At 45.4% G+C, this 288,358-nt stretch overlaps 2 protein-coding genes across 3 annotated transcripts; one reads left to right on the top strand and one right to left on the bottom strand.

Annotated features, from left to right (window-relative positions):
- Positions 1-257: 257 nt before the first annotated feature.
- CCN4 (cellular communication network factor 4) lies at positions 258-71,830 on the top strand. Of its 2 annotated transcripts, XM_077271262.1 has the most exons (5): positions 258-480; positions 60,361-60,637; positions 67,565-67,822; positions 69,052-69,245; positions 70,428-71,830. In XM_077271262.1, exons 1-5 carry the CDS (start codon positions 433-435, stop codon positions 70,725-70,727), a joined length of 1,077 nt encoding a protein of 358 aa, XP_077127377.1. In that variant the 5' UTR covers positions 258-432; the 3' UTR covers positions 70,728-71,830. The 2 variants fall into 2 exon arrangements, with proteins under 2 accessions (XP_077127377.1, XP_077127378.1); XM_077271263.1 differs by lacking the exon at positions 258-480 and having other exon boundaries at positions 60,367-60,614.
- Positions 71,831-87,760: 15,930 nt separating this feature from the next.
- NDRG1 (N-myc downstream regulated 1) lies at positions 87,761-157,967 on the bottom strand. The gene is made up of 16 exons (XM_077271264.1): positions 157,844-157,967; positions 131,687-131,761; positions 129,424-129,459; positions 112,278-112,383; positions 110,899-111,019; positions 110,069-110,131; positions 109,494-109,554; positions 108,634-108,720; positions 107,806-107,862; positions 106,499-106,602; positions 104,116-104,172; positions 97,848-97,899; positions 93,386-93,433; positions 93,025-93,060; positions 92,842-92,893; positions 87,761-89,121 (listed from the first exon to the last, which is right to left on the bottom strand). The coding sequence occupies exons 2-16, from the start codon at positions 131,750-131,752 to the stop codon at positions 88,862-88,864; spliced, it is 1,206 nt and encodes a 401-aa protein (XP_077127379.1). The 5' UTR covers positions 131,753-131,761; positions 157,844-157,967; the 3' UTR covers positions 87,761-88,861.
- Positions 157,968-288,358: the final 130,391 nt, after the last annotated feature.

Below are 288,358 nucleotides of genomic sequence, written 5' to 3' on the forward strand. Positions count from 1 at the left end.
TCAGGTCTGAGCAGTGGCTCTGGTTCTGCAGTTTGTGAATATTTTCAGCAGTAGGTCAGGAGACGTGGTATTGTCTCCGCTTTAATTACTAGCAGACACATGGGGCATCTTGCCTTTCTTAAAGTATCTCTGGTTTGAAGCCATGACTTTCCTACTCCTTTAAGAGAACACAGTGCAGTGATTTCAGGAGGTGGGGAGGAGAGAATGGGAGGTTGGAGAACTGTCTCAAAAGGGGATCTGCAGGGCTTGTCTTAATTCCTGACGTCAGTCCTGTCTCTTTAAAAATAAGAGTGAGACAAAAGGACATAACTGGCTCTATGTGTGTGTGACCTGGTGCTGCCCGCCACTCAACGTCTCGTCTCCACCAGTCATTCTGTATCCCAGAGAATTCCTGCTGCCTTCAATCAATGTATTTAACACTGGTTCCTAGTGATGAGGTGGCTCTTATATTGGATTTTAGCAGCACGCAGCATTGGTCAGGTGAGTGCCAGGGATGACGGCTTCATTGATTGACAGGTACTGAATGCGTTCGACTAACTTCGGACGGAGCAGAATTTGTCATTTAACTTTTCGAGATCTGCATCACTTTAATGTCCAAAACTGCAGTCCCATGCAAATTTATATTTCACCTTGATGTGTCAAGTGACTTACTCAGCTCTGCTGCATCAAAATAAATTGCAACATTGTATCAGCGCCATCGAATCTGTCGCTCTGGTTTCTTTTATTGTGATACGGTTCACTTAATTGCAATTTTGTATTGTTTTTCGCCAAGTTTCTGTGGGATCATCCAGTTCAGGGGTCAGCAACTTGCTACAATTTTCAGCATTCCCTGAGAGCGCCCTGAGAGTTGTAGTTCCACAAGAATTGGAATGATACTCACCCCATGACCAATAGGTGCAGTTCCAGAAGTTGCGGACAGAGTTGAGTTTGTCATTCATGGTCATCACCATCTTCATATGATTCTTTACCTATGAAACCGCAGGTAAAATTACTGCATGTGAACAATAACAAACTCAGCTCTGCTGCATCCTCTCCACCTAAAGGGAAACTCTATATTGGTCCTTTTTCTCATGTAAAGCGCTATAGTTGTGCAAGGTTCTCTTTAATTCGGGGATTTTGGGTCAGGCTCAACACACGTGGCAGAAACTTCAAGCTGGAGGAGAAAGGAGGGGGAGAGAACACAAAATTTAGGAAACAAGTTCTGTGTCTGGAAGGAGAACACTCGTGTATTGTAGAATAACAGAACGCCGGGAGATTCGCTTTCTCTTATCAGAGATGAATTCATTCTCCTCATTGCTCTGGATCTCTGGCTGAGCCGTTTTCTGGGGCAATGTGTCCTTGGCTGCGGTTTTCACTTGGCCGTAGATCACCCTCCTCCCAGATCTTTTTCAAGGGGCAGGTAAATTCTTGGAGATGCACATACTTCAGTGACAGTTAGGGATGACACCGCCTGAGGCGCTGCCTGTCAACTTTATACTGTACACCTGAGCCTAATCCCATGGAAGGCGTGGATCCCAGCAGGCGGCGTTTTCCTAGGAGCACGGACGATAACTTGTGAGAAAATGTGAACTTGCATTGACCGTATTGAGCATCAGTGTCCAATGTTAAAATTATAGTTTGATGTTGGCAAAAAATGTATCTTAATTTTTCACCGTACCAGGGGTGTATATAGAAATTATGGCGCATGTAGAAAAAGTGCTAATTGGTGGAGTCGTTAAGGTTACGGCATATAGGTTTAGTCACAGAAGGGATTACTTCCCAACCATTAATTACAAGGAGATATCAATGACACCACAGTGCCCACAGCAATGTATGATGTCCCCACAGTGCCCCCAACACATTATGCTGTCTCAAGAGTGCCCCAACACAGTATGATGTCTCCATAGTGTGTTCAACACAGTATGATGTCTCCACAGTGCCCCAACACAATATGATGTCTTCATAGTACCCTGCTCACAGTATAATGTCTCCATAGTGCCCCCAACACAGTACGATGTCTCCATAGTACCCCGCTCACAGTATATCTCCACAGTGCCCCAACACAGTATGTCTCCATAGTGCCCCCAGCACAGTATGATGTCTCCATAGTGCCCCCTACACAGTATGATGTCTCCATAGTGCCCCCAGCACAGTATGATGTCTCCATAGTGCCCCAACACAGTATGATGTCTCCACAGTGCCCCCAACACAGTATGATGTCTCCATAGTACCCTGCTCACAGTAAAATGTCTCCATAGTGCCCCCAACACAGTACGATGTCTCCAAAGTACCCCGCTCACAGTATATCTCCACAATGCCCCAACACAGTATGTCTCCATAGTGCCCCCAACACAGTATGATGTCTCCATAGTGCCCCAACACAGTATGATGTCTCCACAGTGCCCCCAACACAGTATGATGTCTCCATAGTACCCTGCTCACAGTATATCTCCACAGTGCCCCCAACACAGTATGTCTCCATAGTGCCCCCAACACAGTATGATGTCTCCATAGTGCCCCCAACACAGTATGATGTCTCCATAGTGTCCCCAACACAGTATGATGTCTCCATAGTGCCCCCAACACAGTATGATGTCTCCATAGTGCCCCCAACACAGTATGATGTCTCCATAGTGCCCCCAACACAGTATGATGTCTCCATAGTGCCCCCAACACAGTATGATGTCTCCATAGTGCCCCCAACACAGTATGATGTCTCCATAGTACCCCGCTCACAGTATCATGTCTCCATAGTACCCCGCTCACAGTATGATGTCTCCCCAGTGTGTCCAACACCGTATGATGTCTCCATAGTGCCCCCAACACAGTATGATGTCTCCATAGTGCCCCCAACACAGTATGATGTCTCCATAGTACCCCGCTCACAGTATCAGGTCTCCATAGTACCCCGCTCACAGTATGATGTCTCCACAGTGCCCTCAACGCAGTATGATGTCTTCATAGTACCCCACTCACAGTATGATGTCTCCCCAGTGTGTCCAACACCGTATGATGTCTCCATAGTACCCCGCTCACAGTATAATGTCTTCACAGTGCCCCAACACAGTATGATGTCTTCATAGTACCGCGCTCACAGTATAATCTCTCCATGGTGCGCCAACACATTATGCTGTCTCAACAGTACCTCAACACAGTATGATGTCTTCACACTGCCCCCACACAGTTTTATGTCTCCACAGTGCCTCAACCCAGTATGCTGTCTCCACACTGCCCCCAACACAGTATGATGTCTCCACACTGCCCCCAACACAGTATGATGTCTCCACACTGCCCCCAACACAGTATGATGTCTCCACACTGACCCTAACACAGTATGATGTCTTCACGGTGACCGCAACACAGTAAAGGTACCTTCACACGAAACGACTTTGTAACGATATCGCTAGCGATCCGTGACGTTGCAGCGTCCTCGCTAGCGATATCGTTTCGTTTGACACGCAGCAGCGATCAGAATCCTGCTGTGATGTCGCTGGTCGCTGAATAAAGTCCAGAACTTTATTTGGTCGTCCGATCGCCGTGTATCGTTGTGTTTGAAAGCAAAAGCAACGATACCAGCGATGTTTTACACTGGTAACCAGGGTAAACATCGGGTTACTAAGCGCAGGGCCGCACTTAGTAACCCGATGTTTACCCTGGTTACCAGCGTAAAAGTAAAAAAAACAAACAGTACATACTCACCTGCGCGTCCCCCAGCGTCTGCTTCCTGACACTGACTGAGCTCCGGCCCTAAAGTGAAAGTGAAAGCACAGCGGTGACGTCACCGCTGTGCTGTTAGGGCCGGAGCTCAGTCAGTGTCAGGAAGCAGACGCTGGGGACGCGCAGGTGAGTATGTACTGTTTGTTTTTTTTACTTTTACGCTGGTAACCAGGGTAAACATCGGGTTACTAAGCGCGGCCCTGCGCTTAGCAACCCGATGTTTACCCTGGTTACCCGGGGACCTCGGCATCGTTGGTCGCTGGAGAGCGGTCTGTGTGACAGCTCCCCAGCGATCAAACAGCGACGCTGCAGCGATCGGCATCGTTGTCGCTATCGCTGCAGCGTCGCTTCGTGTGAAGGTACCTTTAGATGTCTCCACACTGCCCCAACATGGTATGATGTCTCCACAGTGTCCCCAACACAGTATGATGTCTTCACGGTGACCGCAACACAGTAAGATGTCTCCACACTGCCCCAACATGGTATGATGTCTCCACACTGCCCCAACACAGTATGATGTCTCCACAGTGTCCACAACACAGTATGATGTCTCCACACTGCCCCAACATGGTATGATGTCTCCACACTGCCCCAACATGGTATGATGTCTCCACACTGCCCCAACATGGTATGATGTCTCCACACTGCCCCAACACACTATGATGTCTCCACAGTGTCCACAACACAGTATGATGTCTCCACACTGCCCCAACATGGTATGATGTCTCCACACTGCCCCAACATGGTATGATGTCTCCACAGTGTCCCCAACACAGTAAGATGTCTCCACAGTGTCCCCAACACAGTATGATGTCTCCACAGTGTCCCCAACACAGTATGATGTCTCCACAGTGCTGCCAACACTATATGAAATCTTCACGATGTCCCTAGCACATTATGATGTCCCCACAGTGCCCCCAACAGAGTATGACTCCACAGCAACCCCGAAAACAGTATGATGACTCCAAAATACCCCCAACACAGCATTATGTCTCCACAGTCCTCCCCCACACAGTATAATATCCTTACTGTTTCTCAACACACTATGAAGCAGTGACTTCCCACATAGTATGATGATTCCACAGTGCTACAACACAGTATGATGTCTTCACAGTATCCCATGCAAAATATGATGTTTAAACAGTACTCTGCTCACAGTATGATGTGCCAACAGTTCTACCATATACAGCATCATGTCCCCACATTCCCCACACACATTATAAGCCCCCCTAAGACCAGCCATACAGTATGATGACTTCACAGTCTCACCAACACAGTATGGTCTCCCAATAGTGCCTCCAACATAGTATGATGACTCTACAGTACCCTGCACATGCTATGATTCCCCACACACACTATGAGGCCCCCCAAGAGCACCCACACAGTATGATGTCTTCGCAATGCTCCCCAACACTATATGATGACTCCACAGTACTCTGCGCACAGTATGATGTCCCCACAGTATGTTGCCTCCCTGGGACTTCCCCCACAGTGTAATGACTTCACAGTGCCCACCAACATAGAATGAGGTTCCCATAGTGCCCCCAACCCAACATAATGACTCTACATTGATCCCAACACAGTATGATGTCTCCATTGTCCCTGCTCTCCCCCACACACCCTATGAGGCCCCAGCTACCCCCTCCCCGCATAGTATTATTGTTCTACAGTGCCCACCATCCCCATTCCACCATTGTATTCAACTAGATCTGCATACTGAGAGTCCAGATGCTGTTAATATTGTGCCTTATGAGTGCCATAGCGACCACGTAGTCCACTACTATTATCAGTATGCCACTACCCCAGATTTTTCATATAAGCTGGGTCCTTAAAGGGAATCAATCTGTCAGTAGGATCAACCCCCGTAAGCTGTCTATATGGGCATGGAAATCATAGGAAGTTGAATAAAATGATACCTTGATATCTGCTATCTGATATCTTACTGCAGAGAAATCTATGCTTTTCTTAATATGTAAATGTGCTGTTAAGAGCTATGGGCCGGACATAGGTCTCCCCAAGACTCCACCTCCAGAGGTTATTATAAATAAAAAGGAAGTAACCAGTTACTACTGCAATACACCAACAAACGGGGCAGACAATACGAACGCACATATATATATATATATATATATATATATATATATATATATATATATATATATATATATATATACCGTATATATATATAATATACAAATCCAAAAAAAAAGCAACTAGGCCCAAGAGCCATATAGATAGAATGTAAATTTTATTAAACACAAATTTAAAGCCCAGCATAAAAATGAGATAGTATGACGACACAATTTAGAAAAGATACAGACAACAAACCAGTACCGCAAACTAGAGGCAGGATATTGCACTAAAATAATGACCACTGGAAGAATATACAATGAATGTTACCAGAAATACAATACATATAAAACTTAATAAAGGTATGTGACAAATACAAGGAAATACAATATATAATACTACCCAGCTGGTCAAGACTCTGAATATCATGTAAAAATATCAAAAGTGCATTGTGCCAAAGTGCAATCAATCAGAAATGGTATGACCCAACAGACATGTATATACTGTATATAATAATGCACACTAATTAATCCAAATGGAAACAAGATTAAGTAAGGTTATCTAGCATAATGGCCACTGTGATCAAATAATAATGCAGAGGAGATATAGAGAGTCATCCTGTACCTGAGTGCAGGAAGAGAAACCAAATATGGTGCAATATTTGTGGTATGTCCTGATGAAGGGGTCACCTGAACCCTGAAACGTGGAGAATAAACCACGTTGAAACCTCTACAATTTTTGGAATTCTTCTTGCGGCAGCGCGGGGATGATCCTTTTTTTCCTACCTAAGTGTATACTTAAAAAGATGAGAGAGGCCTGTAATTTGCATCATAGGTAGACCACAACTATGAGAGTCACAATGAGAAAACAAATCCAGAAAATCACCTTGTCTGATTTGGCAAGATTTATTTTGCAAATTGTGGTGGAACATAAGTATTTGGTCACCTAATAACATGCAAGATTTCTGGCTCTCAAAGACCTGTAACTTCTTCTTTAAGAGGCTCCTCTGTCCTCCACTCATTACCTGTAGTAATGGCTCCTGTTTGAACTTGTTATCAGTATAAAAGACACCTGTCCACAACCTCAAACAGTCACACTCCAAACTCCACTATGGTGAAGACCAAAGACCTGTCGGACACCAGAAACAAAATTGTAGCCCTGCACCAGGCTGGGAAGACTGAATCGGCAATAGGCAAGCAGCTTGGTGTGATGAAATCAACTGTGGGAGCAGTAATAAGAAAATGGAAGACATACAAGACCACTGATTATCTCCCTCGATCTGGGGTTCCATGCAAGATCTCACCCTGTGGGGTCAAAAAGATCGCAAGAACGGTGAGCAAAAATCCCAGAACCACACGGGGGGACCTAGTGAATGACCTGCATAGAGCTGGGACTGGAGCGCCCCCAAACGCAGGGCTGAGGGGTACTCGGTACCGGGCCTCTCAGTCTCGGTCCTGGGGTTGTCACAGTGGCTAGACCCGTTCCGTGACCCTGCTAAGGGGCGTCCAATGAAAGGTGTAGGTGGTAGGTGCGTGGTGCAGGTCGCGATGAATAACGAGGACACAGGGTTGCAGTCTCTTTACCTCTTTACTGAAGGCTTCAGGATCCTCAATCCAGAGCACTGCTAACAGGGCTGTCTGAGACCGGCCGGTCCGATGGCACATCCAGAGTTCCCTTTGCAGGTGGAAATCAGTGCCTACCTTCTAGCGCCTGTGTTGTAGTACCTCCCTGCTGAGCACCACGGGATAGTCCTCACAACTGTTGTGTCTGTTTCTGATGTTCTTTCTCACAACTTGTATCTGTTCTGATGTTCTTTCTCCATCCCCCAGATGATATGGCTAGGATGCACCCGTATGACGGGTAGGCCTGGAGTTCTTCCGGGACCCTAGCGTCGCCCCTCTCCCACAATTGCCCCCTATGTCTGCTTAGGTGATTTAGGTGAGACAGCCAACCTATAATCAACTGTCCTGCCGCTGTCTGAAGTAATGCTTGGAGCCCAATACTTCCTCGGCGTTCCGGCCACCGGCTATGCGTCTCAGTAGGATGTTGCCACGATCTTAAGGCACGACTCCTACTGGCTTTATCTCCTTTTTGCTGCGATCTCGTTTCTCACTTCTCCACAATAAACCTCGCTTCGTTTCCTTCTTAGGATGCCACCGCAACGGGTGCAGGCGCGGCTCCGTAACGTTCTGTTCTTTTCGCTAGGCCACTGTCAGGATCCCACCCCTGACAGAGACCCCCCTGAATCTTCCCCTGCAACACCCTCTGCCACAGGATGTTGCCTGGATCCAACCCAGTCAGCTTCTCCCTAACTTCCTATCCAGCCCCCAGTTTTACCAGATTGTGACGAGTGGCCTAATACATAGCGCCCTTAGCTCCCCCTGGTGGCCAGAGTGTGAAGTGTAATGTGTGACTGTGATACCTGGTCAGGTGAACTCCTTTAGTGCCATCAGACGTACCATCACTCCCCTTAGTGGCGGAGCGTCAGTACTGCAACAACCAGGTCTCTGGGGCGCTGCAGGACCGCCGTAACAAAGGCTACCATCAGTAACACACTACGCTGCCAGGGACTCAGATCCTGCAGTGCCAGATGTGTCCCCCTGCCAGTACATGTCTGGGCATGTCGAAATTTGCTAGAGAGCATTTGGATTATCCAAAGAGTATTGGGAGAATGTCATATGGTCTGATGGAACAAAAGTAGAACTGTTTGGTAGAAACAAAACTCATCGTGTTTGGAGGAGACAGAGTGCTGAGTTGCATCCAAAGAACACCATACCTACTGTGAAGCATGGGGGTGGCAACAACATGCTTTGGGGCTGTTTCTCTGCAAAGGGACCAGGACGACTGGTCCGTGTACATGAGAGAATGAATGGGGCCTTGTATAGTGAGATTTTGAGTGCAAACCTCCTTCCATCAGCAAGGGCACTGAAGATGAAATGTGGATGGGTCTTTTAGCTTGATAACACTGGTCAACAGCATTTTTGGTGCCAAAGATATTTCATCGAATTTAGGGTATTTTTGGGGTGCTGATTCTGAATATGTCATCAGTTTTGCCAGATTGGCTCAAGTTTTTGAGATTTTTGGTATCTTATTTATAGCACTTGTTGGTAAATGCGACGCATTATCTCATTAATTTCTTTGGATTAGTACTTGAACTGAGCAGTTCTCAATATAGTTTTGTGTTAATTAGTGTTCTAAAAGTTTGTTCATAGCTTGATTTTTGCACTAACTTTATGTTGTTGTCTGTTTTCCAGTGAAAAGCATGAACTCATCAAGAAGAAGTTGTCTTAACGATCCAGACTCATTCTGTTACATTTGTGGTGAATACACACTGCCAAAACATAGAAGAAACATAACAGACTTCGTAAAAAAAGTGTATTTTGCCTATTTTGGGGTTATGCTTGGGGACCAAGACAAGTTTTGGGCACCACACATAGTGTGCAAAGCATGTATCGAATTATTACGAAAATGGAGCAAAGGACAAAGAAAAAGCTTCAAATTTGGTGTTCCAATGGTGTGGAGAGAGCCAAAAAATCATCATGATGACTGTTATTTATGGTAAACACAGGTACAGGCACATCTTCACAGTGAGGGACAGGCTTTCTTGCAGATTCCATGTTACTCCCATTTTCGTTTCTTATGCTTACTGAATCCTTGCACTTGCACTGCACAGAAATAACAGTCATCATGATGATTTTTTGGCTCTCTCCACACCATTGGAACACCAAATTTGAAGCTTTTTCTTTGTCCTTTGCTCCATTTTTGTAATAATTCGATACATGCTTTGCACACTATGTGTGGTGCCCAAAACTTGTCTTGGTCCCCAAGCATAACCCCAAAATAGGCAAAATACACTTTTTTTACGAAGTCTGTTATGTTTCTTCTATGTTTTGGCAGTGTGTATTCACCACAAATGTAACAGAATGAGTCTGGATCGTTAAGACAACTTCTTCTTGATGAGTTCATGCTTTTCACTGGAAAACAGACAACAACATAAAGTTAGTGCAAAAATCAAGCTATGAACAAACTTTTAGAACACTAATTAACACAAAACTATATTGAGAACTGCTCAGTTCAAGTACTAATCCAAAGAAATTAATGAGATGATGCGTCGCATTTACCAACAAGTGCTATAAATAAGATACCAAAAATCTCAAAAACTTGAGCCAATCTGGCAAAACTGATAGCATATTCAGAATCAGCACCCCAAAAATACCCCAAATTCATTAAAATATTTTGGACACCAGAAAATTTTTTTTTTTTTGTTGACCTGTGTAATGATCCCATGCACACCACCAGGGCAACAAAGGAGTGGCTTTGTAAGAAGCATATGAAGGTCCTGGAGTGGCCTAGCCAGTCTCCAGTTCTCAACCCCATAGAAAACCTTTAGAGGGAGTTGAAAGTCTGTGTTGCCAAGCGACAGGCCCAAAACATCACTGCTCTAGAGGAGATCTGCATGGAGGAATGGGCCAACATACCACCAACAGTGTGTGGCAACATTGTGAAGACTTACAGAAACCGTATGACCTCTGTCATTGCCAACAAAGGATACAGAACAATATATTGAGATTAACTTTTTTTAATGACCAAATACTTATTTTCCACCTTAATTTCCAAAATAAATCTTGCCAAATCAGACAAGGTGATTTTCTGGATTTGCTACCAACAACCATATGCTGTCTATACAGGTCAGAATAGGGTTATATAATAATTCACAGATTGCCAAATGCAAATAAATCCCTAACTAAGTATAACTTAGACGGGTTATACCCTGAATACTGACAGTGGACATGATTAGGGAGGACTATGAGCAAATTTAGGAGACATGAGTTCTGTTACTAGTACGCTCTTGGCCCAGCATAAGCACACTGATAAAATTCACACTAAGTCTCATTTCCATTTTAAATTGATTAATAAAAGTTAATTTTTAGGGTCCTTAGTTAGGGATTTATTTGCCTTTGGCAATCTGAATTATTTCTGGATTTGATTTCTCATTTTGACTCTCATAGTTGTGGGCTACCTATGATGTCAATTACCGGCCGCTCTCATCTTTCTAAGTGGGAGAACTTGCACAATTGGTGGCTGACTAAATTCTTTTTTTCCACACTGTATGTGTCTGTATATAGTCTATATTGGGATTCGCTCTCAGGCTCAATGTTTCGGGTGCAGTATTGGCCAGCGGAGTACAAAACTCTGAGAACTTCTTCCATTTTGGCTCAGTCGCCTCGGAGTATATTAGGGACTTGGAGCTCTACATAGTCTATTTTAGTTGGCTGCTTTTGCAAATGTAACAGGATTGAGTTTGTCAGATGTAGCAGGGGTGAAAGTAGCTGAGTTTAACAGAACCTTAAAGGCATATTCTCAAGTTTGGAAGCTCCTCTATTTCTTATCCCAACTGCTGAGATTTCCACCAATGTCATAAACCAAGGCTCCAAAGAGCAGCAGTTCAATGGAGCTGTGGTTGATGCACACTGCCGCTCTATTCATTCTTAATGGGATACCTAACACCTGGTTCTTGGGATCAGCGGGGGTTCCAAAGATCAGATCCCCAGTGATCCTATCCCATGGATAGGGAATAACTTCCATACTTAAAAATACGCCTTTAAAAGTGAATTTTCTGAATCCCCTGAAATAATTTTCAAGCATTAAAAAAGTTGCATAAATTAATGCATTCAAAATGGAATTTGCAATGAATTTCATAAAATATCAGATTTGTCAGAAAGTTTTCAGCCTCAAAAATGGAAGTAAAAGTGTTCCACTCAATGAGAGAAGCAAAGCTTTTCAAAGAATTGGTGAAAAATTGTAAAAAAAACTTATAGCACAGGAATGTATGGGTGGAGCAGAGGTTCAGCCAAGGTGGTGGAGCAGAGGTCAGCCAAGGGGGTGGAGCAGAGGTCAGAGGGGAGACACATTGGCAAGGACTGGCTCTATTGTGGGGATGGCACAGGGTGCAGGAGCCGCAGCCAAAAATGTTAAGTTGAGGCTTGTGGACCCAATATAAAATGTTCAAAAAGGCCCCCAACTATCATGGGTCATTAATAGTATTGTTCGTCTCATAGGGGTCAAAATGACCTTTTGGACTTCGCTTAGCTCCAGTGACAGTAGGAGGCAGGACGAGACTTTAGGTGGTAAACCTTTATGGAGAAGAAGGGAGCAAAGGGGAAGGGAAGGTGGAAGAGGCAAGGAAGGGACACAACCTGGTAGGGGCAAAGAGAAGACACAGCCTGGTAGAGGCAAGTAAAAACACAACCTGATAGGGGCAAGGAGGAGACACAACCTGATAGGGGCAAGTTGAAGACACAACCTGATAGGGGAAAGGAGAAGACATAACCTGGTAGGGGCAAGGAGGAGACACAGCCAGGTAGAAGCGAGGAGAGGACACAACCTGGTAGGGGCAAGGAGAAGACACAACCTGGTAGGGGCAAGGAGGAGACACAACCTGGAAGGGGCAAGGAGGAGACACAACCTGGTAGGGGCAAGGAGGAGACACAACCTGGTAGGGGCAAGGAGGAGACACAACCTGGTAGGGGCAAGGAGGAGACACAACCTGGAAGGGGCAAGGAGGAGACACAACCTGGAAGGGGCAAGGAGGAGACACAACCTGGTAGGGGCAAGGAGGAGACACAATCTGGTAGGGGCAAGGAGGAGACACAACCTGGTAGGGGCAAGGAGGAGACACAACCTGGTAGGGGCAAGGAGGAGACACAATCTGGTAGGGGCAAGGAGGAGACACAACCTGGTAGGGGCAAGGAGGAGACACAACCTGGTAGGGGCAAGGAGAGACACAACCTGGTAATGCCAAGGAGAAGACACAACCTGGTAGGGGCAAGGAGAAGACGCAACCTGGTAGGTACTAGGAGGAGACACAATCTGGTATGGGCAAGGAGGAGATACAACCTGGTAGGGACTAGGAGGAGACACAACCTGGTAGGGACTAGGAGGAGACACAACCTGGTATGGGCAAGGAGGAGACACAACCTGGTAGCTGCAAGGAGAAGACACAACCTGGTATGGGCAAGGAGGAGACACAACCTGGTATGGGCAAGGAGGAGACACAACCTGGTAGCGGCAAGGAGAAGACACAACCTGATAGGGGCAAGGAGGAGACACAACCAGGTAGGAGCAAGGAGAAGACACAACCTGGTAGGGACTAGGAGGAGACACAACCATGTAGGAGCAAGGAGGAGACACAACCTGGTAGGGACTAGGAGGAGACACAACCTGGTAGGGACTAGGAGGAGACACAACCAGGTAGGAGCAAGGAGGAGACACAACCTGGTAGGGGCAAGGAGAAGACACAACCTGGAAGGGGCAAGGAGAAGACACAACCTGGTAGAGGCAAAGAGAAGACAGCAAGTAGACAGAGAGAGACAGTAGGTGGGCACAGGCACTGTGGTTGGTAAGAAAAAGGGCAGTGGGAACATAAAATAAATACATTTCCACTGAAGCCTCTAGAGCAGTGATGGGCAACCTTTTGAGCTCGGTGTGTCAAAATTCGCCAAAAAACCGAGCATAACTTGGGTGGTGTGTCACCTTGATAAAAAAACATAATTTTGCGACATGTATAGTTTAAATAACAAATATGTATAATTAGAATTAACTTACCTGCTTAGTGACTTCTTTGTTCATCTGTCAGTTGGTTTCTTTTGTTGGTCTTGCTATTATTTAACTTGTGTGGGGTGCCGTGAACTAAGATAAGTGAGGGGGAGGGGGAATTCTTCCAGTGATGGCGAACCTGTGGCACTCCAGCTGTTGCAAAACTACAATTCCCATCATGTCTTCACAGCCAAAGCCTTTGCTTTGAATGGCCAGCCATGATGGGAATTGTAGTTTTGCAACAGCTGGACTGCCACAGGTTCGCCATCACTGATGCCTCCCTCTCACTTATCTCAGTAATGGCCAATGACACCCCACAGTTCACTGGATGATGGTTGCTGTAGTAGTCACAGGGCCTCCAGACAGCTATCACAGGGCCTCCAGACAGCTATCACAGGGCCTCCAGACAGCTATCACAGGGCCTCCAGACAGCTATCACAGGGCCTCCAGACAGCTATCTCCTCAGGCCTCAGAAGTGCAGCCTGGGACTTCTGGTCGGCGCAGCAGGGAGCAGCGCAATGTCGCCCAAACAACACAGATCCGACGCAGAGGCCTGGGACTTCCGGGAGCTGCGCCTGGCCTACCGGAAGTCCCAGGCCTAGACGCTCTGCACCGGAGCTCTGTTGTTTGGACCCACAGACCTCCTGCATGGCATCCGATCCGATAAAAAATCGGATCGGATGCCATTGTTTAGCATTTCGATACCGCAAGTATCGGGTATCGGCCGATATTTGCTGTATCAGAATTCCGATACCGAGATCCGATACTTTTGTGGTATCGGGCATCGGTATCGAAACAACATTAATGTGTAAAATAAAGAATTAAAATAAAAAATATTGCTATACTCACCTCTCCGACGCAGCCTGGACCTCACCGAGGGAACCGGCAGCGTTGTTGGCTTAAAAATCGCGCTTGTCCTGCCTCCCGTGACGTCCCGGCTTGTGATTGGTCGCGTCGCCCATGTGACCGCGACGCGACCAATCACAAGCCAGAACGTGATTTTAAAATCCTGAAGGACCTAAAATTACGTCACGGCTTGCTGTGATTGGTCGCGTCGCGGCCACATGGGCGGCAAGCGACCAATCACAAGCCGGGACTTCACGTAAGGAAGGAAAAGCGCGATTTTTAAGCAAACAACGCTGCCGGTTCCCTCGGAGAGGTCCAGGCTGCGTCGGAGAGGTGAGTATAGCTATATTTTTTATTTTAATTCTTTATTTTACACATTAATATGGTTCCCAGGGCCTGAAGGAGAGTTTCCTCTCCTTCAGACCCTGGGAAAGAAGCAATTTCTATGGGGCCGCGGCCGGCGGCCGGCGTGTCACTGAAAATGACTACGCGTGTCAGCACTGACACGCGTGTCATAGGTTCGCCATCACTGCTCTAGAGGCCCCTGAAGGCCATCTCATAATGCCTCAGTGCTGCCAGGGCTTGTGACCTTACAGTTTACATCTGGTCACTGGATGCAGACGGGGCCCAATATGTGTCACCTGCTCCAGATGGCAGACAATCTCAGGAACAAATTGCTCTGGATACCGTGCCTCATAGGATTGGCCAACCACAGGTGCCCATTAATTTCCTGCTGGATTTACAGCATCGAAGTGTGCCAGATGTGGAGAGGATGGAGTGGCCATATGTGTTTTTGAAAGGTAAACAAGACAGAGCAGTGGACGTGCCAGTTTACCATCTGCAGGTCTGGCCCGCATCTCCAAACTCAGCTGAATAATAACCAGGACATAGAAAGAAATAGCAGAAACTAGAGCAAAAGTGAGCAGGTGGTAAAAACTGCCCGGCAGAGGTACAGAGTGCAGGAATATTCATGCTAATTTATTTTTATATCCAAAGTTTTATACGAACTCATTTTATAATCTATTGTTTAGTGAGGGAAGCTACATTTTTATATATATATATATATATATATATATATATATATATATATATATATATATATACAGAACTTTAAAAATGACATGATAGTTCTGTCTTCCTGAAGTTACCACTAGAGGGAGCTTACTGCATACTGTTTATGCATTGAATTCTATAGTAACACTGTATGCAGTAAGCTCCTGGGCTCCCTCTAGTGGTGGCTGAAAGTAGCCAGAGTTTGATTATTCACGTCGCTGTGCAGGGGATTTGGATCTTTCATCAGAAAAACTGAAATAGAAATCTTGTAATGCACCCACAGTGCCCAATTATAGAGCTTCTGTAGATGTGGACCTCTCTCTCTCTACTGAAGTCTACTAGAGTCATAAAAAGAGTTGGCGCACAATTTTACACAAACAGGAATATTTTCTAATCCTCCATCGCGTGTTTATAAATAGATCTTACGTTATTATTTCACATGCTCTTTGTGAATAGAGGGTTGTGTTACATAAGCAGGCACCAGTCAGCGAGTCTACCCCAACCACACCTAGAAATGGACAAGCAAACAAGTGGCCTCCAAGTAAAGTCTCTTGTCCAGTGTCAGTATTTACAACCATCATGGTTGCTTAACTTTAGTGACCAATGCCAGGCAGCTGCTGCCAAGGCAAGTAAAATAATAGGATGCATTAAAAAAAAAGACCTAAAAGCTGATGTCAAGAACATAGTTTTATTATGTCGTTAAACAAGTTCTGGAAGGGTCCGAATGCCTTTCTAGAAAAATGTAATCAACAGAATTTATAAATACTAAATTTATTTATGCCAAGAATTTTTTTTTCCCCCTAATTTGGGGCAATTAGCCTCTGACTCAGGATTTTTTCATACTCTGCATCCACATTTGGGATAATAGAATGGACCTGATGGACCTTTGTGTTTATTGAACCTTATCAACTATGAAGCCATCATTATATTGTACTACTCATTGAATACAACCCTCAAAGGCTAGTTCTCTTTCAATCAAGTGTCTATCCAGGCTGCAGCCTGTTATAAAACACTAAATTAAACTCTTCTCGCCTTCCCCAGGTCCACTGGTGAGTTTCCGCCGCTTCTTCCAGTGTCTGACATTGACCTCACTGACTCCCTTCTGGGCTGTCAAGGTGACATCAGAGCCACAGTCAATGTTAGAGCCCGAGAGCAGCAGCGGAGACTTGCCGCTGGACCTGGGGAGTGTGAGTACAGCATGGTTTCTGTTCTAGAAAAAGCTATAGCTGAGATAGAAACTTAATTGAAAGGGAACAACCCCTTTAAGTGTAAAGTTAAGCAAATTAAATTATGCCTGCTGTTAGTCAGTACTAGGGGAGAGCTTAGGGGGTTTATAGTGTACTGTACTGTACTGTACCACTATAACAGTGGTGTAAAGAGAGTGAAGAAGCCCCTGTGTAAGAACAGTATGTGGGCCATTAGCAGTCCAATACTTCATCATAATGAGCATTACGTGCTGCTTTGGGGGTAAAAATAGGCCCCTTTACCCTCGGGCCCCTTCCTATGCTATATCTGCCTCTGATTTATACATTGAGTTCTATACTCAATGCTCCTAATTTCCCTATTTTGCTGATTTTTTTTTCATGTGACTATATTAAGAGATGCAGTCCAATTTAAAGAGGACCTGTCACCAAATCATTCCTGTAAAACTGGACACAGGATGAAATTTCACCACTCAGTTGCAGACATATTAGCAATGAAAATATTAGCTTTAAAGCCCAAGTAGGTGTTATCAGATAGTTTTCACTGGGGGCGTGTACTTCTTCTCCCTGTATGAAACTGACCAATCATAAGCAGGCAGCAACAATCAGGGGGGAAAAGAACACCCCCCCACCACAGCTTAGAATAGGATTCTTCATGTGATAGATGTATAATGTCAGACAGTCCTAAGAAGTAGACATCTTGGGGGTATCCTGTATGCTTAGAAAGCATTTTTGGATTGTCCCAGGGAGTGTGGGATGTGGTTTTGCACCAGGTCTAAGTTAAAGCTATCACTCGTCAGAACTGGAGGGATAACTGCAGCCCTGTTTAACTCAAAGATAATCTCCTACACTGATGCACTGTAACAGACTTCAGCTGTGTGGGCAGGACAAGGTCAAGAAGAATTTCAGAACTGTCACTGGTCGTACTTGATAAAAGTCCTGATTTTTCCTAGACAATTCTGGAAGCCTGACAACAAAAGGGACAGGGTTTAGCAAAGCCGTACCCAAAAGTGGCCATTTGTGGTGTCCCTAAAATGTCCTCAGTGTAAATGTTGGTAATTCCAAAATAACTAGTACCGAGAATCTTTGTGGAAATCACCTTAGTACTCTAGTCATGAAGTGACGGTGCCCACGGCCGCAGACCTCACCGGGGTCAGAGAATTTACGATACCTTCACCTCCAGACACAATAAAAAAAACAAAAAGTGTATTTGTCGCACTTCATGCTGGTAACAACTTCCTAAGGTTATCGCCAAGGGAAAAGAGCTAGTTAGTGAGGTGTGCATAAAAAACGGAGAACTGGAGGAATGTGCTGCCTAAGGCGCCACAAGTAACGCAAGAATTCAGCCTCTGAGCATTTTGAGGATTTGTCCAACATTATATAAACATAAAGACGAAATAATATTAATATTGTCAAGATCTCTGCTTGCTGGAAGTATTCTTATTTAGAGACTGAAAACCAATCCAGCCATTTTTTTTTTTACTTAAGCCAAAAAAATAAAACATTTTGTGTATACAGCTCCTATGCAGACTTATGTGTTTCCTTAGTTACAGACATATGGTTTTATGCCACTAGGGGGAGCGCAAGAGCTTACTGCATAGGGACCTACTATTGAGTGGAATGTATAAGCAGTCTGCAGTTAGCTCACAGGCTCCCTCTAGTGGAGACTGCAGAAAGCCAGAATTTTATCATTTATCTCACTATCTACAGAGGTGATTTCGAGCTCTGTATCAGAAAATAAAAATGTTTTTTTTTTTAAAAAAAAGTTAGAGTTCACTTTATAGTCATTTAAAAAAATATATACACAATTTCCTCCCAAGTTACCTGGAAGAACTTACATTATTATGACACCACAAAACACATTATTATCACATATCTGATGCCTGCAGGACACGGTATAATTATAAAGCTATTTGAACATCTCCATCTCTCTGTAGATTTCCACATTCTTGAATTTAATAATAGAGGGGGATGGACATCAGCGTAATAATAAAAGATATACGTGCCGTGTATACAAAGGGGAGTTTTGTACTGAGATCATTGAATTTGAAGAAACGGGAGATTTTTATTATTGTTATATGCGATATACCCCAGGGTGAGAACGTGACACTAGATATATTTCTACACTACTGGGAGCAAAAGTGTTGATCAGAGGGACTAGTCTGGACTGTCTCAATGATGATGTCTTAATTAGATGATTGCTAGGATCAATGATAGACTATTCATGGGGTGTCATTCCACCATCACATATCACGTCCACTGTATGGATTATTCATAATTAATAGTTGCAATTGACATGGGCAAAAAAATTTCCTGGAAAGAATTATGGCGTTGTTTTTGCACATAATATGGCGCCACCTAGTGTCCACAGTGTATAACAGTGTGCACGTCCATCTAATAAGCAAAGTCTTTCACTAGAAATTAAAGAGGTTGTCTACTACTTTTACATTGATGGCCCATCCTTAGAATAGGTCATCAATGTCTGATCGGCCGGGGTACGACACCAGTCACCCCCGCCAATCAGCTGTGATTGGTGTCGGCGGCAGCTATAAGTAGTACTCACTTGCAGAGCTGGCTGTCTACTTGTAGTGGCCGGGGCTTGGTACTGCACATCTGCATCCTATTCAAATCAATAGGAAGTTATATGTAGTACCCTGCGGTGGCCACTACAAGTAGACTGCTAGCTCTGCAAGTGAGTACTTACGGCCGCCGCCGATACTGATGACCGCCAGCTCTGCAAGTGAGTACTTACAGCCACCGCCAATACCGATGACCGCTATGCATGTGAGTACTTACAGCCGCCGACAACACCGATGACGGCTAGCTCTGCAAGTGAGCACTTACGGCCGCCGCCGATACTGATGACCGCCAGCTCCGCAAGTGAGTACTTACGGCCGCCGCCGATGCTGATGACCGCCAGCTCTGCAAGTGAGTACTTACAGCCGCCGCCAATACCGATGATCACCAGCTCTGCAAGTGAGTATTTACGGCCGCCGCCGTCACCGATCACAGGTGATTGGCGGGGGTGCCGCTGAATGTTGGCGCTTCCAAGAGGAACTTAGTGAGGAAGGTCTGATGGTGATAGTAGTAGTGAAATGATAGGAGCTTAGTGCCTGCAAAGGAATGAAGAATTTCTGCTACTCTTCTCAATGTGGACAGACCATGGTTGTCCATGGGTTTAGTTGAATGGCGATGGTAAAGGATGGGATTAGGAGCGCACTGTCTTCCAAACGTGAAATGAAAGTCCCCAGGGTCCATTTTTTTCTTCTCTTTTTATTTTTAAGAGGTGTAATCTAAGAATATTACATTTTTCAAGAAGAAAAAGAAGAAAAAAAAAAGTATCTCAGAGACTTTGATTTCACACTTGGAAGACAGTGCGCTCCTAATCCCATCCTTCACCATCGCCAGTAAATGGTGACTCAGTAACTGCGTGTCAGAAAAAAATGATCCTCTGACTATTGGATTTCTGCTTCTATCACATGAAACCGCATGTCTTCAATTATCACTGATAGACATGGTATCATGATGTCACTGCCATGCTGTTAGCTCTCAGGCTGCTCTCCTCGGTGTTTGCCAAGACCAAGACCCTGTAGACGCATTGTGTTGTTAAACAAAAGAATTTTAAGTGCAGCTCTAGGTGTGACTGTTGTAAGTGTGGCTTTGAGACAACTAACTGCAGCAGGAGCCTCTCCCCTCTGCCCTGTCTGCAGTAGGACATAAAATAGTAATAACAATCCTAGAGCTAATTGAATAAGCTTGGAGAATAATCATTGAATAATCAGACAAGTACTATTCATTTATGGCTTACTGTATGCTTGCAACGTCAGTGTGATAAGACCTGACCTTGGAGCCAGTAGACATGCGCTGCAGTCCCAATAACAAAAAGCTGCTCAAATTCCGTTATACAAAATGTATATGCTTCCTCTGTGTATGGAATATGCTTTTCTGTATTCTGCTCGGAACTGAAGCCAATAGAATCATCCTGTTAGAGTTGGAAGGGACCTCCAGGGTCATCGTGTCCAACCCCTGCTCAATGCAGGATTCACTAAACCATCTCAGACAGATGTCTGTCCAGCCTCTGTGTGAAGACTTCCATTGAAGGAGAACTCACCACCTCTCGTGGCCGCCTGTTCCACTTATTGATCACCCTAACTGTCCAAATGTTTTTTCAAATATCTAATCTGTATCTTCTCCCGAGCATTGCCGAATGATTGGAACCACGTCAGATTACGGTGTATTGCAGTCTCAACAGAACAATAAAAGTTTAAATAGTAACTAAACTTTTTAAAAAAAAATTAATGTAAGCATTGATCAGACTTTGGAAAGTTATGAATATTTAGAATGTACTCCGCTACCTTATCTTGCTTCCTTTTCTCTCAAACTCCATGCTGAACGTGCTGTTTTAACTGCCTTGTTCATGCACTTAGTGCAGCTGTTTTGAACTCCAGGTCTAGCAGATCTCTGTACCCCAGTGTGAGCATCTCTGTGCCCAGACGCTGCCTACAAACCCTTTCCCTGTCTGAGGCTCACACAGGAGTATGGATGGTTCCTAAACCTGCAGTTCAAGACAGCTACACTAAGTGCCTGACCCAGGCAGTTAAAACAGCACTTTCAGCATGGAGCTTGAGAGAAAAGGAAGCAAAATAAGGTAACGGGGTACATTACAAAAAGTCATAACTTTGCGAAGACTGGTCAGTAAACTGGTGAAAAAAAAGGTTTAGTTCTTCTAGGTGTAGTGTTCCTTTAAAGTGTCCATGTCTATGGTAGAATAGTCCCCTTTACTACAACGCCGGTACGGTATTTCATGGTAACAGCTGTAATAGGCTCGCTTCGGCTTTACACAGATACGTTAATCCGCGGTTTGGCCTCTGTCACTGGTAAAGCTGTAGAAATACTTTGCGATGAAGTGAGATTTGTGCTCCTCTATGAAGGTATCGAATCTAGGAAACTAATAATGCAATTCACGCACAGGATGGTCAGCCAAGGAAGGACGGAAGGACGCCAAGGAGGGCGATAGGAGGATTAGGAAACAATCACAGAAGGGGCTGCGCTTACTACAGAGGAGCCATCTATTTCTGGGATATGAGTCAAGCGTAAAGTGACCTGCAATGCCTCTTTGTCACCAGCAGGAGTCTCTGTTGTTCACCCCGAAATCTGACTGACCCCTAGGAAAAGTTAAAGGGGTTGTCCATTAATTATATATTGATTACCTTAGGATAAGTCATCAATATCAGATAGGCGGGGGTCCACCCACTGGCACCATTAATGATTAGCTGTTCTAGATGTACAAAGTGTACAGTGCAGCTCCCTGCATGGCATAGTGGCCGATCTCAGGTACTGCAGCTAAAGTACACTACACAGTCCTGATACCTGATTGATATAGATGCAAGTAAATAGGCAAGCACTGACATTTTATAATAAATTGCATGATTTATTTTTATGATCCACATGATGGTAATTTACACCGTGTTCCAAATTATTATGCAAATTATATTTTTCTCGGATTTTCCTAAATGGTCGGTGCAAATGACAGTCAGTCTAATAAAAGTCATCACCCGTTAGATTATACATTGAATTTTACTGAAGAAACCTCCCAATGATAACAGTATAATCTCCAAAATTAATAAAACCTCACAATGCACTGTTCCAAATTATTAGGCCCAGTAGAATTTCTAAACATTTGATATGTTTTAACCCCTTTCTGACATCTGACGTACTATCCCGTCGAGGTGGGGTGGGCCCGTATGACCACCGACGGGATAGTACGTCATACGCGATCGGCCGCGCTCACGGGGGGAGCGCGGCCGATCGCGGCCGGGTGTCAGCTGCATATCGCAGCTGACATCCGGCACTATGTGCCAGGAGCGGTCACGGACCGCCCCCGGCACATTAACCCCCGGCACACCGCGATCAAACATGATCGCGGTGTGCCGGCGGTACAGGGAAGCATCGCGCAGGGAGGGGGCTCCCTGCGGGCTTCCCTGAGACCCCCACAGCAACGCGATGTGATCGCGTTGCTCCGAGGTTCTCCTTCCTCCCTCCTCGCCGCAGGTCCCGGATCCAAGATGGCCACGGCATCCGGGTCCTGCAGGGAGGGAGGTGGCTTACCGAGTGTCTCCTCAGAGCAGGCGCTGGTAAGCCTGCTGCACTCTAAGTGAGATCGGTGATCTGACAGAGTGCTGTGCACACTGTCAGATCACCGATCTGTAATGTCCCCCCCTGGGACAAAGTAAAAAAGTTAAAAAAAAAATTTTCCACATGTGTAAAAAAATAAATAAAAAATAAATTCCTAAAGAAAGAAAAAAATATGTATATTATTCCCATAAATACATTTCTTTATCTAAATAAAAAAAAAACAATAAAAGTATACATATTTAGTATTGCCGCGTCTGTAACGACCCAACCTATAAAACTGCCCCACTAGTTAACCCCTTCAGTAAACACCGTAAGGAAAAAAAAAAAAAAAGAGGCAAAAAACAACGCTTTATTATCATACCACCGAACAAAAAGTAGAATAACACGTGATCAAAAAGACAGATATAAATAACCATGGTACCGCTGAAAACGTCATCTTGTCCCGCAAAAAACGAGCTGCCATACAGCATCATCCGCAAAAAAATAAAAAAGTTATAGTCCTGAGAATAAAGCGATACCAAAATAATTATTTTTTCTATAAAATAGCTTTTATCGTATAAAAGCGCCAAAACATAAAAAAATGATATAAATGAGATATCGCTGTAATCGTACTGACCCGAAGAATAAAACTGCTTTATCAATTTTACCAAACGCGGAACGGTATAAACGCCTCCCCCAAAAGAAATTCATGAATAGCTGGTTGTTGATCATTCTGCCTCACAAAAATCGGAATAAAAAGCGATCAAAAAATGTCATGTGCCCGAAAATGTTACCAATAAAAACGTCAACTCGTCCCGCAAAAAACAAGACCTCACATGACTCTCTGGACTCAAATATGGAAAAATTATAGCTCTCAAAATGTGGTAATGCAAAAAATATTTTTTGCAATAAAAAGCGTCTTTCGTTGTGTGACGGCTGCCAATCATAAAAATCCGCTAAAAAACTCGCTATAAAAGTAAATCAAACCCCCCTTCATCACCACCTTAGTTAGGGAAAAATAAAAAAAATGTATTTATTTCCATTTTCCCATTAGGGTTAGGGTTAGGGCTAGGGTTAGGGCTAGGGCTAGGGTTATTGCTAGGGTTAGGGTTAGGGTTAGGGCTAGGGTTAGGGCTAGGGTTATTGCTAGGGTTAGGGCTAGGGTTATTGCTAGGGTTAGGGTTAGGGCTAGGGTTAGAGTTAGGGATAGGGTTAGGGATAGGGTTAGGGCTAGGGTTGGGGCTAGGGTTAAGGCTACAGTTAGGGTTGGGGCTAAAGTTAGGGTTAGGGTTTGGATTACATTTACGGTTGGGAATAGGGTTGGGATTAGGGTTAGGGGTGTGTCAGGGTTAGGGGTGTGGTTAGGGTTACCATTGGGATTAGGGTAAGGGGTGTGTTTGGATTAGGGTTTCAGTTATAATTGGGGGGTTTTCACTGTTTAGGCACATGAGGGGCTCTCCAAACGGGACATGGCATCCGATCTCAATTCCAGACAATTCTGCGTTGAAAAAGTAAAACAGTGCTCCTTCCCTTCAGAGCTCTCCCGTGTGCCCAAACAGGGGCTTACCCCAACATATTGGGTATCGGCATACTCAGGACAAATTGGACAACATCTTTTGTGGTCCAATTTCTCCTGTTACCCTTGGAAAAATACAAAACTGGGGGCTAAAAAATAAGTTTTGTGGGAAAAAAAGAGGATTTTTTATTTTCACGGCTCTGCGTTGTAAACTGTAGTGAAACACTTGGGGGTTCAATGTTTTCACAACACATCTAGATAAGTTCCTTGGGGGGTCTAGTTTCCAATTTGGGGTCACTTGTGGGGGGTTTCTACTGTTTGGGTACATCAGGGGCTCTGCAAATGCAACGTGACGCCTGCAGACCAATCCATCTAAGTCTGCATTCCAAACGGCGCTCCTTCCCTTCCGAGCTCTGTCATGCGCCCAAACAGTGGTTCCCCCCACATATGGGGTATCAGCGTACTCAGGACAAACTGCACAACAACTTTTGTGGTCCAATTTATCCTGTTACCCTTGTGAAAATACAAAACTGGGGGCTAAAAAATCATTTTTGTGAAAAAAATAATAATTTTTATTTTCACGGCTCTGCGTTATAAACTGTAGTGAAACACTTGGGGGTTCAAAGCTCTCAAAACACATCTAGATAAGTTCCTTAGGGGGTCTACTTTCCAAAATGGTGTCACTTGTGGGGGGTTTCAATGTTTAGCCACATCAGGGGCTCTCCAAATGCAACATGGCGTCCCATGTCAATTCCAGTCAATTTTGCATTGAAAAGTCAAATGGCGCTCCTTTCCTTCTGAGCTCTGCCCTGCGCCCAAACAGTGGTTTACCCCCACATATGGGGTATCAGCGTACTCAGGACAAATTGTACAACAACTTTTTGGGTCCATTTTCTCCTGTTATTGGAGCTGAAATAAATTTTGTGTGAAAAAAAGTTAAATGTTCATTTTTATTTAAACATTCCAAAAATTCCTGTGAAACACCTGAAGGGTTAATAAATTTCTTGAATGTGGTTTTGAGCGCCTTGAGGGGTGCAGTTTTTAGAATGGTGTCACACTTGGGTATTTTCTGTCATATAGACCCCTCAAAATGACTTCAAATGAGATGTGGTCCCTAAAAAAAAAATGGTGTTGTAAAAATGAGAAATTTCTGGTCAAATTTTAACCCTTATAACTCCCTAACAAAAAAAAATGTGGTTCCAAAATTGTGCTGATGTAAAGTAGACATGTGGGAAATGTTACTTATTAAGTATTTTGTGTGACATATGTCTGTGATTTAAGGGCATAAAAATTCAAAGTTGGAAAATTGCGAAATTTTCAAAATTTTCGCCAAATATCCGTTTTTTTCACAAATAAACGCAAGTTATATCGAAGAAATTTTACCACTATCATGAAGTACAATATGTCACGAGAAAACAGTGTCAGAATCGCCAAGATCCGTTGAAGCGTTCCAGAGTTATAACCTCATAAAGGGACAGTGGTCAGAATTGTAAAAATTGGCCTGGTCATTAACGTGCACACCACCCTTGGGGGTAAAGGGGTTAAAGAACTGAAAATGTTCATTTGTGGAATTTGCAGCATTAGGAGGTCACATTCACTGAACAAAAAAGCTATTTAACGCCAAAACATCCCAACAGGCCAAGTTACATGTTAACATAGGACCCTTCTTTGATGTCACCTTCACAATTCTTGCATCCATTGAACTTGTGAGTTTTTGGAGAGTTTCTGCTTGTATTTCTTTGCATGAAGTTGGAATAGCCTCCCAGAGCTGCTGTTTTGATGTGAACTGCCTCCCACCCTCATAGGTCTTTTGTTTGATGATACTCCAAAGGTTCTCTGTAGGGTTGAGGTCAGGGGAAGATGGTGGCCACACCATGAGTTTATCTCCTTTTATGCCCATAGCAGCCAATGACTCAGAGGTATTCTTTGCAGCATGAGATGGTGCATTGTCAGCATGAAGATGATTTTGCTCCTGAAGGCACGTTTCTGCTTTTTAGACCATGGAAGAAAGTTGTCAGTCAGAAACTCTATACGTTGCAGAGGTCATTTTCACACCTTCAGGAACCTTTAGGGTATGTGCACACGTCAGGATTTCTTCTGGATTTTTTGCGTTTTGTTTTGCGTTTTTTCGCTATAAAAATGCTTAAAATCCGCATACTTATGCATCCTATCATTTAGAATGCATTCTGCAACTTTTGTGCATATCGTGGAAAAAAAAGCAGCATGTTCATTATTTTGCGGATTTTTTGCGGATTTCCCACTATATTATTGCATCCCAGAACCTCCGGAAAAATCTGCAAAAAATCCGCCAAAAAATCGCGCAAAAAACGCCAAGAATGCCAAGAGTGTGCAAAGCAGTCATCAAAGCAAAATGTGGCTACTTTGAAGAACCTAGAATATAAGACATAATTTCAGTTGTTTCACACTTTTTTGTTAAGTATATAATTCCACATGTGTTAATTCATAGTTTTGATGCCTTCAGTGTGAATGTACAATTTTTATGAAAATACAGAAAAATCTTTAAATGAGAAGGCGTGTCCAAACTTTTGGTCTGTACTGTGTATGTATGTATGTATATATATATGTATGTATGTATATATATATATATATATATATATATATATATATATATATATATATATATATATATTCATATTTCATACAGTGCTAGATAGCATAAAAGCCGGTAATTCAATTGCCGGCTTTTGCTAAATCATTGCAGAACCGGACAGGATATGAGACATGGTTACATATAGTAAACCATTTCATATCCCTTCTATTTTTACATATTACTCACTAATAATATTAGTGCAAAATTTCAGAGCTCTAGGTGTTAAATTAAAGAATTCATGGAAAAAATTGACGTGGGCTCCCGCGCAATTTTCTCCGCCAGAGTGGTAAAGCCAGTGACTGAGGGCAGATATTAATAGCCTAGAGAGGGTCCATGGCTGTTGCCCCCCCCCCTGGCTACAAACATCTGCCCCCAGCCACCCCAGAAAAGGCACATCTGGAAGATGCGCCTATTCTGGCACTTGGCCACTCTCTTCCCACTCCCGTGTAGTGGTGGGATATGGGGTAATGAGGGGTTAATGTCACCTTGCTAATGTAAGGTGACATTAAGCCTGGTTAACAATGGAGAGGCGTCAATAAGACACCCATCCATTATTAATCCAATATTAGTAAAGGGTTAAAAATACACACACATTAGGAATAAAGTATTTTAATTAAATAATTAAACACACAGGTTTAACATCTTTATTGCATTCCCAATGCAAGCAAAGACCCTCGTTCTCCTGTAAAACAAAATTAAAAAATAAAAAAGTAACAATATCCCATACCTGTCCGCCTTACAGTCAATTCCCATGCTGCAATCCATCTCAAGGGGTTAAATAGTTTACAACCGGGAGCTGTGCTAATGCTACCTGCCGGGCTGTAAACCACAGAGGAATGAATGAAAAGCTGCCTGCGCAGCCTCCCCGTCTGATCGGACATAAACTGATTAGCGTGGGAAAGTTTCTGAACATTTTCCCACACTGTCAGTTCACCGTTGGTCAGGCAGGGAGTCAGCGCACGCTCAGTGACATCAGCGGTAGCCCATGCAGCCCATTAAAGAGCTTCTGAGGCAGCTACATATTAAAGAGCTGTAATTCCTAAACCCTTACTCCAAATTGGATGCGAATACCCTCAAATTAATTCTGAGAGTCTGCACTTTATGCCCAGATTGATTATAGAACTGGATCTGGCAAACAGATAAAATAACAAAACTTGCATCACTGTCCAAATATTTCTGGATCTCACTGTATTGCCCGGCGTTCCCTGCAGACATTCTAATGCTACGACTAAACTGCGACAATATTCTTCAAACCATCGGAAAGGAAAATGAAATAAACAAACAAAATACAAACAGTAAAAATAAATAAATAATACAAGCAGACTAACATGTGGTTTCATTTATTAGGGAAAATATTAAGGAAGTGGGAAATCATTATAACCAGTGTAGAAGAGTAATAAAACTCTTTATCCAGGGAGTAAGCCAAAAATACTAAAAAGGGATTGGATGTGAGGGGGGATAGGAGCAAATGTCAGAAAGTGGAGGATGGTAAAGGAGCCGTGCTACATTGGTAGTCGAGCAATGGATCCCCAACAGTTACATTTAGGACATAGCAGAGCATACTTGTATCACAACTGGATATTAAAGGAGTCTCCCCCGAAAAAAGGGATATTTCCAGGATTCTCTACTGAGCTTTGTTGACAGTCATCACTAGGGGGAGCTAGCGAGCTGCATTTTTTCTTTTTTAGGCTAAGTTCTCCCTAGACATTGTTGCTGCGTTTTTTTAATGCTTTTTATGCAAATTTTCAGCTGCGTTTCACAGTACCAGCTATGTCTATGAGATTTCAGAAATGTCCTGCACACACATTGTTTTTTTTTTTTTTATCATCAGTATTTTGTGCTTTGCATGGTTTTTTGGACGTACAGCATGTCACTTCTTTCAACGTTTTTCACCCATTGGCTTGAATGGGTGGTGAAAAAACGCTGAAAAATTTCACCACAAACGCAGGTATTGCTGCTTTTTTTTTTTATGCCAAAGCCTGATTCTATGCAATAGGATTTTTTTTTCAACACTAAACTTTATCAGTATGCAGAAGAAACAAATCTAGCATGCCAAAACCGTCATAAAAAGTCACAAAAAAAAAATCAAAAACACAGCAAAATAAATAGAAAAAAAATGCTTTTTTTCTGCAGCATCTTTTAGGTGTTTCTATAGAGAAAAATGCCTAGTGTGAACCTTATACTCCAATTTTACAGAACTTTTGGGGTATGTGTGCAGTGACGCCCCCTGGTGGTAGCTGCGTGCAAACATCAACTTATCACTAACTTTGGCTGATTTAAAGGGAACCTGTCACCACGTTTTTGGAAGATGGGATAAAAATAGCGTTAAATAGGGGCAGAGGTGGGCGTTACATTAGTGTGTGTGTTATGCGTTTATTACCCACCTAAGTTGCCGAAATAACTTTGCAAAGTCTCCGTTTTCGCCTGTCAATCAGGCTGGTCAGGTCGCATGGGCGTTGTCTTCCCCCAGATTTGGCGTAGTTTTCCGTTGGTGGCGTAGTGGTGTGCGCATGCCCAAAGTCCGGAATCCTCTTCCAGGGGATTTAAAATAGCGCGGTGTTCGTTATTGCATTGGTGATCGGTGGGCGCGGCCATCTTCCTTTGGCCGCGCGTGCGCAGAAGCGGCGCTCTGCTGGCCGCGGCTTCAGGAAAATGGCCGCCGCGATATCCATCTGCGCACGCGCGGCATCCCGCGGCCATTTTCCTGAAGCCGCGGCCAGCAGAGCGCCGCTTCTGCGCACGCGCGGCCAAAGGAAGATGGCCGCGCCCACCGATCACCAATGCAATAACGAACACCGCGCTATTTTAAATCCCCTGGAAGAGGATTCCGGACTTTGGGCATGCGCACACCACTACGCCACCAACGGAAAACTACGCCAAATCTGGGTGAAGACACCACGCCCATGTGACCTGACCAGCCTGATTGACAGGCGAAAACGGAGACTTTGCAAAGTTATTTCGGCAACTTAGGTGGGTAATAAACGCATAACACACACACTAATGTAACGCCCACCTCTGCCCCTATTTAACGCTATTTTTATCCCATCTTCCAAAAACGTGGTGACAGGTTCCCTTTAAGGGAAGCACTAGTCTTGGTTTATGGAGGAAACTATGCGATATGTTTGGAAGCTTCTGCAGCCGTAATCTCCAGTAATACCTGCCCCTATTACTATAAAGAGTAGGATATCCTCTTTCATCCCCCTGCGTTTTGCGTTGCAGGATTAATATTCACTACGGTTCAATAAGTGACATTTCTGCTTCCTATAGGGAGAGGTCTGACTGGGATAAATGATTTCACAGAGAGAACAGTAGGATTTGGCAGGAAACTCAACACCACGTCCATAGGCTTCTGCTATAGAATCTCCGCTCGGGGCAGTTTTCTTTTTTTTCCTGCCATGCTTGAGTCTGTCATATATTTACATAATTACCAGCTCTCTCCTGGCCTGAAACATTCACAGCACAAATACTGAGCTCACAAGAACATTCCAGCTCCTGCTCCAGGCCGTGCCTCTGAAATTATACACCAAGCCATAAAAATGTCTATCTACCAGAGCTAGTACATCTGACAGCTCTCTAACCTATAAAGAGTCATTTTTTCAGTATAGGGGCAGTATTATAGTAGATATATTATTGTACATAAGAGCAGTATTATAGTAGTTATATTCCTGTACATAGGGGCAGTATTATAGTAGTTATATTCTTGTACATAGGGGCAGTATTATAGTAGTTATATTCTTGTACATAGGGGCAGTATTATAGTAGTTATATTCTTGTACATAGAAGCAGTATTATAGTAGTTATATTCTTGTACATAGGGGCAGTATTATAGTAGTTATATTCTTGTACATAGGAGCAGTATTATAGTAGTTATATTCTTGTACATAGGGGCAGTATTATAGTAGTTATATTCCTGTACATAGGAGCAGTATTATAGTAGTTATATTCTTGTACATAGGAGCAGTATTATAGTAGTTATATTCTTGTACATAGGGGCAGTATTATAGTAGTTATATTCTTGTACATAGGGGCAGTATTATAGTAGTTATATTCTTGTACATAGGAGCAGTATTATAGTAGTTATATTCTTGTACATAGGGGCAGTATTATAGTAGTTATGTTCTTGTTCATGGGGCAGTATTATAGTAGTTATATTGTACATAGGAGCAGTATTATAGTAGTTATATTCCTGTACATAGGGAGCAGTATTATAGTAGTTATATTCTTGTGCATAGGAGCAGTATTATAGTAGTTATATTGTTGTACATAGGGGCAGTATTATAGTAGCTATATTCTTGTACATAGGGACAGTATTATAGTAGTTATATTCCTGTACATAGGAGCAGTATTATAGTAGTTATATTCTTGTACATAGGAGCAGTATTATAGTAGTTATATTCTTGTACATAGGAGCAGTATTATAGTAGTTATATTCTTGTACATGGGGCAGTATTATAGTAGTTATATTCTTGTGCATAGGAGCAGTATTATAGTAGTTATATTGTTGTACATAGGGGCAGTATTATAGTAGCTATATTCTTGTACATAGGGACAGTATTATAGTAGTTATATTCCTGTACATAGGAGCAGTATTATAGTAGTTATAGTCTTGTACATAGGAGCAGTATTATAGTAGTTATATTCTTGTACATAGGAGCAGTATTATAGTAGTTATATTCTTGTACATGGGGCAGTATTATAGTAGTTATATTCTTGTGCATAGGAGCAGTATTATAGTAGTTATATTGTTGTACATAGGGGCAGTATTATAGTAGCTATATTCTTGTACATAGGGACAGTATTATAGTAGTTATATTCCTGTACATAGGAGCAGTATTATAGTAGTTATATTCTTGTACATAGGAGCAGTATTATAGTAGTTATATTCTTGTACATAGGAGCAGTATTATAGTAGTTATATTCTTGTACATGGGGCAGTATTATAGTAGTTATATTCTTGTGCATAGGAGCAGTATTATAGTAGTTATATTGTTGTACATAGGGGCAGTATTATAGTAGCTATATTCTTGTACATAGGGACAGTATTATAGTAGTTATATTCCTGTACATAGGAGCAGTATTATAGTAGTTATAGTCTTGTACATAGGAGCAGTATTATAGTAGTTATATTCTTGTACATAGGAGCAGTATTATAGTAGTTATATTCTTGTACATGGGGCAGTATTATAGTAGTTATATTCTTGTGCATAGGAGCAGTATTATAGTAGTTATATTGTTGTACATAGGGGCAGTATTATAGTAGCTATATTCTTGTACATAGGGACAGTATTATAGTAGTTATATTCCTGTACATAGGAGCAGTATTATAGTAGTTATAGTCTTGTACATAGGAGCAGTATTATAGTAGTTATAGTCTTGTACATAGGAGCAGTATTATAGTAGTTATATTCTTGTACATAGGGGCAGTATTATAGTAGTTATATTCTTGTACATAGGGGCAGTATTATAGTAGTTATATTTTTGTACATAGGAGCAGTATTATAGTAGTTATATTCTTGTACATAGGAGCAGTATTATAGTAGTTATATTCTTGTACATAGGGGCAGTATTATAGTAGTTATATTTTTGTACATAGGAGCAGTATTATAGTAGTTATATTTTTGTACATAGGGGCAGTATTATAGTAGTTATATTCTTGTACATAGGGGCAGTGTTATAGTAGTTATATTCTTGTACATAGGGAGCAGTATTATAGTAGTTATATTCTTGTACATAGGAGCAGTATTATAGTAGTTATATTCTTGTACATAGGAGCAGTATTATAGTAGTTATATTCTTGTACATAGGGGCAGTATTATAGTAGTTATATTTTTGTACATAGGAGCAGTATTATAGTAGTTATATTCTTGTACATAGGGGCAGTGTTATAGTAGTTATATTCTTGTACATAGGGAGCAGTATTATAGTAGTTATATTCTTATACATAGGAGCAGTAATACAGTAGTTATATTCTTGTGCATTAGAACAGTGTTACCAACATCGTATTTTTATATAGAGATGATTGGGTTAAAAAACAATATTCTACTTTATACGATGTATTGTTCCTCATGGAAACCCAATTTTCTTTTTCAGCCTAATTTTCTTTTAATGATGCAGTTCTCACAGCAGGAGACGTTCCACGTTGCATACACATAGATTATGTATGTGGTGGAATAATGTAACAGAAATTTACATAAACAAATGTAATTGCCTTTGATGAACTGGAAATACATTAGGTTACATCTGTCACAATACATTTCCCTTTATTGCTCTGCTTCGGGATTCAGACAGGGGAATTAGAACATTCTTTACAAGCTTTCTTAATTACGCCTACTCCCTGAGGAGACAGTTCGAAGTCGAGAAGATGTCCTTGTTTTGCTTCATATTTTTTATTTGGTAATTTCTGCTTTCCGTTCTTTATGAGGATCCCAATTTCTCTGATAAAATATATTGTCCATCTCCAATATCCATACCTAGGGATCCGTCAGTAAATACCATTGTGGCCAGATACTTGGTGATCCATTGGGTTAGATAGAACCTAATCAATTACGAATATATCTACTGCTTATAGAAATAATGCACCTAATATATTTTACCCTTTCTTTTCTCACGTCAGTCATCAATCAGTGAATTTAAGCATTTTATTGGAGCGGGATCCAAGTGTCAGTGTGAATCCATTTTCTTTTTCTATTATCAACCCTGTTAGGCATTGGGATCTTCCCGCTGCATGGGATAGATCCCAAGTCTGCCTCTGCGGTCTCCTATCCGGACTCGGCTGCTGCGGGTGCTGCTCAGTACAGACGTCGGTCCCAGCATCTTGCTCAGGCTCAGTGTTCGTCTGGTTACTGCTGGGTCTCCAGCCAAGTCTATAGCAACCAGCGATAGGTAGATGAAGCCTGAAGCTCTGCTCTGGAATCTAAGTCTAGAAATCACCTTACTGAGCATGTCCGTGAGGTGGCGTCTTCTCATTTGTGGACGATGTCCGCTGCTCTGGTGATGTGGCAGCACTGGATTGGTCCACGGGCAAGGTCCTGTCCGTCTGGACATGAGTCTAGTGTATAAAAGGCTCTCAGAGGTGCATGCCGGTGCGCTAGTGTCATGTATGTGTGGCTGTTGCCACTGGATACTCTACCACTGTGTCTACATGTGTTGTATGTCTGTCTAGCCTTGGGACTGTACACATAGGCAGGCAGCTAGCGTCAGTGGGGGCAATTAGCTGCTTGACTTAGCATCTGGTTCCTACATGTGCACAGTAGAGTTCCAGAGCAAGCTCAACCCTAGTCAGGGTATTATACTCAGTATCTGTTCCGTTTCTGTGTGCAAGTGACAGCTCAGTTGCAGAGCATCTCTTTCCTTTCTGTGAGTGAGTGACACAGCTCAGTTGCAGAGCATCTTTCGCTTGTGTGTGAGTGACACAGCTCAGTTGCAGAGCATCTCTTTCGTTTCTGTGTGCGAGTGACACAGCTCAGTTGCAGAGCATCTTTCGCTTGTGTGTGAGTGACACAGGTCAGTTGCAGAGCATCTCTTTCGTTTCTGTGTGCAAGTGACACAGCTCAGTGGCAGAACATCTCTTTCCTTTCTGTGAGTGAGTGACACAGCTCAGTTGCAGAGCATCTTTCGTTTGTGTGTGTGACACAGCTCAGTTGCAGAGCATCGCTTTCGTTTCTGCGTGCAAGTGACACAGCTCAGTTGCAGAGCATCTTTCGCTTGTGTGTGAGTGACACCGCTCAGTTGCAGAGCATCTCTTTCGTTTCTGTGTGCAAGTGACACAGCTCAGTTGCAGAACATCTCTTTCCTTTCTGTGTGCGAGTGACACAGCTCAGTTGCAGAGCATCTTTTGCTTGTGTGTGAGTGACACAGCTCAGTTGCAGAGCATCTCTTTCGTTTCTGTGTGCGAGTGACACAGCTCAGTTGCAGAGCATCTCTTTCCTTTCTGTTTGCAAGTGACACAGCTCAGTTGCAGATCATCTTTCGCTTGTGTGTGAGTGGCACAGCTCAGTTGCAGAGCATCTCTTTCGTTTCTGTGTGAGAGTGACACAGCTCAGTTGCAGATCATCTCTTTCCTTTCTGTTTGCAAGTGACACAGCTCAGTTGCAGAGCATCTTTCGCTTGTGTGTGTGACACAGCTCAGTTACAGAGCATCTCTTTCGTTTCTGTGTGCGAGTGACACAGCTCAGTTGCAGAGCATCTCTTTCCTTTCTGTTTGCAAGTGACACAGCTCAGTTGCAGATCACCTTTCGCTTGTGTGTGAGTGACACAGCTCAGTTGCAGAGCATCTCTTTAGTTTCTGTGTGCGAGTGACACAGCTCAGTTGCAGAGCATCGCTTTCATTCTTGTGTATGAGTGACACAGCTCAGTTGCGGAGCATCCCTTTAGTTTCTGTGTGCGAGTGACACAGCTCAGTTGCAGAGCATCTCTTTCGTTCTTGTGTGAGTGACACAGCCCAGTTGCAGAGCATCTCTTTTATTTCTGTGTGAGAGTGACATAGCTCAGTTGCAGAGCATCTCTTTCAATGTAAAACGTGGCATAATGTGCTTCTAATTTTTCAGTCTCAGAAATGAAGTTACCAATAAGAAGAACTAAAGGGAAATATTTCATAACCCTGAAGAACATTATGAAGAATTAAAATTTCCCTTTGTTCTTTAAAAAAAAAAAATCTTTCTGTGAACAATTATCAGTCACAGCTTGTAAATAGGAAATTAATGTAATTGTGTGGGAATCCGAAATACTGTACAAGAGGAGAAAAATCTGTAACTTGGGATTTGACAGTGGTGGAGAACCAGATATGTGCTATCCATTTATCTATCTATCTATCTATCTATCTATCTATCTATCATCTATTATCTATCTATTTATTTATCTATCTATTATCTAATTATAATTATAAGCAAAAATTCTGCCGGGGTATGTAAACTTTTGAGCACAACTGTATATTATCTATCTATTATCTATCTATCTATCCTGTAGAACCTTCTATAGCAGTGAGTGACTTTGATGCACTTTGATCCTGGTCTACCACACACAGATGCCGTTGTTGCACGCTCACCAGTGGATTATACCAGGAAGCTATGTGGCAAAAATGTCATTTTTCTGCAAATATTTTTAGATGTGAGATTGAGAGTGTCTGCCAACCTCATGTAGACCAACAGAAAGCGGCTGCACCCAATAATACCGCTACTTCCATGATTACATCTGCAATGAAAACACTGCACGGGACCAGAGTAAATACTTCTTTATTCCCAATGTGGCTCCTTCGCCACATGTGAGCTATGAGATCAGGGCAAAGAAATGCACCTTACATCTGAAGAATTACTGCGGGTCCTATAGACGCTGTCATCAGAGAGCACAGACCATAAGTCTGCCTGGGGAGGAGGATATCTGCCCTTTTGGGTGTTATCCGAGCGTCTGGGCGTGCTCGTATATTATGTTCCAGTCCCTGCGGCTGTTAGACAGACACAACACATGCAGAGATTACCTGTTTATTAGGGAATCCCCACGTGTTTTCTCTGTCTAACAGCCGCAAATCATGCAGCCGCAGGGACTGGAACATAATATATGAGCACGCCCAAGATACTCGGAGAACACCCGAGCATGCTCAGATAAGTTGTTGTCCGAGCACATTCACTTATCACTAATAACGAACCTTTGATTGTTTCACACTCACACTCTTAGAAGGTGTTCATACTGTTTCTTGTATTTCTCAAAATTTGGTTCCTAAGGATAGAAGGACATAAGATGCTGATTTTGACCCAGGGAATTACTTATCTGGTCCACACGTTATCTGGTGTGATGCAGACCTCCCAGCTAGGAAAGACAGGAAAAAGATATATATTTTTGCAGCTAAGCCACATCCCAAACCTCACCCAGTCTGTTCTTGTGTGCTTTAGTCCCCCTAATGAAGCCCCATAATGTTCCCATACAGTATGATGGCCCCACAGTGCCTGTACACATTACATTATGATACACACAGTATGATGCCCCTACAGTGCCACATACAAGAACATCACCCACACAGCATAATGCCTCCACAGAATACACAGTATGATGCCCTCCAACAATGCACTTACACATTATGAAGCATACACACAGTATGGTGCCCCTGCAGGACCCCATACACAATACGACGGCTCAAAATGCCGCCATGCACAATATGATTCCTGCAGTGCCCCCCACACATATTAAGATGCCACGGTGCCCTCAACACAAGACGGCTTCTCCACATAATGCCCACAACTCCTCCAAACACAGTATGTTTGCCCTCACCACTCCAAACACAGTATTATGCCCCCACAGACCATTCCAGAGAGTATGATGCCCCCACAGACCCACACAAACTATGATTCCCCCATAGACCCTTACACACAGTATTATGCCCCCATAGATCCATCCATACAATGTAATGTCCCCACACACATATCAGGGCAGAGGGCGCGATGACATCACTACAGCACTCCCTCTGCTAAGCAGTGCAGATAATCAGAAGATGCTGAAGAGACTGGAACAGCAGAGACCGGAGCAACAGGGAGAGGTATTTGTTTATTTGTTTTTTTATGAATGCAGCATAATGTGGGGCTATTGGATCGCCCCGTCAGGGCAGCGGGGTACTCGGAACCGGGTCCTTCGGTTCTCAGTGGGGATGTCATGGTGGCTGACCCGGTCCGTGGCCCTGGGACGTCCGTGTAAAAGGGAAAGGTCTTTAAAGGGATAGAGTTTGTGTTCGTGACGCCACCTGTGGTATTCGGTCAGGGTGACCGACGCTGCTTTAAAGTGTCCGCTGGGGTGATGTTATGGCAGCTAGATGGTATACCTTCCCACAGGTGAAGGGTATCCCCAGGGCTTCCCAGTATGTAGATGGTGGATGGTGAATGGTGTAAGGCGCGGTGAAGAACGAGGACACAAGGTTGCAGTCTCTTTACCTTTACTGAAGGCTTCAGCATCCACAGTTCAGAGCACAGACCACAGGGTAGGCAGAGTCCGGCCGGTCTGAAGGCAAATCCCGAGTCCCCTTATCCAGGTGGAAATCAGTAGCCTTCCTCTAGCGCCTGTGTGTTGTAGTACCTTACTGCTAAGCTTCTCATAAGGTCCTCACAACTGTTGAAGATGTTACAGATGTTATGTCTCGCTCTCTGTCCCCTGGATGGATAGGACAAACCCGTATGACTGGTGGCTTGAGGCTTTTTATAGGGACTCTATCATGCCCCGGCCTCTCGTGGGTGCCACCTTGCCTCCTGGGTGTAGGGCGGGCAGGTAACGTGGAATTAGCTGTCCTGCTGGTCTCTGGAGCAAGGCATAAAGGACTGTTGCTCCCTTGGTGTTCCGGCTACCGGGATCCTGCGCCTCAGAAGGAGGCAGCCTGTGCAGGGCAGAACTCCTCTGATATCCACTCCTTTGCTATGACTTCTTCTCACTCTCTACAATACAGTTCTCTGTTCGTGTCCTTTCTTAGGAACTGCCACACTCAGGGCAGGCACAGCTCCGTGTCCTTCTGTCTCGACCTCTGACAGGCTCCCACCCCTGTCAGGGACCAACTACCTGAGCGAAGCTCAGCCAGCAACTGTCTAACTTCCTATCCAGGCAACCAGTTTTACCTAAGTGTGAAGAGTGCCCTAATAAATAGGAGCAGAGCTCCCCCTGGTGGCCTGGAGTGCGAAATGTGTTGTATGTTTGTGATACCTGGATTCAGTTGTCTTTCATTGCCTCCAAAAGTAACATCACTCCCCCCTAGAGGAGAACGATATTACTGCAACGACCAGGACCCTGGGGTGCTGCACTATTATACTGTATGGACCAGTGTATGGGGCTCATTATACTGTATGGAGCATTATATGGTGTCCATTATACCGGATGGAAAACTATGTGGTGCCCATAATACTGTATGGAGCAATATAGGGGGCTCATAATACTATATGGAGTACTATGTTGTGCCCATAATACTGTATGTAGGACTATACTGTCCAGTCTAAAATGATAGGTCTACAATTACACTGTGTGCTGTGAGGATTCACCGGTTTCTGAGCTATTGTAGAATCTACAATAGATATCTCATGTAATGTAAGAAGTGAAATCTTTGGCATTGTACTGTACTTCAATTTCTCTCCCGTATCTGTGCATCATGGAATCATGGTATGTGTTAAAGGGGCCTACTGAGACTCTTCTGCCCAGGGGCCCACTAAAACCTGGAGCCAGCCCTGTCCCCACAGACCCCCATACACACTATGATGCCCCCAGACCCTTCTACACAGTATGATGCCCCCAGATACCCCTTTCATCCCTCTCACCTACTCCTATGATAAGAGCTCTGCGCTCTGTGCCGTGTGTGGCCCGGTAGAAGTGTGATGTAGTGATGTCCTCATGTTTCCTGTGCTGGGCCTCAGACGGCAGAGGTGAATGGTGGAGCAGGAAACTGAGAACTCCCTGCTTCACCGTTACACTCACTTGTTTCTACATCTTAAGGATGCAGAAAAAGTTGAAGGCAGAACATGCTGCTGACCTCCCGGGACACCGCACAAAGTCCGGGATGGGATGAGTGGGAGGCATGATAATGAATGAATATTATAGACATTTCTGATGTCAGGTTTCATTGAAGATCCAGCAGGAACGTCCAAAACCGATCTTCTCCAGAAACGTATTAGATGTCCTGTTCCCTCCTGTTAAGGCTTCTCACTCTGTGTGTACAATATCTTATCTGACCACTTCAATCACTTGTGACTCTGCCAACATCTGACATGATCACGCAGGTTCTGGCTTCGATATGTGGGGGGAACTTTGGAATGAAGAAGTAAGAATCGGACAAGGCTTATGTCTGACCTCATCGCCTTACCGAAACCTGTAGGAGGTACTCAATATCACTCATCTGAGTGGGAACACATCTCAAGATTTATGTCCAAAACCAAAATAAACTTCATGGATTCATCAAATACCGACTGTCCCACACACCCCATGGACAGGACATGTAACGTCTTACCTCCATACACCACCGCCTCTGGTTATATTCATGTATAAGTTCAGAAGATTATTGTTTCAATTAGTAATTTTTTTTTTGTAGCACAAAATACATTTTATCTACAAAATCACTTTCATTGGAGGGGGGAAAAATTATTGTCATCCTCCCCCAAAAATGTTTTGCCGGTGGTGATCAGCGTTTTTCAGCCTTCGTGTTGGTCTAAATGAAGAGATCTAACTCGTTTTGGCCAATTTTCATGTTTCCCGACGACAGTAGATACGATTCAGGGATTTTTATACGTTTAGGTTTATGCTATTATATAATTGAAGGCAGAATTTGATAACTACATTTTTTCTTGTAAAAAGTGGTGGAACAGTAGTCCGATAGGCTCAGGTGCAAAATTTGGACCTGCATGTTGGTTAAATGTATGAGACCTTATAGCATTCCAGATCCTATAAAGACCTATGTGTTCGCACCCCATATAATGAAGTCTTCCATCCTGGGCTCCTACCTGGTATAATGCCCCCTCCTGGATTGTGTTATAATAATGTCCACCATCCTAGCCTCTTCCTCTTATAATGACCCTCATCATGGACCCCTTCCTGGTATAATGTCCCCAATCCTGGGCCTCTTCCTGGTATAAAGTCCCCCCTCCTGGATCCTTGCTATAATAAAGTCCCCCATCCTAACCTCTTTATATAATGACCCCCCATCCTGGACCCTTAACTGGTAAAATGTCTCCCATTCTGGGCCACCTTTTTGATATAATGTTTTCCATCCTGAGCCCCTTACTAGTATTATGTTCCCAAACCTGGGCTCTTTCCCGGTATAATATCCCCATTCTGGGACCCTCCAGTAATAGTGTTCCCTATCCTGGTCTCCTTCCTGGTATAATGTCTCCCATCCTGGGCCCCTTTTTGGTATAATGTTCCCCATCCTGAGCACCTTTCCTGGTATAATGTTCCATATTCTGGGTCCCTTCCTGGTATAATGTCTCCCATGCTTGGCCCCTTTTTGGTATAATGTTTCCCATCCTGAGCCCCTTACTGCCTTACTGGTAAAATGTTCTACATCCTGGATCCCTTCCTGGTATAATGTCTCCCACCCTTGGCCCCTTTTTGGTATTTTTTTTTTTTTATTCAACACATTAGCCGGATGATGGGACTACTACTGTCATCATTGGCTAATGTGTCAGTCACTGTCAGTGTAGCAGGCATCGTCTGATGGGACTTGTAGTCCCATCAGACAATGCCGGCACGCCGCACAGAGACCCGGCACGCCGCACAGAGACCCAGCACGCCGCACAGAGACCCGGCACGCCGCACAGAGACCCCCCACGCCGCACAGAGACCCCCCACGCCGCACAGAGACCCCCCACGCCGCACAGAGACCCCCCACGCCGCACAGAGACCCCCCACGCCGCATAGAGCACCGGTAGGCACGTACAGATCCCTGGCAGGCCCGCACAGACCCCGCCCGCACACACAGACACTTAGTGTTGGCCCACGCACCGCCCACACTCTTCCCCCTCCGGAACAGCATATAGAAGGACAGAAAGGGCTTATTTACGTTCCGATATTTGTGTCCCATTGACTTGCATCGGTATCGGGTATCGGCGATATCCGATATTTTTTGGATATCGGCCGATCCAATCCGATACTGATACTTCTGGATATCGGAAGGTATCGCTCAACACTAGTCGGGACAAAAACCCCAAAGAATCTTCCTCTTGGAAAACTCTGTGGGTTTGCTTGAGTTTAAAAGATATCCTTAGGCTATGTGCACACGTTAAGGATTTTCGCTTTTTTTTTTTGCGGTTTTCCGCTGCAAAAACGCTTACATTAAGCATCACATCATTTTTAATGCATGCGTAATTTTTGTGTACATGCTGCATTGTTTTCCGTGATAAAAACGCATTGCGGAAAAAAAACCGCAGCATGTTCATTAATTTTGCGGATTTTTCGTGGTTTTTGCCGCTATATTATTGTATTGGTAAGCTCCGGGAAAAAAAAACAGCGAAAAATCCACAAAAAAAGAGCAAAAAACCAGACCTGTCTCCAACTTTTTCCGCCGACTTTCGGTCCAACGAAAAAAATGGACATGTGCCCAGCCCCACAGAATATCATAGGTGCTAGTGGAGAAAATCGTTTGTGCCCACGACCTCGAAGAGGCGCTCTTGTCCTGGAGCCGACCTCTTTAGCTTATGATTTGCAGTAAAAGTTGGTATTCGAATTATCTGTCCCATAACTTTCAGGGTTTTGCTACTTGGCGGCCAGAAGTCACACAATGGAATGTCATTAAGATGAGGATTTCCAGGAACGCTCCAAAAACGGTAACACGAGCGATGGATGTAAATAGTGAGGCCCCTTCCTTCTGCTTCTTCCATAAGATTTCCCTAGTAAGGCTGCAAGGAAAAATTATTTCTGTAAAATCTATAGACAAACTTGTACTTAAAGGGGTTGTTGGATAAAACTAAATGTCACCGGTCCATAGAATGATTGGTGGAGGTGTCAATCTCTGGGACCCCCCAACTGGCAGAATGACAAAGCTTTATCCATGATGTTGGAGACCCCCCCACTGATCAACAAGTTGTCACCTATACATTGGACATGAGATAACTTGTTTTCACTGGAGAATTCCTTTAATTCCTGCTAAGAAAGCCATGGACAGCAGAGGGCGCCAGTGCAGGACTGGTATATTGCCTCTCACCAGGACCTGTGAAGGGGCGGCGTAACTACCGCGGTCGCAGCGGTCGCCATTGCGACCGGGCCCCGCAGGTCAGGGGCCCCGGGTTGGCAGGTCAGTCACAGGGCCGGACTGGCCATCGGGCACTTCTGGCAAATGCCAGAAGAGCCGGTGCCAGTAGTGGGCCGCTGCACTGTTCCCCCCCGCCCGTGCCGCCGCCGCATTTAACTATACCGGCGTCTATGACACCGGTATAGTTCAATGCAATGATGGAGGAGAGCGTCACCTGACGCTTCCTCTCCCATCATTCCCCGCTCTGCCTCTGACAGTACACTGCGGGTGCGCGATGACGTCATATCATCGCGCACCTGCAGTGTCCTGGGCAGACTGCAGCCGCCGGGAGCAGCGCGGGCAAAAGGAAAGGTGAGGAGAGTTTTTTTTTTTTTTTTTCTTTTTAACTGGACTGTGGGGCCATTATCGGGGGGGGGGGGGGAGATGAGATGTGCGGGCTCTGCTGTATATACCCCTGTGCGGGCTGTGCTGTATATACCCCTGTGCGGGCTGTGCTGTATATATCCCTGTGCGGGCTGTGCTGTATATACCCCTGTGCGGGCTGTGCTGTATATATCCCTGTGCGGGCTGTGCTGTATATACCCCTGTGCGGGCTGTGCTGTATATATCCCTGTGCGGGCTCTGCTGTATATATCCCTGTGCGGGCTGTGCTCTATATACCCCTGTGCGGGCTGTGCTGTATATATCCCTGTGCGGGCTGTGCTCTATATACCCCTGTGCGGGCTGTGCTGTATATATCCCTGTGCGGGCTGTGCTGTATATATCCCTGTGCGGGCTCTGCTGTATATATCCCTGTGCGGGCTGTGCTGTATATATCCCTGTGCGGGCTGTGCTGTATATACCCCTGTGCGGGCTCTGCTGTATATATCCCTGTGCGGGCTGTGCTCTATATACCCCTGTGCGGGCTGTGCTGTATATATCCCTGTGCGGGCTGTGCTCTATATACCCCTGTGCGGGCTGTGCTGTATATATCCCTGTGCGGGCTGTGCTGTATATATCCCTGTGCGGGCTCTGCTGTATATATCCCTGTGCGGGCTGTGCTGTATATATCCCTGTGCGGGCTGTGCTGTATATATCCCTGTGCGGGCTGTGCTGTATATATCCCTGTGCGGGCTCTGCTGTATATATCCCTGTGCGGGCTCTGCTGTATATACCCCTGTGCGGGCTGTGCTGTATATACCCCTGTGTGGGCTGTGCTGTATATACCCCTGTGCGGGCTCTGCTGTATATATCCCTGTGCGGGCTGTGCTCTATATACCCCTGTGCGGGCTGTGCTGTATATATCCCTGTGCGGGCTGTGCTCTATATACCCCTGTGCGGGCTGTGCTGTATATACCCCTGTGCGGGCTGTGCTGTATATACCCCTGTGCGGGCTGTGCTGTATATATCCCTGTGCGGGCTGTGCTGTATATATCCCTGTGCGGGCTCTGCTGTATATATCCCTGTGCGGGCTGTGCTGTATATATCCCTGTGCGGGCTCTGCTGTATATATCCCTGTGCGGGCTGTGCTGTATATATCCCTGTGCGGGCTGTGCTGTATATATCCCTGTGCGGGCTGTGCTGTATATACCCCTGTGCGGGCTGTGCTGTATATATCCCTGTGCGGGCTGTGCTGTATATATCCCTGTGCGGGCTCTGCTGTATATATCCCTGTGCGGGCTCTGCTGTATATTTCCCTGTGCGGGCTGTGCTCTATATACCCCTGTGCGGGCTCTGCTGTATATATCCCTGTGCGGGCTCTGCTGTATATATCCCTGTGCGGGCTCTGCTGTATATTTCCCTGTGCGGGCTGTGCTGTATATATCCCTGTGCGGGCTGTGCTCTATATACCCCTGTGCGGGCTGTGCTCTATATACCCCTGTGCGGGCTGTGCTGTATATATCCCTGTGCGGGCTGTGCTGTATATATCCCTGTGCGGGCTGTGCTCTATATACCCCTGTGCGGGCTGTGCTCTATATATCCCTGTGCGGGCTGTGCTGTATATATCCCTGTGCGGGCTGTGCTCTATATATCCCTGTGCGGGCTGTGCTGTATATATCCCTGTGCGGGCTGTGCTGTATATATCCCTGTGCGGGCTCTGCTGTATACAGTGCCTACAAGTAGTATTCAACCCCCTGCCGATTTAGCAGGTTTACACATTTGGAATTAACTTGGCATTGTGACATTTGGACTGTAGATCAGCCTGGAAGTGTGAAATGCACTGCAGCAAAAAAGAATGTTATTTCTTTGTTTATTTTTTTTTTAAATTGGGAAAAGTATTTTCAGAGGGTCATTTATTATTCAACCCCTCAACCCACCAGAATTCTGTTTGGTTCCCCTAAAGTATTAAGAAGTAGTTCAGGCACAAAGAACAATGAGCTTCACATGTTTGGATTAATTATCTCTTTTTCCAGCCTTTTCTGACTATTTAAGACCCTCCCCAAACTTGTGAACAGCACTCATACATGGTCAACATGGGAAAGACAAAGGAGCATTCCAAGGCCAACAGAGACAAGATCGTGGAGGGTCACAAGGCTGGCAAGGGGTACAAAACCCTTTCCAAGGAGTTGGGCCTACCTGTCTCCACTGTTGGGAGCATCATCCGGAAGTGGAAGGCTTATGGAACTACTGTTAGCCTTCCACGGCCTGGACAGCCTTTGAAAGTTTCCTCCCGTGCCGAGGCCGGGCTTGTCCGAAGAGTCAAGGCTAACCCAAGGACAACAAGGAAGGAGCTCCGGGAAGATCTCATGGCAGTGGGGACATTGGTTTCAGTCAATACCATAAGTAACGTACTCCACCGCAATGGTCTCCGTTCCAGACGAGCCCGTAAGGTACCTTTACTTTCAAAGCGTCATGTCAAGGCTCATCTACAGTTTGCTCATGATCACTTGGAGGACTCTGAGACTGACTGGTTCAAGGTTCTCTGGTCTGATGAGACCAAGATCGAGATCTTTGGTGCCAACCACACACATGACGTTTGGAGACTGGATGGCACTACATACGACCCCAAGAATACCATCCCTACAGTCAAGCATGGTGGTGGCAGCATCATGCTGTGGGGCTGTTTCTCAGCCAAGGGGCCTGGCCATCTGTCCGCATCCATGGGAAGATGGATAGCACGGCCTACCTGGAGATTTTGGCCAAGAACCTCCGCTCCTCCATCAAGGATCTTAAGATGGGTCGTCATTTCATCTTCCAACAAGACAACGACCCAAAGCACACAGCCAAGAAAACCAAGGCCTGGTTCAAGAGGCAAAAAATCAAGGTGTTGCAGTGGCCTAGTCAGTCTCCTGACCTTAACCCAATTGAAAACTTGTGGAAGGAGCTCAAGATTAAAGTCCACATGAGACACCCAAAGAACCTAGATAACTTGGAGAAGATCTGCATGGAGGAGTGGGCCAAGATAACTCCAGAGACCTGTGCCGGCCTGATCAGGTCTTATAAAAGACGATTATTAGCTGTAATTGCAAACAAAGGTTATTCCACAAAATATTAAACCTAGGGGTTGAATAATAATTGACCCACACTTATGTTTAAAATTTATAAAAATTTAACTGAGCAACAAAACTTTTTGGTTTGTAAGATTTATGCATCTGTTAATAAATCCTGCTCTTGTTTGAAGTTTGAAGGCTCCAACTTATTTGCATCTTATTAAACCTGCAAAATCTGCAGGGGGTTGAATACTACTTGTAGGCACTGTATATCCCTGTGTGGGCTGTGCTCTATATACCCCTGTGCGGGCTCTGCTGTATATATCCCTGTGCGGGCTCTGCTGTATATATCCCTGTGCGGGCTGTGCTGTATATATCCCTGTGCGGGCTGTGCTGTATATACCCCTGTGCGGGCTGTGCTGTATATACCCCTGTGCGGGCTGTGCTGTATATACCCCTGTGCGGGCTGTGCTGTATATATCCCTGTGCGGGCTGTGCTGTATATATCTCTGTGCGGGCTGTGCTCTATATACCCCTGTGCGGGCTCTGCTGTATATATCCCTGTGCGGGCTGTGCTCTATATACCCCTGTGCGGGCTGTGCTCTATATACCCCTGTGCGGGCTGTGCTCTATATACCCCTGTGCGGGCTGTGCTGTATATATCCCTGTGCGGGCTGTGCTGTATATATCCCTGTGCGGGCTGTGCTGTATATATCCCTGTGCGGGCTGTGCTGTATATACCCCTGTGCGGGCTGTGCTGTATATATCCCTGTGCGGGCTGTGCTGTATATACCCCTGTGCGGGCTGTGCTGTATATACCCCTGTGCGGGCTCTGCTGTATATATCCCTGTGCGGGCTGTGCTCTATATACCCCTGTGCGGGCTCTGCTGTATATATCCCTGTGCGGGCTGTGCTGTATATACCCCTGTGCGGGCTGTGCTGTATATACCCCTGTGCGGGCTCTGCTGTATATATCCCTGTGCGGGCTGTGCTCTATATACCCCTGTGCGGGCTCTGCTGTATATATCCCTGTGCGGGCTGTGCTGTATATATCCCTGTGCGGGCTCTGCTGTATATACCCCTGTGCGGGCTGTGCTGTATATACCCCTGTGCGGGCTGTGCTGTATATACCCCTGTGCGGGCTGTGCTGTATATATCCCTGTGCGGGCTGTGCTGTATATATCCCTGTGCGGTCTGTGCTGTATATACCCCTGTGCGGGCTGTGCTGTATATACCCCTGTGCGGTCTGTGCTGTATATACCCCTGTGCGGGCTGTGCTGTATATATCCCTGTGCGGGCTCTGCTGTATATATCCCTGTGCGGGCTGTGCTGTATATATCCCTGTGCGGGCTGTGCTGTATATACCCCTGTGCGGGCTCTGCTGTATATATCCCTGTGCGGGCTGTGCTGTATATATCCCTGTGCGGGCTGTGCTGTATATACCCCTGTGCGGGCTGTGCTGTATATATCCCTGTGCGGGCTGTGCTGTATATACCCCTGTGCGGGCTCTGCTGTATATATCCCTGTGCGGGCTGTGCTGTATATATCCCTGTGCGGGCTGTGCTGTATATATCCCTGTGCGGGCTGTGCTGTATATATCCCTGTGCGGGCTGTGCTGTATATACCCCTGTGCGGGCTGTGCTGTATATATCCCTGTGCGGGCTGTGCTGTATATACCCCTGTGCGGGCTCTGCTGTATATACCCCTGTGCGGGCTGTGCTGTATATATCCCTGTGCGGGCTGTGCTGTATATACCCCTGTGCGGGCTCTGCTGTATATATCCCTGTGCGGGCTGTGCTGTATATACCCCTGTGCGGGCTGTGCTCTATATACCCCTGTGCAGGCTGTGCTCTATATACCCCTGTGCGGGCTGTGCTGTATATATCCCTGTGCGGGCTCTGCTGTATATATCCCTGTGCGGGCTGTGCTGTATATATCCCTGTGCGGGCTGTGCTGTATATACCCCTGTGCGGGCTGTGCTGTATATATCCCTGTGCGGGCTGTGCTGTATATACCCCTGTGCGGGCTGTGCTGTATATACCCCTGTGCGGGCTGTGCTGTATATATCCCTGTGCGGGCTGTGCTCTATATACCCCTGTGCGGGCTCTGCTGTATATATCCCTGTGCGGGCTGTGCTCTATATACCCCTGTGCGGGCTGTGCTGTATATATCCCTGTGCGGGCTGTGCTGTATATACCACTGTGCGGGCTCTGCTGTATATACCCCTGTGCGGGCTCTGCTGTATATACCCCTGTGCGGGCTGTGCTGTATATACCCCTGTGCGGGCTGTGCTGTATATATCCCTGTGCGGGCTGTGCTGTATATATCCCTGTGCGGGCTGTGCTGTATATACCCCTGTGCGGGCTCTGCTGTATATACCCCTGTGCGGGCTCTGCTGTATATATCCCTGTGCGGGCTGTGCTGTATATATCTCTGTGCGGGCTGTGCTCTATATACCCCTGTGCGGGCTGTGCTCTATATACCCCTGTGCGGGCTCTGCTGTATATATCCCTGTGCTGGATATATCCCTGTGCGGGCTGTGCTGGATATATCCCTGTGCGGGCTGTGCTGGATATACCACTGTGCGGGCTCTGCTGGATATATCACTGTGCGGGCTGTGCTGGATATACCACTGTACTGGCTGTGCTGTATATACCCCTGTGCGGGCTGTGCTGTATATATCCCTGTGCGGGCTGTGCTGGATATATCCCTGTGCGGGCTCTGCTGGATATATCACTGTGCAGGCTGTGCTGGATATACCCCTGTGCGGGCTCTGCTGGATATATCCCTGTGCGGGCTGTGCTGGATATATCCCTGTGCGGGCTCTGCTGGATATATCACTGTGCAGGCTGTGCTGGATATACCCCTGTGCGGGCTCTGCTGGATATATCCCTGTGCGGGCTCTGCTGGATATATCCCTGTGCGGGCTCTGCTGGATATATCACTGTGCAGGCTGTGCTGGATATACCCCTGTGCGGGCTCTGCTGGATATATCCCTGTGCGGGCTCTGCTGGATATATCACTGTGCAGGCTGTGCTGGATATACCACTGTGCGGGCTCTGCTGGATATATCACTGTGCGGGCTGTGCTGGATATATCACTGTGTGGGCTCTGCTGGATATATCCCTGTGCTGGATATACCACTGTGCGGGCTGTCCTGGATATACCACTGTGCGGGCTGTGCTCTATATACCACTGTGCGGGCTGTGCTCTATATACCACTGTGCGGGCTGTGCTGTATATACCACTGTGCGGGCTGTGCTGGATATACCACTGTGCGGGCTGTGCTCTATATACCACTGTGCGGGCTGTGCTGTATATACCACTGTGCGGGCTGTGCTGTATATACCACTGTACTGGCTGTGCTGGATATATCACTGTGCGGGCTGTGCTGGATATACCACTGTGCGGGCTGTGCTGGATATACCACTGTACTGGCTGTGCTGGATATACCACTGTACTGGCTGTGCTGGATGTACCACTGTGCGGGCTGTGCTGGATATATCACTGTGCGGGCTGTGCTGGATATACCACTGTGCGGGCTCTGCTGTATATATCCCTGTGCTGGATATACCACTGTGCGGGCTGTGCTGGATATATCACTGTGCGGGCTGTGCTGGATATATCACTGTGCGGGCTGTGCTGGATATACCACTGTGCGGGCTCTGCTGTATATATCCCTGTGCTGGATATACCACTGTGCGGGCTGTGCTGGATATACCACTGTGCGGGCTGTGCTGGATATACCACTGTGCTGGATATACCACTGTGCGGTCTGTGCTGGATGTACCACTGTGCGGTCTGTGCTGGATGTACCACTGTGCGGGCTGTGCTGGATATACCACTGTGCGGGCTGTCCTGGATATACCACTGTGCGGTCTGTGCTGGATGTACCACTGTGCGGGCTGTGCTGGATATATCACTGTGCGGGCTGTGCTGGATATACCACTGTGCGGGCTGTGCTGGATATACCACTGTGCGGGCTGTGCTGGATATACCACTGTGCGGGCTGTGCTGGATATACCACTGTGCGGGCTGTGCTGGATATATCACTGTGCGGGCTGTGCTGGATATACCACTGTGCGGGCTGTGCTGGATATACCACTGTGCGGGCTGTGCTGGATATACCACTGTGCGGGCTGTGCTGGATATACCACTGTGCGGGCTGTGCTGGATATACCACTGTGCTGGATATACCACTGTGCGGGCTGTGCTGGCACCCAACACCATGTTGCAGTGCAGGAGATTCCTGCGACAGTCCAAGGCGTATCTAGGGGAAGGTGGGGGGCGGGGGGGGGGGGGGGGTGAGGCGGGGGGACCCGGGGTGGGGGGGGGCCCATTTGGAAGTTCGCACCGCGGCCCATAACTTTGTAGTTACGCCACTGGAAGGGGGCCTTAGTGCAGACCACTTGACCCCCATTTCATATCGCGACTTCAACTTGAAAGCGAGATCTGCTGCCAATGATCCAATAGAAAACCTCTTCTTGTTTCTCGTAGCATCCGATTAATTCCGCTTTTTCCATGTTTCATGCATTTATCACAAAGTTTCTCATTATTTTCTAGACTTCTGCTTTCTGTCAGTGAATGAGAACACTAGATAATTAGGTAATCACATCCTTAGCACAAACTCACCCCCCACTGCTGATAATATGTTACAATGTATCAGTGCAGGAACTGAGCTGCAGCAGGAGATACTATGAGGAGAGTCTGGGCGCCACCCGCTGGACATAAAGAGTATTGCAGCCACTACTCAAAATGTCATTGGCGTTTGATGGGTGGCATTCAGAGACATATAAAGGGCATTTCTACCCTAAAAAAAAAAAAAAAAAACGATGAAATATCAGGCAATCAAGAGTTAGAATAGATACTGAAGTTTTTTATTTACTTAAAAGGGATATTTTGGCATATTTCAACAACGTTTTCTTAAAATAAAATTTGTACATAAACCACAGGAATAAAAAAGAAATCTGAATGAAATGGAATATTGCCAAGATAATATTTAGCCTCCGTGGTAACAGAAGAGAAGCTTCTGAGAGAAAGTCTGAAGAAATCTGGAGTTTCACACAGGGACATGTGGAGAAGAGATCAGGGACGTGGGATGAGGCGGATTATTTAATTCATGAAGCCGAAGTCACAGCAATGAGGAGGTTACAGAAAATAAAGCTACAACCAGAGTATGGAATTATCCAGCCCTCCTTAGCACGTAGTCCAGCCCATGTCCTTCTTAGTTCTTAGTCCAGCACTTGTCCTTAGTATATAGTCCAGAGCTTCTTTTTTCTTAGTCTTTAGTCCAGCACTTGTCCTTCTTAGGGTACCGTCACACATTGAAATTTTCATCGCTACGACGGTACGATTCGTGACGTTCTAGCGATATCGTTACGATATCGCTGTGTCTGACACGCAGCAGCGATCAGGGATCCTGCTGAGAATCGTACGTCGTAGCAGATCGTTTGGAACTTTCTTTCGTCGCTTGATCACCCGCTGACATCGCTGGATCGTTGTGTGTGACAGCGATCCAGCGATGTGTTCGCTTGTAACCAGGGTAAACATCGGGTAACTAAGCGCAGGGCCGCACTTAGTAACCCGATGTTTACCCTGGTTACCAGCGTTAACGTAAAAAAACAAACAGTACATACTCACATTCCGGTGTCTGTCCTCCGGCGTCTCAGCTTCTCTGCACTGTGAGCGCCGGCCAGCCGGAAAGCGAGCACAGCGGTGACGTCTGACGTCACCGCTGTGCTTTCCGGCTCTGCTGCTTACACAGTGGAGAGAAGCAGAACGCCGGGGGACAGACACCGGAATGTGAGTATGTACTGTTTGTTTTTTTACGTTTACGCTGGTAACCAGGGTAAACATCGGGTTACTAAGCGCGGCCCTGCGCTTAGTTACCCGATGTTTACCCTGGTTACCCGGGGACTTCGGCATCGCTCCAGCGCCGTGATTGCAACGTGTGACCGCAGTCTACGACGCTGGAGCGATAATCATACGACGCTGCGACGTCACAGATCGTGCCGTCGCAGCGATGGAAATTTCACTGTGTGACGGTACCCTTAGTCTTTAGAACATGTTTACCTCATTACTTATCTCATAGATTGTTCTACTTAAGGTACCTTCACACGAAACGACATTATAACGATATCGCTAGCGTCCTCGCTAGCGATATCGTTTCGTTTGACACGCAGCAGCGATCAGGATCCTGCTGTGATGTCGCTGGTCGCTGAATAAAGTCCAGAACTTTATTTGGTCGTCCGATCGCTGTGTATCGTTGTGTTTGAAAGCAAAAGCAACGATACCAGCGATATTTTACACTGGTAACCAGGGTAAACATCGGGTTACTAAGCGCAGGGCCGCGCTTAGTTACCCGATGTTTACCCTGGTTACTAGCGTAAAATGTAAAAAAAACAAACAGCACATACTCACATTGCGTCCCCTGCAGTCTGCTTCCTCCTCTGACTCAGCGCCGCAAAGTGAAAGTGAAAGCAGCACAGCGGTGACGTCACCGCTCTGCTCTCACTGTACAGCGCTCAGTCAGTCAGGAAGTGGACGCAGGGGGACGTGAATGTAAGTATGTGCTGTTTGTTTTTTTTAGATTTTACGCTGGTAACCAGGGTAAACATCGGGTTACTAAGCGCGGCCCTGCGCTTAGTTACCCGATGTTTACCCTGGTTACCAGGGGACCTCGGCATCGTTGATCGCTGGAGAGCGGTCTGTGTGACAGCTCTCCAGCGACCAAACAGCGACGCTGCAGCGATCGACATCGTTGTCGCTATCGCTGCAGCGTCGCTTCGTGTGAAGGTACCTTTAGTCTTTAGGCTTAATTTGTTTTTCTTTGTACTCAGTCCAGAGACTATCCTTTTTTAGTATTTAGTTTAGCACCTGACCTCTGTCATTCTTAGTCCAGCACTTGTTCTTGTTAGTGCTTAGTCTAAATCTTATCGTCCTTAGAACTTAATCCAAAGCTTCTTACTCCTTAGTCTAGCCCCTGTCCTCCTTAGTACATAGTCCAGAGCTTGTCCTCCTTAGTCTTTAGAACACGTCTTCCTTAGTACTTAACCCAGAGCTTTTCCCTCCTTAGTCTTTAGACTAAATTTGCTTTTGTTAGTACTTAGTCCAGAACTTATCCTTCTTACTATTTAGTTTAGCACTTGTCCTACTAACTCTTTAATCCGACACCTGTCCTCAGGTACGGACTGGGGCTGAAATTCAGCCCTGGCATTTGAAAACACACAGGCCCGTGCCATCCCCGTCCCTAAGCACCACATGGGGATATATTACTAATATTACCCTGGATGGAGGAGAGGAAGATTTACTACATGACCAATGTTTCTAATGATACCCGTGGCCTACTGGGGTAAGTGACGGAGTCAGCAACTTTGTGCTCCATCACAACTCAGTATGGGAACACTGATTCTTTTAACATCATAGCAGACAAGGCAGCCCACAACCAGACAGGCCCTTCTGGCATTTGCCAGAATTGCCAAATGGCCAGTCCGGCCCTGCCTGTCCTCCTGAGGTCTTGGTCAAGATTTTATCTTCCTTAGGATTCAGCCTAGAGCTTGTCCTCTTGAGCACGTCGTCCACTTTCCCTCACATAACATATTATATTTTGCCTTGTCGATGCTGCTCCATGGACAGCACACAGGTCATCATAAATGGCGGCTGTGAGATACTCAAATGTTTGGTTAGGATTTGACATGAAGACAAATGATGTCTGGAGAGCTGATGGCTCTGAGGGTGGTCAATGAGTGGAACAGGCGGCCACGAGAGGTGGTGAGTTCTCCTTCAATGGAAGTCTTCAAACAGAGGCTGGACAGACATCTGTCTGAGATGGTTTAGTGAATCCTGCATTGAGCAGGGGGTTGGACACGATGGCCCAGGAGGTCCCTTCCAACTCTAACATTCTATGATTCTAGGATTCTGTATAATCCTGTGTTTCCGCTATCTGAACTCCTTCCATCACAGCTGCTCAGTTATCAGTATAGGGTGAATATCCTCATACAATATGGCTGCCAAACACCTGCCTGTCCACAAATGTCCAGATGTTCCTCCAATCTGTCCTGCCACATCACATGGGAACATCGGGGCGTGCACTTCATCACACAAAGAAAGCAATCGTCCATTTTCAGGAATCACCATTAGTGCAAAAATGTATCCTACGAGAACTGCATTTTTAAGGGTGGATATTGGATAAAACTGCAGAACAAAAAAACCCAAATTATTGGTGGGTGTTGAGATTTATCCAAACTCCTTCTATAGTCTTATATTCTGGATTTAGTGGCATAGCAAGAGAGGTGCTGAGGCAGCAGTTCTGGGCCCGGAGGGAGGGGAAAGGTCTCACTGCCACTAATGACGCTGGGGTATTATAAAAAGCACCTGGTTTGGGGGCTTGTAACAGATTTTGCATTAAGACCCAGGAGCTTTGATAGATTTATCGGCCCATAGGCAAGACGTCAATGCCACCTGAGCAGTGCAGACACTGAACCAGCAGGGGGCAGCACTGAGTTTTGAGTTCATTCCTGTGGCATAGCATGGGCTGCAAGGTAAATATTAGGGGCCCCCTAATTGGTGAACTTCCATCCAAAGTCCAATATCGAACTCCGTACCCCCAAAAGACGTGTATTTTAACACTGATGTAATTATAATTTGCCTTTTGACTTTCTATTTTTTCTGCTTTTTGCTGACATAAAGTTTGAAAAATAAAATGTTACATATTGTTACAATGTATTTTTTTATTGTTTATTTTTATTGAAAAAAAATCTATTTTATTACCTTAACCCTAACCCTAATCATAGGTCTAATCCTAACACTAGCTTTAGTTATGGATATATATATTTTATTGATTTTTCTTTTATTACATTTTTTCTATTTCATTGCCCTAGCCCTAACGATAGGCATAGCCATAATCTAACCCTAATACTAGCTCTAGTTATGGATAGAAAAAGTATGTAAAAACATAATATGGTATTTGTTTTGCTTTTTATTTGTCTTTGTCTCTCTTCTTGCAAAATTGCAAGCGCAAGAGAACGCAATGATGCGCGTGATTCAGCGCTGTTGCTGCCTATGCAGAGTGCAGCAGCTGAGATGAGTTTGCCGTCGATGGCTGCGCTCTGCATAGGCAGTGATCAAGATGACAACGCTCACTTCGTTGTACTGATAACTTTGTCACATACTCACTCACTGTGCTCCAAAATGAAGCTGCTCAGTGCAGGGACTTCTTGGATCATTTGACAGTGAGGGGTAAACCGGAAACTGGCAGAATGTAGAATGCAGCTCTGGATGTAACTAGAGCAGAGCACAGATCATCAACATCACTTAGTGTCAGTAATTCACTAGACATATGACTTGTTTCATTTTTACATAGGACTGCACGTGAGTACAACTCTTCACCAATGATAAACGATGCAGGTACTGGATGTAGCAGAGCTGAGAGTGCGTGCGCTATCTGCTGCTTTCCTACTGTATCCCATTACATTATGACAAACCCAGCTCTGCTACATCTGCACAGCGCACAGTCGTCACAGTATTGAGCCTATATGACTGCCATGCATTTATGGTATCGGCCCTCTGACGTATCTTCGCACTATTGGCAGCGCTGCGAGATGTGGCAGCTGTGCGGAGGAGATGGGGCGGAGGGGACGGTCTGCCTGGACTGCACTGCACCCCTGGATGGCCCCCGCTCCATTGTTTGGGGTTGTCAGGAACGTATCATGGTGTCAGTAATTCCTGATGATATCATGTGTGAGGAATGTACAGGAGGAGGAACATGTCACTGACTGTACAATGTGTACTGATTGTACCTAGGACGGGGTTACAGCCCCCAGCTGTGCCGGACCACCGAGGACATCGTGGGGCGGAAATGTAAACTTCAGGTAGATGACTGACATACACACGGCTGCAATCCCATAGACATGGCCGCAGGGCCATATACACAGATGTGATCCCATACTAACCCACAATAAGAGTAATTTTGACCAGGGGTGCCCAAACTTTTACATGCCACTGTATATGATGACCAATGTATGGGTTTTACATTTGTTCACTGTTATGGTGCCACTAACAGCACACTTTGTGTCAGTATGAATTAACCAGCATGCTTTTCTATTATTTGTGTAATATATGGCGGTATTATACACTGCTCAAAAAAATAAAGGGAACACTAAAATACCACATCCTAGATATCTCTGAATGAAATATTCCAGTTGCAAATCTTTATTCATTACATAGTGGAATGTGATGAGAACAATAAAGCCTAAAATTGATCAACGTAAATCACAACTAATATCCCATGGAGGTCTAGATTTGGAATGATACTCAAAATCATAGTGGAAAATCAAATTACAGGCTGATCCAACTTCAGTGGAAATGCCTCAAGACAAGGAAATGATGCTCAGTAGTGTGTGTGGCCTCCACGTGCCTGTATGATATCCCTACTGTACAACGCCTGGGCATGCTCCTGATGAGGGGAAGATGGTCTCCTGAGGGATCTCCTCCCAGACCTGGACTAAAGCATCCGCCAACTCCTGGACAGTCTGTGGTGCAATGTGACGTTGGTGGATGGTGCGAGACATGATGTCCCAGATGTGTTCAATCGGATTCAGGTCTGGGGAACGGGCGGGCCAGTCCATAGCTTCCATGCCTTCATCTTGCAGGAACTGCTGACACTCTCCAGCCACATGAGGTCTGGCATTGTCCTGCATTAGGGGGAACCCAGGGCCAACCGCACCAGCACATGGTCTCACAAGGCGTCTGAGGATCTCATCTCGGTACCTAACGGCAGTCAGGCTACCTCTGCTGAGCACATGGAGGGCTGTGCGGCCCTCCAGAGAAATGCCACCCCACCCCATTACTGACCCACTGCCAAACCGGTCATGCTGAAGGATGTTGCAGGCAGCAGATTGCTCTCCATGGCGTCTCCAGGCTCTGTCACGTTTGTCGCATGTGCTCAGTGTGAACCTGCTTTCATCTGTGAAGAGCACAGGGAGCCAGTGGTGAATTTGCCAATCCTGGTGTTCTGTGGCAAATGCCAAGCGTCCTACACGGTGTTGGGCTGTGAGCACAACCCCCATCTGTGGACGTCGGGCACTCAGACCATCCTCATGGTGTCGGTTTCTAACCGTTTGTGCAGACTCATGCACATTTGTGGCCTGCTGGAGGTCATTTTGCAGGGCTCTGGCAGTGCTCCTCCTGTTCCTCCTTGCATAAAGGCTGAGGTAGCGGTCCTGCTGCTGGGTTGTTGCCCTCCTATGGCCTCCTCCACATCTCCTGGTGAACTGACCTGTCTCCTGATAGCACCTCCAGCCTCTGGACACTATGCTGACAGACACAGCAAACCTTCTTGCCACAGCTCGCATTGATGTGCCATCCTGGATGAGCTGCACTACCTGAACCACTTGTGTGGGTTGTAGAGTCCGTCTCCTCATGCTACCACGAGTGTGAAAGCAAAACTAACATTCAAAAGTGACCAAAACATCACCCAGAAAGCATATGGTCTGTGATCCCCACCTGCAGAACCGCTCCTTTATTGAGGGTGTCTTGATTATTGCCAATAATTTCCATCTGTTGTCTATCCCATTTGCACAACAGCATGTGAAATTGATTGTCAATCAGTGTTGCTTCCTAAGTGGACAGTTTGATTTCACAGAAGTTTGATTTACTTAGAGTTATATTCTGTTGTATAAGTGTTCCCTTTATTTTTTGAGCGGTGTATATGACGCCCAATCAGCTCTGGCATCACTGCCTCCACCTACGTACAGATTGAATATGAAGAGCAAGTCCCGGCTGCAGCTGACCCCTGGCTTCCTCTTCTTGTACAATCCGTAGCTTGGGCACCGGGGTCATGAACCACAGCACCGCACAAGAGCCCAGGAAAGAGCAAGTTTCGACACCGCAGGAATGGTGCCGGCATGGGAGGTGAGTATAGGGTTTTTTATTTTATCGGGGCCAAACATTGAGTTCAAGAAGGGGTTGTTCTAGTAGTGGACAACCCCTTTGATATATTTAGTACAGAAACCTTTGTTGGCAATTACAGAGGTCAGACATTTCCTGTAGTTCTTGATCAAGTTTGCACACACTGCAGCAGGGATTTTGGCCCCCTCCTCCATACAGGTCTCCTCCAGATCTTTCAAGTTTCAGGGCTGTCCCTGGGCAACATTGAGTTTCATCTCCCTCCAAAGATTTTCTATTGGGTTCAGGTCTGGTAACTGGCTAGGCCACTCTAGGACCTTGAAATGCTTCTTACGGAGCCACTGCTTAGTTGCCCTGGCTGTGTGTTTCGGGTCATTGTCATGATGGAAGACCCGGCCATGACCCATCTTCAATGCTCTTACTGAGGGAAGGGGCTTTTTGCCAAAATCTCACAATACATGACCTCATCCATTCTCCCTTCAATACGGTGCAGTCATCCTGTCCCCTTTGCAGAAAAGCACCCCCAATGCATAATATTTCCCCCACCATACTTTATGGTTGGGATGGTTTTCTTGGGGTTGTACTCATCCTTCTTCGTCCTCCAATCACAACCAGTGGAGTTGATACCAAAAAGTTCTATTTTTGTTTCATCTGACCACATGACCTTCTCCCATACCTCCTCTGGATCATCCAGATGGTCATTGGTGAACTTTAAATTGGCCTGGACATGTGCTGGTGTGAGCAGGGGGACCTTGTGTGCCCTGTTAATCCATGACGGTGTAGTGTGTTACTGTCACTATGGGATTTGTGGCAGTTCTGGTTCTGTTGACATTTAAATGTTTTTTTCTTTTGTTCCAGCAAGACTTATTGTCTGTCTCTTGTTGGCAGTTATTTTAGGGTCCTAAGCTGATGATGGTTGGTAACCAATCCCACCTTCCTTTCAATAGTCACATGACCCATCAGCTGATGGTCAGTAATAGAGTTCTTCTATGCAGTCCATCGAGTGGAGAGGAGCTCTTCTGTGCCGGTGGTGTTGCTGCTGTGGGAGTTCAGATTCCTGGTGCCGTTTTCTAGGCTGCTGTAGAGCTTAAATGGCCTCTGTCATTTCAACAAACTTTCTACGAATCAATAATAGCAGCGAACATAAGAAACTTTGTCATATAACTTTTTTTCTCCACTTATGATTCAATTCTTCTCATCCTCCTGCCTCTTGAACTCACAAATCAATCTGAAATACTGGCAAAATTTGTGTTTGTAAAAACAAGATGGAGTGTCAGTACAGCGAGAGATCAGATCACTCGCTGTCCATTGAAGTCTGTGAAAAGGAAAGGAGAAGGGAGGAGTAGAGTGAAAGAGAGAGAGGCAAGAATACACACAGAGGGTGTTGCTTTCTTGTAACTGTTTTATGTCACTCATGAGCTGGATTCACAGCCACACTGCTAAGCGCTGCTGAATAATGTCCTCCATGCTGCTGCAGCTTCTGAACATTTACTACATATAGAAGGGAGAGCAGGAATACCCTAAGAGGCTGTTGCTTTCTTGTAAGTGATTTATGTAATTCCGGAGCTGGATTCACAGCCACACTGCTAAGTGCTGCTGAATAATGTCATCCATGCAGCTGCAGCTTCTGAACATTTACTACATAGAGACGGGAGAGCAGGAATACGCTAAGAGGGTGTTGCTTTCTTGTTAGTGTTTTATGTCACCCATGAGCTGGAATCACAGCCACACTGCTAAGTGCTGCTAAATAATGTCCTCCATGCTGCTGTTTTATGTCATCCCTGAGCTGGATTCACAGCCACACTGCTAAGTGCAGCTGAATAATGTTCTCCATGCTGCTGCAGCTTCTGAACATTTACTACATAGAGACAGGAGACCAGGAATACACTAAGAGGGCGTTGCTTTCTTGTAAGTGTTTTATGTCACCCATGAGCTGGAATCACAGCCACACTGCTAAGTTCTGCTGAATAATGTCCTCCATGCTGCTGTTTTATGTCATCCCTGAGCTGAATTCACAGCCACACTGCTAAGTGCTATTGAATAATGTCCTCCATGCTGCTGCAGCTTCAGCACATTTACTGCATAGAGAAAGGAGAGCAGGAATACACTGAGAGGGTATGCTTTCTTGTAAGTAAGTGTTTTATGTCACCCATGAGCTGGAATCACAGCCACACTGCTAAGTGCTGCTGAATAATGTCCTCCATGCTGCTGCAGTTTCTGAACATTTACTACATAGATGTAGGAAAGCAGGAATCACTCATGCTGTGTGTGTGCTGTGTATTGGACACATTATAGCAGGGTGTCTCTACCCATCAGCTCAGATAGAGCCTGAACAGGGGGGGAAACTGGTGAAAATGCAGTATACAGGTCCTATAATTGCCAGAAGTTGTGTTACCCCTCATGTACACACACAAGACAGCATATTCTGAAATGACAGGTAGACGTTAAACAGTTTTGACTCCAGACTGATACATTTCACTTGCTCTGATACCAGAGATTGAGTGTAGTGGATACAATTGTAACAAACCTGTAGCCAATCTGTTCTGGTTTTTAGCTTGACGCCATGTTCTTTACGCTACATTTTATACGCTACATTTTATTTGCCTTGTTTCTTTATTACATCTTTTATATGTCTTTAATTCCAGGTCCTGTTACAAAACACCACCACAATGCCACCTGTCCTTGCTGTCTCAGAAGAGTACACTAGGACCCAGTACTGCAAATGGCCGTGCGAGTGCCCTCCAGACAAACCTGCGTGCAGACCCGGTGTCAGCCTGGTCACTGATGGCTGCGACTGCTGCAAAACATGCGCAAAACAATTGTGGGAAAACTGTACGGAGGCAGATACATGCGACACACACAAGGGGCTGTACTGTGACTACAGCCGGGACGCGCCTAGGTACGAAGTAGGTGTCTGTGGACGTAAGTATCTTATACACTTCTTAAGATTTATTTCCTAGGTGGCGCTACTGCTCCACCACTCTGTGGCAGTTCTTTACTCCTTAGCATGATGTCTGGGCCTATTTGCCCCTTAAAGTGCGAATTCCTGCTTCTAAAATTATTACCTGCACTCAATGTCTGCACCTGTCAATCAAATGACATCACTTCTTGTCTTGGTGACCTCAGCTTGTAGCCTTCCAAATACTGTGGTGGCCGATAATAATTCACTAAAGAATCCGTCAAAGAGCAGGATAGAGATGCAGTGTCCATCAGGTGAGAAGTTGGGGAATATGGTGCCCAGTCCTCCAAAAAGAGACTAATTTCTGCAATCGAAGATCATCTGTCATTGATTGGGATATCCGATCTTAGAGCTACATTTTGTAGAGCAGGAGGAGCTGTGTAGATTGATATATGGGTTGTTGGGAAAACATTCAGTGTAGCCAATCTTACTGATTAGAAATTCCTGCTTGCTCTGGGCTTAGGAGTCGGAAAGGCGGAGCTATACACGCCCCCTGGACTTAGAATCCCAGAGCAAGCAGGAATTCAAAACCGTTAATTACTGAAAGTTATACTGAATCTATTCCTATAAATTTATATATCATTCTACTCAGCTCTTCCTGCTCACAAGGTGACGTATTGGCATCTTTATACAGTAACTGTAAGAATATGTAATTTATGGAATATGTTTATTAATACATTTGTTCCTTAATTCACAGAAATGTATCACTAATGTGTACATAAAAAGAAGCCCTAAAAAAATGAATGATAATATTCTAGCACCCTGCAACCACCAGTTGGAGGCGCTTACTACATACTGATCATACATCTGGCCTAAAAGAGTTGTCCTATCATAGGCAACCACTCTTAAAAAGGCCACAGTCAGAGTGATCAACTGATTACACTGGGTTCCGCTCATGGAATCTCCAACAATCAGCTGCTTTCTCTTGCAAAACCATGGCCAGCATGTCATATACAGATAAATGGCTGCCTGTGTAATCAGGCCACCAGAAAGGGAGCTATTCCTACAAAGTATTCTGGCTCATAGAGATGGTCCTGGGGAGTGGGAATCTCCCTTTAAGATCTTCATTTGCCATTATAGCATACAGTGGGTACAGAAAGTATTCAGACCCCTTTAAATGTTTCACTCTTTGTTTCATTGCAGCCATTTGGTAAATTCAAAAAAGTTCATTTTTTCCTCATTAATGTACACTCTGCACCCCATCTTGACTAAAAAAACGGAAATTTAGAAATTTTTTCAAATTTATTAACATGAAACACTGAATTATCACATGGTCAGAAGTCTTCAGCCCCTGTGCTCAGTATTGAGTAGAAGCCCCTTCTGAGCTAGTACAGCCATGAGTCTTCTTGGGAATGATGCAACAAGTTTTTCACCCCTGGATTTGGGGATCCTCGGCCATTCTTCCTAGCAGATCCTCTCCTGTTCCGTCAGGTTGGATGGTGAACGTTGGTGGACGCCATTTTCAGGTCTCTCCAGAGATGCTCAGTTGGGTTTAGGTCAGGGCTCTGGCTGGGCCGGTCAAGAATGGTCACAGAGTTGTTCTGAAGCCACTCCTTTGTTATTTTAGCTGTGTGCTTAGGGTCATTGTCTTGTTCGAAGGTGAACCTTCGCCAAAGTCTGAGGTCCAGAGCACTCTGGAAGAGGTTTTCATCCAGGATATCTCTGTACTTGGCCGCAGTCATGTTTCCTTCAATGACAACCAGTCGTCCTGTCCCTGCAGCTGAAAAACACCCCCGTAGCATGATGCTGCCTCCACCATGTTTCACTGTTGGGATTGTATTGGGCAGGTGATGAGCAGTGCCTGGTTTTCTCCACACATACCGCTTAGAATTATCACCAAAAAGGTCTATCTTCATCTCATCAGACCAGAGAATCTTATTTCTCATAGTCTGCGAGTCTTTCATGTGTTTTTTAGCAAACTCTATGCGGCTTTCATATGTCTTGCACTGAGGAGGGGCTTCCGTCGGGCCACTCTGCCATAAAGGCCTGACTGGTGGAGGGCTGCAGTGATAGTTGACTTTGTGGAACTTTCTCCCATCTCCCTACTGCATCTCTGGAGCTCAGCCACAGTGATTATTATTATTATTATTATTATTTATTTATATAACACCATTGATTCCATGGTGCTGTACATGAGAAGGGGTTACATACAAGTTACAGATATCACTTACAGTAAACAAACTTACAATGACAGACTGATACAGATGGGCGAGGACCCTGCCCTTGGGTGCTTACACTCTACAGGATTATGGGGAAGGAGACAATAGGTTGAGGGTTGTAGGAGCTCCAGTGTTGGTGAGGCGGTAGCTTCAGTAGTGATGAGGAGGCAACAAGGTCAGTGCAGGCTGTAGGCTTTCCTGAAGAGATGGGTTTTCAGGTTCCGTCTGAAGGATCCAAATGTGGTTGATAATTGGACATGTTGGGGCAAAGAATTACACAGGATTGGAGATATTCTGGAGAAGTCTTGGAGGCGGTTGGGTGAGGAGCGAATAAGTGAGGAGGAGAGAAGGAGGTCTTGGGAGGACCGGAGATTAGGTGAGGGAAGATATATGGAGATTAGTTCAGAGATATATGGAGGAGACAGGTTGTGGATGGCTTTGTAGGTCAGTATTAGTAATTTGAACTGGATACGCTGAGGGAATGGGAGCCAGTGAAGAGATTTTCAGAGGGGGGAAGCAGAGGAGTAGCGAGGAGAGAGAAGAATTGGTCAGGCAGCAAAGTTAAGGATGGACTGGAGAGGTGCAAGGGTGTTAGCAGGGAGGCCGCAGAAAAAGATGTTGCAGTAGTCAAGGTGGGAGATAATGAGGGCATGCTCAAGCATTTTAGTAGATAGAAGGTTGAGGAAAGGATGGATTCTGGGGATGTTTTTGAGCTGGAGGTGACAGTAGGTGGAAAGAGCTTGGATGTGCGGTTTGAAGCACAGGGCAGAGTCGAAGGTTACTCCGATGCAGCGGACTTCCGGTAGGGGGGAAAGCATGATGTCATTGATTGTGATACATAGGTCAGGTAAGGAAGATCTATGGGATGGAGGAAAGATGATGAGTTCAGATTTGTCCACATCGAGTTTGAGGAAGCGAGAGTAGAAGAAGGAGGATATGGCTGATAGGCACTCCGGGATTCGGGACAGCAGAGAGGTGACGTCTGGGCCAGAGAGGTAGATCTGAGTGTCATCAGCATAGAGGTGGTACCGGAATCCATGGGACTTTATGAGTTGTCCCAAGCCAAGTGTATAGATTAAGAAGAGTAGGGGTCCTAGAACAGAGCCTTGGGGGACTCCAACAGAGATAGGGTGGGATGAGGAGGTAGTGTGGGAGTGGGAGACACTGAATGTGCGGTTGGAAAGGTATGAGGAGATCCAGGATAGGGCGAGGTCTTTGATGCCAAAGGAGGAGAGGATCTGTAGTAGGAGGAGGCAGTGGTCAACTGTGTCGAAAGCAGAGGACAGGTCTAGAAGGAGGAGTACAGAGTATTGTCTATTAGCTTTGGTGGTAAGTAGGTAGTTAGTGATTTTGGTCAGGGTAGTCTCAGTTGAGTGATGGAGGCGGAAACCAGATTGTAGATTGTCAAAGAACAAGTTAGATGAGAGGTGGGAGGAAAGTTCAGCGTGGACGTGCTGCTCCAGGAGTTTGGAAGCGAATGGGAGCAGCGATTTTGGGCGATAGCTGGACATAGCAGTTGGATCGAGGGTTGGCTTTTTAAGGATAGGCGTGATTGTGGCATGTTTGAAAGCAGAAGGGAAGATGCCAGAAGTTAGTGATAGGTTGAAGAGGTGGGTTAGGGATGGGATCAGTGTGGTGGTGAGGTTGCGGAGGAGGTGGGATGGGGTCGAGCGCACAGGTGGTGAGGTGCGATTTGGAGAGGAGACAATTAAGCCCCCCTTCGGTGATGTTGGATAGGGAGGTTATGGGGTTTGAGTATTGGTCTGGTATACAAAGGGGTTGTGGTGGTTGAACAATGAAGACTTGCCTTGTCTGGTCGATCTTATTTTTAAAGTGTGTGGCAAAGTCCTCAGCAGAGATGAGGGAGGTTGGAGGGGGCAGTGGGGGGCGGAGGAGGGAGTTAAAGGTTTTGAATAACTGTTTGGGGTTGTAGGATAGGGACGATATGAGGGTTGTGAAGTAGGCCTGTTTAGCAGAGGTGAAAGCAGATTTAAAAGCGAGTGTTGCCTGTTTGAATGCAGTGAAGTCGTCTTGCAGGTGTGTTTTTTTTTCCAACGCCGCTCCGCAACCCTGGACACTGGCTGGAGCTTTTTAGTGGTGTTATTGTGCCAAGGTTGTCTATTGATACGTCGCACTCTGCCATGGAGGAGAGGGGCAACCATGTCAATAGCTGATGCGAGAGTGGCATTGTAGAAAGCAGTGGCAGTGTCTGTGTCGTGGAGTGAGGATATGGATGCCAGTGGTAGGATAGAGTCAGAGAGTGTGTGGGCATCTAGGTGTGCAAGGTTTCTGCGGGGGTGCGCATTTTGCTGGACATGGATGACCGGTGAGGAGGTCAAGGATGAGAAGGTGAGCAGGTGGTGGTCGGATAGAGGGAGAGGGGAGGTGGTGAAGTTAGATAGAGAGCAGAGACGGGTGAATACCAGGTCTAGTGTATGCCCGTCCGTGTGGGTGGCTGCGGAAGACCACTGAGTAAGTCCAAAGGATGAGGTAAGGGACAGAAGTTTGGAGGCTGTGACTGAAGAGTATCAATGAGGATGTTGAAGTCACCCATGATGATGGTGGGAATGTCAGCAGAGAGAAAGTGAAGAAGCCAGGTGGAGAATTGGTCAATAAAGGCAGTGGCTGGGCCTGGAGGTTGGTATATGACGGCCACTTGGAGGTTGGAAGGAGAGTAGATGCGGACAGAGTGGACTTCAAAAGAGGGGAGGATAAGGGAGGGTAGAGGTGGGATTGGGTTAAAGGTGCAGTTAGAAGAAAAGAGAAGACCCACACTTCCACCATGTTTGTTGCCGGGGCGAGGGGTGTGGGTGAAGTGGAGGCCTCCGTAACGCAGCTCAGCAGAGGAGGCAGTGTCAGAGGGTGTTAGCCATGTTTCTGTGAGGCCGCGGAAGGCAAGATTGCAGGAGAGAAAAAGGTTGTGAATAACATGAAGCTTATTGCAGATTGAGCGGGAATTCCAGAGTGCTCCAGAGAGGGTGAGCATGGGGGTGGGCGTCAGGGGCACGGGTTTTATGTTGGAAAGATTGCGTTAGTTCATATTAGATAGGGAGCGATAGGAGGGGGTAGTAATGGGAGGTATGAGCTGTGGGGGTCCAGGGATGGGAGATATGTCGCCAGCAGTGAGGAAAAGCAGAGAAAGGGAGAGCAGGTGAGAGAAAGAGTGGCCGACTTGTTTTATGTTTTCTTAGGACAGATTTGAGGTTGAGGAGCAGGCCAGCAGAGGAGGACAGGTGGGGAGGTAAGAGAGAAGGGGAGATGATTGTTAGGTTAGAGGGTGCTGGGGTTTGTGATAGGGAAGGAAAGAGAGGATTAGTGGAGCAAACACTGTAAGGGCATAGCTAAACATGGTGAAGGAGTAAGATGGGTCAATAGAAAAGCTAGATCCAAGTAATAAGAAGTGCTTAAACAGCAGACATACCCAAAAGAGACAGCGACATAGAGTGGGGTCCTGACTCCTGCCGTGACTAACTGCCGTTGAAATAACTGCGGCGTATTTATGCTAAGCTGCAGAAATGGGCGTGCCTGACCCCACACGCGTGCACCCCTTAAGATGCTACTAAATTTATAGGACTGAGTAAAGGATCAGGTGAGAGGGATTGTGGGTCCTTATTTGGGGTAAATTAGCAATTGGCCACCCCAGGGGAGGTTACATGATCAAAGGCACTGAGCCTGGCTGCAACCATATGCTCTAACACCTTGACCACGATAATATCTCCTGTGACCCCAGCATGGATGGACAGCAGTAAGTAATACAATGCAACAAATGAATTTAACAAACATTCAGCAGGTGCATTAAAGGGAAGGTTGCAGGATGGGAGACAGCAGATAACAGCGACAGTGATCTTAGGGTTCTTCTTTACCTCTCTCACCAAGGCTCTTCTCCCATGATTGCTCAGTTTGGCTGGACGGCCAGGTCTAGGAAGACTTCTGGTGCTCCCAAACTTCATCCATTTAAGGATTATGGAGGCCACTGTGCTCTTAGGAACCTTGAGTACTGCAGAAATTCTTTTATCACCTTGGCCAGATCTGTGCCTTGCCACAATTCTGTCTCTGAGCTCCTTGGCCAGTTCCTTTGGCCTCATGATTCTCCTTTGGTCTGACATGCGCTGTGAGGTCTTATATAGACAGGTGTGCGCCTTTCCAAATCAAGTCCTATCAGTTTAATTAAACACAGCTGGACTCCAATGAAGGAGTAGAACCATCTCAAGGAGGATCAGAAGGAAATGGACAGCATGTGACTGAAATATGAGTGTCTGAGCAAAGGGTCTGAATACTTATTACCATCTGATAGTTCAGTTTTCCTTTTTTAATAAATTTGCAAAAATGTCTACATTTCTGTTTTTTTTTAGTCAAGATGGGGTGCAGAGTGTACATTAATGAGAAAAAAAAATGAACTATTTTGAATTTACCAAATGGCTTCAATGAAACAAAGAGTGAAAAATGTAAAGGGGTCTGAATACTTTCCGCACCCACTGTATATGAGCTTAGGGTTCTATGTGTAAACCCTTTTTATACAGCACAGTATGCAGTAAGCTCACGAGCTCCATCTAGTGGTGACAGCATGAGGCCAGAAAGGTTTTATTTTACTGTATGTCTATACAGGTTATCTGTGGCCCCTTTTTAACCCCTTATTCATTGTATATGGGCGCAGTAGTGGTGCTGAGAATACAGATGGGTGACAATAATTGTTTACCATGTTCTTTTTTGCTTTCTGTTGTGTATTTGCAGAGATGACTGGAGTCGGTTGTCTGCTCAATGGTGTGCGGTACGTCAATGGCCAGAGTTTTCAGCCAAATTGCAAATTCAACTGCACTTGCCTGGATGGGGATATAGGTTGCGTCCCCCTCTGCATGAACTCCCGTCCCCCTCTGGTGTGGTGTCAGAACCCTAAACGTGTAAAAATGGCAGGAAAATGTTGTGAGCAATGGATATGTGATGATTCAAAGAGGTTTAGGAAAGCATCTCCACGGCACATTGCTTCCCCAGGTTTGTTTGAGAATTATGTGGGTTTTAAGTTTATTATTTCATTTTCAGGCTATAACATAATTGTGTTTCCGATACAAACTAATATGCAATACCATATGTGACCACATGGAGTGCTGTCCTGCAGATCTGTGTCCATGAGCAGCACTTTCATCCCAGCACATGCTTAGCAAAGTCTACATCTCCACCTAGTGGTAAGAATATTTAGTGCAGCTTTCAAAAACCATAGAGGTGATTCTTCAAATTCAAATGTTTATGATTTTTTTTTTTCGACAATTTTACATGATGCAAGATGAGCATAATGAGGAACCCAGATTTTCCATCATCTACCCAAATGAAAAACTTAGTGTTGTACATAATGTTATTATTAGTAGTAGCTGTTGTGTTATGAATATTGTTATTAGTAATAGATTTATATGCATTAGTAAACGCTGTTATTATTAATAAAATTGGTAGCAGTAGATAAATGGATATTGTTATTATCATACGTTGTGAGCAGTGTTATACACATGGTTGGTTGTTGTATATATTATTCTTAATAGTATTATACAAATGCTTTAAAATTGTATTAGAAATAGAAAATTAGACATACAGTATTATTATTATTATTATTATTATTATCACTTCTGGTAGTAGAATTATAAATATTACATAGTTGGAATTGTTTATATTATTTTTAGTTGTAAAAATGCAGGAGGCGGGCTCATATTTCTGTCCAGCTGCTACACCGACATCTCCATTCTGTGCCAGAAGTTGCATCGGTTGCCCTTCGAATACAAAATAAACGTTTCACTGTCAACCAAAAGGTCCATCATAGCACTGCACCCTCTTATATCCTCTGCCACCCCACATCTCCTTATCATCTCTGTCTACCAACCTACCTGTCCTTTCCACACCTTTGATTTGGTGGTGAAACCAGCAGTTTGGCCATTCCTAATTAGTGTCCCAGGAGCCATATTTCTACCTAACAACCCTAAACCGCTAGTGCTAGTGTCTGCCGCCATCTTGAGCTAAACGTGCTCCCATGGCTGACTTGTCTTCCATCGAGCACATCTGGGACCTCATTGGTCGGTGATTACACAGGAGCTGCCAGCAGAGGATCTTGATGATTTCCATCACTTTTATTTCTTGGTGCTGCAGTGGGGAGTGTATATATTTATATAGACATAGATTTTCATAGTACTATTAATATTGACACCAGTATTCATATGTTTTTTCTTCCCGTGTTTCAGTTTACGGAGAGGAAAGTGAATCCTGGCAGAATAACTGCGTTATCCAGACCACTCCATGGAGCCCGTGCACCAAGACGTGCGGTATGGGAATATCTACACGGATATCCAACGATAACGACAAGTGTAAACTGCTCAAGGAAAGTCGTCTCTGTAACATGAGGCCCTGCGACGTGGACATAACGCAGCATTTCAGGGTATGGTATAATTATACGCAATACCGTACTTGGGGAAGGTGGGAGAGGGGCAGATACTAACTAAGAATCCTTACATTTTGGTAGGACATGGTTGTCCTGAAGAAGCCTGTCCATGGGCTATAGCAACTTAATTGGTTTCATGGCAAGGGGACAGAATGTAGTACCAGACACAGCCATAGACAAGAGTGGCGCTATTTCTGTAAAAAAATAAATAAACAACAGATCCTTCTTTTTTATGTCATAAATACCCCCCCAAAATAGAGCATTTAGTTTAGCTTTTCCCATTGGATCTGCATTTACGTCACTTGCGTGTGCTCAACGAAGATCCACATCTCCAACTTAAAGGGTTAGAAAAACATGGCTTCTTCTGTCTGCAGTGAATGAAGATGTGCTGCAGTACCACACACAACCTGTGGACAGGAGTGGCGCTGTTTTGTTAGAGAAAGCTATTTTTTTAATCTTCTTTAAAGGGAACCTGTCACTTTGGAAATTCTGCATCTCTTGTAGTCACAAACTTAAAGAGGAGCTGTCACTTGCTATAAATGCTATATGTATTACCTGGTGTAAATGCCGCCGTTCTCCTGAATCCGGCGATGTTTTTCTTTTTTTCCTACTCCTCTCCAATCCCGAGATATGGTCCCCTGGTTTTTTTGTATATAAACCTATGCTTTTTATCCAAGTGGGTGTGACCTTCAACTGTCTTCTGTGGGCGTTTCCTCGTGGACCACGCCCAGAGGGCTTAAAAAAACTAAAATTATATAAAGGAAAGAGGTGGCCATAACTCAGAAATGGAGAGGCTCAGGAAGAAAAGGAAAACATCGCCGGATTCAGGAGAACAACGAGATTTACATCAAGCCAAAAAAATACATATTTATGGCGAGCGGCAGGTCCTCCTTAAAGGGATTGCCCAACTTAAAAAAAAAAATCAAAGAGCAGGGATAATTATTAATTAAAGAAGCTCTGCTCATTCTACTCATCATTGGTCACCGGTGTTGGACGGGAGGCATGGGATGTACATGGGACGATGTCACGTTCTGCTGCAGCCAATCACTGCAGTTAGGAATTGAAAGAATTAACCCCTTCCTGTCCCGGTGGAGAGCACTAGATTGGTCAATGCTTAAGTTAGAGATCTCCTTTAAATAAAAATTCACGTTAATATATATATTTTTTTTCTCCTCCCAGCCTGGTAAAAAATGTCTGGCAGTTTACCGGGAAACGGAAGCTAAAAATTTGACTATTTCTGGCTGCGTGAGTAAGAAAGCGTACAGACCCAAATACTGCGGCGTGTGCTCGGACGACAGATGCTGCACCCCGTACAAGTCCAAGACTATCCATGTCCAGTTTGATTGCCCCGATGGGTCGGGGGTCTCCTGGAACGTCATGTGGATCAACGCTTGTTTTTGTAACCTGAACTGTCGGCGACCGAATGACATTTTTGCGGACCTGGAAAGCTACCACGATTATACGGAAATTATAAACTGAGGAACAAATATGGAACACTCGGATGTCCTGCCCCCGAGGATCCGTAGATGTCAATGTTAATATTGGTGCTATACCTGTAAAGTGCATTATTGAGTCTCAGGGTGAGATGTGACTTGTAATCCGCTGCTTAACTTATTATTATTTCCTTTAAAGACGCCTCGCGCTTCTATATGAAGATGCTAAGATAAGAGAAGAAACGTTCCCTCCTTCCAGCCTTCTCTATAACATAAGTCCAGTGTTTCACTCTTTACCAACATCATGATTACCAACTCAGACTTTCCAGTGTGACATTAAACAGAGCACCCCATACCCCCCCAAATTATGTATTTATGGCGCTATATAAGCAAGTAAAATAAATAAAGGGGTACCCCCATCTCCAAAATCGTATCCCAATATGTAGTAGGTGTAAAAATAATAATATCAGTAAATACGTACAATTAAAAATGTTGCATAGTTTTTCTGATTAGCGGTGTTGCTTTCCCCATCTGTAGGGCATTAGAGTAGCTTAGGTGTCCATGGTTACGATCACTCATAGTATCAGTTATTTAGCGGTCAGTGGTCGTTATCATGCCCTGCACATGGGGTAAGCAACATGGCTAATCAGAAGAACTATACTACATTTCTAACTGGAGGTATTTGCTAATATTATTATTACTACACCTACTACTTATTGGGATATGAAGAATATGTAATCTCCCCTGCTACTATGAGCCCTAATATAATAACATCATTTATTAAAGTGTTTAAAATGAAGGTTCATACAATTTGGGGGTAAAAAAAAGCCTCATAAATTAGCAAGAAAAATTTTGTTCAAACACAGGATAATTCCACCCAAGTACCCTAAGAGCAAAGGCTGTGTCTAGATAATAATTCGACTAAGTACCCTAATAATCCTGACATACAGAACACTGCCTAAATAATGGCTGCGGGAGGTCCTGATGGGGTTGTTGACCATTTGCCCCTTGTTACCCTCCAGAAAATACAGTCCTTAGATATTCCTACTTTGTTATGAAATTATTTTCAGAAGTTGGCAACTAAGAACTAAATATGTGTCCAGAGCTTTATGTTAATTAATTTAAATAAAAAATATCTATTTTGTTTGACTCCTTGCGTTGATGCAATTGGGGTTTCAGAAATGCATGGTCGGGTGGACTCACGGTCGCTGTAGTGAGAGAACCCCTCTAAATGAGGTCATTTTGATCTAACTGGGGCAGATTTTACTTTCCGGAGTAAATATTAATATACAGGGAATATTTTTAGTGCATCAAGTGAGAAGCTTGTGACTCTTATTAAAAAGATTTTGACCAATTTTTCTAGTCTGTAGTTAGGCCATGAATGCTGAAGATTTTAAGGGGAACTTTATAAATATGTATGCATTGAGCGCCACCTACTGGTTCTTCATGTAGTTGCTACGAAAGGCAAGCAGGGCAGTCCAGGCACTCTCCCGTCACAGTCCAGAAAGTCACATATCTTAGAATCCAGGATCCCGTAAATGGCATGAATTCTGGTTTATAGAATTACTCACTTACTTTTTCCTTTTTTATAACATATTTGTTGCTTTGAGGTCTTTTGTTAGATATTAAACACACACATCTGTTCTCTTAAAGAGTTTTTTTCCCGCGAACAAAGTTAATTTTAATCAATAGATATTTGAATAATAATAATTTCCACAATTGGATGTGTTTTTAAAATAATGTTCCTGTGCTGAGATAATCTTATAAATGTGCCCCCGCTGTGTACTGTGTAATGTCTGTGTCTGACCGTGCAGGAACAGGGTATGATCATACCACAACTCCTGGACGGGGGGGAAGCAAAAAGAGTATACAGACAGGACAGCATGGGATAGTAAATGAATCTTTCTTTCAGGTAAAATATTACTTAAAAACAGGCAAAGAAATGTTTGCCTCACAAAAGGAATCAGCTGTGATCCCATGCTGTAATGTGTGTATCCTCTCTTTCCCTTTCCCCCCTGTCCAGGACCTGTGGTATAATCAGAGCATGTTCCTGCATGGTCAGCCACAGCCATTACACAGATTATCTCAGCACAGGAACATTTTTTTTAAACACATCCAATTGTGGAAGTTACTATTATTCCAAGATCTATTGATTAAAGTGTACTTTATTTAATGGGGAAAAAACCTTTTAAGAATCATTTCCCAGGGGATTTCATAAAACCTGAATTTTTTTTGTGATCCTGCAGGAAGGTTCAAAACGACTGTTCTCCTAGCCATCTTACAAGCCTGACGGGTCCTTTATTTTGTGAGAGTCCTGCCACCCCATCTGCACTTATGCACCTGCACCCCAAGACTAGAGTAATAGAGATTATTCCCTTCACTCTGGGGCAGTTACAGGGGACATGTGGAAGAGGTAAATGGAAAGCGGGTGCAAAAGAAGTAGTGGTGTGTTGCCCTAGCATACGGAAGGGAGATTGTCTTTGTCGGGGTACGTTCACATTTTAGCAGGGATGTTTAGACTTTTTATATCCACTGCACATAGAAATGGTTCATAAGAGGATATGAAAAATTGTTCAGAGTTTTCATCCAGAAAATTGGGGAGAACTTTTTCACTTGTCATCCGCGTACAATCCATTTTCTTTGCGGCATTAATCTTTTACAGGACCACTTACAGCTTCTTATGTGAACAATTAGGCGTCATTCGGATGTACGATTTTCGGGTATGAGGGCTATCAGTGTTTTTTACGGATAGCACTTGTACCTGTGATAGTCTATGGGACCATTCACATGCCTGATTTTTGTCATCAGAGTTTGGTCAGAGGCTTCCAAGTTTGGTCAGAGCTTCATCAGTCTTTTTCCATTGGAAAACAAATAAATGAAGGAGCTGTCAGTGAAAAACTGACAATACATTGATGTCATCTTCACAGACCCATAAACTTACATTGGCAAGTTTCATCCAAGACTCAGATCCAAATCAGGCATGTCTCCATGATTTTGTGTGGACTATGGACCATGGGAAATACCCAGATGTGTTAACAGCTCCATAGACTTTAATAGGCACGAGTCGCAGTATATGATGTCTGAACGAGTGCGGTGACTTTTATCTGAAGTCCCCAACCTGCTTAAAGAGACTTACAGCAAGTAATAGGAGCTATATCAAGCGTTAATTACTGAGCTCCCCCTAGTACCGTGCATGACAATGCTGTAATAATCATTTAGGCAATTAAAGGGTTATTCCTAAATTATCAGTCATAGCCTGGTGGCAAAATAAAGTTGTCAAATGCAATTTCCAAAAGTGCTCTCTGATTCAGGTATATCACCCCTTGAAAACCCGCATGTCAAAGGCTGTTGTCAATTTGGTTGCCATTGGCTATGTCCTGTTGTTCTTTGATGACAAGTCGCACATGTTCAGTAGATACAGGCTATTCTTCTGCAGCGGATATCCTCAGGTCACACATGCTCAGTAGATACCGGCTATTCTTCTGCAGCGGACATCCTCAGGTCACACATGCTCAGTAGATACCGGCTATTCTTCTGCAGCAGATATCCTCAGGTCACACATGCTCAGTAGATACAGGCTATTCTTCTGCAGCAGATATCCTCAGGTCTCACATACTCAGTAGATACGGCTATTCTTCTGCAGCGGATATCCTCAGATCGTACATGTTCAGTAGATACAGGCTATTCTGCTGCAGCGGATTTCCTCAGATCACACATGCTCAGTAGATACCGGCTATTCTTCTGCAGCGGATATCCTCAGGTGACACATATTCAGTAGATACAGGCTATTCTTCTGCAGCGGATATCCTCAGGTCTCACATGCTCAGTAGATACTGGCTATTCTTCTGCAGCGAATATCCTCAGGTCACACATACTCAGTAGATACAGGCTATTCTTCTGCAGCGGATAACCTCAGGTCTCACATGCTCAGTTGATACAAGCTATTCTTCTGCAGCGGGAATCCTCAGGTCACACATGCTCAGTAGATACAGGCTATTCTTCTGCAGCGGATATCCTCAGGTCACACATATTCAGTAGATACGGCTATTCGTCTGCAGTGGATATCCTCAGGTCTCACATATTCAGTAGATACAGGCTATTCTGCTGCAGCGGATATCCTCAGGTCTCACACGCTCAGCAGATACCGGCTATTCTTCTGCAGCGGATATCCTCATGTCACACATATTCAGTAGATACAGGCTATTCTTCTGCAGCGGATATCCTCAGGTCACACATGCTCAGTAGATACCGGCTATTCTTCTGCAGCAGATATCCTCAGGTCTCACATACTCAGTAGATACAGGCTATTCTTCTGCAGCAGATATCCTCAGGTCTCACATACTCAGTAGATACGGCTATTCTTCTGCAGCGGATATCCTCAGATCGCACATGTTCAGTAGATACAGGTAGGGTTGAGCGACCTTTAGTTTTTTAGGGTCGAGTCGGGTTTTGTGAAACCCGACTGTCTTAAAAGTCGAGTCGAGTGTAATCGGCCGACCACCGTGAAAATTCGGGTTTCGGCCGAAACACGAAACCCAATGAAGAAAATGAAGAAATTTTTTAATTATTATTTTTAAAAATTCTCTCTCTCTCTCCCCTAAACGCTGATTTTCCACATCGCTCCCAGAACGCTTATTTTACACTTTGCACATCGCTGTAATGCACGCGAAAAAAATGCCTGTTGTTGTGTACACCCCCTAACACCTACGCCATTACTCTACCGCTCCTTCATTGGCTGCCAAAATGGCGCTAAACGCGTCATACGAAACGCGACTTTCGCGCCTAGATCGCGTACCGCATGGCCGACCCCACACAGGGATCGGGTCGGGTTTCATGAGACGCCGACTTTGCCAAAAGTCGGCGACTTATGAAAATGAACGACCCGTTTCGCTCAACCCTAGATACAGGCTATTCTTCTGCAGCGCATATCCTCAGGTCACACATATTCAGTAGATACGGCTATTCTTCTGCAGCGGATATCCTCAGATCGCACATGTTCAGTAGATACAGGCTATTCTTCTGCAGCGGATATCCTCAGGTCACACATGCTCAGTAGATACCGGCTATTCTTCTGCAGTGGATATCCTCAGGTCACACATGCTCAGTAGATACCGGCTATTCTTCTGCAGCAGATATCCTCAGGTCTCACATACTCAGTAGATATCCTCAGGTCTCACATACTCAGTAGATACGGCTATTCTTCTGCAGCGGATATCCTCAGATCGCACATGTTCAGTAGATACAGGCTATTCTGCTGCAGCGGATATCCTCAGGTCACACATGCTCAGTAGATACCGGCTATTCTTCTGCAGCGCATATCCTCAGGTCACATATATTCAGTAGATACGGCTATTCGTCTGCAGTGGATATCCTCAGGTCTCACATATTCAGTAGATACGGCTATTCTTCTGCAGAGGATATCCTCAGGTCACACATGCTCAGTAGATACCGGCTATTCTTCGGCAGCAGATATCCTCAGGTCTCACATACTCAGTAGATATCCTCAGGTCTCACATACTCAGTAGATACGGCTATTCTTCTGCAGCTGATATCCTCAGATCGCACATGTTCAGTAGATACAGGCTATTCTGCTGTAGCGGATATCCTCAGGTCACACATGCTCAGTAGATACCGGCTATTCTTCTGCAGCGCATATCCTCAGGTCACACATATTCAGTAGATACGGCTATTCGTCTGCAGTGGATATCCTCAGGTCTCACATATTCAGTAGATACAGGCTATTCTTCTGCAGCGGATATCCTCAGGTCGCACATATTCAGTAGATACCGGCTATCCTTCTGCAGCAGATATCCTCAGGTCACACATGCTCAGTAGATACAGGCTATTCTTCTGCAGCGGATATCCTCAGGTCACACATGCTCAGTAGATACAGGCTATTCTTCTGCAGCGGATATTCTCAGGTCTCACATATTCAGTAGATACAGGCTATTCTTCTGCAGCGGATATCCTCAGGTCACACATATTCAGTAGATACGGCTATTCGTCTGCAGCGGAAATCCTCAGGTCTCATATATTCAGTAGATACATGCTATTCTTCTGCAGCGGATGTCCTCAGGTCACACATATTCAGTAGATACCGGCTATTCTTCTGCAGCGGATATCCTCAGGTCTCACATACTCAGTAGATACAGGCTATTCTTCTGCAGCGGATATCCTCAGGTCACACATGCTCAGTAGATACCGGCTATTCTTCTGCAGCGGATATCCTCAGGTCACACATACTCAGTAGATACAGGCTATTCTTCTGCATCGGATATCCTCAGGTCACACATATTCAGTAGATACAGGCTATTCTTCTGCAGTGGATATCCTCAGGTCTCACATATTCAGTAGATACAGGCTATTCTTCTGCAGCGGATATCCTCAGGTCTCATATATTCAGTAGATACAAGCTATTCTGCAGCGGATATCCTCAGGTCACACATATTCAGTAGATACGGCCATTCTTCTGCAGCGGATATCCTCAGGTCACACATATTCAGTAGATACCGGCTATTCTTCTGCAGCGGGTATCCTCAGGTCACACATGCTCAGCATATACCGGCTATACTTCTGCAGCGGATATCCTCAGGTCACACATGCTCAGCATATACCGGCTATTCTTCTACAGCGAATATCATCAGGTCGCAAATGCTCAGTAGATACAGGTTATTCTTCTGCAGCGGATATCCTCAGGTTGCACATGCTCAGTAGATATCGGCTATTCTTCTGCAACGGGTATTCTCAAGTCAGACATACTCAGTTGATACCAACTATTCTTCTACAGCGAATATCATCAGGTCACAAATGCTCAGTAGATACAGGTTATTCTTCTGCAGCGGATATCCTCAGGTCACACATGCTCAGCATATACCGGCTATTCTTCTGCAGCAGATATCCTCAGGTCACACATGCTCAGCATATACCGGCTATTCTTCTGCAGCGGATATCCTCAGGTCACACATGCTCAGCATATACCGGCTATTCTTCTACAGCGAATATCATCAGGTCGCAAATGTTCAGTGGATACAGCTTATTCTTCTGCAGCGGATATCCTCAGGTCTCACATATTCAGTAGATACAGGCTATTCTTCTGCAGCGGATATCCTCAGGTCTCACATACTCAGTAGATACAGGCTATTCTTCTGCAGCGGATATCCTCAGGTCACACATGCTCAGTAGATACCGGCTATTCTTCTGCAGCGGATATCCTCAGGTCACACATACTCAGTAGATACAGGCTATTCTTCTGCAGCGGATATCCTCAGGTCACACATATTCAGTAGATACAGGCTATTCTTCTGCAGTGGATATCCTCAGGTCTCACATATTCAGTAGATACAGGCTATTCTTCTGCAGCGGATATCCTCAGGTCTCACATATTCAGTAGATACAAGCTATTCTGCAGCGGATATCCTCAGGTCACACATATTCAGTAGATACGGCTATTCGTCTGCAGTGGATATCCTCAGGTCTCACATATTCAGTAGATACAGGCTATTCTGCTGCAGCGGATATCCTCAGGTCTCACACGCTCAGCAGATACCGGCTATTCTTCTGCAGCGGATATCCTCATGTCACACATATTCAGTAGATACAGGCTATTCTTCTGCAGCGGATATCCTCAGGTCACACATGCTCAGTAGATACCGGCTATTCTTCTGCAGCAGATATCCTCAGGTCTCACATACTCAGTAGATACAGGCTATTCTTCTGCAGCAGATATCATCAGGTCACAAATGCTCAGTAGATACAGGTTATTCTTCTGCAGCGGATATCCTCAGGTCACACATGCTCAGCATATACCGGCTATTCTTCTGCAGCAGATATCCTCAGGTCACACATGCTCAGCATATACCGGCTATTCTTCTGCAGCGGATATCCTCAGGTCACACATGCTCAGCATATACCGGCTATTCTTCTACAGCGAATATCATCAGGTCGCAAATGTTCAGTGGATACAGCTTATTCTTCTGCAGCGGATATCCTCAGGTCTCACATATTCAGTAGATACAGGCTATTCTTCTGCAGCGGATATCCTCAGGTCTCACATACTCAGTAGATACAGGCTATTCTTCTGCAGCGGATATCCTCAGGTCACACATGCTCAGTAGATACCGGCTATTCTTCTGCAGCGGATATCCTCAGGTCACACATACTCAGTAGATACAGGCTATTCTTCTGCAGCGGATATCCTCAGGTCACACATATTCAGTAGATACAGGCTATTCTTCTGCAGTGGATATCCTCAGGTCTCACATATTCAGTAGATACAGGCTATTCTTCTGCAGCGGATATCCTCAGGTCTCACATATTCAGTAGATACAAGCTATTCTGCAGCGGATATCCTCAGGTCACACATATTCAGTAGATACGGCCATTCTTCTGCAGCGGATATCCTCAGGTCACACATATTCAGTAGATACCGGCTATTCTTCTGCAGCGGGTATCCTCAGGTCACACATGCTCAGCATATACCGGCTATACTTCTGCAGCGGATATCCTCAGGTCACACATGCTCAGCATATACCGGCTATTCTTCTACAGCGAATATCATCAGGTCGCAAATGCTCAGTAGATACAGGTTATTCTTCTGCAGCGGATATCCTCAGGTTGCACATGCTCAGTAGATATCGGCTATTCTTCTGCAACGGGTATTCTCAAGTCAGACATACTCAGTTGATACCAACTATTCTTCTACAGCGAATATCATCAGGTCACAATCACAAATGCTCAGTAGATACAGGTTATTCTTCTGCAGCGGATATCCTCAGGTCACACATGCTCAGCATATACCGGCTATTCTTCTGCAGCGGATATCCTCAGGTCACACATGCTCAGCATATACCGGCTATTCTTCTGCAGCGGATATCCTCAGGTCACACATGCTCAGCATATACCGGCTATTCTTCTACAGCGAATATCATCAGGTCGCAAATGTTCAGTGGATACAGCTTATTCTTCTGCAGCGGATATCCTCAGGTCTCACATATTCAGTAGATACAGGCTATTCTTCTGCAGCGGATATCCTCAGGTCTCACATACTCAGTAGATACAGGCTATTCTTCTGCAGCGGATATCCTCAGGTCACACATGCTCAGTAGATACCGGCTATTCTTCTGCAGCGGATATCCTCAGGTCACACATACTCAGTAGATACAGGCTATTCTTCTGCAGCGGATATCCTCACGTCACACATATTCAGTAGATACAGGCTATTCTTCTGCAGTGGATATCCTCAGGTCTCACATATTCAGTAGATACAAGCTATTCTGCAGCGGATATCCTCAGGTCACACATATTCAGTAGATACGGCCATTCTTCTGCAGCGGATATCCTCAGGTCACACATATTCAGTAGATACCGGCTATTCTTCTGCAGCGGGTATCCTCAGGTCACACATGCTCAGCATATACCGGCTATTCTTCTGCAGCGGATATCCTCAGGTCACACATGCTCAGCATATACCGGCTATTCTTCTACAGCGAATATCATCAGGTCGCAAATGCTCAGTAGATACAGGTTATTCTTCTGCAGCGGATATCCTCAGGTTGCACATGCTCAGTAGATATCGGCTATTCTTCTGCAACGGGTATTCTCAAGTCAGACATACTCAGTTGATACCAACTATTCTTCTACAGCGAATATCATCAGATCACAAATGCTCAGTAGATATAGGTTATTCTTCTGCAGCGGATATCCTCAGGTCACACATGCTCAGCATATACCGGCTATTCTTCTGCAGCGGATATCCTCAGGTCACACATGCTCAGCATATACCGGCTATTCTTCTACAGTGGATATCCTCAGGTCACACATGCTCAGCATATACCGGCTATTCTTCTGCAGCGGATATCCTCAGGTCACACATGCTCAGCATATACCGGCTATTCTTCTACAGCGAATATCATCAGGTCGCAAATGTTCGGTGGATACAGCTTATTCTTCTGCAGCGGATATCCTCAGGTCTCACATATTCAGTAGATACAGGCTATTCTTCTGCAGCGGATATCCTCAGGTCTCACATACTCAGTAGATACAGGCTATTCTTCTGCAGTGGATATCCTCAGGTCACACATGCTCAGTAGATACCGGCTATTCTTCTGCAGCGGATATCCTCAGGTCACACATACTCAGTAGATACAGGCTATTCTTCTGCAGCGGATATCCTCAGGTCACACATATTCAGTAGATACAGGCTATTCTTCTGCAGTGGATATCCTCAGGTCTCACATATTCAGTAGATACAGGCTATTCTTCTGCAGCGGATATCCTCAGGTCTCACATATTCAGTAGATACAAGCTATTCTGCAGCGGATATCCTCAGGTCACACATATTCAGTAGATACGGCCATTCTTCTGCAGCGGATATCCTCAGGTCACACATATTCAGTAGATACCGGCTATTCTTCTGCAGCGGGTATCCTCAGGTCACACATGCTCAGCATATACCGGCTATTCTTCTACAGCGAATATCATCAGGTCGCAAATGTTCAGTAGATACAGCTTATTGTTCTGCAGCGGATATCCTCAGGTTGCACATGCTCAGTAGATATCGGCTATTCTTCTGCAACGGGTATTCTCAAGTCAGACATACTCAGTAGATACCGGCTATTCTTCTGCAGTGGGTATCCTCAGATCGCACATGTTCAGTAGATACCGGCTATTCTTCTGCAGCGGATATCCTCAGGTCACACATGCTCAGTTGATACCGGCTATTCTTCTGCAGTGGGTATCCTCAGGTCACTTCTAGGTCATTTCTATTCATACTAATGAGTTTCAGGGAATGGACTTTATGGATCAGGTTTCTTTAGTTGTTTTACAATCTTTACATAATGAGAATCAAGCTAATATAATGACAATTGATCAATCTCACAATTTCACAACTAAAAACCCTAACTTCTATCCTATTCAATCTAGATCTGAATGTATGGACAGATTTCAGGAGGTGATGGAGTGAGAATTGCGGAATTTGGACAAAAATTTAACCCTTAATGGGTCTGAGTTTAATAATAACTTCTCACGTAAGCAATGGCAGGCTTTACATCAGTTACAGGATATGAAGGACATAGTAGTTAAGATGTCCGACAAAGGTGGGTTGGTGGTGGTCCTTAATGTAGCTGATTATCATTTCAAAATAATGGAACTATTGTCTGATTCATCTACTTATATTGAATTGAAAGGAAATCCATCTATGGATTTTAAAAACGAGGCAATTAAAATAATTGAAGAGGGTGTTAGTTTAGGGGTTCTAACCAAAAAACACCGGCTATTCTTCTACAGCGGATATCATCAGGTCGCAAATGTTCAGTGGATACAGCTTATTCTTCTGCAGCGGATATCCTCAGGTCTCACATATTCAGTGGATACAGGCTATTCTTCTGCAGCGGATATCCTCAGGTCACACATGCTCAGTAGATACCGGCTATTCTTCTGCAGTGGGTATCCTCAGATCGCACATGCTCAAGAGATAACAGCTATTTTTTCTGCAGGTGGTATATTCAGGTCACACATGCTCAGTAGGTATCGGCTATTCTTCTGCAGCGGATATCCTCTGGTCGCACATGCTCAGGAGATACCGGCTATTTTTCTGCAGTTGGTATCCTCTTCTTACTATGCAGTGACATGGCACATGTGTGATCACAGTGACCTTACTGGGTGGACAAGGGCGAAGTGCACCCACTATCCTCCTCTCCGACGGTTTTCCTCATTAAAAGTGTGACTATTTCTATCTTTACTTGCTCTAATGGACGTCTCCGACCTATAAATACAATGTAAACAGAACTGGGCCTTTATCTATGTTACTGACAACCAATCAGAGTGCACCTTTCATTTCAGTAAACAGCTCTGGTACAATGAAAGCTGTGCTGTGATTGGTTGCTACGGGCAACAAAGACAGGACAATAGGAATGGAGGATTAGAAACCTTCACACAATGCAGTGGGGTCAGACAAAACTGACACGTATTGATTTACAAGTATTAGACACCACACACAGCACCGCATCTCCTCCTGACAGCTCTGCCTCGGGGGGCCATTTTCAAATCACAGAGCAGTTAGGAGAGCGACTAATGTTATCTGTGCAGGGGGGAGAAAATGGAGGATGGAGAAGAAGCAGGTGCTTGTGGGAAATGTAGTTAACAGTGGTCACATGGGCAGCATGAAGGAACGCCCACTTCACACTAAGCGGAGAGGCACAAGTGTGGAGGAGATGAGTAAGAAAAAAGATGCAGGATATCAGGCAGTGAGGATCTGCAGGCATGGTGGGGTTAATTTAGAAAGGCTACAGGGAGCTTGGAAGAAAAATTGTTGGTACACCCCTTTAAGTGCTCTGTGGATCCTTGATTCATGGGTCAATCCAACTGCCGTCAATTGGGAACTGACGCCATAACCCAGTGATATGCTGTAATGCAGCGCCCCAGAGTCCTGGTCGTTGCAGTAATGTCGCTCTGCCACTATGGGGAGCTATGGTACGTCTGATTGCACTAAAGGAGTTTCTCTGATCAGGTAACACTCACATTACACTTCACACTCCGGCCACCAGGGGGGGTGGTCCTATCTAGTAGGCCACTCCTCACACTCTGGTAAAACTGGGGGTTGGACAGGAAGACAGGGAGAAGTAGCTGGGAAGAGCTAGTGAGAGGACCTGTCAGGGATGGGATCCTGGCAGACTCCTAGGAGCAGAACTTACCAGTGCACAACGGGAATACAGTAAAGAGGAATTAGGACCAGGAGGAGTCGTGCTGTTAGACTGAGGCAACATCCTTCTGAGGCGCAAACAGTCGGTGGCCGGAACGCCGAGCAATTAAGAGACTTTAAGTACTACTGCAAACCACGGCCGGACAGCCAATTATAGGTTGGCTGTCTCACACAAATCACCTAAGCAGACAACGGAGGCAGCTGTGGGAGAGGGGCGACTCTAGGGTCCCGGAAGAACTCCAGGCCTACCCCGTCATACGGGTGCGTCCTACCATATCATCAGGGGGACGGAGAGAACGAACATCAGAGACAGACAGAAACAGTTGTGAGGACTATCCCGGGAGCTCAGCAGGGAAGAACTACAACACCCAGCGCTAGAAGGTAGACACTGACTCCCACCTGTAAAGAGAACTCCTGATGTGCCTTTGGACCGGCCGGTCTCAGACAGCCCTGTTGACAGCGCTCTGGACTGAGGACTCTAAAACCTTCAGTAAAGAGGTAAAGAGACTGCAGCCTGGTGTCCTCGTTATTTACTGCGACCGGCATCACTGCACCGCAACATCATCCCATACCTCCACCTTTATTGTACGCCCCACAGCAGGGTCACGGACCGGGTCTAGCCGCCGTGACAACCCTAGAGCAGAGACTCAGAGGCCCGGTACCGGGTACCCTCTCGGCCTGCGGCAGTGGGGGCGCTACAGTAACACTATAAGGCTCGGTCTTCTCTTTCTGTTGGAGAGTTACATGTTTCTCAATGTATTAGTTCTGATTGACGTCAATGATGTATGACACTGTGCACAGGAGTATACAGTGACTTGACTAAGTATTCATACTCCGTGAACTTTTTCACATTTTTTTCACATTACATCCACAGACTTAAATGTATTTTATTGAGATTTTATGTGATACCAGCACAAAGTTGCAAGTGCTTGTGAGGTGTAAAGGAAATGATACATGGTTTTCTAATTATTTAAAAAATATAAATATGAAAATTGTAAAGGGCATTTGTATTCAGCCCCCTGTAGTCTGATACCCCTAAATATAATCCTCAGTGACCAACTGCCCCCAGAAGTCACATAATTAGTACATTGAGTCCACCTGTGTGGAATTTCTTCTCAGTATAACTACAGCTGTTCTGTGAAGGCCCCAGAGGTTTGTTTGAGAACATTAGAGGCCAGACAGCATCATGAAAACCAAAGAACCCACCAAACAGGTCAGGGATAAAGTTGTGGAGAAGAGTAAAGCAGGGTATGGTATAAAAAGCCAAGCTCTGAACATCTCAAGGACATCTCACTGTTCAATCCACCATCATCATCCAAAAATGGAAAGAGTAGGGCACAACTGCAAACCTACCAAGACATGGCCAGCCACCGAACTTGACATCCCAAGCAATGAGAGCACTAATGAGAGAAGCGATCAAGAGGCCCATGGTCTCTCTGGACAGATGCAGAGATCCACAGCTCACGTAGGAGAATCTGTCCACACACCAACTATTAGGGCTCATGCCCACTTGCAATGAAATTGCGATGAGATCGGACGAATTCAATCCGATAAAAAATCTGATTGAATTCGGACCAATGTTAATCTATGATAGTGTGCTCATCTGCCTTTTTTTTTCCAGCTCGGATCGGATCTGTGGACGTCGGGCACTCAGACCATCCTCATGGAGTCAGTTTCTAAACATTTGTGCAGACACATGCACAACTGTGGCCTGCTGGAGGTCATTTTGCAGGGCTCTGGCAGTGCTCCTCCTGTTCCTCCTTGCACAAAGACTGAGGTAGCGGTCCTGCTGCTGGGTTGTTGCCCTCCTACGGCCCCCTCCACGTCTCCTGGTGTACTGGCCTGTCTCTTGGTAGCACCTCCAGCCTCTTGACACTACCCTGACAGACAACAGCAAACCTTCTTGCCACAGCTCGCATTGATGTGCCATCCTGGATGAGCTGCACTACCTGAACCACTTGTGTGGGTTGTAGAGTCCGTCTCATGCTACCACGAGTGTGAAAGCCCAGCCAACATTCAAAAGTGACCAAAACATCAGCCAGAAAGCATTGGTACTGAGATGTGGTCTGTGGTCCCCACCCGCAGAACCACTCCTTTATGGAGGGTGTCTTCATAATTGCCAATAATTTCCATCTGTTGTCTATTCCATTTGCACAACAGCATGTGAAATTGATTGTCAAACAGTGTTGTTTCCTAAGTGGACAGTTTGATTTCACAGAAGTTTGATTTACTTGGAGTTATATTCTGTTGTTTAAGTTTTGGCTTCAAGTATGAATACTTGTTCAAGGCACTGCATATTACCAGTAAGGAAACAAATAGAGGGTCTGCCTTAGCTATTGAATGTGCATGGCTACCCGTTTAAGGTGGCCATACGCAATCAGTAGCTGTTTGCCGACAGCTATATCTCCTCATACACATGCACGCTCAGTTTGGGTGAGTATGCATGTGTTCTGAACAGGGCATATCTATTAGAGGCATATTATCTCCCTCAACAACAAATTATTTAGCATGTTAAGGACTTTTACCAAATTACTAAGTTATTCTTGATTGATAGTTCAGGGAATGGGATAGGTCAAGACCTTCAGCAATCTCGAAGAGCTGTGGTTGAGCATGCTCATCTCCGCTCCATTCATTCTTATGGGGCTGTAGGGGATAGTCCAGCACTGTACTCTGCTATCTCCAGCAGTCCTATGAAGGTGGTATGCATGTTTGACCTCCGTCACAGGGATCGGTGGATCGGTGGAGTGGAGGTCCCAGAAGTTAGACCTCCAGGAATCAATAAGTTATCCCTTAAGCTAATCTTTTATTAACAACGTATGCTGAACAAACATCAGTCCACTTGTAAGACACGAACTGGAGGGAAAGATCTGTCCCACACGAACTGTAGGGAGAGATCCGTCCCACATGAACTGGAGAGAGAGATCCGTCCCACATGAACTGGATTGAGAGATCCGTCCTACATGAACTGGAGAGAGAGATCCGTCCCACACGAACTGGATTGAGAGATCCGTCCCACACGAACTGGATTGAGAGATCCGTCCTACATGAACTGGAGAGAGAGATCCGTCCCACACGAACTGGATTGAGAGATCCGTCCCACACAAACTGGAGGGAGAGATCCGTCTCACACGAACTGGAGGGAGAGATCCGTCTCACACGAACTGGAGGGAGAGATCCGTCCCACACGAACTGGAGGGAGAGATCCGTCCTACATGAACTGGAGAGAGAGATCCGTCCCACACGAACTGGATTGAGAGATCCGTCCCACACGAACTGGAGGGAGAGATCCGTCTCACACGAACTGGAGGGAGAGATCCGTCTCACACGAACTGGAGGGAGAGATCCGTCCCACACGAACTGGAGGGAGAGATCCGTCCCACACGAACTGGAGGGAGAGATCCGTCTCACACGAACTGGAGGGAGAGATCCGTCTCACACGAACTGGAGGGAGAGATCCGTCCCACACGAACTGGATTGAGAGATCCGTCCTACATGAACTGGAGAGAGAGATCCGTCCCACACGAACTGGATTGAGAGATCCGTCCCACACGAACTGGAGGGAGAGATCCGTCTCACACGAACTGGAGGGAGAGATCCGTCTCACACGAACTGGAGGGAGAGATCCGTCCCACACGAACTGGAGGGAGAGATCCGTCCCACACGAACTGGAGGGAGAGATCCGTCCCACACGAACTGGAGGGAGAGATCCGTCCCACACGAACTGGAGGGAGAGATCCGTCCCACACGAACTGGAGGAAGAGATCCGTCCCACACGAACTGGAGGGAGAGATCCGTCCCACACGAACTGGAGGGAGAGATCCGTCCCACACGAACTGGAGGGAGAGATCCGTCCTACACGATCTGGAGGGAGAGATCCGTCCTACACGATCTGGAGGGAGAGATCCGTCTCACTACCATCCTACAGATCTCTCCAAAAAATAAAAGCCCAATACAGGTTTTCCTAAACTGACTTGGTCAAATAACGTAACCCAGTCCGCACTTACTATTACTTTGCATGGTAGCCACAGCCGTGTCTGTGATTACAATGCACTGCAGCAGTTTAGTAGGCTTCCAAGCACATTCTGAGGGGACACCTAACGGTCCTTGCATATGATTCACCTCATTGTCTCACGGTAGGTACAATAAAAATGAGAAAAACAAACCTTAAAAAATATTATGCGTATGCTTTTCTTGATGACATATAGAGATAAAATGTACAACATTATAAATCAAATAAAAAAAATAGTACAGTTTATTTCTGGGCATTTTCCTTTTAATGTTACAATAAGGCTCATTCACATCTTGTAGGCAACACACGCGGAGGCTAAATGGTCCCTTTGTGTAAGAAATTTGTTTTAAAAAAAAATGCACAAAAAACGCCGTAGAGCAAAGTTACAAGTTTATTGTTCTTTAATAAATACAATAATCCCATTCATGTATACAATGAGCTCCTTCAACTAGTTCTAGAGAAATCACAGTTTTCTGCCCCAAAACACTTAGAAAATGAAAATATAGAGAACACTGGATAATGAGTAACATAAAGAACAAGCTAAAATCAACAAATGCAGAAATTAGATTCTTTTTTTGGTCATAATGCCATAAAACAAATTTACCAAAATGAAAAAAAAAAAAAAATTTAATCTTCAAGCTATGGAACAATCTGATAGTTTATAATTAAATTGAAGGGTTACTTTTTTATGTATATACTTAGAATATTTTCTTGTTAATTAGCAGCAATTTTCCTTTATATGGTTTATTTAAACTTTATAAATGTAATGTCGTTAAAGATTATTATTATTTTAATTTTTTGTTACTTTTCTCTGTAATGATGAAAAAAATAAAGTCTTCAAATTAAAATTAAGGTGAATTTTAAAAAAAATATAAAAAAAGAAAATAATTAATCAGATTTAATTCCTAAAATAGATTTGATAATATTTGAAATATTGTTCGTTTACATAAAAATAAAAAATCCCACTTATTAGTGGCTTAGAGTACAAACTATTTTATAGTATTTAAAACTATTAAAATAGATTTAAATGCACAACACATTTATAAATATTTTCATTTAATTACGGTATTTACAATTTTTTTTTTTTAGTGCTAAATAGCCCAAAATTGCTGCAAACGCCATTGAATTGAGTGGTATTAAAATAAAACAAAAAATACAAAAAAATATATATATATTTGTTTTTTTAAATTGCCAGTGTTATTTGAGCTATGGAAGCACAATCGTATACAGAAATGATTTACTTGTGCTAATACCGCAGAGCAAAGTTTTTGGAAGTTTCCATTATATATTTTGGGAGTGAGTTGGGCTAATTTTGTACTGAAGGTTAAATGTCAGACTTAATCTTTGGTCCTCGACTATTTCTGTTTTCCGGAATATATGTCAGCTGTAACCCCTTTGCGGTCATAAAGAATGAGAATTGCGTTAATCTGTACAATTGGCAGGAAGGTTAACACTGATCACTGGGATCGACGATTTAGCAGGAAACTTCCATAGATTTGACATTATTGTGGTCTGGGTTGCTGGTGTTATTCACATCCATTCTGGTGTCTGTGTGGGAGCGGCCGCGGTTCCCCTCTCCGGTCTGAGATCGGCTCCTGTTACCGTCTCCGGTGTGGGAACGGCTCCTCGACCCTTCGTTAGTGTGAGACCGGCTTCTGTTACCGTCCATAGAGGACACGCTGGCTCCAGAGTTCGTCCTGGATCTCATCAGTCTGGTCATGCTAGCTGCAGGCACTAAAGATACAGGAGAAAACAGAGGGATTCAGATACGGAAATATCTGATTGTACACAGGATTGGTGTTATTCATTTATAGATACGAGGCAGCATTAGCGGTGCTTCTCACTAAATTAGAATATCATCAAAAGGCTGATCGCCTCCATGCCACGCCGCATTGATGCAGTAATTGATGCAAAGGAGCCCCGACCAAGTATTGAGGGCATTTACTGAACATACATTTCAGTAGGACAACATTTCGGATTTTAAAATCATTTTCAAGCTTATGAAGTATTCTAATTTACTGAGACAATGACTTTTGGGTTTTCATTGGCTGTAAGCCATAATCATCAACATTAACAGAAATAAACACTTGAAATAGATCACTCTGTGTGTAATGACTCTATATAATATATGAGATTCACTTTTTGTATTGAAAAACTGAAATATATTAACTTTTGATGATATTCTAATTTTGCGAGAAGCACCTGTATATTTCTATATTTTTGTACATCGGATCAATATTATAGTAGTTATATTCTTATACATTATGGCAATATTATAGTAGTTATATTCTTGTACATAAGGGCAGTATTATAGTAGTTATATTCTTGTACATAGGAGCAGTATTATAGTAGTTATATTCTTGTACATAGGGGCAGTATTATAGTAGTTATATTCTTGTACATAGGAGCAGTATTATAGTAGTTATATTATTGTACATAGGAGCAGTATTATAGTAGTTATATTCTTGTACATAGGGGCAGTATTATAGTAGTTATATTCTTGTACATAGGAGCAGTATTATAGTAGTTATATTCTTGTACATAGGGGCAGTATTATAGTAGTTATATTCTTGTACATAGGAGCAGTATTATAGTAGTTATATTCTTGTACATAGGGGCAGTATTATAGTAGTTATATTCTTGTACATAGGAGCAGTATTATAGTAGTTATATTCTTGTACATAGGGGCAGTATTATAGTAGTTATATTCTTGTACATAGGGGCAGTATTATATTAGTTATATTCTTGTACATAGAGGCAGTATTATAGTAGTTATATTCTTGTACATGGGGCAGTATTATAGTAGTTATATTCTTATACATAGGAGCAGTATTATAGTAGTTATATTCTTGTACATAGGAGCAGTATTATAGTAGTTATATTCTTGTACATAGGGGCAGTATTATAGTAGTTATATTCTTGTACATAGGGGCAGTATTATATTAGTTATATTCTTGTACATAGGGGCAGTATTATAGTAGTTATATTCTTGTACATAGGGGCAGTATTATAGTAGTTATATTATTGTACATAGGAGCAGTATTATAGTAGTTATATTCTTGTACATAGGGGCAGTATTATAGTAGTTATATTCTTGTACATAGGAGCAGTATTATAGTAGTTATATTCTTGTACATAGGGGCAGTATTATAGTAGTTATATTCTTGTACATAGGAGCAGTATTATAGTAGTTATATTCTTGTACATAGGGGCAGTATTATAGTAGTTATATTCTTGTACATAGGAGCAGTATTATAGTAGTTATATTCTTGTACATAGGGGCAGTATTATAGTAGTTATATTCTTGTACATAGGGGCAGTATTATATTAGTTATATTCTTGTACATAGAGGCAGTATTATAGTAGTTATATTCTTGTACATGGGGCAGTATTATAGTAGTTATATTCTTATACATAGGAGCAGTATTATAGTAGTTATATTCTTGTACATAGGAGCAGTATTATAGTAGTTATATTCTTGTACATAGGGGCAGTATTATAGTAGTTATATTCTTGTACATAGGGGCAGTATTATATTAGTTATATTCTTGTACATAGGGGGCAGTATTATAGTAGTTATATTCTTGTACATAGGAGCAGTATTATAGTAGTTATATTCTTGTACATAGGGGCAGTATTATAGTAGTTATATTCTTGTACATAGGGGCAGTATTATATTAGTTATATTCTTGTACATAGGGGGCAGTATTATAGTAGTTATATTCTTGTACATAGGGGCAGTATTATAGTAGTTATATTCTTGTACATAGGAGCAGTATTATAGTAGTTATATTCTTGTACATAGCAGTATTATAGTAGTTATATTCTTGTACATAGGGGCAGTATTATAGTAGTTATATTCTTGTACATAGGGACAGTATTATAGTAGTTATATTCTTATACATAGGGGCAGTATTATAGTAGTTATATTCTTGTACATGGGGCAGTATTATAGTAGTTATATTCTTATACATAGGAGCAGTATTATAGTAGTTATCTTCATGTACATATGAGCAGTATTATAGTAGTTATATTCTTATACATTATGGCAATATTATAGTAGTTATATTCTTGTACATAGGGGCAGTATTATAGTAGTTATATTCTTGTACATAGGGGCAGTATTATAGTCGTTATATTCTTGTACATGGGGCAGTATTATAGTAGTTATATTCTTATACATAGGGGCAGTATTATAGTAGTTATATTCTTGTACATAGGGGCAGTATTATAGTAGTTATATTCTTGTACATAGGAGCAGTATTATAGTAGTTATATTCTTGTACATAGGAGCAGTATTATAGTAGTTATATTCTTGTACATAGGAGCAGTATTATAGTAGTTATATTCTTGTACATACGAGCAGTATTATAGTAGTTATATGCTTGTACATAGGGAGCAGTATTATAGTAGTTATATTCTTGTACATAGGGGCAGTATTATAGTAGTTATATTCTTGTACATAGGGGCAGTATTATAGTAGTTATCTTCATGTACATATGAGCAGTATTATAGTAGTTATATTCTTGTACATAGGAGCAGTATTATAGTAGTTATATTCTTGTACATAGGAGCAGTATTATAGTAGTTATATTCTTGTACATAGGAGCAGTATTATAGTAGTTATATTCTTGTACATACGAGCAGTATTATAGTAGTTATATGCTTGTACATAGGGAGCAGTATTATAGTAGTTATATTCTGGTACATAGGGAGCAGTATTATAGTAGTTATATTCTTGTACATAGGGGCAGTATTATAGTAGTTATATTCTTGTACATAGGGGGCAGTATTATAGTAGTTATATTCTTGTACATACGAGCAGTATTATAGTAGTTATATTCTTGTACATAGGGGCAGTATTATAGTAGTTATATTCTTGTACATAGGGGCAGTATTATAGTAGTTATATTCTTGTACATAGGGGCAGTATTATAGTAGTTATATTCTTGTACATAGGGGGCAGTATTATAGTAGCTATATTCTTGTACATAGGGAGCAGTATTATAGTAGTTATATTCTTGTACATAGGAGCAGTATTATAGTAGTTATATTCTTGTACATAGGGGCAGTATTATAGTAGTTATATTCTTGTACATAGGGGCAGTATTATAGTAGTTATATTCTTGTACATAGGGGCAGTATTATAGTAGTTATATTCTTGTACATAGGGGCAGTATTATAGTAGTTATATTCTTGTACATAGGGGCAGTATTATAGTAGTTATATTCTTGTACATAGGAGCAGTATTATAGAAGTTATATTCTCGTACACAGGAGCAGTATTATAGTAGTTATATTCTTGTACTGTACATAGCAGGTAGTATTATAATAGTTAGATTATTGTTCATAGGGGCACATTGGCTCATCATACATGTTGTATTTTTTTTATTGATAGAGGCGATCCAAATTCAGACCAATGAAGATGTTGTGAACACTTCATTTATTCACTTACTGTAGCCCATGCCTTGGACAAAGTATTTGAAGGCTTCAGCAAGCTTTGCAGGCTAAATTAAGAAAAAAAAAAGTTATTGAAGGATTATTATTTCTAGCCGCATGATTGTTTTGCATTTTGTGTGATACAAATTAGGTGATACACAAAAATCTAAAATTATTTTAGAAAAAAATGTACAATTACCTGAACAACTTGTGGAAATCCTCCACAGTCTGACATCTGTTGAGAAATAAGTGATATACATTTTCTTATTAGTAAACATTTTTTTAAGATCATGGTTGATAAAACGCTGCGCCTGACTGATTTACATAAAGGTCTTTTTTGGGGAATATATATATATTAATAGCTGTGATTGTATGATCGGCGGGGGCCTGACCTGATCCGAAATATAGATCCTCAATGCATCCTCAATCGGAATAAGGATCTCTGAGTTAAAAGCTGAAGGCACGTAACTTCTGGTGTTGCACCTCGAGCCCCTTCATGCTTTTTATTGGTGGAGGCCACTTGTCCGGAATGAGGGTTAGAACAGGTTACTTGATCCTACCTTTAGTAGAGTAGTCTTGGTTGGATCCAGTTTTGAGTTGCATTCCACCTAAAATGTAAGGAAAGATAATGTTATTAACCGTTTCATGTTTTTTTATTTTTTATGTTTTTGACACTTATATTATCCATATTGAGTGGTTCTTACTCATTTCGATGTAACCTTCTTCCAAAATAATAGCTATTCATGAGGCTGGAGAAAGCTACATCCTGACAGATGGACCTCCAACCATCAACTGGTGGCATAAACCAAAATTCTTGGCCAATAGATCGCCATTTGTGTGTCCGAGTCAATCCGACTATGGCCAACCTCCATCTTATTTCTATGACTATGATAGACCCGGTGGTTCAGCACGTGGCACAAGCTATTAATGATAAGATGGCCGCCAGGAATGTCAATGCTATGCACCATGCGCTAAACGTAATCATGCGCACAGCCAAGACGTTGAAAGGTCACTGGGTAATTCAAAGGCCGCGCACCACAGTCATTGAATGTCACTGCTATTTGGCGGGTGCTGACGTCAGCACACGGCCTCTGATGGGTCGGCGGCCATGTCAACAACCACATCGGATATGATTCAGCAAAAGGATGCCCGGGAGTGCGGGAAAGTAAGATTTTTTTTCCACTGTGAATGAGAGGGAAGTGAACATAGGTAAACAATACAAAACCCGGCACTCAATGTAATGGTGAGAAGAAATGACAAATTTATTGGATCCCAAATCCAACAAAATGTTTCGGTCTTACAACGGGACCTTCATCAGTAACGTAAATTGGGATAATGTTGGGAGTAGGTGACTATATGACCTGTCTACCAGGAGAGCTCTAGTCAATATAGTGTAGAATGTCCAGCAAAAGAAGAGAGGTTACAGCCTATACGCAGGCTGTCATTGCGGCGTCCACCGCTGAATGGCCATTCAGCGGTGGACGCCGCGATGACAGCCTGCGTATAGGCTGTAACCTCTCTTCTTTTGCTGGACATTCAACACTATATTGACTAGAGCTCTCCTGGTAGACAGGTCATATAGTAGTCACCTACTCCCAACATTATCCCAATTTACGTTACTGATGAAGGTCTCGTTGTGAGACCGAAACATTTTGTTGGATTTGGGATACAATAAATTTGTCATTTCTTCTCACCACTAAGTTGAGTGCCGGGTTTTGTATTGTTTATCGATTACGGTTTGGGAACCTACCCGTGCACCAGATTTGGTTGTGCACACGTTAACCGGAAGTGAACATAGGGACCTAGGATGGGGCAGCATATGGGTTGCAGGATGGGGGGAAATATAGGGATCCAGGATGTGGGGGCTACATAGGGGCCCAGGATGTCCAGATTGGGGGGAATCCATAGAGGCCCATGATTCTGAGGATACATAGATCCCCAGAATGGGGAGATACATAAAGGCCCATAATGAGGAGGGAAAATATGGGTCCAAGATGTGGGGGGGTACATAGAAGCCCAGGATGGGGAGGATAAATAGAGGACCAGGATGGGGGGGATACATGTAGACTCAAGATGGAGGGGAAACATAGAGGTCCAGGATGACAGGGGATGCATAGAGGCCCAGGACGGCGGGATAAATAGAGGACCAGCAGGGGGGATACATAGAGGCCCAAGATGGGGGGGAATACATAGATGCCCAGGATGGGAGGATTCATAGAGGCCCAGGATGGGGGGGGGGATACATAGAGGCCCAGGATGGAGACATTATTCAATGAAGGTGGAGATAAATATGTGCGCACTACTAATAGTGGTGCTCAGGTAGGTTCCCACACCATGAGATAATAAATAGAAGAACCTGGCACTCAACTTAATGCTTTGTGAGAGGTTTTATTTTGTAGTACCAACAAAACATTTCGGTCCCTAAATTCGGGACCTTCATCAGTTACGTACTTGTGGGCTTATTGGATAGCGCCCAAAGGGGATTAGGCTGTGTCTGTGTGCAGGGCAGTAACCTGGGTTTTAAAGCCGTAAAAGTCAATGCGCTTGTAGCTGCATGCTTAGAGTGTGCTCCTGGCCCAGATGCGGAATCCACCGCTCATCTCAGACGAGCGATGGATTCCGCATCTGGGCCAGGAGCACACAGACACAGCCTAATCCCCTTTGGGCTCTATCCAATAAGTCCAGAAGTACGTAACCGATGAAGGTCTCGAATTTAGGGACCGAAACGTTTTGTTGGTACTACAAAATAAAACCTCTCACAAAGCATTAAGTTGAGTGCCAGGTTCTTCTATTTATTATTCAATTAAGGGGCGTGGGATTGGAGATATTATTAATAGTGTTGAGCGATACCGTCCGATACTTGAAAGTATCGGTAAGTATCGGCCGATACCGGCAAAGTATCGGATCTGATCCGATACCGATACCCGATACCAATACAAGTCAATGGGACTCAAGTATTGGAAGGTATCCCTGATGGTTCCCAGGGTCTGAAGGAGAGGAAACTCTCCTTCAGGCCCTGGGATCCATATTAATGTGTAAAATAAAGAATTAAAATAAAAAATATTTATATACTCACCTGTCCGGAGGCCCCTGGACATCACCGCTGGTAACCGGCAGCCTTCTTTGCTTAAAATGAGCGCGTTTATGGCCTTCCATGACGTCACGGCTTGTGATTGGTCGCGTGCCGCTCATGTGACCGCCATGCGACCAATCACAAGCCGTGACGTAATTCTCAGGTCCTAAATTCCTAGAATTAGGAATTTAGGACCTGAGAATTACGTCACGGCTTGTGATTGGTCGCGTGGCGGTCACATGAGCGGCACGCGACCAATCAGAAGCCGTGACGTCATGGAAGGCCATAAACGCGCTCATTTTAAGCAAAGAAGGCTGCCGGTTACCAGCGGTGGTGTCCAGGGGCCTCCGGACAGGTGAGTATATCAATATTTTTTATTTTAATTCTTTATTTTACACATTAATGTTGTTTCAATACCGATTCCCGATACCACAAAAGTAACGGATCTCGGTATCGGAATTCCGATACCGCAAGTATCGGCCGATACCCGATACTTGCGGTATCGGAATGCTCAACACTAATTATTAAATTAAGGGGGTCAGAATGAGTGACAATTACTGTATGGGGGCCAGAATGAGGAACATACATTATTTATGGTCGCAAGTAGGGACATAATTACTGTAGGGGCCTGTTAGGGGACATTATTACTGCTGAAATATAATTTACTTTTGAGGATGCTGTCTTCCATGGGGGAACAAAAGGGGGGTCCTGTTACTGTGCATGGCGGTGCTATGTCGCTTTTATTCTTCATCTGCCATAGTGTAGAAATTGGGGAAAAAGTGGGGAATGTGCTATAGAAGTGAACAGCTATTGATAACTGTGTTAATTTCTACAGAGCCCCAGCTGGAAAAGTGATGTGGGCTGTGACAGATGAAGAAGAAAAGCAAAGATGAAGGACTTCACCTAGAGGTGTGACTGGTAAGTCAATATGTTACATGTACAAGTACACTATACACTGACGCTATATACAGATCTCCTGTGTATAATGTCACTGATGATCACTGGTTTACCTGTACATCGACACTATATACAGGGCTCTTGTGTATAATGTCACTGGTGATCCATGTATTACCTGTACACTATATACATAGCTCATGTGTATAATGTCACTGGTGATCACTGTATTACCTGTACACTGACACTATATACAGAGCTTCTGTGTATAATGACACTGGTGATCAATGTATTAGCTGTATACTATACACTATATACAGAGCTCCTGTGCATAATGTCACTGGTGATCCCTGTATTAGCTGTACACAGACACTATATACAAAGTTCCTACGTATAATGTCACTGGTGATTTGTGTATTACCTGTACACTGACACTATATACAGAGCTCCTGTGTATAATGACACTAGTGATCACTGTATTACCTATACACTATATACAGAGCTCTTGTGTGTAATGGCACTAGTGATCACTGTATTACCTATACACTATACACTATATATACTTGGCTTTTCCAGGAAGGCCCCAAAGAGGATGAATGGAGCTGAGGTCAGACATCCCACCTGCCGCTGCATTTTAAAATGAGGATAAAAGTTCTTCCGATTGATGCAGTTTCCAAAGGTCGAATTCCACCAGTCAATAAGTTATCACCTATCTAATCTGTGGATCGGTGATAACTTTTTTCCACAAAGAACCTTTAATGTAAACTGCCATCATTTTACATCACAGTTATAGTGGCGCACAGTAGATGTGCAGGAGCCTCCTGTGTTTTACTGCCGATGCTCACTTACAGGGATAACGGCTAACAGGTATATGCATATAGCTGTAGAGTGGGCCCCTAGGGTCAATTCCTCCCGTGGGCCCCAGACACCTGGGTTGACCCTGGCAGTGCTTCCAGAGTAATTATACAATACAGTCTAAACACACATCCCTATATAACTGTCAAGTCTATGGATGATAAAAGCAGAAATTCATAAGGTATGAGCCTACAACTTACCACAGCGTCCACGGCAGGAGAACTATCACCAACAACCAGCAAAGCAGGACACCTGGAACACAGGGTGAGGCAAGTTTAGATTAAGGAGTCTTCCAAGTTATCTGAAAGTTGTCCCCTTCTTGCCCTGTAGGGCCCCTCCCGACTGAGGAGCCTAATAATGGTGTTATGACCTGGACCCTCTAGGTATATAGTGAAATTTGGGTTAACATTAAAAGAACATCCTATGGCTCCCCAGGTATCTGATGTTGGGGAATCACAGGTGGACAGGTTGGGTTCTAAACTATCCCATCATATGCTAGCCCTGGGGATCTGGAACCTTCCTCTCCTCCTTTCTCCATACATATGATATGAATTGGGGCAACGTTAAACATGAAAAGCCTAAGGAAGCCCCCACACAGGCAATTTGTAACAAAAGGCATAACTGTTAACTCCTTAGGGGCGGGGCTTATTGTGACATCTTTGACAGCTTTTAGCTGTAGCAATAAATTGATACAAATTGGATTATTTTTACCATCGCATTTCAATACATCAAGTCCCATAGACCCTTGATCTATATCTTTGAGGGATAACATTTCTTGTCATTTTACATAAAAGTTGCAATCAAGTCGGACTTTGTTTAAAAAAGTTTTCAATGTTTGATTGGGGCCTGTTCATATGGAAGTGAGGCCTAAAGTTGTGTCTAACAATAAGGTCCCATAATGGGCGACATTAGTAGAGTAGTAAGAGCAAATATTTAGATTCTACGGAGAACTTTTGAAAGACATAGACATTGGTGATGAGCGAGTATGCTCATTACTCGAGGTTTCTGAGCATACTCGGGTCTCAACTAAGTATAGCTGATGCTCGGATCCCTGCCCCGCATGTATCGTGGCTGTAATACAACCAATAAACATGGCTACAGTTAACCGTGTATGACAGGCAATCCCTGCACCTTTCTTTAAGCAACGTGCAGCGCCCCAGAGTTCTGGTCGTTGCAGTACTGTGGCTTCGCCGCTAAGGGGAGCCATGGTACGTTCGATGGCACCGAAGGAGTTCCTCCAATCAGGTATCACAGACACCAATATGTTTCACAGCTGGGCCTCCGGGGGGAGCTAAGGGTGCTATTCATTAGGCCACTCCCCACCATAGTGGGTAAACTGGGGGTCAGGCAGGAAGTTAGAAGAGAACGCTGACGGGATTGAACGGAGCAACACCCTGTGGCAGGGGGTGTTGTGAAGGGAGAGACTGTAGGGTCTCTGCCAGGGGTGGGATCCTGGCAGAGGCTTGGCATTGAAAGAACGTAACGGGTCCGCGCAGGCTCCTGGAAGCGGCGGGACTCAAGGAAAGGACTAGAAGCGAGACAGATTGTGCTGAGTGAGAAACGAGATCAAGCAGAAGGAGAATACCAGCAGGGGTTTTGTTGAAAGAGGCAGCACCCTGCTGAGGCGCAATACCGGTGGCCGGAACGCCGAGGGAGTGGATTAGAATACAGCTTCAAGCCATACTCCAAACAGCGGCAGGACAGTCGGTCTCAGGCGGGCTGTCTACCACATATCACCTATGAAGTCTTGGGGGGCAATTGCGGGAGAGGGGCGACTCTAGGGTCCCGGAAGAACTCCAGGCCTACCTGACAAACGGGTGCCATTCCAACCTGAATACAGGGAAGGGGTGGATTACAGAGGAACATCAAATCGAGTTGTGAGGGAACTTAAGAAACAGACACAACCGTTGTGGGGTTACTTTCCGTAAGCACAGCAGGGAAGGACTACAACACATAGCGCTAGAAGGAAGGCACAGATTTCCACCTGAGAGGAGAACTCTGGAGGTGCCATTGGACCGGCCGGACTTGCGTAGCCTGGTGAACCGTGTTCTGGACTGAGGACTCAGAGATCTCCAGTAAAGAGGTAAAGAGACTGCAACCTGGTGTCCTCGTTATTTACCGCGACTTACACCCCACAACTGCACCGCTCCACCGCTATCATTACTACCACCTATTACACCGGACGTCCCCCACTGACGGACAGGGCCACGGACCGGGTCTAGCCACCGTGACAACCCCGAGACTGAGAACTAGAGGCCCGGCTCCGGGTATCCCCTCGGCCCTGCGGCGGTGTGGGGGCGCTCCAAACTTGGCGTCACGAACAGGATCTACTTAAGCCTGAAGAATCAGGTCATGTGTGCCTAGAGACTGTGATTTACTGTGCTTGGACTGTACTTTATTGTAAGACTGTGTTGTGCCATTTGCCGCCAAAATCCGCCGCCATTGCAGCGCTGAGGAAAGCGCAGGAAGAGAAGAGGGGCGTGGAGTGGGCGTAGACGAGCTGGAGAGCGCGAAGAATAATGGCCGCCCAGTCTAAATATTTCTGTGCAGTGAGGACGTGTCCGTCAGCAGCAGAGATCCGCCTCCTAATCCTTAATGGGGGGCGGAGGCAGAGAAAACGAAACTGCTCACGCAGGAGAGAGCGGGAAAAAGACCAGGAAGCGACCCACGTGGAGGACGCTATGGCCAGCAGCTCCGAACCCGACAGCGGGGTTGAAGTGGAAATCTCCCCTGACTACCCGGCTGAGCCCAGCAGCTTGTCCTCCGTGGATAACACCAAATTCCTGAGAGCCGAGATGGAGGATTTATATAACCAGCTCCTCCAACTGCATGTAAGAGTCCAGGCCCCGCATCAGGTGGGACCGGCAGTGGATTCCCGGACATCGGAAGAACCAGCGGGACCTGTCGCGGAAAGTGGAATCGTACCAGTGGGTGAGTCCGCCGATCCTACCCCACTAGCAGAGGGTGTGTTAGTGGGTCCCGTAGCAGCACCACCTCTCCCGGGGACCCATAGACTTCAGCGCCTGTTACCATGGGAGGAAGCCACGGGCATGGAACACCGTATGCGAGCCCCAATCACCCCTACTCCCTTGCCGTGTGAGGTCAGCGCGGAGCGCACGGTGTGCCGCTGGGTGAACCCTGGATCCAATCTCATGGGGTTCCCCGGGGTGGAGACTCAGAAGGGAGAAATGGTGCAGGCCCTAAGCTGGGAGGAATACCAGATCCAGCTAGAACAGCGGTGGCGAGAGGCAGAGAAAACACATCAGGCTAAACGGGAGGCCTATCATCAAAAAGATTTGGCGGTCAAGGACCGGGCCCGTAAGGACCCCACCACTCACCAGGCCCCGCGCAGGCAGGGCATCATCACCGTCTTTAAACTCCAAGGAGGCTGGGGCTTCATTAAAGAACCGGGGCTATACGCAGAGGTCTTTGTTAACCGACGGGATGTCGAGTCACACCTTAGAGAGGGTCACCCCGATCGAGACCTCTATCCGGGAGACAGTGTTACCTACACCCGGCACCTTGGGGAAAAGGGGTGGTTCGCTCTGAACGTCTACAAGAAAGAGAAACCAGCCCCTGTGGCCAAAGTGCCGCCGTGTGACCGATCTGTAACCACCCTGGTCGGCCCCACCTGCCTGACCACAGAACTTGCGATCTGCCACCCGATCGCCGCCACCACTGTCGTGCCTAAAGAGGTGCCCCTTCGAGTGACCGATGTTCCGGATGTGCCAGCACAGAGAGAAGTGGGAACACAGACCTTGATCGCCGCGCACGACCTGGTCGTGCAACAGACCCGAACCCATGGGGTGTATCTGGCAGCGGGAGTGGACCTGAAACCTGAATTGCAGGGGTCCGCCCGCCAGGTGGCGCCTCATGGAAACTTCTGAAAGAAGAGTCACTTTATGAAAATGTAAATAGTTACTGTTTGTCTTTTATTCCTTTAAGTTGCTGCTAAACCCGCCCAGGGTTAATGGATCCCTCTGTTGACCCGGGATCCTCTTTGTTTGTTTTCCTTTTCTGAAGTTGTTGCACAAAAGTTATACAAACTGCAGAAATCATGGACTGTGCATGATTCGAACTTCCCTTGTAAATAGTTTGCACCTTCTTAAAGGTGCTCCCTACTGGTTTTAGCCAAAGACACTTTGCGAAGATATTTGCCCTATTTGTTTGAGCTAAAGACACTTTGTGAAGATACCTTTCCTACCGGTTCTAGTTAAAGACACTTTGCGAAGATACCATGCCGGAACCTTTGCATGGGCCGGTAGGCTGAGAAGACGAGCTACCTTAGAAAGACTTGGTCCCCTCTTAAAGGGGATGTGAGAAACTGAACTTGAGAGAGATACTGTTGCAGAACAGTAATGCCATAATGATGCCTTGAAAAGAAATGTAACTGTTTTACATGCTAAGTTATATGTGTTGAATTTGTTGAAATGTCTAAATAATGTTTGCAGAAAGAAAAGATGCAGAGAGCCCGTAGGGGTAGAGATAGAGGTCTGCATAGTTGAAAGTAAGCAAAGTAATAATGAAGGTGAGGATAGAAGGTAAACCCCGCGTCCCCATTGAAAGTTACTTTGTTACTAAGGACAGAGAGTGAACCCGTAGGGGTTAGAGAGTGAGTCCTTAAAGGAGCCGAGTAGAGCTGGCTCAGAGTTCTTTAAACGAAAGGAATGTTATGTCTATACCATGTATAGTAGAGAAAGGCAGTAGGCCCTGGATGAACAGGGCGGTCCTGTAAAAGAAAGGAGAGGCAGTAGGTCTGGTGCCATAGGGACAGGCGGTCCTGCAGGTTCAAAGTAGGAGAATGTGAAGTTACCTTACCCTGTAATGTGATTATAGGAAGGCCTTTGGTAAACTAAGAGTGTATGTTTCCTAAAGGCAATGTTAATTTATTGTTCCAGAATTTGCACTAAGTAGAGTACCCGGTTGGGTAACAGGAGTTATGCATAGCCTGTAATTTATAATGTTGACCATGTTTGTAACGTTAAAAGTGTCCTCACCTCCCATAAAGGGAAGCCTGTTCAAGTATACTTATTGTTTTGCACTCAACAAAATTGTATGTCTGTTTACTAATCTGTATTGTTGTTTTTCTTCCCAGTCCCGGAGTACTGTGTTTAACCAGGGGGGAGTGCAGCGCCCCAGAGTTCTGGTCGTTGCAGTACTGTGGCTTCGCCGCTAAGGGGAGCCATGGTACGTTCGATGGCACCGAAGGAGTTCCTCCAATCAGGTATCACAGACACCAATATGTTTCACAGCTGGGCCTCCGGGGGGAGCTAAGGGTGCTATTCATTAGGCCACTCCCCACCATAGTGGGTAAACTGGGGGTCAGGCAGGAAGTTAGAAGAGAACGCTGACGGGATTGAACGGAGCAACACCCTGTGGCAGGGGGTGTTGTGAAGGGAGAGACTGTAGGGTCTCTGCCAGGGGTGGGATCCTGGCAGAGGCTTGGCATTGAAAGAACGTAACGGGTCCGCGCAGGCTCCTGGAAGCGGCGGGACTCAAGGAAAGGACTAGAAGCGAGACAGATTGTGCTGAGTGAGAAACGAGATCAAGCAGAAGGAGAATACCAGCAGGGGTTTTGTTGAAAGAGGCAGCACCCTGCTGAGGCGCAATACCGGTGGCCGGAACGCCGAGGGAGTGGATTAGAATACAGCTTCAAGCCATACTCCAAACAGCGGCAGGACAGTCGGTCTCAGGCGGGCTGTCTACCACATATCACCTATGAAGTCTTGGGGGGCAATTGCGGGAGAGGGGCGACTCTAGGGTCCCGGAAGAACTCCAGGCCTACCTGACAAACGGGTGCCATTCCAACCTGAATACAGGGAAGGGGTGGATTACAGAGGAACATCAAATCGAGTTGTGAGGGAACTTAAGAAACAGACACAACCGTTGTGGGGTCACTTTCCGTGAGCACAGCAGGGAAGGACTACAACACATAGCGCTAGAAGGAAGGCACAGATTTCCACCTGAGAGGAGGGCTCTGGAGGTGCCATTGGACCGGCCGGACTTGCGTAGCCTGGTGAACCGTGTTCTGGACTGAGGACTCAGAGATCTCCAGTAAAGAGGTAAAGAGACTGCAACCTGGTGTCCTCGTTATTTACCGCGACTTACACCCCACAACTGCACCGCTCCACCGCTATCATTACTACCACCTATTACACCGGACGTCCCCCACTGACGGACAGGGCCACGGACCGGGTCTAGCCACCGTGACAACCCCGAGACTGAGAACTAGAGGCCCGGCTCCGGGTATCCCCTCGGCCCTGCGGCGGTGTGGGGGCGCTCCACAACGCAACATGCAGGGCAGGGATCTGAGCATCGGCAATACTTGGTGAGACCCGAGCATACTCGGAAACCTCGAGTAATGAGCAAAGTCGCTCATCACTAACAGACGTGAAGAATACTGATTTTTACATTTAAGGAAAACACTCTGATTATTCGGTTACAATTCATACGGATTCATTAACTTACTTTAATGTTACTGAGTTTGATCCAGGCACTGGACGTTCAATCTCTAGGTCTCTTCGACTGTGGAAAGCAAAAAAAAAAGACCTCACTATTGGGATTATCTTTTAAAGGGATGTCAGTGCTTTATTTCGTAGTTCTTTTTGTGCAGGCCACAAATATCTACTCACAAATGCATTTTTGTGTACATAAATACAGTAATATATTACCGTAGTTATATTCTTGTACATAGGGTCAGTATTATAGTAGTTATATTCTTGTACATAGGGGCAGTATTATAGTAGTTATATTCTTGTACATAGGAGCAGTATTATAGTAGTTATATTCTTGTACATAGGAGCAGTATTATAGTAGTTATATTCTTGTACATAGGGGCAGTATTATAGTAGTTAGAGTCTTGTACATAGGGGCAGTATTATAGTAGTTATATTCTTGTACATAGGGGCAGTATTATAGTAGTTATATTCTTGTACACAGGAGCAGTATTATAGTAGTTATATTCTTGTACATAGGGGCAGTATTATAGTAGTTATATTCTTGTACATAGGGGCAGTATTATAGTAGTTATATTCTTGTACATAGGGGGCAGTATTATAGTAGTTATATTCTTGTACATAGGAGCAGTATTATAGTAGTTATATTCTTGTACATAGGAGCAGTATTATAGTAGTTATATTCTTGTACATAGGGGCAGTATTATAGTAGTTATATTCTTGTACATAGGAGCAGTATTATAGTAGTTATATTCTTGTACATAGGGGCAGTATTATAGTAGTTATATTTTTGTACATAGGAGCAGTATTATAGTAGTTATATTCCTGTACATAGGAGCAGTATTATAGTAGTTATATTCTTGTACATAGGAGCAGTATTATAGTAGTTATATTCTTGTACATAGGAGCAGTATTATAGTAGTTATATTCTTGTACATAGGAGCAGTATTATAGTAGTTATATTCTTGTACATAGGAGCAGTATTATAGTAGTTATATTCTTGTACATAGGGGGCAGTATTATAGTAGTTATATTCTTGTACATAGGAGCAGTATTATAGTAGTTATATTCTTGTACATAGGGGCAGTATTATAGTAGTTATATTCTTGTACATAAGGGCAGTATTATAGTAGTTATATTCTTGAACATAGGGGCAGTATTATAGTAGTTATATTCTTGTACATAGGGGCAGTATTATAGTAGTTATATTCTTGTACATAAGGGCAGTATTATAGTAGTTATATTCTTGAACATAGGGGCAGTATTATAGTAGTTATATTCTTGTACATAGGGGTAGTATTATAGTAGTTATATTCTTGTACATAGCGGCAGTATTATAGTAGTTATATTCTTATACATAGGAGCAGTATTATTGTAGTTATATACTTGTACACTCACCGGCCACTTTATTAGGTACACCTGTCCAACTTCTTGTTAACACTTAATTTCTAATCAGCCAATCACATGGCGGCAACTCAGTGCATTTAGGCATGTAGACATGGTCAAGACAATCTCCTGCAGTTCAAACCGAGCATCAGTATGGGGAAGAAAGGTGATTTGAGTGCCTTTGAACGTGGCATGGTTGTTGGTGCCAGAAGGGCTGGTCTGAGTATTTCAGAAACTGGGATCTACTGGGATTTTCACGCACAACCATCTCTAGGGTTTACAGAGAATGGTCCGAAAAAGAAAAAAAATCCAGTGAGCGGCAGTTCTGTGGGCGGAAATGCCTTGTTGATGCCAGAGGTCAGAGGAGAATGGGCAGACTGGTTCGAGCTGATAGAAAGACAACAGTGACTCAAATCGCCACCCGTTACAACCAAGGTAGGCCTAAGAGCATCTCTGAACGCACAGTGCGTCGAACTTTGAGGCAGATGGGCTACAGCAGCAGAAGACCACACCGGGTACCACTCCTTTCAGCTAAGAACAGGAAACTGAGGCTACAATTTGTACAAGCTCATCGAAATTGGACAGTAGAAGATTGGAAAAACGTTGCTTGGTCTGATGAGTCTCGATTTCTGCTGCGACATTCGGATGGTAGGGTCAGAATTTGGCGTAAACAACATGAAAGCATGGATCCATCCTGCCTTGTATGGAGCATCTTTGGGATGTGCAGCCGACAAATCTGCGGCAACTGTGTGATGCCATCATGTCAATATGGACCAAAATCTCTGAGGAATGCTTCCAGCACCTTGTTGAATCTATGCCATGAAGAATTGAGGCAGTTCTGAAGGCAAAAGGGGGTCCAACCCGTTACTAGCATGGTGTACCTAATAAAGTGGCCGGTGAGTGTACATAGGTGCAGTGTTACACTAGCTATAATGTTATTTATAGAGACAGTATTACTTTAGGTTTTTTTTCACATTATATTCCAGCACAGTATCTGTCTCCACTGTTACCTGTTGTATGACTTGACAAACAGAGCGAGATTATTCTGGTTGATGTCGTTTAGAATGTGCTTTCGGTAGGTGTGCACTAGTTCGTGGTTATTGTGGATTTCATCCTAGATACGCAAGGAAAAAAAAAAAAAAGAGTTAAGCTCAAATGATTAGATGCTGAATAGGCCCCGGACTCTGCTGCAGTTATGAATTTCTGAAACTAGGTCAGCAAACAAGCTGCTTCACCCGAGGAAAAAAAACAGGGACAGAGACAGGATGCGGCGGCCTGCAATGTAGATAAGTGTGTGTCTCCGCATGTTACACAACTCACTAATGTTATACCATCACATCAAGGGATTTTTTTTTTATAGGGAAAAGATTTGTATCGGGATGACCTTACAATTTCCCGAAATGACTGAGCCACAAAACAGTATCTGGCTCAGTCTCCCGTTAATCATGTGCTTTATTTATACTACTGTTTGTCTTCGAATGCGGGGCCCAAGAAAGCGCTACGACATGACTGCATCCTAATAACCTAACATGGCGCTCCAGGGCCCTAATGCAAAATGTGTAAGCAGTTCCATGTATTGGGGATGTCATAGAAAAACAAATTGAGTCATTTTGAGGGCAATCCTGAATTTTTGAGGGAGTGGAACACTTATGGTGGCCCTTGGGACAGGGCTTAAATAGGACCTGTCACCTGGTCAGAAGTGGCAGTTTTTGCTTTTATTACATTCTCACTGCTTCCCTAAGTATTCTGGTATTTGTTTTTTTTTTTTTTTTAAATCCGCCATACGGTTCTAGAGTTTTGGGTCTTTTTATTTAGAGCTAATTTTTATGGTCTCTACCAAAGGGGTGGTATTAACAGGGTAATTATACAAAGCAGCCCTAAGACACGCCCCTGAGGATCCTGCGAACCCCGTCCTCTTGTAAAGACCATAAAAATCAGCACTAAATATAAAGACCCATATATCTGGAACTATATAGCAGATTTGAAGAAAACAAAACATGGAATTACTCAGATAAGCAGTGGGATTAAAATGACAGCAAAAACAGGACAACTTTGACCTGGTGGCAGGTCCTGTTTAAATATGCAGGCTAGATATTGACAGGCATGACTCTGGAAACTTTCTTGTTTACACCTAAAGCCTGAAAATAAGTCCCGATCACACAATTGCCCAGTCTGTAACACTGTCAGCAAACAATTATTTAAAAAAAAAAAGGAATGTCAATATATAATGTATATAAAAAAATTCCAGACTGTGACTAGTACTGATTTATATATCTTTGGTAAAACCCCATTAAATTTTTGACTAACGTAAACTCACCTTGGAAAATAAATGTGAAATCACCATATCGGGCAATCCATGAGTAAGGCCAGAGAGCTGTGAAGCAATAAATAAAAAAGTTATAACAACTTCTAGAAAAAAAGGATGTTTCTGGTAATTGTGCCCAGTGGATCCTTCACTGGCCATTTGCCCCCATTAGGATACAATATTTATCAGTACGCATGTGACCAGTTAATGGATGGTTTAGCATTACTGCTGCCATGACTTGGGATGCCCCCAATGCTACCCAGAAAATCCCATTTCATTGAGCAAGGTGCTGCAAATTTGCATTGAGCAGGGGGTTGGACATGACGGCCCTCGAGGTTCCTTCAAACTCTAACATTCTATGGTTCTATGATTTCCAGGCCCTTTTTTCGTCCAGGACATCCCTAACTGTTTCCAAATAATTGGTTCTGTGTGGACATGTCATAGACAGGGGCGCCCTGATGATGTTGAAGAGAAGACCCACCATACTAAGTTTCTCCTCCTTGACATGTGGACAACCACTTTTCCCTATTAATTGTGATTATTATTATCAGGAGTCCTGGGAGGTCCATTTGGGACCACCCTGAGTGCTGATAAAATCTGGAGTTCTTAATCTGGAAGAGTAGAAGGGTCAATATATTAGTTTGCTCCTCTTTCATGTAAATGGGCACCTGATGAGAAATTAGTGAACTTTTCGAGCTTCCCCCAGTGGATAAAGAGGCCAGATCAGACATTATAGTCACCTAGAGTCATGACCATAAAGACAAAGCAAACGCAATCATTACGAGAGGCGACTTATCGAATTAAATTTGAGAGAGCCCAAAACGCGTGGTTCCAATTTACCTTGGTGGCTGCCCAGTCCATCCAGCCCTCGGCACAGGGGTTAATATTAATGAGCACCAGGCCTTCCACCATGGTGGGGTGGTTCAGCTGGAACAGAGAGAATTGTTTATGCAGATCAGTAATCCAGTAACTTTCCACAAGCTGCGCTTCACATGGCGGAGTCGCTGCAGCTGGAGCTCACGCACATTTCCAAGCTGGTTTGTTGTGAATTACGGAAGTCCTTTTAATCCCTTTAATGGATCTTAATGAAAACTTTATATCCCGCGGAGAAAATAAAAACTTGGATTAGACTTGGGCACAGATATAGATGTTTCATGTGACATGTAGCAGACCTGATTAGCACAACCCTTGATCATTTTACAATCTGTTAAGTTGGCTTAAAGGGGTTTTTAGTTCTTAGGAAGTGATAGGCAGATACTCGCTGATTGGTGAGGGACACCTTACAATAATTTATTTTCTCCACAGTATCAATAACATCCAGGTCAGAAGAAAAGAAGGAACATGGTCAAGAGGAAGACCAGGAACCCGATGGTTTGATACAATCAAGATAACATTGGAGAAGACCCTGGTGGACCTATCTCGGCTTGCACAAGATCGATCTTCCAACAAAGTGTCCTCCATGAGGTCACCATGGCTCGAAATCGAGCAGAAGGCCATTAAATAAATAATATATCAATAACATCCAGGTAAGGATTACTTAGGGTCTGCAGATGGCCCATATTATGGTCTTAATGTTTATAAGACTAGAACACCCCTTTCATCTAAGGAGTGGGTGCTTTCTCAAAAGGGTAGATAAAAAATGTTTAAAAAAAAATACGAAAAATCTGAATTGAAACAGCATCTCGACGAGTGATACTTACAGCAAATCTCGTGAGGATATAGGCACCAGCTCCAATTCCCAGCCCAAGGATACTCTTTAAACTACAAGCACAAAAAGAATGATACATCACATTCCGCAGAAAGTACAGAAGTGTCAGCGCCCATGTTGGAAATGCTATCTAGCCAAGAGCTCAATGACTAAAATACATATTTCTAAAATGGTAGCTTGGTTGTTCTATCCCTATATTTAAAAATCCTGCCCAAAAGTAGCTTACAGTATCAAAACCAAATCATGTGACTAGTAACACCTCTTTTAGCTCCACCCCTGAGGAGTCCCAATGAAATAGTAAGCTTGCACAGCATTAGAAGGGAAGGCACTCAGGATCTCAAAACAAACCTACATGCACTGCCACCCCATTAACCCAATATTGGTGGAAACCCATATCATTTTCCATGCCAGCAGCTCATTGATAAAAGACTTAGGGCTCCCATAATGATGATGGGCAAGAGTTCTTATTAGAAAGACAGGGACAGCCCTTACTTTTTCATTTCAACTTTAGGGAAAATATACAGAGGAAATAGAGATATAGCAAAATGAATATAGATGAGTCCTTACCCCAGCTGCTGTATAACACCAGGTAACATTTCAGCCAGTTGGTCCATTGAAGGGTATACATACCTGAGCAAAATAAAATGCATTTATTAGTATTTTTATTTTCTTGGTTTCCACCAGTGGTGCAACTGCCTCCAGCCACATGAACTTAGTCTTCAATATGATGTCCCTAGTGCTAGTAGTCAACACATTCGATTGCATCCAAATAATCTGTGACCTCCTCCGCCTTCACCATTGTAGGAGAGGGCCTACCAGCAAAAGGTCAATGGATCTGACTACTTAGACTTCTCTAATGAAAGGTAATTCTAACCAGTCTTTTTTTTAAGATAGGTGACCACTCAGACCTCAAAATAATTAAGAAATATTGATAAGCATGATTACGATCAGCTTCTGTGGTCGGACCTCCTTTGGTCAACTTTTAATGACACTCTACGAGAAGAAGAGAACCCAATGACCATCAGGCACTGACTTTTTTGACAACCCTATATGGTAGGTCCACCATTAGCCGTGTTCTTATCTTGGGATGGAAGGAGAACTTCTAGTTTCCCTCAAATATAAAGTAGCATTTATAAAAAAAACGAAAATTAGTAATTGGCCTCATTGTTTGTTGATGTCCAAAACCGATGCCCAAAATAGGAGTTTCCTCGTCACTGAGCCGTACTTATCTGTGATTTCCCGAGCAGCAATCCTGAAGACGCTAATCATTGCTAAATCTTAATTCTGATAAGTCTCATTGAACCTGACAGGGCTTAGTGGTCCATTAACCTCTTATGTTCCAAAGTCACTAATCTGGGGAGAGAAACAAAATAACAATCATCTCATTACGCCCTTACCCGGCTGGGAAAGCAGCAGCTCCTTCGTGCTGACCGGGCGCGTCCACGTGGCATACGGAGAAATGCTGTGTGATTTCATGCATGTCTTCATAGTTAAACAAGGAGTTGAAGCAGGTTTTATCTGTACGTTAATAAAAAAAACATGAAAAGTCGTTACTCGTTAGTATAGTTTTGAAAAATTCCAAAAAGGTAAAAATGTTGGACAACTATCACTAGTGGGAAGCCTTTACAAGGAGAACAAAACTGGTCTGTTGTGCATGTACACTTCTTGGTGCCAACAACAGAATTGAGATATGGTTGATTTGGGTACGTTTTTGGCACATTGATGCCACAATGCATGGTTTTCTGTTGACCTTTGGGTGAACCTAATGAAATTGCAAACAACAAGAGTGCCTTTTGACCATGGCACATCACACATAGAATTGTTGGTACTTGAGCTCAACAAAGCATGAAAACACCCTAAATGTGATTATGCCTCACAGCGGCTCAGGTGCCACCACTAAAAGCATGACCTACCTTGTAGGACCTACTAAGAAAAAAGGGCCACTCTATGACAGCAATGGTCTTGGGATGTCCTGCTAATATGTTCTCGGGTGTCTTTGGAATTGAACACTACTGAAATGACTCAAAGAAGTGGATACCATCCAAGGATTCACATGGATCTGCCACATAATTGATCCTTCTTCAATGGGGCGATGTTACTAACCTAGGGGCCATCAAATAGATGGACACTAGGCTTGAGCAAAATGATTTACTGTACTCTGGTCTAGCTGCTACTGAGGATGGACCAGAGCTGTGCCAACCTCCTCCTACCTGACGGCATCCCCAGCTACTTTTTTAATTAGTTGTCCCGGCAATGATCACGTTGGAGCTAGGGCTAACAGCAAGTAGAAGAAGGTTCACAAGAATCTGATCCAGAAGCCAAGGCTACTGACAACTCTGCTTGGACCTGGGTCCTGCAAATCTTTGTGCTCAACTTGACATGATTAAAAGCTATCCCAGTGGTTGACTAGGCAGGTGCAATCCTTACGGGGCACAAGGGATTTTCAACTTTACCATCTACCCCATAGGATCATTGAGTTTAAATATTACTCCATGAGGTCACTAAGATGATGACTCTATACACTGGGATCACCAAAGAGAATATATTTTGCCATTAGTTTACCAGTATGAGGAAACTATCCCTAGAGACTGGACACGATTTCTCAAGGTCACCAATGAGTGGGTTCCCTAGGCATTTAGTCAAGTCAAGATGGATCCCCTAAGTGTTCGTGCATCCAGTCTTACAAAATTTGGACGTATTATATAAGTTTAAAATGTGTAGAAACTATTCATAAGTCATATAGAAGTACTGGAATTAAGAAAAACCCATTGCTTACGATTCAGTCCAATGTCATGGTATGTCAGGATGACGGGCCGATTCTGTCTTGGCGTTCCACACATGGTGACGTGGACGATTCCATGAGCTGTTTCAATGTCATGCTCCTGAGGAAGATACCAGGTAAGTTTTCATTAATTAATTATCATATTCACGATTGACCATGGCCTTGCATCAAAAATGTCTAAGGCAGGACCAGACATCAGCCCAAACTTCAAGACCCCCTAAGACACTGCCCAAGTTTTTTTTTTTTTAGAAATCAGGAGGAGCAATTGAGTGAATATCCAACCCGATGTTATTGTATATAGTAACATTATGTAATATATTTTATATTTATCTGTCAAATAAAGACATCAGTGTTATAAATGACAAATGGTAGGCAGGCGCCCCGTGGAAGGTTTTGCCTTAGGGCCCGGTAGCCTTAAAGGACTTCATTTGCTTTGGTTGTTAGAAAGGTCCCTTGATAATCAGCTGATCGCAAAAGTTTCCAGCTATCCACTGTGATCTTTGGGGAAACCTGGCGGTAAGAGTTCAATATCCGTGCAGCGCCTCCGCAGGAGAAAAGAGGCATTACACAATTATATTTATAAAAAAAAATGGGTTTTCTAAATCAGACAAGCACATACAGTTACACCTGAGATTCAAAACTTATCTCTGCCTGTACATAAGTACATTAAAGAAAATCGGACAGAACTGCAATACCACACATAGCCTGTGAACAGGCGAGGCGCTATTTTTGGAAAAAAACAGCCATGTTTTCCTAATCCTGGAAAAAACAGTTTGGAGTAAAGAGGCTCTGAAAATCTCAGCTACATGTAATTGTCATCTGAGTGGTATCTATCTATTATCTATCTCATCACACTTCATCATATAGTTTCTCCTGATAAAAGTCCTTTCATTCAATTATATCCGTCTGGACAGACCTAACAAACCCTGAAAAAGGTCCCCGCTCTGTCTCCATAGAGATATAGATTAAATGTCGCGACGCTGACCTCTCAATTCGCACTTGATGCATAGGAACAAGCGCAGAACTCGGGCAAGTAAGTAAATAGCTTTTATAGATGACGCACTCTGCTCTCATACATTTAGGCCATGTTCACACTTGGCGTTTTTGCAGCGTTTTTTAATGCAAATTTTAAGCTGTGTTTTACAATATCAGCAAAGTCTAGGAGATTTCAGAAATCTCATACACACATTGGTTTCATTTTCCTGCCTGATTTGGAAAACTGCTGTGTTTTTGCAAACTGCAGCATGTCACTTCTTTTTTTTTTTTTGAGTATTTGCAGCGTTTTTTCACCCATAAAAAACAATTGATAAGTGAAAAAACACAGCAACAAAACCCCTTACTTAGATAGGTAATATATAGATGATAGATAAATAGATAGATAATAGATAGATAGATAGATGGATAATAGATAATAGATAGATAATAGATAATAGATAGATAGATGATAGATAGAGAGATATATAATAGATGGATAGATAGATAATAGATAGATCGATAGATAATAGAAAGTAGATAATAGATAGATAATAGGTAGATGGAGGTGACTCAGTGGGGCAGTGCGCCCACCATACATACATACAGGTAGAGCCTCTCACTTACTTCATTAGTAGTATAGAAGACACAGTCGTCCACATCCAGCACCATTATGGAGGAGTGAGATGAGGAGCAGCGTGTGACCAGTGCGTACACAGAGGTCCCATGTAACAGGCTTATATAGCCCACCTGCTGATTTGCATAAGCTAGCTCCCATCATGCACCGCCTGCACAACAAGCTAAGTCGGGATGAGGATATTCTTAACCTTGATCTGTGTCAAAGGTTCATCATATGTCAAGCGCCCTCCCAATCCAGCTCAGACACCAAAACAAGGTCAGCCTCTGAAAGAAGATGGGGGCCCCGATGCTGGCAGCGTGCCGCAAGGATAAATCCCCTCCATCGCCAGTTAAGAAGGGCACGGCCAGGGATGTAGAGCGGCATCCCACCGAGTATAAGGCTACAACCACCTGTGATTCTGATTAGTGCTGGCAGGTCTCAACTATGACGCTGGGCCACCGCAGGGTCAACTAAGTCCGACCTCTCCGAAAATCTAGGAAGATCAAATATAGAATCCAATCCAATCAGAAAAGGCTATCATGACTCGGTAACATTAGGTGATTCTTAAGATTGCAAATTTAGAAATGATAATTTAAGACAACGCCTGCCCATATGTCTATTATGAGGTACTACTGATTAGTCAGAGTTGGGCGCCACTGAAAAGAGAAACTCCGTTCTGGAGGACAAAGCACGACCGAATATCTAGTCACATGAATTGGGGTCATGTAATACCTTATCTCTCCAGTAGCAGCCACTGTAGGAAAAATGTCCGTCTGCAGCACATCCCCTCAATCACAAGGGGTCTTCATGTAGAGGTTGTCACAATAGGTCAACAGCTAGAAAAAAAAGTGTGTTGTCCCCAGAAACATCATTTCTCCTCCCCATGAGCCGCTCTTGGTATTACAGTAGTAGTAACTTAGGGTTATATTTAACATAGTTATTAAGGTTGAAGGAAGACTTTAAGTCCATCTAGTTCAACCCATAGCCTAACCTAACATGCTCTAACATGTTGATCCAGAGGAAGGCAAAAAAAACCCATGTGGTATGAGTAAGCTCCACCATGGGGAAAAAATTTCCTTCCCGACTCCACATACGGCAATCAGACTAGTTCCCTGGATCAACGCCTTATCAAGGAATCTAATATATATACCCTGTAACATTATACTTTTCCAGAAAGGTATCCAGTCCCCTCTTAAATGTAAGTAGTGACTCACTCATTACAACATCATACGGCAGAGAGTTCCATAGTCTCACTGCTCTTACAGTAAAGAATCCGTGTCTGTTATTATGCTTAAACCTTCTTTCCTCCAGACGTAGAGGATGCCCCCTTGTCCCTGTCTCAGGTCTATGATTAAAAAGATCATCAGAAAGGTCTTTGTACTGTCCCCTCATATATTTATACATTAAAATAAGATCACCCCTTAGTCTTCGTTTTTTCAAACTAAATAGCCCCAAGTGTAATAACCTATCTTGGTATTGCAGACCCCCCAGTCCTCTAATAACCTTGGTCGCTCTTCTCTGCACCCGCTCTAGTTCAGCTATGTCTTTCTTATACACCGGAGACCAGAACTGTGCACAGTATTCTAAGTGTGGTCGCACTAGTGACTTGTATAGAGGTAAAATTATGTTCTCCTCATGAGCATCTATGCCTCTTTTAATGCATCCCATTATTTTATTTGCCTTTGTAGCAGCTGCCTGACACTGGCCACTGAATATGAGTTTGTCATCCACCCATACACCCAGGTCTTTTTCATTGACGGTTTTGCCCAGAGTTTTAGAATTAAGCACATAGTTATACATCTTATTACTTCTACCCAAGTGCATGACCTTACATTTATCCCCATTAAAGCTCATTTGCCATTTATCAGCCCAAGCTTCTAGTTTACATAAATCATCCTGTAATATAAAATTGTCCTCCTCTGTATTGATTACCCTGCAGAGTTTAGTGTCATCTGCAAATATTGAAATTCTACTCTGAATGCCCCCTACAAGGTCATTAATAAATATGTTAAAAAGAAGAGGGCCTAATACTGACCCCTGTGGTACCCCACTACTAACCGCGACCCAGTCCGAATGTGCTCCATTAATAACCACCCTTTGTTTCCTATCCCTGAGCCAGCTCTCAACCCACTTACACATATTTTCCCCTGTCCCCATTATTCTCATTTTATGTAACAACCTTTTGTGTGGCACTGTATCAAAAGCTTTAGAAAAGTCCATATACACTACATCCACTGGGTTCCCTTGGTCCAGTACGGAACTTACCTCTTCATAGAAGCTGATCAAATTAGTCTGACATGAACGGTCCCTAGTAAACCCGTGCTGATACTGGGCCATGAGGTTATTCCTCTTCAGATACTCCAGCATAGCATCCCTTAGAATGCCCTCCAGGATTTTACCCACAGTAGAGGTTAAGCTTACTGGCCTATAATTTCCGAGGTCAGTTTTTGTCCCCTTTTTGAATATTGTCACCACATTTGCTATACGCCAGTCCTGTGGTACAGACCCTGTTATTATGGACTCTTTAAAGATTAAAAATAATGGTCTATCAATGACTGTACTTAATTCCTGCAGTACTCGGGGGTGTATCCCATCCGGGCCCGGAGATTTGTCAATTTTAGTGATTTTTAGACGCCGCCGTACTTCCTGCTGGGTTAAGCAGGTGACATTTAATGGGGAATTTTTATCACTAGTCATTTTGTCTGCCATGGGATTTTCTTTTGTAATTACTGATGAAAAAAAGTCATTTAGCATATTGGCTTTTTCCTCATCCTCATCCACCATTTCACCCAGACTATTTTTAAGGGGGCCAACACTATCATTTTTTAGTTTCTTACTATTTATGTAGTTAAAGAATATTTTGGCATTATTTTTACTCTCTCTAGCAATGAGTCTGTCTGTATCAATCTTTGCTGCCTTGATTTGCTTTTTACAGAATTTATTTAATTTTCTGTATTTATTTAATGCCTCCTCACTACCTACTTCCTTTAATTCTCTGAATGCTTTCTTTTTGTTCCTTATTGCGCCCCTAACAGCTCTATTTAGCCATATTGGTTTCCTCCTATTTCTAGTATGTTTATTCCCATACGGTATATACTGTGCACAGGTCCTATCCAGGATGCTAATAAATGTCTCCCATTTTCTTTGTGTATTTTTATGTCTCAGGATATCGTCCCAGTTAATTGCACCAAGATCCTCTCTCATCCGTTGGAAATTTGCCCTCCTGAAGTTTAGTGTCCTTGTCACCCCTCTACTACACATCTTATTAAAGGAGACCTGAAAACGTATTATTTTGTGATCACTATTCCCCAAGTGACCCCCAACCCTTATATTTGATATGCGGTCTGGCCTGTTGGTTAATATTAGGTCTAGCAGTGCCCCCCTCCTTGTTGGGTCCTGAACCAGTTGTGAAAGGTAATTGTCTCTCATAGTTGTCAAAAACCGATTACCTTTACTGAAACTGCAGGTTTCTGTTCCCCAATCTATTTCAGGGTAGTTGAAGTCCCCCATAATAATGACTTCTCCTTGAGTCGCAGCTTCATCTATTTGCTTTACGAGGATATTCTCCATTGCTTCCATTATTTTTGGAGATTTATAACAAACCCCTATCAGTAATTTATTATTTTTTCCCCCTCCCCTTATCTCCACCCACAGGGACTCTACATTTTCATTAGATTCACCTATATTATCACGCAGGATGGGTTTTAAGGTCGATTTTACATACAGACACACCCCACCCCCTCGCTTATCTGTACAGTCATTTCTGACCAGACTATAGCCCTGCAAGTTAACAGCCCAGTCATGGCTCTCATCCAGCCACGTCTCAGATATCCCCACCATGTCATAATTATGCTCCAACAACATTAGTTCTAATTCGTCCATTTTGTTGGCGAGGCTTCTGGCATTAGTATACATGCACTTGATGTTCCTCTCTGTACCTCTATTCTTTCTTAAATTACTAACTGTTCTAACCCCACCCCCCATGCCACCGCCACCCCCAACTTCCTTATTTGTGCCCAGGTCTCTATCTTCCCCTCCTATAAAATGAATACCCTCCCCCCCATTCCTTAGTTTAAACACTCCTCCAACGTTCTAGCCATTTTCTCCCCAGCACAGCTGCACCCTCCCCATTGAGGTGGGTGCAGCCCGTCCCTAGCGTAGAGCCTGTAGCCAACTGAGAAGTCGGCCCAGTTCTGCAGGAACCCAAACCCCTCCTTCCTACACCAATTCTTGAGCCACTTATTAACCTCCCTAATCTCCCGTTGCCTCTCTGGCGTGGCACGTGGTACAGGCAGTATTTCGGAAAATACCACGTTGGAGGTCCTCGCTTTCAGCTTGCAGCCTAATTCCCTGAAATCATCTTTAAGGACCTTCCACCTACCTCTAACTTTGTCATTTGTGCCAATGTGCACCATGACCGCTGGGTCCTCACCAGCCCCTCCCAGTAATCTGTCCACCCGATCAGCGATGTGTCGGACTTGAGCGCCAGGTAGGCAGCACACCGTCCGACGATCCCTGTCTTTGTGACAGATTGCCCTATCTGTTCCCCTAATAATTGAGTCCCCCACTACCAGCACCTGTCTGGCCTGCCCTGCTCTCCTATTTCCCTCCTTACTGGAGCAGTCACTCCTCCGGCTTTCAGAGGACATGCCTGGCTGCAGCAGTGCTACCCCTGTACTGGCACCCCCCTCATCTGCCAACTTAGCAAACTTATTGGGGTGTGCCAGATCAGGACTAGCCTCCCTGGCACTCTTCCCTCTACCCCGCCTTCTATCTGTCACCCAGCTAACTGCCTCACTGTCCTGCAGCTCCATCCTACCATCCCCCCCCTCATCTATCCCATTGAGCATCTGCTCTGTGAGCAGAAGACTCCTCTCCATATTGTCTATGGATCTCAGTGTTGCCAGCTGCACATTTAGATCCAGTATCTGGGTTTCCAAATGCACAACGTGCTCACATCTCGCACAGCAGTATGCACCCTCGACCGGCTGATCAAGGACTGCATACATGTGGCAAGATGTGCACTGGATGGCATTAACAATTGTGGAGCACATTTCCTAATGGGGATTGCACCACACAAACGTTAGTTAAAAATAAATACAAAGTATTAAAAAAAAAAAAAAAACAGACAGCAATTCTTCCCTTGGAAACTCCCTGATTCCAAAGTCACTGAATCACAAGTCACACACTTACCGCCGTTCACACTTACGCTCAGGTCACACTCAGCTCGCTCACACTCGCTATGCTGAAGATTTATAGATTTTTTTTCTCTCTCTCTATTTCCCTTCAACAACAAGCCACCTTGCTGTTCAAATGCACTTTAAAAAAAAAAAGGATGCACTTTCAAAAAAAAAGTCATATCCTTCCTTTACTCCCCATATATTACTGTTGTGCTAACTCCTTCTCACCTGGACTATTGCAACTCTACTAATTAGTCTCCCACTTACTAAACCCTTCCCTCTCCAATCCATCCTGAATGTGGCAGCCATGATCATATTTGTGACCAGCTGCTACACCGGTGACTCCACCTTGTGCCAGTCTTTGCACTGGTTACCCTTATATCTACAGTTGTCCAGAGAGGAGAGAGGCGCCCTCTACAGGCCATGTGCTGTCTAATCAGTCCATAGAAGTAACCAAGAACAATGCAAGCAATTGTAGGCATTCAGACTAATCCCTATGCCAGATATAGGCACCGGTACGTTTTCTGTAGGTTTGGAGGAAATCTAAAGAATTATAGGAAGAACAAAGACTCCATGGAAATGTTGCCCGAGGTTGGGTTCGAATCTGCAACGCCACCGCTATTATTATGCGTAGTAAATGTTATTATATGAGAAGAAATGAAGCGTTGCACAGATAAATAGCAGACCGGAAACAGGAATGAGGCAGGGAAAATTAACCCCTAACATGACCAGACCGGGAAAAGAGACACAAGACCAAAACCCGGCCTGGATCATGACAACTGCCACATATTTGGGCATCACCCCCCACTTCAATCTAACACCCCTTACAGTACATTATCCATAGATGTTCCCATAAAGTGTTTCATCCGCAAATGCCCCATAAAATTTGTTATCTATAGATGCCCCCAGTATCTTATCGACAAATGTCCTTAACTAGTATTTAATCCACAGATGCCCCATAAGTGTCTGATCCACAGTTGCCCCCAAAAACGTGCAATACCCAAGGATTCCCAATCTACAGATTTCCCCTACATGTATATGTGCAGATGCCCCCAATACGTCTCTTATCCACAGATGATTGACAGCTAGTATGGTCTGGTGCTGAGAAGGACCACCAGTGACCCTCTACCCCCTTTAGCCAGTAGTAGGGGGCTAGCATTGGCCATATATAGGAAACTGCCGAGCTAAGACTTGTCATACGTGTGAGGTTCACTCTCCACAAAATATAATACCCCTTTAAGTCAACAGAGACCCCAATGGCCATGCCCCAAAAGGGGTCTTATCTTTTAAAAGTGACGTATACACAATTTTCCCATAGATGCCATCTTAAGTGCCACAGGCTTCCAAAAACAGATGCTCCCTTAGGTGTACACCTGCATATGCTACATACGTGCAATCATCTAGATTCCCTCTTAATTGCAACATCCACAGTTGCTCTCCTAAATACTACAGGTGCACCTTTAAAAGGGTCACCCATCTCCAAGATCCTATCCCAATATGTAGTAGGTGTAATAATAATAATATTAGCAAATGCCTCCAATTAGAAATGTAGTATAGTTCTTCTGATTTGCTATGTCTCTTTCCTTATGTGCAGGCATTGCAGGACCTTAGGTATCCATGGTTCCGTCGACTGATATAGTGGCAGTTAGTTAGCTAGTTGCTAGTGGTCGTAACCATGGATACCTAAGGTCCTGCAATGACTGAACATGAGGAAGGAAACATAGCGAATCAGAAAAACTATATTACATTGCTAATTGGAGGAATTTGCTAATATTATTATCATCACACTTACTACATATTGGGATAGGGAATTGGAGATGGGAATACCCCTTTAAGTATCTTATCCAGAAATGCCCCATAAGGGCTACAATAATACACCCCTAGTTTGCTGCCAAAACCACAGTTGTCTGATCAATGACTGATTAATTTTGGCAGAGAAAGAAGCAGATTCTTCTGATAAGATATATTACTAATTTATGTATTTTCACGTGTATTATTGATTTACGAAATAAAAATTAGAAATTACGGTTACTCTTTAAATTACTTTTTATATTCTAATGTGTTCCAGTCACCACTCTTGTCAGAGTTTTTCTTTTTTTTTTAAACATATGCCCTGTATTGCACTGGGCATTGGTACATACTGTATTTCCATGTGCTGTTTGTGCAGTGCTGGTATATATTATGTACTATGTTTGTGCAGTGCTGGTATATATTAGGTACTATGTTTGTGCAGTGCTGGTATATATTGATCTGTTATGTTTGTGCAGTGCTGGTATATATTGATCTGTTATGTTTGTGCAGTGCTGGTATATATTGATCTGTTATGTTTGTGCAGTGCTGGTATATATTGATCTGTTATGTTTGTGCAGTGCTGGTATATATTGATCTGTTACGTTTGTGCATTGCTGGTATATATTGATCTGGTATGTTTGTGCAGTGCTGGTATATATTGATCTGGTATGTTTGTGCAGTGCTGGTATATATTGATCTGGTATGTTTGTGCAGTGCTGGTATATATTGATCTGTTATCTTTGTGCAGTGCTGGTATATATTGATCTGTTACGTTTGTGCAGTGCTGGTATATATTAATCTGGTATGTTTGTGCAGTGCTGGTATATATTGATCTGGTATGTTTGTGCAGTGCTGGTATATATTGATCTGTTATGTTTGTGCAGTGCTGGTATATATTGATCTGTTACGTTTGTGCAGTGCTGGTATATATTGATCTGGTATGTTTGTGCAGTGCTGGTATATATTGATCTGGTATGTTTGTGCAGTGCTGGTATATATTGATCTGTTACGTTTGTGCAGTGCTGGTATATATTGATCTGTTATGTTTGTGCAGTGCTGGTATATATTGATCTGTTATGTTTGTGCAGTGCTGGTATATCTTGATCTGTCATGTTTGTGCAGTGCTGGTATATATTGATCTGTTATGTTTGTGCAGTGCTGGTATATATTGATCTGTTATGTTTGTGCAGTGCTGGTATATATTGGTCTGGTATGTTTGTGCAGTGCTGGTGTATATTGATCTGTTATGTTTGTGCAGTGCTGTTATATCTTGATCTGTCATGTTTGTGCAGTGCTGGTATATATTGATCTGTTATGTTTGTGCAGTGCTGGTATATATTGATCTGTTATGTTTGTGCAGTGCTGGTATATATTGATCTGGTATGTTTGTGCAGTGCTGGTATATATTGATCTGTTATGTTTGTGCAGTGCTGGTATATATTGATCTGTTATGTTTGTGCAGTGCTGGTATATATTTCTATGTGCTGTTTATTCACTGCTAGTATATACTTACACACAGGACATAGCAATGTTCGATTTAAATTATTAAATCACAATTGCATATTTAATTTACTGACAATGTTGGAAGGTTCCACGGGGCAGTGGAAATTTGATTGTTTGTGGTCCAGAAATTTCTGATGGCAGCCCTGGCCCTCATTGCAATCAGCTGGTGTCCTTATATTATCTCCTAGAACAGACCTAGGCAAAGTGCAGACTGAGACATCCGAAGGGTTGAAAATAGTAGTCCCTGTGCTGCACCATGGGGGCTCATACTGTGTTCTAGGGAGACTGTGGGGACTCATACTGTATATAGAGGACTGATACTGTATCAAGGAGGACTGTGTGGGTGCTAATTCTGAATATATGTGGGGTAGTGTGTTGGCGCATACTATATATAGGGGTGCTGTGTGTGGGCTCATACTAAATATAGGGGTCCTCTGTGTGGGATCATACTCTATATAGGGGGCTGTGTGGAGGCTCATACTGTGTTTAGGGGGATGTCAGCTTACTTAATTCTGCACAATATTAAGTGATACAATTAATATTAAAATAAATTAATAATATAATTAATATATTAATATTGAACAGAATTAATTTCAGCCTATTGGTTCTGCCTCCACAACAGTCACGGTCTCTTATGACACCCTCGCAAAAATTAATTGCCACCTGTCACGGGTTTACTGCAACAGGGAGGAGCCAGAAGACCATGCTGTCTGATTTCTCCTACTTCTGCACTGATTAGAAGCATTTCACCTTCATATTAAACGGTCCAGATTTTTTCTAGCAGTGCAGGGGTTAATCCTCCCAGTTGAGCGCTCCTGGAAGCTTTCCTGCATTTATGCTCTCAGCTGTTCAGTGTTCGCCACTCCCCTCTCCTATATAAATTGTTCTCTGGCAAGCAGGCGTTGCCAGTATTAGGTTCACACTGCATGGTTCAGGAGTTGGTGGCGTGTTGTTTGAGAAGGCATTAGGTAGATTTATCTAACGACTGTTGTTTGGTTTTGGTTGTGTGTAAATCTGCTCTTTCTCCCACTTTGGTTTTTCCCATCCTTCACTTTCCGATGTTTCCCTCTGTTGTTTGGGTGTGCATTTTTGTATGATTGGTATTTTCCTTTATTCCTGTACGTATTACCTTGTTAGTCTAGCTGGTATATAGCCATACACTACTACTCCCCCCTTCCCTGAGTGGGGGGAGGGATCAGACTTGGGGCGGATTCAGTAGCTAAGGTGTCAGGAAAACCCACTCACACGAGAGCCGGGGTATATGAATATCACCCCGCCATCACCAATCTGTGATGGAGCTTACACAGTTGCAGCTCACTGGTGCCTCCCTTACCCTCAGGTCAGTCAGGGAACTGCACATAGGACTAGTATTCACTGGAGAGGCTGCCCTGTCTCGTACTGGTTATTGGGGCACTGTGCAGTTAGGGTGGTATATATCACCAATCCCAGGCTGAGGATATACATATAAACCTCCTTTGTCACTGCCAGGATCCCCCAATAACACCAGAATGTTATTCTGCCACTAGTTCCTCGTTAGATATAAGCCCGGTCTGTTACCAAGCCTATATAGAGTCAGAAATCAACCCCAGGTAGTGTGAATTTGTGCAAAGTATGTGTCGGTTCAATCATAGAGCAAAAAGAATGAAGCTAGCAAGTTTACTCCAGAAAAAATCGGCAGTGTTTACAAAAAAATACAACAAATATTACAAAGATACAAAATACAAATATGCACAAACAGTTATAAAATAAAAGGGATAAAGGTATGAAACTTACTAATTCTCAGTCACAGGTATGACGTGTCAATAAAGTGGAGGAGAGTTCCCAAAGAAATGATTCAGCACCCCAGAATGGTGTTAGCTGCTGTCTCTCCAGCTTTGAATGCCGCCCAAAATGGACATTCCTGTTTTATTGTTTGGCCATAAACTTAGGGACTCCCACCTTGCTGACCTCACATGTGGGCTGTTTTCTGGGAGATACATCTATTTTGGAAACTCATCAAAAACTCTTTTCCCATATCTTTGGACTAGGAGCTCACAGGCCAAACATGTTGGTATTATTTTTTCCCCTGTGATTTTACCGTGCTTTAGAGTCCAAACACGGTATGTCTGTAATTTACTGGTAGGCAGAAATTCATTTCCTAGGTTTCCGAAGGCCCTAAATGCCACAAAACGCTGCCATGCGTAGCCCCATTTGCCCAGATCCTGTAAATATAATTTTAATGTTTCTAGGATTACTGTGTGTTATTGAATTTGGCTTTGAGTATTATACCTCTAAGACAAGGGATCTTTTGGGGGAAAACTCATTCAGCTGGTAGCTGGCAGGCCATAAAAACTCACATTCCAATGACCATTTGCCTGAAGGAAGGGGGGAATGGAAATTCACAGAGAGGGGGCAAGGGGCTGCAAGAAGGATTTTGGCTTTACACAAACCAAGGGTGGGAGGAGCAGTAGGCCAGCTGGTTGTATACCCAGGACAATAGAAAATACTGACATAAGGCAAGGTATGTGGCCCTGGTATCATCACCATTAGCAGTAATCCAGGGAACAGGGATAGATAGGGTGCCCCCTAGCATTAGGGACAGGGAAGGAGCCCTGGGATACCCGACAACAGTCGTGACACCACCCTTTGCTAGAACACATCTAGGATGCTCCCAAAAAAGGAAGACATCCTGGATTGCTAGAAAATGAGGAAGTCTCCTGGGTGCCGTATAAATCTTGCCCAGGCAGCACTCCTTGAAGGTTTACTGAGCACCATGCCACCATGTTTGGGGGGGGGGAGGAGAGACATTCCTGAATTTCCTGCACAACAACCTCAAAATGTTGGCGAGCATGCCTTATGTAACAGTAGGGTCTTAGGCCTCCTCAAGTATCAGTGCTCCGATGGAGCTTGTGGCCCGACCCTGAGGTTGTCACTCTGTGATCCTCAGGGGAGTGTTCTTGCTCTACAGGATGACACACTGTAAGTCATTAATTGTCCCTTTTTTCCATCCATCATCCTTTATGCTATTAGTGTAGAATTAATTGACGCGAGGGGTCTGGAAATCCCTTTGCTGAATGCTGTAATGTAACTGTTGGCGCCATTTGTGTCACTGACTTCGTTAGTAGTAAATTACGTGCTATCGATGCGCGGCCGATGGCTGCACATAACAGGAGAACGGCACTGTTATTAGGGAAGCAGCCTCTTTATTAAAACACCATCTCAGGGAAGGGGAGGAGGCGAGCGCTGGAACCTAGCATGGTAATCTGCTGAGGATGAAGTTGCTCGCCATCTGTCCAGACATGGTGACCTTTATGCAGCACAAGAATTGTTCCATCCATAACATTGGCGCGGGGCCGTGTACACAGAGGAAGCGCAAAAATGTCACAATCATCTGCAGCAAGTATTTATGGCCTTATCCCAGCAGCCTGACGCTGTGCATACGGTGCAGAGAACATGGATGAGGCAGACACAGACCGTTACATTGTGGTTTCCTCCCAGTGAGTTACTGTAACCACTACTATCCACAGAGACCACCCATGATTGCACCATTCCCCTTCATCAATCATCACATAACGACTTGTCCTTACTGACATCAGATGGGTGGGCAGGTCATTTCCTCCAGGAACATCAACGCTCCTCTCCTGACATACTCTGTGCTGCTGGGGACCCTGCTCCCATTCCCCGACTCATATCCTGAGCTTCCCCCATAACATGAAGCCATCTCCAATCTAACATAAGAGGACAGGTCAATGCTTCCTACATCTCTCCTGACATCCTCTGTGCTGCTGTGGACCTCCCATTTCTCTGCCCAGACCATGAGCTTGCCCCCGTAACATGTAGACTCGTCATATATAACATGGGAGGACATATCTCTGCCTCCCCGGTGGGACCAGCGCACTCCTTACCCTGAGAGGGTGACCCAGCAGCGCAGAGTATTTCAGGAGAGTAGTAGAAATTAGCAGGGGGTGACTATACTGGGTGCACAGGTTGTACCCGGACCCCAGAGAGTAGAGGCCCCAATGATAAGCTGTGTCACATTGTAGGGGTGTTTTGTCGTATCCGTATACAGAAGCGCTGATTGCCCTCCGGTATAAACGCTAATCGCGTGGCAATGCTCTTTCCGGAGATCTGCACGTATGGCGGCTTTTAGCGAGCTGGATATAACAACGGTTAAATGGATTAGCCTCCCCTCACCGGCTGACACACTTACAGGGGCCAAGCAGGCAAGTGGGACAGGAGATCATTACGTTACCAGGAAACTAGGAAGGAAGCACCGGAAAAGACATCGGATCCCGCTCCATTAGGATACAAAGTATCGGGATCGAGGATTTCCTCCCCCGCAATAAACTAGAGCGAGAGTTTAATCCAAACAATGCGATTCTGGCACAATGTAACTGTTCAAACCAAGCACAGGCGACCGGTGCTCCTTCCCACCTGGTTGTTTTCTATCTCCGCTCTTCTCCTGCTCCTGTAAAGTCAGAGCTATCAATCAAGGACACGGAGGGCGGAGATAGATGCAGGACAAGTAGGCGGGAGGGCGCACTGAAATACCCAGCCACGCCAAGGGTGCACCGAGCGCCTGTGCTTTGTCTGAACAGTCATTTCGTGCCTTAACCAAGTCCTGCTGCAATCCGTTTTCATTTTTTTCCGCTTCCTTTATCACCCTCTTCCTAGTTTACTTATGTTAATGAGGTTTTTTTTTTTATTTTGTTTTATATTTCATAGCTTTTAATATACCAGATAACATACTGGAATAAGGAAAAAATGATCTTTGAATAGTGGAACTGGAAAAAAAACAACAATTTCCGCCTTTATTTTTTGGGTGTCATTTTTATGGTTTGATGTTCTACTTTATTCTGTGGGTCAGTGCCATTATGATAATACCGTTTGTACATGGTTTTTCTCTTATTAATCTTTTATTACTTTAACCCCTTCACCAACTTGCGTTTTCCCTTTTTGCGCTTTCGTTTTCTTCCTCCCCTTTTTCTCAGAGCCATAACTAGTTTATTTTTCTGTCAATATGGCCACGTGAGGCCTTGTTTTTTCAGCGATGGGTTGTACTTTTGAATGACACCATTGGTTTTATTATATAATGTACTGGACAATGGGAACAAAAATTCCAAGTGGGGTGAAATTGCAAAAAAAGTGCAATTTCACAATTGTTTTTGGGACTTTTTGTTTACTATGTTCACTAACGGCTAAAACTAACCTACCATTATGATTCTCTGGGTCATTACAAGTTCCCAGACACCAAACATGTCTAGGTTCTTGTTCTATTTTAAGTCGTGAAAAAAAAAAATCCATAGTTTGTAAGAAATAAAAAAAAGTCGCCATTTTCCGCGACTCGTAGTATCTCCATTTTTCCAAGATCTGGGGCTGGGTGAGGGCTTATTTTTTGCTCGCCGAGATGACGTTTTTATTGATACCATTTTGGGATAGATACAATATTTTGATCGCCTGTTATTTCATTTTATTGCAATGTAGCGACAGACAAAAAAAATAAATTCTGGGGTTTTGATTATATATTTCGTCACGCTGTTTACCGATTGGATTAATTTACTTTATATTTTGATAGATTGGGCGCTTCTTAAAGCGGTGATACCAAATATGTGTATTTTTTTATTGTTTTATTTTGAATGGAGCAAAAGGAAGGTGATTTGAACTTTTATGTTTTATTTCATTTTTAAATTCATATTTTTAAAAACTTTTTTTTACTTTTTTTTTTAACTTTTTACTGGCTTCAATAGTCTCTATAGGAGACCTGAAGGTGCGATCGTTTGTGCTATATATAGCAGGGCTGCAGCAGTGCTTCATAAATCATGATCTTCTATGTCTGCTGGCCAAGGATCGGTATCCATAGGAGATTTACAATGACAAGCATGAAGGTCTTCTGCAGACCCCCAGCTGTCATGACAATCCATGATCACGTCCGCAGGGTAAAAGTGCATGTTAACTGCCGCTGTCAGTGATTGACAGCAGCATTTAACTTGTTAACAGCCGCGGATGGATCTCGAATCCACCCGCGGCTGTTAGAGGCTCATGAAAGATGGAAAGGATGCAGGCTCAGCACCGGAGCCCGCATCAAATGCATGGAGACATTCCTTCGAAGTACCTATACCTCAAAGATTGTGAAGGGGTTAAAAAAAAAAAGAACAAAACCCTAAATTTGGATTGCGTCTCTATATTCTGAGAGCTGTAACTTTGTCATCTTTTTTGTATGGCAAACTGTAGTTTTTATTCTCACCATTTTGGCTTCCATACAACTCGTCATTGTCTTTTATTCCATTCTTTTGATATGCACCATGATAAAAAAAAAACAGCAATTCTGGAATTTTTTTAATGGCATGTTCCATAAAAGATAATTACCGTCGATTTTTTTTTACAGCAAGACAAAAGCAAATATGTTCATTTTTTTTATCCTGTAGGTATTTTTTTTAATTTACAGGAAAAGTTTTGTTTGTTTTTTTTTAAGTTGAACTTTCCTATTAACTTCCCTACTGCACAGGATCTCAGGTACAATACACTGCAATACTCCTGTACTTGTGGAGTTAAGGGCCCTTACTTGGTTCCTTTGCCCCTATATTGCCTAAATAATAGGAGCTCATCATATTAAAATATTTCTACTCTCACCTTTTCTTCAATTTAGTTGAAAAAAAAAATCAAATTTCTCTTTCTTTACAAAATGATTGAAAAACTGCAACTAACATTACAACCACTAGGTGGCCCCATAAAGACACATAGAACATACACATCTCCCAGCAGAGTATCATGGAATCATATTCTTTTTTATAAAGCTCTTCTCCTCACACCAGGATATGGTGAGCCAAGGGAAAAGGAATATAAAACCGACATACAGTTGCTACAAAATACGGCCAAACAGCATTTACATAATACCGCCATATACTGCTCTTCATTTGGAGCTCTGTAACTTTGGGACAACTGACCAAGAGGAAGGCTAGAGTGAAGGTTAGGGGTTCTTTCATGCTGCTCTTGCTCATTTTTGCCATATTAAATCACCAACATGTAAAAAGAAAACTTACGGAACAAAGCAATACATTGGTAAATATGAAGGTTCCTAGGATAAATATTGACTTACCCGGATTTCATATTGTTGCAGTAATACTGTAATTCCCTACAAGATAAAGGAATTATTAAAATAAAACCACGTGAACCCCTTGCTGGCCAGGTGACTTTTTTGTTTTTCTACTTTCATATTCTTTTTTCATTCCTTCTTCCAAAAGCCACACATTTAGAATTTTTGGACAAATAGGTCCCTTATGATCATTTGATGGCTTCTACTATACCTTGCGATACCACAGTATTAGGGCTCCTGCACATGACTGTATTAGGGCCGTTTGTGCGCCGACAAAACATCAGATCACACTCGTACCAATGTTATTCTATGGAGCCGTGCACACGTCTGATTGTTTCCTGGCACTGAGTCTGTCTGGGGAAAAAAAATCGCTAGATCTGATCATATCGCACTCTGACACGCAAGTCAATGAGTCTGTGGAAAACATCGAACTGCACTCAGATGACTTATGAGTGTGCTCCGATTTTCCCGGACTGACACAATGGAAAAGATGGAGAAGATGGAGACACAATGGAGAAGATGGAGTCACAATGGAGAAGATGGAGAAGATGGAGACACAATGGAGAAGATGCAGACACAATGGAGAAGATAGAGAAGATGGAGACACAATGGAGAAGATGGAGACACAATGGAGAAGATGGAGACACAATGGAGACGATGGAGAAGATGGGAGACACAATGGAGAAGATGGAGAAGATAGAGAAGATGGAGACACAATGGAGAAGATGGAGACACAATGGAGAAGATGGAGACACAATGGAGAAGATGGAGACACAATGGAGAAGATAGAGACACAATGGAGACAATGGAGAAGATGGGAGACACAATGGAGAAGATGGAGAAGATAGAGACACAATGGAGAAGATGGAGAAGATAGAGAAGATGAGACACAATGGAGAAGATGGGAGACACAATGGAGAAGATGGAGACACAATGGAGACACAGTGGAGAAGATGGAGACACAATGGAGAAGATGGAGACACAATGGAGACAGTGGAGAAAATGGGAGACACAATGGAGAAGATGGAGATGGGAGACACAATGGAGAAGATGGAGAAGATAGAGACACAATGGAGAAGATGGAGAAGATAGAGAAGATGGAGACACAATGGAGAAGATGGGAGACACAATGGAGAAGATGGAGAAACAATGGAGAAGATGGAGACACAATGGAGAAGATGGAGACATAATGGAGAAGATGAAGACACTATGGAGAAGATGGAGAGTTTGTTTTCTCCATCTTCGCATTATTCGAGAAAAAACGGATTACACTCTGATCAGAGTGATTGCATAATAGGCCAGATTCTTTCGGATAAGAGAACATATGGTCGTGTGACCCCAGCCTTGGAGGATGTAGTGAAATTATTAGACTGCTATGAAGCTCAGCCATGGGAGTATGATTGTAGCAGGCATGATGGTTTTCAGCAGGATCCTGTCCTCCATTGCAACCCATCAGTGCACTTTGATCGTGCTGCATGGGAGAAAATGGTGGTCTCCAAACTCACCCCCTATGAGGAACAAAGGCACTTAACTGCTGTTCTCAGAAATTGGCAGTGGCATCTACATACAGTAGCTGAACAGCAGCGATCAGAGCTCACTCCGGTTGCTGCTGATAACACCGCCAGCTGAGTATGGCACCGGGTTCAGCTACTGAGCTTGCTCCATACAGCCCTACCCAACATGCAATGTACGTGTACGGTGAATAGCAGTATTATACAGGCACAGTATAGCAGTATTATTACATAACTGTGTATGCCAGTGTAACAGGCCAGATTAACCCCCTGCCCAGAATATACCCGGGGTTAAAGTGGCATAGGGCCCCGTGTTTTGCCAGGGGCCCTGTGTGCTGCCTGAGGCCTCTGTGTGCTGCCTGGGGCCCTGTGCGCTGCCTGGGGCCTTGTGCGCTGCCTGGGGCCCTGTGCGCTTCCTGGGGCCCCGTTTGCTGCCTGGAGCTCCGTTATTGATTATATCACCTGGGGTATAGTTTGGGCTAGGCCAGAATATACCCGGGGTATAATCTGGCCTAGGCCACTTTAATCCCGGGTATATTCTGGGCGGGGGGTTAATCTGGCCTGTTACACCGGATCTTTTCGTTCTAACTTTCTGCCTTGTGTACCCCGCAGGAGGCCCGGCGTCTACAGATGATTCCTAAGAAATTACTCACATCCACATACACTGGCAAAAACATCCTGTAACCATAGAGCCGACCAACAGAGTATCACTGCCGGACATCGAAGACGTGAAGTAAGGGTGCAATGATAATTACCTCTTCCTTCTCCACCAACAGCGGCTTCCCCTCTCCGAAACTAATGTCCTGGAGCTGTGTAGACATTTTAAGAGTCTGCAAATAAAAAAAAAAAGAGGCAAAAAATGTGAGTGATTATAATAAGAAACAGATTGCACAATATACAGCACAGAACAGAAACATCACAAGTAACAAGAAGACGAGAGCCGGAGAAGTGAAGTCTGCCGTCACTCCGTGTGTACACTGACATGATTCCCCTGTGTGGTCGCAGTCACGCGACCACATGTATGATCCTGGCACACAAGTCAACAACATTTCCATGATCTTCTCTCCATGTTCTCTCTATTCGAGCACGCCATAGTCACTCGGATAACACCAGAGCATGCTCAGATAACATCTTATCCGAGCAAGTTCATTCATCACTAATAATGAGATTTTGCGTATTAATACCAATTATGAGATTCCTGAATTACCTTCACAAACAAAAATTATTATTATTATTTATTTATATAGCACCATTGATTCCATGGTGCTGCACATGAGAAGGGGTTACATACATATTACAGATATCACTTACAGTAAACTAACAATTACAGACTGATACAGAGGGGCGAGGACCCTGCCCTTGCGGGCTTACATTCTACAGGATGGTGGGGATGGAGACAGTAGGTTGGGGGTTGCAGGAGCTCTGGTTTTGGTGAGGCGGTGGCTCCGGTAGTGGTGAGGAGGCAGCGGGGTCAGTGCAGGCTGTAGGCTTTCCTGAAGAGGTGAGTTTTCAGGTTCCGTCTGAAGGATCCGAATGTGGTTGATAGTCGGACGTGTTGGGGCAAAGAATTCCAGAGGATGAGGGATATTCGGGAGAAGTCTTGGAGGCGGTTGGGTGAGGGGCGAATAAGTGTGGAGGAGAGAAGGAGGTCTTGGGAGGACCGGAGATTACGTGAGGGAAGATATATGGAGATTAGTTCAGAGATATATGGAGGAGACAGGTTATGGATGGCTTTGTAGGTCAGTATTAGTAATTTGAACTGGATACGCTGAGGGAATGGGAGCCAGTGAAGAGATTTACAGAGGGGGGAAGCGGAAGAGTAGTGAGGAGAGAGGTGAATTAGTCGGGCAGCAGAGTTAAGGATGGACTGGAGAGGTGCAAGAGTGTTAGCAGGGAGGTCACAGAAAAGGATATTGCAGTAGTCAAGGTGTGAGATGATGAGGGCATGCACAAGCATTTTAGTAGATTGACGGTTGAGGAAAGGACGAATTCTGGAAATATTTTTCAGCTGGAAGTGACAGGAGGTGGAAAGAGCTTGGATGTGCGGTTTGAAGGACAGCGCAGAGTCAAGGGTTACTCCGAGGCAGCAGACTTCCGGTATGGGAGAAAGCATGATGTTGTTAATTGCGATAGGTCAGGTAAGTAAGATCTGTGAGATGGAGGAAAGATAATGAGTTCAGATTTGTCCACATTGAGTTTGAGAAAGCGAGAGGAGAAGAAGGAGGATATGGCTGATAGAACCTTGGGATTCTGGACAGCAGAGAGGTGACATCTGGGCTAGAAAGGTAGATCTGATTGTCATCAGCATAAAGGTGGTACTGGAATCCATGGGACTTTATGAGTTGTCCCAGGCCAAGGGTATAGATTGAGAAGAGTATGGGGTCCTAGAACAGAGCCTTGGGGGACTCCAACAGAGAGAGGGTGGGATGAGGACGTAGTGTGGGAGTGGGAGACGCTGAATGTGCGGTTGGAAAGGTATGAGGAGATCCAGGATAGGGTGAGTTCTTTGATGCCAAAGGAGGAGAGGATCTGTAGTAGAAGGCAGTGGTCAATTGTGTCGAAAGCAGAGTACAGGTCTAGAAGGAGGAGTATAGAGTACCGTTAGCTTTGGCTGTAAGTAGGTCGTTAAGGATAGGCGTGATTGTGGCATGTTTGAAAGCAGAAGGGAAGGTAAAACTAAAAGGTCCATGAACATTCCACCACACTGAGGATACAATAGTCCAGAACACGAATGCAGTTCAGTAACAGGATAAAATATACAAGGAGATGAGAGTCCAATAATCCAGCAGACAGAGGATAAAAAATCCATACGCTTTTCTTTCTCTCCGACGTGCTGTGTTCACACCATCCTCACCACACAGGAACTGACTTTCAGCTCCTGTCCTCCCCAGCCCCCTCCTTATGTCCAGGGGTAGTCAGACAGGTTGGGGTGGTGTTCAGGCCTCCCAGACCTGACAAAGGTGCCTCGGGGATCTTCCTCAGGCAGGATGTAGTGCACAAGATGCACTGGACGAGGTGAGGCTGCATGGGGCTCCCTCCGAATCCTTGAGGGATAGACAGACTGCAAATGTCCAGGTTGCCCACACAGGATGGTGAGGTGTGATTGTCATCGGCTTGTGAATAGGTGGAAGGGCAAATATAATCGGAGGGGGACGGGGCGTGGAAGCAGGCCATGGTTTATTGTCCAGAAGCCTCCTCCATTGCGGTCGGATAGTAAGGGCTTCATCGGCCAGGGCAGCAGCTCTATCCAAGGTGCACGGCGTGCGCTCCCGGACCCATTCTCGTACCTCTGCAGGGCACAAGAAATTGTTTTATAAGGAACGCCTGTATAACGTCTTCCACAGTAAAGACATTTTCTGCTTCCAGCCATCTCCGACATGCCTGGGACATCTTATGTGCATACATCCTAAACGATCCCCCCGTGGTGCAGGGGAGGTCTCGGAACATGGCCCTATATGAGTCTGGGGTGATAGCATGGTAATCCAGGATAGTCCGCTTTACAATGTTATAATCCCGATTCCGCTGTGAGTTAATGGTTCGGTAAGCCTCCACCAGGCTACCGTTCAGGAGTCCCACTAACAAATGCATCTAGCCAGAGTGGGGCACCTCCATCACAGCACACTGCTGCTCAAAGTCCTTGAAGAACCCCTTCACATCTCCGGAAGCCTCATCAAATGGCTTAAACTCTGTCAGGGTGATCCGTACAGGCTCCCGGATCGTTAGGTTTACAGTCCACATTGCATTACTCCCTCTTTCAAGCTCCATTGCTTCTTGTTTCCGCTGTGCCCGGCGGACAGCCTCCTCCTTATACTCCTGAGAGACGCCTGGGCCCAGAACCGCCATCTCTTCTTCATACCACACCAACCACTGGCTTTTTTGGGTGGTTATCCCTGTCTCCAGTGCTTGTCCTTCAGACATCTGGGAGGAGGTGGCCGGGCTAGCACCCACCAGTAGGTCAATTAAGGCTTCTTTAGTCAGTCCCTGGTAGTTCAGGCCAAGGTCTCTGGCTCTCTCCTGTAAACTGGATACAATTTATGTACTCACTCTGTGGGTGGTTCTCCATTGGGTTACACTCTGTTGATCCTGCTGCTGCCACCAGTTGTCACAGGGTCCTTCTCCGATACCACACAATCAACAGAGCGAGGGAAGTGTGAACAATCCCAAGACCTTTATTATAGGCAAAACTAAAAGTGCCATAAACATTCCACCACACTGAGGATACAATAGTCCAGAATACGAACGCAGTTCAGTAACAGGATAAAATGTCCAAGGAGATGAGAGTCCAATAATCCAGCAGACAGAGGATAAAAAATCCATACGCTTCCCATTCTCTCTGATGCGCTGTGTTCACACCATCCTCACCACTCTGGAACTGACTTTCAGCGCCTGTCCTCCCCAGCCCCCTCCTTATGTCCAGGGGTAGTCAGACAGGTTGGGGTGGTTTTCAGGCCTCCCAGACCTGACATAGGTGCCTCGGGGATTAAGGCACTACAGGGAATCATCAAGAGGCATAGATACAGTCAGGATGCAGACAGTAAGTGAGCTAATTCAATTATCAGCCTTTTGGAAGGTAATTGAGACTCTAGACAATATGGGGAATACACGGAATGATACAGGGCAACAAGACAACACTATGAAAATCAGTAAAATATAAATATACACAAAATGATACCCACATAACATATCACACCATCACAGAAGTTACCAGAAGTTAGTGATAGGTTGAAGAGGTGGGTTAGGGATGGGATAAGAGTGGTGGTGAGGTTGGGGAGGAGGTGGGATGGAATGGCGTCGAGTGCACAGGTGGTGAGATGTGACTTAGAGAGTAGACAATTAAGCCCCCTTCAGTGATGTTGGCTTGGGAGGTTATGGGGTTAGGGCATTGGTCTGGTGTACAAAAGGGATGTGGTGGTTGAACAGTAAAGACTTGCCTTTTTGGTCGATCTTATTTTTGAAGTGTGTGGCAAAGTCCTCAGCAGAGATGAGGGAGGTTGGAGGGGGCAGTGGGGGGCGAAGGAAGGAGTTAAAGGTTTTGAATAACTGTTTAGGGTTGTCTGTTGATACATTACACTTTGCCATGAACGAGAGGGGCAACCGTGTCAATAGCTGATGCGAGAGTGGCATTGTAGAAAGCAATGGCACTGTCTGTGTCATGGAGTGAGGATATGGATGCCAGTGGTAGGATAGAGTCAGAAAGTGTGTGGGTGTCTAGGTGTGCAAGGTTTTTGTGGGGGTGCGCATGTTGCTGGACATGGGTGACTGATGACGAGGACAGGGATGAGAAGGTGAGCAGATGATGGTCGGATAGAGAGAGAGGGGAAGTTGTAAAGTTAGATAAACAGCAGAACCAGGTGAAGATCAGGTCTATTGTATGTCTGTCTGTGTGGGTGGCTGAGGAGGACCACTGAGTAAGTCCAAAAGATGAAGCAAGGGACAGAAGTTTGGACATTGTTGACTGAAGGGGGGATGTTGAAGTCACCCATGATGATAGTGGGGATGACAGTGGAAAGAAAGTGAAGAAGCCAGGTGGAGAATTGGTCAACAAAGGCAGTGGTCTGGCCCGGAAGTTGGTATATGACGGCATTTTGGAGGTTGGAGGGAAAACAGATGCGGACAGATTGGACTTAAAAGAGGGGAGGATAAGGGAGGGTAGAGGTGGGATTGGGTTAAAGGTGCAGTTAGAAGAAAGGAGAAGACCCACTCCTCCACCATGTCTCTTGCTGGGGCGAGGGGTGTAGGTGAAGCGGAGGCCGCCATAACACAGCGCAGCAGAGGAGGCAGTGTCAGAGGGTGTCTTTCAAAAATATAAGAAATACTGCCCCTATGTACAAGACTATAGCTACAATAATCAATCCATACATTGACAAAATCGGCACCAGCTTCATAACGATATCAAAATTCAGAAATGGAAAATCAAGACAACGAGCATGTACTATATGACTGATGGAGCGCACCATTAAAGTTCGGAAAACAAGTGGTCTCTTTGAAAAAGAGTGTGAATGGATACAACACTCATCAGCTGATAGGAGTAGTATTATAGTAGTTATATTCTTGTACATAGGGTCAGTATTATAGTAGTTATATTCTTGTACATAGGGGCAGTATTATAGTAGTTATATTCTTGTACATAGGAGCAGTATTATAGTAGTTATATTCTTGTACATAGGAGCAGTATTATAGTAGTTATATTCTTGTACATAGGAGCAGTATTATAGTAGTTATATTCTTGTACATAGGGTCAGGATTATAGTAGTTATATTCTTGTACATAGGGGCAGTATTATAGTAGTTATATTCTTGTATATAGGGGGCAGTATTATTGTAGTAATATTCTTGTATATAGGGGCAGTATTATTGTAGTAATATTCTTGTACATAGGAGCAGTATTATAGTAGTTACATTCTTGTACATAGGGAGCAGTATTATAGTAGTTATATTCTTGTACATAAGGGCAGTATTATAGTAGTTATATTCTTGTATATAAGGGGCAGTATTATTGTGGTAATATTTTTGCATATAGGGGCAGTATTATTGTAGTAATATTCTTGTACATAGGAGCAGTATTATAGTAGTTATATTCTTGTACATCGGGGCAGTATTATAGTAGTTATATTCTTGTACATCGGGGCAGTATTATAGTAGTTATATTCTTGTAGATAGGGGCAGTAATATAGTAGTTATATTCTTGTACATAGAGGGCAGTATTATAGTAGTTATATTCTTGTACATAGGGAACAGTATTATAGTAGTTATGTTCTTGTACATAGGAGCAGTATTGTAGTAGTTATATTCTTGTACATAGGAGCAGTATTATAGTAGTTGTATTCTTGTATATAGGGGCGGTATTGTAGTAGTTATATCCTTGTACATAGGTGCAGTATTATAGTAGTTATATTCTTGTACATAGGGGCAGTATTATAGTAGTTATATTCTTGTACATAGGGGCAGTATTATAGTAGTTATATTCTTGTACATAGGGTGCAGTATTATAGTAGTTGTATTCTTGTATATAGGGGCGGTATTGTAGTAGTTGTATTCTTGTACATCGGAGGCAGTATTATAATAGTTATATTCTTTTACAAATGATATGCAGGGGGTAGGGGAGAGTGAGAGTCAGCCCAACATTGTTGTAAAGGTCAGATGAAGTCTTGTGTTTCGCACAGAACAGTCCAGGGTGCGGCTTGACGATATATCAGGAAAGAGAGGATTCCAGCGAGACAGTGTGAGGAAGGTAAAAATCCACGTTTATTGATTCATTTTACAATCGATTTTAAAATTAATCAATAATTGTGCATTTTTACCTTCCTCACACTGTCTCGCTGGAATCCTCTCTTTCCTGATATATCGTCAAGCCGCACCCTGGACTGTTCTGTGCGAAACAAAAGACTGAATCTGACCTTTACAACAATGTTGGGCTGACTCTCACTCGCTCCTACCCCCTACATATCATTTGTACAAGAATATAACTATTATAATACTGCCTCCGATGTACAAGAATACAACTACTATAATACTGCCCCTATGTACAAGAATATAACTACTATAATATTGCCCTATGTACAAGAATATAACTACTATAATACTGCCCCTATGTACAAGAATATAACTACTATAATACTGCCCCTATGTACAAGAATATAACTACTATAATACTGCTCCTATGTACGATAATATAACCACTATAACACTGCCTCCTATGTCATATTGTCATATTGAGGGTCCGTCAGCCCCTAATTGGGTCATACTGAGGGGCCCCTCGTCCCCTATTTGTATCCTTTGAGGGATGTGCAGCAATGAATGTTGAGATGTTGCTTAAAGCTCTAGGACCCCAATGACCAATGTGTAAGCGGATGGTTGTCCCATAATAATAATAGCAGCTGTTATGGTATAGAGGAGTTGTGTCCCCATCATTTACCAGGGGCCCTTAAAGTTCCACTAGAAAGTGACTGTCTGTGGGGTCCACGGCGTCTCTGTCTCCCACTTTAAAAATCGGATGATGCAGATTGTTCTGTTTTGACCTGATACAATAATGGTACAAGATGTAACTGATCCCCAGACCTTATGTAAGGAAACGGAGGAGCCATCACTGCTGCTGAATGCTGCTGCTGATAATAGTCTGCAGCAACCAAAAAAAGGAAAAACAAATATTTGGTAACGATCCAGGATCATAAAAAGCTCGAAGAGGAATCCACAAGATCCAAAACATCAATAGAATGTTGGAAGTCGGCAAAGAAATGTTACATTTTTATTGGTAGGATTTCTATTAAAAAGTATACAAAGAACACTACAACTCCCAGCATAACCGGACCACGGAAAACAACCCAAATGCAATTCTCTTATATCGTATCTAATATATAATTGCCTAGAATACTACTTCCTGCAATTTGTGCCAACTTCCGTGGCTTTGTCCGGAGCTAATGTCCGGAGCTAATGTCCGGAGCTAATGTCCGGAGCTAATGTCCGGAGCTAATGTCCGGAGATAAGTGACGTCACCAGTGTCCTACACCCAGGCAGAGCACAGGGGCCCCAGGCAGCATATGGGGCCCCAGGCAGAGCACAGGGGCCCCAGGCAGCATATGGGGCCCCAGGCAGAGCACAGGGGCCCCAGGCAGCATATGGGGCCCCAGGCAGAGCACAGTGGCCCCAGGCAGAGCACAGGGGCCCCAGGCAGAGCACAGGGGCCCCAGGCAGAACATGGGGCCCCAGGCAGAGCACAGGGGCCCCAGGCAGAGCACAGGGGCCCCAGGCAGAGCACAGGGGCCCCAGGCAGCATATGGGGCCCCAGGCAGAGCACAGGGGCCCCAGGCAGCATATGGGGCCCCAGGCAGAGCACAGTGGCCCCAGGCAGCATATGGGGCCCCAGGCAGAGCACAGTGGCCCCAGGCAGAGCACAGGGGCCCCAGGCAGCATATGGGGCCCCAGGCAGAGCACAGTGGCCCCAGGCAGAGCATGGGGCCCCAGGCAGAGCACAGTGGCCCCAGGCAGAGCACAGGGGCCCCAGGCAGAACATGGGGCCCCAGGCAGAGCACAGGGGCCCCAGGCAGAACATGGGGCCCCAGGCAGAGCACAGGGGCCCCAGGCAGAGCACAGTGGTCCCAGGCAGAGCACAGTGGTCCCAGGCAGAGCACAGGGGCCCCAGGCAGCTTATGGGGCCCCAGGCAGAGCACAGTGGCCCCAGGCAGAACATGGGGCCCCAGGCAGAGCACAGGGGCCCCAGGCAGAGCACAGGGGCCCCAGGCAGCATATGGGGCCCCAGGCAGAGCACAGGGGCCCCAGGCAGCATATGGGGCCCCAGGCAGAGCACAGGGGCCCCAGGCAGCGCACAGTGGCCCCAGGCAGAGCACACACCAAATCGGAGGCCGAGGGGCCCCGCCAACCAAATCGGAGGCCGAGGGGCCCCGCCAACCAAATCGGAGGCCGAGGAGCCCCGCCCACCAAATCGAAGGCCGAGCGGCCCCGCCCACCAAAGCGGAGGCCGAGGGGCCCGGCCCCGCCCACCAAAGCGGAGGCCGAGGGTCCCCGCCCACCACATCGGAGGACGAGGGTCCCCGCCCACCAAATCGGAGGCCGAGGGTCCCCGCCCACCAAATCGGAGGCCGAGGGTCCCCGCCCACCAAATCGGAGGCCGAGGGTCCCCGCCCACCACATCGGAGGCCGAGGGTCCCCGCCCACCAAATCGGAGGCCGAGGGTCCCCACCCACCAAATCGGAGGCCGAGGGTCCCCGCCAACCAAATCGGAGGCCGAGGAGCCCCGCCCAACAAATCGAAGACCGAGCGGCCCCGCCCACCAAAGCGGAGGCCGAGGGGCCCGGCCCCGCCCACCAAAGCGGAGGCCGAGGGGCCCCGACCACCACATCGGAGGCTGAGGGGCCCCGCCCACCACATCAGAGGCCGAGGGGCCCCGCCCACCAAATCGGAGGCCGAGGGTCCCCGCCCACCAAATCGGAGGCCGAGGGTCCCCGCCCACCAAATCGGAGGCCGAGGGTCCCCGCCCACCAAATTGGAGGCCGAGGGTCCCCGCCCACCAAATCGGAGGCTGAGGGTCCCCGCCCACCAAATCGGAGGACGAGGGGCCCCACCTGTGAAAATTTTACTGTGAAAATACCTGATGGGCACACAAGTATGCGCCAGTATGGGTACTAAGAGCTTTTCCACATAATAATGAAATATTTTAAAATGTCATAGAACATACCAATATACATAGTTATTGATACATATTATTTATTATTTACATTATTGTTCTTAAGCAAAGAACCGTTGTTGTGGCATTTGCCACAACACGCAAAGTTGTTGTCTGATGTCTTTCATCACTCCCCTCATAAGCATGTTCATGGATCCTGTGTAACTGTACCTTAAATAACAAGAATTGTCAGGAGCTGGTGAGTGCAGCCATTTTTTGTTCTTTCTTACTATTATTTATTAATTGTATTATTCTTACATTTGAATAAATAAAGTATATATGGATTCTAGACTCCCGATTCTTTAGAATCGGGCTGCCATCTAGTACACTACATAAATGACTACAACCCCCAATATAACTCTACACTGCACATGATAGCAATACAAAAAGCAACACAGAACAATACAAGCACTAAGGCCAGAAAACAGACACTGATCATTTTCAAAATTAGTGTACAGATATTAGGAGATTCCAAACCAGCAGAATAGTGAGTGCAGCTCTGGAGTATATTACAGGATGTAACTCAGGATCAGTAATGTAATGTATGTACACAGTGACTGCACCAGCAGAATGGTGAGTGCAGCTCTGAAGTATAATACAGGATGTAACTCAGGATCAGTAATGTAATGTATGTACACAGTGACTGTACCACCAGCAGAATAGAGAGTGCAGCTCTGGAGTATATTACAGGATGTAACTCAGGATCAGTAGTGTAATGTATGTACACAGTGACTGCACCAGCAGAATAGTAAGTGCAGCTCTGGAGTATAATACAGGATGTAATTACTCCGGATCAGTAATGTAATGTATGTACACAGTGACTGCACCAGCAGAATAGTGAGTGCAGCTCTGGAGTATAATACAGGATGTAACTCAGGATCAGTAATGTAATGTATGTACACAGTGACTGCACCAGCAGAATAGTGAGTGCAGCTCTGGAGTATAATACAGGATGTAACTCAGGATCAGTAATGTAATGTATGTGCACAGTGACTGCTCCAGCAGGATAGTGAGTGCAGCTCTGGAGTGTCATACAGGAAGAGGCGGAGCCTGCTTGCCGTGTGCTCTGTGTGCTGCCTAGAGAGAGCTCCTGGGAAGGGAGGTAAAGTTTTTCATCCAGGACTTTTTGTCTGCCCCCTTCCCAGGAAAGAAGGCTCATTTTGGGACTGGTCTCCGGGGCTGGGCCTCCGGCTCCCACCTCCCGGTCCAAGCCAGCGGGGGATGGGAGGACTCCAACTCCGGCTAGGGTCACAAGATCTGGCCAAGAATCAGGCAAGGGATCCAGCATGAAGACCCGTAGGACCCCTGAGGCCGCGGCGGCTCCTTCCCCCGGAGGTAGGCCTAGTACGAGCAGGGGAGCTTCAGCGGTGCCCCTTGGTTGGGGTACCAAGGCGGCTAGAGAATCCGCCGTGGGCTATGGTTCACGCATCCATGCGCACCTCTGCGAGTATGAGGACGCCTCAAGGAAGCTAAAATCCCTCTGGGGGAGTTGAGGGTAGCTAAGGAGAGGTCTGACAGGGCCTCCGGCAATAAGAAGGCCGAGCTATCCGCCGCAGTCAAGAAGATCAAAAAATCCATACAAGACCTGGAAAGCTGGAGGTGTGAGATCCTTGATGGCAGTGGACCCTTCCGTAAAAAGTTGGAAAATGATGACCGGTTCAGAGCCATGACCGGTGGGGCTCCGGAGGGGTCACGGAGCTCCGGCCAGGTGGTGGAGGAGGATGATGAGGAAGAGGAATGCGAGGAGGAGGTCACGCCCTACCCACCGCCTGGTGGCCTGGTAAGAGATCTCCAGGCGTCGCATAGCGGGATAGCCCCCGAGCAGGTGGCTCTCCCGTCAGATTCTGGCCCTTCAGGGGACAGCGGGAGCGAGGGGGAGGATGAGGATAGTGGTAGTAGCAGCGAGGGGGGCTGCCTCGTCATGCAGCAGATCCGGCAGATCGAGTCCCCGGTCCGTTTTAACCAGCTGAGGTTCGGGGATGAGATCTGTGAGGACGAGGCAACCAGGAGGGGGATGAAGAGAATGGCAAAGAAAAGTAAGAAGAAGAAAACATCTACTGTGGAGAAATATGTGTATGTCCCCCTCTCTGGGGCCGTCCGATCCCGCTGTGCGGCACCCGCTACCCACCCCGGCTCGGGCTCTGTTGTGGGTCCGCAGCGAGGGAGCGGGGAGATTACAGGCCATGACACGCAGGGCGCTGCCTCTGTTTGTGGTAACGGAGGGGGTAGTGATGTGTCTGATATGGAGCATGGTGTGGAAGGTGGCTCAGAGGTGGGCAAGAGAGTGACAGCCGGGATCGCATCTCCGGCGGTGAGCGCTGGGGTGTCCGGGTCCCCCACTTACGGATCCGCTAAAACTGGATCGCTTCTGGGGACCCAGGCACCTAGTAAAGTAAGGGGGGAGGGGCCTGCGGCTGCGGCAGAACCGGCTCATAAAAAGAAAATGGTGGGGGCTCCCCTGGCGGGGTCTGCGGTGAAGTCGGGGTCTCCTGCATTGGGGGCACCACCGCTGGTGGATGCTGAGGGGGAGTGGCCTAGCCTGGGGCCGGCTGCTGGAGTTGCTGTGGCCAGGCTGTTTGTGGCCCAGGGTGTGGTGGTGGGGGGCGCTGTGCCCCAGGGGACTGGTACCGCCGGGGGAATTTCTGGGGGTGGATCCAGCTCTGGGTCGGCTCTGGGGGTCCCGCTGCGGCCGGTCTCAGGGGGCGTGGCCTCCTCGGCACCTGCTGCCCATGTAGGAGCAGCTTTGGATAGCTGTGCTGTGCGGCTGGAGGCTGGGGATGTGGCTTCCCAAAGAAAGGAAAAAAAATGGTCAGCAATGGAGCAGGGACTGCAGCTGCAGCAGACAGCAGCAAGGGCGCCTGCCTGGCGGGGTCCCCTGAGTCTGGGGGCTTACCTGGGGTGGGGGCTCCGGTGACAAGGCAGGATGGAGCTGGAGGCGGGTCTGCACCTGGCTTCCTACCTGCCAGTGAGGGAGGAGGTTCTGCGCCTGCTGTGGTGCAAAGTTAGGCTGTGCTGCTTAAGTCCTATGGCAGCAGGACTCTTAAAGGGACACAAGCGCTGTGTGTGCCAAACCCCCCAGCAGGGAAGATGCCACCAGTAGGTGGCGGTAGCAGAGAGGAAACGGAACCTGGAAGTACCCAAAAGGTGAGGCAAAATAATATTGACCCCAGTGTGCATGTGAGTGAGAGTGGGGTGACTGATGGAATGGATGAGGAGGGTGCGGGTATGGAAGTGTCTATGGTTGAGGATGCGACTGGCAGTGCGTCTAAGGTGGCAAGTGTGAATAGGGTGGCAAGTGTGAGTACGGTGTCTGATGGTAGTGGGAGAAGGGGGGAGGGGGCCGTTCCATCTGCCCCCCCAGCCACAGGTTCTCTGAGTTATTCAGGGGTGGTGGCTGGAGCCTCGGGGTCTAGTCAGGGGGTTTCCTCGCCTCTGGACCTCAGGGATAGCGTCTTGTGGCGCCGTTTCCTGGAGGCCCTCAAAAAGGGAGAACGGACGATCGAAGTAGAGGGAAGAGTGGTGGACTTGGCCTTTTGGCTGGACAGACACGGCCAGGCTGCCTTCCAAGATAAAAGGGAAGGGGAAACGGTTTGGTCCCTCCCGACAGCCGGGCAGGGGGTGGCCAGGCGGAATGTGGTCCGTCTTCGGTGGAGGGGCGGTGGAGGGGCAGTGAAGCGTGCCCGCCAAGGGCGAGGGTTGTGGAGCTCCTTCTGAAGATGGACTTCAGGGCGACGGACATCTTTGCCCTGATTCATCCGTTTGGCACCTCCTTCGATATCAGTTTTGTTCGGCCAGAGGGCTTGGAGCTTTTCTGGTCGAATTTCGAACTGGCAAAGGGGGAGCCCAGCTGGCGAGACTTTGCCGTGCAGGCGGTGTCTCGCCAAAATAGTGTAAAGAGGGTGACTGTTCTGACAAGTAACGAGTCCCTCTCTGGGGTCGACATAATGACATGGCTTTCCTGTTATGGGGAAGTCACCGAGGTCCCTAAAAAAAATAGGGATGAGTTTGGCATTAGGCTGCAAGGTGCAGAAATGTGCCTTGTGTGGCGGGGTAGGCCATCTTGCCGCGGCCTGTGGTGACATTAGGTGTCACCTGTGTGGTGACTTAGGTCACCCGTATAGCCGCTGCCCCATTCCTTTTCCAGCACCATCTCTGGCCCGGCAGGGGGGAGCCAAGGGGGGGTCCCCGGTGGTGCAACTTCTGCTGCGGCTGAGGGTGGAGGCGTGAGGGGAGCTGAGGGGTCAGTGAGGAAAGGCGAGGCTGGTACATCTGCCCACCAGTGGCAACAGGTGAGGAGCCGCAAGGGCAGGGGGCAGGATAAGCCTCAGACAACTGGGGTGATGACTGCCCCCACCCTGGAGGCGGCAGCCAAAGCCTCTGAGGCCCTGGGGGAAAAGGCGGTGAGCGAGGAGATCCGGAGGATGGAGAGGGAGGAGTTGGCTGCTTCTGATAACTCTTCCCAGTATGAAAGTCTGGATGAAGAGGTGGTGGAGCAGCCTAAAAAGACGGGTGTCAATCGTACCGGTAAGAGTCGGAAGAAGAGGAAGAACAAGGCTAAAAAATCTAAGCCCCCCCACCTGGCCACTAGGGTGCCTACAGAAGGGCTCGCCGACTCCCCTCTGATCCCCCTCTCCAATCAGTTCCAAGCCCTCGATGACTCTGCTGTGTCGGAGGTCGGGGGTGAGGGACCGGACGCAACATCTGGGGTGCCTTCGGGGAGTGGTGAGGTCTGTCCTCTGGGGGATTCACACTCCTCTGGAGGGGGGACTACCTCGGGGTCCAGGGGCGAGGAATCTATTTCTGGGAAGTCCAGTGCTGTAAAGGAGGATATGGTCACCTCGGTATCTTTAAAGAGGAGGGGTGAGTCGGGCTCTTCCTCAGAGAGGGAGAGGAAATCAGGGGGTATGGTTAAAAAACAGGCCATCTAACTCAATCACCCATGATGGCGGAACCTACCCCGTTGACTCTGGCGTCGATTAATGTCGCCAGCATAAAGTCGGATACGGCTAGATTTACGGCCTTTGATTTTTTCACCCGGGTTGAGGCTGATATTTTATTTTTGCAGGAGACCAGACTAACGGACCTGGGGTCCATCTACAAAGCAAAGAGGGAATGGAGGACATACTGGTCTCTTGCGGCCGAGCCGTATAGCGGGGTAGCGGTCCTTTTTAAGACCGCGGAGGTGGAATGCAGACGGGTGATCGAGGTAGAAATGGGGAGATGTTTGGTCCTTGACGTCTTCATGAGGGGACAGGAGCTTCGGCTCATCAATATATATGTCCCGCAATCTAAGTGGGACCGTAAGGGTACCGTCACACAGTGCAATTTTGAACGCTACGACGGTACGATTCGTGACGTTCTAGCGATATCGTTACGATATCGCAGTGTCTGACACGCAGCAGCGATCAGGGACCCTGCTGAGAATCGTGCGTCGTAGCAGATCGTTTGAAACTTTCTTTCGTCGCTGGATCTCCCGCTGTCATCGCTGGATCGTTGTGTGTGACAGCGATCCAGCGATGAGTTCGCTGGTAACCAGGGTAAACATCGGGTAACTAAGCGCAGGGCCGCGCTTAGTAACCCGATGTTTACCGTGGTTACCAGCGTAAAAGTAAAAAAAAACAAACCGTACATACTCACCATCTGATGTCCGTCAGGTCCCTTGCAGTCTGCTTCCCGCTCTGACTGTGAGCGCCGGCCGGAAAGTGAGAGCAGATCACAGCGGTGACGTCACCGCTGCGCTCTGCTCTCAGTGTACGGCCGGCACTGTCAGAGCAGGAAGCAGACTGCAAGGGACCTGACGGACATCAGATGGTCAGTATGTACTGTTTGTTTTTTTTTACTTTTACGCTGGTAACCACGGTAAACATCGGGTTACTAAGCGCGGCCCTGCGCTTAGTAACCCGATGTTTACCCTGGTTACCAGCGAACCTCGGCATCGCTCCAGCGCCGTGATTGCAAAGTGTGACCGCAGTCTACGACGCTGGAGCGATAGTCATACGACGCTGCGACGTCACGGATCGTGCCGTCGTAGCGATCGTAATTGCACGGTGTGACGGTACCCTAAATGTCTCTTCCTGAGGATCAAGCCCTATCTTTTTACGAGCCGGCAGGTGGTCTTCGGAGGGGATTTTAACACTGTAACCAGACTCCGTGATAGGGGAGGCCCCGGAGACCGGCTGGCTTATGATAGCGTAGCCTTGAATAGCATAGTAAGCGAAGCTCGCCTGGTGGATGTCCACATTCGGCACACCCCAGGTCACGGGGGTTTCACCTTTTTTAGGGGAAGCAGTAGGTCTAGGATAGATAGGTTTTTTTTAAAGGAGGAAGCCGTCTCTTCTGCAGTGTCCGCTGTTGAGGTGGAGTTCTCCGATCACTGTTTCATTTTCTTTACTTTGAATGTTACAGAGACCCCCCAGATGGGGAGAGGCCTATGGAAGCTGAATTCGTCCCTTCTGGAAGAGGCAGAAGTAAGACAGTCCTTTGAGGAATTTCTTCAGAGCCAGGTACCTCTCTTGGGTCTTTGTAGCAGTAAGTGTGAGTGGTGGGAGATCTTCAAAAGAAGGGTCGCAAGGTTCTTCCGTCAGCTCTCGAGCCTCAGGGGCCTGAACAGGTACCGCCTGTATCGGGAGCTGGGGAGGAAACTCGAGCAGCTCATCTCGACTGGAGGGGACCGAGAGGAAATCTCCAGGGTGAAGACCTTGCTCAAGGGGTGCCAGTATGATAGGCACACATCCTTGGTTTTTGAGAGGGATTTCGGGAGGTACCGCTCGCCCGACCCTTACAGAAAATGCAGGTTGTCAGTGAATTGTAAGATGGTGAGAGGACTGATTGACAGTATGGGGTCCCTGAACAGATCCAAATCAGGGATCCTGGAGGTGGTCAGATCCTTCTACTTGCACCTCTTGGGGAGGAGGGATCCTGATCGGGATGAGATGTCGGCTTTCCTGACTGAAACCATCCCTGAGCCAGGGGATGACCCCTCTCTTCATGTTTTGGTACAAGCAATCAGGGAAGAGGAAGTGAGATGGGCGATTGATGGGCTCCGGCCCAAAAAGTCACCCAGTCCGGATGGCTTAACATCCGAGTTCTACAAGACTTTTAGGGACTCTTTGGTCCCCCTCTTGACTGAGGTGTTTAATGAGTGCCTCTCCTCGGACATTCTGCCCAGTTCAATAAGGAAGTCAGCCCTGATTATCCTGTCAAAGGGTAAAGACTCGTCCCGTATTGAGAATTGGCGTCCCATAGCGCTTCTCAATATGGACCGAAAGGTTCTGGCAAAGGTGCTTTTTAATCGGTTGGTGCAGTTTGCGCCCCGGCTCCTTTCGGGGGCCCAGCACTGCTCTGTTCCAGGCCGCAGTACATTTAGTGCTGTGCTCGGTGTCTGGGAGGCAGTGGAGCAGGGCAGGGCAGGTCACTGGAAGGGGTACTTGCTGTCCTTAGACCAGGCGAAGGCCTTTGACCGGGTTAACCATGAGTACCTCTGGTTCGTCCTTCTGAGGTATGGTCTGCCTGGGAGGTTTGTTGATTGGTTGAGTTTTATACAATGGGGCAGAGACTTTTCCGCTCGTGAACGGTTGGGTCGGACACCCTTTTGAGGTGAGGTCTGGTGTCCGCCAGGGCTGTCCTCTGAGCCCACTGTTATACGTGTTTGCGATCGACCCCCTTTTAAGGAGGGTGGAGTGTGGACCGTTGGTGGGAGTCAGGATGGACCAGGCGGAGCCAGAGGCCGCCTTGAGGGTAGTGGCATATGCTGACGATGTTTCCCTTTTTGTATCCTCGAGAGAGGAGGCAGATTGGGTGATGTCTGAGGTTGAACGCTACTCGGTGGCATCCGGGTCCATGATCAACCGGGACAAGTGTGAGAGTCTCTGGCTGGGAGGGGGAGATCCAAGTTTTGATCTCCCGGACACTCTTCCAGGGCCTCAGGCCACAGCAAAAATATTAGGCATCAGTTTCGGCCCGGGGGACTATCCCCAGCAAAACTGGGAGGGCAGACTTAAGATTGCCGCCCAGAAGGTGGATCAGTGGAAGGGTTGGTCTTTGACCCTAAGGGAAAGGGTTAGTCTTGCCAAGGGCTATTTGCTTCCTTTGCTAATATATTTGGGCAGCGTCTGCATCTTGCCAGAGCCTCTTTGGACACAGGTCTACAGCCTGTTTTTCCAATTATTATGGGGAAATAGGCTGAACCTAATCAAGAGGGAGGTCACGTACCGCACGAGGAGACTAGGAGGGTTGGGTACGGTCAACCCAGTGGTGTTTCTAGTAAACACCTTTCTTAAGGCAAACATCACCAATCTCTGGTTAGAGAGGGCTCCTCTGTGGGTATTCTCCTGTAGGGGGTGGTTTTGGCCTTTCTTCCAGGAATGGGAGGCAGGAGGGCAGGTAAAGGACCTTCGTACACCTCATGGGCATCTTCAGGCTTATGCTACCCCGGTTCTGAAGGTGATCCGTCGGTGGGGTCTGGGAGTGTGGGAGATCAGGACCATGTTGAGAAAGTTTCTTGACAATAGGGTCCTGTTGACCCACTTTCAGAAGCCCCTGGCGCTCAGGGATCTGGAGGTGGGGCTCGGGTTATTAAACTCTAAGCAGATCCCCTTGAAGTTTTGGGACTTGGCTTGGCGCTGCTTCCGTGGGAAGCTGTATGTGAGGGACAACCTGAAGTGCAGATGCTCTGATGACCGGGATTGTCCCCGCAAGGAGTGTGGCGGTATGCTTGAAAGCATGGAGCATTTCCTGCTTTGGTGTCCCTTTAATACAGAGGTCTACAGCAGGGTGGGTGCTTCCATTGGCTGGCCCAGGCTGGCAGGTCTTTCCTATGCGGAGTGGGCCTATGGGGCATTCAGGTCCCTTGGTGGCCGAGATCGGGGCACTGTTTTCTTAGTTAGTTTAGTAACTAGGTTCCACACGTGGAATGCACGGTCTAGTGTCTACTCAGCGGAAAGTCCTCCCCAGGGAAGAGGTGATTAGGAACATCCTGGGTGACCTGGCAAAAGTGCGCTTGCTGGAGTTTGAGAGGCTGGGTGCAGGGAGGGCCTCTCTTCTTTGGAGGGGTTTCTCCTTTAATGTGCCCTAGGGAGAGTTAAGTTCTGTGTGCCTGTGATAGGGTTGAGTTAGCCTTTTTTATCTTTTTATCTTTATTTTGTAGGGTCAGATAGATGTGTAGGGACAGGGAGGGACAGATAGGGACAGTCTTTAGGGACAGGTAGTTAGTATTAGGTTGGTAGTGAGGGTCAGTGAGGGACAGGTAGGGGCAGGTAGGGAGAGATTGGTAGGGCTATAGGGACAGGATTTTCTCTTTTGTGTTGTTAGGGAGGGTCAGGGTGATGTGCGGTAGATTAGGGTGAGAGCCTCTATGGTCTCCAGTTCCTGGTGGTGGGCTGTAACCCTCACTTACAGATTTTTGTTTTGTAATTGGTAACCCGGGTATAGGGCTTGCAAGCATTGAACTTGGGCCTGTTCTTTGGTCATGATTATGGTGTGTACTGGTTATTATTATGTTGTATTGATATATGTTATTATAAGGTTGTATATATGTTACATGTGTACTATGATGCGTTTAGGGGGGATTTAGTTTAGGTGGGGTGGGGGGTTTCTTGGGGGGTGGGGGGATGGGTTTTGGAGAATGGACGTCCGGCGGGATGCCAAGAGAAAAAAAAAAAAAAAAAAGGCCATAAACTTTTATGGACCTTGCTGTGTAGGAAAGGCCACAAACTTTCGTGGGACCTGGTGTGATAGGCCACAAACTTTCGTAGGACCTTTGGGGAATGGTGTTGGTTTAGTTTAGGAGGAAAAAATAAAAAAATATATATAAAATAAAAATATATATAAAAATATATGATTAAGTTTCGGCCAGGTGGCCTATTTACTTTGTTTAGGGCAGATGGCCGACTTTTATTTATTTTTCTAGGGATAAATGCATGGGTATGTGTGTATGAGGGGAAAAAGGTACAAAGGAAGGGAAAAAAAGGATATAGGTTAAGGTCTCTTCCCTTGCTGGGGGTATTAATGAAATGGAGGAACATTTTGTTTGTATAAATCTGCTGGACATTGGACTTTTGGGGACTGTGAATAATTTGTTTTGTTATTGAGTTTGTCTGTAAGCTTTGCCTGTAAGTTTTGTTTTGTACTTTTATAATAAAAAAAGAGATACAGGATGTAACTCAGGATCAATAATGTAATGTATGTACACAGTGACTGCACCAGCAGAATAGTGAGTGCAGCTCTGGAGTATAATACAGGATGTAACTCAGGATCAGTAATGTAATGTATGTACACAGTGACTGCACCAGCAGAATAGTGAGTGCAGCTCTGGAGAAAGATACAGGAGGTAACTCAGGATCAGTAATGTAATGTATGTACACAGTGACTGCACCAGCACAATAGTGAGTGCAGCTCTGGGGTATAATACAGGATGTAACTCAGGATCAGTAATGTAATGTATGTACACAGTGACTGCACCAGCAGAATAGTGAGTGCAGCTCTGGGGTATAATACAGGATGTAGCTCAGGATCAGTAATGTAATGTATGTACACAGTGACTGCACCAGCAGAATAGTGAGTGCAGCTCTGGAGTATAATACAGGATGTAACTCAGGATCAGTAATGTAATGTATGTACACAGTGACTGCACCAGCAGAATAGTGAGTGCAGCTGTGGGGTATAATACAGGATGTAACTCAGGATCAATACAGGATCAGTAATGTAATGTATGTACACAGTGACTGCACCAGCAGAATAGTGAGTGCAGCTCTGGAGTATAATACAGGATGTAACTCAAGATCAGTAATGTAATGTATGTACACAGTGACTGCACCAGCAGAATAGTGAGTGCAGCTCTGGAGTATAATACAGGATGTAACTCAGGATCAGTAATGTAATGTATGTACACAGTGACTGCACCAGCAGAATAGTGAGTGCAGCTCTGGGGTATAATACAGGATGTAACTCAGGATCAGTAATGTAATGTATGTACACAGTGACTGCACCAGCAGAATAGTGAGTGCAGCTCTGGGGTATAATACAGGATCAGTACAATGAAGTTATATAATGGTTTACATAATTCCTTCACTATTCCACAAAATTGATTTTAAAAAAAGACATTTCAGCTCTGCTACATCCTTATCGATCTTTACACATTTTTACATGGCAGGACACACTTTGAAGTTGTGTTCTCAGCGGATTCCTCACCCTTGCTCGATAACATTTAATAGGTCTTGTGACAAGCTTTGTAAAGCTGTAAGGACACTTGGAAGGAGTGGAGGAACGTGGTGATCTGCGGAGGTTAATGATTACACCTGGATTTATGGAAGGTGCAAGTGAACAGGAGCCTGAAAAAGAAAAGTTCTATCTCCTGTCATCTGTCAGATGGTGATGATCTGCAGGTGCCAGGACCCCCGCTGTAAGACCACGCAGCCCCTGCACCGGCCCCTGGATCTTTGCTTCGCAGATGTGCAGCCATAGGGGGCGCAGTAGAGGTTCGGGCCGAGTGCAGATTCTGCAATGGAGCCCAGAACTCCCAGTTCCAGCATTTGGTCCTCCCCTTCCCTTGGGCACCAATGTTTCAATTTCCATCACTGGTATTCTGTGGGCATCTGCTAGTGCTCGCTGGTATCAGCCCCATAATCTGCTCATCTTGCGTCTTAGTCCGTGGCACAATCTGAGTTATATCAATGGGTCAGACGATTCTGAAAACTGATTTTTAAGGTACAGAATCTGCGGCCATCATGCTCCTCGTTCTCGGCTTCAGATCTTGTGAAATGCCAGATTACATTGAATTGGCAGAATATCAGATGTTCTGGATTATCAGAGGCCAGATTAGAGGAATTCCATTTTGTTGTGGCGATTTAGTAGAACTCGATGCCAAACTGTATCCTTATCTACTATCATCCAATACAATCATTAATAGGTAACGTTTTACTCAGCGTTAATCACTCTGCTGACCGAAATCTCAGAACAGTCACAGAGAAACTTCCTTTTTTGTAGTATTGTGTTATGCAATCCAGAACCAGAATGTCATTATTCAGCAAAACAGCCGGGAAACAGTGCACTGGGCAGTAAGGGGTTAACACTCCATACACCAATCTCTGAGAAGACAATTCATATTTTACTTATCAAAAGTCACAGTGTACATACATTACATTACTGATCCTGCGTTACATCCTGTATTATACTCCAGAGCTGCACTCACTATTCTGCTGGTGCAGTCACTGTGTACATACATTACATTACTGATCCTGAGTTACATCCTGTATTATACTCCAGAGCTGCACTCACTATTCTGCTGGTGCAGTCACTGTGTACATACATTACATTACTGATCCTGAGTTACATCCTGTATTATACCCCAGAGCTGCACTCACTATTCTGCTGGTGCAGTCACTGTGTACATACATTACTGATCCTGAGTTACCTCCTGTATTATACTCCAGAGCTGCACTCACTATTCTGCTGGTGCAGTCACTGTGTACATACATTATATTACTGATCCCGAGTTACATCCTGTATTATACTCCAGAGCTGCACTCACTATTCTGCTGGTGCAGTCACTGTGTACATACACTACATTACTGATCCTGAGTTACATCCTGTATTATACCCCAGAGCTGCACTCACTATTCTGCTGGTGCAGTCACTGTGTACATACATTACATTACTGATCCTGAGTTACATCCTGTATTATACCCCAGAGCTGCACTCACTATTCTGCTGGTGCAGGCACTGTGTACATACATTACATTACTGATCCTGAGTTACCTCCTGTATTATTCTCCAGAGCTGCACTCACTATTCTGCTGGTGCAGTCACTGTGTACATACATTACATTACTGATCCTGAGTTACATCCTGTATTATACCCCAGAGCTGCACTCACTATTCTGCTGGTGCAGTCACTGTGTACATACATTACAATACTGATCCTGAGTTACATCCTGTATTATACCCCAGAGCTGCACTCACTATTCTGCTGGTGCAGTCACTGTGTCCATACATTACATTACTGATTCTGAGTTACATCCTGTATTATACTCCAGAGCTGCACTCACTATTCTGCTGGTGCAGTCACTGTGTACATACATTACATTACTGATCCTGAGTTACATCCTGTATTATACCCCAGAGCTGCACTCACTATTCTGCTGGTGCAGTCACTGTGTGCATACATTACATTACTGATCCTGAGTTACATCCTGTATTATACCCCAGAGCTGCACTCACTATTCTGCTGGTGTAGTCACTGTGTACATATATTACATTACTGATCCTGAGTTACATCCTGTATTATACTCCAGAGCTGCACTCACTATTCTGCTGGTGCAGTCACTGTGTACATACATTACATTACTGATCCCGAGTTACATCCTGTATTATACTCCAGAGCTGCACTCACTATTCTGCTGGTGCAGTCACTGTGTACATACATTACATTACTGTAAATATCACATTGCTTTGTGTCATGTTCACCTATGTCCTACAGATGGCGCTAGTGCAGTAATTTTAATAAGAGGTTTCTACTAATTCCCTTAGTGTCAATTATACAATATAGACTGTGTGCTAAGACCCCACTAATCTTGAAGATAATGGGGTCCCAACCTCTATTCCTTGTGGCGGCGTGGTCATTAAATCACAGGAAACTCTTGTGAACTTACATTTATAGTAATATAGTTATAGAGATAGCTCCATTTACAGGTAAAATAGATTTTTTAATATGTCACATGGTTAATGAAAATTAAAGAGTCTGTCCAGATCCAGTGGATACATTGTGTTATGGGACGTGCAGACCCTGCAGTAGGGAGACCTCAGTTTTCTGGTTCTTTGGGGAATGTCTCTTTAAGAGTCATCCTGAGGAGCGATTTGCAGAATTGTTGTATTTCAGCACATAGTTTCCATTATTACCATTATTGCACAAGACGCAGATGTAGCAGAGCTGAGTTGTGTTATTTGGTATCACACACTTTAGTCGTGGAAGGAAAAACGTAATGATCATGTATATAAAAGTTCTGCAACTTTTTAATATACTGCACTTTGTTTTTCAAGATTTTACATGTGTGGCTGATACATTGTAGCAAACTGTCAGGACAGGTAATAAGATGTTTCTGCTGAAGAACTCACAGAGCATTGTCTCTACTGCACTGATACATTGTAGCAAACTGTCAGGACAGGTAAGAGGATGTTTCTGCTGAAGAGCTCACAGAGCATTGTCTGTACTGCACTGATACATTGTAGCAAACTGTCAGGACAGGTAAGAGGATGTTTCTGCTGAAGAACTCACAGAGCATTGTCTATACTGCACTGATACATTGTAGCAAACTGTCAGGACAGGTAATAAGAGGTATCTGCTGAAGAGCTCACAGAGCATTGTCTATACTGCACTGATACATTGTAGCAAACTGTCAGGACAGGTAATAAGAGGTATCTGCTGAAGAGCTCACAGAGCATTGTCTATACTGCACTGATACATTGTAGCAAACTGTCAGGACAGGTAATAAGAGGTATCTGCTGACGAGCTCACAGAGCATTGTCTATACTGCACTGATACATTGTAGCAAACTGTTAGGACAGGTAATAAGAGGTATCTGCTGAAGAGCTCACAGAGCATTGTCTCTACTCCACTGATACATTGTAGCAAACTGTCAGGACAGGTAATAAGAGGTATCTGCTGACGAGCTCACAGAGCATTGTCTATACTGCACTGATACATTGTAGCAAACTGTCAGGACAGGTAATAAGAGGTATCTGCTGACGAGCTCACAGAGCATTGTCTATACTGCACTGATACATTGTAGCAAACTGTCAGGACAGGTAATAAGATGTATCTGCTGAAGAGCTCACAGAGCATTGTCTATACTGCACTGATACATTGTAGCAAACTGTCAGGACAGGTAATAAGAGGTATCTGCTGACGAGCTCACAGAGCATTGTCTATACTGCACTGATACATTGTAGCAAACTGTCAGGACAGGTAATAAGATGTATCTGCTGAAGAGCTCACAGAGCATTGTCTATACTACACTGATACATTGTAGCAAACTGTCAGGACAGGTAATAAGATGTTTCTGCTGAAGAGCTCACAGAGCATTGTCTATACTGCACTGATACATTGTAGCGAACTGTCAGGACAGGTAAGAGGATGTTTCTGCTGAAGAACTCACAGAGCATTGTCTCTACTGCACTGATACATTGTAGCAAACTGTCAGGACAGGTAATAAGAGGTATCTGCTGTCGAGCTCACAGAGCATTGTCTATACTGCACTGATACATTGTAGCAAACTGTCAGGACAGGTAATAAGAGGTATCTGCTGACGAGCTCACAGAGCATTGTCTATACTGCACTGATACATTGTAGCAAACTGTCAGGACAGGTAATAAGATGTATCTGCTGAAGAGCTCACAGAGCATTGTCTATACTACACTGATACATTGTAGCAAACTGTCAGGACAGGTAATGAGGTATCTGCTGACGAGCTCACAGAGCATTGTCTATACTGCACTGATACATTGTAGCAAACTGTCAGGACAGGTAATAAGATGTTTCTGCTGAAGAGCTCACAGAGCATTGTCTATACTGCACTGATACATTGTAGCAAACTGTCAGGACAGGTAATGAGATGTTTCTGCTGAAGAGCTCACAGAGCATTGTCTATACTGTGCTGATCTTAGAAATGTTGAGGATGAAGCCCAATGGGCCGATTCATTATTGCAGTTTTTGCCTTTTTTTTTTTTTGCTCTTTTTTTAACCTGTTTTTTTTTTATTTTTTTAGCTGGAACCTACTTTATTGTCTATTTTCTGTGCTCGCCTGTTTTCCATGTTCTCCATTACGGTTGGGGTTTGTATTTTCTACATATTTGCAGTCAATTTATCGATGTTTTTTTGTAATTGCCACTCTTTGTGCGCACACGTTCTCCAGCCCGTCCGTCCGTCCGTCCGTCCCTGCTTCCCCTCCGGAGGGATTTTTTTTTTATACCTGAATTTTGCGGCATATTTAGCGAAACACATTTAATGTAAAACCGGTAAAAGACAAAACTAAGGAGCGGTTCGGACTTTACACAAATCTTAGGATCCGCGTGCCGCAGTTTTGAAGAATTTGGCGCCAAAAAAGAAAAACCGTCGAAGAATAACAAGGCAGAAAAATAAAGAAAAGTGATATAAAAAGAAAATGAAAACAAATGATGAACAGAGCTTGACCGCGCTGCATTCGCAGACTCTCATCATGGCTGATAACAGAGAGCGATAGCATCCAGCGCTGTCACAGATGCGGATGGGTCTCCAACACGGGGTCACTTCAGTACAATCCGGAGCATTCCAGGCCAAATCCCACCACGGGTCACAGCTACATGTGGATTTACATAGGACTGCCGCTGCATGATGCGCCAACTCTGCTACATCTGTGTGCGCAACTAAGCAATGCCAATCATTAACGACGTGTCTGCTGGATGTTGTAGTTCCACAGCTTCAAACAAGAGAAATCCACATAACGTCCCCATAGTCGATCTCCTTTTTTAATTTACCAATACCTTCACCCAGCTGCTAGGGAACTACAAGTCCCAGTATGAACAGTGCCTAAATTCCCAGGATCAGTTCTTGGGAACCACAAATCCCATCAGTTACAAAAAAAAAGATTACAACTCTTTAAGATTTTCTGCTCTGAGGTGCGAGTATGTAAGTCCTCAGTTTACCTGTAGTTGCTGGGACTTGTAGTTCCCCTGGGTTTAAGAAGCCTGAGCTGGAGGGCTTACCTTTCACAAGTGAGATGTGTCTGTGTCCCCAGCTGCTGCTTTCTCTCCTTACAATGTTTTATTTATTTTTTTTTTCACTAATCCCTCCAGCTCAGTGTGGGGGGTTATATGGGGCTGGAGCTGCTCCACCCAGCGCTCCCCCCACCCCGGGGCCGGGTCTGGAGTGGGTCAGCCACTCCACGCCTGGAGGACAGGAGGTTGCACCCACCGTGCTGCTGTGATGCCTCGCACGTCACTACGTGCAGATGTAGCAGAGCTGAGCCGCTCCTCACCTTATTGCCGAGCTGCCACTATTTATTATTATACTCTCTTACATAGCACCACTAATTCCACAGCGCTTTACAGACATCATCATCGCTGTCCCCGATGGGGCTCACAGAATAAATGCCCTATCAGTATGTCTGTGGAATGTGGGAGGAAGCCCACCAATCACGGGGAGAACATACAAACTCCTTGCAGATGTTGTCCAAGGTGGGATTAGAACCCAGGACCCCGGCGCAGCAAAGCAACAATGCTAACCACTGAGCCACCTGGGGCAAAAGGTTCAATGTACTGTATCTAAATACCCTGGTCTGGGCAATGTGGCTTATTGGCGCCCCTCTGACAGCACAAACGCCCCAGTGGTACCCCCACTTCTACACCCTTACATAGGTGGTACTACACGGGGGTCAAGACATAAACTCCTCACCGTACCCCTCCCCAGCAATAGTGTTCTCCTTTGTGCCCCTCAAAATAAAAGTTCTGATAATTCCCCACTTGTGCCCACCAATAAGCAAAACTTAATGTCTACTTTCTGCCCCACAATAAAAGTGCCCCCTTCTGTGCCCCTACAAAGTAAGTTACCCTGATAATTCCCCAATTGTGCCCAATGAATATTTAGTGCATCCATTTGTGCCTCCCAATAAAAGTGCCACACAAAGCTATAGTGCCCTGATACAGTCATTATTTTGTGCCCACTGTTACATAATAATAATGTCCCCTCTATTCCAACACTAAAAAGTCTTCTTTCTGCCCCACAATAAAAGGGTTATAGGATGTTTCGCCCCCAGGTACATCCTGTTTGTGACGCCAAGTTGAGTCGCCCGCCAGGGCAGTGGGGTACTCTGTACCGGGTCTGGTACTTGAAGGGGACGTCACGATGGCTGCGACCCGGTCCGTGGCCCTGGGCGCCCAAGTAAAGGGAAAGGTCTTTAAAGGGAGTTTGTTCGTGACGCCACCTGTGGTATTCGGTCAGTGGGGACCGACGCTGCTTAAAGGGTCCTCTGGGGTGATGTTATGGCAGCTGGATGATATAACTTCCCACAGGTGAAGTAAATGTACCCAGGGGAGAACTGCTGGGGGCAATCTGCTGGGGGCGAAACATCCAAATCCCAATAAAAGTGCCTTTTTTGTGCACACACGGTAATACTAGTCAACTCGTGTTCCCATATTGTGAACATTACCTTTTTGGCAACTCTACATAGTAAAAATCTTTTATCTGTCCCTTACAAAGTATTAATGTCCTTTTAGGATTAGTATGGTATCTCACTGTGTGACCCAACACCATATTTATACCCACTTTGCCCCCACAATAGTTTATCCCTAGTTTACCCCCGTACAGATACCCTTTTTTCCCATAGATAAAACTACCTTTATACCCCAAAAGTAATGCCCTCCTTAGTCCCATAGGCATGACCATAGGCTGACTATAGAGTAATAGTGTCTCTCTGTGATCATGAAAAGTAACGATAGCCCCCAAATACCCAAATCCCTTTGTGCCCCTTGGTGCCCTCTCTCACTATCCATTTTTACGGCATAGCCATCCATACAATAATATCGCCCACCTTACAAAAACTATAAAAAAGCTCCCGTGGAGTAGAGCAGCTCATTTTGTGCTCAGTGGCATCGGAACAGGAAGCGTCACGACGTCACCATAGCGATAGAATGTTACAATGTATCACTGCAAGAGGAATGTAAATAAAAGAAAAGTGTAATTTGTAGCAAACTCCCAGCAGTGAGGATCAGGGCAGGGTGCGTCCTTAGCTTCCGGATGGAAACAAGACTGCTTCCATTCACAGACAGCAAGCAGAGATCTTCAAAATCAAAAAGGAATTCAAATAGAAAGTGTATTACAAAAATGCGGAACTTTTTCTTATATAATAAAAACACTTTTAAGACGTTGTGTCCATGCTTCCATGATCGCGTATAGCCCATCTGGAAATTTATTTCCCAGACACCACTCCCCTAAAACGGCCACTTGTAACCAAACGAAGTTCTACCACCCCCCATTTAACGCTAATTATGCAATAAAAACATAACACGTTAAATTCTTTGGAAAATTTTGGCCACAGCAGCCAGTTTATTAACAAACAACAATTAAATATTATAATTATAACAAAATTATCTGAAAACTTGAGGGGGAGGGTTCTTGGAGCTAAAAGATCTAGCATCATATATATATAGGCAAAACCAACACTTTTTTACCCTCAGCCGTGACCACCAGCTCGAGGGCACCATGTAACCCTTTTTCAGGGCAGACCAAAAAACCTCAAAGCTCCCGAGGACAATCCCCGTCCAGAGCCCGTAACCACAAGCCAGATCCACCCCCATCCAATTGACCTTCCTCCAATAAACATCACCAACTCCAAGAACCCCGCCCCCCACCAACCACGAACAGCCTTGACCACCTCAGGCTCGTGAGTGCCCCACCACAGCCAACGCCCTTTCCACGCCCTCCTGCATGGCAAGCGCCCACAAATCAATACCGATATCATTCAGGTGCACACCATCTTTTCTCCAGAAATTACCGACCCCAGCCTCCAACTCAAAATGCCTCACTGCAATTCCCCCATTCCTGGATACAATCTTCGCCACCGCCCTATTAAGTTTTATTCTGGCCCTATTAATGCCTTTCAAGGATCGAGCCAACCTCCACTGCTTCCTAGGCACGATGTCGGACCACACCGTCAGAACTCCTGGATAAGAGACCCACAATCTCAGAAAATCGAAACGGATGTCCCTGATCAATTCCCTAACCGGCTTCGTACCCAAATCGTTCCCCCCCATGTGCACCAGCAAAATATCCGGAGCTCTATCCAAAAGCGCGGCCCGGAAAAATTCTGGCAACACCCTGTTCCATAGCATACCCCGGAACCCCAACCATCGAATCACTACCGTATCACGGCGAAAACCTAACTGCCTGCCATCCGGCCTGGCTTCGGCCCACGCTGCACCCCAATACACGAACGAATGTCCGAAAATCCAGGTCAATAACAGGGGCCGACCTGAAAAACAGAACAACAATTATATGAACCAGAAGACTCCATAGTCCCCAAAAAACACCTAATGACGTATGTAAGTCAAATAACGATTAGAATTCCTTTGCCCGATTCGTTTAATCACATCAGTCCCTAAACCCAAACCATCTCCAACCGTGGCGGCCCCAATTCTAAAAGAGCGAGACCCGTAGGACCCAGAATCCAATCCCAACTCAACCAAAACCTTTTTCAAAACCGCCGAAAACTGAAAACGGGACAAAAAAGTCCCGTCTTGGTGACAAAGCAGAGGGCCCGACCTAACTGACCGCAAACTCCAGTACTCCTCCAAACTGCGCTGCGGGCACATCAAACATCCATCGACCCTCCCTAAGACCACCCGCTTACCCTTTCCGTACCTGTCAGTCTTTGACCGCCGAATCAAAAAGGAAATTCCTCCTGCCCAGAAATCAACATCCTCCGCCAACAAACCTCCTGCCCTAACTTTGTTAGGGGACACCAGCTCCCCCAATCTCAAAGCCCCAAAGAACGCCCAAGAATAAGCCAACCTAAACAGGGCAGCTTCCAAATGAGAACCACAAATTCTCCCAACAACATCTCCCAACCTAACTAACAGACTAAACGAAATGGGTCTGCGCTTGTCGACACTTACTTTCCCGCTCCGAAAACCCTTCAGGGCCTGCACTACGAGAAAGTTCTTGGTAACATCGACCGACCCCTGCAGCTTAAAACCAAAAGCCAAGCCCGCCATAAATTTGTTCACTTTCAATACGGACCAACCCCACTCAGCCGCTTTGCCCACCAAAAACAATACTGCCATCGTCCTGTCGCTGTCGGATTCAGCCACTCCCCATTGGCCAGACCAACTCTCCCAGATGTCCCAAGCCGATTTGTAAGCAAGCAACATCGACCTCGAGACCGAGGATTGAATCAACCGCCCTCCTCGTCCGCAACAATTTTCCACAAACGTGAAGGGCATACCACTCCTGAGGCGTCCGCATCTGGCGCCAACTCCCGGAAATGTTCCAACTGTGAAACGAGACAAAGCATCTGCTATAGAATTTTGGACACCCAGCACGTGTACCGCAGAAATGTATGCATTTAAATCCAAGCATCGCAACACCAGTTCCCTAACCAGTCTAATCACCAGGGGAGAGGAAGAGGTTAGACTATTGATGATAGCGACTACGCTTAAATTATCACAGTGAAACCTGACCTTCCGATTTTGAAAAACGTCACCCCAAATCACAACTGACACCACAATTGGGAACAATTCTAGTAGTGCAAGGTTCTTAGTTAAACCCTGCTTCCGCCATCCCTCTGGCCACACACCTGCACTCCACCGACCTCCGCAATACGCGCCGTATTCAACCGAACCGGCTGCATCCGTGTAAATTTTGCAATCAAAATCATTCACGGCTTCCAACTGAATCAAGGAGCGACCATTATAATTTGACAAAAAACGCTGCCAAACCACCAAATCTTCTCTATGCTCCTTAGTTAAACGAACAAAATGATGTGCCACACTGATTCCGGCCGTTGCCAGCGACAACCTACGGCAAAAAATCCGACCAATGGGCATAATCCGGCACGCAAAATTCAAACGCCCCAAAAGGGACTGCAACTCCTTCAAAGTCACCTTACGCAAACGACCAATCCTGTGTACCTCTTGTACCAGCAACAAAGGTTTGTCCTCAGGTAACATACACTCCATTCTCTCTTAATTGATAAGGATGCCCCAAAAACTCAAGACCTTGCCCGGTCCCTCCGTCTTCTCCTTTGCCAACGGTACATCAAAAAGCCCAGCCATCCACCTCCATGGTAGCTAACAAATTCCTGCAAACGGCAGAATAGGGGGGCCAATAAACAAAAAATCATCCAAATAATGAATGGCGGAAGGAACTCCGGAAACGTCCCTAATCACCCATTCCAGAAAAGTGCTAGACGTCTCAAAAAGAGAACAAGAAATCAAACAGCCCATAGGCAAACATCTATCTAGATAAAAACCACCGTTCCAACAACAACCCAACAAAGGAATGCTATCCGGGTGAACCGGGAGCAACCAAAAGGCCGATTCAATATCCGTCTTAGCCAGTAACGCCCCTTCTCCATACCGCCGTACCCATTGTACTGCTGCGTCAAACGAAGTATACACCACTGAACATAACTCCACATCTATGCCGTCATTAACTGACCTACCCCTTGGATACGACAAATGTTGGATCAACCGAAACTTGTTCGGCTCCTTCTTGGGCACCACCCCCAATGGTGAAACGATCACGCCTTCAATTGGCAATGAGCTAAATGGCTCAGCCATCCTACCCAGTTCCACCTCCTTCGCAAACTTACTGCTGACCATGTAAATCCACAGACCTCAAATTCTTAGTAGTAAAGGGAACCACATGAATAGGAGCCGGAATCCGAAAACCCTCAGAAAAACCTAGTAAAAGAATGCCCGCCTTTTCTTGATCCGGGTATCTATTTAGATAAGGGGCCATCTTTTGAAGCCTCACTGGGGTCTCCCCCTTGACCGCCACCCACTCCTGGCTTACCCTTGGCTTTTTTTAAACATTTCGACGCTCCATGGGAGCTCCCGTTGCAATGGGAACAAACGTGCTTAAATTTGCAGGAGTTCCCGCACTCACATTGGCCATCATTAAATTGCCAACAAGTTCCTGACTTCTCTGTCCCACCCTGGGCCCCCTGACCTCCGCTGGCATGTCCTGTCCTGACTGCTAGTTGCTGGCGCTCCCACTCCCATGAAAGGACTGCCCATATCTCACCGGGGCCATGACTTTCAACCAAAGCCCGATATCCTTTTGGTCCCATTTGATTTCGAACCTAACTGCCTTCCTCTGACGGAACTGCTCGTCATAACGCAGCCACGCCTGACCCCCACATGTACGATATGCCTCACCTATCGAGTCCAAGTAACAAAACAGGCCCGAACAGTTATCCGGAAATTTCTCGCCTATGACGCTAGCCAGTATCGCAAAAGCCTGCTGCCAATTAACGAAGGTTTGCGGAATCAACCGCCACCTTCTCTTCTCCTCCGCCTCCTTTTTACTGTCCTCCTTCTTACTCTTGTCTAAGTTAAACTTTTCTAAAGGAAGGAGGGAGAAAATCTCCACATACTCATCCTTCCAAATCCTCTCTTTCACCTCCTTCTTTAAATGCGCACCAAGCGGGCCCTCAAAGCATATGTACACCTCCCCTTTTGCCCTGTCGTCCAACTTTATTGTATCCCCCTTATCCTTCTCGGTCTGAACCGACACTGATACGCCGGCAGACGATGCCTGTGCTGACTCCCCTGACCTGGCTGTGTCGCTCGCCACCCGCGATCCAGCACTCACACCCTGTAACCAGGCTCCCAGAGGTGACCCCCCAGCCCCCTCCGCAACTCCCCCTTCTAGACTTTTCAAAAAATGCGATACCCCGGCCAAAATATCACCAATTCCCGACACCCCAGAGCCCCCTACCCCCACCAATGCGCTGCTGTCAGTTGCCGTACCCACACTACCCCCAACCTCACCTAACCTACCCCCCGACTGAGACAAATGAGACATGGACATATACTCACGAGGCTGCGCGGGTGCTGTGTCCCCGCCAGCCGGACATCCAGACTCCTGCCGTGCTCCGTCCTCCAGCTGCTCGCTCCCGGACTCGCTCCTGGTGTCGTAGCCCTGCTGCTCCAGGCCCACGCCACTGGCCTCCTCGTCACCAGGGGGGACCGAAGCAAGGGATCCTTGGCGCTCCCTGGACCGTCTGCCAGACCTGGATCTGCCGTCAGCCGCAGTCTCCCGCAGCCTGCTGCCCCTTGATGTGCTGCCGTTGTCCCCGGGTAGAGCGCCAGGCAAAGGATCCGGAGGCTGCATGCCCTGCAGCCTGCCCTGCCTGCTGCTCCGTGTATCAGGCGCCCGTCCCCTGCAGCTCTACGGGTGTCTGCTGCCCTGCTCCCACCTGCAGCCGTCGCAGCTGCCTGCCGCCTTTTCACCGCTGCTGACCGGGCCGTGCGCTCCAGCGCCTCGCCGCTGCTGCTGTGCTCTCTCCCAGCATGCACTGATCTCCGGTGCGCAGGCCGGACTTATGGTGCGGCCTGCATAACCGGCGAAGCCTGCCCGGCCGCCGTGCTCCTCGCCTCCGTGGTGCGACGCCATGCTGCGCCGGCAGGTCGGGAGCCAGGATTCCTGCCGGAGGCGGCGCCGGGCAGGTCGGCCACGCTGCTGCACCTAGCCTCCGCAGGGTCCCGTGTGGGGCTCCGCAGCCTCCGCCTGCCGCGTGTTGCGATCTCCGGCGACAACCGCTCCGGGGGTCTGGTCTTCAGCGTCCTGCTGCCACGTGTGTTATGACCCCAATGGCAGGGGGTCTCAGAGACAATAGCGAAGTCTGCAAACATAAAACCCAGCTCATAGGGCAGTGGTAACTGGGCTGACCATATACCTGAACCTAGCACTCAAATAACAGCAGCCGGGGAACGTACCTACGTTGATTCTAGACGTCTCGCGCCAGCCGGAGAACTAACTCACCCTAGCAGGGAAAAGAAAGACCTTTCTTGCCTCCAGAGGAAATACCCCAAAAAGTTGGATACAAGCCCCCAACAAATAATAACGGTGAGGTAAGAAGAAAAGACAAACGCAAGAAATGAACTAGGTTTTTAGCAAAGAGAGGCCCACTAACTAATAGCAGAATATAGGAAGATGACTTATATGGTCAGCAAAAACCCTCACAAAAACTCCACGCGGAATATTCAAGAACCCCCGAACCGTCTAACGGCACGGGGGGAGAACATCCGCCCCCTAGAGCTTCCAGCAGTATCAGGAATCACATTTAGTACAAGCTGGACAAAAATAAGAGCACAGTAAATAACCAAAAACAAGAAAGCAGGACTTAGCTTAATTTTGCAAAGAACCAGGACCAGCAGAAAGGAGCAAACAGAAGGATCTGATTACAACGATGCCAGGCACCAGACTGAAAATCCAGGAAGTTCAAATAGCGACACCCCTGGACTAACGAGGCCAGGTGGGTACCAAGCAAGGGAAGGAATATCAAAGTGTCATATCACTAGTGACCACAAGAGGGAGCCAAAAAGTCTAATTCACAACAGTACCCCCCCTTAAGGAGGGGTCACCGAACCCTCACCAAGAGCACCAGGGCGATCAGGACGAGCAGCATGAAAGGCACGAACCAAATCGGCCGCATGCACATCAGAGACGACCACCCAGGAATTATCCTCCTGACCATAGCCCTTCCACTTGACCAGATACTGAAGCCTCCGCCTGGAGAGACGAGAATCCAAGATCTTTTCCACCACGTACTCCAACTCGCCCCCAACCAACACCGGAGCAGGAGGCTCAACAGAAGGAACCACAGGCACAACGTACCACCGCAACAAAGACCTATGGAACACGTTGTGAATGGCAAACGACACAGGAAGTTCCAAGCGAAAGGACACTGGATTAAGAATTTCCAAAATCTTATAAGGACCGATGAAGCGAGGCTTAAATTTAGGAGAGGAGACCTTCATAGGAACAAACCGAGAAGACAGCCACACCAAATCCCCAACACGAAGTCGGGGACCCACACCGCGGCGGCGGTTGGCAAAACGCTGAGCCTTCTCCTGTGACAACTTCAAGTTGTCCACCACATGATCCCAAATCCGCTGCAACCTATCCACCACAGAATCCACCCCAGGACAGTCAGACGGCTCCACATGTCCCGAGGAAAAACGAGGATGGAAACCAGAGTTGCAGAAAAATGGCGAAACCAAGGTAGCGGAACTAGCCCGATTATTAAGGGCAAACTCAGCCAACGGCAAGAAGGTCACCCAATCATCCTGATCTGCAGAAACAAAACATCTCAAATAAGCCTCTAGAGTCTGATTTGTTCGCTCAGTTTGGCCATTAGTCTGAGGATGAAAGGCAGATGAAAACGACAAATCAATGCCCATCTTAGCACAAAAGGATCGCCAGAACCTGGAAACAAACTGGGATCCTCTGTCAGACACGATATTCTCAGGAATGCCGTGCAAACGAACCACATTCTGAAAGAATAACGGAACCAGATCAGAAGAGAAAGGCAGCTTAGGCAAGGGCACCATATGGACCATCTTGGAAAAGCGATCACATACCACCCAGATGACAGACATGCCCCGAGACACTGGAAGATCCGAAATGAAATCCATGGAAATGTGTGTCCAAGGCCTCTTCGGGACAGGCAAGGGCAAAAGCAACCCGCTGGCACGAGAACAGCAAGGCTTAGCCCGAGCACAAGTCCCACAGGACTGCACAAATGACCGCACATCTCGTGACAAGGAAGGCCACCAAAAGGACCTAGCCACCAAATCTCTGGTGCCAAAAATTCCCGGATGCCCTGACAACACCGAGGAGTGAACCTCGGAAATGACTCTACTGGTCCATTTATCAGGAACAAACAGTCTGTCAGGTGGACAAGAGTCAGGTCTACCAGCCTGAAATCTCTGCAACACACGTCGCAAATCCGGAGAAATGGCCGACAAGATTACTCCCTCTTTAAGAATACCAACTGGCTCTGAGGCTCCAGGAGAGTCAGGCACAAAGCTCCTAGAAAGAGCATCAGCCTTAACATTCTTTGAACCAGGCAGGTACGAGACCACGAAGTCAAAACGGGAGAAAAACAATGACCAACGGGCCTGTCTAGGATTCAGGCGTTTAGCAGACTCGAGATACATCAGATTTTTGTGATCAGTCAAAACCACCACACGATGCTTAGCACCCTCGAACCAATGACGCCACTCCTCAAATGCCCACTTCATGGCCAACCATTCCCGATTGCCAACATCATAATTCCGCTCAGCAGGCGAAAATTTCCTAGAAAAAAAAGCACATGGTCTCATTACTGAGCAACCAGGGCTTCTCTGCGACAAAACGGCCCCTGCACCGATCTCAGAAGCATCCACTTCAACCTGAAAGGGAAGCGAGACATCAGGCTGACACAAAACAGGCGCCGAAGTAAACCGGCGCTTCAGCTCCTGAAAAGCCTCCACGGCTGCAGGAGCCCAGTTAGCAACATCAGAACCTTTCTTGGTCATATCCGTCAAAGGTTTAACAACGCTAGAAAAATTAGCGATAAAACGACGGTAGAAGTTAGCAAAACCCAAGAACTTCTGAAGACTCTTAACCGACGTGGGCTGAGTCCAATCATGAATAGCTCGGACCTTGACTGGGTCCATCTCCACTGCAGAAGGGGAGAAGATAAAACCCAAAAAGGGAACCTTCTGCACTCCAAAGAGACACTTTGAGCCCTTAATAAACAAAGCATTCTCACGCAAAACCTGAAACACCATCCTGACCTGCCTTACATGGGAGTCCCAATCATCAGAAAAAACCAGAATATCATCCAGATAAACAATCATAAATTTATCCAGATACTTCCGGAAGATGTCATGCATAAAGGACTGAAACACTGAAGGAGCATTAGAGAGCCCAAAAGGCATCACCAAGTACTCAAAATGACCTTCGGGCGTATTAAATGCAGTTTTCCATTCATCTCCCTGCTTAATGCGCACAAGGTTGTACGCACCACGAAGGTCTATCTTGGTGAACCACTTGGCACCCTTAATCCGGGCAAACAAGTCCGACAACAGAGGCAAAGGATACTGAAATTTAACAGTGATTTTATTCAGCAGTCGATAGTCTATACAAGGTCTCAAAGATCCGTCCTTCTTGGCCACAAAGAAAAATCCCGCACCAAGAGGGGAAGAGGATGGACGAATATGTCCCTTCTCCAGAGACTCCTTAATATACGAACGCATTGCGGTATGCTCAGGTACAGACAGATTAAATAATCTTCCCTTAGGAAACTTACTACCTGGAATCAAATCTATAGCGCAGTCACAGTCCCTTTGAGGAGGAAGAGCACTGGACCTGGACTCGCTGAATACATCCTGATAATCAGACAAATACTCAGGAACATCTGAAGGAGTGGAGGAAGCAATAGACACCGACGGGGAATCGCAATGAATTCCCTGACAGCCCCAACTTGACACAGACATAGCCTTCCAATCCAAAACTGGATTGTGAGTTTGTAACCATGGCAGACCCAAAACGACCAAATCATGCATTTTATGCAAAACAAGAAAACGAATCACCTCCCGATGTTCAGGAGACATGCACATGGTCACCTGTGTCCAAAACTGCGGCTTATTTTCCGCCAATGGCGTAGCATCAATACCTCTCAGAGGAATAGGATTAACCAACGGTTCAAGAACAAAACCACAGCGCTTGGCAAACGACAAGTCCATAAGACTCAGGGCAGCACCTGAATCCACAAACGCCATAACAGGATAGGAAGACAATGAGCAAATTAAAGTCACAGACAAAATAAATTTAGGTTGCAAATTACCAATGGCGACCGGACTAACCACCTTTGTTAAGCGTTTAGAGCATGCTGATATAACATGTGTAGAATCACCACAGTAGAAACACAACCCATTCTGACGTCTATGATTTTTCCGTTCAATTCTAGTCTGAACTCTATCACATTGCATTAACTCAGGTGTCTGTTCAGACAACACCTCCAGAGGATTAGCGACTTTGCGCTCCCGTAAACGCCGGTCAATTTGAATAGCCAACGCCATGGAATCATTCAGACTTGTAGGAACGGAGAAACCCACCATCACATTCTTAATGGCTTCAGAAAGGCCATTTCTGAAATTTGCGGCCAGAGCACACTCATTCCACTGAGTAAGCACGGACCATTTCCGAAATTTTTGGCAATAAACTTCAGCTTCATCCTGGCCCTGAGAGATAGCCAGCAAGGCCTTTTCTGCCTGAATTTCAAGATTGGGCTCCTCGTATAGCAACCCAAGAGCCAGAAAAAACACATCAACATCTGCCAAAGCCGGATCGCCTGACGCTAACGAGAAGGCCCAATCCTGAGGGTCGCCCCGTAAGAAAGAGATAACAATTTTTACTTGCTGAGCTGAGTCTCCAGACGAATGAGGTCTCAGAGATAGAAACAATTTACAATTATTCCTGAAATTTCTAAATTTAAATCGGTCTCCAGAGAACAATTCCGGAATAGGTATTTTAGGTTCTGACATTGGACTGCTAGTAACAAAATCTTGAATACTCTGCACACAAGCAGCAAGCTGATCCACACTAGTAATCAAGGTCTGGACATTCATGTCTGCAGCAAGGCTCCAGCCACTGTGAGATAAAGAGGAGGAAAGAAAGAAAAAAAAAAAAAAAAAAAACTCAGAATTTCCTTTCTTATAATCCCACTTCTGCAATGCATTAAATATTCACTTAAGGCCTGGCATACTGTTATGACCCCAATGGCAGGGGGTCTCAGAGACAATAGCGAAGTCTGCAAACATAAAACCCAGCTCATAGGGCAGTGGTAACTGGGCTGACCATATACCTGAACCTAGCACTCAAATAACAGCAGCCGGGGAACGTACCTACGTTGATTCTAGACGTCTCGCGCAGCCGGAGAGCTAACTAACCCTAGCAGGGAAAAGAAAGACCTTTCTTGCCTCCAGAGGAAATACCCCAAAAAGTTGGATACAAGCCCCCAACAAATAATAACGGTGAGGTAAGAAGAAAAGACAAACGCAAGAAATGAACTAGGTTTTTAGCAAAGAGAGGCCCACTAACTAATAGCAGAATATAGGAAGATGACTTATATGGTCAGCAAAAACCCTCACAAAAACTCCACGCGGAATATTCAAGAACCCCCGAACCGTCTAACGGCACGGGGGGAGAACATCCGCACCCTAGAGCTTCCAGCAGTATCAGGAATCACATTTAGTACAAGCTGGACAAAAATAAGAGCACAGTAAATAACCAAAAACAAGAAAGCAGGACTTAGCTTAATTTTGCAAAGAACCAGGAGCAGCAGAAAGGAGCAAACAGAAGGATCTGATTACAATGATGCCAGGCACCAGACTGAAAATCCAGGAAGTTCAAATAGTGACACCCCTGGACTAACGAGGCCAGGTGGGTGCCAAGCAAGGGAAGGAATAACAAAGTGTCATATCACTAGTGACCACAAGAGGGAGCCAAAAAGTCTAATTCACAACACACGTGGCTCCGCGTTCCCAAGCAATGAGGCCAGCTGCTCCTGCAGCCATCCGTCCCTGCGCGATCTCGCCATATCCCGCAGCCTGTCCATCATGCCCTCCACAGAATCCATGGTAAGTCTTCTTAATGTAGGGGGGATTGAAAAACCATGTGCAGTGGGTCTCTCTTTGGGGTTCTTTTCCCGCTGACTTCCTCCTCGTGACTGCAAATTCTCCCGCACTTTTTCCCCCCTTGTCACTGATCCCCAGCCCCCAGCTCCTCCCCCATTCCCCTATAGCCAATCCCCTCCATTAGTTTGAAAAACAATATGGAAAAAACCCTCCCATGGCAACGCAGTCATGGGGGGCCTCCATCTAGCTCTGCCCATTCCAGCCCCCCTCTTGACCTGCACCGTACACGTGCATCAACCACAAAACCATTATATCCTACAGGGTTGCAACCATCGCTCCATCTAACTTTCCGTAGATTTCTTATTTTTATTTTTTTGTGGTTGTTTTAGATCGCTATGACCCCTATCACTACATTACATGTCCTTAACCACAAAGGTTACCGACCACATAGTAATAAATGTAAGAAATAAGACTATAACACAAAAATGCAACCGACTCAAACATTGCAGAAAGACAAGAGTTTAGAAATGACCTAAGTCATTTCTCATCCACAGCATAGGAGATAACTTCTGGTAACCAATCCCAAAAAAGGATCAAGCATCAGATCAAATCGATCCCAAGAATGGGTCTGAATTACCCCATTGGAATGGAGTCACGGTCTCGTATGCGCGTCTTTGTCCGTATGTATGGGACTGACACTGCACTTGGTTATCACCATCAGTCCCATTGACCATGACTTGGAGTAGTGGCGCGTGTCAGACCATTGCTCCATTCTAGCAGGTCACTCTACTTCTTAGCATCGGTGGTGATCCAAGAAGATGTTGCATTTGTGGTACAATACCGATGTCATCAAAGTTAAAGCACTCCCCCTCCTCCCATCAATGTTTTTATCCTCTTAATATATTGCAGTCATCATATTATATAGCACTGTGTACTTACAATTGCTCATTTTGCCTTTCTACCCTTCTACCATTCTTCCCTTTTCTTTGCCCTATGTAGAAACAGGATGTCTTTTGTCCCTGCATTTATCATTCCCCTCTTCAACTCCTGACCCAGACGCTCCCTCCTCCCCTTGACAGGGACTTTTGCAGTGACTCATGACTCATACAGGGAAAAGAGACTTCTTGCTTCTACATAGAGCTTAGAAGGATTCAGCTAGTCAGTTATTAATCACATGGTGTCATAGACCTAACGGAAAAGAGAAGAATTAGCTGAGTAGAAAGGCAAAATGAGCAATTTTAAGTACACACTGCTATATAATATGATGACTACAATATATTAAGAAGATAAAAATGTTGATGGGAGGAGGAGCAACAGGAGGAAGAGGAGGAGGAAGTTGAGGAGGAGGAGTGTTGCTTTAAAAGGGATGAACAAAAAAAATCTGCATTCATGACCGGTCTGTGGGATGTCAACATCTGTGACCCACACGTCTCACGCAATATGAAGATGGTGATTATGCACTGTGATATTGTACAACTTGTGACCTACCTCAACCGCAGCTGCTACTTTTGCGATAAATCCAAGCTTGTCTCAGAACTTCCAGACTCATCGTGCAACCATAGCTTTAGATGTCTTCTGGAAGGAGAGAAAGTAACCACCCTATAAGCCGATGTAGCTGCCTCTACTAGGTGGCACTAGCGAGATAATTTTCTTTCTTTCCAGGAGAGAACTAATCTGCATGTTTTTTTTCCAATGGAGCATTGCCAATAAGACTCTATACTCAACAAGTCCTGCACAAAAGCTCCACAGAAATAGGAATTGTCATGACCCCAACTCCTTCGTTGTCCAACTCTCCAACCAAGATACAAGTCCTGGTGCCAATAAACTTGGAAATTTAACACATCAGAAAAGCTAAAAAAAACAAAACAAAATATTGTCCTGGACTTCCCCTTTAAGTCCAGCCCATAACTCATTGATAAAGCAATGGCTGCCATATTCATCACGTAGATATTAGAATAGTTTCTCATCCTCAGGAAAGCTTTGAGTTCACCATATTAATGAATGTAAGAAGAAGCAGATGTGACCGCAGGTGAATGGTCCTGAAGTTTTATGAAGGAGTTTATGAACTTTAATTGACGTGAGTCACAGGTCGCCTCTGCGGGAGACTCCCACAACCCTTTATGTTCTGTTCAGATTTGGCAACATCTGATGAAGTTTACAAGCCGATGAGCTGCTGCCGGCCTGGCGCCGGTCCTGAACATTCCCAAGCAGTAGGGCATCTTCTGGACCGCAGGAACCTATCACAGCTCAGCCGTCAGGGGGATTTATCACGGTTACTTAAATCAGAGTCGTTAATGGTAATTGGAAGAGGAGAATACAGTAAAACGGAGGAATAATGACCTGCATTACGTAAAAGGACGAGTCCTGATCCTCAACATTCATATTTATAATATTACAGGGACATTATCTTGATATATTGGGACCAAGACGTGATTTAAAGGCTAGAAGACCCATATGGCACCAGACTTTGGGTTGGGCATGACATATGACACGGTAGTATCAAAAGAGCCCTTACAAACCCCTCTGCTTTTATAGGACCCACATGACCGTACATCCTAGAAAAAGAGGAGACGTTATGGAAAGCTGGAAGTGACGGTCAACCTCTCAGGGGCCACAGAGGACTCCCGAAACATTCCACAAAGCTACGCTTCCAGAAGGTTTCTTGGGCAAGATTCTCCATCACAAATACGGAAGGGGTGTGGAGAGGTCAAAAATGGTTGTCCTCTAAAATCACTGGGGTTCTCATCGATGGTCAAACATTTGGGGCTCGTCCAAAAGATAAATCTGTCACATTAAATAGAAATCTCTTAATAAATGTAAGTTGGGAGATTCTCCTTTCTGGACCCTCCTGTGATGGTGTGATATGCTATGTGGGTATCATTTTTGTGTATATTTCTATTTTACTTATTTTCATGGTGTTCTCTTGTAGGATGAGTTATTTGCTAATTGATGAATGGCTGTTGCTGCCATCTGATATCAGCCCCCACAGTACTGTATTGTTTGCTAATATGCTAATGACCTGTTGACCTAGCTTGTTGAAACAATGAGCCTCTGAGGCCTTCCCCCTCCTGACCTGTGAATGAGGAGGGAGACTTTTAAAATGTCAGGAAGGTGAGATACAGTTCAGTCCTGTGAGGAATGATGATGTGTTCACAGCATCTCAGAGAGAAAGAAGAGTATATGGACTATGCTATCCTCTGTCTGCTGGATTATTGGACTTTTATCCTGTTACTGAACTGCATTCGTGTTCTGGACTATTTTATCCTTTGTGTGGTGGATCGTATATGGACCTTTCGTATTTTTGGCTAAATAAAGGTCTTGGGATTGTTCACTCTTCATTGGCTCTGTTGATTGTGTGGTACCGGAGAAGAACCCCATGACAACTGGTGGCAAGCAGTGAGATCAACAGTGCGGAACCTAATGGAGGACCACCCACAGAGTGAGTACAGAAATTAGACTGTATCCAGTTTACAGGAGAGAGCCAGAGACCTGGGCCTGAACTACCAGGGACTGACTAAAGAGGCCTTAATTGACCTACTGGTGGGTGCCAGCCCAGCCACCTCCTCCCACATGTCTGAAGGATGAGCACCATGGATGAGGACCCCACCCCAAAAAGCCAGTGGGTTGTATGGTATGAAGAAGAGATGGCGGTTCTGGGCCCAGGCATCTCTCAGGAGTACAAGAAGGAGGCTGCCCATTGGGCACAGCAGAGACAAGAAGCAATGGAGCTTGAAAGAGGGAGTAATGCAATATGGAGTATAAACCCAACGAGCCTGTATGGACCACCCGGAAAGAGTTAAAGCCATTTGATGAGGCTTCCGGAGATGTGGAGGGGTTCTTCAAGGACTTTGAGCAGCAGTGTGCTGTGATGGAGGTGCCCCACTCTGGCTGGATGCATTTGTTAGTGGGACTTCTGAACGGTAGCATGGCAGAGGCTTACCGAACCATTGACTCACAGCTAGTGTTGAGCGATACCGTCCGATACTTGAAAGTATCGGTATCGGAAAGTATCGGCCGATACCGGCAAAGTATCGGATCTAATCCGATACCGATACCCGATACCCATACAAGTCAATGGGACACCAAGTATCGGACGGTATCCTGATGGTTCCCAGGGTCTGAAGGAGAGGAAACTCTCCTTCAGGCCCTGGGATCCATATCAATGTGTAAAAGAAAGAATTAAAATAAAAAATAGGGATATACTCACCTCTCCGACGGCCTCTGGCGGTTACCGCCGTAACCGGGAGCCGTTGTACCTAAGAATGCGCGCTTGAAGGGCCTTAAATGAGGTCACTGCACTCTGATTGGTCGCGTAGCAGTCGCGTGACCGCTACGCGACCAATCACAAAGCCGTGACGTCACCTAAGGTCTTTCAAGCACTTGAAAGACCTTAGGTGACGTCACGGCTTTGTGATTGGTCGCGTAGCGGTCACGCGACCGCTACGCGACCAATCAGAGAGCAGTGACCTCATCTAAGGCCCTTCAAGCGCGCATTCTTAGGTACAACGGCTCCTGGTTACGGCGGTAACCGCCAGAGGCCGCCGGAGAGGTGAGTATATCCCTATTTTTTATTTTAATTCTTTATTTTACACATTGATATTAATCCCGATACCGATTCCCGATGCCACAAAAGTATCGGATCTCGGTATCGGAATTCCGATACGGCAAGTATCGGCCGATACCAGATACTTGCGGTATCGGAATGCTCAACTGTAAGAGTCATGTCGGCCTGGTAGTCGGGGGCAGGTATATCTCGCCCAGGTATTTGTCCTATGTGAATTAGGCCGCTCAGTGTCTTCAGGATACCGAGGGGTTAATAACTGCAGGAATAAAGGCTGACCAGCTGGAGGTTTCAGGTGTCAGCCTGGGGCACACAGAATGCCTGTCTGTGTGAGACAACGTGAGTGAGAGCTGTGCTCGTGATCTGTGTAATGTTAGCTGGGTGGGAGAAGCCCCCCAGTTGTTAGATAGGAACGTATTTGTATAGTTAGCGCCGGACAGACAAGGATTTATTTTTATGTTTTGTTTTCTGTATGCTTTCACTTTAATAAATCTGACCGGAGGTCAGTCTACTCAGAAACCTGCTGTCGCCTCAGAGTTTAATGCACAAACCACGTGACCTTTGACCCCAGCAAAGGCGATCCCGGAGTGTTTTGTTACATTGTGGTGGAGAACGCGGGCACTCCGTGGCACAGGCGACAGTATGGAAGACGTGGTGAAAGCCCTGGTACAGTCCGCTGCCGTACAGCAGGAAGCTAATCGTTTAATGGCCGCACAGCTGAAGGAGTTACTGGACATGACGGCTGCAGACCGCCAGCTTCTCCAACAGGTGGCGCAACGCTTGGTGAGCATGCCTGAGGCTAACCCGGAAGCAGAGTCCAGGAGGATCCATGTGAGTCGATACTGGCAAAAGCTGACCACAGAAGATGACGTCGAGGCGTACCTGACAACGTTTGAGCGGACAGCATTGAGAGAGAAGTGGCCGAAGGAACGATGCTCCGTTTCTCTCCGGCGAGGCCCAAAAAGCTTACCATGACTTGGACCCGGAAGTCGCGCAGGACTTTGAGAAGCTGAGAGCTGAGATCCTGGCCCGGCTCGGTGTGACGACGGCTGTCCGTGCACAGAGGGTACACCAGTGGACATACCAGCAAGATAAACCGGCGCGGTCTCAGATGTTCGACCTGATCTACTTGACAAAGAAATGGCTGCAACCCGAGGAACTGACAACGCCCGAAATAATCCAGCGGATTGTCTTGGACAAGTACCTGAGGGTACTACCACCAGCGCTGAAAAAGTGGGTAAGCCAAGGAAATCCCACGACAGCGGATCAACTTGTGGAGTTGGTCGAGCGTTATTCCGTGGCAGAAGGACTTCCCGATGACACCGCCAGCACCCGGTCTGTGCCTCCTCCTCGTGGAACCGGTAAGACTGTTCCAGCGATTACGGGTGAAGGAAAATCACCAAAAACTGTGGGGGAGGAACCCGGGACTGCTCGCGCTCCGAGACCGAGAGTATGGGACGGTGGTCTCAGTAGGGGGCCTGTTAGGTGTTTTCGTTGCCGTGAGAAGGGCCATGTTTCTGCGAACTGTCCTGTTACCACTGAACCCATGCAGTGCGATGTTATAGACTCTAAGAAACGCATGTCTTTGGTTACACAGCTGGTGAATGTGAATGCGGGCCAAAATGATATAGCAAAACACCTGTGTGAATTATCTGTTGATGGGAAAAGTGTTGTGGCATTACTAGACTCTGGAAGTGTGGTGACTCTGGTGAAAGCTAGTCTGGTGGCACTTCCGTCTGGTTCGTCTGACAAATTCTCTGTAACGTGTGTGCATGGTGACACCTGCTCGTACCTAACAGCGGTCATACTGATTTCCACTCCCTATGGGTCTGTGCAACACAAAGTGGGACTTGTTCCCGCATTGTTACATGATGTAATTCTGGGCCGGGATTTTCCCCATTTCTGGCAGTTGTGGGAGAGTCAGTTGCTCCTTCACGGTAGCTGTAAACCTTCCCCCATGCCATCTCGAGGTCCTGAGTTCCTAGATGAGACCCCACAGGAAGATGTTGCTGGGGAGGTTATTGAATCTAACCTTCAGTTCCCCTTCTCAGTTATGGCGGGGGAAACTGAGGAAACTGAGGAAATTCAGCGAGAGGCGGAGGCAGATAGCCATCCAGCACCCGGCCTGCCAGATTTGGGAGTCCAGTTGGATGACTTCCACAGCGAACAAATGAAAGATCCTACCCTGACTCAGGCTAGGAAAAATGTAAAAATGATAGATGGGGTGCCCGTAGAACCTGACACTAGGCTAGCGTACCCGTACATGGTTCTTGAAAATGATTTACTCTACCAGGTAGAAAAAAAAGGGGAAGACACTGTGCAACAGTTAGTGGTACCCAAACCTTATCGGCGGAAGGTACTGGACCTGGCCCACGGACATATATTGGGCGGACATCTGGGGGTACAAAAAACCATAGAGAGGATATTGCATTGTTTTGTGTGGCCTGGAATACACAATGATGTGCGTAGCTATTGTGAGTCCTGTCCAGAGTGCCAAGTCTCGGCACCTAAACCTCGGTTCTGTAGCCCTTTGGTACCCCTCCCTATCATTGGAGTCCCTTTTGAGAGAATTGGGATGGATCTGGTTGGGCCCCTTCCCCGGTCCGCACGTGGGCACCAACATATCCTCGTCATCACGGACTATGCCACTCGTTACCCAGAAGCCATCCCTTTGCGTAACACTGCTACCAAAACGATCGCCAAAGAGTTGGTACAAGTGTTTAGTCGGGTGGGAATTCCAAAACAGATACTCACCGACCAGGGGACTCCCTTTATGTCAAGGGTGATGAAGGAGCTCTGCAGGCTCTTACAAATAGACCAGTTGCGTACGTCTGTCTATCACCCTCAAACAGATGGCCTGGTTGAGCGGTTCAATAAAACCTTAAAACAGATGCTCCGGAAGGCGATCGACAAAGATGGGAAGAACTGGGATTACTTGTGTTACCCTATTTGCTGTTTGCCATTAGGGAAGTTCCCCAGTCTTCCACAGGGTTCTCGCCTTTCGAGCTATTATATGCCCGTCGTCCCCGTGGACTGTTGGACGTCGCAAAAGAAACCTGGGAAGGTCAAGTCACTCCCTTTAAAACGGTGATAGACCATGTAACGCAAATGCAGGACCGGATTGCTGCTGTCATGCCCCTTGTTAGGGAACATATGTTACAGGCCCAGGGAGCCCAAAGGCAAAGTTATGATAGGGGCACCAAGGTCCGTACGTTTGCACCCGGGGATAGGGTGTTGATCCTAATCCCTATGGTGGATAGTAAATTTCTGGCAAAATGGCAGGGCCCCTTTGAGGTCATGGAACGAGTTGGAGAAGTGAACTATAAAGTGCACCAGCCTGGTAAGAGAAAACCAGAACAGATTTATCATGTGAATCTGATAAAACCCTGGAAAGACCGCACTGCCCTAACAGCGGATCTGCCCCGTCCGGTTTGCTCACCTACCATACCGGAGGTGCAGATTGCCGAGACTCTCTCTGAACGACAAAAATCTGAGGTTAAGCAGTTTTTGTTACAGAACCAACAGTTTTTCTCGGAAAAACCTGGCCAGACTAGGCTAGTGAAACATGAGATTGTCACCGAGCCTGGTGTCACAGTTCATGTGAAGCCATACCGGATTCCGGAAGCACGCCGTGAAGCCGTCTCCCGGGAGGTGAAGGCAATGTTGGACTTAGGAGTCATTGAAGAGTCGCACAGCGCCTGGTCCAGTCCAATCGTGTTGATACCTAAGCCGGATGGCTCTATACGATTTTGCAATGACTTTAGGAAACTGAATGCGGTTTCTAAATTTGATGCCTACCCTATGCCCCGGGTCGATGAGTTGATCGACCGGCTGGGTAAAGCCCGATATATTACGACCCTGGATCTAACAAAGGGGTACTGGCAAATCCCTCTGGCCGAGGCGACCAGAGAGAAGACGGCATTTGCTACACCAGAAGGGCTGTTCCAGTATATCTACATGCCGTTTGGACTTCACGGAGCCCCAGCAACGTTTCAGAGATTGATGGATCGAGTCTTGAGGCCCCACAGGCAGTACGCCTCTGCCTACCTAGATGACATCATAATTTACAGCGTGGACTGGGAAGCTCACCTCCGGAAGGTACAGGCGGTGATTGATGACCTGAGAGATGCAGGCTTAACGGCGAATCCCAAGAAATGTCACATCGGCCTTGAAGAAGCCCTATACTTGGGCTATGTGATTGGCAGAGGAGTGGTTAAACCCCAGATCGACAAAATACAGGCAATTCAGGGCTGGCCGCAACCAGTGAACAAGAAACAAGTTCAAGCTTTCCTGGGCATTGCCGGCTATTATCGCCGGTTCATACCCAACTTTGCGGCCATGGCTACCCCCTTGACGGATCTTACCAAAGGGAGGGATTCCGTCATGGTAAAAAGGACTTCAGCGGCTGAAGAGGCCTTCCACAGCCTGAAACGGGCTTTGTGCTCTCAGCCCGTACTAGTGACTCCTGATTTCAGCAGCGAGTTTGTGGTGCAAACGGATGCTTCTGATACTGGTATTGGAGCTGTACTTTCCCAGGTCAGGGACGGAGTCGAACACCCGGTCCTCTACCTCAGTCGGAAACTGAATGTGCATGAGCAGAGGTATGCCGTGGTTGAAAAAGAGTGCCTAGCCATCAAATGGGCTCTCGACTCCCTCAAATATTACCTGGCAGGTAGGAAGTTTAGGCTGGTCACGGACCATGCCCCTCTCAAATGGATGCACCTCCACAAGGACCATAATAGTCGGGTAACCCGGTGGTTCCTTGCCCTGCAGGCTTACTCGTTCACGGTGGAGCACCGCCCTGGGGTACAGATGGGGAATGCTGATGCCCTGTCCCGAGTGCACTGTTTCAGGAGTGTCTTTGCTCGACCGGAGTGGTCTGAGCAGGGGGGGAGGATATGTAAGAGTCATGTCGGCCTGGTAGTCGGGGGCAGGTATATCTCGCCCAGGTATTTGTCCTATGTGAATTAGGCCGCTCAGTGTCTTCAGGATACCGAGGGGTTAATAACTGCAGGAATAAAGGCTGACCAGCTGGAGGTTTCAGGTGTCAGCCTGGGGCACACAGAATGCCTGTCTGTGTGAGACAACGTGAGTGAGAGCTGTGCTCGTGATCTGTGTAATGTTAGCTGGGTGGGAGAAGCCCCCCAGTTGTTAGATAGGAACGTATTTGTATAGTTAGCGCCGGACAGGCAAGGATTTATTTTTATGTTTTGTTTTCTGTATTTGCTTTCACTTTAATAAATCTGACCGGAGGTCAGTCTACTCAGAAACCTGCTGTCGCCTCAGAGTTTAATGCACAAACCACGTGACCTTTGACCCCAGCAAAGGCGATCCCGGAGTGTTTTGTTACACAACACTACTCACAGCGGAATCTGGATTATAACATTGTAAAGCAGACTATCCTGGATTACCATGCTATCACCCCAGACTCATATAGGGCCAAGTTCCGAGACCTCCCATGCACTATGGGGGGATCGTTTAGGATGTATGCACATAAGATGTCCCAGGCATGTCGGAGATGGCTGGAAGCAGAAAACGCCTTTACTGTGGAAGATGTTATACAGGCGTTCCTTATAGAACAATTTCTTGCCAAGTGCCCCGCAGAGGTACGGGAATGGGTCTGGGAGCGCATGCCGTGCACCGTGGATAGAGCTGCAGCCCTGGCCGATGAAGCCCTTACTATCCGACTGCAATGGAGGAGGCTTCTGGACAATGAACCATAGCCTTCTCCCATGCCCCGTCCCCCTCCGATTATATCTGCCCTTCCACCTAGTTGCAAGCCAATGACAATCACACCTCACAATCCTGGGCCCCAACAGTTACGACCACGACCTGTGGGTATCACAGAGAGGGGTCGTTATGGGCAACCTGGACATTTGCAGTCTGGCTGTCTCTCAAGGATTCGGAGGGAGTCCCACGCCACCCCACCTCGTCCAGTACATCTTGTGCACTCCATCCCGCCCGAGTAAGAGCTACCATCACCCCCACCAGAGTGGACCACCGACCACGGCACCATAGATACCCCTCCTGGAGTGGTCAGACTCCGGCCTTTGTCCATCAGAAATACAGAGCAATGGCATTGCCACCTGTAGGATGTCTTAATTGATGGATACAAAGTGTCTTGATTTAGAGAACCGGGGGCGTTCCTGACTATCGCTGACCCCGTGTGGTTTGAGCCCGGGAATTCCCATTGTTCTGGTGGGGGGTGTCCGTAAATATATACAGCGAGCTTTGGTACATTTGGATTATGGTTTTGGAGAAAAACTGTGTTGGATTGGAGTTATGGGAGAACTTCCTGCAGATATCCTTCTTGGAAATGACATTGAGGAGTTACAAAGTCATTTTGTGGGAGCAGAAGGTCCGTGGGCCTCTCACTCTACTGAAAGAACAATTGGAGGGAGATATCGCAGATACCGGAATGCCCATCATTCCCTACGTTCTAGAGTTCAGAGACTGTCTCGCCCAGCTAGCTACTTTGGCTAATGAACATTAGCGAACGGCCCAGTCCAGTCAAAATGCCTGGTATGACCATAAAGCCAGGACTCGGGAATTTATGGACTAGTGCTCATGATTATTGCAACCCCTGCCACTGTACAAGGAACTATAAACTATTGCGCAATGTGGACTAAAGTGAGCAGGCCAGAGGTCTAGCGTGATCACTTATTATGAGGGGGGAGAGGTTGTGATGCTGTGATATGCTATGTGGGTATCATTTTTGTGTATATTTCTATTTTACTTATAGTCATGGTGTTCTCTTGTCGAAGGAGTTATTTGCTAATTGATGAATGGCTGTTGCTGCCATCTGATATCAGCCCCCACAGTACTGTATTGTTTGCTAATATGCTATTGACCTGTTGACCTAGCTTGTTGAAACAATGAGCTCCTGAGATTTCCCCCTACTAACCTGTGAATGAGGTGGGAGACTTTTAAAATATTAGGGTGGTGAGACACAGATCAGTCCTGTGTGGAATGATGATGTGTTCACAGCATCTCAAAGAGAAAGAAGAGTATATTGACTATGCTATCCTCTGTCTGCTGGATTGTTGGACTTTTATCCTGTTACTGAACTGCATTCGTGTTCTGGACTATTTTATCCTTTGTGTGGTGGATTGTATATGGACCTTTCGTATTTTTGCCTAAATAAAGGTCTTGGGATTGTTCATTCTTCACTGGTTCTGTTGATTGTGTGGTACCGGAGAAGGACCCCGTGACACCTCCTAATTTATGACTCAAAGTGTAAATTGGCTATAACAAGTGTCTCTCACTCGGAAGGACCCGGTATATTAATCCTTTTCAGGGACAGAACATTGATTTAATTGGAATTTGTGTAGTACTTCATTTCTCCTGTGATGGCGCTGCAGATAGGTTGAGCCATTGTTGTTGGGTGTGGAGACAGTCAGTGCTCTCTGTCTAGAAAGACCGCATGGACTAGGGTTCATCCCACCCATCCCCCGCACTCCTTCCCCTTCCCCGTGCTCCACATTGGATTCCTACACCGATGACAGCTGATCGCTAAAGGTCACAGTAGTAGGATACCCTCTGATAAATTTATTATTGAATAGCAATAGTTTCAAATGGAAGAGAAAAGTCATACCACAAAGCAAAATGTATGGAAAGTAGCAGGCTCAGTTCCTGAACCCGGCCAACCATTGCAGGATCTGGCTCCAAAAAACAGCAAGGCTACAACTGCCTTGTCTGAAATAACTCTGATCCTGGCCATTCGACTGCTTAGTTGCCGCAGTCGATATTAACCTTAGCACTCAATATCCTCTCATGATGCTAAGCGATCGCTTGGTTCTGATAGGTTGTTCTGGCATTCAGGGGGTCTACAAATGGCCATCTTAGTAAAGTTATTAAGCCCTGAATTCATGGACTAAAATAAAAAGTCATGGAAAAAAAAAAATATCTATCACGTTATTGCTTTGTCTTGTAAAAAACATAAACAATAAAAAAAACTGCATAAAAAAATATCGTATCGTATCGCTGCTTATAAATTATACTGTTATTTACCTGCAAGAGGAGCAAACAAACAATGTCAGAATTGCTGTTTGTTTTCAATTCCAAATGACATAAAAAGTGATCAAAAATAAAAATAATATAACTTTTTGGACCAAATTGCACAAAAAAATTATTTTTTTAAGTGTTTTTTAGTTGAATGTGATACTATATAAATTTGACATTGTAGTGAAGTGCAAGATAAAGGTAACATTTCATTTATACAGTAAGGAAAAACGAGGCAAGAATTGCAGTTTTTTTGTTCATTTGCTTCTAAAAAACAAGGAATAAAAAGTGATTTATTTAAGAGTAACATGTATCCCAAAATGGTAGCAATGAAAATAACAGGTCATCCTACAAAAATAAAACAAATCCTGAAAAAGCCCCGTTAACAGAAAAGTGAAAAAATGAAAGTTTTGGTCCTCAGAATATAGTGACACAAAAAAAACAACTTTTTCTTATATCTCTTTTTTCAATTCTTCAGCAGTTTCTATGGGCTGAAGCATTATTTGGGGGCATTTGTGGAAAGCATTTAAGGAAATGATGGGGTCATCTGAGATTTAGGCGCTGATAGGGCATTAGTCCCTTATGATCTGGGTAAATATGTACTAAGCTTCTTTAGTCAAGGATGGGAGAGACAGGAAGCTCATTGAGATATTGTTGCCTAAGGGACCAGTATCACCATCATCTGATGGAGAAGGATGATTTCCAAATTGGCCACATTATTTTTTCCCTTAAGACAGTCTTCTTAAGGGTAGTCAGTTTTCCAGGCTGCTTGAAGGGTCGGACGTTGACTTATAGGGAGCTGCCTCCAATAGTTGGCACTTGCAAGATAGTTTCTATCCTCCGAAAAGAGCTCATTTCCATACTCTTTTTCCCATTACTCCATTTTTAGTTGGTCTCTTTAAAGGGGCTTTCAAGCTTAGAGCGCAAGTCTGTAGTTACTGACTGTTTGTGATGTAGTCACTGTATGTGACTGCAGACTTCTGAGTACTCACAGAGCACTCAATGCGCACTGTGAACATGCTCTGGTGTCGGTACTGTGAGCTGGCGGTAATGTGACCACAAGTATTCAATTTCCAAACCTCCAGTCACATTCTGACTAGCCGTGTCGAGCCTCACTCAATTCACTTGCATTGAGCGAGGTGGCACAAGTCTAGTCGGTATGTGACAGCTCCCACAGAATTTTGAGTTCATTATTTACATCAACGGAACACATTAACCACCAACAGTCTGTTCCAATGGCAGATACGTCTCTGCCCATAACCCCCTTTATCTGGAGTTACCTTACAGGAACTCCTGCTCCACACACTGACTCCTGTCAGTCCTGGTTCCCAGGGGAAAGCTGCCTCACTGGGGTCACCATCCTTGTGACCAGGGCACCTCAGATAGTCCAGACCTGCAGTAGGAACTGTAGCTTCCCCAACACAGTAGCCGTCACAGGCTCTGCAGATACGGCCTCTCCGTGCGCTGTTCAGGAAGTCCAGTCCCAGGTACTTCCAACACACAGGCCCTCAGTCCATGGTCTCACCAGGTGCTTCCAGGAAGTCTCCAGTCGCAGGAGTTTCCAACACCCACCATCCAGGTCCATAGCCTCAGCAGGTACTTCCAGGAATCCAGTCCACTCCAGGACATTCCAACACACAGGCTATACAGGAACTCACACTCTGAACCATGTGACCCACACCATGGTCACATTACATAGTTGCAACCACTCCGATAGGTGGGAGGTGTGTGTGGCTAGTTCAACCCGCCCAGCTCTCAAACTAGCCCTGCAAGCCTCCCTCTATAAACTATACAAATACTGGTGGGACTACAGGTTCCAGAACAACAATACTACAGGCTTACAGCGCAGACTCCCTCTGCGACACATACCGGCCATTTGCAATCATGCCAGACACTGTCTCATTATCGCTACTACAGATACGCCTCCTATCCTGAGCATATACAGTGCCCTCTGGCTGTAACATGGGTCACTGCACCACACTACGTAGTTTCTATACTTCCGGTCATATTCCAACTAGACGTGTAGAGCCTCACTCAATTCACTTGCATTGAGCGAGGTTGCACAAGTCTAGTCGGCATGTGACAGCTCCTGCAGAATTTTGACAGTGCACATATTGCGTGTTTTGACTATGCAGTTTCTATACTTCTGGTCATATTCTAGCAAGACATGTTGAGCCTCACTCAATTCACTTGCATTGAGCAAGGTTGCACAAGTCTAGTCGGTATGTGACAGCTCCCCAAGAATTCTGACAATGTGCACACTGCACGTTGTGAGTATGCAGTTTCCATACCTCCGGTCACATTCCGACTAAACGAGTTGAGCCTTGCTCAATTCATATGTATTGAGCGAGTTTGTGTAAGTCTAGTCAGCATGTGACAGCACCTGTAGAAGTTTGACAGTGGGCACACTGCGCGATATGAGTATGCAGTTTGCACACATTTTGGGCATATTGTAGATTGTGAGCTCTCGCAGGCACAGTCCTCTCTCCTCCTGTACCAGTTGTGACTTGTATTGTTTAAGATTATTGTACTTGTTTTTATTATATATACCCCTCCTCACATGTAAAGCGCCATGGAATAAATGGCGCTATAATAATAAATAATAATATTCAGAATTCATTTGTATTGTATAGCACACGTCTAGTCCGTATGTGAGGATTCACAAGTCTGCAGTCACATATCGTCAATGTAGACTTGTACCCCAAGCCTGGACAACCCCTTTAAGCAGAACGCACTTCCCCCAAAGCCATGGTAAACAGCCAAAATCTCAAATGCAGAAATGAAAAATCAGAAAACCACATTCTCTCTGCTCATTAAAGGAAATAAACCGTGATTCCTCTCTGCTTCTTTTAACAAGAAACTTCAAAAACATTTTAGAGGGCAATCAACGTCTTAAGTTTTATAAGGTTATTGTCCTTGAAGAATCGAGGAGCTGACGTAGGAACGTCATATGTCATGAAGACCAAATGCCAGAGACTGCAAATTAAACTTATGTGCTTTTTAATTTTTTTTTTCAATTTTTGTTTTATGATTTGTATTATTTATGTGATTAATTCTAAAAGTTTTGACGATTTCAAGTTTTATATATTTGTTATTTTTATGTAAATGAAACATTTATTTTTATCTTTTAGTTCTGAGAGTAAACTTTTTCTTTTTCCTCCGTGAGTCCCTGCCTCTTATGTAACACAACATTTTCTTGTTGGCTTTAGCGGCAGCTGATTGACATTGTGCTGTTATTTTCTGTACGATCTACAAATCCGCCCAGATTCTTCTCTAAAACCAACGCCCCCTTTGACATTTCTTTTTTAACATAACTCTTTACATGACTGTCCACAATCTGAGATGTTTTTCTGTTCTGCCAGAAGTTTTCATGTTGTTTTCCTGCCCAGCTCTCCTCCATAAGTAACGTATTACTTGATGATTCACGTGGAGCTTGTGGTTTCCTGTGTTTCCACTAGTTTGTAGTTGATATTTTGCTTAGTGGCAACAAAATGACCGTAAATTACTGAACTTGACGCTGTTGCATCATGTTGTGGGTGGATAATTTTGCTTCGTTGAGTCTCGTGACTCCTCATATGACTCCCAATATTACATATAAGACCAGACCTGCCCTGAGGTCCACACGAAAGGGGCAATTCTAAAATTTGAGACTGAGGTTGTACAAAGATTGCTCGACTTCTGAGATGCCTGGTGGAGTCCTCCACCTAGAAGCTCCTCTCTTCATCGGTTGACCACTTTATATTGATACAATCTTATCCTTTTGCGTGTGGTTTTGAGTAATTTTTACTTTTTTTTGTAGAGGATCCCTGCTTTAGATAAACCCAAGTATCCTTGTAGGACCTATTGAGGTATTTGGTGGGTGGGGGTGTCCTGTCCATTAGTTACAATAGGCACATGCCATGTTTTGTTTTTACCCGCAACTGTACCATCAAGAAAAAAAAGCCCCTGAACAGGAACCATTTTTTGGGGGTCACAAAGTGTCCCCCTACTGAATCTCCCAGCAATCAGTTATAGTTCATGGTGAAACCTAGTTTAATTCCTCTGCAGCGCCACCACATGGGGAAATTAAGCATTACACAGGGCCCATTAATACTAACGGGATGGATATGTTGTGCAGGACAGGTCCTCCAGAGACAGAGAAACTTTTTGGAGCGAATTTCCACTCTGGCCAAGATTTGAGGTTCCTGATCAGAGGACCACACTCTATTAAATCAGAATTCACAAATAGGGTGTATCAGTTTTCGGATCAGCGTCCAGATGTTACAGCATAGTGGATGGGATTTCAAGAAATCCCCTGCCCACTATGTGTGCACAGACATCTGCGGATCACCCGCGGAGATGGACATGCGGCGCGTTTCTCCAGACTGCAGCATGTCTATTTATCTTGTGGAGACGCGAGTCTCCGCATGATGAATTTCACCCCAACAATGTATTGGACGCGGTGAATTCGCACGGTTCAGCGAACACAGAGGAATCACCTGCATTCAAAAGCCGGTAGCGGACATACGCTGTGTCCAAAGCGCTGCCAATTACTGAACGTGTGCACCTACCCTAAAGGGTCTGGGAAACAAGCGTCGAACGACTTCAATATTGTCGATCACGCTTGTTAACCGGCCTGAACTTCAAAATACAACAGAAATGTTTCTGTGTGATTGTGTAATATGTGAGCATTTGGGGCCCCACTTTAAAGCTTTGTCCAGGGCCCCACCTTCTCTAAAACTGGCCCTGGCTAAAGCTGAGTGGTTGTAGTGGAGTTTGTTATAGTAGTGTTCTTTGGTTTGCTGTAGTACGTGTGTGTTAATCTCCTGGTCCCTGTTCCCACTTAGTTTGTTCCTCCCTGTCGCCATCCTCTTCCCTATTGTTGGTAGTGCTTTTGTATGATAGGGGTTTTCTGTTATCCCTGTTTTGTCTTTGTGTCTTCTGGGGGGAGGGGACAGATCAGGGTTTACAGGAGCATAGTAAGGTCGGAGACTCAGGCCTCTCTACCTTCAAGAGTACCGCCCGGGACAGGGATAGTAAGGGTCCTAGTTTCAGGGACAGTTTGAGGCCTCTATTTCTTACCAAAGACCAGCACAACGTGACATATCCTCACCTCCGGTGCTGGTGCCGTTCCAGCAGTGTTGGTACTGGCTCTCTCGAAAACCCTGCAGCCAATCAGTGATTGCTTCAGTCAACCCTATTTTGGACAAAACTGACATCTGGAGGAAGGGAGAGCGCAGCTGCAGCTCTGACTTCCTATTGAAGTTAGTTACATCCGATGGAAAGGAGAATGAAGGAAACACTGATTGGCTGCAGGGTTTTCAGGAGTGTCAGTACCGACACTGCTGGGACGGTACGGGCATGGAGGTGAGCACAAGTGTTGTTATTTTACTATGGTAATTGAGAAGGGGTTGCCAGCTAGAACTAGTACCCATTATAGTCTGTGGTGCTGTTCATATGTCCGGCATAATGGATGAAAAGTACCAACAGAAGTCTATGGGTCTGTGAAAATGCCGGACAGCACAAGGATGGCATCAGTGTACAATCCATGTTGTGTACGTGATAAACATGGCAAAGGATCAGAGAAGTTTTGTAATTTATTTATTGATCGATGTGTGAAAAACTGATGGTAAAAACTGATGGTAAAAACTGATGGTAAAAACTGACACACAAAGCACACACTGATGAAAAACTGAAGGTAAAAATTGACACACTGAGCAAACACTGATTAAAAACTGATGGTAAAAACTGACACACTGAGCAAACACTGATTAAAAACTGAAGGTAAAAACTGACACACTGAGCAAACACTGATTAAAAACTGAAGGTAAAAACTGACACACTGAGCAAACACTGATTGAAAACTGATGGTACAAACTGACACACTGAGCAAACAGTGATGAAAATCAGGTAGTAAAAACTGACACACTGAGCAAACACTGATGAAAAACTGACACGCTGAACAAACACTGATTAAAAACTGATGGTACAAACTGACACTGAGCAAACACTGATGAAAAACTGAAATGTTCATCATCTGATCTATATTCCACTGTGAGTAAGATATGGTGATAAGAGATTTCTAAACCATTGCATTCTTATTTTCTTTACATTTTGCTGAGTGTCCCAACTTTTTTGGATTTGTGGTTGTAGAAGGTCCCAAAGTTTATCCAGACAAACAATGACAGATGGGTATAAGCAGAGCTCCCTCCACACACAGGGGGATCAGCTCTGGGGGGACGTCTGCTTAGATCCCTCACACGCTTAGCGTCTGGCTCCGATGACCTGTAGAGCGCAGGTCTGTTGCTGCCGGGCGTCCGGCCCGAGGACAGGCGAATGTGCGCAGAATACGGAGCGATACAGTAAATAGACTGCAGAATCTGCTCTCGCCGAGCGTAAAAAGCAGAAAGACGAAGCTTCCCCGCAGGGGATGGAAAGAAAAACATGTTTCTCTCAAATGCAACAGGTTGTGTCAAGGTTACAGGACTGGTGCGGTGAGTGGAAGGAGTCTGCATAGTTCACGTAGAGTTATGTGGATGTCATTCTGGGTGAGGATTTTACATTTTTCTCATACCTGTTATGATATATTTGTAAGAGCATATAATAAGCTACATACCACGGGCTAGACTGGAGCAAGGGGCGTACATAGAAATAATGGGGCCCCATAGCAGAAGTTTTAATAGGGCCCCCACATCCCAAAAAATGAAAATAAATAATATTCTTCGGGGTCACAGAAGAGCACATCTCACAACTTTGAAGCCTTTACAAAGTAATTTTCCTTCTACTGAAGACCTAGATTCCCCTTTCATTTCACCCGCAAAGTACGATGCCAACAACATAGTGTCCCACAAACACTATATGATACCCACAGAAGGAATTCCTCCACAGTACCCTCGACACCAAGATATGAACACTATACTGTACCCACATCAACTCCCCCGGCAAGGTATGATGACCCCAACACAGTATGATCCATCAACTGTGACACGCACACAGCCCTCCATCCAATTTATTGCTTGCATACAGTATAATGACCCCCACATAGCCCTCTATAAAGTATAAAGGCTCCCAAATAGCCCTCTTAATATTATTATTACCCCCACATAGCCCTCAAATATTATAATGTACCCTCTTAATATTATAATTACCCCCACAGAGCCGTCCAAATATTATAATGTACCTCACATAGATCTTCATATATTATAATAGCTCCCACACAGACTCCACATAGCATAATGGACCCACAGTTATCCATATAGTATAATCACTCCCTATAGTTCTTCATATAGTATAATGTCCCCAATAGTTCTCCATATAGTATAATGTACTCCCCATAGTCCTCCATACAGTATAATGCACACTCCACAGTCCTACATATACAGGTCCTTCTCAAAAAATTAGCATATAGTGTTAAATTTCATTATTTACCATAATGTAATGATTACAATTAAACTTTCATATATTATAGATTCATTATCCACCAACTGAAATTTGTCAGGTCTTTTATTGTTTTAATACTGATGATTTTGGCCTACAACTCCTGATAACCCAAAAAACCTGTCTCAATAAATTAACATATCAAGAAAAGGTTCTCTAAACGACCTATTACCCTAATCTTCTGAATCAACTAATTAACTCTAAACACATGCAAAAGATACCTGAGGCTTTTAAAAACTCCCTGCCTGGTTCATTACTCAAAACCCCCATCATGGGTAAGACTAGCGACCTGACAGATGTCAAGAAGGCCATCATTGACACCCTCAAGCAAGAGGGTAAGACCCAGAAAGAAATTTCTCAACAAATAGGCTGTTCCCAGAGTGCTGTATCAAGGCACCTCAATGGTAAGTCTGTTGGAAGGAAACAATGTGGCAGAAAACGCTGTACAACGAGAAGAGGTGACCGGACCCTGAGGAAGATTGTGGAGAAGGACCGATTCCAGACGTTGGGGAACCTGAGGAAGCAGTGGACTGAGTCTGGTGTGGAAACATCCAGAGCCACCGTGCACAGGCGTGTGCAGGAAATGGGCTACAGGTGCCGCATTCCCCAGGTAAAGCCACTTTTGAACCATAAACAGCGGCAGAAGCGCCTGACCTGGGCTACAGAGAAGCAGCACTGGACTGTTGCTAAGTGGTCCCAAGTACTTTTTTCTGATGAAAGCAAATTTTGCATGTCATTCGGAAATCAAGGTGCCAGAGTCTGGAGGAAGACTGGGGAGAAGGAAATGCCAAAATGCCTGAAGTCCAGTGTCAAGTACCCACAGTCAGTGATGGTGTGGGGTGCCATGTCAGCTGCTGGTGTTGGTCCACTGTGTTTCATCAAGGGCAGGGTCAATGCAGCTAGCTATCAGGAGATTTTGGAGCACTTCATGCTTCCATCGGCTGAAATGCTTTATGGAGATGAAGATTTCATTTTCCAGCACGACCTGGCACCTGCTCACAGTGCCAAAACCACTGGTAAATGGTTTACTGACCATGGTATTACTGTGCTCAATTGGCCTGCCAACTCTCCTGACCTGAACCCCATAGAGAATCTGTGGGATATTGTGAAGAGAAAGTTGAGAGACGCAAGACCCAACACTCTGGATGAGCTTAAGGCCGCTATTGAAGCATCCTGGGCCTCCATAACATCTCAGCAGTGTCACAGGCTGATTGCCTCCATGCCACGCCGCATTGAAGCAGTCATTTCTGCCAAAGGATTCCCGACCAAGTATTGAGTGCATAACTGAACATTATTATTTGATGGTTTTTTTGTTTGTTATTAAAAAACACTTTTATTTGATTGGACGGTTGAAATATGCTAATTTATTGAGACAGGTTTTTTGGGTTATCAGGAGTTGTAGGCCAAAATCATCAGTATTAAAACAATAAAAGACCTGTCAAATTTCAGTTGGTGGATAATGAATCTATAATATATGAAAGTTTAATTGTAATCATTACATTATGGTAAATAATGAAATTTAACACTATATGCTAATTTTTTGAGAAGGACCTGTAGTATAATGCACACCACATTGTAATCCATATAGTATAATGCTCTCCCCATAGTCTTCCATATAGTATAATGCTCTCCCGATAGTCCTCCATATAATATAATGTTCTCCCCATAGTTCTCCACACAGTATTATGGCCACAACAATAAAAAATTACAATACTTATATCTCCTTCTCTTTCCCCCAATGTTCTGGTCACTTCAGCAAGCGTTTTGAAGTGTAGCACATCTCGAAGCAGCGGACGCCATGTAGAAAGTAACATCATTGCGCATGCTGCGCTGTGCTGACAGAAGCAGAGGAAGAATGATGGGGCGGGGGATCGTCAGCTGGTGCTCCCTCTTTCATTATTACTTTCAATTGTATTGGCATGCAGGATGCCAATACATTTGAATGTGCGATGATGAGCAGGGAGGCCCAGTGACCGTGCTAGCACCTGGTCGTCTTATCTCATGGGCCCCATGCAGCCATGTGACCTGCCACCATTGACGGTACGCCACTGACTGAAGCACTAAACCACTAGACAAAAGGGACTGGAGCAGCAAACCACTTTGCACCAACAACCAGAGCACTAAAACACTAGACACCAGGGACTGGAGCACCAAACCACTAGACACGAGGGGCTGGAGCACTAAACCACTAGACTCCAGGGACCGGAGCACAAACCACTAGACACCAGAGACTGGAGCACAAACCACTAGACACCAGAGACTGGAGCACAAAACACTAGACACCAGAGACTGGAGCACAAAACACTAGACACCAGGGACCGGAGCACTAAACCACTAGACACCAGGGACCGGAGCACTAACCACTAGACACCAGGGACCGGAGCACTAAACCACTAGACACCAGAGACTGGAGCACAAAACACTAGACACCAGGGACTGGAGCACAAACCACTAGACACCAGGGACCGGAGCACTAACCACTAGACACCAGGGACCGGAGCACTAACCACTAGACACCAGGGACCGGAGCACTAAACCACTAGACACCAGAGACTGGAGCACAAAACACTAGACACCAGGGACTGGAGCACAAAACACTAGACACCAGGGACCGGAGCACTAAACCACTAGACACCAGAGACTGGAGCACTAAACCACTAGACACCAGGGACCGGAGCACTAACCACTAGACACCAGGGACTGGAGCACTAACCACTAGACACCAGGGACTGGAGCACAAACCACTAGACACCAGGGACCGGAGCACTAACCACTAGACACCAGGGACCGGAGCACTAACCACTAGACACCAGGGACCGGAGCACTAAACCACTAGACACCAGAGACTGGAGCACAAAACACTAGACACCAGGGACTGGAGCACAAAACACTAGACACCAGGGACCGGAGCACTAAACCACTAGACACCAGAGACTGGAGCACTAAACCACTAGACACCAGGGACCGGAGCACTAACCACTAGACACCAGGGACTGGAGCACTAACCACTAGACACCAGAGACTGGAGCACTAAACCACTAGACACCAGAGACTGGAGCACAAACCACTAGACACCAGAGACTGGAGCACTAACCACTAGACACCAGAGACTGGAGCACTAAACCACTAGACACCAGGGACTGGAGCACTAAACCACTAGACACCAGGGACTGGAGCACTAAACCACTAGACACCAGGGACTGGAGCACTAAACCACTAGACACCAGGGACTGGAGCACTAAACCACTAGACACCAGAGACTGGAGCACAAAACACTAGACATGAGGGGCTGGAGCACTAAACCACTAGACACCAGAGACTGGAGCACAAAACCACTAGACACCAGGGACTGGAGCACAAACCACTAGACACCAGAGACTGGAGCACTAAACCACTAGACACCAGAGACTGGAGCACAAACCACTAGACACCAGAGACTAGAGCACTAAACCACTAGACACCAGGGACTGGAGCACTAAACCACTAGACACCAGGGACTGGAGCACTAACCACTAGACACCAGAGACTGGAGCACTAACCACTAGACAGCAGGGACTGGAGCACTAAACCACTAGACACCAGGGACTGGAGCACTAAACCACTAGACACCAGAGACTGGAGCACTAACCACTAGACACCAGAGACTGGAGCACTAACCATTAGACACCAGAGACTGGAGCACAAACCACTAGACACCAGAGACTGGAGCACTAAACACTAGACACCAGGGACTGGAGCACTAAACCACTAGACACCAGAGACTGGAGCACAAACCACTAGACACCAGAGACTGGAGCACTAACCATTAGACACCAGAGACTGGAGCACAAACCACTAGACACCAGAGACTGGAGCACTAAACACTAGACACCAGGGACTGGAGCACTAAACCACTAGACACCAGAGACTGGAGCACTAGCCACTAGACACCAGAGACTGGAGCACTAAACCACTAGACACCAGAGACTGGAGCACTAAACCACTAGACACCAGGGACTGGAGCACAAAACACTAGACACCAGAGACTGGAGCACTAACCACTAGACACCAGAGACTGGAGCACAAACCACTAGACACCAGAGACTGGAGCACTAACCACTAGACAGCAGGGACTGGAGCACTAAACCACTAGACACCAGGGACTGGAGCACTAAACCACTAGACACCAGAGACTGGAGCACTAACCACTAGACACCAGAGACTGGAGCACAAAACACTAGACACCAGAGACTGGAGCACTAACCACTAGACACCAGGGACTGGAGCACAAACCACTAGACACCAGAGACTGGAGCACAAAACACTAGACACCAGGGACTGGAGCACTAAACCACTAGACACCAGAGACTGGAGCACTAACCACTAGACACCAGAGACTGGAGCACTAAACCACTAGACACCAGAGACTGGAGCACTAAACCACTAGACACCAGGGACTGGAGCACAAACCACTAGACACCAGAGACTGGAGCACTAACCACTAGACACCAGAGACTGGAGCACTAACCACTAGACACCAGAGACTGGAGCACTAAACCACTAGACACCAGGGACTGGAGCACAAAACACTAGACACCAGAGACTGGAGCACTAACCACTAGACACCAGAGACTGGAGCACAAACCACTAGACACCAGAGACTGGAGCACTAACCACTAGACACCAGAGACTGGAGCACTAACCACTAGACAGCAGGGACTGGAGCACTAAACCACTAGACACCAGGGACTGGAGCACTAAACCACTAGACACCAGAGACTGGAGCACAAACCACTAGACACCAGAGACTGGAGCACTAACCACTAGACAGCAGGGACTGGAGCACTAAACCACTAGACAGCAGGGACTGGAGCACTAAACCACTAGACACCAGGGACTGGAGCACTAAACCACTAGACACCAGGGACTGGAGCACTAAACCACTAGACACCAGGGACTGGAGCACTAACCACTAGACACCAGAGACTGGAGCACTAAACCACTAGACACCAGAGACTGGAGCACTAAACCACTAGACACCAGGGACAGGAGCACTAAACCACTAGACAGCAGGGACTGGAGCACTAAACCACTAGACACCAGGGACTGGAGCACTAAACCACTAGACACCAGGGACTGGAGCACTAAACCACTAGACACCAGGGACTGGAGCACAAACCACTAGACACCAGAGACTGGAGCACTAAACCACTAGACACCAGAGACTGGAGCACTAACCACTAGACACCAGAGACTGGAGCACTAAACCACTAGACACCAGAGACTGGAGCACAAAACAGTAGACACCAGGGACTGGAGCACAAAACAGTAGACACCAGGGACTGGAGCACTAACCACTAGACACCAGAGACTGGAGCACTAACCACTAGACACCAGAGACTGGAGCACAAAACAGTAGACACCAGAGACTGGAGCACTAACCACTAGACACCAGAGACTGGAGCACTAAACCACTAGACACCAGAGACTGGAGCACTAAACCACTAGACACCAGGGACTGGAGCACAAACCACTAGACACCAGAGACTGGAGCACTAACCACTAGACACCAGGGACTGGAGCACTAACCACTAGACACCAGGGACTGGAGCACTAACCACTAGACACCAGAGACTGGAGCACTAAACCACTAGACACCAGAGACTGGAGCACTAAACCACTAGACACCAGGGACTGGAGCACTAAACCACTAGACACCAGGGACTGGAGCACTAACCACTAGACACGAGGGACTGGAGCACTAACCACTAGACACCAGAGACTGGAGCACTAACCACTAGACACCAGGGACTGGAGCACTAACCACTAGACACCAGAGACTGGAGCACAAACCACTAGACACCAGGGACTGGAGCACTAACCACTAGACACCAGAGACTGGAGCACTAAACCGCTAGACACCAGGGACTGGAGCACTAAACCACTAGACACCAGGGACTGGAGCACAAACCACTAGACACCAGGGACTGGAGCACTAAACCACTAGACACCAGAGACTGGAGCACTAAACCACTAGACACCAGGGACTGGAGCACTAAACCACTAGACACCAGAGACTGGAGCACAAACCACTAGACACCAGAGACTGGAGCACTAAACCACTAGACACCAGGGACTGGAGCACTAAACCACTAGACACCAGGGACTGGAGCACTAACCACTAGACACGAGGGACTGGAGCACTAACCACTAGACACCAGAGACTGGAGCACTAACCACTAGACACCAGGGACTGGAGCACTAACCACTAGACACCAGAGACTGGAGCACTAACCACTAGACACCAGAGACTGGAGCACTAAACCGCTAGACACCAGAGACTGGAGCACTAAACCACTAGACACCAGAGACTGGAGCACTAAACCACTAGACACCAGAGACTGGAGCACTAAACCACTAGACACCAGAGACTGGAGCACAAACCACTAGACACCAGGGACTGGAGCACTAACCACTAGACACGAGGGACTGGAGCACTAAACCACTAGACACCAGAGACTGGAGCACTAACCACTAGACACGAGGGGCTGGAGCACTAAACCACTAGACACCAGGGACTGGAGCACAAAACACTAGACACCAGGGACTGGAGCACTAAACCACTAGACACCAGAGACTGGAGCACTAACCACTAGACACCAGAGACTGGAGCACTAACCACTAGACACCAGAGACTGGAGCACTAACCACTAGACACCAGAGACTGGAGCACTAACCACTAGACACCAGGGACTGGAGCACTAACCACTAGACACCAGAGACTGGAGCACTAACCACTAGACACCAGAGACTGGAGCACTAACCACTAGACACCAGAGACTGGAGCACTAAACCGCTAGACACCAGGGACCGGAGCACTAAACCACTAGACACCAGAGACTGGAGCACAAACCACTAGACACCAGGGACTGGAGCACTAACCACTAGACACGAGGGACTGGAGCACTAAACCACTAGACACCAGAGACTGGAGCACTAACCACTAGACACGAGGGGCTGGAGCACTAAACCACTAGACACCAGGGACTGGAGCACAAAACACTAGACACCAGGGACTGGAGCACTAAACCACTAGACACCAGAGACTGGAGCACTAACCACTAGACACCAGAGACTGGAGCACTAACCACTAGACACCAGAGACTGGAGCACTAACCACTAGACACCAGAGACTGGAGCACTAACCACTAGACACCAGGGACTGGAGCACTAACCACTAGACACCAGAGACTGGAGCACTAACCACTAGACACCAGAGACTGGAGCACTAACCACTAGACACCAGAGACTGGAGCACTAAACCGCTAGACACCAGAGACTGGAGCACTAAACCACTAGACACCAGAGACTGGAGCACTAACCACTAGACACCAGGGACTGGAGCACTAACCACTAGACACCAGAGACTGGAGCACTAACCACTAGACACCAGAGACTGGAGCACTAACCACTAGACACCAGAGACTGGAGCACTAAACCGCTAGACACCAGAGACTGGAGCACTAAACCACTAGACACCAGAGACTGGAGCACTAAACCACTAGACACCAGAGACTGGAGCACAAACCACTAGACACCAGGGACTGGAGCACTAACCACTAGACACGAGGGACTGGAGCACTAAACCACTAGACACCAGAGACTGGAGCACTAACCACTAGACACGAGGGGCTGGAGCACTAAACCACTAGACACCAGGGACTGGAGCACAAAACACTAGACACCAGGGACTGGAGCACTAAACCACTAGACAGCAGGGACTGGAGCACTAAACCACTAGACACCAGGGACTGGAGCACTAACCACTAGACACCAGAGACTGGGGCACTAACCACTAGACACCAGAGACTGGAGCACTAACCACTAGACACCAGGGACTGGAGCACAAAACACTAGACACCAGGGACTGGAGCACTAAACCACTAGACACCAGAGACTGGAGCACTAACCACTAGACACCAGGGACTGGAGCACTAAACCACTAGACACCAGGGACTGGAGCACAAAACACTAGACACCAGGGACTGGAGCACTAAACCACTAGACACCAGAGACTGGAGCACAAACCACTAGACACCAGAGACTGGAGCACTAACCACTAGACACCAGGGACTGGAGCACTAACCACTAGACCTCCAGTATAGGAAAAATGTGAAAGACCAAGGACTGGAGAACTAACTACAGACACAAAGAACAAGAGAACTAACATACTAGACCCCAAGGACTTGGACATCTGAACATCTCTACACCTACAACTGGAACCCTTAACCACTGGACATCAATAACTGGAGCATTAAACTTCTGGATACCACGGACTGGAACACTGGACCACAGGACACCAAAGTCTGGACACAAGGATCTTAAACACTAAACCATCAAAACGTCAGCATTAAAAAGAATCTCAAAGAAACATAATGTCCACTGTCAACATGAAGTCCAATGCCAGATAAAGGCTGCCGTCACACTATCAGTATTTGGTCAGTATTTTACATCAGTATTTGTAAGCCAAAACCAGGAGTGGAACAATTAGAGGAAAAGTATAAGAGAAACATATGCACCACTTCTGCATTTATCACCCACTCCTGGTTTTGGCTTACAAATACTGATGTAAAATACTGACCAAATACTGATAGTGTGACGGCAGCCAAATAAGTTATTCTGTGCAAATGAAGTTTCATTAATATGTCAATCTGAAAACTTCTGATTGGTGAAGACTCTTTTGGGACAGATGAACCTCACCATTTTGGATGTTTTTTTATGCAGCTGACATTTTTTGCTTCAAAAACTTTTCTTCTTTTAGTCTGACCCTTTTTTTTTCTTATTCGTAACTTAGTGGGAATGAATCTTCAGAAAATAATTTGAAAAAAAAAAAAGTAATTTGAAAAACATGATTTTTTTCCTATGATCCTGTTCTTTTTCAAGGCGTTTAAGGAGTTTTCAGCTTGCTCCTTATCATCAGAGGCAGGATAACCATGCCTCTATACATAGCTTATAATACAGGATCACAATAGATGATGTCACAGCTCTCCTTCCATTCACATTAACCTCTGCACCCGCTCATTAGATGCTTCAATTCTATTCATTGTGGCTAATGTACGTGTTCATTTCCTGAAACAGCAGGAAATTAAAGTCTACAAAAGCCCCAGTGGCTGATGAGAATATTTTCTCAATTTTATTTTTAAAGATTTTGATATTGCAAAAAAAAAAATGTTAAACCTGATTTAAACGATAGGTAATTTTCTGATTTTAGCTTCCCTTTAGTCCTTGATACAAAAGAATGTGTAGCAAACTTAACTTCCACTGTCAACCTGAGGTCAAACATCTAATTAATTCTGCAATAACCTTTTGTATCTGGAATAAAAATCCGTTAATGTTACATTCACAGACAAGTAACAGTTTGAGCTTACACGCTCGGTTACACTTTGGCTACGGCCGGTGACACACTCGCAGATTACATTTGGAATTGAATTCTTTTTAAAGTACTTGTTGCTTGCTCACCTTCAAATTACACAAGTCATATGATCCCTGCCTGGGGGTAATTAGTCGTGCGCTCAAGTATAGAGTTAATCATAGTGCGTACAAGAGAGATCAGGTACGTTTGACTCATCGGGGGTCAAAGATGGAGAAAAAGAGAAAAGAAAATGGTGGTGTTGGTCACAGGACGACTACAAATTTTAAGGGCAGGTGGCCTTGTTTGCCCCAGCACTCCTCCCATCAGTCTCATATAGCAGGTTCTCATTATAGAAAGTTATCCTTGTTGTGACTGGTGAGCACAAATGTGTGCACTATGTAGTGTTGAGCGAACGTGCTCGAAGAAAGTCTTATTCGAGCATGCTCAGGTGCTATCCAAGTGTCTTCGGTGTGCTTGAAGAATATGTTCGAGTCCCTGCGGCTGCATGTCTGTTCGACAGCCGCAACACATGCAGGGATTGCTTGTTTTTTAGGCAATCTCTGCATCTCTGTCTAACAGCTGCGAAACATGCAGCCACGGGGACCCATCATTTGCGCTATTTTCTTTAAAGTCATTTCTCTTTTTTTTTTTTATCTCGTGACGTTCATTTGATTTTTTTTACGCCAAGTTCATAAAAATAGCGGACATGGTACACGAATTTAATAAAACGTAAAAAAAATGTTTTCTTTTCCCATTCGTAACCATTTTAGAACAAAAAGTTGCCTATTTTTCAAAACTTGCTTTTTAATTTAACAAGAAAAAAAAGTACAGTTCCAACAAATTTCGTCATTTTTTGAAAAGTTGCATATCAGGTGAAAACATCTGGAAATCCTACACACTCGTAGAGTTTCCAGATTTGACAAAATAAAAAAAAAGGAAAAAAAAACAGGAAAAAGACTTTTAAAAAGGCATAAGTGGAAAGTTAGATTTGTTGCAAACAAAAAAAATGGCGCAAAACACAAAAAATCGACAAAAAACAGGCACAAATGCTATACGTACCTTTTGTAACGTATATCCTACATACCAGTAATAACAAAATATGAGGAACCGGAGCATGATTGTATAAAAGGAATGCTTTAATATAACAAAAATAATTAATTAAAAACAGTAGTAACATTTAGAGGTGTGTAGTAAGCACCATGATATACACATGGGAAGACACCCACCCCTCTAATATCCCCTGTAAGTGGTATCAAGGAGAGGCCCCTACCATATCATACAACCTGGTTAAGTGACCAATCTAATATAAGTCACAAAGTACAAAAAGTAAAATATAATAAAGTAAGACAAGTCCGCTTACCAGGATACAAAAGGGGAAGATAGAGGAGCAGGGTCCCGCCAAAGTGCCGCTCCCGACACGTGTTTCGCGGCCAAGAAATGCCGCTTTCTCAAGGAAGTGTGGTAGTAACCAAAAGGACCTATTTTTAAGCCAGCTGACCTGCGTCACATGTCCATATTGGACCAATACTCGCGGCACCGGCGGCGCATGCGCACGGCGACGGACGGGTCCACCATGGGGGCAGGGCGCAAGACCGAGCGCGAGAGCGCCGGGAGTAATCCCGGGACGCTCGCACGGGGCACTAAAGCGCCCGCCCACATGGGGGAGCCGCCCACCAGCCGGGCGATGCGCACGGCCACTAGAAGGTGACAGCTAGAGGTCCGGACCAAGAAATATTTAATGGTAGCTTCCATGTATTAGAGAAGGGGTGGATAAAAAGAGGGGACATTATACAGAGGTGCAGTAATGTCTGTATAGGCATTAACGGGGACACATAAAGATGTGCCACACAGCGCATGATGAGATATATAATAATAAGTGCACCAAGTACATCGCAGTGATACTCAAATAGAGTGATAATTGTATCAAAAAAAGAGAAAAGTCACATATCTGCACTAAATAGTATAACAAATGCTATGAGACATCAATGAACATCACTGGTTATATATCCATTAAATGACATAATTATATCTATAATAGGTAGCAATGAAATCAAAATATCCAATAAATAGCACATATGATCTAATAATCTTGTGTTCCCACAGATGTCCACATCCCGCCACGACAAGGAGCTCCAGAGCAACGAGTCCAAACCGACGAAAGAGACCAACGGCAAAAAGGAAGATCCAAAGGTAAGAGAAGTAGTTAATACTGCAAAAACGAAACAAAAATAACAACAATTAAAATACAAAATAAAACCAAAGAACAATGGCGAGATAATGAAGGGACCCAGTTATATGACACATTACTAAAGGTATGGAGCAAAGCTCAAGAACTCATTGAGCCCTTTAGGAGTCACACAATCCAGAAGGACAATCCATTTTGTCTCGATCTGAGCGAGACGTTTTTTGTTGTCCCCGCCTCTCACGCCCAGATGGAGCGCATCAATCCCCCGAACAGATAATAATTTTGAGTTGCAATTGTGGTGCAACCAAAAATGTCGGGGGAGTGTTTTTAGTTCTGTCTCAGTGGGCACCGTCCTGGCCGCGTCAATGTCCCGCACATGCTCACGTACCCGGCTCCTAAGTTCACGTGTGGTAAGACCCACATAGATTTTTGGGCAAGGGCAAGTAGCATAATAAATAACATTGGTTGACCCACACGAGATCCGATGTCTTATCTGAAAGGTTTTCAAACCATCGCTGGATTTAAATTCTGAGCAGCGCAGGACATTGGCGCAGGCAAGACAGTGCCCACAAGAGGTGCACCCTGGGCGGGGGCCGGCAGTACCAAAGGGGTTTTTTGTTGCAGGGACATAATGACTCCTGACTAGCATATCGCCAAGGTTCATACCCCTCCTTGGCGTCATAAGGGGGAAATCACCCAGGGAGACACGCAGGGAGGGCTCGGTCCTAAGTACAGGCCAGTGTTTTTTTAAGGATTGAGCGCATACTCTCCCACTCATGATTGAAGGTGGAGATGAATCGAATGTGATCACCTCCACCTTCTGCACGACGTCGAGGGGCAGAGTGCAATAGATCATTCCTCTGGGTTCTGCGAGCACGGTCATAACCTGTTTTGATGGACCTGCGGCTATAGCCGCGATCTCTGAATCTCTGTTTTAAATCGTCCGACCGTGCTTCAAATTTGATATCAGAAGAACAAATTCGCCGCATCCTGAGGAACTGTCCGACCGGGACGGCCCTCACCGTGGCTGAATGGTGAGCAGAGGTGGCATGTAGCAAAGAATTAACTGAAGTGGGCTTCCTGAATACGTCCGTCTGGATGCGCCGGTCCGAATCAACCTCCAGGCGGACATCCAGGAAGTCCACAGCGGTCTCACTAAATGTATATGTGAGCCGTATATTTTGCCTGTTATTATTTAAAGTGTCCATGAATTCCTCGAGCTGGTGGGCAGACCCCCCCACATAAAAAGGATATCGTCGATATAGCGATACCAGCACAGCACATGGGCAGCGGCGGGCGGGCCCCCGTCGCCAAATATCTCCCCCTCCCAGGCGCCAAGGAAGAGGTTGGCGTACGAGGGCGCGCACGCCGCGCCCATGGCCGTGCCGCGCTTCTGTAGGTAGAATCTGTCTTTAAAGACGAAAAAATTGTGGGTAAGGATATACTCCACCAGCTCGAGGATCAGCTCACCGAGAGGACCGTCCAGGTCGGAGGACCCCAGGAAGCGGCGAACAGCATTAAGTCCATGGGAATGGTCAATGCACGTATATAACCCCTCGACGTCGGCAGTAACCAGAATTGTGCCATAATCCACAAGGATGCCGTCGACCCTTGACAGGACGTCCGTAGTGTCTCTAATATATGATGGTAATGTCTCAACAAATGATTTAAGGTAAAAATCAACACCTTCTAGTGGCCGTGCGCATCGCCCGGCTGGTGGGCGGCTCCCCCATGTGGGCGGGCGCTTTAGTGCCCTGTGCGAGCGTCCCGGGATTACTCCCGGCGCTCTCGCGCTCGGTCTTGCGCCCTGCCCCCATGGTGGACCCGTCCGTCGCCGTGCGCATGCGCCGCCGGTGCCGCGAGTATTGGTCCAATATGGACATGTGACGCAGGTCAGCTGGCTTAAAAATAGGTCCTTTTGGTTACTACCGCACTTCCTTGAGAAAGCGGCATTTCTTGGCCGCGAAACACGTGTCGGGAGCGGCACTTTGGCGGGACCCTGCTCCTCTATCTTCCCCTTTTGTATCCTGGTAAGCGGACTTGTCTTACTTTATTATATTTTACTTTTTGTACTTTGTGACTTATATTAGATTGGTCACTTAACCAGGTTGTATGATATGGTAGGGGCCTCTCCTTGATACCACTTACAGGGGATATTAGAGGGGTGGGTGTCTTCCCATGTGTATATCATGGTGCTTACTACACACCTCTAAATGTTACTACTGTTTTTAATTAATTATTTTTGTTATAATAAAGCATTCCTTTTATACAATCATGCTCCGGTTCCTCATATTTTGTTCTCATGTTTGGAGCTAATTGACGGGTCTGTGTGTATACAACACACATGTGTTGCCCCAGACCAATAATATGACTTTGGGATTTTTTATATCATTAATTCTCTCTGTGTGTTTCACAGTTTCTCCCTCCACACCCATGGACTTCCGTGCACGGGATCGCACCTGGCGTGCACAATTGAATGAGGTGCTCCATGATAACACAGAAGGGGGTAATGATGGGCCCAGTAAAGAGTTACACGAGACAATTACACGTTTTAAAGACCTCTTGCGCAAACGTACGCGCATCTGGTGGAATCATGAGTTCTTGGACAAATACATCCAAAAGGACCTCATCCCGAGGGGACTCCGTATACAGGTGTTCCCCTCATTCCCCATAGAGGATGAGGATATAAAGGGGAAATGGGAAGATTTAATTAATAATTGTTCTAAAGGCTTTATGGTTCTACTTAAACAAATGAACCAAAAATCACTGGAGAGCATGGAGACGGAGATTGATGCCTTACAAACCATCTTACACAGGGATATGACAGGGGACTCACTGAAGAAACTGAACGATGAGCTCGATCTGGAGCTCCAGAGATGGGCCAATGATATTCAGGTAGCTAAATCTAAGAAATTTCATCGGGACGCCCAAGATAAACAACTTGGTCGCGTATATAGATGGCAGCATTCTTATGGACGGTCCCGTGCCAGATCTAGGAACAACTATCAATCTAGATCAAGATCTGCCTCCACACACTCTAATAGATCCACTTGTGATGACGACCTGACTGCCGTATCTCAACCTAGTGGCCTGACTTCTATAGGATCCATCGAGAACAAAAGAATGGCCACAAGACAGTTGGCCAAAACCAAGGCCACTGGAGGGAGGGGTACCCAGGTAAATACGCAGGGACTGCTGCGGGTAATTAACTTATCTACACATGTCCTCTCAGTGCACCAGATAGAGGTTTTGAGTAGAGGTCTGACATTCTCTCCCACTAACTCTTTTAATTATTTTTCAGCGTTGAAGGATTTGCATTTATTTTCACGCAAATTGATTTTCAAGAAACTTCATAATAGCAGGGATTTGAATGACTGTGAGAGGGAGGCTTTACGGGATCTGGAGGAATTGCTTGAAGAACAACAAACTCCAAGTGGAAGTAAGTTTCCATCATTCACCCGTCCCAGGTCCGCCAGGTTCCCCCCCTTGGCTCTATCACCAGCGATTGAAATCTTTACGAAGCTGGTGAGTGAGGATTTTAAAAAACTATCCTCACGGCGTACATATGACAATTTAACATCAGAACAACGTCATGCCATTAAACAATTAAAAGAGATGAAAGACGCAGTATTTAAACCAGCAGACAAGGGGGGGAATGTGGTGGTCTGGCCGTGTGTGAAATATGAGCGGGAAGTTTTCCGCCAGCTCAAAGACTCCAACACTTACACCAAGCTTTCTTCCAGTCCTTTAGCCTCCTTCTCACGGACATTACAGGATATACTTGTGGGAGCCTTTGAGGCCAACATCATTACCAAACAGGTACTTGACGGACTTATTGTCAAGTCACCTCGGGTCCCCACATTTTACCTGTTGCCTAAGATCCACAAGGATGCCCTTGACCCTCCGGGATGTCCTATTGTGTCAGGCATTGATGGGATCTGTGATCCGGTATGCCAATTTGTTGATTTTTACCTTAAATCATTTGTTGAGACATTACCATCATATATTAGAGACACTACGGACGTCCTGTCAAGGGTCGACGGCATCCTTGTGGATTATGGCACAATTCTGGTTACTGCCGACGTCGAGGGGTTATATACGTGCATTGACCATTCCCATGGACTTAATGCTGTTCGCCGCTTCCTGGGGTCCTCCGACCTGGACGGTCCTCTCGGTGAGCTGATCCTCGAGCTGGTGGAGTATATCCTTACCCACAATTTTTTCGTCTTTAAAGACAGATTCTACCTACAGAAGCGCGGCACGGCCATGGGCGCGGCGTGCGCGCCCTCGTACGCCAACCTCTTCCTTGGCGCCTGGGAGGGGGAGATATTTGGCGACGGGGGCCCGCCCGCCGCTGCCCATGTGCTGTGCTGGTATCGCTATATCGACGATATCCTTTTTATGTGGGGGGGGGTCTGCCCACCAGCTCGAGGAATTCATGGACACTTTAAATAATAACAGGCAAAATATACGGCTCACATATACATTTAGTGAGACCGCTGTGGACTTCCTGGATGTCCGCCTGGAGGTTGATTCGGACCGGCGCATCCAGACGGACGTATTCAGGAAGCCCACTTCAGTTAATTCTTTGCTACATGCCACCTCTGCTCACCATTCAGCCACGGTGAGGGCCGTCCCGGTCGGACAGTTCCTCAGGATGCGGCGAATTTGTTCTTCTGATATCAAATTTGAAGCACGGTCGGACGATTTAAAACAGAGGTTCAGAGATCGCGGCTATAGCCGCAGGTCCATCAAAGCAGGTTATGACCGTGCTCGCAGAGCCCAGAGGAATGATCTATTGCACTCTGCCCCTCGACGTCGTGCAGAAGGTGGAGGTGATCACATTCGATTCATCTCCACCTTCAATCATGAGTGGGAGAGTATGCGCTCAATCCTTAAAAAACACTGGCCTGTACTTAGGACCGAGCCCTCCCTGCGTGTCTCCCTGGGTGATTTCCCCCTTATGACACCAAGGAGGGGTATGAACCTTGGCGATATGCTAGTCAGGAGTCATTATGTCCCTGCAACAAAAAACCCCTTTGGTACTGCCGGCCCCCGCCCAGGGTGCATCTCTTGTGGGCACTGTCTTGCCTGCGCCAATGTCCTGCGCTGCTCAGAATTTAAATCCAGCGATGGTTTGAAAACCTTTCAGATAAGACATCGGATCTCGTGTGGGTCAACCAATGTTATTTATTATGCTACTTGCCCTTGCCCAAAAATCTATGTGGGTCTTACCACACGTGAACTTAGGATCCGGGTACGTGAGCATGTGCGGGACATTGACGCGGCCAGGACGGTGCCCACTGAGACAGAACTAAAAACACTCCCCCGACATTTTTGGTTGCACCACAATTGCAACTCAAAATTATTATCTGTTCGGGGGATTGATGCGCTCCATCTGGGCGTGAGAGGCGGGGACAACAAAAAACGTCTCGCTCAGATCGAGACAAAATGGATTGTCCTTCTGGATTGTGTGACTCCTAAAGGGCTCAATGAGTCCTTGAGCTTTGCTCCATACCTTTAGTAATGTGTCATATAACTGGGTCCCTTCATTATCTCGCCATTGTTCTTTGGTTTTATTTTGTATTTTAATTGTTGTTATTTTTGTTTCGTTTTTGCAGTATTAACTACTTCTCTTACCTTTGGATCTTCCTTTTTGCCGTTGGTCTCTTTCGTCGGTTTGGACTCGTTGCTCTGGAGCTCCTTGTCGTGGCGGGATGTGGACATCTGTGGGAACACAAGATTATTAGATCATATGTGCTATTTATTGGATATTTTGATTTCATTGCTACCTATTATAGATATAATTATGTCATTTAATGGATATATAACCAGTGATGTTCATTGATGTCTCATAGCATTTGTTATACTATTTAGTGCAGATATGTGACTTTTCTCTTTTTTTGATACAATTATCACTCTATTTGAGTATCACTGCGATGTACTTGGTGCACTTATTATTATATATCTCATCATGCGCTGTGTGGCACATCTTTATGTGTCCCCGTTAATGCCTATACAGACATTACTGCACCTCTGTATAATGTCCCCTCTTTTTATCCACCCCTTCTCTAATACATGGAAGCTACCATTAAATAGTTCTTGGTCCGGACCTCTAGCTGTCACCTTCTAGTGGCCGTGCGCATCGCCCGGCTGGTGGGCGGCTCCCCCATGTGGGCGGGCGCTTTAGTGCCCTGTGCGAGCGTCCCGGGATTACTCCCGGCGCTCTCGCGCTCGGTCTTGCGCCCTGCCCCCATGGTGGACCCGTCCGTCGCCGTGCGCATGCGCCGCCGGTGCCGCGAGTATTGGTCCAATATGGACATGTGACGCAGGTCAGCTGGCTTAAAAATAGGTCCTTTTGGTTACTACCGCACTTCCTTGAGAAAGCGGCATTTCTTGGCCGCGAAACACGTGTCGGGAGCGGCACTTTGGCGGGACCCTGCTCCTCTATCTTCCCCTTTTGTATCCTGGTAAGCGGACTTGTCTTACTTTATTATATTTTACTTTTTGTACTTTGTGACTTATATTAGATTGGTCACTTAACCAGGTTGTATGATATGGTAGGGGCCTCTCCTTGATACCACTTACAGGGGATATTAGAGGGGTGGGTGTCTTCCCATGTGTATATCATGGTGCTTACTACACACCTCTAAATGTTACTACTGTTTTTAATTAATTATTTTTGTTATAATAAAGCATTCCTTTTATACAATCATGCTCCGGTTCCTCATATTTTGTTCTCATGTTTGGAGCTAATTGACGGGTCTGTGTGTATACAACACACATGTGTTGCCCCAGACCAATAATATGACTTTGGGATTTTTTATATCACTACATACCAGTAATGCAGTTTTTATTTCAGATAGTCAGTCTTTGCAGATATCTTAGCGCACACGGTGGCTGCTGTATTGTTAGATTTGCTCGCACCTGTTCACACTGTTTCTTTCCGTTCGGAGGTTTTAGTCAGATTTGTTTTTAGTTGTATCACCTTTTCCAGCTACAGTTATAGCCAAAAATGTTGTCACCCTTGAAATTGTTCCAGAAAATTAAGTATTTCTCCCAGAAAATGATTGCAATTACACGTTTTGTTATACACATGTTTATTTCCTTTGTGTTTACTGGAACAAAAACAAAAAAAGTTTGAAAAAAAGGCAAATTGAACATATTTTCACATAAAACCCCAAAAACGTGCCAGACAAAATTGTTGTTTAACCCTTCGCCACGACAGCACCCTACTGGAGAGAGGGATCCGCCCCACAGGAACAGGAAACCTACAGAAAGATAAAAGGGGGAGGTCCGCCTCTCCTCCTCACTCTACCAGAGCTATGGCATCCTCCTGGGCCGAAAGAGGAGACGTCCCAATTGAAACTATATGTAAGGCGGCAACTTGGTCAAATCCTTCTACTTTCTATAACCACTATAGGCTTGACCTATCATCAACGTCTGACCTAGACTTTGGCAGGACTGTTCTCAGCACGGTGGTCCCCCCTAGGTGATGGTCTCTGGAAAATCTCCAGTAGGGTGCTGTCGTGGCAAAGGGTTAAAAGCCGGATTACTTACCGGTAATACTCTTTTAGTGAGTCCACGACAGCACCCTCTCACATCCCTCCCTAGGTTAATATAGTGTATACTAATGAGTTAAAATTCCTCTTATCTAACATAGAGCAAATAAGTTTGATTTTAAATAAAGATATTTGCCTAACATTGGCGGTCCTCCGGGTACTCTGAAATCAAAACTGAGGAGAGGCGGGCCACCCCCTTTTATCTTTCTGTAGGTTTCCTGTTCCTGTGGGGTGGATCCCTCTCTCCAGTAGGGTGCTGTCGTGGACTCACTAAAAGAGTATTGCCGGTAAGTAATCCGGCTTTTCACACATGTAATACTTGTTCAAACTCACCTGTGGCAAGTAACAGGTGTGGGCAACATGAAAATCACACCTGAAACCAGATAATAAAGGGAGAAATTGACTCAATCTTTGCATTGTGTGTCTGTGTGTGCCACACTATGCATGGAGAACAGAAAGAGGAGTAGAGAACTGTGTGAGGACTTGAGATCTAAAATTATTGGGAGATATCAACAATCTCATGGTTAGAAGTCCATCTCCAGAGATCTTTATGTACCTTTGTTCACAGTGCACAACATGATCAAGAAGTTTACAACCCATGGCACTGTACCTAATCTCCACAGAGGTGGATGGCAGAGAAAAATTGATGAAATGTTACAACACAAGACAGTCCGGATGGAGGATAAGCAGCCCCAATCAAGTTCCAAAGAAATGCAATCTGTCCTGCAGGCTCAGGGTGCATCAAAGTCAGCGAGAACTATCCGTCGACATTTGAATTAAATTAAATGCTATGGCCGGAGACTCAGGAGGACCCCACTGCTGATACAGAGACATAAAGAAGTTAAACTGCAGTTTCTTAAAATGTACCTGAGTAAGCCAAAATCCTTCTGGGAAAGCATCTCATAGACAGAAGAGACCAAGATAGAGATTTTTGAATAGCACCTCATTCTACTGTTTACTGGAAATGGAATGAAGCCTAAAAAGAAAAGAACACAGCACCTACAGTCAAACATAGTGGAGGTACAAAGATGTTTTGGGGTTGATTTGCTGCCTCTGGCATTGTGTGCAAGGCATCATGAAATCTGAAGATTACCAGGATTTTGGGCCAAAATGCCAAAATGTAGGGTTGAGCATCAGAAAGCAAGGTTTGCTTCATGGGTCTTCCAGCAGGACAATGACCCCAAACATACTTCAAGAATCTAGAAACGGATGGAAGCAAAGTTAGTTCTGAAGTGGCAGCAATGGATCCGGATCTAAATCGCATTGAACACCTGTGGAGAAATCTTACAATTTCTGTTGGGAGAAGGCGCCTTCACATATGAGAGACCCGGAGCAGTTTGCAAAAGAAGAGGGGTCCAAAATTGCAGCTGAGTGGTGTAAGAAGCTTGTTGATGGTTATAGGAAGCGATTGATTGCATTTATTTATTCCAGGGGGTGCAACCAAATATTAAGTTGCTGGTGCCAACAATTTTGTATTCCCATTTTTTGGGGTTTTATGTGAAATTATGTACAATTTGCCTTTTTTTATTCCAATACACGCAAAGGAAATAAACAAGTGTAATAGCAATAATTTTCTGGGAAAAACTCTTCATTTTTTGGACCGAATTCAAGGGTGCGAACACTTTAGGCCATGACTGTAGATATGAGATTAATACAAAGATACTGACATATGAGGTATAATGATAGACAAATATATGACATGATGATTATAGATAGATAGATAGATAGATACTAGATAGATAGATGATATATACAGTGGGTACGGAAAGTATTCAGACCCCTTTACATTTTTCACTCTTTGTTTCATTGCAGCCATTTGGTAAATTTAAAAAAGTTCATTTTTTTCTCATTAATGCACACTCTGCACCCCATCTTGACTGAAAAAAAACAGAAATGTAGAAATTTTTGCATATTTATTAGTGATGAGTGAATATACTTGCTGCGGAATATGTTGGCGCTATATAAATAAAAATTATTATTATTATTATACTCGTTACTCGAGATTTCTCGAGCACGCTCGGGGGTCCTCCGAGTACTTTTTTAGTGCTCGGAGATTTAGTTTTTCTTGGCACAGCTGAATGATTTACATCTGTTAGCAGCATAAGTACATGTGGGGATTCCCTAGCAACCAGGCAACCCCCACATGTACTTATGCTGGCTAACAGATGTAAATCATTCAGCTGCGGCAAGAAAAACTAAATCTCCGAGCACTAAAAAATACTCGGAGGACCCCCGAGCATGCTCGAGAAATCACGAGTAACGAGTATATTCGCTCATCACTAGTGTTTATTAAAAAAGATAAACTGAAATATCACATGGTCATAAGTATTCAGACCCTTTGCTCAGACACTCATATATAAGCCACATGCTGTCCATTTCGTTGTGATCCTCCTTGAGATGGTTCTACTCCTTCATTGGAGTCCAGCTGTGTGTAATTAAACTGATAGGACTTGATTTGGAAAGGCACACACCTGTCTATATAAGACCTCACAGCTCACAGTGCATGTCAGACCAAATGAGAATCATGAGGCCAAAGGAACTGGCCAAGGAGCTCAGAGACAGAATTGTGGCAAGGTACAGATCTGGCCAAGGTTACGACACAATTTCTGCAGCACTCAAGGTTCCTAAGAGCACAGTGGTCTCCATACTACTTAAATGGAAGAAGTTTGGGACCACCAGAAGTCTTCCTAGACCTGGCTGTCCAGCCAAACTGAGCAATCGTGGGAGAAGAGCCTTGGTTAGAGAGGTAACGAAGAACTCCAAGATCACTGTGGCTGAGCTCCAGAGATGCAGTAGGGAGATGGTAGAAAGTTCCACAAAGTCAACTATCACTGCAGCCTCCACCAGTTAGGCCTTTATGGCAGAGTGGCCCGACGGAAGCCCCTCCTCAGTATAAGACATATGAAAGCCCGCATAGAGTTTGCTAAAAATACATGAAGGACTCCCAAACTATGAGAAATAAGATTCTCTGGTCTGATGAGATGAAGATAGACCTTTTTGGTGATAATTCTAAGTGGTATGTGTGGAGAAAACCAGGCACTGCTCATCACCTGCCCAATACAATCCCAACAGTGAAACATGGTGGTGGCAGCAACATGGTATGGGGGTGTTTTTCAGCAGCAGGGACAGGATGACTGGTTGTCATTGAAAGAAATATGAATGCGGCCAAGTACAGAGATATCCTGGATGAAAACCTCTTCCAGAGTGCTCTGGACCTCAGACTTGGCCGAAGGTTCACCTTCCAACAAGACAATGACCCTAAGCACACAGCTAAAAGAACAACTCTGACCATCCTTTACTGGCCCAGCCAGAGCCCTGACCTAAATCCAACTAAGCATCTCTGGAGAGACCTGAGAATGGCGTCCACCAACGTTCACCATCCAACCTGACAGAACTGGAGAGGATCTGCAAGGAAGAATGGCCGAGGATCCCCAAACCCAGGTGTGAAAAACTTGTTGCATCATTCCCAAGAAGACTTATGGCTGTACTAGCTCAAAAGGTGCTTCTACTCAATACTGAGCAAAGGGGCTGAAGACTTATGGCCATGTGATATTTCAGTTTTTCTTTTTTAATAAATTTGCAAACAAATCTACATTTCTGTTTTTTTTCCAGTCAAGACGGGGTGCAGAGTGTACATTAATGAGAAAAAAATGAACTTTTTTGAATTTAACAAATGGCTGCAATGAAACAATGAGTGAAAAATTTAAAGGGGTCTGAATACTTTCCTTACCCACTGTAGATAGATAATAGAAAGATATTAGATAATAGATAGATAATAGATAGATAATAGAGATAGATGAATAGATTAAATTCATGATTACATTTTACATGTGCAGAGAATTATTTACTGATTCAATAGATAATATGTTAAAAAAAAAGCTAATTTCCACATTAAAGTCAGAAAAGTGGCAATGATAATAGTAATAATAACAATACTAATAGTGATCTGATGCTTCTGTACTGCAGACGTTACATATACACCACACTGCCCACAATCCCCGGATGTGACCGCTCGGCTGTTACCTCTCTGGACTCCATTTTCCACACTTTGATCATTGCCTCCTCCTGTGCTGTGGCCCTTAGGACGGCATACACTGGGCTCCACACTGGACATCCAGATGACATTGGGAGTAAGACGCTCATCATCCCGGCCACTGATCCAATGAGGTTTCCCATTGGCGTTAATACACAGAGGATTATGTAGAATCATATCAGTAATCCTCCATGACTGACACTTGTATCGCAGCTCGCTGCTGTAGTGCGGAGTGTACACAGTGACTGCACCAGCAGAATAGTGAGTGCAGCTCTGGGGTATAATATAGGATGTTACTCAGGATCAGTACATAATCAGTAATGTAATGTATGTACACAGTGACTGCACCAGCAGAATAGTGAATGCAGCTCTGGGGTATAATACAGGATGTAACTCAGGATCAGTACATAATCAGTAATGTAATGTATGTACACAGTGACTGCACCAGCAGAAAAGTGACTTCAGCTCTGAGGTATAATACAGGATGTAACTCAGGATCAGTACAGGATCAGTAATGTAATGTATGTACACAGTGACTGCACCAGCAGAATAGTGAATGCAGCTCTGGGGTATAATACAGGATGTAACTCAGGATCAGTACATAATCAGTAATGTAATGTATGTACACAGTGACTGCACCAGCAGAAAAGTGACTTCAGCTCTGAGGTATAATACAGGATGTAACTCAGGATCAGTACAGGATCAGTAATGTAATGTATGTACACAGTGACTGCACCAGCAGAATAGTGAGTGCAGCTCTGGGGTATAATACAGGATAAGTGCTGAGAGCAAACCAGTCATTTCCAGGGTCTGCGTTTCAGTGAGTAGGGAAGAGATGGGCGGATAACTATCCACCATATCTCCACCTCAAGGGTGTGGCTGGAGGGAGTTAAATGTCTAGTCAGTGTTTTTTTTCCCGGTCTTTGTTGTTTTGGTGGGAAGAAGCCTCCAGACTGAAGCTCCTGTGAGAGCTGCGGTACGTGTTTTTCCCAGAAGGCGGGAGTCATAGTGGGCAGGCCTTTATAAGGACTTTTTGTTTTCATTTGAGCTAGAAAGGCTGTTTTTCTGTTACCAGCTTGGGCTTTTTGGTTTATGACACAATATGCACCCAGAGACTTTAACCAAATGTGTTACTGTGTCTACCTCGGGGAGCAGCTAAGTGAGCCGGCATTCCACAAGTCGTGTTTCGGTTGTGGGAAAACATTCCAGGAACATGGTTACCAGTTGTGGACAAATCGTATGTTCTGTGTTAAGGCGGCTACGGAGATGGAACAATGGTCGGACAAAATGGAGGAGCTAATCAAGCACCTGATCCTGAGTCAACAGTGGCAACACCAACTGCATTGTGAACAGCAGCAGCTCCAGGAGCCGCAGTTCCGTGAGCAGTAGCAGGTACAGCAGGGTCTAATAATCTCCTGATACAGCAGATTCAACAACAACAAAGGTAGATGGAACTCTAGGTGGGAAATGTCCACAGCAGATAAACTGCCCCTACCCCCACATCAAGGTGATGACTCGTGCATCCAGAAAGACTAGCCATGCAAAAGATGACCACAGGGGATGATATAGAGGTGTTTTGACAGTTTTTGAACGTGTTGCAGAGGGGGAGAAGATGCCCCTGGAGCAGTGGGCAGAGGGGCTGACCCCCTACCTGACAGGTGAACCCCAGAAAGCTTATTTTGACTTAGCCTTACAGGATACTCAGGAATATGCCAAGTTAAAAATGGAGATATTGGCACCATCAGGAGTCACTATGTCTGTCAGAGCCCAAAGGGTTCATCACTAGGTGTATTATGGTGACAAACCTCCCTGCTCACAAATTTTTGACTTGTTGCATTTGGTCCAGAAATGGTTGCAGCCGGAGTCCTCCACTCCAGCCCAGATGGTCAAGCGGGTTGTCAAGGACCGGTTTATTCACTTTCTCCCCAGGCCGATGCAGACCTAGGTTGCCCAGGGAGACTCCCGAATGCGGATGACCTGGTGTGACTCTTAGAAAGGTTTCAGGTGGTTGAGAGGTCCCTCAGGAAGCTGAGGTGTAGTACATCTCCATATTGGGGTAGGGTCCTCCAGATTGCTCAGCTGCAAACCTCAGTTTACCATACACAGACTGACGACTTAGTAGAGCGCTTCAATAAAACCTTGAAAGACATGCTCAAAAAGGTAATTGAGAAGGACAGTCGAGACTGGGAATACCTGCTTCCATTTCTGCTCTTCTCCAGCAGGGAAGTTCCCCAAACCTCTACTGGCTTCTCGCCGTTCAAGCTTCTGTATGTTCGACATTCACAAGAGCTCTTGGATATCACCAAGGACACGTGGGAAGCTGAGGTCATGCCACACTGGAGCATCATAGAGCATGTCACCCAGCTGCAGGAGAGAATGGCGAAAGTGATGCCTTTCATGAAGGAGCATCTTCTCCAGGCACAGGAGGCACAGGCAATGGTGCCGACATCGCTGAGAGATCCAGCACTGTCATCACTGGGAGACCCAGAACAGACATCCCTGGGACCACTGTGGTACCGACATCGCTGGGAGACCCAGCACCAACATCACTGAGATACCTAGCACCGACATTGCTGGGACCACTGTGTCACTGACATCACTTAGAGACCAGCACCGACATTGCTGTGAGATCCAGCACCAACATCACTGGGAGTCCCAGCACCGACATCTCTGGGACCACTGTGCCACCGACATCACTGGGAGACCCAGCACAGACATCACTGGCAGTCCCAGCACCAACATCACTGGGACCACTGTGGCACTGACATCGCTTGGAGACCAGCACCGACATTGCTGTGAGATCCAGCACCAACATCACTGGAAGTCCCAGCACCGACATCACTGGGACCTCTGTGCCACCGACATCACTGGGAGACCCAGCACCGACATCACTGGGAGTCCCAGCACCGACATCACTGGGAGTCCCAGCACCAACATCACTGGGATCACTGTGGCACCGACATCACTGGGGGACCCAGCACCGACATCACTGGGAGTCCCAGCACCAACATCACTCGGACCACTGTGGCACCAACATCGCTGGGAGACCCAGCACCAACATCACTGAGAGACCCAGCACCGACATCGCTGGGACCACTGTGGCACTGACATCACTTGGAGACCAGCACCGACATTGCTGTGAGATCCAGCACCAACATCACTGGGAGTGCCAGCACCGACATCACTGGGACCACTGTAGCACCGACATCACTGGGAGACCCAGCACCGACATCACTGGGAGACCCAGAACAGACATCTCTGGGACCACTGTGGCACCGACATCGATGGGAAACCCAGCACCAACATCACTGCAAGATCCAGCACCGACATCACTTGGACCACTGCGGCATCGACATCTCTTGGAGATCCAGCACCGACATCGCTGGGACCACTGCGGCACCGACATCACTGGGACCACTGCACCACCGACATGTCTGGGACCACTGCGGCACTGGAAGTGAACATAAGATGATTTCATTATAAATTAGGGGAATATAGTAATTGAGGAGGGCTTGTCTGAAAGGTGGAAAATTGATCTAAATGATTGTAACATGCGGTAAATACTTTTCAATGCTGCGTCGTAGAATGAAGGAGGCTGAAAACAAACAACAATAATAATAATATAGTAGAAATGTGTCTATCAGGAAGTAATGTGGCGCCTGCTGGTCCGAGGCTCGGCTAGTGGGAATGTAGCGTACGGGTGTTTTGGCGTCAGATGACGTAGAGTGGACATGACATTAGTCCTATTACTGGGTCTTTTCGGCTTACAGACATATGGTGTTGTGTGGAAAGCAAAGATTTCTATGGAACGACATCTCCTCATTCTAGAATTCTTTATAAGATTGCTTTATAAATATCTGTTACTTTTTTATTTTTGGGGATTTTTTTATATCCTCATACAAATTGTTACATTTAATGTTCTTTTATTCTTGGAAATGAGGAGTCAAGTCTCCCAGTTACTTGAAGTACAGGTGCTTCTCACAAAATTAGAATATCATCAAAAAGTTAATTTATTTCAGTTCTTCAATACAAAAAGTGAACTTATAGATTACATAGAGTCATTACAAACAGAGTGATCTATGTCAAGTGTTTATTTCTGTTAATGTTGATGATTATGAAAACCAAAAAGTCATTTTCTCAGTAAATTAAAGTAATTAACAAAAAATACCTGCAAAGGCTTCCTAAGCAAGAAAACCACAAAGGATGAATTGAGCCCTTCATTTGAGGACTCAATATGAAAGGAACCCTTCAACATGATTTTCATAGATGGAAGTTGTGACTGTCAGGCGCTTTGCCATTAATTAATAGAATATCTTTTTTGTAGAGATCCAATTTGTGAGTTATGAGAAATAAAATGTAGAAGCCATACGCAAATAAGCCTGGAAATGAATTGGGGGTTTGTCAGTGTGCTGAGAAAAAGTATGGTAAGTGCATCAACACGCCCCCAGTGCACATCCAGCCTGATTAGCATATGTCTTATTTACCATAATTCTCATGAATGACTCATCGGATCTCTACAAAAAAGGTATTATTATCCTTTGGGAGACCAGATCCTATATAGCAGTATCATTAAATCCATATATAAAAATGTCATGGTAGGTTCCCTTTAAAGATGTATCCAAACAGGAAAAAGTTGTAAACTGTTTACAAAACTTGATCTATAGATGGATAGATAGATAGATAGATAGATAGATAGATAGATAGATAGATAGATAGATAATAGATAGAGGTGCTTCTCACAAAATTAGAATATCATCAAAAAGTAAATTTATTTCAGTTCTTCAATACGAAAAGTGAAACTCATATATTATATAGAGTCATTACACACAGAGTGATCTATTTCACGTGTTTACTTCTGTTAACGTTGATGATTATTTATGACTTACAGCCAATGAAAACCCAAATGTCATTATCTCAGTAAATTAGAATACTTTATAACATCAGCTTGAAAATGATTTTAAAATCTGAAATGTTGGCCTACTGAAATGTATGTTCAGTAAATGCACTCAGTACTTGGTCGGGGCTCCTTTGCATCAATTACTGTATCAATGTGGCGTGGCATGGAGGCGATCAGCCTGTGGCACTGCTGAGGGGTTATGGAAGCCCAGGTTCCTTTGATAGCAGCCTCCAGCTTATTTGCATTGTTGGGTCTGGTGTCTCTTATCTTCCTCTTGACAATACTCCATAGATTCTCTATGGGGTTAAGGTCAGGTGAGTTTGCTGCCAATCAAGCCCAGTGATACTGTTGTTTGTAAACCAGGTATTGGTACTTTTGGCAGTGTGGACAGGGGCCAAGTCCTGCTGGAGAATGACATTTCCATCTCCAAAAAGCTTGTCGGCAGAGGGAAGCATGAAGTGCTCTAAAATGTCCTGGTAGACTGCTGCCCTGACTTTGGCCTTGATAAAACACAGTGGACCTACACCAGCAGATGACATGGCTCCCCAAACCATCACTGATTGTGGAGACTTCACACTAGACCTCCAGCAGCTTGGATTGTGGCCTCTCCACTCTTCCTCCAGACTCTGGGACCTTGATTTTCAAATGAAATGCAAAATTTACTTTCATCTGAACACAACACCTTGGACCACTGACAACAGTCCAGTTATTTTTCTCCTTGGCCCAGGTAAGACGCTTCTGGCGTTGTCTATTGGTCATGAGTGGCTGACACAAGGAATGTGACACTTGTAGCCCATGTCCTGGATACGTCTGTGTGTGGTGGCTCTTGTAGCAATGACTCCAGCAGCAGTCCACTCCTTGTGAATCTCCCCCAAATTTTTGAATGACCTTTTCTTAATAATCCTTTCAAGGCTGCTGCTATCCCGGTTGCTTGTGCACCTTTTTCTACCACACTTTTTCCTTCCACTCAACTCTCCATTAATACACTTGGATACAGCACTCTGTGAACAGCCGACTTCTTCAGCAATGACCTTTTGTGGCTTCCCCTCCTTGTGGAGTGTGTCAATGACCACCTTCTGGACATCTGTCAGGTCAGCAGTCTTCCCCATGATTGTGGAGCTACTGAAACAGGCTAATGGACCTTTTTAAATGCTTAGGAAACCTTTGCAGGTGTTTTTTGTTAATTATTCTAATTTACTGAAATAATGACCTTTGGGTTTTCGTTGGCTGCAAGCCATAATCATCAACATTAACAGAAATAAACATGTGAAATAGATCACTCTGTGTGTAATGACTCTATATAATATATGTGTTTCACATTTTGTATTGAAGAACTGAGATAAATTAACTTTTTGATGATGTTCTAATTTTGTGAGAAGCTCCTGTAGATAGATGATAAATAGATAATAGATAGATAGATAATACATACTGTAGATAATAGACAGATAATAGATAGATAATTGATGATAGATAGACACATTTGCCCTTCAACTTTTTCCAACTGTTCGGTACAAAGAAGAATACAAAAGACAAGACGCACATTTCACTATGTTACTAAAAGTTTATAGCTTTCATTCAATGAATATCAAGTTTTAAAACAAAGTACCGCAACTGTTTCCCTTTAAATGATGGTGACTTTAGGATTGGATGCACATAGTTACAATTGTTCTAGTCCGCAGTTTCCTCCTCTCACCTGCTATAGAGAGTGTTGGTAATTATACGTTATATTTTTTCTGCACATTATAATTGGAGCTATATATAATATGCTTTAATTATACAGGATAGAATTACCGTCAGTTTTAAGTCTGGGAGGAAGGACAGGGATTTCCTTTATTCAAACACCTATCCAGGATGCGATTGACCTCTGATCCCGGCTGTTTAACCCCCTAAGTGCCATGGTCCGTAGTGACAGTAGCATGTAAGGTGTTTTACAGACAGAACGATTTTGATTGGCTTTTTCCATGAGCTTCTCTACGTACGTTCTTAGTGTTTGCAGTCTGGGCTGGAGAATGACAGATTTTTACTTTTTTTTTTCTCTGCTTTTCTTTAGTTCATTGTTCCAAATGTCATTCTTTTAGTTGGGGAGGTTGTGAGTCGCTGTCTGTACTTTGACTTTCTTTTTTTTTAAGAGATTTAACCCTTTTTTTAATCAGAATCGAGAATAAAGTGAGAGCCAAAAGCGGAAACTTGACCCTGACTTAAAAAACTGCGAAGTTCTATAGAATATACAGTAGATGTTTACAATACCGACACAGTCCATGGACCAGTGGCGCCATTTCTGTAAAAAAAGAAGTCATGTAATTTCTAGTCTCATGTTTCTTACAGGTGATGTCTCGCGAAGACAATCCATGCTCATATGGCCTCCCGGGGTATGACGGTCGGGGCGCAGAGCTCGGAGCTCAACCCATCCAACACCTATAATGGAGATTGTGAGCTCGGACCTCTCCACCACATCAGGGTCTGACCTCACAAATGTTCTGTTGGATGAAGGGTCAACTGTAGTGTCGAGCGCATTATAACAAATCCTGGTGATTGGCCACATCTTTGTCTTCCTTTTAGGCTCGTTTTATATTTGGAAACTAAGCACCATCAAATTGTACTGGAGTTTTAACTTTGAGAAAATCAAAGTCTCAAAAATATCAATAGGAACCAAAAAAACAACATATGAAAGCAAACGCTAGTGAGGCAGAACAAGTGCCGCGCCAGCGATGGAAACCACACGTGTCGTGCTGGGAAAATTAATGAGGAACACTTCATTCCCATGAAGGATTATTTGGGTGTCGCAGCCAAGGTCAGTGAGACCTGAGAGTGTCTGCAGAGAGTTACCGCTGATTGTGAAACTATAATATAAGGGCAGGCGACGAGGCCTGGAGACGTGTGGGCAACTGTGGGTAGCTGCAAAAATAACATTAAAAATAATATTAATGTACACAAAAACATCTTGCCATGCATTCAGAGGACATCTCCATCAGGATAGTCAGCACTACAGGTGGGGACTTGCACTGTTTCAGAGAACTTAAGACATCATCATCCTATCGTATCGAATTGAGATGCTTGGAGACCAACAGAGTAATGTTGATTATTTCTCTTAAAGGGAATCTCTCAGTAGGATCAAAAATCCTAAGCCGTCTATATGGGCACGTAGGTCAAAGGAAGCTGAATAAAATGATACCTTGATATCTGCGATCCGATAACTTATTCCGAAGGAATGCACGTTTTTCTTAAAATGTTAAAGAGCTGTTAAGATCTATGGGCTGGACAAAGATCTCCCTGAGACTCTGCCTTCCTGAGAAATCTCACCAGAAGTGGAAGAACTGGGGCCATAAAAATATATCTTCAGGGAGTGACCAAATATGTAGATATTCTCACCCCTGATGAAGCCACATCCCTGAATGGCGATACGCGTGGGGTATGACCATCCATCTCTGTCTGTCCTGTTTATTTCAACAGCAGTGCAGCCTGATATCATGTCACCGTCCAAACTGGTCAAAAATGCATGAAAACGTAGACCTGCGGTGCAGAAAAATGGCAGCAGGTGTTCTGGACTGGCAACGTGAAATATTTGGCTGTAACAAAAGCAGTTTGTTCACCGAGGGCTGGGGAACAACACAAGGACCGGGCTGGCATCTCTGCTTTGCTTACGCTTACAGATAATTAAATACACAATTCTCTTCTCTGTTCTCCCGCCAATTAAATGCACAACTTCTATCTCTGCAGGCAGTAACTAAAGCTGGGAGCCACAACCTGCACTGATAAGAATGGGAGAGGCTAAAGTGCAAGGGCTGAACCCACAGGCAGATTATGCTAGTACATAGAGAAACATCTGTACATAGTAGAACATTTCTATGTCCCTGTATTTTAGAGAGAGAATAAAAATCAGATTTTTTTCTTTCTTACTAAAAAATAATTACAATAATGTCATGTTCAATGCCCTTTATTAAAAAAACAGTAAACATTACAAATACATTGTAATCATAACGACCACTACAAAAAAAGGCGTCATTATTTTTTCTCTATTAACGCCATAAAAATTGATCTGTGAGGCCGTGTTCACACGTAGCGAAAATGCTACTTTTTTTTACTGCTGTTTTGTTCATGTTTTCTAAAGGCGTCAGCACCACAAGACGCAAAAACAATCCCTTCTGATGATTGCTAAGTTTTTTAACTCCTTAACAACCAGGGGTATTTTTGGTTTTGCATTTTCATTTTTTGCTCCCCTTCTTCCCTTACCATAACTTTTTTTTATTTTTTGGACAAAATGGCCATGTGGGGCTTGTTTTTTTGCGGGACAAGTTGTACTTTTGAACACCACCATTGGTTTTATCATGTCATGTAATAGAAAATGGGAAACAAATTCCAAGTGTGGTGAAATTGCAAAAAAGTGCAATCCCACACTTATCTTTTGCTTGGCTTTTTTACTAGGTTCACTAAATGCTAAAACTGACCTGCCATTATGATTCTCCAGGTCATTACGAGTTCACAGACACCAAACATGTCTAGGTTATTTTTTATCTAAGTGGTGTAAAGTTTGTAAAAAAAAAAGCTACCATTTTCCGATGCCTGTAGCATTTTTTGGGATCTGGGGCTGGGTGAGGACTTATTTTTTGTGCATTTTTTTTCTTGCTACAACGTTTACTGATTGAATTAATTATTTTTATATTTTGATAGATCGGGCGATTCTTAATGCGGCGATACCAAATATGTGTTTATTTGATTTTTTTTATTGTTTTATTTTGAATGGGGCAAAAGGGGGGTGATTTAAACTTTTATATATTTTTTATATTTTTTATATTTATAAAAACATTTTTTTTACTATTTCCTTGCTTCAATAGTCTCCATGCGAGACTAGAAGCTGCACTTGTCCGATCGCCCACAGGGGTTTCCTGCTGACCCTGGCTTGTCATGCCAACCCATCGCCGACCTGCAGTCATGTGACACGGGCGCTAATGAGAAGAGGTAATGATGAGCTTTCTGCGTGTGCATGTTAAATGCCGCTGTCACCAATACCTGATTTACAAACACCAGTATCACTGTGCTTGATTGGCAGCAAACTCGCCTGACCTTAACCCCATAGAGAATCTATAGGAGTATTGTCAAGAGGAAGATGAGACACCAGACCCAACAATGCAGATGAGCTGAAGGCTGCTATCAAAGCAACCTGGGCTTCCATAACCCCTCAGCAGTGCCACAGGCTGATCGCCTCCATGCCATGTGTCTACTTATGGTGGTTTTGGTGATGTATTCATGTACTGATGGTGGTTCTAGTGATCTATTAATTTGCTGATGATGATTCTGGTGTCATGTTTATGTACTGTTGATGGCTCTGCTGATTTATTCATGTAATGATGATGTTTTGGCTTTGTATTTATGTACTGATGGTGAATACAGCACCAGAACTATTATTAAAACGTGAATACATCACCAGAACCATTAATAATACATGAATGCAGCAGCACCATAACAATCATCACTACATGAAGATGTCACTACAACCACAATCAATACAGGAGTATGAGACCAGAACTATCATCAGTACATGAATACATCACCAGAACCACTATCCATGCAGGAATATAGCACCAGAACCACCATCAGTTTTGTTGCATAACGGATATAAAAATCTTCATATGTATCACTTTATAAATGGGGTCATTAAGCTTTCATTGGGGTATCCTCCAAATGCTACACACCTTAATTGAAAGCAAACAGCCCCATTATAGCTAAGCAATATTAGTTTCCATGAATGTCCTTGGGTTCGACATTCAAAGTACAGGGATGAATATCACTATTTTTCCCTGGTATTGTGTAAATAGTCTGCAAGCAATGAATTATGTAATATCTTACTATGAAAACCAAAAAGAAAGAAAAGATATGCAAAAAATAGGGATCACCTGAGAAGAATTTAATTTTTATTTTCCAAAACAACAAGTCAAAAAACAGTATAAAACTAATTAAAAAAAAAGCCCTGACCATTTAACCCGTAATGGAGTGATGTCAACCTGTGCTTGTCATGATGTAGGATTAGGGATCAGACCCCACGCGTTTCGCCACGCTTGTCTGGCTTCTTCAGGGACAAATGTGCCAAGTTATATAATTAAGCTGAACATTACGGACTATTGAGCTCCTTGTGTTGGATGCTTATCATATTAGCGCATTATTATTGTAGGAGGTAATAAGTGTATACATCTTTGTCCCAATATTTATATGCTATATGGTTGATAGGTTGATTTAATGGGCAGTACTATAAGGCCTTGGGCTTTTTTAAAATAGTTTTTATACTTTTTTTTTGGTTTGTTATTTTGTAAAATAAAAATTAAATTATTCTCAGGTGATCCCTGTTTTTGCATATCTTTTTGGTTTACTTACATTATATGCATTAGGTTGATTCCGATACTCCAGGTGGTGCCCACTTTTCTATTTTTAATATCTATCTATGAAAACACAGTCCATGTTGATCCTCACCTCTAAAGTCCACCTTTTTTTTACTTTTGCTGGTATTATTTGGTGAAACAAGTAACAATTCCAGTGGATGTGGTAGTCAGAGTTTGTTACTTGAGTACTTGACCCATCGGAGGGAGAGGGGGTGCGTTAGGGATCCTGTTACCTAAGGCTATGTGCACTCGTAGTTTTGAGCTCTGCGGATTTTTCCACAGCGGATTTGAGAAATCTGCAGGTAAATGGCACTGCGTTTTACCTGCGGATTTCCTGCGGATTTACCGCAGATTTTGTGCTGATTCCACTGCGGTTTTACACCTGCGATTTTCTATTATGGAGCAGGTGTAAACCGCTGCGGAATCTGCACAAAGAATTGATATGCTGTGGAATGTAAACCGCCGCGTTTCCGCGTGTTTTTTCCGCAGCATGGGCACTGCGGATTGCGTTTTCCATAGGTTTACATTGTACTATAAACGCATGGAAAGCTGCTGCAGACCCGCAGCTGCAGATCTGCTGCGGATCCGCAGCAAAATCCGCACCGTGTGCACATAGCCTTAGTGTCTGACCCATTCCTTTATATGGGGCTGAGAGTTCATGTTGTGGGGGCACCATCAGCTTCATCTGCCTAGGGCTCCAAAATACCTTGTCATGGCCCTGAATGAGGGCCGTTATGGAGAGGATGGTGAGGGCACCATACAGTGTGGGGGGCTCTTAGTACATATTGGTATAATATTGTGTGCTGAGGGACTGTACTATGGAAGCATTATACTGTATTGAGGTGATTGTGGGGGTATCATACTGTGTGGAAGGCACTGTGAGGGCATCGTGTTGTGTGGAGGAGACTTTGGGGCATCATGTGTGGGGGGATCTGTGGGGGCATCATACTGTGTGTGGATATCACACTGTGAGGAGGAGTGTACTGTTGGGACATAATACAATGTGGGGGCTCTTGGTACATATTGGTATAATATTGTGTGTAGGGGGACTGTACTATGAAAGCATTATACCGTATGGGGGTGATTGTTGGGGTATCATACTGTGTAGGCGATTGTTGGGGTATCAAACTGTGTGGAGGTGATTGTGGGGGTATCATTCTGTATGGGGGTGATTGTTGGGGTATCATACTGTGTGGGGGTGATTTGGGGGCATGATACTGTGTAGGCGATTGTTGGGGTATCATACTGTGCAGGCGATTGTTGGGGTATCATACTGTGTGTAGGCGATTGTTGGGGTATCATACTGTGTGTAGGCGATTGTTGGGGTATCATACTGTGTGTAGGCGATTGTTGGGGTATCATACTGTGTAGGCGATTGTTGGGGTATAATACTGTGTAGGCCATTGTTGGGGTATCATACTGTGTAGGCCATTGTTGGGGTATCATACTGTGTGGAGGTGATTGTTGGGGTATGATACTGTATGGGGGTGATTGTTGAGGTATCATACTGTGTAGGCGATTGTTGGGGTATCATAATGTGTAGGCGTTTGTTGGTGTATAATACTGTGTAGGCCATTGTTGGGGTATCATACTGTGTAGGCCATTGTTGGGGTATCATACTGTGTGGAGGTGATTATTGGGGTATCATACTGTGTGGGGGTGATTGTGGTGGGGGTATCATACTGTGTGGAGGTATTTTTTGGGTATCATACTGTGTAGGCGATTGTTGGGGTATCATACTGTGTGTAGGCAATTGTCAGGGTATCATACTGTGTGTAGGCGATTGTTGGGGTATAATACTGTTTAGGCGATTGTTGGGGTATCATACTGTGTGTAGGCGATTGTTGGGGTATCATACTGTGTAGGCGATTGTTTGGGTATCATACTGTGTAGGCGATTGTTGGGGTATCATACTGTGTGGAGGTGATTGTTGGGGTATCATACTGTACGGGGGTGATTGTTGGGGTATCATACTGTGCAGGCGATTGTTGGGGTATCATACTGTGTGGAGGTGATTGTTGGGGTATCATACTGTGTGGGGGTGATTGTGGGGGTATCATACTGTGTGGAGGTATTTTTTGGGTTTCATACTGTGTAGGCGATTGTTGGGGTATCATACTGTGTGTAGGCGATTGTTGGGGTATAATACTGTGTAGGCGATTGTTGGGGTATCATACTGTGTGTAGGTGATTGTTGGGGTATTATACTGTGTAGGCGATTGTTGGGGTATCATACTGTGTGTAGGTGATTGTTGGGGTATCATACTGTGTAGGCGATTGTTGGGGTATCATACTGTGTGGAGGTGATTGTTGGGGTATTATACTGTGTAGGCGATTGTTGGGGTATCATACTGTGTGGAGGTGATTGTTGGGGTATCATACTGTATGGGGGTGATTGTTGGGGTATCATACTGTGTAGGTGATTGTTGGGGTATCATACTGTGTAGGCGTTTGTTGGGGCTTCATTCTGTGTGTGGATATCATACTGTGAGGGGGAAGGTACTGCTGGGGCATAATACTGTGTGGGATCTGTGGAGGCATCACACTGTATGGGGGCACTGTGAGGGCATCATATTGTGTGGGGGGCTCATGGGACATCATACAGTGTGTGGAGGATTGCACTGTGGAGAGATTCCACTATATGTTGGGACTGTTGGGGCATCATACTGTGTGGGGTTGGTTGGGGAATCACACTGTATTGGCTGCTGTGGGGACAGCACCATGTAGGAGCAATATTTATACGTGGGCACACATAAAGGAGCGGGAAATGTTAGAGAAGTGAATTGGCATAAAAAAAAATATTGCTGCCGTGCAATGTTTTCCGCAGTGTGTCCTTCTTTTCTTACTTTCAAAGTTGGGAGTTGTGGCTGTACCAATCCTACGAGCAGACAATCTTTGCTGTCCCTCACAGAATAAAATCTTCTGTCTATTCTGAGGGATAAGAGCCGTAAAGTTTATGAGTTACAGACTGAACTTTGTTCTATAACAATAAAATATCACTCGGCCAGAAGAAACTATTTTATTTTTCTGTCTCCGACCATTGCAGAGGAATGAATGGGCGACCATATAATACATGTAGGCCGAGTCCACCGCAGCGAGAGACACTTTCTTAGAAGGATCTCCTCTATAACTTACCATTTCAGCTTTGATTTGGTGAGACTGAATTTAAAAAAGTGTCAAAAATCTCTTCTGACATAGTCCCGCTTATACAATTGTAGTTTACTAGAATGTGTGAGTGCAAACTGTCCTGATCGTAGCGGCGTACATTGTAACAAGCTGTGAATATGTTCTATATTTCACTAACAACAAGCAGAAATCTTAAATTGGCAGCACATATTGTTACATCTGGTGTCCATCCAGTAGACTGGATCCCTGCCCCCACTACGCCTGCGACCTTCATGGTTCCCAAGGTCAATAGAGGCATCCTGCTGCTGGAATCCCGCTGATTTGGCCCCTATGACATTGGCGAGGAGAGTGGGGGAAATTTTGGAAAAAGTAAACCCGGAACCGAAAAATAATAGACTGAATATTTGCAAAGTGACTGTAATTCTATATGTGACGTCACTTACCTATCTATAGCCGGTCACCAGGCCCCACAACAGGATTACATGCAGCAATTTTACTAACGGTCCTGGCACTGGGGGGATTAATGTTTATCTCGTTTCCTCTATGCCAGCACCAAGCGAAACAGATTATTGCATTCTACTACTGTATTCCGCAGAAGAGAAGCACCAGGAAGAGGAGACAGGTCCCACAGCAATCTCTTCTGAAACAGGGACTTTCATCTGTGGATGTAAGAATGTAAGTTAAAGGGGTTCTCCTCTTTGGATAGTTCCTTATTGGAAGGGTCCTTTGACATTAAACTTAATTAAACTGCTAAGCCCCCCAACAATTAGCTAATACTTGTGATGAGATCTGCTGTGCTAGTAAGTGTTTATTTTCCCTACAGCGCCAATACACAGCAAATGGACCATTACACAGCGCCCATTCATATCAATGGATTGCCTGTGTAATGAAGGACAGCACAAGTCCACGTTCATGACAATACTCTTTGTAGGTGCTACTGTGGCTATTATAAGAGAGTCTTGGTCAGAAATTCCCTACTTAGGTTTCCTTAATAAATTGTGTGAAAATTGTGAGAAACTGACAAACACAGGTCATGCTACTGCTTTCTAGCAAGTGGATTCACAGTTACACTGCTCAGTTCTGCTCTGAAATGTCCTCCATGTTGATACAGCTTCTTCTGAATGTGAGCTATAAAAAGACAGGGGAGCAGGAATCCCTCATCTCTGAGTGTGCTGGGTATAGGAGACGTTATAGCAGCTAGTGTCCACCCACTAGCTCAGAGACAACTGACAATTGTACATAGAACCTGCAGAGGCGAAAACTTGTGAAAATGCAGGATACAATACATATAACGGGCAGAAATAGTGTTATTCCTCATGTACACATGTGAAAGCTTATTCTGAAGAGATCCTCTATATACTACACCACACAGGACAGAGCCTCTATATACTACACCACACAGGACAGATCCTTTTTATACCGCACTAGAGATGGTCGACCCTGAACAGTAAAGTTCGGGGTCCATACCGAACATGTAGTGATGGGCAAGGACCCCGAACACGAACTTCCCCAGGAAGTCTGTCTTATTGTTCTGGTTTGGCACTCTGATCATCGGTTGTTTCTCACTCTGTCATCTGCATGACAGCGTAAGAAACACCGGCGGCTCTGATCGGCGGCAAGATTATTATTATTATTACCACCAGTAAGAGAGCCGTAGTTCCCATGCTGTCAGATGGAAACATTAGCCAGCAACTGTGAAAAGTTTAATGCTGGTCAGGGGCGTCAGCTGGTGAGAGAGTATTACTCCCATCAGCCTACACCTGCTGTCACTGATAACAGCAAGAGCAGGAGCTGCTAATGAGAGTATTCATCAGCCGGTGCCTGTGAGATAAATAAATAACTTTCTTGCTTAAAATGATGTGGGAAACACTGCAACCCTCAGCTGTCAGCTTTATCATGGCTGGTTACCAAGAAGAAAGAGATCCCCAAGCTAAAATTATTTAAATAAATAATTTAAAAAAAGGCTTGGTCCCCCCATTTTTTGATAACCAGCCAAGCTAAAGCAGAAAGCTGGTGGCTGGTATTCTCAGGCTGGTAAAGGGCCATGGACATTGGCCCCCAGCCTAAAAAGAGCAGCCCGCAGGGACTCCAGAAAACATGCGTCTATTAGATGTACCAATCCTAGCTTTTTGCCTGGCTCTTCTTACTTGCCCTGTGGCAGTGTCAAGTGGGGTAATGGATGCGGGGTTGATGGCAGCTGACATCAAGCCCACAGGTTAGTAATGGAGAGGAGTCTATATGGTGCCTAGCCATTACTTACCCCATAGTTAGATTGTAAAAAAGATAGAGCCAGAATGAAATCCTTTAATTGAAAAAAAGACTCCTTTGTTTGAAATAAAAATAAAAAAGCACAGTCGTACTCACCTTACACCCATTTCATTGAAGCCCATGTCCCCAGTAAAAAAATGAAAAATAATAAACAACCATATCTCTCACCTATCCTAAGTGAAAATGTCCCACGCTGTAATTCATTGTCTGCGATATATGGTTTACAACTTGAATGATGCCAGGATGTGACCATCCAGGCTGAAAACCATGAGATAATGAGGTGCTGCTAGCACAGCATCAGTGACTAGTGGTAACGTCATTGAGGTTAGGGTGCTCACCAGTGCTCGCCGGGATCTCATTGAGCTCACCACAGTTCATTGACCTGGCTAACAATGAAGTGCAGGTGGGAATGCAGCCTCAATGACCAGCTGTAACCTCAATGATGTCACTGCTAGTCACTGTGTGTGCTTACACCACCTTATTCTCACGTGGTTTGCATTCTGGACGGTCACATCAATGGCATCGTCCAGGTTGTAAACCACGCATTGTAGACATGGATTACAGCGTGGGACATCTTCTCTTCGGACAGGTGAGGGATATGGTTGTTTTTCTTTTTTTTTACAGGAGACAAGGGCTTCAATGGAATGGGCGTAAGGTGAGTATTTTTGTTGTTTATTAAGTAAGTATAATTTTGTTTGTTATTTTTAAACAAATTTGTAAAACGGTGTGGATTTTTATTTCAAATAAAGGACTTTGTTCTGAGTGTTTTTTTAATGTACAATTTGGCTATAGAGTTAGTAAAGGATAGGCGTCTTTAGATGCATTTCCATTACTAGCCACTGGTCTTGATGTCACCTGACAACACAAAAGTGACATCAACCCCATAAATATTGCCCTACTTGCCACAGCCACAGGTCAAGTCGGATGAGCTGAGCAAAGTGCCAGAATTGACAGATCTAATAGATAAGCCTCTTCTGGGGCAGATACGGGCTTCTATTTTTAGGCTGAAGGGGGCAATATCCATGGCCTCTTACCAGCCTGAGAATACCAGAACCCAGCTGTCTGCTTTAGCTTGGCTGGCTGTCAAAAATGGAGGGGGGACCGACCCCACACTCGTTTTTTTTAAATTATTTATTTAAATAATTTTAAAAAACATTGTGGGGACCCCACTATTCTTGATAACCAGTGTGACAAAGTCACTGTCAAAGTGCTTGGGGGAGATATGTTTCACTGAGGCTATTAGCTTCAGTCATTTGAAACCCAGAAATTTGCTCCAGCACACTATATGTTGAGAGGGGTCAGTCGACCATTTTAAGGGTTGGGTTTTTGTGGACAATCATTGAGCAGGTGGGAGGTTGTTCGCCTTATCTTCACCATAGGGTGTGATTTTGGATTTAAATGATAGGCTTTCAGACACCAGAGGGAGCCCAAATCCCAAAAAGCAATGGTAGAGCCACCACTGGGGGCAGTCCAAGGTCCAAAGGGGTCACTGAGGGGTTGCCAAAGGCCTCTGGCAAACACTTGCTCTGTGGGAGATGTCACGGTCCTGGACGTATAGCAGCCCATTGTCCTATGTTCTATGAACAGATGGACTGCAGCCTATGAAAGCACTGTTTGTACAATGCCTACCCCACCTGCAGTGTGAACTACCAATCCTGTGAGGGGCCGCGGGCATGACCCTTAAGAATAAATTGGCTTTCTGGGGGTGATTTTGGGACGGCTCAAATGGAGTACCTTACACTAAAAGGGTCATGGGACAATGTATGTATGATAAATGATGTTGCTCAAGAGCCGGCAGCCGACACCTGGTTTCCGTAGTTTGCAGTCAATGAAGATTTGCTATATTGGGTCACTAGACAGAGAGGGGAAGTATTAGAGCAATTGTTAGTACCGGGTCCCTATAGGCATAGGGCATTTGATTTGGCCCATTCTCATGTCTTAGGTAGGCATCTGGAAGTAGAAAAAACTCAAGAGATTGTTAACTACTAGGGTTGAGTGACTTTCATTTTTTTAAGATCGAGTCGGGTTTTGCGAAACCCGACTTTGTCCAGAGTCGAGTCGAGTGCAGTCGGCCGATTATCGCTAAAAGACGGGGATTGACCGAAACACGAAACCCAATGCAAGTCAATGGGGAAGCATAGTCGGCAGTGAGTGGAGGCCAGGAAAACACCTACAGTGCCCATTTTAATGCCAAAAACATCCATTCTTGTTTCTGAAGCTTGTCAATCTTAATTAACTTTATTATAATAGTTGGGCATTGGAAATTGGGGGTCATTTGGCAAAAGTTGTGGGGGGTAGGGCTGGTTCAAGGTTTTAGTGGGCCCAGGAAATGTGGACTACGTCACGGCGGTGGAGCAGTGAGAGGTAAGTATGTCAAGTTTGCAAGTGCTGTGATCCTGAGCAAGCAGGGGGGGCCCACTCGTTGGCATTGGCACTGGCACAGGGCCCCTCAAAGTACAGCTGTGTGTTTGCACGGCGGGGGCGCCTCCCACCAGCAGCGACACTTTTGCGTACTCTGAGGGGCCCTGTGCCAGTGACGTCGCCAACGAGTATGCCCCCCCCACCTGATGAAGGAACCTGCACTTTCATCTGCACCTTCCTCTTTGTCCCTGTGTAAGGTGGTATAACATGCGGGAAGGGGAACCTTACTTTCAGCAGGGTCAGATTCTGGCTGTGTAGAGTGCAAGGGGAATGTAGAGGTCTAGGTCAATGTACCAGCAGACTCATCTAGCAGTGGCTGGGCAATGGGCAGGATGAGGAGGAAACACAGATATAGGGCCAAAGAATAAAGTAGGCTAAATGCAGTTCAAAATTGGTAACAGGACTAAACAGGCGGCATTGCTTTGTTCAGTGGAGTAGCAAACCCAGGAGCAGCAGACACTGTTTTAAGGGCCCAACCACACTAGTAGGCCAAATGCAGTTTAATATCTGCTACTATAGGCCAAAAGCCTAAAGACTGAAGCTCAGCTTTATACAGTGGAGGACAACACCATGGAGCGGCAGACACCGTTAGTAGGCCGTAACCACCAATTTTTTGTTAAAAAAAGCACTTATTGAGAGCCAGAAGGTTGAAGCTCAGCTTTATACAGTTGAGGACAACACCAGGGAGCGGCAGACACCGTTAGTAGGCCATAACCACCAATTTTTTGTTTAAAAAGCACTTAATGAGAGCCAGAAGGTTGAAGCTCAGACAAGGCAACCTGGAGGAGAACACCAAGGAGGAGGAGAACACTCAGGAGGAGGACAACACCAGGGAGCGGCAAATAGAGTTATTAGGCCCCAACCACCAATTTTTTTTAAAAAAGCACTTAATGAGAGCCAGAAGGTTGAAGCTCAGATTTATTCAGTTGAGGACAACACCAGGGAGCGGCAGACACCGTTAGTAGGCCCCAAAAACCAATTTTTTTAAAAAAAGCACTTAATGAGAGCCAGAAGGTTGAAGCTCAGATTTATTCAGTTGAGGACAACACCAGGGAGCGGCAAACAGAGTTATTAGGCCCCAACCACCAATTTTTTAAAAAAAAGCACTTAATGAGAGCCAGAAGGTTGAAGCTCAGATTTATTCAGTTGAGGACAACACCAGGGATCGGCAAACAGAGTTATTAGGCCCCAACCACCAATTTTTTTTAAAAAAGCACTTAATGAGAGCCAGAAGGTTGAAGCTCAGATTTATTCAGTTGAGGACAACACCAGGGAGCGGCAGACACCGTTAGTAGGCCCCAACCACCAATTTTTTAAAAAACAGCACTTAATGAGAGCCAGAAGGTTGAAGCTGAGATTTAGACAGTGGAGGACAATTTGAATTAGGGACTGCAGACAGACTTAGTAGGCTGTCCCCTGTGGACCATGCATCCACCACATTAACCCATTGCGCCGTAATAGACACGTAACCTTCCGTGGCCATGCCTACAGGTCCATGCGTCTGTTATCAGGTGCACCTTTGTACTCACAGATTGCCAGAGTGCATGGACAATGCGGTCTTTTACATGCTGGTGGAGGGTTGGGATGGCTTTTCTCGCAAAAGAAGTGTCGACTGGTTAGCTTGTAGCGTGGTACAGCATAGTCCATCATGGCTTTTTTAATATTAAAAAAAATATATAAATAGGCTCAATGCAGTTTTAAATCGGTTACATGGATACCCAGGCAGCATTGTGGGCAGTGGAGGAGGATTGCAAGGAGGGACCGCAGACAGGCTTACTAGGCCTAAAATAACTAAAAATAGGCTCAAGGCAGTTTTAAATCGGTTACATGGATACACAGGCAGCATTGTGGTCAGCGGAGGAGGATTGCAAGGAGGGACCGCAGACAGGCTTACTAGGCCTAAAATAAATAAAAATAGGCTCAAGGCAGTTTTAAATCGGTTACATGGATACACAGGCAGCATTGTGGTCAGCGGAGGAGGATTGCAAGGAGGGACCGCAGACAGGCTTACTAGGCCTAAAATAAATAAAAATAGGCTCAAGGCAGTTTTAAATCGGTTACATGGATACACAGGCAGCATTGTGGTCAGCGGAGGAGGAGGATTGCAAGGAGGGACCGCAGACAGGCTTACTAGGCCTAAAATAAATAAAAATAGGCTCAAGGCAGTTTTAAATCGGTTACTTGGATATACAGGCAGCATTGTGGTCAGCGGAGGAGGAGGATTGCAAGGAGGGACCGCAGACAGGCTTACTAGGCCTAAAATAACTAAAAATAGGCTCAAGGCAGTTTTAAATCGGTTACATGGATACACAGGCAGCATTGTGGTCAGCGGAGGAGGAGGATTACAAGGAGGGACCGCAGACAGGCTTACTAGGCCTAAAATAACTAAAAATAGGCTCAAGGCAGTTTTAAATCGGTTACATGGATACACAGGCAGCATTGTGGTCAGCGGAGGAGGATTGCAAGGAGGGACCGCAGACAGGCTTACTAGGCCTAAAATAAATAAAAATAGGCTCAAGGCAGTTTTAAATCGGTTACATGGATACACAGGCAGCATTGTGGTCAGCGGAGGAGGAGGATTGCAAGGAGGGACCGCAGACAGGCTTACTAGGCCTAAAATAACTAAAAATAGGCTCAAGGCAGTTTTAAATCGGTTACATGGATACACAGGCAGCATTGTGGTCAGCGGAGGAGGATTGCAAGGAGGGACCGCAGACAGGTTTACTAGGCCTAAAATAAATAAAAATAGGCTCAAGGCAGTTTTAAATCGGTTACATGGATACACAGGCAGCATTGTGGTCAGCGGAGGAGGAGGATTGCAAGGAGGGACTGCAGACAGGCTTACTAGGCCTAAAATAAATAAAAATAGGCTCAAGGCAGTTAGAGTTATCTCGCAGGGGTACACAGGCAGCATTGTTGTGGTCAGTGGAGGAGGATTGCAAGGAGTGTCTGACACAGTTAGAACTCACAAAAAATAAATAGATGTTAATGTCTCGCAAAACAACAACAAAAAAATAAAAAGTGTGGCATACTTAGGTACAGGGGTGGGCTCATCTGCTGAGTTTCTGACATAGTAATTTGGCAGTAAGTATTTACTGGTGTCAATATAGGACACTGACCCAGACTACTTAAACTAGCATCATAGATGTCAACAAATTGGTATTGTCAGTGCCAGGCATTGAATGATGTCAGCGCATAGACTAAACATTGGTGGAGCTGTGAGAGATAATTTTGCACGTGGTAGAGCACAGTTTGAGCTGGGGGGGGTGAACTCTCTTGTGGCCCACGGTACCGTCCCAGGGCCCCTCATGTTACAACGGTGTGTCTGACGTTGGGTGCGCACCACCACCGCCAGAGACACTTTATTGTACTATGAGGGACCCAGTGGCAGTGCCGTCGACCAAAAGCGGGCACACCCACCTCTTCAGACAAATGCCACTCTAACGGGTGCTTGCGCCAAGTGGCAAGACAACGGCCCCGTGGGGGGAGTTTTCCCATTGAGGGAGGTGTAAACATGTCGTATGCTGGACAAACAGCTGCTGCAAATTAAGAGATTGTAACACTCAGTAAGACCAGTCCACAAGCAAGACCTTTTTATAGGAAAGCTAGGTGTCAGCCGGGAAAGGTGGGGCAAAATAATTTGAAATCCAGGAGTGGTTCATTTTAATGAAGGTGAGATCATCCACATTTTGGGTAGCCAGACGAGTCCTTTTTTCGGTTAATATTGAACCAGCAGCACTGAATACTCTTTCTGATAGCACACTAGCTGCTGGGCAAGCAAGCTCCTGCAATGCATATTCTGCCAATTCAGGCCAGGTGTCTAATTTGGATGCCCAGTAATCAAATGGGAATGACGGTTGAGGGAGAACATCGATAAGGGATGAAAAATAGTTAGTAACCATACTGGACAAATGTTGTCTCCTGTCACTTTGAATAGATGCTGCAGTACCTGTCCTGTCTGCGGTCATTGCGAAATCACTCCACAACCTGGTCAGAAAACCCCTCTGTCCAACGCCACTTCTGATTTGTGCACCTCTAACACCTCTGCCCTGTAGCCCCCTGCAGCTTGTGTGAGAACCATCACCGGCGCTGTGTGCTGGGAATGCCTGAATCAAACGGTCTACAAGAGTAGCTTGTTTGGTTGCTAAGATTTGTTCGAGGTTCTCATGTGGCATAATATTTTGCAATTTGCCTTTATAGCGAGGGTCAAGGATGCAGGCCAACCAGTAATCATCATCGCTCATTATTTTAATAATGCGTGGGTCCCTTTTGAGGATACGTAAGGCATAATCCGCCATGTGGGCCAAAGTTCCAGTTGTCAAATCTGCGGTTGTGCTGGTTTGAGGGGCAGTTACAGGCAAATCTACGTCACTTGTCTCCCTTAAAAAAACAGAACCCGGCCTTGCAACGCCACTAATTTCGGTTGGCCCAGGAGAACCTTCCTCATTAAAAAAGTACTCATCCCCATCATCCTCCTCGTCCTCCTCTTCGCCCGCTACCGCGTCCTCTACAAGGCCCTGACCAGACAATGGCTGACTGTCATCAAGGCTTTCCTCTTCCTCGGCTGCAGAAGCCTGCTCCTTTATGTGCGTCAAACTTTGCATCAGCAGACGCATTAGGGGGATGCTCATGCTTATTATGGCGTTGTCTGCACTATCCAGCCGTGTGGATTCCTCAAAACACTGAAGGACTTGACACAGGTCTTGTAGCTTTGACCACTGCACACCTGACAACTCCATGTCTGCCATCCAACTGCCTGCCCGTGTATGTGTATCCTCCCACAAATCATAACAGCACGCCTCTGTTCGCACAGTCTCTGAAGCATGTGCAGTGTGGAGTTCCACCTTGTTGCAACGTCGATGATTAGGCGATGGTGGGGAAGGTTCAAAGACCGCTGATAGTTCTGCATACGGCTGGAGTGTACGGGCGAACGGCGGATATGCGAGCAAAGTCTGCGCACTTTGAGGAGCAGGTCGGGTAACCCCGGATAACTTTTCAGGAAGCACTGCACCACCAGGTTTAAGGTGTGAGCCAGGCAAAGAATGTGTTTCAGTTGGGAAAGGGCTATGGCAGCCATGAAATTCCTTCCGTTATTACTCACTACCTTGCCTGCCTCAAGATGTACAGTGCCAAGCCATGACTGAGTTTCTTTCTGCAAGAACTCGGACAGAACTTCCGCGGTGTGTCTGTTGTCGCCCAAACACTTCATTGCCAATACAGCCTGCTGACGCTTGCCACTAGCTGTCCCATAATGGCACACCTGGTGTGCAACAGTGGCAGCTGCGGATGGAGTGGATGTGCGACTGCGGTCTGTGGACGAGCTCTCGCTTCTGCAGGAGGAGGAGGAAGAGGAGGAGGGGGGGCGAACGCCTACAGCCAACTCTTTCCTTGACCGTGGGCTAGGCAGAACTGTCCCAATATTGCTGTCCCCTGTGGACCGTGCATCCACCACATTCACCCAGTGTGCCGTGATGGACACGTAACGTCCCTGGCCATGCCTACTGGTCCATGCATCTGTTGTCAGGTGCGCCTTTGTAGTCACAGACTGCCTGAGTGCATGGACGATGCGGTCTTTAACATGCTGTTGGAGGGCTGGGATGGCTTTTCTAGAAAAGATGTGTCGACTGGGTAGCTCGTAGCGTGGTACAGTGTAGTCCATCAGCGCTTTGAAAGCTTCACTTTCAACTAACCGGTAGGGCATCATCTCTAATGAGATTAGTCTAGCAATGTGGGCGATCAAACCCTGTGTACGCGGATGCGAGGACGAGTACTTCCTTTTCCAAACAAGAGTCTCATGTAGGGAGAGCTGGACTGGAGAGCTGGAGATCGTGGAACTAGCGGTGGTGCCGGTGGACATGGGTGAGTGAGAGAGGGTTGGAGATGGTATTCTTGCCGGTGCCCTACATGCAGTGTTTCCTACTGCGAACCTGGTGATTCCCTGACTGCTTTGGCCTGGCGACGAAAGCTGCACAGATACTGCAGGTGGTGCGGGAAATGGTGGGTTTACAGTGAGGGAAGGGATGTAGCGTTGCTGACTAGCTTCATTGGCCGAGAGTGCTGCAACCTTTAGGGATGCTTGGTAGTTAGTCCAGGCTTGCAAATGCATGGTGGATAAATGTCTATGCATGCAACTTGTATTTAGACTTTTAAGATTCTAACCTCTGCTTAAGGTAGTTGAACATTTTTGACAGATGACTTTGCGCTGATCATTTGGATGTTGTTTAAAAAAATGCCAGACTGCACTCTTTCTACTATCGGATACCTTTTCAGGCATTGCAGACTGAGCTTCTTTAACCGGATGGCCACGCTGTCCTCCAACTGGTTTTGGTTTTGCCAAGCGTTTTTGGCCAGATACGGGCCCGGCAGATGGAACCTGTTGTGATGTTGATGCCTGCTGTGGCTCCTCCTCCTCCGCTTCAGAACTACTGCCGCCTGCACCCTGTTCCCCCAATGGCTGCCAATCGGGGTCAACAACTGGGTCATCTATGATCTCCTCTTCTATGTCGTGTGCAACTTCGTCTGTGTCACCGTGTAAGCCGGTGGTATAGCGTTCGTGACGGGGCACCATAGTCTCCACTGGGTTTGATTCTGCCTCAGTACACTGCGAGGGCAATGTTCTGGTCTGAGTCAAAGGAACAGCATAGTAATCTGGCTGTGGCTGTGCATCTGTGCACTCCATGTCCGATTCAACTTCTAATGGGCATGGCCTGTTAACTGTTTCACTGTCTAACCCAGGAACAGTATGTGTAAAGAGCTCCATGGAGTAACCTGTTGTGTCGACTGACGCATCCTTCTCTCTTGTTCTGGGTGAAGGACACAAGGAAGCGACTTGTTCCTGACCGGGAGCATCCACTGACGATGCACTGCTCTGACATTTGGCACTTTCCGAGGAGGAGGCGAAAGAGCTAGAGGCAGAGTCAGCAATGAAAGCCAATACTTGTTCCTCCTGCTCCGGCTTCAAAAGTGGTTTTCCTACTCCCAGAAAAGAGAGCGTTCGAGGCCTTGTGTAGCCAGACGACGAACCTGGCTCAACAACTCGAGACTTAGGTGCTGTACTGCTTTTACCACGACCACCTGATGCTCCACCACCACTACCATCGTTACCAGCTGGCAATGACCGCCCACGGCCACGACCTCTTCCACTAGACTTCCTCATTGTTTGCAAAACGTAACCAAAGTAACGGTATTAGTTACTGTAAAACAACTTATAAGGTGAACTCAAACTTCAGTAGGATTTATATATACCTTTATAGGTGCCTGACACTGAAAGGAAAATCAGGCCCAATGTTACACACTAGGTTTTCTGTGCCCCAATAATTTGAGACAGATGGCACACACAGGACCGGCACTCAAGCAGAAATGCCAATCTTAATCTCCCACTATTTTTTTTTTTAGGGAGAATTTAAAAAAAAAAAAAAAAAATGGCCCAGTATTACACACTGGTATTCGGTGGCACACAAGAAGAGACAGATGCCACACACAGGACTGGCACAGAGGCAGACTTGCCAATCTTTATCTCCCACTATTAATTTTTTTTTTTACAGGGAGAATTTACCAAAAAAAAAAAAAAGTCCCAGTATTACACACTGGTTTTCGGTGGCACACAATGAGAGACAGATGCCACACACAGGACTGGCACAGAGGCAGACTTGCCAATCTTTATCTCCCACTATTATTTTTTTTTTACAGGGAGAATTTACCCAAAAAAAAAAATGGCCCAATATTACACACTGGTTTTCGGTGGCACACAATGAGAGACAGATGCCACACACAGGACTGGCACAGAGGCAGACTTGCCAATCTTTATCTCCCACTATTAATTTTTTTTTTTACAGGGAGAATTTACCCCCCCAAAAAATGGCCCAATATTACACACTGGTTTTCGGTGGCACACAATGAGAGACAGATGCCACACACAGGACTGGCACAGAGGCAGACTTGCCAATCTTTATCTCCCACTATTAATTTTTTTTTTTACAGGGAGAATTTACCACAAAAAAAAATGACCCAATATTACACACTGGTTTTTGGTGGCACACAATGAGAGACAGATGCCACACACAGGACCGGCACTCAAGCAGAAATGCCAATCTTAATCTCCCACTATTTTTTTTTTCAGGGAGAATTAAAAAAAAAAAAAAAAATGGCCCAGTATTACACACTGGTATTCGGTGGCACACAAGAAGAGACAGATGCCACACACAGGACTGGCACAGAGGCAGACTTGCCAATCTTTATCTCCCACTATTAATTTTTTTTTTTACAGGGAGAATTTACCCCAAAAAAAAAATGGCCCAATATTACACACTGGTTTTCGGTGGCACACAATGAGAGACAGATGCCACACACAGGACTGGCACAGAGGCAGACTTGCCAATCTTTATCTCCCACTATTATTATTTTTTTTTACAGGGAGAATTTACCCCCCCCAAAAAATGGCCCAATATTACACAGTGGTTTTCGGTGGCACACAATGAGAGACAGATGCCACACACAGCACTGGCACAGAGGCAGACTTGCCAATCTTTATCTCTCACTATTTTTTATTTTTTTTTTCAGGGAGAATTAAAAAAAAAAAAAAAAAATGGCCCAATATTACACACTGGTTTTCGGTGGCACACAATGAGAGACAGATGCCACACACAGGACTGGCACAGAGGCAGACTTGCCAATCTTTATCTCCCACAATTTTAATTTTTTTTTTTTACAGGGAGAATTTTCCGCCCCAAAAAAATTGCCCAATATTACACACTGGTTTTCGGTGGCACACAATGAGAGACAGATGCCACACACAGCACTGGCACAGAGGAAGAATTGCCAATCTTTATCTCCCACTATTTATTTTATTTTTTTTCAGGGAGAATTAAAAAAAAAAAAAACAATATTACACACTAGGTTTTCTGTGGCACACAATGAGAGACAGATGCCACACACAGCACTGGCACAGAGGCAGACTTGCCAATCTTTATCTCCCTGCAGTAATCTCAGAAAAGTATGGCAGTCAGCTATAAAAAGGACTGCTGCACACAAAAGTGTGGACAAACAAACACGATAGCTGTGCAGAAAGGAAGGAACAACAGGATTTGTGCTTTGAAAAATGCAGTTGGTTTGCACAGCGGTGTACACACAGCAACGCAGCTATCAGGGAGCCTTCTAGGGCAGCCCAATGAGCGACAGCGCTGAGGAAAAAAAAATGTAGCTTCCACTGTCCCTGCAAACAAAAGGTGGTGTTGGACAGTGGAAATCGCTACAGCACAAGCGGTTTGGGGGTGAATGTACCCTGCCTAACACTATCCCTGCTTCTGACGAAGCGGCAGCAACCTCTCCCTACGCTCAGATCAGCAGCAGTAAGATGGCAGTTGGCGGGAATGCCCCTTTATAGCCCCTGTGACACCGCAGAAAGCAAGCCAATCACTGCAATGCCCTTCTCTAAGATGGTGGGGACTGAGATCTATGTCATCACGCTGCCCACACTCTGCATCCACCTTCATTGGCTGAGAAATGGCGCTTTTAGCGTCATTGAAACGCGACTTTGGCGCGAAAGTCGCGTACCGCATGGCCGACCCCACACAGGGATCGGGTCGGGTTTCATGAGACGCCGACTTTGCCAAAAGTCGGCGACTTATGAAAATGAACGATCCGTTTCGCTCAACCCTATTAACTACTGCTCGTTCTGCCCTACCTGTCAGCTAACTGCTACCGTTTCTCACTTCCAATGTCCTCTAGTGCCGTTTCTTATTATAGAGGTCCCATTTGACTGGAATGCCATGCACCTTGTAGGGACCCTAGTTAAGTCCACCAGGGGGCACCATTACATCCTAGTGGTGATGGTGGACTATGCACGGTACCCAGAGGTGGTACCACTGGGAAACTCCTCCTCCAGAAGTATAGCCCGAGAGCTAGTAGATATTTTCTCCCAGATGGGTCTGCCAAAGGAGATCCTGACGGACCAAGGAACTCCTATTATGTCGAAAGTGATGAAGGAGTTGTGTAAGGCTCTCCAGATCACATAACTTCGGACGTCACTGTACCATCCCCAGACATACGGCCTGATGGAGAGATTCAACAAGACCTTGAAATCCATGTTTAAGAAGGTCATGGAGAAGGATGGCTGAGACTGGGATTGCCTACTGCCATACCTGCTGTTCTCTATCAAGGAAGTCCCACAAACCTCTACAAGGTTTTAACTGATCAAACTGATATACAGACGGCAACCTCAGGGACTTCTGGATATTGCAAAGGAGACCTTGGAAGCAGAGGTTACACCCCACTGGAGCATCATCGAGCATGTGGCCCAGATGCAAAACCGGATCACAAAGGTGCTGCTGATTGTGAAGGAAAGCCTCCTTCGAGCACAAGAGGCCCAGGCAAGTGTCTGCAATCGGGCAGAGAGGCTGAGACAGTTTAGCCCTGGGGACCAGGTATTGGTGTTGATCCCCACAGTGGAAAGTAAGATCCTGGCCAAGTGGTAAGGGCCATACTAGGTGGTCGAAAAGTTAAGTCATGTAAACTCCAAGGACCACCAGCCAGGGAGAAGAAAGTCGTACCAAGTGTACCATATTAACCTGCTCAAACCATGGCAAAACAGGGAATCGGTGGAAGCTACGTGCCTGAGGGACAATCCTGAAGCTAGGGTTGAGGATGTCACAGTGGCAGAGATACTGTAACCGGCCCGGAAGCAACAGTGCCAAGAGCTGCTTCAGCGGAACTGGTACCTGTTTTTGGAGTTGCTAGGATGTACACAGGTTGTGGAGCATGAAATTCTGACGGAACCAGATGTGAGGGTGAATCAAAAGCCGTATACGATTCCCAATGCCCGGATTGAGGTGATCTCCAAGGCGGTGAGGAAAAGGTGGAGCCTGGGCATCATCGAGGAATCAAAGAGCAGCTTTTCCAGCCCCATTGTCCTAGTACCGAAACCTGATGGAGAATAGCGTTTTTGCAACTATTACAGGAAACTAAATGAGGTTTCCAAATTTGACGCATACCCGATTCCCCTTGTTGATAAACTCATTGAGAGGCTATGGTCAGCTAAATATTTCGCCACCCTGGACCTAACGAAAGAGTACTGACAAATTCTCCTGTCCCCATGTGCCAAGGAGAAGATGTCCTTCTCTACATCTGACCGGTGCTTTCAATACACCAGGATGCCATTCGGTTTGCAAGGGGCCCCAGCTACTTTCCAGAGGGCCATGGACCAGACCCTAGCCTCTCATAAAAAGTACATTGCAGATTATCTGGACGACATTGTGATCTTCAGCCCGGATTAGGGAAGCCACCTACAGAAGGTCCAGGTAGTACCGGATGCACTAAAGAAGGCAGGGCTTGCCATAAACCCAAAGAAGTGCCCCATATGGAAAGAAGAGGCAAAGTATTTGGGCTACATTGTTTGAAGGGCCAAAATCCAAAATTGGATGCAACCGGTCTTCAAGAAACAAGTTCAGTTGTTTCTGGGAATTGTGGGATACTATCGGCGATTTATCCCAAATTTCCCCATAGTAAGTAATGGTGTCAAAACCCTCGGCGTTGGGCAATGGGGCGATATGTGACACAGTCACTGGCAAAGTGCTGAAGGGGAGATATGTTTCACTGAGGATATTAGCTTCAGTGATTTGAAACCCAGAATTTTGCTCCTGCATACTATGTGTTGACAGGAGTTAATCAACATTTTATGGGCTGGATTTCTGTGGACAACCATAGAGCAGGTGGGAGGTTATTCACCTTATCTCCACCTCAGGATGTGGTCTGGGATGTAAATAGTCGGCCTTCTGAGGCATTCAGTGTTCAGTAGGACTGGAGATAGGAACTCCAGGGCTGTGTGTCATCATAAGGAAGGCTGAATCATTGTGCGTTATTTTTCCTGAACGGGCAAATCCACATAACAACATAGACTGTGCTCCATGTTATGTATTTTTTTGCAGTATTCCTTTGTCTAGTGTGAAGCTGAGTGAGACGATCTACCACACCAGCCATGATAAATCTGACAGCTCTATACATCCTCTATATTCTACACCACACGAGACACATCCTCTACATACTACACCACTCGGGACACATCCTCTATATACTATGCACGGGATACTGTTGTGAATTCTGCTCTTGGGCTCCCTCCGGTGGTTGTTGGTGGTAGTGCAGTTGTCTTGGGATTGTAATCCAGGGCAGGTGTTTCTGCTGATTGCAGCTCTATTAGGTATTTAGGTGTGCAGGATCCATGAGTCCTTGCCAGTTGTCCATTGTTCTTGGAGGGATTGCATCTCTCTCTGGTTCCTCATGCCCTGCTGCCAATTCAGCTAAGATAAGTGTCTGGTTTTTTTTGTCTCTGTGCACACATGCAGTGTGCTTTGCAATTCAGTGCAATTCATTGTGTTTTTGTCCAGCTTAGACTTTGTTTGGATTTTTCATTCATGCTGGATTCTCAGGAGATGCAGATATACTTTCTATGTCTTTAGTTAGATGTAGAATATTTGTATTATCTATTGTGGATATTTTTAGGATTTTAAAACTGACCGCTTAGAATTCTGTCCTATAATTTTCTATTTAGCTAGAAGTGCCTCTTTTGCTAAATCCTGTTTTTCTGCCTGCGTGTGTCTTTTCCTCTTATACTCACAGTCAATATTTGTGGGGGGCTGCCTATCCTTTGGGGTTCTGCTCTGAAGCAAGATAGAATTCCCTTTTCCATCTATAGGGGTATTTAGTCCTCCGGCTGTGTCGAGGTGTCTAGGACGTGTTAGGTACATCCCACGGCTACTTCTAGTTGCAGTGTTAGTTTAGGGTTTGCGGTCAGTGCAGGTACCACCTACTCGTGAGAAAGTCTCTCTTGCGGCTCCAAGGTCACCGGATTATAACAGGATACATCCTCTACATACTACACCACACAAGACACATCCTCTACATACTACACCACACGGGACACATCCTCTATATATACTACACCACACGGGACACATCCTCTATATACTACACCACACAAGACACATCCTCTACATACTACACCACACGGGAAACATCCTCTATATATACTACACCACACGGGACACATCCTCTATATACTACACCACACGGGACACATCCTCTATATACTACACCACATGGGACACATCCTCTATATACTGCACCACACGGGTCACATCCTCTATATACTACACCACACGGGACACATCCTCTATATACTACACCACACGGGACACATCCTCTATATACTACACCACACGGGACACATCCTCTATATACTACACCACACAGGACACATCCTCTATATACTACACCACACGGTACACATCCTCTATATACTACACCACATGGGACACATCCTCTATATACTGCACCACACGGGACACATCCTCTATATACTGCACCACACGGGACACATCCTCTATATACTACACAACACAGGACACATCCTCTATATACTGCACCACACGGGACACATCCTGTTGTGAACTCCGTTTTCAGGCTCCCTCTTGTGGTCACAGATGGTATTGTGTGACTTTGGTTTTTTGGCTCCCCCTGGTGGTTTGGTTTATTATCCTGCGGGTCTGGCTGGATCAGCTGCCTCGTTATTCACTAGGGAGGCTCCTATTTAGCTCTGCTTCACTTCCACTTGTTGCCAGCTGTCAATGTATTCAGTGCTATTCTGATTACTCCTGATTATCTCGTTTTCGGCCTCTTCAGGATAAGCTAAGTTCTGTTTGAATATTTTTTGCTCATCTGCCTGCAATATGATTTCTGTGTATGATGAGTCTAGTCCAGCTTGCTAATATTTGATTTCTTTTTGCTGGTAAGCTCTGGGGTACGGAGTTGCTTCCCCCGCACCGTTAGTTGGTGCGGGGGCTCGAGCAATCTCTGCGTGGATATTTTGAATAGGGTTTTTTATTGACCGCACAGTTCCCTTCCTATTTTCTGCTATCTAGTATTAGCGGGCCTCATTTGCTAAATCTGATTTCATCTCTGCGTTTGTGCTTTCCCCTTAACTCACCGTTAATATTTGTGGGGGGCTATTCTATATCTTTGGGGTCATTCCACTGAGGCAAGAGAGGACTTTCTTTCCCTCCAGGAATAGTCAGTTTCTCAGGCTGTGAAGAGACGTCTAGGATTTTTAGGTAACGTTCCACGGCTGCCTATAGTTGTGTGCGGATAGGATCAGGTTGCGGTCAATCTAGTTACCACTTCCCCAGAGCTAGTAGTCTGTTCAGTTACTTAGCTAGTCCGACCTGCGATCCTTGCCACTAGGATCATAACAACATCCTCTATATACTATACCACACGGGACACATCCTCTATATGCTACACCACACGGGACACATCCTCTATATACTACACAACACAGGACACATCCTCTATATACTGCACCACACGGGACACATCCTCTATATACTACACCACACGGGACACATCCTCTATATACTACACAACACAGGACACATCCTCTATATACTGCACCACACGGGACACATCCTCTATATACTATATCACACGGGACACATCCTCTAAATGCTACACCACACGGGACACATCCTCTATATACTACACAACACAGGACACATCCTCTATATACTGCACCACACGGGACACATCCTCCATATACTACACCACACGGGACACATCCTCTAAATGCTACACCACACGGGACACATCCTCTATATACTACACAACACAGGACACATCCTCTATATACTGCACCACACGGGACACATCCTCTATATACTACACAACACAGGACACATCCTCTATATACTACACCACACAGGACACATCCTCTATATACTACACCACATGGGACACATCCTCTATATACTAAACCACACGGGACACATCCTCTATATACTACACCACATGGGACACATCCTCTATATACTACACCACACGGGACACATCCTCTATATACTAATACTACACCACACGGGACACATCCTCTATATACTACACCACACAGGACACATCCTCTATACTACACCACACGTGACACCTCCTCTATATACTACACCACACAGGACACATCCCCCTATATACTACACCACATGGGACACATCCTCTATATACTACACCACACAGGACACATCCTCTATATACTACACCACACAGGACACATCCTCTATATACTACACCACACTGGACACATCTTCTATATACTGCACCACACAGGACACATCCTCTATATACTACACCACACGGGACACATCCTCTATATACTACACCACACGGGACACATCCTCTATATACTACACCACACGGGACACATCCTCTATATACTACACCACACGGGACACATCCTCTATATACTACACCACACGGGACACCTCCTCTGTATACTACACCACACAGGACACATCCTCTATATACTGCACCACACAGGACACATCCTCTATATACTACACCACACTGGACACATCCTCTATATAGTACACCACACGGGACACATCCTCTATATACTATACCACACAGGACACATCCTCTATATACTACACCACACAGGACACATCCTCTATACTACACCACACGGGACACATCCTCTATATACTACACCACACGGGACACCTCCTCTATATACTGCACCACACAGGACACCTCCTCTATATACTGCACCACACAGGACACATCCTCTATATACTACACCACACAGGACACATCTGTTGTGGACTCTGTTTTTGGGCTCCCTCTGGTGGCTACAACTGGTACTGGGTGACTTTGGTGGGTTGCGGTCTCTGGTTTCCACCTGTCCATCAGAGGCTGGGTGTTTCCTATTTAACCTGGCTTTCCTGTCATTCCCTTGCCGGCTAGCAATGTATCAGTGTGTCTCTGTTACCTTTGCTACCTGCTCCTAAAGCCTTCAAGACAAGCTAAGTCTGGATTTCCCTGTTTCATGTTTGTTTTCATGTTTTTTAGTCCAGCTTGCAGATATGTAATTCTCTGTGGCTGGTTGCTCTAGTGGGCTGAAATTACCACTCATTTACCATGAGTTGGCACATGAGTTCAAGTAATTTCAGGATGGTATTTTGAAGGGTTTTAAGCTGACCACGCAGTTCACCTTTTGTATCCTCTGCTATCTAGCTTTTAGCGGGCCTCATTTTTGCTGAATCTATTTTCATAACTACGTTTGTGCCTTCCTCTCATTTCACCGTCATTATATGTGGGGGGCTGCTATTTCTATGGGTACATTTCTCTGGAGGCAAGTGAGGTCTGTTATTCTTCTGATAGGGGAAGCTAGATCTCCGGCTGGCGCGAGGCGTCTAGAGTCCCCCCAGGAACGCTCCCCGGCTGCTGCTAGTTGTGAGTTGAGGTTCAGGATCGCGGTCAGCTCAGGTTCCATCACCCTAGAGCTCGTCCTGTTTTTTGCCTGTGTTCTGTTGTTCAGATTTCCTGCCATTGGGAACATGATAGTATAGCCGGCCCACAGAGTGTTAATTGTTTGGGCTGAAGCAGGAGGAAAAGAAGTGTTGAGGAGAGATTTTTTTTTTTTTTTTTTTTTTTTCCCCCAGAGTTTTGCTGCCTAGCCCTTAATTGCTGTCTAGCTGCTTCTTACCTCCTCTTAACCCTTGAATGGCTCTGACCTTAGCTGTTTAATCATGGATGTCCAGAGTTTGGCTTCCAGCTTGAATAATCTCGCTGCTAAAGTTCAAAACATACAGGATTTTGTTGTTCACACTCCTATGTCTGAACCTAGAATTCCTATTCCAGAGTTTTTTTCTGGAGATAGATCTACCTTCCTGAATTTCAGGAACAATTGCAAATTGTTTCTGTCTTTGAAATCTCGCTCCTCTGGAGACCCTGCTCAGCAGGTCAAGATTGTGATTTCTTTCCTGCGGGGCGACCCTCAGAATTGGGCATTTGCATTGGCACCAGGGGATCCTGCATTGCTCAGTGTGGATGCGTTTTTTCTGGCACTGGGATTGCTCTATGAGGAACCTAATCTGGAGATTCAGGCTCAAAAAGGCTTTATTAGCCCTCTCTCAGGGGCATGATGAAGCGGAGGTATATTGTCAAAAATTTCGGAAATGGTCGGTGCTTACTCAGTGGAATGAGTGCGCCCTGGCTGCAAAATTCAGAGATGGTCTTTCTGAGGCCATTAAGGATATTATGGTGGGGTTCCCTGCGCCTACAGGTCTGAATGAGGCTATGACTATGGCCATTCAGATTGATCGGCGTTTACGGGAGCGCAAACCTGTGCACCAGTTGGCGGTGTCTTCTGAACAGGCACCTGAGACTATGCAATGTGATAGAATTCAGTCCAGAAGTGAACGGCAAAATTATAGGCGGAAAAATGGATTGTGTTTTTATTGTGGTGATTCAGCTCATGTTATATCAGCATGCTCTAAACGCACAAAAAAGGTTGATAAATCTTTTGCCATTAGTACTCTGCAGTCTAAGTTCATTTTGTCTGTAACTCTGATTTGTTCACTGTCATCCATTTCCGTCGATGCCTATGTGGATTCGGGCGCTGCCCTGAGTCTTATGGATTGGTCATTTGCCAAACGCTGCGGTTTTAGTCTGGAGCCTCTGGAAATTCCTATTCCTTTAAAGGGAATTGATTCTACACCATTGGCTATGAATAAACCGCAGTACTGGACACAAGTGACCATGCGCATGACTCCCGTTCATCAGGAGGTGATTCGCTTCCTTGTACTGTATAATTTACATGATGTACTAGTGCTTGGTCTGCCATGGTTACAGACTCATAATCCAGTCCTGGATTGGAAAACAATGTCTGTGTTAAGCTGGGGATGTCAGGGGGTTCATGATGATGCACCTCTGATTTCAATCGCTTCATCTACTCCTTCTGAGGTCCCTGCGTTTTTGTCTGACTATCGGGATGTTTTTGAGGAGCCTAAGCTCAATTCGCTCCCTCCTCATAGGGATTGTGACTGTGCTATAGAATTAATCCCTGGCAGTAAGTTCCCTAAGGGTCGTTTATTTAATCTGTCAGTGCCAGAGCATACTGCTATGCGGAATTATATTAAGGAGTCCTTGGAAAAGGGACATATTCGTCCATCTTCGTCCCCTCTGGGAGCAGGTTTTTTTTTCGTGGCTAAAAAAGATGGTTCCCTGAGGCCTTGTATAGATTATCGCCTTCTGAATAAGATTACAGTCAAATATCAGTATCCATTGCCATTATTGACTGACTTGTTTGCTCGCATTAAGGGGGCTAGGTGTTTCACTAAGATAGATCTTCGTGGTGCGTATAATCTTGTGTGGATAAAGCAGGGTGATGAGTGGAAAACCGCATTTAATACGCCTGAGGGCCATTTTGAGTATTTGGTAATGCCTTTTGGACTTTCTAATGCTCCTTCAGTCTTTCAGTCCTTTATGCATAATATTTTCCGTGAATATCTGGATAAGTTTATGATTGTGTATTTGGATGATATTTTGGTGTTTTCTGATGACTGGGAGTCTCATGTTCTACAGGTCAGGAAGGTGTTTCAAGTTTTGAGGGCCAATTCTCTGTTTGTGAAGGGCTCAAAATGTCTCTTCGGAGTCCAGAAGATTTCTTTTTTGGGGTACATTTTTTCTCCTTCTACTATTGAGATGGATCCCGTCAAGGTTCAGGCTATTTGTGACTGGACACAGCCTACATCTGTTAAGAGTCTTCAGAAGTTCTTGGGTTTTGCTAATTTTTATCGTCGGTTCATTACTAATTTTTCCAGTGTTGTTAAACCTTTGACTGATTTGACTAAAAAGGGTGCTGATGTTGCTAATTGGTCTCCTGCGGCTGTGGAGGCCTTTCAGGAACTTAAGCGCCGGTTTTCTTCTGCTTCTGTGTTATGTCAACCAGATGTTTCACTTCCTTTTCAGGTTGAGGTTGATGCTTCCGAGATTGGAGCGGGGGCGGTTTTGTCACAGAGAAGTTCCGATGGCTCGGTGATGAAGCCATGTGCGTTCTTTTCTAGAAAATTCTCGCCCGCCGAGCGCAATTATGATGTGGGTAATCGGGAGCTTTTGGCCATGAAGTGGGCATTTGAGGAGTGGCGTCATTGGCTTGAGGGTGCTAGACATCGTGTGGTGGTCTTGACTGATCACAAAAATTTGATTTATCTTGAGTCTGCCAGGCGTCTGAATCCTAGACAGGCTCGTTGGTCGTTTTTTTCTCGTTTCAATTTTGTGGTTTCATACCTGCCAGGTTCAAAGAATGTGAAGGCAGATGCTCTTTCCAGGAGTTTTGTGCCTGACTCTCCTGGAGACTCTGGGCCTACTGGTATCCTTAGGGATGGGGTAATATTGTCCGCCGTCTCCCCAGACTTGCGACGTGCATTGCAGGAGTTTCAGGCGGATAAACCTGATCGTTGTCCACCAGAAAGACTGTTTGTTCCGGATGATTGGACCAGTAGAGTCATCTCCGAGGTTCATTCTTCTGTGTTGGCTGGTCATCCTGGAATATTTGGTACTAGAGACTTGGTGGCCAGGTCTTTTTGGTGGCCTTCTTTGTCAAGGGATGTGCGTACCTTTGTGCAGTCTTGTGAAGTGTGTGCTCGGGCTAAGCCTTGCTGTTCTCGGGCCAGTGGGTTGTTGTTGTCCTTGCCTATCCCGAAGAGGCCTTGGACTCACATTTCCATGGATTTTATTTCAGATCTTCCTGTCTCACAGAAAATGTCCGTTATCTGGGTTGTGTGTGATCGCTTTTCTAAGATGGTTCATTTGGTACCCTTGCCTAAGTTGCCTTCCTCCTCTGAGTTGGTCCCTTTGTTTTTTCAGAACGTGGTTCGTTTGCATGGGATTCCGGAGAATATCGTTTCTGACAGGGGATCCCAGTTTGTGTCTAGATTTTGGCGGACGTTTTGTGCCAAGATGGGCATTAATTTGTCTTTCTCGTCTGCATTCCATCCTCAGACGAATGGCCAGACGGAGCGAACTAATCAGACCTTGGAGACTTATTTAAGGTGTTTTGTTTCTGCTGATCAAGATGACTGGGTTGCCTTTTTGCCACTGGCCGAATTTGCTCTTAATAATCGGGCTAGTTCTGCTACTTTGGTTTCTCCTTTCTTTTGTAATTCGGGGTTTCATCCTCGTTTTTCCTCTGGTCAGGTGGAGCCTTCGGATTGTCCTGGAGTGGACGTGGTGGTGGACAGACTGCATCAGATTTGGAATCAGGTGGTGGACAATTTGAAGTTGTCTCAGGAGAAGGCTCAGCAGTTTGCTAATCGCCGTCGCCGCGTGGGTCCCCGACTTCGTGTTGGGGACTTGGTGTGGTTGTCTTCTCGTTTTGTCCCTATGAAGGTCTCTTCTCCTAAGTTTAAGCCTCGGTTCATCGGTCCTTATAAGATCTTGGAGATTCTTAACCCTGTGTCTTTTCGTTTGGATCTCTCAGCATCGTTTGCTATTCATAATGTGTTCCATCGGTCGTTATTGCGGAGGTATGAGGTGCCCGTGGTTCCTTTGGTTGAGCCTCCTGCTCCGGTGCTGGTGGAGGGAGAATTGGAGTATGTTGTTGAGAAGATCTTGGATTCTCGTGTTTCCAGACGTAGACTCCAGTATTTGGTTAAGTGGAAGGGTTATGGTCAGGAGGATGATTCCTGGGTGGTCGCCTCTGACGTTCATGCGACTGATTTGGTCCGCGCCTTCCATAGAGCTCATCCTGATCACCCTGGGGGTTTTCGTGAGGGATCGGTGACCCCTCCTCAAGGGGGGGGTACTGTTGTGGACTCTGTTTTTGGCCTCCCTCTGGTGGTTACAACTGGTACTGGGTGACTTTGGTGGGTTGCGGTCTCTGGTTTCCACCTGTCCATCAGAGGCTGGGTGTTTCCTATTTAACCTGGCTTTCCTGTCATTCCCTTGCCGGCTAGCAATGTATCAGTGTGTCTCTGTTACCTTTGCTACCTGCTCCTAAAGCCTTCAAGACAAGCTAAGTCTGGATTTCCCTGTTTCATGTTTGTTTTCATGTTTTTTAGTCCAGCTTGCAGATATGTAATTCTCTGTGGCTGGTTGCTCTAGTGGGCTGAAATTACCACTCATTTACCATGAGTTGGCACATGAGTTCAAGTAATTTCAGGATGGTATTTTGAAGGGTTTTAAGCTGACCACGCAGTTCACCTTTTGTATCCTCTGCTATCTAGCTTTTAGCGGGCCTCATTTTTGCTGAATCTATTTTCATAACTACGTTTGTGCCTTCCTCTCATTTCACTGTCATTATATGTGGGGGGCTGCTATTTCTATGGGTACATTTCTCTGGAGGCAAGTGAGGTCTGTTATTCTTCTGATAGGGGAAGCTAGATCTCCGGCTGGCGCGAGGCGTCTAGAGTCCCCCCAGGAACGCTCCCCGGCTGCTGCTAGTTGTCAGTTGAGGTTCAGGATCGCGGTCAGCTCAGGTTCCATCACCCTAGAGCTCGTCCTGTTTTTTGCCTGTGTTCTGTTGTTCAGATTCCCTGCCATTGGGAACATGACACACATCCTCTATATACTACACCACACGGGACACATCCTCTATATACTGCACCACACAGGACACATCCTCTATATACTACACCACACGGGACACATCCTCTATATACTGCACCACACGGGACACATCCTCTATATACTACACCACACGGGACACATCCTCTATATACTGCACCACACTGGACACATCCTCTATATACTACACCACACGGGACACATCCTCTATATACTACACCACACAGGACACATCCTCTATATACTACACCACACAGGACACATCCTCTATATACTACACCACACGGGACACATCCTCTATATACTACACCACACGGGACACATCCTCTATATACTGCACCACACAGGACACATCCTCTATATACTACACCACACGGGACACATCCTCTATATACTACACCACACGGGACACATCCTCTATATACTACACCACACGGGACACATCCTCTATATACTACACCACACAGGACACATCCTCTATATACTACACCACACATCCTCTATATACTACACCACACAGGACACATCCTCTATATACTGCACCACACGGGACACATCCTCTATATACTACACCACACAGGACACATCCTCTATATACTACACCACAGAGGACACATCCTCTATATACTGCACCACACGGGACACATCCTCTATATACTACACCACACGGGACACATCCTCTATATACTACACCACACGGGACACATCCTCTATATACTACACCACACGGGACACATCCTCTATATACTACACCACACGGGACACATCCTCTATATACTACACCACACGGGACACATCCTCTATATACTGCACCACACGGGACACATCCTCTATATACTACACCACACAGGACACATCCTCTATATACTACACCACAGAGGACACATCCTCTATATACTACACCACACAGGACACATCCTCTATATACTACACCACACGGGACACATCCTCTATATACTACACCACACAGGACACATCCTCTATATACTACACCACACAGGACACCTCCTCTATATATTGCACCACACGGGACACATCCTCTATATACTACACCACACAGGACACATCCTCTATATACTACACCACACAGGGCACATCCTCTATATACTGCACCACACGGGACACATCCTCTATATACTACACCACACGGGACACCTCCTCTATATACTGCACCACACGGGACACATCCTCTATATACTACACCACACATCCTCTATATACTACACCACACGGGACACATCCTCTATATACTACACCACACATCCTCTATATACTGCACCACACGGAACACATCCTCTATATCCTACACCACACGGGACACATCCTCTATATACTACACCACACGGGACACATCCTCTATATACTGCACCACACGGGACACATCCTCTATATACTGCACCACACGGGACACATCCTCTATATACTACACCACACGGGACACATCCTCTATATACTGCACCACACGGGACACATCCTCTATATACTGCACCACACGGGACACATCCTCTATATACTACACCACACGGGACATATCCTCTATATACTACACCACACGGGACACCTCCTCTATATACTACACCACACGGGACACATCCTCTATATACTACACCACAGAGGACACATCCTCTATATACTGCACCACACGGGACACATCCTCTATATACTACACCACACGGGACACATCCTCTATATACTACACCACACGGGACACATCCTCTATATACTACACCACACGGGACACATCCTCTATATACTGCACCACACGGGACACATCCTCTATATACTGCACCACACGGGACACATCCTCTATATACTACACCACACGGGACATATCCTCTATATACTACACCACACGGGACACATCCTCTATATACTACACCACACGGGACACATCCTCTATATACTACACCACACGGGACACATCCTCTATATACTACACCACACGGGACACATCCTCTATATACTGCACCACACAGGACACATCCTCTATATACTGCACCACACGGGACATATCCTCTATATACTACACCACACGGGACACATCCTCTATATACTACACCACACGGGACACATCCTCTATATACTACACCACACGGGACACATCCTCTATATACTGCACCACACGGGACACATCCTCTATATACTGCACCACACGGGACACATCCTCTATATACTACACCACACGGGACACATCCTCTATATACTACACCACACGGGACACATCCCCTATATACTACATCACACGGGACACATCGTCTATATACTACACCACACGGGACACATCCTCTATATACTACACCACACGGGACACATCCTCTATATACTACACCACACGGGACACATCCTCTATATACTGCACCACACGGGACACATCCTCTATATACTACACCACACGGGACATATCCTCTATATACTACACCACACGGGACATATCCTCTATATACTACACCACACGGGACACATCCTCTATATACTGCACCACACGGGACACATCCTCTATATACTGCACCACACGGGACACATCCTCTATATACTACACCACACGGGACATATCCTCTATATACTACACCACACGGGACATATCCTCTATATACTACACCACACGGGACACATCCTCTATATACTACACCACATGGGACACATCCTCTATATACTGCACCACACGGGGCACATCCTCTATATACTACACCACACGGGACATATCCTCTATATACTACACCACACGGGACATATCCTCTATATACTACACCACACGGGACACATCCTCAATATACTGCACCACACGGGACACATCCTCTGTATACTACACCACACAGGACACATCCTCTATATACTACACCACACGGGACACATCGTCTATATACTACACCACACATCCTCTATATACTACACCACACGGGACACATCCTCTATATACTACACCACACGGGACACATCCTCTATATACTACACCACACGGGACACATCGTCTATATACTACACCACACATCCTCTATATACTACACCACACAGGACACATCCTCTATATACTACACCACACGGGACACATCCTCTATATACTACACCACACGGGACACATCCTCTATATACTACACCACACGGGACACATCCTCTATATACTACACCACACGGGACACATCCTCTATATACTACACCACACGGGACATATCCTCTATATACTACACCACACGGGACATATCCTCTATATACTACACCACACGGGACACATCCTCTATATACTACACCACACGGGACACATCCTCTATATACTGCACCACACAGGACACATCCTCTATATACTGCACCACACAGGACACATCCTCTATATACTGCACCACACGGGACATATCCTCTATATACTACACCACACGGGACACATCCTCTATATACTACACCACACGGGACACATCCTCTATATACTACACCACACGGGACACATCCTCTATATACTACACCACACGGGACACATCCTCTATATACTACACCACACGGGACACATCCTCTATATACTGCACCACACGGGACACATCCTCTATATACTGCACCACACGGGACACATCCTCTATATACTACACCACACGGGACACATCCTCTATATACTACACCACACGGGACACATCCTCTATATACTACATCACACGGGACACATCGTCTATATACTACACCACACGGGACACATCCTCTATATACTACACCACACGGGACACATCCTCTATATACTACACCACACGGGACACATCCTCTATATACTGCACCACACGGGACACATCCTCTATATACTACACCACACGGGACATATCCTCTATATACTACACCACACGGGACACCTCCTCTATATACTACACCACACGGGGCACATCCTCTATATACTACACCACACGAGACACATCCTCTATATACTACACCACACGGGACACATCCTCTATATACTGCACCACACAGGACACATCCTCTATATACTGCACCACACAGGACACATCCTCTATATACTGCACCACACGGGACATATCCTCTATATAATACACCACACGGGGCACATCCTCTATATACTACACCACACGGGACACATCCTCTATATACTACACCACACGGGACACATCCTCTATATACTGCACCACACAGGACACATCCTCTATATACTGCACCACACAGGACACATCCTCTATATACTGCACCACACGGGACATATCCTCTATATAATACACCACACGGGACACATCCTCTATATACTACACCACACGGGACACATCCTCTATATACTACACCACACAGGATACATCCTCTATATACTACACCACATGGGACACATCCTCTATATACTGCACCACACGGGACACATCCTCTATATACTACACCACACGGGACACATCCTCTATATACTGCACCACACAGGACACATCCTCTATATACTACACCACACGGGACACATCCTCTATATACTGCACCACACGGGACACCTCCTCTATATACTGCACCACACGGGACACCTCCTCTATATACTGCACCACACGGGACACATCCTCTATATACTACACCACACGGGACACATCCTCTATATACTACACCACATGGGACACATCCTCTATATATTGCACCACACGGGACACATCCTCTATATACTACACCACACGGGACACATCCTCTATATACTACACCGCACGGGACACATCCTCTATATACTACACCACACATCCTCTATATACTACACTACACGGGACACATCCTCTATATACTGCACTACACGGGACACATCCTCTATATACTACACCACACATCCTCTATATACTACACTACACGGGACACATCCTCTATATACTACACCACACATCCTCTATATACTACACCACACGGGACACATCCTCTATATACTACACCACACATCCTCTATATACTACACCACACGGGACACATCCTCTATATACTACACCACACGGGACACATCCTCTATATACTACACCACACGGGACACATCCTCTATATACTACACCACACATCCTCTATATACTACACCACACGGGACACATCTTCTATATACTACACCACACGGGACACATCCTCTATATACTACACCACACGGGACACATCCTCTATATACTACACCACACGGGACACATCCTCTATATACTACACCACACGGGACACATCCTCTATATACTACACCATACGGGACACATCCTCTATATACTACACCACACGGGACACATCCTCTATATACTACACCATACGGGACACATCCTCTATATACTACACCACACCTCCTCTGTATACTACACCACACTGGACACATCCTCTATATACTACACCACACGGGACACATCCTCTATATACTACACCATACGGGACACATCCTCTATATACAACACCACACGGGACACATCCTCTATATACTACACCACACGGGACACATCCTCTATATACTACACCACACAGGACACATCCTCTATATACTACACCACACGGGACACCTCCTCTATATACTACACCACACGGGACACATCCTCTATATACTACACCACACGGGACACATCCTCTATATACTACACCACACGGGACACATCCTCTATATACTACACCACACGGGACACATCCTCTATATACTACACCACACGGGACACATCCTCTATATACTACACCACACGGGACACATCCTCTATATCTTACACCACACGGGACACATCCTCTATATACTACACCACACATCCTCTATATACTACACCACACGGGACACATCCTCTATATACTGCACCACACTGGACACATCCTCTATATACTGCACCACACAGGACACATCCTCTATATACTACACCATACGGGACACCTCCTCTATATACTACACCACACCTCCTCTATATACTGCACCACACTGGACACATCCTCTATATACTGCACCACACAGGACACATCCTCTATATACTACACCACACTGGACACATCCTCTATATACTACACCACACGGGACACATCTTCTATATACTACACCACACGGGACACATCCTCTATATACTACACCACACGGGACACATCCTCTATATACTACACCACACGGGACACATCCTCTATATACTACACCACACGGGACACATCCTCTATATACTACACCACACGGGACACATCTTCTATATACTACACCACACGGGACACCTCCTCTATATACTACACCACACGGGACACATCCTCTATATACTACACCACACGGGACACATCCTCTATATACTACACCACACGGGACCCATCCTCTATATACTACACCACACGGGACACATCCTCTATATACTACACCACACAGGATACATCCTCTATATACTGCACCACACAGGGCACATCCTCTATATACTACACCACACGGGACACATCCTCTATATACTACACCACACGGGACACATCCTGTATATACTACACCACACGGGACACATCCTCTATATACTACACCACACGGGACACATCCTCTATATACTACACCACACGGGACCCATCCTCTATATGCTACACCACACGGGACACATCCTCTATATACTACACCACACGGGACCCATCCTCTATATGCTACACCACACGGGACACATCCTCTATATACTACACCACACGGGACACATCCTGTATATACTACACCACACAGGGCACATCCTCTATATACTACACCACACGGGACACATCCTCTATATACTACACCACACGGGACCCATCCTCTATATGCTACACCACACGGGACACATCCTCTATATACTACACCACACGGGACACATCCTCTATATACTGCACCACACAGGGCACATCCTCTATATACTACACCACACGGGACACATCCTCTATATACTACACCACACGGGACACATCCTGTATATACTACACCACACGGGACACATCCTCTATATACTACACCACACGGGACACATCCTCTATATACTACACCACACAGGACACATCCTCTATATACTGCACCACACGGGACACATCCTCTATATACTACACCACACAGGACACCTCCTCTATATACTACACCACACAGGACACCTCCTCTATATACTACACCACACGGGACACATCCTCTATATACTACACCACACGGGACACATCCTCTATATACTACACCACACAGGACACATCCTCTATATACTACACCACACAGGACACCTCCTCCATATACTGCACCACACGGGACACATCCTCTATATACTACACCACACGGGACACATCCTCTATATACTGCACCACACGGGACACCTCCTCTATATACTACACCACACGGGACACATCCTCTATATACTACACCACACAGGACACATCCTCTATATACTACACCACACAGGACACATCCTCTATATACTACACCACACAGGACACCTCCTCTATATACTACACCACACGGGACACATCCTCTATATACTACACCAGACGGGACACATCCTCTATATACTACACCACATGGGACACATCCTCTATATACTACACCACACGGGACACATCCTCTATATACTACACCACACGGGACACATCCTCTATATACTACACCACACAGGACACATCCTCTATATACTACACCACACAGGACACCTCCTCCATATACTGCACCACACGGGACACATCCTCTATATACTACACCACACGGGACACATCCTCTATATACTACACCACACAGGACACATCCTCTATATACTACACCACACAGGACACCTCCTCCATATACTACACCATACAAGAGAGCTGACAGTTTTTATTATACATTCTAAGCTGTAAATGGCCTGAAATAAAACATGCACCAATTAAATTACCTTCATTTGGATTAATCCACAATATTCTGAGCCATTATTGTCTCTCAGTTAGTTTTTGCAAGTGTTAGCACAGATTCTAATAAAAACCCCAGGGTTAGTCATTGGCTGGATTTGGCAGCTCGTTACTTTTATAACCGTGTTATATAAAATAAGTTAAACTTACACTAGATAAGACTTGATATAGTAAACAACATCATGAATGATTAGCCAGCACGAGTTCACCGTACGGCTTATTATTTGCAAACTTCTCAAACACCCTTGAAAATTTCGAGTGTGACTGCAATTAGTGCAGCTGTTTAATGCACAATGCAGCCATGACTTTTTGGCAGCCTTATATAACCTGTGAGGAGTCCATGAATTGCACACCGCACAGTCTCATCTCATGTTCTCTCATATATACGGCACTTACAAAGGCTGTATGGCGTTGTGCACTCCTGAGGCACGGCATGGTGACTCACATGTGGTAGAACTTCAAGCAAAAAGGGCCCCGATGTAAAATTATCAACAGGGCTCCGAATTATCACAAGTCATCCATAGTAATAGGTTTTTCATATGCATCGAAGAGACCTTTTGGTCCCCTCAGGCTTCAGGATCTGGGTGGGATTATAAACCCTGTACCTACTATAGTTATGCCCCTGGTGCCTCCATATTAGAGTTGTCAACCTACTTTTCAAGTTTTGATGGAGAACTGGACCAAAATCCCAAAGAGTCCAATATTATTACAGACACTTGCTATGCTCTTCAACAAACATCACACCCTAAAATCGTCCTTTACTCATAAAAATTCACAAATTTTAAAAGTTGACAAGTAGTTAAAACAATAACTGCCAACAGCACGTGTCACCTGTTGTTTCCCTTGGTGCTCCAGTCCACTGTTTCCTTTATATTGTATCAATGATGATGTACTATACTTGGGGGCCATTTACACTGCCCGATAAATGACGCTCAGCTTTTGGCCTGCTTAAATAGGTCATCTAGAATTCTGCACACACAGGACGATCTTTCAGATGATCTTTGTGTGCTCGTAAAGCGCCATGTTTATGCGGAACAATGTGCTGCCGATAACGATGACTTTTAAGCTGACATAAAAATCACTACATCGGACAAATAAGTCTGGGCCTTTTGTCAGGTCTTTGTCAGACTGTCTAGCAGGACCGATAATTAGGGAACGAAAGCTGGTAACACTTTTTACCCAATTGTGATCCCATGTAAGGTTTGGGGTTTTTTTTTAGCCTTTGGATGAACACTTTAAATCAGATCCGAGTTGGCAGGAAAGAACAATACAAAAGTATTAGATCACTTATTCAACAATTGCCTGAAAGTTTTGCACAATAATATATTTATTGATATATATACAGCATATATATAGAAAATTGGAACTGCATTGCTGCCATAGAAAATAGGTAAACGCTACATTATGTACATATGGAATATTGGAATTGCAAAATTGCTATAGAAAAATTATGGTAAAAAGAAGGTACTTAGCGCTACCTAAGGTGGTTTTAATTAGCTGATTCCTTGCTGCCCTATAAATTGTAGGCTTTCAACCCAGGAGCGGTGACTTATCAGGTTAGGGAACCAGCAATGAAGGACGCCTTGATGATGGTTGTTGGGCTCATACATATGGCCAATCTATGCACTAAGTACCTTCTTTTTACCATAATTTTCCTATAGCGATTTTGCAGTTCCATTTTTTTCAATATTCCATACAGCGTCGGACTGGAGAAAATCATTCTTGGGGCCCACTATGTAGCTACATAGAAATAAATACAAGACCACCAATTGTGCGGTAAAACACGCTAATATCAGGGTGTAATATAAGGTAGTACACATCTTAATTATGTAGCAGGGGTTGGGGTAGCCCCCTCATAGAAAATAAAGTAGCCCCCTCATAGGGTACAATGTATCCCCCTCACAGACTATAATGCAGCCCCCTATAGAATATAATGCAACCAGCCTCAGAGTATAATGCAGCCCCCCATAGGGTATAATGCAGCCCTCTTAGAGTATAGTGCAACCCCCTCATAAGGTATAATGCAGCCCCTTCATGGGATATAATGTAGCCCCCTCATAGGGTATCACGCTGCCCCCTCTCATAGGGTATCATGCAGCTCACCCTCATAGGGCATCATGCAGCTCACTCCCCCATAGGGTATCATGTGGCTCACCCCCCCTTGCCCCATAGGGCATCATGCAGCTCATCCCCCCTTGCCCCATAGGGCATCATGCAGCTCACCCCCCTTGCCCCATAGGGCATCATGCAGCTCACACCCCCTCCTTGCCACATAGGGCATCATGCAGCTCACCCCCCCATACAACCAGGACTCAATAATTAAAAAAAAACACAAAAAAGCACAATACTCACCTCTCCTCCTCGCTCCCACGCTGACTCCAGCAGCGGCTTTGCTCCGATGTCATGAACTGCGCTGCTGTCGGCCTCACACAGCAGGTGCGCGATGAAGTGATGTCATCGCGCCCCTGCTGTGTGTCAGCGGCGAGGGGAATCATGGGAGAGGGAGCATCATCGGATGCTCTCTCCCCATTAACGAGCACTGGGGGGGCGGCGTTGGCGCCGGGACCCCTGGCTTACGGCCCCATAGCTGCTATGTGAGCTGGGGGCCCCTGAGGGAGCTGGGGGGGCCCTGGTCTGCGGGCTCTGATAGCGGGCAGTGTTTAGCCGCAATTTGCGGCAAACACTGCCCGCTATTATAGTGAAATTAATTCACTCCTCTCCACGCCCATGGGGGCGTGGGGAAGCGTGAATATTCATTTCACTTTAGCAGCGGGGACAGGCTTAGGCTTCCTGTCACCCGCTGCTTCTCCGCTGGTACAGGGGGCCCCATAGCAGCTGCGTGGTGTGGGCTATTATACACCCCACTGTATGCCAGCAGGTGTCAGGGCCTGGGCCCACCAGAGAATCCTCCGGTTCTCCGGTGGGCCAGTCCGACCCTGATTCCATATGTACATAATGTAGCTTTTACCATATTCCAATTTTCTAAATGTAATACTCTTAGTACTTCAGAGTGCTGCTGTATTTTTTCTTAGAATTATGGCTTTAGCTGGCACCTGTACACACTAGCTGGGATGTGCTGGTCAATTTTTCTGCTTGTATCAAAATCAATAACTAACTCAAGTGCACATGTATATGAATAAGAAATAACTTTTTTTTTTTTTTACTATATAGCTGTATACGGGTTTTTTGATTTGTGGGACAAGTTGTAGTCTTGAATGACGCCGTTAACAATTGCAAAGCGGATGAAGTTGTGTAAAAACGACAATTCCGCCAATGTTTTTCTGGTTTCGTTTTTACGGCGTTCATTGTGCAGTAAAAATGGCCGGCCAATATAATTCTCAAGGTCGGATTGATTACGAAGATGCCAAACTTGTAAAGTTTATTTTTTAAAATTTTAGTGGAGAAAAAAAATCCAAAATGTAATAAAAAATAAAATAAAATGACATTTAGTTTGTGTCGCCATTTTCTGAGACCTGTAACTTTGCTTTTTTATTATTTCTCTGTCAAGGGGGCACTTGTATATTGCGTAACAAACTGATGGCTTTATTTATAACAATTTGGGGTACATATGACTTATTGATCACTTTTTATTGCATTTTTTAGAACCAACAATTTTTTGTTTTGAATACTTTTTTATTTTGATGGACCGGACGCAGTGATTCCAATTATGTTTATTATTATTTGTTTATTTTTATTATTATTTTGTTATTTTATAGACAGGGGATTATTTGAACTTTTATATACTTTTTTATGTGCCTTCGTTATTTTTACTTTATTTTTTAGTCTCCTTAGTAGACTTTAATCTGCATTCGACTGATCGCTTATACCATACACCGTAATACAACAGGGTGGCTGGTGCCTTACGGAGTTACTGGCGGACTGGATGGAAGCTGCGGTGGAAGTGATAGGGAAAAGGAAAAGTGAGGTTTGTTTTTTAACCCCTGATATTTTAAATCAAATTTTATTACCAAATTTAAGATAGTCTGCCCAATTTGAATATCGCCATATTTGCTCATTTTACAACCATCTCATTTACTCTAACGAAGAGATCAGTCAGGAGCAGGCACTAATACTGAATATGCTTAGCCTCTTTACAGCAGGCTAAAAAGTGAGACTGTCGCTCCTTGCCATTCAAGGATGCATTTCTGTAATGCTGCCATCTAGTGGTTGGAATGAAAACTACAATATTTCATTAATAGTAATAAACATAAAAATGTTGAAAAATACATACATGACTTGTCTATACTCAACCATGACATAACTACTAGAAATTATATAAAGCTTCTGAAAATGCTAAAAAATAAATAAAAATTACTGTTCTTAGAGCTCATTGTCAGGCTGATAATGGCACGACCTGTTTTTTTGCTTGATGCTATGCCATGTTGTGCTAGATTAGTGTGGGCATCTGCATCATGTCGCTGCTCAATAATGTTTTAATTAATTTTAATCTGTTGGCATTATAGCCGCCCCACTAATACATGAAGAGGAAAATAAATAAATTCCATTAAAGCTTAATTAATGGAAAAGAAGATTACATGTGGAGCTATGGCCATAACATTTAAAGGGAAACCATCATCCGTTTTATGCTGCTCAAATCATATTTAACATGATCTACACACAGGATTCATTATTATGGACAGCCAGGACTTTTTCTCTCCCTTATACATATGGGAAGTATTATAGCAGTTACAATATTGTACATAGGAGCAGTATTATAGTAGTTATATTCTTGTACATAGGGGCAGTATTATAGTAGTTATATTCTTGTACATAGGAGCAGTATTATAGTAATTATATTCATGTACATAGGAGCAGTATTATAGTAGTTATATTCTTGTACATAGGAGCAGTATTAAAGTAGTTATATTCTTGTACATAGGGGCAGTATTATAGTAGTTATATTCTTGTACATAGGAGCAGTATTATAGTAATTATATTCATGTACATAGGGGGCAGTATTATAGTAGTTATATTCTTGTACATAGGAGCAGTATTATAGTAGTTATATTCTTGTACATAGGAGCAGTATTATAGTAGTTATATTCTTGTACATAGAAGCAGTATTATAGTAGTTATATTCTTGTACATAGGAGCAGTATTATAGTAGTCATATTCTTGTACATAGGAGCAGTATTATAGTAGTTATATTCTTGTACATAGGGGCAGTATTATAGTAGTTATATTCTTGTACATAGGAGGAGTATTATAGTAGTTATACTCTTGTACATAGGAGCAGTATTATAGTAGTTATATTCTTGTACATAGGAGCAGTATTATAGTAGTTATATTCTTGTATATAGGAACAGTATTATAGTAGTTATATTCTTGTACCTTGGGGCAGTATTATGGTAGTTATATTCTTGTACATAGGAGCAGTATTATAGCAGTTATATTCTTGTACACAGGAGCAGTATTATAGTAGTTACAGTATATTCTTGTACATAGGAGCAGTATTATAGTAGTTATAATCTTGCAAATAGGAACAGTATTATATTATTTATAATTTTGTACATAGGGGGCATTATAGTATTTATATTCAATATCTTATCAATATCCATCAATCTAATATATAATTGCCTAGAATACTACTTCCTGCAATTTGTGCCAACTTCCGTGGCTTTGTCCGGAGCTAATGTCCGGAGATAATGTCCGGAGCTAATGTCCGGAGCTAATGTCCGGAGCTAATGTCCGGAGATAAGTGACGTCACCAGTGTCCTACAGCCAGGCAGAGCACAGGGGCCCCAGGCAGCATATGGGGCCCCAGGCAGAGCACAGTGGCCCCAGGCAGAGCACAGGGGCCCCAGGCAGCATATGGGGCCCCAGGCAGAGCACAGGGGCCCCAGGCAGCATATGGGGCCCCAGGCAGAGCACAGTGGCCCCAGGCAGAGCACAGTGGCCCCAGGCAGAGCACAGGGGCCCCAGGCAGAACATGGGGCCCCAGGCAGAGCACAGGGGCCCCAGGCAGAGCACAGGGGCCCCAGGCAGCATATGGGGCCCCAGGCAGAGCACAGGGGCCCCAGGCAGCATATGGGGCCCCAGGCAGAGCACAGTGGCCCCAGGCAGCATATGGGGCCCCAGGCAGAGCACAGTGGCCCCAGGCAGAGCACAGGGGCCCCAGGCAGCATATGGGGCCCCAGGCAGAGCACAGTGGTCCCAGGCAGAGCACAGGGGCCCCAGGCAGCATATGGGGCCCCAGGCAGAGCACAGGGGCCCCAGGCAGCATATGGGGCCCCAGGCAGAGCACAGGGGCCCCAGGCAGCATATGGGGCCCCAGGCAGAGCACAGTGGCCCCAGGCAGAGCACACACCAAATCGGAGGCCGAGGGGCCCCGCCAACCAAATCGGAGGCCGAGGGGCCCCGCCAACCAAATCGGAGGCCGAGGAGCCCCGCCCACCAAATCGAAGGCCGAGCGGCCCCGCCCACCAAAGCGGAGGCCGAGGGGCCCGGCCCCGCCCACCAAAGCGGAGGCCGAGGGGCCCCGACCACCACATCGGAGGACGAGGGGCCCCGCCCACCAAATCGGAGGCCGAGGGTCCCCGCCCACCAAATCGGAGGCCGAGGGTCCCCGCCCACCAAATCGGAGGCCGAGGGTCCCCGCCCACCAAATTGGAGGCCGAGGGTCCCCGCCCACCAAATCGGAGGCCGAGGGGCCCCGCCTACCAAATCGGAGGCCGGGGGTCCCCACCCTCCAAATCGGAGGCCGAGGGGCCCCGCCCACCACATCGGAGGCCGAGAGGCCCCGCCCACCAAATCGGAGGCTGAGGGTCCCCGCCCACCAAATCGGAGGCCGAGGGTCCCCGCCCACCAAATCGGAGGCCGAGGGTCCCCGCCCACCAAATCGGAGGCCGAGGGTCCCCGCCCACCAAATCGGAGGCCGAGGGTCCCCGCCCACCAAATCGGAGGCCGAGGGTCCCCGCCCACCAAATCGGAGGCCGAGGGGCCCCACCAACCAAATCGGAGGCCGAGGGGCCCCGCCCACCAAATCGGAGGCCGAGGGTCCCCGCCAACCAAATCGGAGGCCGAGGGGCCCCGCCAACCAAATCGGAGGCCGAGGGGCCCCGCCCACCAAATCGGAGGCCGAGGGTCCCCGCCCACCAAATCGGAGGCCGAGAGTCCCCGCCCACCAAATCGGAGGATAAGGGGCCCCGCCAACCAAATCGGAGGCCGAGGGGCCCTGCCAACCAAATCGGAGGCCGAGGAGCCCCGCCCAACAAATCAAAGGCCGAGCGGCCCCGCCCACCAAAGCGGAGGCCGAGGGGCTCGGCCCCGCCCACCAAAGCGGAGGCCGAGGGGCCCCGACCACCACATCGGAGGCCGAGGGGCCCCGCCAACCAAATCGGAGGCCGAGGAGCCCCGCCCACCAAATCGAAGGCCGAGCGGCCCCGCCCACCAAAGCGGAGGCCGAGGGGCCCGGCCCCGCCCACCAAAGCGGAGGCCGAGGGGCCCCGCCCACCACATCGGAGGCCGAGGGGCCCCGCCCACCAAATCGGAGGCCGAGGGTCCCCACCCACCAAATCGGAGGCCGAGGGTCCCCGCCCACCAAATCGGAGGCCGAGGGTCCCCGCCCACCAAATTGGAGGCCGAGGGTCCCCGCCCACCAAATCGGAGGCCGAGGGTCCCCGCCCACCAAATCGGAGGCCGAGGGGCCCCACCAACCAAATCGGAGGCCGAGGGGCCCCGCCCACCAAATCGGAGGCCGAGGGTCCCTGCCCACCAAATCGGAGGCCGAAGGGCCCCGCAAACCAAATCGGAGGCCGAGGGGCCCCGCCCACCAAATCGGAGGCCGAGGGTCCCCGCCCACCAAATCGGAGGATAAGGGGCCCCGCCTACCAAATCGGAGGCCGAGAGGCCCCACCAACCAAATCGGAGGCCGAGGAGCCCCGCCCACCAAAGCGGAGGCAGAGGGACCCCACCCACCAAATCGGAGGCCGTGGGGCCCCGCCAACCAAATCGGAGGCCGAGGGTCCCCGTCCACCAAATTATTCTTACATTTGAATAAATAAAGTATATATGGATTCTAGACTCCCGATTCTTTAGAATCGGGCTGCCATCTAGTATCTTTATAAGACTCACCTTAGCACTGCTGCCCATAAATTGTCTTTCCATTACACTGTGACACGTAACCTCCAGCCTGGTCCTCTATAAGTGTGTCTGCAGCCAGGAGCCAGTACTGTGAGATGGCTGCATAACGCCTGCATATTAGCACTTTATTGCTTTCTTTTTAATTGCAATGAATACTACACTGCTCAAAAAAATAAAGGGAACACTAAAATACCACATCCTAGATATCACTCAATGAAATATTTCAGTTTCAAATCTTTATTCATTGCATAGTGGAATGTATTGAGAACAATAAAACATAAAACTGATCAATGTAAATAAAAATGAATATCCCATGGAGGTCTGGATTTGGAATGATACTTAAAATCAAAGTGGAAAATCAAATTACAGGCTTATCTACCTTCAGTGGAAATGCCTCAAGACAAGGAAATGATGCTCAGTAGTGTGTGTGGCCTCCACGTGCCTGTATGATATCCCTACAATGCCTGGGCATGCTCCTGATGAGGTGGCGGATGGTCTCCTGAGGGATCTCCACCCAGACCTGGACTAAAGCATCCAAGAACTCCTGGACAGTCTGTGGTGCAACGTGACGTTGGTGGATAGTATGAGACATGATTAGTGTTGAGCGATACCGTCCGATACTTGAAAGTATCGGTATCGGAAAGTATCGGCCGATACCGGCAAAGTATCGGATCTGATCCGATACCGATACCCGATTCCAATACAAGTCAATGGGACTCAAGTATTGGAAGGTATCCCTGATGGTTCCCAGGGTCTGAAGGAGAGGAAACTCTCCTTCAGGCCCTGGGATCCATATTAATGTGTAAAATAAAGAATTAAATAAAAAATATTGATATACTCACCTCTCCGACGCAGCCTGGACCTTACCGCTGTGAACCGGCAGCCTTCTTTGCTTGAAATGAGCGCGTTTATGGCCTTCCATGATGTCACGGCTTCTGATTGGTCGCGTGCCGCTCATGTGACCGCCACGCGACCAATCAAAAGCCGTGTCGTAATTCTCAGGTCCTAAATTCCTAGAATTTAGTACCTGAGAATTACGTCACGGCTTGTGATTGGTCGCGTGGCGGTCACATGAGCGGCACGCGACCAATCAGAAGCCGTGACGTCATGGAAGGCCATAAACGCGCTCATTTTAAGCAAAGAAGGCTGCCGGTTACCAGCGGTGATGTCCAGGGGCCTCCGGACAGGTGAGTATATCAATATTTTTTATTTTAATTCTTTATTTTACACATTAATGTTGTTTTGATACCGATTCCCGATACCACAAAAGTATCGGATCTCAGTATCGGAATTCCGATACCGCAAGTATCGGCCGATCCCCGATACTTGCGGTATCGGAATGCTCAACACTAGACATGATGTCGCAGAAGTTTGATTTACTTGGAGTTATATTCTGTTGTTTAAGTGTTCCCTTTATTTTTTTAAGCAGTGTATATATACATAGTTGGATATAGTAAATGAGTGAGATCAGCAGGAATCCAGTGTAACCTTATACCCAGCTTATATTTAAGGTTAGAGATGGTCAGTGGATGAGAACTTTTCTCAGCTGTTAGATGGATTCTTCCTCTTTGAAGCATAAATAAACCTTTACGTATTCCTGGATGACACTGATGGTAAAAACTGACACACGGATGACACTGATGACACACAGAGTAATTCACGTCTTTTTTCTATTTTCATACCCACAAGACATACTATACAGTTGTGCACAAAAGTTTACATACCCCGGCAGAATTTTTGCTTTCTTGGCCTTTTTTCAGAGAATATAAATGATGACACCAAAACTTTTTCTCCTCTCCTGGTTAGTGGTTGGGTGAAACTGTTTATTGTCAAACTACTGTGTTTTCTCTTTTTAAACCTTAATGACAGACCAAAACATCCAAATGACCCTGATCAAAAGTTCACATACCCTGTTGATTTTGGCCTGATAACACAGATGCACAGAAGTTGACATAAATGGGTTTGAATGGCTACTAAAGGTAACTTCCTCACCTGTGACCTGTTTGCTTGTAATCAGTGTGTGTGCATAAAAGCTGAGGGAGTTTCTTGGATCCAGACAGACTGTTGCATCTTTCATCCAGCCACTGAAATTTCTGGATTGTGAGTCATGTGGAAAGCAAAAGATTTGTTAATGGATCTACGGGAAAAGGTAGTTGAACTGTATAAAACAGGAAAGGGATACAAAAAGATATCCAAGGAATTGATAATGCCAGTCAGCAGCGTTCACACTGTGATTAACAAATGGAAAATCAGGGGCTCTGTAAAAACAAAACCACGGTCAGGTAGACCAACAAAAATATCATCCGCAACTGCCGGGAAAATTGTTTGGGATGCAAAGAAAAACCCACAAAAAACATTTGCTGAAATACAGGATTCTCTGAAAACTAGCAGTGTGGCTGTTTCAAGATGCACAATAAGGAGGCACTTGAAGAAAAATGGGCTACATGGTTGAGTCGCCAGAAGAAAGCCATTACTGCGCAAATGCCACAAAGTATGTCGCCTACAATACACAAAAAAGCACAGAGATAAGCCTCAAAACCTCTGGAACAAGGTAACTTGGAATGATGAGACCAAATTTTAACTTTTTGGCCGCAACCATAAACATTACATTTGGAGAGAGGTCAACAAGGCCTATGATGAAAGGAACACCATTCCTACTGTAAAGCATGGAGGTGGATCTCTAATGTTTTGGGGATGTGTTAGCTACAAAGGCACAGGAAACTTGCTCAAAGTTAAAGGAAAGATGAATGCAGCATGTTATCAGCAAATACTGAAGGCAAATTTACACTCATCAGCAATGAAGCTGCACATGGGACATACTTGGACGTTCCAACATGACAACGATCCAAAATACAAGGTCAAGTCGACCTGTCATTGGCTACAGCAGAACAAAGGGTTGGTTCTGGAGAGGCCATCTCAGTCTCCTGACCTCAATATCATTGAGCCTCTCTGGGGAGATCTCAAGCACGCAGTTCATGCTAGACAGCCCAGGAATTTACAGGAACTGGAGGCTTTTTGCCAAGAAGAGTGGGAAGCTTTACCATGTGAGAAAATAAAGAACCTCATCCACAATTACCACAAAAGACTTCAAGTTGTCATTGATGTTAGAGGGGGCAATACACGGTATTAAGAAATGGGGCATGCGAACTTTTGATCACAGTCATTTGGATGTTTTGGGTTGTCATTATGATTTAAAAAGAGAAAACACAGTAGTTTGACAATAAATTGCTTCACCCAACCACTAACCATGAGTGGAGAAAACGTTTTGGTGCTATCAGTCATATGCTCTGAAAAAAGGCCAAGAAAGCAACAATTTTGCCGGGGTATGTAAACTTTTGAGCACAACTGTACATATATGACAGATGTTTCTCAAGTTTGGGGTCCACAGAGCCCTTTCTGGAGTAGAGCGGTGACCACAAGGGAGCATTGAAAATTAAAGTGTGGCTGCAGATGGGGACCAGTTGGAATTTAGCTAATTGATGTCACACTATAGATTCCCCTTTCTTTCCTGCCTTTATTCTGATATTTTTTTATTCCCTTTAGTGCCTATTTGTTATGAGCAGTGTCCAGCGCAAACATCATTACTGCTGCCGATCACTTCAATCTGCTCGTTCTCACATTATAAAAACATTTTCACATTCTGGCTGCAGTTTAGAATAATATTATAGCAATAATTTTACAACCATTAACCCCTGATCCTGCTCGCATGTTCAGTGTTACCAAAAGTTCAGATACAGTAATCAAACTTCGCGTCTTAAAAATTCTGAGAAATTAAAAGAACTCTCCAGCTTTGAGTAACATTGATTCTATACATAATATTTAAAATCTTTTTTTAACATAATTTTTTTTTTTACTTTTTACTTGGGATCATTTCAGGACTCACTTGCACATTTTTCTATGTCACTTTTCTTTTTTTGTCTTGTGGGATTCGTTACCTTTTTTTTTCGCCAAATACTTCACTATGGAGTATGTCCATCATGAATTTTACTCAAAATAAAAAATGTTCTTTTTCTTGTTTTTGACCCGTTTTCAATATCAAAAGTAATATGGTTTGCAAAATGGTGCAAATATTGTGGGGTCATAAATGAAATCACTCCTGCTGGAGTCGCATTTGATGAATCAGTCATCTGGAGAAACCATTTAGATGTAAAAATCAAAAAACAAATCAACAAAAGGCAACTTTAGGGAGCAGTCTGTGCAGAAGGGGGGAACAGTCTGTCTAGAAGGGAGGAGCAGTCTGTGTAGAAGGGAGAAGTCTGCAGAAGGAGGAAGCATTCTGTGCAGAAGGGGGGAACAGTCTGTGCAGAAGGGAGGAGCAGTCTGTGCAGAAGGAGGGAGCAGTCTGTGCAGAAGGGAGAAGCAGTCTGTGCAGAAGGGAGAAGCAGTCTGTGTAGAAGGGAGGCGCAGTCTGTGCAGAAGGAGGGAGCAGTCTGTGCAGAAGGGAGGAGCAGCCTGAGCAGAAGGGAGGAGCAGTCTGTGCAGAAGGGAGGAGCAGTCTGAGCAGAAGGGAGGAGCAGTCTGTGCAGAAGGGAGGAGCAGTCTGTGCAGAAGGGAGGAGCAGTCTGTGTAGAAGGGAGAAGCAGTCTGTGCAGAAGGAGGAAGCATTCTGTGCAGAAGGGAGGAAAAGTGTGCAGAAGGGTGGAGCAGTCTGTGTAGAAGGGAGGAACAGTCTGTGCAGAAGGGAGGAGCAGTCTGTGCAGAAGGGAGGAGCAGTCTGTGCAGAAGGGAGGCGCAGTCTGTGTAGAAGGGAGAAGCAGTCTGTGCAGAAGGGAGGAGCAGTCTGTGCAGAAGGGGGAGCAGTCTGTGCAGAAGGGGGAGCAGTCTGTGCAGAAGGAGGGAGCAGTCTGTGTAGAAGGAGGGAGCAGTCTGTGTAGAAGGGAGGAGCAGTCTGTGTAGAAGGGCGTAGCAGTCTGTATAGAAGGGAGGAGCAGTCTTTGTAGTAGGGGAAGGAGTCTGTGCAGAAAGGAGGAGCAGTCTGTGCATTAAGGGAGAGTAGTCTCTGTAGAAGGGAAGAGCAGTCTGTGCAGTAGGGGGAGCAATCTGTGCAGTAGGGGGAGCTGTTCTGATCTGGTGGCCCAAGAGCAGCATGAGACGTACTCTGGTGAAGGTGGTACCTGTACTGACCGCAGACCCTGAACTTAACACAACAACTAGAAGTAGCCGTGGGATGTACCTAGCGCTCCCTAGACACCTCGACACAGCTGGAGGACTAATTACCCCTAGAGATAGAAAAGGGAAAACTATCTTGCCTCAGAGAAATCCCAAAAGTTAGGCAGCCCCCCACAAATATTGACTGTGAGAGGAGAGGGAAAAAACATACACAGACGGAAATGAGAATTTAGCAAAGGAGGCCACTACTAGCTAAACAGAAAGGATAGGACAGAGTACTATGCGGTCAGTATTACAATACTAGAAAATATCCACCACAGAAGATACAAAATCTCCACAGCTAACTAAAGATATGGAGGGTATATCTGCATCTCCAGAGATACCAGCTTGGCTAAACAAATCCTTATACAGACCAAGCTGGACAAGACAAAAACATGGAAAAGAACTGAACAATAAGTCAGCAGCATGTGGACAGCAAAATCAAGGCCAGAACTTAGCTTTGTTGAAATGAACTGCAAAGCAGAAGAGACCAGGCAGGCATGTGAATCCTCCAGGAACAATGGACAACTGGCACTGACTAAAGGGTGAAGCAAGATTAAATAGCCCAGTCAAAATTACAAGAAGTGAACGCACCTGATAACTGCTGTGATTCAGAGACAGCAGCGCTACCACTTACAACCACCGGAGGGAACCCAAGAGCAGAATTCACAACAGGGAGCAGTCTGTGCCAAAGAGGGATCAGTTTGTGCAGAAGGGGGGAGCAGTCTGTGCAGAAGGGAGAAGCAGTCTGTGCAGAAGGGAGGAGCAGTTTGTGTAGAAGGGAGGAGCAGTCTGCGCAGAAGGGAGAAGCAGTCTGTGCAGAAGGGAGGAGCAGTTTGTGTAGAAGGGAGGAGCAGTCTGTGCAGTAGGGGGAGCAGTCTTTGCCTAAGAGGGAGCAGTTTGTGCATATGGGGGATAAATCTGTGTAGAATGATTGACTAATCTGTGTAGAAGGGAGGAGCAGTCAGTGCAGTAGGGGGAGCTGTCTGTGCCAAAGGGGGAGCAGTCTGTGTAGAAGGGAGAAGCAGTCTGTGCAGTAGGGGGAGCAGTCTGTGCAGTAGGGGGAGCAGTCTGCGCCAAAGATGGATCAGTTTGTGCAGAAGGGGGGAGCAGTCTGTGCTGAAGGGAGGAGCAGTCTGTATAGAAGGGAGGAACAGTCTGTGCAGTAGGGGGAGCAGTCTGTGCCAAAGAGTGATTAGTTTGGGCAGAAGGGGGGAGCAGTCTGTGCTGAAGGGAGGAGCAGTCTGTATAGAAGAGAGGAACAGTCTGTGCAGTAGAGGGAGCAGTCTGTGACAAAGAGGGAGCAGGTTGTGCAGAAGGGGGGAGCAGTCTGTGCTGAAGGGAGGAGCAGTCTGTATAGAAGGGAGGAACAGTGTTGTGAATTCTGCTCTTGGGCTCCCTCCGGTGGTTATAAGTGGTAGTGCTGCTGTCTTTGGATCGCAGCATTCATCAGGTGTGTCCACTTATTGCAATTCTGACTGGGCTATTTAGTCTTGCTTGACCCTTTAGTTAGTGCCAGTTGTCCACTGTTTCCTGGAGGATTCACTTCCCTGCCTGGTCTCTCTTGCTGGCTGTTCATTTCAACAAAGATAAGTGCTGGCTTTGTTTTCTGCAGTCCACATGCTGTGGGCCTGATCATTCTAGTTACCTTCCATGTTTTGTCTTGTCCAGCTTGGTCTGTATAAGGATTTGTTTAGCCAAGCTGGTATCTCTGGAGATGCAGATATACCCTCCATGCCTTTAGTTAGATGTGGAGATTTTGTATTTTCTGTGGTGGATATTTTCTACTGTTTTAATACTGACCGCATAGTACTCTGTCCTATCCTTTCTATTTAGCTAGTAGTGGCCTCCTTTGCTAAATTCTGATTTCAGTCTGCGTATGTTATTTCCCTCTCTTCTCACAGTCAATATTTGTGGGGGGCTGTCTATCCTTTGGGAATTTTCTCTGAGGCAAGATAGTTTTCCCTTTTCTATCTCTAGGGGTAATTAGTCCTCCGGCTGTGTCGAGATGTCTAGGGAGTGATAGGTACATTCCACGGCTACTTCTAGTTGCGGTGTTAAGTTCAGGGCCTGCGGTCAGTACAGGTACCACCTTCTCCAGAGTACGTCTCATGCTGCTCCTAGGCCACTAGTTCATAACAGAACAGTCTGTGCAGTAGAGGGAGCAGTCTGTGACAAAGAGAGATCAGTTTGTGCAGAAGGGAGGAGCAGTCTGTGCTGAAGGGAGAAGCAGGCTGTGTAGAAGGGAGGAACAGTCTGTGCAGAAGGGAGGAGCAGTCTGTGACAAAGAGGGAGTCGGTTGTGCAGAAGGGGGGAGCAGTCTGTGCTGAAGGGGCAGCATTCTGAGCAGAAGGGAGGAGCAGTCTGTGCAGTTTGTGAGAGGTGAACATAAGAAACAGTTTGTGTGAGGAGAAGTCTTGCTGTGAAGTCTGAAAGCATTATATGGAGCAGCCTGGGTAATAAATGGGGCATGGGGAGCAATCTGTGTGAAGAAAGCAGGAGGTCTATAAGGCTACGTTCACATTTGCGTTGTGCGCCGCAGCGTCGGCGCCGCAGCGCACAACGCAAACAAAAACGCGGCAAAACGCATGCACAATGCTGCGTTTTGCGCCGCATGCGTCCTTTTTTTCATTGATTTTGGACGCAGCAAAAATGCAACTTGCTGCGTCCTCTGCGCCCCGACGCGGGCGCCGCAGGGACGCATGCGGCGCCAAACGCAAGTGCACCGCATGTGCATGCGCCCCCATGTTAAATATAGGGGCGCAGGATGCATGCGGCGCCGCTGCGGCGCCCGACGCTGCGGCGAGGACCGCAAATGTGAACGTAGCCTTAGAGAGGGGGATGCCTTCCTGGACTATGGAAGCCACCTGTTGAAAGCAAGCCCCTCATTTGATAGATGTGGGTGACATCCTGTAAATCTTATTATTGCCTCAATAATTCTCTAAAACTGAGGCAGGAAGATGGAACATTTGATGGCAGGATGATTGTTGAGGAACAATCTGAAATCAGATTATTTAGGGAGGGATTTTTCTAACAGAAATGTCTTGTTCAACTTGAATTTTTTTCTTAGAGAAAAGCTGGTATTTAAAGAGTAGACATGCTGACATTTCTGAAGCAACAGAAGATGTTATCAATGTGATTCCAAAGCAAAATGACTTCTTTCTAGCTTTTGCTGTTATGGGGGCTGGGGCTGTCACCTTTACTGAGGGTGTGTTATGGCCATGGTGGTCTTGATGCTGTCAAGGTTATGGGGGTCCCATGGAATGCATTATCATTTTCTGTTCCTTTTTGGACCGGGGCTAAATGAGGACATCAACTTTGTGATGAAATATTGGTGTTAGATAGTCTCCTACAGCTTTGCCCACCATAGGGACGATCTCCCACATATGATGATACATTTAACAGTCAGGCCCCGGTACTCAATGTCGGTCGCATACATTGTGAACTAGTCACATATTTCATGAGATGTTGGGAAATCTGTAAGGTTTTCTCAGGAAACACTTTCTCCTCCGTTACCAGATTTCTGAGCTGTTATCTTAAACTATAAGCCGTCCAATGGTAACATTGCTGTTGGATGGAGAAGAAGGAGCGAACTGAGCATGGAATGTACATTATCAGACAGTGCGATATACGTCTGTTTATATAAAGCGGACACACGCACATATGAGGGATACAATGTATGTAGGACAGGAATCAGCCCGATGGAGATTAGCAGTGGACTGTAGTATTCCTGGGCATCCTGGGCGCTTATAGACAGTTCTTGTAATTTCAGCTCGCATAATACCGCTATACAGTGCCTTGCAAAAGTATTCGGCTCCCTGGAACTTTTCAACCTTTTCCCACATATCATGCTTCAAACATAAAGATACCAAATGTAAATTTTTGGTGAATCAACCACAAGTGGAACACAATTGTGAAGTTGAACGAAATTTATTGGTTATTTTAAATTTTTGTGGAAATTCAAAAACTGAAAAGTGGGGCGTGCAATATTATTCATCCCCTTTAACTTAATACTTTGTTGCACCTCCTTTTGCTGCGATTACAAGTCGCTTGGGGTATGTCTCTATCAGTTTTGTTCATCGAGAGACTGAAATTCTTGCCCATTCTTCCTTGGTAAACAGCTCGAGCTCAGTGAGGTTTGATGGAGATCGTTTGTGAACAGCAGTTTTCAGCTCTTTCCACAGATTCTCGATTGGATTGAGGTCTGGACTCTGACTTGGCCGTTCTAACACCTGGATACGTTTATTTGTGAACCATTCCATTGTAGAGTTTGCTTTATGTTTGGGATCATTGTCTTGTTGGAAGACAAATCTCCGTCCCAGTCTCAGGTCTTTTGCAGACTCCATCAGGTTTTCTTCAAGAATGGTCCTGTATTTGGCTCCATCCATCTTCCCATCAATTTTAGCCATCTTCCCTGTCCCTGCTGAAGATAAGCAGGCCCAAACCATGATGCTGCCACCACCATGTTTGACAGTGGGGATGGTGTGTTCTTGTTTGAGATGAAAGTTTAGAGGGACGGCCGGGTCTTGGTAGACTTGCAGTGGTATGATACTCCTTCCATTTCAATATCTAACCTGAGGTCATTAGCGGAGCGGAGGGTATGGGTTGGGTGGTAGACTGAGACCAGAGAGGAGATGTAGGGTGGTGCTGAGCCATGGAGTGCTTTGTGGATGAGGGTAGTAGTTTTATACTGGATTCTGGAGTGGATGGGTAGCCAGTGTAATGACTGGCACAGGGTAGAGGCATCGGTGTAACGGTTGGTGAGGAATATGATCCTGGCAGCAGCATTCAGGACAGATTGGAGCGGGGAGAGTTTGGTAAGAGGGAGGCCGATTAGTAGAGAGTTACAATAGTCCAGACGAGAATGAATAAGTGAGACAGTAAGAGTTTTTGCAGAGTCGAAAGTAAGAAAAGGGCGAATTCTAGAAATGTTTTTGAGATGCAGATAAGAAGAGCGAGCCAGTGATCGGATGTGGGGGGTGAAGGAAAGCTCGGAATCAAGGATGACCCCAAGGCAGCGGGCATGTTGCCAACACTGCTTTTAGGTCATGTGGACAAGTTTAGTATTTGCAGCAGATTTTTCAGTGTTGGCAAGAAACCCTCTGTAAAATACGTGCATTATTCCTGTATTTTTTGCAGATTTTTTTATGAGTTTCGAACTGGTGTTTTTTTCCCCCTTCATTTGGTAAAAAAAATTGCAGAATATTTCCTACACTTTCTATTGGTATTCAATCAGTCTTAGCAATTTGCTTTCTATAGGTTGGAGTTCCTTTACATTTTTAGACTTTACTCCTGATTCCTCTGCGCTGCTCTGACACATACTGGAAATAATGTTGTATGCTGAAACGTGCAGGAAATCACAGAATTCGCTGCTTCCGGTCCGTATATAGACCTTCTAGGGTTTGTTCAACAAACTATATGAGGAAAACAGAACATGAATGGATGTAACGTGAGAACGTCTGGGTCACGGTGTGTGCGGAGCTGCACGTCAGCAGCACCTGTGTGTGAGTGTAAACCTGTCCTGTGCACACCCCGGATCACAACTATGAGTCCTCCGTCTGGAGGCCTGATGCAATGTCAGGAAACTGTCCCAATAAACATTCCAGATCAACCACATGACATACACGTCTCTAAATCATCACCTCGTGCTTTGTGATACCGCTACGTAAAAAAAAAAAAGCAAAAATTAATGCCACCACTAGGGGCATTAATAATCTTCAATATTAGCTCCCTCTAGTGGTGGCTAAAGGCAGTGTAAAAAAAACCAAACAGCTGACAAAATGCAGAGAAGCAAAGCGCATAAGATTGGTTGCTTATTAAAGTGAACCGGCCGGGGATCTGTCATAGATTAAACACTACATCGCTTCCAAGTAAGAAATATACAGTTGCAATAATCCAGCCAGTGTCTGAATCATACTGCGCGTGGTTCGTTAAACCACAATGGAAGAGATATAGACCAGGATGGGGAACATATATACCAGGATGGGGAACATAGAGTCAAAAAACTGTCTTTTTTGGGGTAGAATCAAAGTATTAAAGTCACCATATACAAAATTGTAAAAAGCACATAGTCATTTAGAGGTCACTACAAAAGCGAAGGACACAGGTAACACCTCCACAATTCCACACTAGTAGCAAACAATCCGACCCGAGGTATCAGGTTCATAATGAGTGTTCACTACTGAACACTGAAGGGCATGCAATGAAAGATTACGTCCTGACCCCACTGCCAGTGTCAGGATGTACTTTGTGGGCGGAGTTTGTACGGCCCCCGAAGGATGGTATAAATATCCAAATGGTCCTTGGCAGACAAAAGATTCCCCACCCCTGCCTTACAGGACTTAGAGTACTACAAGGGTCCATACATCTGACTAACATGTAGGGGAGGGGGGCCCAAGTCCAACTTTTGCACCTGGGTCCATCGGACTGTAATTGAATTTACAGTGGGTACAGAAAGTATTCAGACCCCATTACATTTTTCACTCTTTGTTCCATTGCAGCCATTTGGTAAACTCAAAAAAGTTCATTTTTTTCTCATTAATGTACACTCTTCTGTTGTGAATTTACTTTTTGCTCCCTCTAGTGGTTACTAGTTTTTTGACTCTGGTTTTTCTGTCATTCCTTTTATCCGCACCTGGGTCGTTAGTTAAGGGTGTTGCTATTTAAGCTCCCTGGACCTTCAGTTCAATGCCTGGCAACGTAGTTATCAGAGCTAGTCTGCTGTGCTCTTGTCTACTGATCCTGGTTCCAGTTATATCAGCTAAGTCCGCTTTTTGCTTTTTGCTATTTTGTTTTGGTTTTGTATTTTTGTCCAGCTTGTTCCAAATATATATCCTGACCTTTGCTGGAAGCTCTAGGGGGCTGGTGTTCTCCCCCCGGACCGTTAGACGGTTCGGGGGTTCTTGAATTTCCAGTGTGGATTTTGATAGGGTTTTTGTTGACCATATAAGTTACCTTTCTTTATTCTGCTATCAGTAAGCGGGCCTCTCTGTGCTAAACCTGGTTCATTTCTGTGTTTGTCATTTCCTCTTACCTCACCGTTATTATTTGTGGGGGGCTTCTATCCAGCTTTGGGGTCCCCTTCTCTGGAGGCAAGAAAGGTCTTTGTTTTCCTCTACTAGGGGTAGCTAGATTCTCCGGCTGGAGCGTGTCATCTAGAATCAACGTAGGAATGATCCCCGGCTACTTCTAGTGTTGGCGTTAGGAGTAGATATATGGTCAACCCAGCTACCACTGCCCTATGAGCTGGATTTTTGTATTCTGCAGACTTCCACGTTCCTCTGAGACCCTCGCCATTGGGGTCATAACACTCTTCACCCCATCTTGCCTAAATAAAACAGAAATTAAGAAATTTTTGCAAATTTATAAAAAAAAAAACCTGAAATATCACATGGTCATAAGTCTTCAGACCCTTTTCTCAGACACTCATACTTAAGTCACATGCTGTCCATTTCCTTGTGATCCTCCTTGAGATGTTCTACTCCTTCATTGGAGTCCAGCTGTGTTTAAATAAACTGATAGGACTTGATTAGGAAAGGCGCACACCTGTCTATATAAGACCTCACAGCTCACAGTGCATGTCAGACCAAATGAGAATCATGAGGCCAAAGGAACTGGCCAAGGAGCTCAGAGACAGAATTGTGGCAAGGCACAGATCTGGCCAAGGTTACAACAGAATTTCTGCAGTACTCAAGGTTCCTAAGAGCACAATGGCCTCCATAATTCTTAAATGGAAGAAGTTTGGGAGCACCAGATGTCTTCCTAGACCCGGCCGTCCAGCCAAACTGAGCAATCGTGGGAGAAGAGCCTTGGTGAGAGAAGTAAAGAAGAACTCCAAGATCACTGTGGCTGAGCTCCAGAGATGCAGTAGGGAGATGGGAGAAAGTTCCACAAAGTCAACTATCACTGCAGCCCTCCACCAGTCGGGCCTTTATGGCAGAGTGGCCCGACAGAAGCCTCTCCTCAGTGCAAGACATGTGAAAGCCCGCATAGAGTTTGCTAAGAAACACATGAAGGACTCCCAGACTATGAGAAATAAGATTCTCTGGTCTGATGAGACGAAGATAGACCTTTTTGGTGATAATTCTTAGCGGTATGTGTGGAGAAAACCAGGCACTGCTCATCACCTGCCCAATACAATCCCAACAGTGAAACATGGTGGTGGCAGCATCATGCTATGGGGGTGTTTTTCAGCTGCAGGGACAGGACGACTGGTTGTCATTGAAGGAAACATGAATGCGGCCAAGTACAGAGATATCCTGGATGAAAGCCTCTTCCAGAGTGCTCTGGACCTCAGACTTGGCCGAAGGTTCACCTTCCAACAAGACAATGACCCAAAGCACACAGCTAAAATAACAAAGGAGTGGCTTCAGAACAACTCTGTGACCATTCTTGACTGGCCCAGCCAGAGCCCTGACCTAAACCCAATGGAGCATCTCTGGAGAGACCTGAAAATGGCTGTCCACCAACGTTCACCATCCAACCTGACGGAACTGGAGAGGATCTGCAAGGAAGAATGGCCGAGGATCCCCAAATCCAGGGGTGAAAACCTTGTTGCAGTCATTCTATGTAACTGCAGACTTGTGAATCCTCTCATCATCCACAGTGTGCGCTGTGAGGATTCTGTGTGTCGGTGTCGGGAGTCAGTGGTCATGTGACCACAAGTAGGCGATTTGCATACGTCCGATACATTCCAACTAGACATGTCCGGCCTTGCCCAATACACTTGCATTGACAGAAGCCGCACACATCTAGTCGACACGTGACCGCATGTATGTAAATCGCATACTTGCAGTCATGCGCTCGGAGCTCCTGGCACCAGTGAATCTTAATAGCAGCACGTGACTGCAGACTAGTAGATTAAGGTTGGACAACCCCTTAAATTAGTGCTTTAAGAAAAAGACAGTAAAATGTCAGTAAACCGTCAGTAAACATTTACAAATTTTACTGTTGTAAAACAAATATTCACACCTAAATTTATAGACTCCATAACATCCCTGTGAATCCTGCATTGAGCCGGGGGTTGGGCACGATGACCCTGGAGGTCCCTTCCAACTCTAACATTCTATGATTCTCTGATCCCTTAATTGAGGAGGCATGAATGGTTCCTAAAAACATGTCCTACTCTGTTTGCCTTTGGTAAGCACAGCAGTAACACAAGCCTTAAGGGAATAGAGCGACTAACAACATGTACAGTTGATATAAAAAGTCTACACACCCCTGATAAAATGCCAGGTTTTTGTCATGTAAAAAAATCCAACAAAAAAAAATAATTTCAAATATGTTTCCACCTTTAACGTCACTCATCATCTATACAAATCAGCTGAAAAATAAAATGAAATCTCTTATAAATAACTAATAATAACTAATAATAATGGGGTTGATTAAGCAATCACACCCTCTTCTAACTGGGGATGTGATCGTGTTTAGAATTAGGCAAAAATATTTACACTCATGTTACATAGTAGTCCGTGCATGGACTTTGTCGTTTACAGTGATTCTGATTAACCCATAGACAGTTTAGCTGTTCTAGTAGGATTTTTCTGACATTTTCTTAGTTGCATTTTACAGGAAAAGCCGAGGTCGGTAAACAGCTAGCAACACAGCAAAGGGATCTCATTGTTAAAGGTTACCAGTGAGAAGGGTACAAAAAAAATACCAAGGCATTAGATATACTATGTAACACTGAAGAAATCATCAAGAGGTGGCCTAAATTTGGAACAATGGTAACATTACCTAAACCTGGATATCCCTCAAACATTGATGAAAAGACAGGAAAAAATGGCCTGTGACAACAATCTCCCTTATTTTTCATATGTCAGGTCTGTGAGGAAGGGTGGAAAAGATGGGAGTCTTTTCTTACAAATAAAAAACATCGAAGCCCAGGTATAGTCTTCCAAAACTTACATCAAGTCTGCCAAAAGCATGAGGGAAACATGTTGTTACCTGATGAGACCAAGGTTATATTTTGGCTCCATAAATCCAGATGGTATGATGGGTGCAAAGCCAACACTGCACATCATCAAAAGAATACTATACCCACAGTGAAGCATGGTGGAAGTAGTATTATGCATTCAGATTGTTTTTTGTTAGCTGGAGCCTGGGGGTTAGGTGGAGGGAATTATGAACAGTTGACTCTGACTCTGCTGCTTAAAACTTTTGTTGATTAGGAGGTATGCATGGGGTCATTTTCATTCTGAAAGGTGAAATTCCTCTTCATCTTCATATATTTAGAGGCCTGAAGGTTTTCTTGCAAAATATCTTTTTTATATATTTTTGTACATAGGAGGCAGTATTATAGTAGTTATATTCTTGTACATAGGAGCAGTATTATAGTAGTTATATTCTTGTACATAGGGCAGTATTATAGTAGTTATATTCTTGTACATAGGGGGCAGTATTATAGTAGTTATATTCTTGTACATAGGAGCAGTATCATAGTAGTTATATTCTTGTACATAGGAGCAGTATTATAGTAGATATATTCTTGTACATAGGAGCAGTATTATAGTAGTTATATTCTTGTACATAGGGGAGGTATTAAAGTAGTTATATTCTTGTACATAGGGGCAGTTTTGTAGTAGATATATTTTTGTACATGGGGCAGTATTGCAGTAGTTATATTCTTGTACATAGGGAGCAGTATTATAGAAGTTATATTCTTGTACATAGGAGCAGTATTATAGTAGTTATATTCTTGCACATAGGGGCAGTATTATAGTAGTTCTATTCTTGTACATAGGAGCAGTATTATAGTAGTTATATTCTTGCACATAGGGGCAGTATTATAGTAGTTCTATTCTTGTACATAGGAGCAGTATTATAGTAGTTATATTCTTGTACATAGGAGGCAGTATTATAGTAGTTATATTCTTGTACATAGGGGGCAGTATTATAGTAGTCATAGCATTCCACATTTGGGTCAGTATTATCATTCTTTTTAGTAAGGTTACACTTAAGAGTAAGCACGTTTGCAGAATAAAGTTTTAAGGTTTTATCCTAAGCAGGTTTAGCAGTAGATATTAGGATGCAGACTATTCTTTATACATACACTCCCTGACAGAAGTTATGTCGCTTATCCATGTTATGTCAATAAAAGCTTATAACCTGACGTTAAATTCATCCATTGGTTGTATAAGTTATTCTTTTGAAAGCTGAAACCCTCCGAAATGTGGTTTAGGTTAAAAAAATAAATTGGCATTAATGCAGAAATATTAATCAGTTAATGGACACAGAATGGTCAGATTTTGACAAGACAAAAGTTTTGTCGCCCAAAGAAAGTAATGTGATATTCAAACAAATAATTAACTTAAAATACAAATATATGTTGCATAACATTGATGAATTAAGTTGTGATGCTATTAGAGTCATGTATAATATTTTGTGTGACTTCCATGAGCTTGAAGGACTGCATCCATGCGGTTCAACAATAATTCATACAATTTATTAATAAAGTCATCAGGAATAGCAAAGAATGCAGTCTTACATGCCTCCCAGAGTTCATCTACATTCTTTGGTTTTGTCTTCCAAGCTTCCTCTTTCATCCCACCCCAAACATGCTCAATGATGTTCATGTCTTGTGACTGGGCTGGCCAGTCCTTGAGCACCTTGATCTTTTTTGCCTGGAGGAACTTTGTTGTAGAGATGGATGTATGAGATGGAGCACCATCCTGCTGCAGAATTTGACCCCTTTTATGATTTGGAATATAAGAGGTAGCTAATACTTCTTGATATTTTAGGCTATTGATATTGCCTTCCACCTTGCAAATGTTTCGCACACCCCCATACTGAATGTAACCCCAGACCATGATCATCAGAGAAATCCACCTTCTGCCACTTTTCCAGTGTCCATCTGTTTAGCAGGCTCTGGGACTTTGCAAATGCCACACGATTTTTTAATTGTCTTTTGGTTAGTGCTGGCTTCTGTTGGAGCTCTGCTGCAGTGGAAGAGGGGCTTGCTTTGGATTTTCTAACCAACAAACGTTCCTCCTGAGCAGTTGTCTTGTGGGGTCTGCCGGACCTGGGCTTGTCATACACATCGCCAGTCTATTCAAATCTTTTTTTAATTCTTTGTACTTGATACTGAGACACATTAAAGGTGCCATCCACCTCTGCAGTGAATCTGGTCTTCAGCCTCTTGATAATCCAGGCTTTGGTCTCAGGGTGGATTTTTGGCATGATGTCAGAGCTCTAGTTGCAGTTCATGTGAAGGTCTGGGGTGCTGGGTTTCTTTTTATACACGCACACACTAATTAACTGATCATTTACTGAGCATGGGTGAGGATGTAAACTAGGATTGGGTGCATTATATGACCAGGTGACAAAACTTTTGTCTTGCCAAAATCTGACCATTCTGTGTCCATTAACTGATCAATATTTCTGCATTGATGCCAATTTATTTTTTTAACCTAAACCACATTTCGGAAGGTTTCAGCTTTCAAAAGAATAATTTATACAACCAATGGAT

This window comes from Ranitomeya variabilis, chromosome 6 (genome assembly GCF_051348905.1).
Source record: "Ranitomeya variabilis isolate aRanVar5 chromosome 6, aRanVar5.hap1, whole genome shotgun sequence".
NCBI classification, from domain to species: domain Eukaryota; kingdom Metazoa; phylum Chordata; class Amphibia; order Anura; family Dendrobatidae; genus Ranitomeya; species Ranitomeya variabilis.

Bases quoted from the DNA above. Each gene is read 5' to 3' on its own strand.
- NDRG1 (XM_077271264.1), bottom strand. From the start codon at position 131,752: ATGTCTACACAGCTCCAGGACATTAGTTTCGGAGAGGGGAAGCCGCTG. The intron at 107,863-108,633 runs GTAAATTGGAAC...ATTGCTTCACAG, and splicing joins TGGACTGGGCAGCCACCAAG to CTCTCTGGCCTTACTCATGG. The intron at 89,122-92,841 runs GTAAGTGAATAA...CTGTATCTTTAG, and splicing joins TGTCCAAGGCATGGGCTACA to TGCCTGCAGCTAGCATGACC.
- CCN4 (XM_077271262.1), top strand. From the start codon at position 433: ATGAGGTGGCTCTTATATTGGATTTTAGCAGCACGCAGCATTGGTCAG. The intron at 481-60,360 runs GTGAGTGCCAGG...CTTTAATTCCAG, and splicing joins CAGCACGCAGCATTGGTCAG to GTCCTGTTACAAAACACCAC. The intron at 60,638-67,564 runs GTAAGTATCTTA...GTGTATTTGCAG, and splicing joins CGAAGTAGGTGTCTGTGGAC to AGATGACTGGAGTCGGTTGT.